The sequence below is a fragment of the Mytilus edulis genome, chromosome 11 (genome assembly GCF_963676685.1).
Source record: "Mytilus edulis chromosome 11, xbMytEdul2.2, whole genome shotgun sequence".
Lineage (NCBI taxonomy): Eukaryota > Metazoa > Mollusca > Bivalvia > Mytilida > Mytilidae > Mytilus > Mytilus edulis.
The window spans coordinates 12965084-13253441 of NC_092354.1; the positions used below are offsets into that span (position 1 = coordinate 12965084).

The following is a 288358-nucleotide window of genomic DNA, read 5'->3' on the forward strand; positions in this document are numbered from 1 at the left end:
ACAATAACATATACCACAACGCTTCCCTGAAGAAAACGACATACTCTTTAAAACTAAAACTTGGCCAATGGGAAAGCAAACTCGCAAATAAACAAAATTAGACAGGTACTTTTAGACGAAGAACAACTTTTAACAAAGCATTGTCCTTTATTCTTGTTACTGTTCGTGTTATCAAGTGAAAAAAGGGATCTTGTGTCATGAATATATACACCCTACCACTATGCCAACAAGTGTTTATACAGCATGTCAAACTCTAATTCGTACCAAGTCAAGAAAGCGATAGGTTAGACTTGATAATAGGTATAAAAAAGTAATACAAATAATGTCAATTTCTAGAAATAATAAAAACAGGCAAATAATATTTAAAAGACAACTGTTTTACCTTTTGTGTAAATATAACAAAAAAGAAAATATATTCAACTTTATTCAGTTAACTTTTTTTCACAGTTGAATATAGGAAACCAGAAAAAAGTCATTCAAAAAAATATATTTTACAACCTGTCAAAATGTTATAAGTTTATAATTGTAATCAACATTATAATTAGTAAATAACTTCAATTCAGTAATCAGAAATACAATGCTTTCACTAAATATGACATGTAATAAAAGTAATACATTCAAGTTGTTAAACATGTTAAACATAAATAAATATAAATAGGCGATAAACAATAGTAAAGGAACTGCATGATTTGAAAAGATCAAGAACGGAGCGAAGACTCGATAAACGTCATATTATGTATTTCATGTACCAATTGCCATGGGAATCCCAATTCAGTCAACATGTCTCAATAGGCACTTCTCTGGTATCTTATGATCCAAGTCCCTGTCAAAAGTGAGTTGCAGACAGAACCATCACATCGGTCAACCAATGCACAATGGTGACTTTACACATAATATGTAGTCTTTGTCAGGCATTCGTCAACGAAACTCGTAATTCTGTTTACATATTGTTTCAATTTGTTTGAATGACACGAGATTCTAGATAGGAGACCACGAAATGTAAAGTTCGTGATCAAACAAAACAGTCTAAATCTTCTACGGTTGAATGTGTTTGGGGAAATTCCATCGTTACTTTATGTACAGTTTCTTCAACCAAATCATTTAACTCAGCCCGATTTGTTTGATTAGGACATATTTGACATTTGCGTTTCCTTATGGTATATAAAAAGTAAAATACCAAAAATACCAAACTCCGTGGAAAATTCAAAACGTAAATTCCATAATCAAATGGCAAAATCAAAAAGTCAAATATTTTATATAGTTCACCTCTATTAAGCAAACAAATTGTCCTGTCAGGTCACCCCTACTTTATATGCTGTAAAAGCTATACATTTTGAACCGCAATCAAAACGTCACCGCTCTTATAAGTTAATTTTTTCTTGAGTCCAGAGTGCCTTTATATACAATTTTGACTTGTATACTTTTTAAGGAAAGAAAACTACAGTGTTATGTCAACGATTAAAATCTTTGTTCATATTCAGAGAGACAGACAACTTAAAAAAAGATCAAACTAAAAAAATGTATCAATTATACTAAAAAATATATTTTAATGGCTAAACTGATTGGTCCTAAAGTAAACATGAAAGTTCTATATTCAAAACAAAATATCTGGGTCAATATTAACATGTCGTGTATTAGATACAAATGACGATATGTTATATACTCAATATTTAGTTTTCGTTTTTCCTAAAAAGGAAGTACCAGGAATTAATGTTCTGTTAAATATCTTTTTTTTTTGTTTTGTTAACGATGTTCAATTCTGACTAACTTATTACTGTTCAAAGTAATAAGGAATCGAAGAAAGAACACTTCAATGACATTACAATAATATTTTTTTCATATTCTGAAATCAAGATGTTACAAAAACATGTATCAATTGTATTACAATTCATTTTATATAGCTACACTATGTCATAACTAGATGTATGTTACATGACCACCGAAAATTACTCCAAAATGTATACGTTATTAAAAATGTTGTATAACATGAATATTGCGAATATTGAATAAATGATAAAGACTCAATATTGCAATTTCAATTTTCCTAAAAACGAACACACTAAATCACGTTGCTGTTTTATACAAGGCCCAATCATGTAAAGTTGATTGAGTAATAGAACACTATAAACTTGGTGTATCGTTTAAATTAATAATGCGTGCAATTATATTGTGTAGAATTAGACTTAAAGTGGACAAATCCTGTGTCCTACGTTAAGGATGTTCGCTCCTCTTGTTGCCAGATATTCAGAATCCTCGGGTTTTACCGATGTAGGGTTATTAAAACATTTTCCCCACTAACCCTTACCTTTCTTTTCATAATTACATAACAAATAGTTTTAAAAAGCTATATTTCAAAATGCTTTAAAATCCTTGTTATTATTTCATAACTTTTGAAAGAAAAAGGGTGCAAATCTAAACGTATGAAAAGTCTAGAGAGAATTATTTCCCGCCAAATTCCAATGGCTTTTATATCACGAAACCAAGAACACGGACCATTTATTTTTTTCTGCATATTTAGTTCCTTTATTTATACAATTTATAACAGTTTTTAAAAAGCTTGTTATTTTGAAACAGAGTAGGAACATCCTTAAAACACTTTACAGTGTAATTGATCATTCAAAATTCTTTAATGCTGGCAGTACAGTTATAATGACGTCTTGAAGTGTACTAGTCCTGTGTCCTCCTTTGCCACGAAGCCCTCTTTCGGTTTTCTCTCCCATTGAGATGAGATCTCCTCTATTGTTTTGTTTTTCGTTTCTGGTAAATATTTAAATAAAAATATCCAGGAAAGTGCAAGACATCCAGTGAATGGTATAAAGGAATAATGTCCAATAGCTTTCTAAAATAAGACAATAGAAATATACATACACATGTTGTAAAAAATGTTAGATCAGAATTTTTCAAAAAGCGAACAGCATAATGAAAACCAAATTACTTTCACGCTTAATCATTTCTAGTCAACTGCTAGGCAACACTACTTTCGCTACTTGGTGCATTATAAAACGTGAAAACACCAAAATGCAAATTTGACATATTCATTTAGATTTCATATCATCTTATTAACAGTATAACAGCTGCATTAGTTTGATAAATGTATTTGTTTTTGGTTACAACAGCTGCTTTATGAATATTTGGTTATACAACATGAGGGAATACTAGTTGGCATAATCAGACAAGCCCAAGACAATCGACCTCAGAAGATTTTGGCTTTTCTTTTAAGGTCCCATTTCGTGACAGAGCTTACGTTTCTACAAATTTATACATCCTTTGCTTTCAAATGATTGAGTGTGAGCGTTCCTGGTAAAGATTAAACCAAAATAGCTAATCGGACAAACACAATTTTAAATAGTTTGTTAATATTACGTGTACATAATAGAGCATTAAAGAGAGGCGAAAGATACAAAAGGGACTGTTTAACTTATAAGTCGTAAAATCTCTACCTCGGCGTAAAGTAATCACCAATCAATCAAGTCGTAAACGTTCTCAGAAAGAAATTGTAAAAGAACAAAATGAAGAAGGAAAAGTACAAAAGACAAACAATAGTCTACAAAACATAACATATAAAATAAAGGCTGAACAAAACAAACCACACAAAAACCAAAGGTGCTTCGATGTGGTGGGCAGATCCTGCATCACGTGTGTTATTATTTACCTGAAGAAAAGGATAAAGGTATCCCACAACAAAGTTAAATATCCAGTTGATCAACACACTAATACTCATGGCTGCTGGTCTAGGACCTTGTGAGAATAACTCTGCTACAATCATCCAGGGTATTGAACCTGTCAAATGTGTATGTAGTTGATTAATGTTTGGATTTATAAATTGATAATTGTTTTACTAATTGAGAAATATTTTTTCACTTGTTGACAAAACATTTACCACAAATACTTTACTCATTGATAAATATAATACTAATTGAATATTTGATTAGTTGACAAGTATTTTACTTACTGATGTAAATTTTACCAACGAATAAATGTCCTACTACTAGTACTTGATTAATATTTTACTAGTTGACTAATACTTCACTTATTGATAAATATTTTGTTAATTGACTAAAATCTTACTATCTGGCAAATATGTTACTAATTGAAGTGTGTCTATTTGTTTCCATTCACCTTTTTCGGTTTCTTATGTAACAGTTGTACATAGAATGAAATTCAAAACAGTGTGGCTGTGGCCATTGATTGACACATTAAATTCATCCATTGACTGGGACAATTTACGTGAACGTTTGTCTGTAACGACCACTGTTCACGACGTACCTACGATAGACATTTGAACTGTGGGGTCACCAAAGGTTTCTTAACGCCTTTAATTATACAATAATTCGAAAAATTAATCAGGAATAACCTTTATGTTTTGATTTATATAATTGATATAAATCAAAACATCGTGTTATTTCTGATTAATTTTTCGAATAACTTTATTAAGGTGTTGAGAACCTTCAGTGACCCCATAGTTTTAGTGTCTTTAAAAAGTACATAGTGAGCAGTGGTCGTTACATACAAACGTTCACCTAAATTGTCCCAGTCAATGGATGAATTTAATGTGTCAATCAATGGCCACAGCCACACTGTTTTGAATTTCATTCTATTTGGCGTTCAAGAATGCAGCTTTGAAGTTTCCGGATGAATGTAAATCCAGAAAAACGCTTTGGACGCATTAAGGATGTTCGCTACTCTGTTAAAAAATAACAAGCTTTTTAAAAGACTATTATGAATTGATGATATTTAAATAAAGAAACTAAAAAAGCAGAAAAAAATGGAGGGTCCGTGTGCTTGTTTTCGAGATATAAGCCGTTGAAAATTTGGCGGGAAATAATTCTCTCTAGATTTTTCTTTCACTTAACATTGGCACCTTTTTTGTTTAAAAAACTATGAAAAAATAACAAGGATATCATAAGATTTTGAAATATTGCTTTTTAAATAATATGTAATAAAAATATGAAAAAAAAGTAGGGGTTAGTGGTCAAAATATTTTAATGTTAATACATGGATAAAACCAGAGGATTCCGAAAATCTGGTTAAAATTCAAAAAGTAGAGGAGCAAACATCCTTAAATTTGAATTCATTTCTAACCTTTTTGCGACACACTTGGCTATTTTGAAGAGACCGTACTTTTCTATAGATGCTCTGTGGTGTTTGTGTTGTTGGATTACTGTATCAATTACGTCAATATCGGATACCAATCATTTCTTTTATTTTCAAATATTCAATTTTTCGTTTATATACCAAATCTATGTATCAATCAATGTAAGTAGGTATGTGGTTGCATTTCAATAAGTTCCATTTGGTGTTAACGTCTCACATTTGATTTTGTCTGTTTTCATAGATGCTATCCTTTTTTAATTTACCTTGAAGTTCGGCATTTTTTGTTGCACTATTTTCCCTTACCTGGCCCAATAGCAAAGAAGACCACAAAACACAGGGAAACAACAATAGTCGCTATTTTAACCCACTTGGCTTGGTCCTGAAATTATTTTAATACAAGAATTCAAATGCCGTTATGCTAGTAGTTTGTATTTATACTGTATATCTTCTAAATAACTTAAAGCTCGTTGATTATATGTATTTCCTATATAAATAAGAGGCAGTAGTAGTAAACAGATGTTCAAGACTTGTTAATCAATAAGCCCAACAACAACAAAAAATCCAAATATGTCTATTACATGTACTCCAAAAGTTTTGTTTATACGAATTGATAATTCAAATACAGCTATACTCATATTGGATAAAAATGTTTCTTGGAATCCATGAAATATTCAATAGATGTTTCTCGTTTTAAATATACTTTGATCGTTTAATTGTTTTAAGTTGTTAATGTATACTCTACTTTCACAATGTTAGTTGCTTGTATATAGATATTAATTACCTGAAACACCAGTGATAGTGTTATAAGTATGCTGAAAACGAACATTCCTGCCAGTCCAGTCAAGTGCAAAGTTCTTCTTCCGATTATGTCCATTAGTGGTATTGTTATAAGCGTCATAACGACCATGATAGCTCCAATGCCACTGGTCGCATGTGCAGCTGTAGTTTCTGAAACACCTGCACTTTTGAAAAGCGTTGCTGAATAATAAAATATCTGAAAATAAAAAAGAGTAAAAAAAAATTAATTATCCAACAAATTCATAATAATTTGGAAGAGAATATAAGACAATATGATACTATTTCCAACAAATGATTGAATGCAAAGAAAAAGAAGTAAGGACTAAATACAATCATTAACCAAAGACAACCCATTTAAATAGTTTGAGTTCAAATTCCTGATGAAAAATCGTGTAAACATTTGGATCAAACATAGGATTTTTTTTCAACGTGAATAAAAATTGTTCCATTTGATATCGATGTCTGACCCAAATGATTGTTTTTGGTCTATAAACAAATGAGTATTTGTTTAAAGATTTTCCTGTTATTTGCTTTATTTGTCTATAACTTTCGTATTGTTTCATCAAAGCACACTTGGTATGAACACTGATACCGTAAAACTTACTGCATTGATACCCGACAACTGTTGTGATAAATGCATAATGATACTGATGACAAGAGGCATCCACAGAGATTTCTTCTTAAACAAATGCAACATGCCAATCTACAAAAGATATTTCAATATGAAACAATTAAATGGCAAGGTTTGTAAGCAAGAGAAATACATAATTAGTTTAATTGGCTTTATTGTGGCAGTGAGAAAACACCTCTTTAGTTAAATCTGGGTGGGTTTTTTTGCCATAAGAAATATAATGTCAATGGCACATCTTTGAAAACTTATTTATCATTTATTTACAACATGTCTAGACGTTTTTTTAGATACAGAAACGTGCCTGTAGTTGAAGATCGTTAACGTGTGTATATTCCTAGATGTTGCTTTTGTTTTGTTATTTTAAAAGATTGAATTATCAATATATGTCATCTCAGTTACGATTGTTACATCATTGTATCATAGTATCATTTGAAAAGTATGAATACAGACTTCAATACACAAAATATTTGAAACCATGATTCTAAAATACCATTGAAATTTTAAGAAATTAATAAGTATATAAGCAACTGTTAATATACATATGGCTGTCAAATTAAGCATATTCCCAGGTAAACAGGTAGAATTCTGATCAAAACATTCAAATAGTAATAAGTAAAAACTTCCAGGAAGCCGTGTCAAAATAATGGTAATGGGTTTGTCACCAAGGCAAGCAAACAAAACAATACCAGATATACTCACAACTTTGCATTCAATTTTATAAGAAATTGCGAAACGGCCCATTGTTCTTCTGTTTTTTACCAAAGTGTTTGTTTTTATGTATTCCTTGTAAGCATAATGTGATAAAATAATATTTATGAAATCGAATACATCTAGGGTCATAAAAACTTATCTTATATAAGTGAGATAATCAACCTTGGCTGATAACTGTATGACAGAACTAGTATTTGTTAAAATTATTATGATTTACTGCACGATTTAAAACTGTATTGAAGTGATTCATTAGATTTCATTATCTTTACTGTTATTTGACCAATATGGACCAAGACTAAGAGCAACACTCAAACATAATACAAATTAAAACAATCACACTAATATATGGTAATGTATCTCAAAATCTAATCTTTAAAAATACTAGCAAGCAAAGTGCTTATACGCGCTATAGGGGAAATATTGAATTCATTTTACAGTGGTTACTAATGATTAAACATTCCATAGTATTCAATGGAAAGCAATATATTGAATTTGCAATATGCTCCTTTATCCATAATAGTAACTGGTTAACTGCATTCGTATATACAACATTTCACTATAATCTGATAACAGATAGATGCATGCATGCACAATCATAATCTTAAGTCATTGTTTTTTATTAGTCATGATAGCTTTGAGTTTCGGTGTCTATGTTCAATTGATAAACTGTTTGAAAGTCACATGGATAGGTTGTATAGAATGTTCACCTCGAAGAACAGTTGCATATGGGTTTTGATTGTACGAAGGTTATCTTTTGCACAAAAGGTAACACTTATTTGCTGCCACCAATCACTTATTTCTGAAATACCCTTCATCGGAAATGCCGACCGTATAAACGTTTGGAACAGGGCATAAATTAATAAAGACAAATAAAAACTTCCACTTATAATCTACGGTCATCTTTGTCTGCTGCACCTTAATACTATTGAATAGTTTATGAACGGGAAAATTTTATACAAATGTTTAGTTAAATAATGACAAGGCTAGGGGCCGACTATTGTTTTCTAAAATAAAGTTCGAGCTTTATAAGTATTGTTGTAAAATTTAAAAGAAACTGACAGTGGAATATCTCTAAAAAAGAAAGGACATACATTAAAATGGAGTCAACGGTCATAGCTTTAACTTTATTTTAATGATGTAGGCTTATGTGTAATTGAGAGAGTTGCCTTATTTTACATAAGACTAATACTTGAATGAGTAATTACCTTGGCCTCTGCTCGACTGTTCGATTGTTCACGTTTCATTTCGGATATATCTGCATCCACCATGGATGTTCCTCTCAATGTACGTAATGCTGTAATATAAAGGGAAATATGATTTTGGTTTAGAGTGTGGACTTCATTTTTTAATAGTTATGTCCTTTTTCTCTATTCTTTACTGATTTGTCCACTGTTCAATCCCATACAGACTTATGCTAACTAAACAGGAATGTTAAATATCCCAAAAATTACACTAGTAAATAATTCTAAGTCTTAACGTTCATTTTCATTTTAAAATAATTCTCTGAAAAGGAACAATAATGTCTTATGGCATGTTTAGACTTATTTATTGCGGTAAGTGTGCTTGAAGTCAAACAATTAAGTACTTTTGCTTTTCAGACAATTCAATATGATGTTAACGTGGACAGGTAGATAACAACTCCTGATCAGCCTGAACATAGACTTAACAAATCTTTATTGAATGCAAGCGCATTTTCAATACAGTACTGAATTTACAGTGTATAAGTTGAAATAAACTCTTCATAAGTACCAGGATTACAATTGTGTACGCCAGACGCTCATTTCGTCTACACAAGACTCATCAGTGACGCTTGAATCATAAAATTAACAAGAATGTGTCCATAGTACACGGATGCCCCACTCCCATTATCATTTTCTATGTTCAGTCGACCGTGAAATTGGGATAAAAAATATAATTTGGCATTTAAATTAGAAAGATCATAACCTAAGAAACATGTGTACAAAGGTTTCAAGTTGATTGGACTTCAGTTAAATCAAAAACTACCTTGTCCAAAAACTTTAACCTGAAACTTGCACTATCATTTTCTATGTTCAGTGGACCGTGACATTGGGAAGGACAGACGGACGGAACGACAGACAGCCGGAAGGATGGACGGACGCACAGACCAGAAAACATTATGCCCCTCTACTATCGTAGGTGGGGCATAAAAAAGGTTAAATAAAGTTGAAGAGCATTAACTACTTGTAAAAGACTGACAATGTCTACACATTTGTTATTCAGTTTTTCAAAAGCTGTTCATATCAGCGGTTTGAAATATTAAATCCCTGAAAAAACTATACAGTCAAAGTCCTATTTCCATGGGGCAGTTGGAGATCGCAGTCAACGTGAAATTCTATCTTATGGATCGTGAACAGTAGCAACGAACATTCGGAGAATTGACAGTCAACCAGGAGCTGCGCCGACTCCACGGTTAGAATATAGACTTAGGAAACCTGCTTCATGTGGTATACAATGTGATTCTATAATAATCTAGAACACCATTTGGAAACCATAAGATGTCACAAGGAGGTATCCTATACCTTTTAAATCGTAAATAAAACAAAAAACGGTTTTCGATGGGGTTTCTGTTGCTTAATCTGCAGTTCACAATGAAGTAATATATGGACGACAAATGTTTTTTTTCCATTGGTCATGGTGTATATTGCTTCCCTTTTTAACTGGAAATTGTTCTATGAAAAATGATTTTAATTGGTTTTAAAACCAAATGTTGTAAAAGATGGGGAATAATTGTCAATTTGACAATTCTCCACCAGACAATAAATTACAAACGACAGCCACTAATTAACAATCTTTTGACATGGGACAGTCACATATATAATGTTTCGGGGTTATACATGGTTGCTGGCTACAAACCCTCCCTAACCTAAGAGTGGTGCAACAAAAGTTAAGATAAGTTTACTTACAGCTAAGAGCTTTGTCTTCCTGTTCCTTTGTTATCAGAAGATATCTTGGACTTTCGGGACAAAACGGCATAACTAATAACTGAAGAGCGCATGGTACTATGCACATACCTAAATGTCGTAATATTAAAATAAGCTCAAAATGATTTTTTTTTTCAAATGAATTCGTTTAAAACATGACTTTAACAAATGTCTAGAGAATAATAATGCTAAATTAATGTGATTTCTTAAAAATTAAACGCTTGACATTGAAAATGTGAATAATACAATCTTTAAAACAAGCTTACAGCGTCAAATAGATCTCTGCTTTCTCAATGAGGACATTGAAAAAAAACAAAGCTTGAATCAGAATTGGAAAGTCAATACAATTTTGTGTAGAAACTATGCGAATTGTCAAGAAACTACCTTTTTCTTAATGCTTCTTCGATCGATAAGTTCAAATTTTGTAATTTATTATCAGAGTTATTTTGAACACATAACATGCATTTGCTTTAAATCTTTCAATGCAGTAAAGTGATTTGTCCTTACGAAGTTTTGTGAACATTCAACACCATAAGAACTAAAAAGCGGAAATGTATTTCTTGTTTAATAAATGTATGTTAAATGCATACTCATTAAAAGGCAATGTTGATCTAGTATTAATTTATTCACAAGTCCATAATACTCGACAATCCAATAGAAACACACAGAAACGTTTTATTTTCATTTACCTAATAACACGTGCCAGTATTGGCCATTACCGAGCACCTCTGGAAATCCCAGAACTTGTGACAGTAGTATACCGATGACTACACCAAACTGATGCAAGGTACCAAGTGCACCTCTGATGTTAGGCGTGGAGATTTCTGACAAATATAACGGTGTTAGTCCAGTGTATAATCCTACAAAGACAAATAAAATAGATTAAAGAATTGGATGCTTCTTTTTGTCAATTTATTGGGCTGTAGTAGAAGCATTGACCGAAGTACATTTTGTATGAAGCGGGGAAGCTCGTGTCATCATGAATGTTACATTTCATTTTGGAAATGAATGCTGATTTCAAAATGACGGGAAGTTACTTTTATGAATTGAATATAATTTAGCCAATTATAATAACTTATTATAATGAATATACATTTTACTCCTGTTTGAACAGTTTTACACTAGTCTGGTCGTTTGTGGGGCCCTTTATATCTTGGTGTTCTAGTTTGTCTTTGACATCACGCAGGTAATACTACATCCATATCCATAAATAACATTAACCTTGCTTTGGGCTAGATTTACACACTAATTAGACGTTTACGTGTGCTAGATATCAAAACAAAAGTTGGCAGAAAAACCACAAAGCTAGAGTACCGGATATATGGGTTTGCTACTATATCTTCTACCCAGCCAGTGTGTTCTAACTCCGTCCAGTGTTATAAGTTTTAAATTTTGAAAAAAAGTTGATGTCTATAATTGTGTCCACATTGAAAAAAAAACATCTGTCTGTTGTATATGGAAGCGCAATGTAACTAAGCAGGTTGTTAAAAGAATATATAGACAAAATGCAAGTAAATGACTTAGAAGATTGTATGCAAGTGCATTTTATGAGTGCAGCATGTCGCTCAATACCTTTACATATTATTTTATTTTCTGAGATGTTATTGCAAACATTGTACATATACTGTATGATATAATAGTACTTTAAGTTACTTTGATGACATTTAATATTGATTCCGAATGAAATGTGTTTACAATATGATTACAATAAACAAGTACATATTGATTCTACAAGTTGATGCACTTTAGTAATGTGTATTGTTATCTTTTAAAACCTTAGTGTTATGTGCACTATTGAGTTGTAATGATTATAATCTGCTTCATTTGAATTCCAAGTTGAAACGTAAGCAGTTTCATTTTTGCAACTGGAATCAAGCAATCAATAAATTAATCGATTATGTACACATCTTATAAAGATAATCAAAGAGTATTGAAACAATTTAGAATTTCTACATCCGTCTACGTAAATTACATTGCATAATCTCGACGGTCCAACAACTGAAGTATTGACCAATCAGAATGTTGAACACGGAAACGTTCAAATATACCACACCATTTCTAAATGGTATATTCAACTATAGATTCAACTAATTGCACTCACCACAATTGAATCCCACCAGAAATCTTCCAGCAATAACCATTTCATATGACGTGGCATGGCGACTGAAGAACATCAGACAAGCAGCAGCAATACCAGGTAGAGTATTTAATATCAGACCAAATTTTCTAAAATAATAAGAGAGTTATTCGTCAAAGAGACTTCAACTCTAGACATGCTAGACCAGCAAAATCTAAAACCATTTGTAGGTCAACATATTGCCTTTACAAATGTCAACCTTCTTACCGTCTATAACAGTTGAAAAGCTTGTCAAAGATCAGTCATAATCAAAGTCTTATTATAATCGTGATTCATATGCTGAAAAACTTTCTTCAATCTATTTTCTTCTGGAGTAAGGGGGCAGTGGAAATCAAGAATCCCTCTGTCCACCCCTACAAAAGATGAATAATCGTCCTCATGCAGTCTATGTCGTATGCACCCTGCCTGTGTAACTATTTCTAGCGTGCAGTTCAAGGTTATAACAAGGGTTCACTGAGCTTGATTGTTTTAATGGAAAGACTGCACATTCTTTTAAATCGTCTTTATTGGCGAATATACATAATCTTTCAAGATAAAATTCTGTATATTAGGTCTAGACAAAATAAGAATGTTGTTAAGACTATATATACTCGATTATATAGAACATTTCGATCTTAAATTTGACACATGTATTTACTTTATGTAAATTAAATTGAACATGTGACATGACGTCACTCGACAATGACATTGCATTTAAAATGTCTGTATTTGTTTAAAGATCAATACACCAAAGATACAACTTTGTCACTCACGACAGAAAGGGTTCAATGAGCTATTACCATCAATAATTAGCTTGTTTACACAATAATACAGCCGCGTAAATTTGGGTATCAGTCATTCTTGTCAATTTGATCAAGTAACATTTTCAATAAATTGGTAGGAACAATGTATTTTCAATTGTATTTCTAAACGTGGTGTACCTTCCAAAGAAATCTGCCCACCATCCCGCCATTAAACCTCCAATCATTCCCCCAACAGCAAAGATGGCCACCAACAATGAGTAAAGGTTGATCAGTGCATCCTCTGAGAATTCTTCTCCTGTTCGTTTAATGTGAGTTCCATTCATAAAGTCTTTAATTTTCTACAAATATATGACATTGATAAAAGTAATGTAGGAAATACAGCAAAACACAAGTTCTTGATTTTGGGGTTGTAATTTGTCCCTTTGGTATCCTTTCGTTCCTCTTTTAATTGCTGCTAGATTTTTTGGGGTTTTTTTTGTTGGTTTTTATTATCGTTATTATCTGCTCTCGTCAGAATGTTAAGCAAATAGCAATCAATCAATAAATCGTCTGCGCTCACTTAAGGCAGACTTAAGACTAAATACGATTAAACTTATATCATGCTCTAATAAAGAAATGCGGATAGGAAACACAATTTGAAACTTTTCATTTTCAGAATTTAACGTTTCAAAATGCTGCATGTTTATAAAAATAAAGAGGAAAAAATACACTTTTGGTGATAACTATCCACCATTATAAACCCCCTACTACAAGGTGATTAACCGTAGTTAAAATAAACAATATTTTAAAATAATATTTGTTTGGTCCAGTTTAAACACATTAGGATGAGCATTTATGAGTTTTGATTTTGACCTCTTCAGACTTAATATCGCTTAATTTCTGAACTAAAGAATAGTCGAAATGATTGCCTGGGGAATGCATCGAAGGGACAATTGTGTTGGGGACTAAAGGGACTTTGCATATGAAGTAACCCTTTATACACACGCAGTATATGTCACAGCGTTCAGAAACAGGACAAATGTTACAACTTACTCCTTCCGGTGCATTGATAACTCCGGTGTTGAATCCGAACTGTAGAGATCCTAGAACAGCTCCAAAGACAGCTAGCATTAACCGCCCTGTTATTTTCTGAAATTTGAAGAACAGCTTGCCATATTTATAAGACTTTGGTGTTCGGTATTTACAAATATGATATATGTCGAATGTGGTTTGATCGTTGTGTTGATTTTTCATTGACATATACTTTAACATATTACGTTTGTTTTTTATGAGGATTGGATTCAAGACTTGGTGCTGTATGGTGTCTACAAGGTTGTTGGTGAATGTTGAGGTATGACATCTGACTTTCGAAATTATTAAAGACTTCGGTACTCAATTTAAAACTGAATCAAATGAAAGAGTTAAATGAAAGGCGTTGTTGACTTGCTGTCTTGTAGACGTATACTCCATTTTCGTACCGTAAATAAATGTCTAAACGCCTTTTGTTTTATGTCTGTTTATTTGTGTTTTTTCTTTATGCTGTTAAGTAACTGTCTGAAAGATTTATACTCCACGTGAATACCGCAGACAGATGTTCTTTTGTTCTTTTGTTTTTTTTTTTGTTTTTTTTTTCTATTTGTATATGCCCGATTTTGCCGTTCAGTTACTGTCTGAAAGACGTGTACTACACATCTGAACCGTCATTTGTTTTATGTCTTTTGTTTGCTTTTGATGCTCGTTTTTATTTACTGTGTGAAAGGCATTTAGTACTCCACGTATGTAACGTAGATAGACGTATTGACGACTTTTGTTTCCTATCTTTTGTTGTCGTTAATTTTTTGTGGTGTTCTGTTGTTGTAAAGTCCATGCGTGTTCCGTAAAGAGACCTCAAAACATCTTTTGTTTTATGTCTTTTTGTTTGTTTTTGCTGTGTGTTTCATCAATTACTGTCTGAAAGACGTATACTTAAATTGTCCTTTCTTTGGTAAATACATACCCCGTCTGTTTTTTCATTAATGGTCAGTTCTTTTTGTGACGAGACGCTAATGCTGATATCATCAGTAGACATGTTGATAGGTTTGATATTTTAAGTCTATTTTAATCTAAATCTCTTCATCTGTAAAAAGACAAGAATAACATTCAGGGTCATGTTTATTTAGTTTTTTTGAGTGATGTTAACGTATTTACTGTCTACTTTGTTTGATATTAAGCTTAAGTTCCTCAACTGAGGTCATCTGTGTAAAGAAAAGTCATATTTAAGGACGGACAACATACCATTTAAACTTCATAAATTACAAGATCAAAACGTTGAATGTTGAATTAAGTAAGATTGGTATGGGTTTTGGTGTTGGTTTTTGGCATTCTTTTGATTATAATGTATTGCCGTTACCAGAGGTCAAAATTCGTTTTACTTTGACTTAATGCAAATTTTTAACTAAAGGGAATTTAATGCACATAATACTCCTACAACAAGAGGTTAATTCGGGTTATAAGTTCGTTTGCATACTATATAGTCAAAAGATGAGAAACATAAGTTGTCGTTTAAACATATTAACATTACCCTAGTGTAATGCTTTTAAATAATGTTGTACATAATATAGCCTTAAGCTCTTTATAACTGCACTTGAAATACATTGATGTTTATACTAAAAAAAACGTAAAATGAACCTTCATTTGCATAACTTTGTGTTTGATCACCTTGAGACGTTGTTTGGCAAATATATGCATATTGAAATACTGTCAAAAACATATTAATAACATGATATATGATCCGTTATAATATTTTAATGTGTTATTGAAAACTAATCCAATGTAACATTTACTTAATAACACGTGAAACAGCTAATATCATATATTCATATATTCATATTACTAAACGCTTCTTTCTTGTAAAATAAAAAGAAACAGCACAATGATCAGGATGGATAGCTGTTAAATGAAAAATTACCCTTCATTGTACCAAAGTACACAATGAGCTGAAAACTTAACAGAGTATTAAAATAAGCATGTTCACAAGGCAACAGTCAGTAAGACATGTTACCCTACCGGACACATTATGTGTTTTAAGAAATGTTGACATCAAAACATATGTAAAGCATTTTACACGACCAGTCTATTCAAAAATGGTTAAGTCCTGCTGAAAAACTCATCAAGACGCGGGTAGTATTTACAATTTAAGCAAGATGTTTGCTTAGATTAAAAATATTTATTTAGATTGAAAAGAGAAAATATAATATATTTGACCAAACATCGAAATTCCCGTAGGAACTGGTCGATGGCATAGCATTCCAAAAAAGAGGAAAGATTATGTACTTAGTGAAAATATAATTAGTTCATTACTTATTTGTATGTTGCAATGATGAGGTTACAAAAGTAAGACGTGCATATATCCCAAATTACTATATTGTAAACCCTTCAGAATGTAAAATGAAAGCTTTGTTGTCTTTATGTAATATGAAAGCTTTGTTGTCTTTATGTAATATGAAAGCTTTGTTGTCTTTATGTAATATGAAAGCTTTGTTGTCTTTATGTAATATGAAAGCTTTGTTGTCTTTATGTAATATAAAAGTCCTATATATATAATTTATAAATTTTCACAAAATAAAACTTGTGAAATATCTATGATTATGTTTCATATATTATCATCACTTACACATGTTACATGTATTCGACTGGCGATCTTAAGTCCAATTATCATAGCTCTGAATGATTTCAACGTGTTATTTTAAAATGTGTATACTAGTGAACAGATTACGTATTTAGATAAGATGAACTTATGTATATTTCTAGTTTCATTTGTCTGCCTCTTCTTTATACAGTATAAACTGTCTAGAGTGTTTATAAAACTTAAAGTTGGTTACACAGCTACTTTTGCATATAGGTACTATTTCTGTACCCAAAATCTGTATTACTGGAAATCTTCTTAATATTCAGTACTATTTTGTTACTTTAAAATTATTGTAATATTTAGGTACCTGTATTTTACAGTACTTGATTTGTACTTAAAATTTCAGTACTACAAATGTTACACCGTTACATTTTGAAAATTTGTCAATTTCAAATCTCTTTCAGTTATGGAATATTGTGATCACTATTGGTATTATTTCTGTACCAAAAATATGTTGTACAAATCAAGTACTGTAAATTACAGGTCCTTGAATATTACAATATATATAAAGTAATGAATAGCACTAAACATTAACAGTAATTTTTTTTCAGTACAGACATAGTACCTATGCAAAAGTAGCAGTGTAGTAATCCGTTGATGATATATCTATACGTATATATACGTTTTCATGTCTTATCATTTATTCTCAGAGCATTTATCAGTACTTATGTAAGCTAGCAGTGGTCATCATCTTTCATCAAGTACAGTAGACTTTGTCCTAAACAGTTGAATAATTGCACAGATAATTGACAAATGCATGGTACAAATATGCAACGATGAAATATATGCAAATATACTCTGTGAGAGTGTGAAGAATTTTATTGTAACTCAGTTGTTTAAAAAAAGAAATAAGAAATAGGGGAGAGGTAATTTGGAAAAATATGCTTTACGGCGGACGACAGAATCTGTCAGTGGCCCCCGAGTGGTCCCGTTGTATGTAACAGGAAAACAAAAACAAATAACAAATAACATAATAAAACAAGAATGTGTCCATAGTACACGGATGCCCCACTCCCATTATCATTTTCTATCTTCAGTGGACCGTGAAATTGGGATGAAAAATATAATTTTGCAATTAAATTAGAAAGATCATATCATAGGGAACGTGTGTACTAAGTTTGAAGTTGATTGGACTTCAACTACATCAAAAACTACCATGACCAAAAACTTTAACCTGAAACTCCCACTTTGATTTTCTATGTTCAGTGGACCATGAAATTTGGGTCAAAAGTGTAATTGGGCTTTAAAATTAGAAAGATCATATCATAAGCAACAAGTGTACTAAGTTTCAATTTGATTGGACTTCAGCTTCATCAAAAACTACCTTGACCAAAAACTTTAACCTGAAACTCCCATTTTCATTTTCTATGTTCAGTGGACCGTGAAATTGGTGTCAAAAGTGTTATTGGGCTTTAAAATTAGAAAGATCATATCATAAGCAACTAGTGTACTAAGTTTCAAGTTGATTGGACTTCAGCTTCATCAAAAACTACCTTGACCAAAAACTTTAACCTGAAGTCGGATGAACGAACGAACGAACGAACGAACGAACGAACGAACGGACGGACGGACAAACGAACGAACGGAGCCACAGACCAGAAAACATAATGCCCCTCTACTATCGTAGGTGGAGCATAATAACAATCATAAACTAAAAACCTGACGTCCCATATGGTAAAATGTTTCAATGTTTTATAATATTTATTGTTCATGATGTGTCCACCTGTCAACTGGTCCCGGGTCAAAGAAATTACTTACGATGCTAAGATAATACATGTATGAACATACCTTAAAATGTCGTTTTAAATTTACATCTCTACCACAATAAAAAGATTAGAAATAAAATCTCAGCTACACTGTATTGATTAAAAGTTGTCACTTGTATATATTATGATGAAGCATGACTAGTGTATATATTTACATGTATATATAACTGTGTGTATTAAAACACATTCACGTGTATTGTGTATAAAATATATACTACATTGTACATGTTGTACATGTTGTACTAGTAGGTAAAGATTGTGTTTTAACTGAAATAATGACACGTACTTCTTTATCAGGGTTATATCAGGGTTATTTATTGATCCCGGTATGAATAAGATGAAATGCACTTTTGAAATATATCCTATATAAGTATTTTATATGTATACTCAGCAACAGAAATGCGACACTACCATTCATTTCTTTGGATCAACAATCTCTATTGCTAATGATTTTTTAAAGAATCGAAATAAGTAAAAACTTTGACAAATAAGTTCTTGAGCCATAAACATCAGATTCTGAGAACTCTTGGTACATGTATTTTCTGATTTTTTATTTCTTACTTCTCTAAAATCCACATTTATGTTCAACCGAAAAAAGAACATGTTGCAAAATTAGTGGGAACTGAGTTCGCGTGTATTTTTATATGGAAACATTTTGTTTTTATTCTATAACGATCAATTGAAATTGACTAATCTCAGACTTTTGATATTTTTTAATTTTTTTCTGAAATCCAAAAAGTCGCCATTATCAAAACGAAAAAACCCGTAGATTAATTTTTAAAGTTATGCTATACAGACATGTTGAAAAGTATCTATCAAAAAATAAAAACCTAAAAGACGTACTTAGTAAGTCAGTGCATTTCAAGTTTTTTTGGATTGACCTTCATCAGACATTTGAAAATCATCGCTAAATATATGCATAACTATGTAGAACATTAAGTTAAGATTTATATGACTTAAAAATGCCCCAAAAATGGGAAGCTTAAATTCAGCTGAGGTCAATTTTGCTCAAGGACATCGAAAACGAACAAGCCTTTCATATTATGAAAGGCAATCAAGTTCCGATGTTGTTTTTGATTAAAAAATATGTAAGGGTTCCGCGGAACCCAGTGTCTCGCCTACTTTTGCTGTAAATTGCAGGATCAACAAAAATGAGGGAAAAATCAATAAAAAATATTCCGCTTGATACCATGTTTGGATTGTAGGAAGCTTCTGTCCAAGTTTGGTAAAAAAAAATCCTGGATAGTTTATGAATCTTATAAATGTTTTAAAAACTTTAACTGCAGACCGGATGTAATGTTAACTGGAAGAAAAAACTAAGTCCATTTATAAGTAAAATACAGATACACAGGTACAAAATATTAACAAAATGTCCTTCTAGATACTATCTTATGATCATAAACAAGCTTCTGTCCAAGTTTGGTAGAAGTCCAGTATGGTTTAAGAAAGTTATTAAAATTTCAAAAACTTTAACCACAGAGTGAATATTTGTGGACGCCGCCGCCGACGACGACGACGGAATGTAGGATCGCTTAGTCTCGCTTTTTCGACTAAAGTCGAAGGCTCGACAAAAAGCTTTCTCGTTTTTAGTTTGATGACAACTACATGATTGTGTACTACTAGTAATTGCTAAAAACTTTCAAAATTTCAATTTTAGCAATATTCAAGCATTTATTAGTTTTGGTATCATGTCCAGAAATACTCCATGTTTCTTATTTTCAGTTCATTTATAAATATGTTTTAAGTGAAGTGTGGTGTCCATTTTCACTGAACTAGTACACATTTTTGTTAAGGGGCCAGTTAATTGAAGCCCGCCTCCGGGTGTCGGATTTTCTCGCTGTGTGGTAGGCCCATTGGTGGCCTCCGTCTGTTTTCTGTTCTTTGTTCGACTCTTTGACACATTCCCAATTTTCATTCTCAATTTTATCCAGTACATATGATTGTATAATGTGTAATGTCAATATGCTTACTTTGATCTACAGTTGCTAATTTACTCTTCAATTTGGTCTCTACTGCATAGTTGGCTCATTGGCAATCATGCAGCACCTCTTACGAGACTGTAATTTGACTTAATATAGTTATTCTTACTTTACCCAATTTGGTCTCTGGTGGATATTGTTGTCTTAATGGCAATCATACAAAATGTCCTCATTCTTATACTATTACACCTTGTTTTTGTTTGTTTGTTGTTAAGCAACATTTCTAGACTTTTCTTTGATGGCATACTTGTCATTAAGCAACTTCTATAGACTATTCTTAAATGGCCTACTCGTTTTTCAACTCGATTTGTTCCTTGATAAGCAACATTTCTAGACTACTGGTATTCTTAAATGGCCTACTCGTCATTAAGCAACTTCTATAGAATATTCTTATACGATCCACATGCCAATAGACCTTTAAAGATTATATATTAGGTTTTTTAATAAGCATACTTGTATTATATAACTTGATAACTTAATTAATAGCTGAAAATTAGAGGTTTCGTTCACTGAGCTGCAGTCAACACGAAATACAAGTTTTTCATTACATTCCTATATGACACTTGCTGTCTGCTCTTCTTATAAAAACGTGTTAATGGCCCTCCGTATATTTCACTGGCTAGGGCTGTGTCTTGTGGTTATCGTGGACACTGGTTAAAGTCACATTTTGCATCTCCTAAATAAGCGTAGTTTGGTATCTATCCATCCGACTTTCATTTTTTAGCTTTGAGCGTTCATAGTGAAGGTAAATACAGAAAGTCACTTCGAACGCATAAAATGTATTAAGTGTTATTTTAATTTTCTTATCATAGGGGAGGGGGCGCATATGTATACACCCTACGTCCTAAGGCTATTATGAATCCGCCACTGATATAAACTAATATCGAAGGTTAAAAACTCACCTAGCTAGAGACTCAATATCCTCATTTAAAAATTATCCGACTTCAGTTTCATAACATTTTCGGCCTTGTGCAACATGAGCGTGTCCAAATTTACCTGACACGTGGGAAACATCCATCAAGAGAAACATTCGTGTGTTTAAAGTTAGATTTTGAGAAGCACTTTGATTAAAACGATCTGAAGACTTTGCCAAACATGAGGGTTTATCTGTAGTTTATGTAATAGATAGTTATTGACAAAACAAAGGCTAGAAAAATAAAGAATATAAAACCAAATGAGCCAGAGAATAGAGAATAGTGGGGGGCTAAAATGATTATGGTCAAAATCAATAAACAAATAGTATTTAAAAAGTTTTAAAACAAGATAATGAAGGGCCCTATCCACACCCTCAATCTTTCATTGATAAGCGGTGTCTTAAAGATAGTACAATTTATAAAATTTAAACCTTTCCGATTTTCATTCACTTAAATACTATCCAGTTCACAAGGACTTACGATGACTCTGGTCTATTATGGTATCGTGGCAAGTGGTCGTTTCAGAAAACTACAAAACCCCCTCGGAGCTATCATTGTTTCATTGTTTTGCTAGTGGAATAATATAAATTTTGACATTTCATAAAGGCATCTTTTTTCAATCACAGAAACATTCAAAACAGAACTGCTCTCCAAATTGCCAAAATAAAAACAACATAAGGCCATTAAATAAAACAACCACTGAATCTCAACCTCAATCTCAACAACATATAGATCCTCATGTTTGACTCAACAATCGATCGAAATATTTGTCATTAAATGGAACAACTGTTTATGGTAACTTAACCTGTTTTACGCGTGTTCATTATTTATCATTTCATTTAGGTCACGTACGATATAAATAAATCTTCGAATTATATGGTCCTTTTTAAATAATAGGCTCTTCATACTAACAAGAGTGCACACACTGAAATGTCTCGCCTTCTTAACTAATCATTGATATTATGTTGATAGTCCTAAGTATAAAGCTTTATTACAACTGTCACATAAACTTAACATTAACCAAGATAGCTAAACAAAGACCAATGAACCATGAAAATGAGGTCAAAATCAGATGAACCATGCCGGGCAGACATGTACAGCTAACAAAGCTTCCATACAACAAATATAGTTGACCTATTACTGATAGTTTAAGAAAAATAGACCAAAACACAAAAACTTAACACTGTGCAATGAACCGTGCAATTGAGGTCATGGTCAAATAAAACCTGCGGGACTGACATATAGATTATAATATATTTCCATACACCAAATATAGTTGAACTTTGGCATATAATATTAGATAAAAAGATCAAAACTTAAAAACTTAACTTTTACCACTGAACCATGAAAATGAGGTCAAGGTCAGATGACATCTGCCCGCTAGACATGTACACCTTACAATCATTCCATACAACAAATATAGTAGACCTATTGCATAAAGTATGAGAAAAACAGACCAAAACACAAAAACTTAACTATAACCACTGAACCATGCAAATGAGGTCAAGGTCAGATGACACCTGCCAGTTGGACATGTACACCTTCCAGTCGTTCCATACACCAAATGTACTAGCCCTATTGCTTATAGTATCTGAAATATGCACTTGACCACCAAAACTTAACCTTGTTCACTGATCCATGAAATGAGGTCGAGGTCAAGTGAAAACTGTCTGACGGGCATGAGGACCTTGCAAGGTACGCACATACCAAATATAGTCATCCTATTACTTATAATAAGAGAGAATTCAACATTACAAAAATTCTGAACTTTTTTTTTCAAGTGGTCACTGAACCATGAAAATGAGGTCAAGGACATTGGACATGTGACTGACGGAAACTTCGTCACATGAGGCATCTATATACAAAGTATGTAGCATCCAGGTCTTTCACCTTCTAAAATATAAACCTTTTAAGAAGTTAGCTAACGCCGCCGCCGCCGGATCACTATCCCTATGTCGAGCTTTCTGCAACAAAAGTTGCAGGCTCGTCAAAAAAGAATGTTTTGTGGAAATAAAATGTAAATTGGCAAATAAAAATTACGGAATCGTAAAAAGTTCCATGTAATGTAATTATAATCAAACTGCTTAATTTTTCATATATATATTTTTTTCATAGTTTTACACACATTTGTATTCGCTTCGCAACCTAGCACAGGCACCATTGATGTACATGCCAACTTCAAAAGAAAATGTTTGAAGTGTATGAGTTGTAATTTGAACTTCATGTCGTGTTGTCCTTTGTCAATTTCGTACCACTAAAAGAACGATCACATGATTTTAAAATTTGACATGTGGTTTTTTTAAACGTTGATTCGTCCGTGTTTTGATTTTTAAAATGACAAATATGTATGAAATCGTACTTGCCATCCCATCGGAGCGGGTTTTTTTCTTAATTTTGAACCAGGTGCTCCGCAGGGCGCAGCTTTATACGACCGCAGAGGTCGAACCCTGAACAGTTGGGGCAAGTATGGAAAAACATTCAAGCGTGATACAGCTCTGAATTTGGATTGTGATCAAATTTTTGACATTACATGGTTTTTTTTACACAAAACAAATGTCAAGATTTTACAAATCAATTAAAGATTTCTTCTTCAAACTTTTTAAATCTAAAATTAAATAGTTGACACAGCATATAGGTTTCTGACACAGAATGAATGTGGTCTAATGAACTTAAAAGTTGTTTTTTTGCCTTTGAGCAATTCACTTTGCTGTTGAATATTAATCCTCTCAAAAAAATGTTTGAAGAAATTTTCTTTTTATTTATGAAATCTGAAATGAGAAAAATTTAAACCCCCCCCCCTTTTTTTTCACATCCCCGCTTCCCTTTTTCCAAAACTGATATTAATTCAAATTTCTAATGGAGTTTGCAACAATAACTACTCTTTTAAATACATCATAAAATATTAAAATGTAAAATAAAGTGTTTGTTATCACTGAATGGTAAAGATTGGTTGGTAGTAAAAGTGAATATACATTGTTTATTGTATAAAACAATAAAAAAAACTTCATCAGCAACATTTTATATTGGCAAATTTCCAATGAAGTTATTTACATAAAGTTATTGGCAAATAAAAATAGAAAATGACATCATAGTCATCTCTGGCAAATGTCCAACATACATTATCTAAAAACATTTTAGATAAGATAAGGAAAAAAAGCTTCATCAGCAACATTTTATATTGGCAAATTTCCAATGAAGTTATTTACATAAATTTATTGGCAAATAAAAAAAAAAAATGACATCATAGTCATGTCTGGCAAATTTCCAACATATATTATCAACTACTATTCTATACAAAGAAAGATAACTCCAATTGAAAATTAATTGCTATTGCACAATATTGTGCAATTAGATATTTCTTGCTGTTGTGCAATACTGTGCAATTGAAAATTTCTTGCTATTGCACAATACTTGATATGGAATCCTCATTTGGACCAACTTGAAAACTGGGCCCATAATCAAAAATCAAAGTACATATTTAGAAAAAGCATATCAAATAAGCCCAAGAATTTAATTTTTGTTAAAATCAAACTTAGTTTAATTTTGGACCCTTTGGACCTTAATGTAGACCAATTTGAAAACTGGACCAAAAATTAAGAATCTACATACACAGTTAGATTTGGCATATCAAAGAACCCCAATTATTCAATTTTTGATGAAAACAAACAAAGTTTAATTTTGGACCCCAATTTGGACTAACTTGAAAACTAGGCCAATAATTAAAAATCTAAGTACATTTTTAGATTCAGCATATCAAAGAACCCCAAGAATTTAATTTTTGTTAAAATCACACAAAGTTCAATTTTGGACCCTTTGGGCCCCTTATTCCTAAACTGTTAAGACCAAAACTCCCAAAATCAAACCCAACCTTCCTTTTATGGTCATAAACCTTGTGTTTAAATTTCATAGATTTCTATTTACTTATACTAAAGTTATGGTGGAAAAACCAAGAATAATGCTTATTTGGGCCCTTTTTTGGCCCTTAATTCCTAATTATAACTGTTAAAACCAAAACTCCCAAAATCAATTCCAACCTACCTTTTGTGGTCATAAACCTTGTGTCAAAATTTCATAGATTTCTATTCACTTTTACTAAAGTTATAGTGCGAAAACCAAGAAAATGCTTATTTGGGCCCTTTTTGGCCCCTAATTCCTAAAATGTTGGGACCAAAACTCCCAAAATCAATCCCAACCTTCCTTTTGTGGTCATAAACCTTGTTTTAAAATTTCATTGATTTCTATTCACTTTTACAAAAGTTAGAGTGCGAAAACTAAAAGTATTCGGACGACGACGACGACGACGACGACGACGCAGACGACGACGCCAACGTGATAGCAATATACGACCAAAAAATTAAAATTTTTGCGGTCGTATAAAAAGTACTTGACATCCCATTGGAGCAGGCTTTTTCATTTTGAAAATGGTACTTGACATCATTTTTGGAGCAGGGTTTTTTCCAACTTTGAAATGGTACGTGACATCCCATTGGAGCAGTTATTTTTTCAATTTTGAAATGGTACTTGTCATCCAATTGGAGCAGGGTTTTTTTCAATTTTGAAATGATACTTGACATCCAATTGGAGCAGGTTTTTTTTCAATTTTGAAATGATACTTGACATCCGATTGGAGCAGGTTTTTTTCAATTTTGAAATGGTACTTGTCATCTCATTGGAGAAGGTTTTTTCAATTTTTAAATGGTACTTGACATCCCATTTGAGCAGGGTTTTTTCAATTTTGCAATGGTACTTGGCATCCCATTGGAGCAGGATTTTTTCAATTTTAAAATGGTACTTGACATCCCATTGGAGCAGGTTTTTTTTAATTTTAAAATGGTACTTGACATCCGATTGGAGCAGGGTTTTTTCAATTTTAAAATGGTACTTGACATCCGATTGGAGCAGTTTTTTTTCTCAATGTACTTGTCATCCCATTGGAGCAGGTTTTTTTTCAATTTTGAAATGGTACTTGACATCCCATTGGGGCAGGGTTTTTTTCAATTTTGAAATGGTACTTGTCATCCCATTGGAGCAGGTTTTTTTTCAATTTTGAAATGGTACTTGACATCCCATTGGAGCAGGGTTTTTTTCAATTTTGAAATTGTACTTGACATCCCATTGTAGCAGGGTTTTTTTTAAATTTTGTAATGGTACTTGACATCCCATTTGAGCAGGGTTTTTTCAAATTTTAACTCGTACTTGATATCCCATTAGAGCAGGTTTTTTTTCAATTTTCAACTCGTATTCTTGATATCCCATTAGAGCAGGTTTTTTTCCAACTTTGAAATGGTACTTGACATCCAATCGGAGCAGTTTTTCAATTTGATTTTCTCATCATAAAATGAAATATTTGCCACAATACATTAAGCATCAAACAATCAATCAATCAATTTGGTTTTGTTTATCATATATTTTGAATGATACTTTTATTAACGGATCCTCGCCCTAGTATTTCTAGGATTTAGAAGATTTCTAAGGTATCTGTTTATTACTTGTATTTTTGGACTGTTCCATACGCCGTTTCTTGATTTATGTTTCTATTTATCAAAACTTGAAACTAAACTGAAACACAAAATGAAGGTAATTAGATATAAAAAGATGTGGTATGAGAGCCTATGAGACAACTCTCCTTCCAAGTTACAATATGAAAAAGTAAACCATTATAGCTTAAAGTACGATAATCAACACGAAGCCTTGGCTCACACTGAACAGTTAGCTATTAAAGGGCCCCCAAAATGACTTGTGTAAAACCACTGAAACAGGAATTCCAACAGTCTAATCTATATAAAAAAAAACGAGAAACGAAAAACACTTATGAAACACATCAACAAACGACAACCACTGAAAATCAGGTTTCTGACTTAGGTGCAGACAAATGCGTTGGGTTTAAACGTTTTAAAAGGTACCAACCTTCACTCTAACCTGAAACAATAGTGCATCATCACAACATAGAAAGACTGTTTTAAGAATTATTTGCAATATCATGGCCAGGTGGAAATAATTCGGTCAAATGACGTATAAGTTGATCAACCTTAAGATAAGTATATATCTCGGTTAAATGTGTCTTATACTAATTAGGGTAATATATGTACTGGTTTTTGTCATTCTCGAACACTTGAGACTGGGAAAAGTATTATCACGTGACGTGTATATCAGAAGATTAACTACTTTAGCTACTTTAATTAGGTATACACTTATGTATGTGGTCCATCATAGCACCGAGGTTTTTGATAGCTAAATATAACATACCTCTACAACCCCGTAGCCAGAATTTCGTTGAGGGGTTTATTGGATGATTGCCATGACGTTCTGGTTTATTTAGTCAAACTTATGTACGAATATCGATTTAAGGTCAAGGAACAGTACATGGGCTATGTCACAGACTTTTAAAAAAAACTATCATAGGTTGTTGATACATACATTTTATCTTATTAAAAGGAAAATTTATATAGCAACAACATATAGGTTTTTTTTAAGAAAAAACTATGTATTAGAAATAAGAGATTTGGTGATTTTCAGACAAATTAAAGAAGAATGTCGGCGATTCTATGTGCTTTCTTTATACACATGTTCATCTATTTTGAAATTATTCAATCAGTAATATTTCCGATAATGAAAGATATAAATCGTTTTTTAGTTAAAAGTTCAAGCAAAGGTTGAACATGTATGCAAAATTTGCAAAATCTGTAACATACTAGTATAGCCCATTTGCTGTTGACCATAAATGATAGTATTTTCAGAGGGGGGTTCGTCCAAACCTCTTACTGCAAGCTTTGTTCCAGTATGTGACATTTGAATTGAGTGTAGATTTGCATGGAGAATGATGCATGCTTGCAAAACAGTAGACGATTTAACACTAGATTCCAGACAATTTAGAGCTTGACATATTGTAAAGACACCTTTTTATTGATAAAGACCATATATTTTTCAATATTTTTGTCGTTCCGTTGCTGTCTCATAGACGTTTCATCACCCCACTGGTTTCCTTGAGTAAATTCTGTTTCATCTTTCCAAAGTATCAATCGGCAGTCCTCGGGTGAACCCGCTACTTTCCGTTATTGAGGAACAAAGTCGAACTAGTTTAGACGAGTGTCTGAAGTATATCACAGCTCTCCCACAACTTCGCACTATTGAAAGTTAAATTACCTATGTGTTATCATGTCAAAATCGACTGGTTTGACCCGCTAACAAATATAAATCATGGTTACCCGATTATGGCTGGAATTTAGAACAGCATTTGTCTGAATCATGGTCTCTTAAATAATGTTATGTAAAATTGAAGAAACGTGTAGTTGTCAAAATCCCATTAAGATAAAAATGTATAATTTTTTTTTAACTGCGAATAGAGAGACGTGAACAGACCCCTCCCCATTCTCAGAGGTGGATTTTAGCAGGGCATGGGGCCCGGCGCCCCCTTTTTTTGGGAAATATTTGGTTGATTATATAGGGAATCACTGAAGCTTGACCGGAGGCATTCAGTGGGCCCCCACTTATGATGAAGTGCAAGTGCCTGATCGAAGCCCATTTTTGTCGTGGTTTGTATTTTCGGAAGAGGTGGTGGTGGTTGTTTGGTTGCGTATTAAATATGATATTTACCTTAACAGTTAGATATTTTGTCAATGCGAAAACAATAACCGTGCCAATTTTACTGCACCAAATGAGCATTTTGACAATCAAAGTCTCTTCAGCGATGCTATAGGTCTTTGTAAAACTTAGTTCAAACAATGAAGATCTGTAAAAGAGGACCATATTTGGGCAAGGAATCACAGCTATACACGAAGGAGATTTATTCCTTAATTTTTAAGGATTTCCAGAAATTTTAAATGAAACAGTATCCATATTTGCATGTCTTTTGTGACTAAATAAAAATAGAGCTGCAGTGCGCGCATGATACGTCCATCTCTTTTTCAACTAAAATTAGCTTATTTTTATCATTATATAAACCCGTCACTAAAGTTTCACAAACTGCTGAAAGCGTTTTGTTGTTTTTGTCTGAACACTAGAAAATCTCCCTTTTTGTGTGAATTAAATCCAAGAACTCGAAAACGTAAAATCTAAAATTTATAAAAGTCCAACGGGAGCTTACGTAAAGATGAAAAAATCAACACAGTTTCAAGAAAAGGAGTAAGGGCCGATTTTGGCCTCAAATTTCAGGTTCATCTGACGAAATATTTTGAACACTTAATTAAGTGTCTATTTTAGTTGATTCAATTAGTTTCTGCGAAAGATTTTAACTGATTTGTCATTAAAAACGCTCCGATTCATGCTTAAATATGAAAAATCTTTCAAATATGTCAAAAATGTCACTTTTCAGATGTTTTTTGTCAAAAATGAAAGTGGCCGCATCCGTGTTCATCCTCAACCTTTATATATGTTATGTATTATTATATACATTGTCAAAAAAGCCCATATTTATGTAGCAGAAGCATTCTACTTTCCAATAAATAACTAAAAGTTTATATTTGAACAATTTTGTAAAACTGCTATATTTTTGAGCCAAAAAGGGGTCTTACTGGACCTACTCCTTTGTTTAAGAGCTTTTAAGTTATTGTCCGACATTTTGACGACTGATATAATATACTTTGTAAAGATTTGTCATATTACATGCATACAGATTCGTAACTGTGCTCCATAGTAGAGTATTTTAAAAGAATCAAAGTTAAGGCTGTAATGCCTTCCAAATAGAGCTATGCAAAGTTTTACGGTAAGGAATCTGCTTAGCCTTTGACTGTAAGAGTTCTGAACAACAATAGTTCTAATGAAAACAACAATTGAATTGGGTATCAAATTAATAATTTCGTCATGTTCTAGACATCTAACAAACGAGGATTAAGAAGTTTTGCATAATATTCGTATTGTGCTAAATGCAACAAAAGACTTTTGATCCTAAAGGACCAAGCTCGATGTATTTTCCCCTCTGTCTGTATATATCTCACAAGAACATGTGAGTATGTCCGACTCATATTAATGAAGCTAGAGCAGATAAGTTTAGAACAAATCTGATAGAAAAATATAACTATCTGAGATAAAGACCAACTATTTTGTAATCAAGGCAAATTCAAAGACAAATTAAAAAGAAATTAACAGGACTGTTTTTAAAAACATATAAGACGGTAACAGGAATAGATTGAGAGGTTATTTGTATACGAACCCATACAACTCTGATGTAGAAAAAATCTTTTTGTAAAGCAATTTATAAAAAAAATTACGCTGGTCAAAGTGTTTTGATATTTTACTTTGTGATAAAACGAAAAATGGAGATATGATAATCCGGTTGTATCGGTGGGAAACGAAGGTTTCATATTTTCTAACCTGTTTTAATGAAAGGTACCTTTTATAGATTGGTACATGTTAAGTTTTTTTTTGTTAATTTTGATTATTCCTGAGGCGTTCTTACGTCGCTACTCTAATTACAATCCTGTGTCAATGTAAGAGAAGTGTTGTGGGTTTCTTGGGTCATATTCACAATATGTGTTTGCTTGTGCAGTGCAATCGATTAAATTTTTTTACCGGTGATCGATTATTTGTAAAGCAGAAAGAAAACACAACCAATTCGTTTTGGAAAAGGAAAAATAAAACACAAAAAAAATGTACAGATAAGAGATTGATGTTTCATGAATAAGCAATAAGCAAATCTAAACAATGGTATCAATCTGTCATAACCAATTGGGGTTTTTTGTGTTGTTTTTAATGTCCAGTGACAAACGTGTCATGTATTTTTAATAATAGTTCATTTTGACTATCGAAGTTTCAACCTCTATTAAGTCACAGTATACTAGAACCAATTATCATTGATTGGACAGTTTTACTATTAATGAGTCCGACAAACTTTTTTATCTCACTAATTTTCGATTATATTTATCAATTAACAACTCAACACCTTTCGGTTTTGAAAGTTTAAAATATATATTTCGTGTACAGTGTAGATGTACAGATATCATCATGTTTGAAAAAAATATTCCCATTGCAAGGAACAACGATAGGTTTTTTGGAAATGACAGTTTCCAAGACTAAATAACGTGAACGCTGAGAGATTGTATACTGAGGACTATTCTTTTACATTTTCTGTTTACTGGATTGTATTTAGCATAGAACACTCAGTGTATTAGTTAACCAATTAAAAACTTCGAAGGTTCTCGATTGCTTTATATCCATATTGTTGTTAAATACCAGATGAGTGGTATGGTATTCTGGTTATTGTTAGAAGATGGGGATATAATCGCCAATGAGACAACTCTCCATGTTTAATCCTATTTGTTTAGACTATTGGGGCGACACAGGTGTTACACTATCATTAAAGGTAATATTGGGGCGACACAGGTGTTACACTATCATTAAAGGTAATATTGGGGCGACACAGGTGTTACACTATCATTAAAGGTAATATTGGGGCGACACAGGTGTTACACTATCATTAAAGGTTGGGGCGACACAGGTGTTACACTATCATTAAAGGTTGGGGCGACACAGGTGTTACACTATCATTAGTTACACTATCATTAAAGATTGGGGCGACACAGGTGTTACACTATCATTAAAGGTTGGGGCGACACAGGTGTTACACTATCATTAAAGATTGGGGCGACACAGGTGTTACACTATCATGAAAGGTTGGGGCGACACAGGTGTTACACTATCATGAAAGGTTGGGGCGACACAGGTGTTACACTATCATGAAAGGTTGGGGCGACACAGGTGTTACACTATCATGAAAGATTGGGGCGACACAGGTGTTACACTATCATGAAAGGTTGGGGCGACACAGGTGTTACACTATCATGAAAGGTTGGGGCGACACAGGTGTTACACTATCATGAAAGGTTGGGGCGACACAGGTGTTACACTATCATGAAAGGTTGGGGCGACACAGGTGTTACACTATCATGAAAGGTTGGGGCGACACAGGTGTTACACTATCATGAAAGGTTGGGGCGACACAGGTGTTACACTATCATTAAAGATTGGGGCGACACAGGTGTTACACTATCATTAAAGGTTGGGGCGACACAGGTGTTACACTATCATTAAAGGTTGGGGCGACACAGGTGTTACACTATCATTAAAGGTTGGGGCGACACAGGTGTTACACTATCATTAAAGGTTGGGGCGACACAGGTGTTACACTATCATTAAAGGTTGGGGCGACACAGGTGTTACACTATCATTAAAGGTTGGGGCGACACAGGTGTTACACTATCATTAAAGGTTGGGGCGACACAGGTGTTACACTATCATTAAAGGTTGGGGCGACACAGGTGTTACACTATCATTAAAGGTTGGGGCGACACAGGTGTTACACTATCATTAAAGGTTGGGGCGACACAGGTGTTACACTATCATTAAAGGTTGGGGCGACACAGGTGTTACACTATCATTAAAGGTTGGGGCGACACAGGTGTTACACTATCATTAAAGGTTGGGGCGACACAGGTGTTACACTATCATTAAAGGTTGGGGCGACACAGGTGTTACACTATCATTAAAGGTTGGGGCGACACAGGTGTTACACTATCATTAAAGGTTGGGGCGACACAGGTGTTACACTATCATTAAAGGTTGGGGCGACACAGGTGTTACACTATCATTAAAGGTTGGGGCGACACAGGTGTTACACTATCATTAAAGGTTGGGGCGACACAGGTGTTACACTATCATTAAAGGTTGGGGCGACACAGGTGTTACACTATCATTAAAGGTTGGGGCGACACAGGTGTTACACTATCATTAAAGGTTGGGGCGACACAGGTGTTACACTATCATTAAAGGTTGGGGCGACACAGGTGTTACACTATCATTAAAGGTATACTTCTGACAGACCAATATTGTAGTTTTTTATTATATATTTTTTATATTATTTTTCTTCAAAATGATAAATGCATAGACGTTGGCTTGACATCTTTTGCAATATCCTTAATCAGCACCTGAACTTCCCATGCACCTTATACATGTTATAAGTTAAGAATGTGTAATGTCTATAAATAATATATTTCAAGCACTATTATATCAATAACTGTTAATTGTATAATTCATGGACAGGGCTGGGCTTTCACCAATGTTCAGTAAATGTTGCAATTTGTATTTTTTTTTATTTCATCTGGTTTCATGATTCTAAGTCTTGTAGAATATCTATCAAATTGTATACAGAAATTAAAAGATGATCAGATCCCATTATAAGAAATAAACATTAAAGGCTTTTCCTGATGAAAACATGACTTAGGGGACAGGGCCTCAAATTAGTCATCAATCTGATATGTATTGATGGTAATGCAACTTGATATTATTACAAATAATCTATCAAAAATAGTTTCTATCAAACTAACTTAAGGACGTACTTAGGTGAGGTTTTGGAATTAATGTTCGATATTCGGACTTCTCTGTGTTTTTCCATACAATATAAGGTAAAATATTTTGCCCCATAACACTTTATCTTTTAACATTACAAGGCTTAATAGCTCATTAAAAGTCATTTAACAAAATTTAAGCAGATTCTTGATTTCCTTTCTTTTGGTTTGAGACCCAAATAATACCAATGCAAATATAAGGTTAAAGTCCCAGTCAGCCTTTTCCCGCCATATTTTATAAATCAAATATCTCGAAAAGAAGCTCCATGACCTATCAATATTTTTAGCTTATTTTGGTCCTTAACTTATACTCTCCCATGTTATCATGGTTATAGTATCAACTTAAAATTCTTGATTTATTTTATTTCTCCTAAGATCACCCAAGTACATCCTGAAGCAGAAAACTTAAAAATTGATCATGGCCAGCACCGAAAAAGCAATCCCTTTGTCTCACTTTTCCAGAATTCCGTCACAGGTGAGACAAAAACTGATCCACTGCAATTCATGTTACCAATTAAAAATTATGAATTTACTTTCAAATTTATTGTAAAAACAATACATAATTTTTATGTGTTGTAATAAATACATGTTTTGTATGTTTCTATTTCATACAGTTTATTATTTTCTTAATTCAATACATCTCCTTTATATTAAGTTTCTTCCATCTAGTAATCGTCATCCATCAAAAAAACACTTTTTTGAATTTTATTTCTTTTATCAAAATCTCAGAAAATTTTACCTATAGTTTCAGTAACATAAATATACACTTTAAAAGATCAAGTAGATGTTGTCATTTTCAACTATCTGAGTAGAGATTGGACCTAACTTCTAAATGGTCCTTTCTGCCAACCCTTTGGAGTTGACATTTCTGTTCTTTTCTAAGATAAGCTGACTGCTGTCTATCATGAGACAACAGCTTGGAAATTTATTTTTACGAAAAATAATGTTAATTGAAATGGCAAATGGAAATGACATTATCCAAATGAGTATATCATTCTTTATTTAGTTCTCAGAACTCAAGGGTTAAAGGAGTTCCATCATTAAAGTACCTGTGGTGATCCCTTATTAGTAAAAATAATCTAACATTTAATGAAATTACAAATGAAACTTTGATATCACAAGCATTACAGAGTTGTCTCCCATCCTTATCTAACTTTCACACAAGAATTATCTCCCTTCTAATGTTTATTTTCCTTTCCTGCCTTTCTTTTTCTGTCCTCCCTTTGATGCCTGTTGTGTTTGAGCTGGTTGTTGTGATGACTGGTTCCCTGCTATTCTGGTTTTAAGTTTGGGTATTGTTTCAGCAATGAATGTCAGTACAGAATCACCTGGAAAAAACAACATTTTTAAAAATCCATATTTCAACATTATTCAAAATGTTTTATGCAAATTCATGTAAAACTGAAGTTTGCATTCATATTTCTTTGTTTGATTATAAATAGGTATTGATTTGATTCTTTAATTTCTATGTCATTTTTCTGTCTTTACTTTGTCCCTTATTCTCCAATCTTTATTTTTTTTTCCTTTATTCTCTCTTCTGTAAATTGTTTAAATAAACTCACCATAGATATCAAGTTAAAATCTTTGTGCTTCAGTATGAGGTTAAGTCTGTCTTTTGTTATATTCAAATGTTGTTGTTTTTTCTTCATTTTTATGAAATAATGCCTAGATTGCAGATTTTTATAGTCTGGATGAATTTTTTTATACACCTTTTGAGTGTGCATTTTGTTTGATCTATAAATGCTGTTTGTTTGTAATTTTTATGGAGTAAGGCATAGATTGCAGAAATCTTTTTAGAAAATTTATTTACAAATTTTGGAGAAATCAAGCATATTTGATTAAAAAAATCACAAAAATGTGCATTAAACTCAACTATTTTATATACAATAATATATATTAATCTTGAATTTTCACCTACATGCATTTAGGCCAGATATTATAACAATTTGATATTCTTTTAAATAAACAGACTTAATTAACCTTCACAAACAGAGATATTTATATTGGTGATTTGTATTATATTTTGTTTGTGATAGTTGTACTGCTGTCCCTAGTTGAGATTGGGAACACTAAGGACATGTTTGACATTTTTACATTCTTTATGTGCCTGCCCTAAGTCTGGAGCATGTGGTTTGGTGTTTGTCATTTGTTCATGCATATGTCTGTCATATTTGTTTTTTTCATAAATTGTTTTGTTATAAATTACATTGCAAATTTTCTCTTATGAGTTGTTTAATTTTACATATTTATGTTGGGACCTTTTATAGCCAACCCAACTTTATTTGAACTGTAGTGGGTAGTTGGTTTCATTTGAAATCATACCACATCTTTTTTTAAATAACTTAAGATTCATCAACTAGCATCAATGGTTTAGGCTTTTTATAACTTACGATCAGGAAACTTTTCACTGAATGGCTCTCCATCTTCTGTTTTTAGCATTACCCTCACTCTTCCTCGACATTTAGGATCTCTATGGTCCAGTTCCCTTGGATAGACCTTATTCTGAAATTGTATGAATTATATTATATATCGTTGCATTGAAGACCCATTGGTGGCCTTCGGCTGTTGATTTCTCTTTGGTTGGGTTGTTGTCTCTTTGACATATTCACCCTTTTATTTACTACAATACACTTAACATTCATTCTCCATGACCAATGTAGCAAAAAATATAATGATATATTGATATACATGTAAGAGTGCAAACATAGATATGTCTTGCCTGCTTTACTTATCATGATTGAATTTATGTTTAAAGTAAGAAATTATATATGAAGGTTATACTAGAAGTATCACATAAACTTAACATTCATTATCAATGATCCATTTAAATGAGGTCAAGGTCAATTGAATCTTTCAGATAGACTTGAACATCTTACATTCATACAATTTATAATATATACTAGTTAGCCAATTGCTTTAACATAGTATCTGAGAAACAGATCTAGACCTAATAAGAATAACTGAACATTGTCCAATTGACCAAGAAAATGGGGTAAAGTTGACCTATCAACTGCTAATCATAAAGTCTGATAAATTGACAAAACTATAAAACTAAACCAGTGTTCTAGCCAGAATTTGAAAAGGACAGGGTGCTAGTCAGAAAAAGGGTAATTTAACGTGAGGTATAGGGGGAGGGTTGAGATCTCAAAAAACATGTTAAGCCTTATTTTTGGGTCTGTCCCAAGTCAGGATCCTCTAGACTTTGTTAGTTCTTTGTTATTTTTAATTTTAGTTCATTTTTATATTTCAGAGTTTTTAGTTCATTTTTATATTTCAGAGTTTAATATGATGTCCATTATCACTGAGGTTGAACTAGTACACATTTATGTTTAGGGGCCAGCTGAAGCACTCCTCTTGGTGCAGGATTTTCTCCCTGTGTTGATGACCAATTAGTGGCCCTCAGCTGGTTTCTGCTCTTTGGTTGAGTTGTTGTCTCTTTGACATATTCCCCATTTCTATTCTCAATTTTATTGACCAATAAATAATTTTCCAATAGAAATTAATGATACTTACTTCTATACCTATATGTAATCCAGACTGTATCAACACATCTTTAATTTCTTGACATGTTGGGTTCTCTACACACTGTTAAATGTAAATAAACAAATACATAATTTTGTACAGTTTTGTGTAAGAAGTTTTCTCTTTTCAATAACAACAAAGCTACAATACACTGGAACGATTACTAAAAACTCACAAAACATTATGTCATACTGAATATATGGAACTCAGTAATGTCTTTCAATAAATCAATAGTTTAGGTTATTCTTGCCACAATCCACAAATTTACATTTTTATGTGTATATAAATAAGAAGATGTGGTATGAGTGACAATGAGAAAACCATCCAATGTATAAAGACTAAACAATAATAGTGAAGTACAGCCTTCAACACAGAGCCTGAGATCACCGCAGAACTATAAAGCTATTAATAATAAGGGGCCCAAGATGACTAGTGCCAAAATTAAACCATTCAAACTGGAAAAACAAAAGTCTAATGATAAATCTATATATGAACAAATGTTAACGGTGAGATATGTCTCGCCTTTTTGTAAATTTGATAATGCAAATGTTGAAATTAAAAAGGCCATTCTTTAACATGTAAACTATGAAAATATTCAAAGTCAATAAACCATGACTCAAAGTACATGGCTAAACAATCTCCATGGAAACAATACTTGCAAATGCCAATAAATTTGCATACAAAATATCATTGACTAAACATTAGCGGTTCATCTTAAACTTGTCTAATCACAAACTATACATTTAAACTAAGCCAATGTATTAAAGGCAATAGACAATGTTTTATTTCAATAAGTTCCCTGACTGGGGAGGGGCCAAATATTCTTCATGGAAATGAGAGGTGCTAATCCTTATACAACTGCATACAAATTATCATTTGCCTTTCACTTCCCCTTGAATAGACCTAATCACAAACTAATACATGTAAACTAAGAAAAGGTTTCAAAGTCAAAATACCATGACTGAGAAGGACAGGGCCAAATAATCTCATACCTGCCAACTTTTGGAAATCCCCATGTTGGCTTTAGTGTGTGACAACAATCTTCGTAGAAATAAGATGTGCCAATGCTAATTCAGTTACATACCAAATATCATACATGTAGACTTACTGCAAGCTGTTCACCATAGACTAGACCTAATAACAAACTGATTAAAATGTTGATGTCACCAAGTTAACACCGGGATTATTATTGTTACACCAACAGCATACCTATGTCCTGCTATTTTACTCTCAGTCTGTGAAGATGAGATAAAAACGAGAAGCAAAAACTAAGAACCACATCAACAAACAACAACCACTAAACAACAGTCCCCAAATCTCCTCAATAACTGTCCACATACAACATGGACAATGTAGCAAAATAATTAATAAAAATGTTGATGCATATTTGATGGGCTGATTAGATGTGACTTCTCCTTGTCTGGCTGCACATACACTTCTCCCCGACATTAGAAGTGTGGTATTGTTTTTATTCTATGAAATGATCCAGTTTGAAAAGTGATTTTTCTTAGAAAGTATATATGTTTTGATAAGTGGTAAATAAGGTTAATAACTAGCATGACAAATAACTAGGCTGTCCAGAGTAGAGTACTCACTATTTGTTTTTGTAAGCGTCTTCCTTCTTTAAGTGATTTTTTACTGTTAATGTAAGCAGGATAAACACAGATCCATCTGAAAACACAGGTTATAATATTCAAGGAAAACTTAAAAATTAAATTTACATGTACATTTACATGTACATTGAATGCTTACACATAATTACATGTACATGATTACCATAAAAATTTCGTAAAATTACATGTCATGCATGAATATGACTTTTGTACAGTAACCTGAGAGAATGATTTTAATGACAAATGCACTATGTTTCCGCTGAGACTCGAACCTGGGACCACTGTTTTACAAGACAGCACTCTAACCAATAGACATGATGGATGATGTATGAAGGGAAGCTAACACGAATTTTTGTGGTTATTCAACACAGGCATACATGTAACATGTGTAAGCCAAAAAAAAAAATAGAGAACCATAATACAAGAAGTTGTCTGTGTTTTGCTTTGGAAAAAAATTACCTGCTACCTCTAATTGTTCCACAAATAAATTAAAACGAAACAAAAGATAATGTTATTGTTTAAACAGTCAGGGGTACTATTTAAACAAGTGATTTCAGAATCACTTCTTTGAGTGATTTTGGCTGTGAAATATTAAATTTTTCACACAGACTTTTCAAAATCACTAATACAAGTAATTTGAGAAGTTAGAATGTAATCACGATCACTTTAATAAGTCTTTATAACAATTTTTTGGATATTTTTCCCACAAGCTTGATTTTTTTATTGGTGAAAAGACAAGAATTCCATTGAAAAAACAACTATGTACATGCAGAAATTGTCTTTTGCTTGTTAAGCCTGTCAGTTTTTACAGTTTATTTGAATATGCAAAAACTGGAATAATTTGTAGATCAGGACATAATTATAACCTAAAAATAAATCATTCTAACTCGAAAGAAACGCAATCAGGTCACCTAATATTGTTGACCTTTGTCTGATAGTAAGAGTAGCTAATGAATATTTGATTACAGAACAATTGCCAAGGGTACTTTTAAAAGCTTTAGCGCACTAACTTACTGCCCAAGCACACTGGTGAAATTGATATCCAAAGATAAAGGGATAATTGATTTATGTAGGAAAATTATAGAAAAGTTTGTGAAAATATGGAAAATCAATGAAATTAGCGTTTGAAGATCAAAGGAAACACCAAAGTCACTTAAATACAATGAAATAGGTAATAACTGAATTAAAAAAAACACTGAAATAGGTGATAATGAAATCACATGTTTAATAAGTATTACCCATGAGCGGCATGACTGTTAAATAAAATCGGTATCGGGACTGTTCACCCTAGGTCTGTTCGCTCTGAGTTCGTTCGCCCATAGAGTCCGTTCACCCTACTATAAAAATATTAATATTCAGGGCATTGAAGTTGAATAAACTTATTCAGATATTTCTATGGTATATATATATCATGTATATTCTTGAAATTTATGGAAACATTGAAATATTTAAAAGTTTATGGCTTGTTTAGGATCATTAATTGTTCAATGACAAAATAATTTGGATCACTGATTATTGTGATACTAGTCTTTCGATGGATTAATAATAAAAAAAAAACGTTTTGTTTAGATAAAATATTCAGCTTGAAATCAATAAAAACAATTATGTACAAACTGTAAATTATGAAACAGACTTACAAGTTCATTTATTTATACCATGATCGATTGGTACTATGTGTTAGAGAAAAATGACATAAATTTGGTGGAATCAATCACTAGAAGCTTGTGTTACTCGCTCCATGAAAAGCGTAGTGCGCTCCTTGAAAGTAAATAAACATTTAAAAGTTGTAAGGTTTACCAAACTCATAGGCTGTAAATAGATAAAAATTGCTTAAAGACTAGTCATACTGCATACATTCATGATCGACTGAATACAATTATTTTGTTAACAAATATCAATAAAGATAAATACATTGTATTCCAGTATTCTGCTCTGCAAATCAAAGGGAAAAAGATAAATTGATTGCTGCAATATAAATATTCTGTCAATTTTTCAACAAACTTTAACATATTTTGTCCAAATACTTAAAAAAATGCAACTAGACAACAATTAGCAAAAAAAAATAAATATCAGTGCGAATGGACCCTGGGCGAACAGGTATCAGGGCAAACAGGTACTAGTGCGAACATGAATCAGGGCGAACGGACCCGGATAATTTCAATAAAATCAATCATTGTTAATTAACCTTTGTTCCTATGCATAGGCCTTCATGTTCCATACAACCTTGACATAATATATATTATAGCTTCATATGCCCAACATTAACCAACATCAAAATATCATATGGCATATGGTACATGTACACGTAGTTTGTACAGTAACTGTAGAAATATTTGTCGGTACGTTTTGCTTATTTTCTGACTCATTATATGATTCAAAAAGAGTCAAATCGAATGGAACAGTGACTGATAATTGTGCTTTATCTACATACCTTTCTCTGTCTGTGTGCTTAAAACCTGCACTTGGATTCCAAGGTCTAGCTTGAGCAGGTTGTGTCTGTGCCATGTTGACAAAATTTATGTTCAATGTCAATTTTGTGCTTGGAATTGCAATATATTTTTTCACTTTTTTAAGCGCTTACACGACTTTGTGTCTAATAAAAAATATATGACGGAGAGTGTTCCGTCTATACAAAAGTATATTAATTGATATGAATCGCAAAAACTTTTCTCTTAATTTAATATATATTTTTAAATATTTGCAATTGCGAATATAAGAGCTTTAAAAATGTCATTTTTACCTGTAATTTGTAAGATAGTATAAACAGCTGGTATATTTGTATTTGTATGCAGCTGCAGCCGTATTTTGCATATGGGTGTTTATATAGATCTATATAGTTGGTGTATACATACAGGTATATATGTGTGTATATATTTTATGTATTTCTCTCACTTTTCTTTAGGAGACAAGCTTCTTAAAGTGAAGGGCATTTTTTTTTTTTAATTAAACGGGCTTTTGAATAAAAACTTAATTAAGATTAAGATAAACCTCACCTTATAGTTATATTTTCGGATTTTTAAAAAAAAATATCTATTTTAATTATTCTATCTATCTTCATATTTCCGCACTCAGTCACAACTTTGACTATTACGTGCCTACTCAATAGCAGAAGCAGCAACAATACTTCATTTCAATAGGGTTTTTCATGTGATTTTTGTCGAGCCTGTGACTTTTGTCGCAGAAAACTTGACATAGGGATAGAAATCCAGCTGCGGCGTTAGCTAACTTCTTAAAAGCTTTATATTTTAGAAAGTGGAAGACCTGCATGCTTCATACTTTGATGTGGATGCCTCATGTTACAAAGTTTCTGTCAGTCGCATGTCCACTGTCCTTGACCTAATTTTCATTTTTTGTCTTTTTTCTAATACTATATGCAATATGTCAACTATATTTTGTGTATGGACATATTTTATGATGTATATGTCAGTAGCTCAGGTTTTATTTGATCTTGACCTCATTTTCACAGTTCATTGCTCAGTGTTAAGTTTTTGTGTTTTGGTCTTGTTTTTTTCTTAAACTATAAGCAAGAGGTCAATATATTTGTTGTATAGAAGAATTGTTAGCTGCACATGCCTGCTTGGCATGGTTCATCTGACCTTGACATCATTTTCATGGTTCGTTGGTCAATATCTAGTTTTCTTGGTTAATGTTAAGTTTATGTGACAGTTGTAATAAAGCTTTATATTTAGGACTATCAAAATAATATCAATGATTATTAAGGAAGGCGAGACATTTCAGCGTGTTCACTCTTGATTTAGTTAGTTCTTATGGTGAACCATTCAGTACAACTTACACCACTGTCCCAGGTTAAAGTTGGGATCCCGCTAACATGTTTTACACCGCATTACATTCTGTATGTATGTTCATGTCCCAAGTCAGGAGCCTGTCATGAATTCAGTGGTTATCGTTTGTTGATGTGTTACATGTCCGTTCATTTTTTTTGTACATAAATTGGGCCGTTAGTTTTCTCGCCGGTTTAAATTGTTTTACATTTGTTATTTTGGGGTCTTTTATACTTGAACTGACTATGCCGCCGAGTATTGGCTTATATCATTGTTAAAGGCCGTACGGTGACCTATAGTTGTTAATTTCTGTGTCTTGGTCTCTTGTGGAGAGTTGTCTCATTTGCAATCATACCACATCTTCTTTTTTATATTTACAAAGTTTATTTATGCAGCACTTCATTTACTTTTGTTCGCGAATTACGACATGTGATCACATGTAAAATCAGTATTTTAATATTAGATATACTATTATTTTTACATTTTTATGATAAAAACGTAAAAACAATAGTATCTGTATATATTTCCAGAACTAAGTGCTTGTGTATCATAAAATGGATTTATTCTGCTCGAAATTATAGTCAAATAAATAAATAAGTATAAACTACATGTGTTTACCTGAGTTTACCTGTAAAAGAATGCGCGCAAATGTAATCAAAAGCTGTGCGCAAATGTTAACCCGACCCCCCTTTTCTGGATGTGTCACTGGACCATATATGGTTATATAGTTATTGAGACTGGGTCCCTTGAATTGAAGTTATACTAAAATTATTCAACCATTTCGACAATTACTTTTATTTTACTGATAAATAAACAGGTTGATATCTATAGACGCTTGAGGGCAATAAGTTCACTTGTGATGTCACTTTGATGTCGTAAACATGTCGAACATGACATATTTGACATATGAAATGGCCAGTTTGCGCAAATAGATGATAAACAAGAATCTATGAACTAGAATTTCGATTTGAATAAAGCAATATTTTGCAACACATACATTTTACGGTACATTTATGACTGATATATTTGTCGCTGGACATGAAGCAGCTTCACCAATTAAAAGTTCTTTTTTAAATACCTTGTGAGAAATCTATTTACTGGAATTTCAAATTGACTAAAGCAATGTTTTGCAACACATAAAAGTAACAATCTTTTGGTATTATGATTAATATATTTGTCGCTGCACATGAAGCAGCTACATCAGATGACAATTCTTCATGAATATCGAGTGGAATAGATACCTTTGAGAAAAATAATGATTGAATTATTAGCAATACATTAAAAAAAAACCAAGTACATGACAAAGAAGCATATAAACAAGACTTAAATGCCGGATTTGAAGAGTAAAGCAGAGACATGCGCTTTTTAAAAGGTCTTGCAGTCCATCACAATTATAGTGCGATCACCTTTAATCTATTAACTTATCATTAAGTTAACTTTTTAAAAGTATAATAAGATCGTTGTCTAACTTGAGGTCGACACCTGCATATATTTTCTAAATAAGAAAGGGTGTCCGTTCAGATCCAGTTGCAAAAAGGACAAAAAAGACTGCTAAACTGAAGACTGCATATTTCAGCTCTAGAGTTCCCAGTGAAGACAATTTTGTGTGCACGGAGCTGTCAAATTATTATATTTTTTCATATCATAACATGTATAATATAAAAAAGAAGATGTGGTATGATTGCCAATGAGACAACTGTCCACAAGAGACCAAAATGACACAGACATTAACAACTATAGGTCACCGTACGGCCTTCAACAATGAGCAAAGCCCATACCGCATAGTCAGCTACGAAAGGCCCTGATATGACAATGTAAAACAATTCAAACGAGAAAACTAATGGCCTTTTTTATATAAAAAAAAAATGAACGAAAAACAAATATGTAACGCATAAACAAACGACAACCACTGAATTACAGGCTTCTGACTTGGGACAGGCACATACATAAAAAAGGTTCATAATCTTGGCGAAAATGGCTATTACGTGAAATAAAACGTTGATGGAATTGTCCCTACTGACCACTGCCTGCGTTATACTCATACTAGCTTTTTGCAACAGTAGCTCAGCGATATGTGAAATGTATGGTTTTCTATGGCACTTACTTACATAGTATTCGAGTTTAAGTAAACATGATTTTAGTATTTTGAGTATGCTCACACTAACTGAGAGCATTTAAAAAAAACTAACGAAATAACATAAAAAAAAAAACTGATCTAAGAGTACTCGCAGTTAATGATTGAAAATAAATCATGTTTTATCAAACTGAAGTATCAATCAGTAATAATCCAACGTATTTAGCGTAAATACATCCTGTTAATCATGGTTTCTTATAGTACATATTATTCACATACCACAGTTAAACTATAATATAAAATATTTGTCTCAAGACCAATGTGCGACTGAAATCTCTTTGTTTTTAATTAATTATAATGAGAAGACTCGTGGGTTTTTTGATTGTGTGATTACTTATAAAAAAAGAAGATGTGGTATGATTGCCAATGAGACAACTATCCACAAAAGACCAAAATGACACAGACATTAACAACTATAGGGTCACCGTACGGCCTTCAACAATGAGCAAAGCCCATACCCCATAGTCAGCTACAAAAGGCCCCGATAAGACAATGTAAAACAATTCAAACGAGAAAACGAACGGCATTATTTATGTAAAAATAAATGAACGAAAAACAAATATGTAACACATAAAGCCGTTTTGATAGTGATTATTAGATTATATGACCAAATATTTCATGATTGTTTTATGATTTTATGATTTATTTATAATCTAGGACCGTATTTTTTATTATCTTGTGTTAAAAAATGATTAATGATTATGTGACTATATTGGCAAAAAAACTGTGAGTATGTGATAACTTGGACACCCCTATGAGGGGCCTCTAAAAATGATAATCTAGGATGACTAGACTGTGAATTACAAAAAAAAATCATTAATTATTTGTCATAAGCTGTGTGTGACAAACGACCTCGAGGTCGCAGAAACTTTACAATGGCCTTAACTATGGCTGTATATATGTCAAGCAAATGAACGTCCATCATTGTAAACTTAACTATTGTATGTATTTATTATTAACCTAGTGCTATTATATTAATGTGGGAAAAACTATAAAAAGGAAGCGAATATCATATGTCCTTGTTTCTTCCTTAAAATATCATCTTAATAATCGGAAAATCGATTAACGTCTTATTTAATATTCATACGCCATGTTGATGATTTTATCGTCGTCCAAGAAAGTATTTCAAAGCAGACTATATTTGTTACGTAAAATAGTTATGATCATGCTTTGCTTTCGGACAAATTTATAAGAAATTAATTGTCAGTGTTCGCATACGGTTAAAATTAAAACGCGAATGTCCTGCTCCGTGACCTTTCAAAACAAAAAGTCATGTCATTATCCGAAATAGACTCTTAAATGTCAGGTCAAATGGTTTTTTGTTAAGAATTCATTTCGCCTGTAAATAAGATAGATGTATGGAAAAGAACAAAAAAAGTAATATTATTTTCGTTATCAATCATTTTTATAAGAATTAGACAGCATTTTTCATTATCAATTTGCGCAAACTATATATGACGTACTCTAGAAACTTATGTAGCTATATACCGAAGATGATTAATTAGACGGACAAATATCCACAGAAAAGGGGGAGGGTTATAACAGATGACAATCAGGCATACTTTCAGATCTGGTACTTACACTATACATACACTTATATATGTTCTCCATAGCGTTCGTTTTTTTTTTTATATACGATCATACAACGTTGTCTTATACACTGTGCGTGATACAAACAGATGTGAGAAGAAAAGACCAAAACTGACCAGTTTTAATTGTTAACTGTTTTGACGTCATGAAATTTCACTTTTTAAATATCTCGTTTAATAGTCCTTTCAGTGTGTTTCCTCCAAAATAGTATTACGTACATGGGGGGACATATACTTGCCTCCCCATGCCGCTAAAGTTATATTTGCTTAAGAGCAACAAAAACACGTCTATTTCCATAGCACGTTTATTTCAAAGAGATAACATCACATGACAAATATGCATCATTATCATACAAAGGGACACAACTCTCACGACTAAACTGCAAAACACATACGACCATACAATACATATACATAACATCCCGCCCCCAAAAAGAAAATTTCCCAAATTTTATCAAAATGGTGTATGTGTTTTTTCCATATACAATTTACAGAAAAAGAGAAAAGATAATATAAATTCAAACTTCATAATCACTTCCGTATAAGACTAAAATCAGTTTCCAAATATTCATGTAAATACATTTATAATAACTGAAATATTCGTGGCTGACCAGTTCTCACATCTAGCATCCATACACACCAGTATAAACAATGCAGAAAAATCCGAACGTCTGGCATCTCGATCTCCCCCTTAGGACCTTATGCACGCATTACGTTCATTCAACATAAAAAAAAATATGCATTTGATACATTTACTCAATCTACTAAATGGAAAATACTAGAATATTGTCATAAATGTAGCTGTATACATCAAATTGATAGATAATCATCAGAGACCTTTAACTCTTAAAATGGTAAATATAACACCAATGAAACACTTCATAAGTTACATATGCAGTCAAAAGAAAATACGACTAATTCTCCCTCTCTAACGTGTTCAATCTCTCATACATCACACTCACAAAATAAAATAAAGATGAAACAAATGAATAGCTCCAGAAATGTCAATATCAACCTAGGTTTTATTTATGACTATTATCTCACCGCTACTGACAATCCGCTATCAAATCAGTCCACTGTTAACAGAAATATATGTATTAATAAAAAAAAAAATCCTTCAGACAAAAATTTAAATGAATTCATAATTAAAGTCGGTGTTTTCCTTGTAACTGGGTAGCGTACGACGAGATAAATCTCACACGTACCGTCTGTAGTATAATTTAAATAGTTCAAAACTGCAACACATTTTCCCTGCTAAATCCTAAATACACATATAGGTCAAGTTGATTAGTTACTTTAGCAATTATTTTCGAAGTACTGAAGATGATAGGCCGGGACGTCACATGACACATGCTACAGTTTTCTGCACACATAAACATACACAGCTGTATTTCTTGATGTCAGACTGACCAACGCCAAATTGCGGTTAAAATTTAATTGTTTGTGTAGAAATTTCAATCGCGTCCAACAGTCCAAATGAAAATCAAAGTTCAAAGGATAATAAACAATTGCGAAATACTTTCGATATTAATATGCATGTATACAATGTTGTTTAAAAACAGTTCCTTGAATTTTACCGTTTTCCTTTGTTGACGAAAACTCCCATAAATTTGTGACTTCTGAATATTGGCTAAATCCAAATAAAAAACATCCAAATTTCACACAAAATCCAAAAATTGTTTCCAGTGTCAGCTGCATGATACTGCTATACTCCACTGAACGAAAATGCCAAGATTCCAACGTGGTCAAATTTAATAATGGCGTCGCCAGCCTCGTGTTCTAGACTTTCAGAAAGTTGATGCTTCATCTTTGGGGACAGCTCACATAAAATACACTTAAAAAGGGGTCGTTTTGAAGTCCTCCACCATATTACGTACATGGGGGGACATATACTTGCCTCCCCATGCCGCTAAAGTTATATTTGCTTAAGAGCAACAAAAACACGTCTATTTCCATAGCACGTTTATTTCAAAGAGATAACATCACATGACAAATATGCATCATTATCATACAAAGGGACACAACTCTCACGACTAAACTGCAAAACACATACGACCATACAATACATATACATAACATGTTATCTCTTTGAAATAAACGTGCTATGGAAATAGACGTGTTTTTGTTGCTCTTAAGCAAATATAACTTTAGCGGCATGGGGAGGCAAGTATATGTCCCCCCATGTACGTAATAATAGGTCTTGAATATGTTAAATTCATAAATATGATCTGCAAAAGAAGAAAAAGGTCGATATTAACACAGAGAAACATATAGACTTTTTAACATGTCTTTTGATTGAGTTAAGCCATTTCAATTGATATTTTATAGCGTGTCTTTCTGTGTTATGATGTTACACTATTGTTTCAGATAAGGGTGAATGTGTGTTACCATTAAATCGTTTAAACCCGCTGCAAATATTTGCACCTGCCCTAAGTCAGGAATCTGATGTTCAGTAGTTGTTGTTTGTTGATGTGGTTCATAAGCGTTTCTCGTCTCTTGTTTTTTTTTTTAATAAAGTTTAGAGCGTTGGTTTTCTCGTTTAAATTGTTTTACATTTGTCATTTCAGGGCCTTTTATAGCTGACTATGTGGTATAGGCTTTGCTCATTGATGAATGCCGTACAGTGACGTATAGTTGTTAATTTCTGTGTCAATTGGTCGCTTGTGGAGAGCTGTATCATTGGCAATCATACCACATCTTCTTTTTTATAAATAGACTTTTACTCTCATATAGTTTATTCCATATCCGCCAAATGATTATAATACACCAAGAACCGTTTCAACATAATAAAATTATTTAGAATCCAAGCACCGACAGAAAAAAGATTCAAAAACATATACTAAGTACTTAAAACAATAGAAATAATATATTGAATTTATCTTGAACTGCCTGTTTTTTCACAGGAGCCGCAAAGGAAAGAGCGACCAAAATTCTATCTCGTGTCAGCCTGTATCAGCTCGAGACAACTCTGCTCTTTTTTTGTCTTTGGTTAAGTGTTGTTACGTTATATGATAGTACAAAATAATATCACTTAGACTATAGACAATATAAAAATTTATTAGCACAAATACATTTATATTTAAAGGTTGTAGCATGATAAAATACAAACTACAAACACAAACATATACACTTGATTATAAAAAGTTACTTAAACCGGTATTTTTTCGTTTGGACTGATACCGAACGATTGCCATTGGTTGTAATTATGAGGGGGTGTAGAATTGCTTTTTTAGAGATGTCTGAATTGACCCTTTATTGTTTGCGGAAATTTGTAGTTCTACTAATTGGGACTCCGTAATTATGGACTTATTTTACTTGTACGAAGAGACCCCTTACAATCCCCTTCTATTATATAAAAAGATTATTTGTATTTACCACTTTGTATATAGTAAATGTTCATATAGACCAAAAAGTGATTTGTTGATTATATTTATTGTTATACATGTAATGAAAAAAAATATGTCAAAATTGAAACCAAAGATATATGATAAATCAAGTTTTCCTTATGAACACAACGGCACCGGTATCAATCCTGACATTTCTGAGATCTAATTGCGCCACTTGTGTATGGGTGGTTTTCCATGTTGTGTTGAATTGAATATAAAGAGGAAAAATATCAAAATTCGAATTCTTCTTCTTCAAATGGCATTGTTGGTCGGGTCGGTATAGGTGTCACATAATTTAGTTCTACACCATCGGCAACTGGTCTAAGTATTAATTTTCCAGATTTATTTGGAATGGAAAATCTTACTCCATTCGGTGACTGAAATTCGAATCCACCGTTTTTTCTTAATGAAATGATGCCATTGTATATTTGCTTTGATTGTGTATTTTTTGTTTGCACTGCGGTGTTTGTTCTCACTGAAGAACTTTGACCAGACAAATGACTTAATTTCGACATAAGGTGAATGGGCGTACCAGTAAATTGGTTATTGTTTGAATTTCTTAATGCTGTTTGAGGTGGTGGCTTTGTTGACTGGATTGTGTTTCTACTTTGCGTTGGTGGTCGGGTGGTCTTGAATGTTTGCGTGGGTGTTTGGGTATTCCTGAATGTTTGCGTGGGTTGTCGGGTATTCCAGAATGTCTGTGTGGGTGGTCGAGCGGTCCTGGTTCTGTGTGCAGGTGGTTGAGTATTCCAAGATGTCTGAAGATGCGAATGTTTATTTCTATTTGTCTGTACATTTTCTTGAATAAAATTGTCTGGTAAACTGACAGTGACTGGATTTGTAACCATCGACTGCTGTCTTGTTATCCCAAGCCTCCTTTTCAGAAGTTCTAAGATGATGGCTTCGTATGTTAAACTGTTCCTTAATACTGTATCCGCCAAATTTTGCCTTCTTGCGTTATTTTGCCTCTGAAATTACAAATTTGATCTTACTAATACGTCGATCTCAAAGATTATATAAAAATGAACAAAAGGAGATTTTGAGTATATGTCAACCGTCCACTGTTGTCAGTTTATTTTCGATTTATGAGTTTGCTGCCATTTTCTTTAAAATTTTAATGTTTTAGCTACTATTGTTATTTTAATGCACCTCAAGTATGCTTTTGACCAATTTGGATTTAGCAACTCATCTATTACCTTATTTTCGTATATATATCATGTCGATGTGTGATGAAACCATGCATAAACCAGATTTAAACACACGTAATTAAATTTAATTCATTTTTCATTAAAGAGATAAATACCAGTAGTCTTACCGTTCTCATCCGGTCAAAATGTCTGCAATATATTCCCCCAATTACAGAAATAATTATCACATAGAACGAAGCACATTTCAAATTTTTACTCTCCATCTTTTTTTCATTTAAAAGTTTATATTTATCGTTTTAACAGACAATTCCATATTTGCGTTGGGGTCAAACAAGGGTGTTGTGCCTACCCTGTTATCTTTCTCGCTACAATGAAGATACGACCAAAAACCAACACATGAAATGATCAATCATAAATCTATGAACGAAGGTACGATAAAAACACCTGACAGGTCGGATTAAAAGATGACATTGATTGTTTTATTAATTATGATAAATTGATATATTTTACTATTAATCTAATACACATTTTGTATCTCGGTATACACCTGGGGACCATTAGGTGACAATTATAGGTGCAACGTTTATCACCGGTCTTTGTGAGGGAAAAGCTGATTAATTATCATTGTATATAAATAAAAGATGGAAATGTAATATAGGTTAGATTGGAGGCAAAGTTTGTTTGTCCTTAAAAGAGTTGAAAGTTAATGTAATGCAGGAAATACTGTTGGCTTGCGTATATACCCTTGTGGATGATTATACCTCAAATAAAGGTTAAATTTCAGTAGTGCCTTTTGCATGCTTTTGATCCAATAATATGTACATTGGTCTACATTGATCTTTTTATGTTCTATTCGAATTTAAGAGAGCAACTCCCTAAAATTTATACTTACATTTCAACTGTGTAGTAACCACCTTCAACACGTTAGTGGACGTGTAAACAGTGCATGATGAGATGATTTAAGCTGTTTTTAAAAAAATGTTCTCCTTGATAATATTTATGAACGTTTCGGCAACAAAGTTTTTCGACAGGTTGTAGGTTTTCATATAGGCACTAATTGCGTTTCTTTAATCATAGGTAACAGACTTATTATTGTACTCTTACGAAAGAACGTACTTTAAACAAATCAAATATAAAGGGTAATATAAAATTCCCTTTCCTATATTTAGATTTTTCACCTTTACACAGGAAAATCTACACTTGAGGGACACTTTTTCGTTCCCTATTGTTTATTTATCTGATCAAGACCGTTATTGGTGTCTCGTTTACACTGTTTTACATTTGTCGTGTCGTTGCCTGTTATAGCTGGGGTTTTCTCATTGTTGTTAATTTTGTGTCATTTGGTCTCTTGTGAAGAGTTGTCTCCTTGGCAATCATACCACATCTTCTTTTTTTGAAATTTGACATTTTAGAATTATTAACAAATTTAATCCAAATTTTTTAACTTTGAAATTTTTGTTTGTTTTGATATTAAGATATATTTACTATAAACTTGATATATTGTTTATTGTAAATAGTTTTCACATAAATATGCTATTATTAAGTTTCCGGTGTTGCAAACATTAAAATGTAGAGAGGGACAATGGAAAACTGTCAATCGCTGTCGGAACCGTCATTTGTTATTACTGGACCTGATATAAATCATATACTTGTTTATCTCCATATACTTATACTACGTGCTGTACTTTATATACAAGTTCAAGTTCGATATTTGTAAACAAATTATATGTAGGACGTACCAATACACCACCCACAACCCTTTCCTGATAAAAAAAAACCCCAGCAACTGAACGGAAAACCATAAACACCACCACCACCACCACCACGTGACCACCATAAAAAGGTGATGATTGATGCGTTTAACGACAACGAATCATGCACCATCTCAGTGAAAGTGATGGTCATAAAAGTATAAGAATTTCCATTCAAATGAACAAATTTAATTGATCTTATGGTATAATCACATATAACCTTTTTTTTAAAGAAGAATATGTTTGCTTGATTTTTTTTTATCTTTGTGTTTTCAGGGGAGGTAACTCGGAAAATGTATATTTTAAAAAGGAAACATGATGTTTGTAATATGTCTCATTTACTGTTTGACAATGATGATATTGAAGTGTATTTTAAATTGTATCTGTTGTTCTACGCGGATGACACAGTGATTTTTACAGAATCTGCAGTTGAGTTATTATGTATTATGTATTTATATTGTGAAACATGGAATCTCAAAGTTGATACTGAAAAAAACAATGTTGTTATATTTTCTAAAAGTAGACAGGCTGATAATGTTCATTTTATATATAATAATGACCGTTTATCTGTTATTGATGAATTTCATATTTTAGGTATTGTATTTTCTAGAAAAGGTACTTTTCATGTTAATAAATCTAGACTGGTCCAACAAGCCAGAAAACCAATGTTTTATGTATTACGTAAGGCAAGAAAATTGTATTTACCTATAGATGTATTGTTACAACTTTTTGATGCTATGGTTGGCCCTATATTAATGTACGATGCAGAAGTTTGGGGGTATGAGAAAAATTATGTTATTGAATCATTGCACTTAGAATTCTGTAAATATATAATGAAAGTTAAAAAATGTACACCTAATTGCATTGTATATGGCAAACTAGGTAGTGTACCAATGTCTGTTACATTGTAATATTAAAGCAAGAATGGTTGGTTTTTGGAAACGTATTGTTACTGGCATAAAAGAGAAAATTTCTCGTTCATTGTATGAAATGCTATATAAACTTGATTCTGGTAATGTTTACCACTCTAAGTGGTTGAATTGTGTAAAAGATATTATATCTGAATGTGGTTTTATTAATGCCTGGAATAATCAATATATAGATACAAATTGTCAGTTGTCTAAAAATGTGAAACAGTATTACCACAATTTCTTTGTAAATGAATGGAAGGGTCAGATATTTAATACGTCAAAATGTTTAAATTATAGAATATAAAAGTCTGAGTTTGGTTTTGAAGATTATTCAACTACATTGCCTTTTGATCTAAGAATTAATTTGTGTAAATATAGGTGCAGTAGTCATAGGTTACCTTTTGAATGTGGTAGATTTTATAGCATTGGTAGATCAGAAAGAATATGTGATTTATGTAACAGCAATGTGCTAGGAGATGAATTTCATTATATATATGATTGTACTTTCTTTAATGCTGAAAGGCTGAAATGTTTGCCTGCAGATATTTGTAAAGTTAAAGATACTATGAGTTTCTCTAATTCAATGAACAGCAAAGATAAATTTCTTCTTGTTGGCTTAGCTAAGTTCTGTAAAATTGTAATGTCAATTTACAAATGATATTTACCTTCCCATTTATTCATGCATTTGTAAATATGTTTGCTCATGCATTATATCTTATTTGTTATATTTTTGTACTATCATGCCTCATGTGAGGCCTTTAGTGAAATATAATGTTTCAATGTTTCAAGAAACTTTCTGCTTCATGTTATAACATGACAAGAGTGCACACACTGAAATGACTCGCCTCCTTTACTAATCGTTGATATTATGTTGATAGTCCTAAATATAAAGCTTTATTACGACTGTCATATTAACTCAACATTAACCAACAAAACTAAACATTGATCAAAGAACCATGCAAATGAGGCCACGTTCAGATGAACCATTCCAGGCAGACATGTACAGCTAACAATTCTTCCATACAATAAATGTAGTTGACCTATTGCTTATAAATTAAGAAAAACAGACCAAAAAACAAATACTGAACTCTTAGCAATGAAACGTGAAAATGAGGTCAAGGTCAAATAAAAAACCTGAACGACTGACATATAGATTTTAAAATATTTCCATACACCAAATATAGTTGACCTATTGCATATAGTATTAAAAAAAAGACAAAAACTCAAAAACCTAACTTTGACCACTAAACCAATAAAAATGAGGTCAACTTGTCATATGACACCTGTCAGCTAGACAAGTACACCTTACAATCATTCCATACACCAAATATAGTAGACCTATTGCATAAAGTATTAAAAAAACCCAGACAAAAACACGAAAATTTAACTAAAACCCCTGAACCATGAATTACACCTACCAATTGGACATGTAAACCTTACAGTCCTTCCGTTCACCGAATATACTAGACCTATTGCTTATAGTATCTGAGATATGGACTTGACCACCAAAACATAACCTTGTTCACTGATCCATGAAACGAGGTCGAGGTCAAGTGAAAACTTTCTGATGGACATAAGGACCTTGCAAGGTACTCACATACCAAATATAGTTATTCTATTACTTATAATAAGAGAGAATTTAACATTACAAAAAATCTTAACTTTTTTTTCTAGAAGTCACTGAACCATGAAAATGTGGTAAAGGACATTGGACATGTGACTGACAGAAAGTTCGTAACATGAGGCATCTATATACAAAGTATGAAGCATCCAGGTGTTCGACCTTCTAAAATATAAAGCTTTTAAGAAGTTAGCTAACGCCGCCGACGCCGGATTACTACCCCTATGTCGAGCTTTCTGCAACAAAAGTTGCAGGCTCGACAAAAAAACGAACGGCATCTCCTTTTTCTTTTGATATTCTGAAAGAATTTTATATCAGGCAACATCTCATTTCTAATTTAAAAATTCTATTATATAGTTTTACCTCATATTTTCATCAAGATGGTTTTTCTCACTGTTTCAAAACTAGCCCGTTTGCTCAAGATCATGTTATTCTCTCCATCAGGCAAAGTTGACCTAAGATGGAATAGGCTATTTTTTGTTTAGGTCTTTCCTGGTCATATAACTCTTTTCATTCGGATATTTCTTGGCTTTAAAATATTCGGCTTTGGTAGTTCTTAGAGAAAGTAAACCCAGGATAGCGTTTCTTTATTTGGTAATCATTTGTGTTCATAGTTATGTTTCTTAGAACTAGAGTGTGTTATGATTTTCTTAGAACTAGAGTGTATTATGATCTTCGATAAACTTTTTGTTTTAATGCACCCCATTCCAAAAGTTAAAGAATTATACTTTTCCATTCACTTTAATTATCACATGCTAGTTGTCATAATGGTCTATCAAAAGCTCTTAAAAGAATGGATCCTTAATCAAGGCAATTGAAATATATACATTTTCAATGTAATATTTCTATGTTAAATCACAGTTATCAAGTACATGAACTAAAATGTCGTTCGGTGCCTGTCTTAATACCGGAACCCTCTGTGGTTGAGTTTGTGTCATTTCATAATGATTTTATTATTTGGATAATTTGATGTCTAAGTCAGATCGTTGCTTGTTCTTGTTTAATTAATTCGAAAATCTTTAATAGACTCCGGGCGATATAAAGCCCAAAATATTGTAAGACATCTTTCAGTTGTTTCAATTGTTTATTTACTTTAAACAATACAATTTATCGGTATACATAATATGTATAAAAAGTTAAAAAGACAGCTATATATCTTTCGCGTGTAGTTTCATTGTCTGGTACTCTTTATTTTCCTTTCTTTATATATCAGGAACAAACCTTTATATGCAACATGTTAGATTGAAAACTTATCCAAACGTACCCATTGGAGCCTCCTAGTAAAGTGAAGTAATTACACTTATTAAAATTAATTAATGCCGAAAAAGACATGTAAATTTTGCATATTGTTTAACATTGTCTTCTGCATATAAATTAAACAAGAATGACAAAATCACACGGGAAATTATGAAAAATACACTTGTTTACCTGCTACTGGTGTGCACTGTACATTTTGCATACACAAGTAAGTCTCAGAAGTTTTAATTTTAATTTGATTTCAATATTTGTATTCCAGATGAAGATATTGACAATATGTTCAGAGTTTCCGATTTTTTATTTTACAATAATTTCATTTCAATTTAATATTAATATATAAAAATATGCGTCGTGTAGATCAAGTTTTCGTCATTTTGATTTGCAGAAGACTATCACGTGATGCTTTACAGTGATGTTTTATTTTCCAATAAAACGCAACATCGATATCTGCATGCATGACTGCGCTCAATGAACGACAATGTTGCAATAATTCGCAAAGACTTTTAAACAAACGGAAATGAAAAATTTGATTTATCTCGAAACCTTCTATTGAGTTACTTAGTTATTTTCTGCATTTGTTTTTGTTATAATTATGTCACAAACTGTAAAGTTTATATGGCAAGAACATATTGAATTGAATTGAATTATGATTTAATCTTAAGAATTGCACTCTACGGTTTCATAATTTTATCTATATACTATAACAGATTTTACTCGTTCGGTATATGTTAAACATGTGTGAAATAATTCGTCTAAACATGAGCCCAACAATGTTAGATCTGTAAATTTGCTTTCGTTACAGATCTAACATTATATATATTATTATATAAAATGACTGAATTATAGCCAACGTTAAATCTTACGGGGCGATGGACCATATACTTATACAGTACACAACAAAATATGATATATATAACCAGTCTAAAAGGGTACAACATCACCAAAAATAACAATAAAATGAACAAATGTTAGATATTTCGGATAACAGATATATCAGTATAATCACGATGTAAAATCAATTATGTCAATCTATTATAATTATAAAACTATCACAATCTTGAAATTTATACAAAACTCTAGTTTATATGCATATGAAGAATTTCTTTCTTAAAATTCTTGTTAGAAGTTTTTCCATCCGAGTGGTTCAATGACACGTGTACCTCTTTTTCAGAATGTCCTGCGCCATACCCAGGAGAACACGGACCTTGTGGACAAACGTGTGGATTGAGTAGTCATTGCAGTTCGGGTTTGTGGACACCTTGAAATAAGATAAACCCTTAAAATTATTAGCTTGGTTTATCTTCATGCAAAAAACCAGCTACTAGAATATTTTTCAATTAAGGAAATAGCCAGATAACTCTCCATGAAGAAAACTAGCAAAATTTTTCAAAGAAGGAATATAGTTAGATTTCTCCATGGATAAAAAAAAATAGCTTGATCTCTCCCCACGAACAAAGATAGCTTGATCTCTCCCCACGAAGAAAAATAGCTTGATCTCTTCCCACGAACAAAGATAGTTTGATCTCTCCCCACGAAGACAAATAGCTTGATCTCTCCCCACGAAGAAAGATAGCTTGATCTCTCCCCACGAAGAAAGATAGCTTGATCTCTCCCCACGAAGAAAAATAGCTTGATCTCTCCCCACGAAGAAAAATAGCTTGACCTCTCCCCACGAACAAAGATAGCTTGATCTCTCCCCACGAAGAAAAATAGCTTGATCTCTCCCCACGAAGAAAAATAGCTTGATCTCTCCCCTCGAAGAAAAATAGCTTGATCTCTCCCCACGAAGAAAAATAGCTTGATCTCTCCCCACGAACAAAGATAGCTTGATCTCTCCCCACGAAGAAAAATAGCTTGATCTCTCCCCACGAAGAAAAATAGCTTGATCTCTCCCCACGAAGAAAAATAGCTTGATCTCTACCCACGAAGAAAAATAGCTTGATCTCTCCCCACGAACAAAGATATATTTAAAAAAAAAAAGGAATATATTTAGATTCCTCTCCATATGGAATATAATAGCTAGATATCTCCATTTTAGGAAAATAGCTAATTTTAAAATGTCATTATGAACTTCCGAGTTAAAAACAATGAAAATAGTAAATATGGATGAGAGGGTCGTTAATTGGACTGTTACAGTAGCTAGATTAATGGACAATCTCGTGAATTTATTTTAGGAAATTTTGTATATTACAATCCTAGTAAGGACATGCTGACAGTCATGTTTATCTTTAAAAGATAATTACTAAGTATAACACATGTAATTATATTTTTAACATTACCAACAATACATGTAATTATATTTTTAACATTAACAAGTGCCTGTGATGTTGAACTGCAAATAAATATTTAACAAAAATGTTATAGTTTGGAAGAAAAAAACGACAAAAAGTTATATGGCACCAAGTCGATAATAAAAGACAATATCAGAGAAAACCCTACAATACCGTGACTATAAAAGAAAAGAAAACGACAAGAAGACTAACAATAAAACAGAAAACACTTAACAGTACTTAAGCAACAGGAATCCATCCAGGATACCTGAGGAGAAAGTAGGTGCTCCGGCCGAAAGGGAAGGCAAATCCTGCTCGCACAGGCTAACACCACCTATCGTGTTGCTAATCTGTATCTGTATCTGTTTGGGTACGTCGTAGTTACCAATTCTGTCATTTTTACAACGGGGGTTGATTTACTGACGTTTCGTGAGAGCAGATTTAAACTCTCCACAATTGTTGCGCGCACATTACTAGCGTCTTCTGGGCGATTCCAGTTAATAATAGTGGACACGAAGAATGAATTTGAATGTTGCTGGTGGGAATGTCAAAGCACCGTCCTGTATTGTTTCTCACTCATTGCAATATAAACTTCAGCGAAAATTTGTTATAACTTCTAATAATTCTACGCAGTTCTGTGTGCCTTATATGCATGCACAAATTCTTTCCTGTTTTCTTACATACCCTTTATACATAAAGCATTTAGCGCGATTTTATACTACCAAACATTAAGGCGGTTGATAATTCAAATTGATTCACAAAGTACATACTTTTATATACTTTAGTAGTCTTAGCAATACTCCAATACGCAAGTCGTATAACTTATATTCTCGAAGGCATTGTTTCTTATTTTTCATTTGATTTGATTTTGACATTTTCTTTTTACTTATGTTGCTATCCCTTTTTTTTTACAATGTGCACCAATTTTAGTACTTGTATCTTGTTTTTCATGTTTTTGTAGGATATATTATTAACTGACTCATTATGGTCTTGAGGAAACGACGATAGTCCGTCGGAAGGGGACGATAAAAGGCTGATCCATGTTAAGAGAGAGCCACATCTCTTTTGCAAGTTTAAGACAATCTTGTAGATTTCGAACAAAAAAAGCAGGCTAATACCGCTACAAGGCAACACTCGCGCCCGCAAAGTAAAAAGGGATTAATATACGTTGCAATAACTTGTTTCCCAATCCACTATAAATAAATATGTTTAAACTAAACTCACTCATATTTTGCAGGGTTATGGTGCTGTACTACCCCCTGTGGTGGGACGGTGTGTAAAATACCAGATATACCAAGGCAGCCGAAATTACATCACCACGCACCACCAGCTATACCAAAGCCGACACCAGTCCACCATTATCAGCCGCAAGTTCACCACCAACAACCACCAGCTCACACACCAGCTATACCAAAGCCGACAACAACCCACCACCACCAGCATCCAGTTCATGTACCAGATATACAAACGCAGACGACACTTCAACACCATCAGCCACCAGCTCACACACCCAATATACCAACGCAGACGACACTACATCACCAACAACCTCTAGCTCACAATACAATTCCTCATATCCCACCTATACCAACACGTCAAGAAGCTCAACAACAACTATCCTTATATCAAGAATTATTTCCAGAACTACAACCTGGTTTTCAACAGCAAGTGCCATTATTTATAGATCCAAACCAACAAAACGTCCAAGCAGATTTCAGCCACCAAACTAATATATATCAAGATCAAGTAGTAAATATAAAATCAGACGTGTTTCCAGACCACGCCCATGAACAGAATTTTCTGCAGAATACAGAGCCACCATTATTCCTAGAACCACAACAAGGTAACGTATGTTCAGTGTCCTACCAAGATGTCATTGTTACATGACAGTCAAACTCTTTTTGTAGCTTGGGAAAATTTAGAGCTTAACATGCACTGCATAACATTTAAAGCTTAACGTACACTGAAGAACATTATAGAGCTTAACATGCACTGCAAAACTTTAGAGATTAAAATGCGCTGCATAAGCTGAACATTTAGAGCTTAACATGCACTGGCTGAACATTTAGATCATAACATACACTAGCTGAACATTTAGAGCTTATCATGCACTGCAGAACATTTAGAATTTAATCTGCACTGCAGAACATTTAGAGCTTAACATGCACTGCAGAACATTTAGAGCTTAACATACACTGCAGAATATTTAGAGCTTAACATACATTGCAGAGCATTTAGAGCTTAACATACATTGTAGGGAATTTAGAGCTTAACGTACACTGCAGAACATTTAGAGCTTAACATACATTGCTGAGCATTTAGAGCTTAACATACACTGCAGAACATTTAGAATTTAACCTGCACTGCAGAACATTTAGAGCTTAACATGCATTGTAGGAAATTTAGAGCTTAACGTAAACTGGCTGAACATTTAGATCATAACATACACTAGCTGAACATTTAGAGCTTATCATGCACTGCAGAACATTTAGAGCTTAACATACACTGCAGAATATTTAGAGCTTAACATACATTGCAGAGCATTTAGAGCTTAACATACATTGTAGGAAATTTAGAGCTTAACGTACACTGCAGAACATTTAGAGCTTAACATACATTGCTGAGCATTTAGAGGTTAACGTACACTGCAGAACATTTAGAATTTAACCTGCACTGCCGAACATTTAGAGCTTAACATGCATTGTAGGAAATTTAGAGCTTAACGTACACTGGCTGAACATTTAGATCATAACATACACTAGCTGAACATTTAGAGCTTATCATGCATTGCAGAGCATTTAGAGCTTAACATGCACTGCAGAACATTTAGAGCTTAACATGCACTGCAGAACATTTAGAGCTTAACGTACACTGCAGAGCATTTAGAGCTTAACATACATTGTAGGAAATTTAGAGCTTAACGTACACTGCAGAATATTTAGAGCTTAACATACATTGCAGAGCATTTAGAGCTTAACGTACACTGCAAAGCATTTAGAGCTTAACGTACACTGCAGAACATTTAGAGCTTCACGTACACTGCAGAGCATTTAGAGCTTAACATACATTGTAGGAAATTTAGAGCTTAACGTACACTGGCTGAACATTTAGATCATAACATACACTAGCTGAACATTTAGAGCTTATCATGCACTGCAGAACATTTAGAATTTAACCTGCACTGCAGAACATTTAGAGCTTAACATGCACTGCAGAACATTTAGAGCTTAACATACACTGCAGAACATTTAGAGCTTAACATACACTGCGGAATATTTAGAGCTTAACATACATTGCAGAGCATTTAGAGCTTAACGTACACTGCAGAACATTTAGAGCTTAACGTACACTGCAGAGCATTTAGAGCTTAACATGCACTGCAGAATATTAAGAGCTTTACATACACTGCAGAATATTTAGAGCTTAACATACATTGTAGGAAATTTAGAGCTTAACGTACACTGCAGAACATTTAGAGCTTAACATACATTGCTGAGCATTTTGTGCTTAACGTACACTGCAGAACATTTAGAGCTTAACGTACACTGCAGAGCATTTAGAGCTTAACATGCACTGCAGAACATTTAGAGCTTTACATGCACTGCAGAACATTTAGAGCTTAACATACATTGCAGAGCAGTTAGAGCTTAATGTACACTGCAGAAAATTAGAGCTTAACATGCACTGCAGAACATTAAGAGCTTAACATGCACTGCAGAACATTAAGAGCTTAACATGCACTGCAGAACATTTAGAGCTTAATGTGCACTGCAGAATATTAAGGGAATATCATGCACTAGCTGAATACTTGTAGCTTATCATGCTCTGCAGAACATTTAGAGCTTATCCTGCACTGCAGAATATTTAGAGCCTAATATACATTGCAGAGCATTTAGAGCTTACCATACACTGCAGAACATTTAAAGCTTATCATGCATTGCAGACCATTTAGAGCTTAATATGCACTGCAGAACATTTAAAGTATAGCAACACTACAGAATATTTGGAGCTTAATATACACTGCAGAATATTCAAAGCGTAACATGCACTGCAGAACATTTAGAGCTTAACATGCACTGCAGAATATTTAGAGCTTAACATACACTGCAGAATATTTAGAGCTTAACGTACTCTGCAGAACATTTAGAGCGTAACATATACTGCAGAACATTTAGAGTTTAACATGCACTGGCTGAACATTTAGAGCTTAACATGCACTGCAGAACATATAGAGCTTAATATACTATGCAGAACATTTAGAGCTTAACATGCAGTGCAGAATATATTCAGAAATACCATTCAACATATAAGATATGATAAAGCTAGTAAAATTTGTTTATGAGGGTCTTCATTTGGGTTACATCAGAACAATGGGGGAACAGTGCAGAATAAAGGACAAAAAAGGCCCCTTAATAATGGAGAACATAGGCCCAAAAAAGTAGAGAATTGTGGGGTGCAAAAATATAAAGAATAGAGAAATTATGGGGAGATTAAAGAATAAAGAAATGAAGGACCATACTACCCCCCCCCCCCCCCCCCCCCCCCGACCTTCATTTATCAGCTGATTAAACATCAACAGAATGAAATTGTTCATGAACATTAAAGAACAAAGGTTTTATAAGTGTTCTATAAAACCATGAAAATCATGATAGAACACATCTTTTATAAAAAAAAAATCACCATTTCAATTTTAAAGGGAAAAACTTGAAGGTTTTAACAATTTCAATGGTATTTTTAGACCAGAGGTATGTTTAAGACAAGAGGTATTTTTCTTCCTCTTTCAGGTATTCCACAATACAACAATTTCCAAACCCCTCCTCCAAGTAACCATGGTAACGCTAGAGTAGAGGAAACATGTCCACCAGATCAACCAAGAGTTCAATGCTGGCATGATCCATGCAACGGTAGAACGTGCACAAACTTTCCTGTAGCAGTTTGTGAGTAAGTGGACAAAAACGATTTTGTTTAAGGGAGTTTGACGTATTTTTAAACCTATACAATATCTTTATTGATGTGATATTTTGAGAATCTAATGGATTTCGGTTAATTTTTCAGTTTATATCACGAAAAAACCCAACATGCATTGGTTGAAGATTTTATCTTGACATTTTGCAGACAGCTATATTAAAAGCCTTGAATCATAACCTCAGGTGACTGTATATTTGAAGCCATAGACTTAATGTATCTATAAATCAGACCTCAACTATTACCAAAGGAAGTAATTTAATGTTTTAATTTTACTGTTTCAAAAAGTGGAATGTAAGAAAAATTCATTGATTGTATGGAGCTATTTTTCAGTTTTATTGTGGGATATTTTAGAATCGTTTCAATGGATACAAAATATGGTATATTCAGTAATTGTTGTGTTTATTTTTTATTGAAATTACTGAATAAAAGGCACAGATGAGAGAATTATTCTTGCCATTTCAGGAAATTCTCCATACATAAAATGCTATCAAAATTTTATACATGTGAATTTTCATTTAAGTGAAATTGTCTTTAAGTTGTTTCACTCTTGTATCTTTTATACATACAATGCAAAAAGTAAAATCACAAAAATACTGACCTCCGTGGAAAATTCAAAATGGAAAGTCCCTAATCCAATGGCAAAATCAAAAGATCAAACACATCAAACCGAATGGATAACAAATGTCATATTCCTGACTTGGTACAGGCATTTTCTTATGTAGAAAATGGTGGATTGAACCTGGTTTTGTAACTAGCTAAACCTCTCACTTGTATGACAGTCGAATGCAAATTACTATTGGTGTCAGAAATAGAATTGTAAGTTATAATCAATATTAAAGTGTTTTGTTCATTTCAGGGTCAATCATTGTGGAGATTGCAGTGCAAAGTTTACTATGGCTACCGTAGATGTTACCAGAGGCTGTGAAGTTCGCTTATAAAAAAAAAAAAAAAAATATTTCATAACTCATGAACCAATGTCTTCCTATGGAATATTATATTTAAAATCTATTTTCTTAAGTTTCTGAAAATAAAAAAAAATAAAAAATTTGAGCAAATGGGAGACAACTCCAGATAATTTGTACCAAAAAAATTAATTCTAGGGATATACAGATATTGCCTGATTTAATCAATGGGCCCAAGTTTTCATGTCAGTTGGCTAGTGTAAAACATGGAGATGTACTTGATATACATCATTGAAACAACTACTCAAACATACAGCATATTTTCTTTAGATTGTAAGTAGACTTCAATTTTGAAATGACATGAATCAAACATCATATTTGTTATTTCATATAGTCATAATCAATGTATAAGAAACAGATATTTTTTTTTATAAATTCTCCTTTATTTGGCTAAAATAACATACACACTAAAAATCCATGTATAAATTGTATAATAAGCACCAACTATAATTATGCTGAAGAAAGACTAGAGATTCTGATTTTGCATAAAGACAAAGGGCAGATAAAAATATGTCCATTTAATTATCTCCCCTTTTGTAAATTAAAAATATGTGTGAAATTCATTTCCTATTCAAAAATATAAACCATACAAGGTTATTACTAAAAACATTTCTTCTACATAACTTTATATAAAACTGAGATCACAATTCAACAATTGCTTTTTGTGACATTACTATGAGAAACATTTTACACCAATTTTTATAACTATATAATATATAAAGGAACATCAGTTGGTTTATTTTTATATATATGAAAAATTACAATAGATGAAAGTACGAAAGTTTTCATTTTTAGTTTTGGAATGAATGTAATTCAGGTTAAAAACTAAAAACTAAAAATTAAACTTTAGTGTATCTGTGAATATTGGCTACAAACCGAAATAAATCAACTGTAGCCAATTTTAAGACTGATTTATAAGTTAAACTTTATGATGTATAAGTTAAACTACAACTGCCAGATTACTGCTGTTTATTAGATATACTATCAAATAAAAACGAGGCAACAATTACTTTTGAGTTGATCATGTTATTCAAAAACATAATGCAGACAGACTCAAATTGGATAGAATAATTGGGTGATATCTTTTTGTGCCAAAAATGAATTTATTTGTGCCAATACTACTTCTGCGCCACTTCATTTTAAAAACTATAGGTATCATTTGCGCCAATTATAAAATCAATTTTATAAGCTCATTTACATTTACTTATGTATATCAACTAAATGGTTGAATTCCCTCCTCCTTTTGCCAGACTTGAGTCCAACAGTTTACGGACTACAAAAAATATGCTGAATTAAAATGCTCACTAATATATAACACATTTGTTTAAAAACCAGTTGTTGGCATGACACAGGTTATGTTCTTATAATATTTGTTATGATGGTATGATACTAAACCCCTAACAGGAAGGATTGTGCCTGATATTCATATGATGAAGACATAATTTTTCAATCAGTTTAATTGAAGTCTGGAAGTCAGTTAACTGCTAGTAGTCTTGTTATTTGTGTATTATTGTCATTTTGTTTATTTTCTTTGGTTATATCTCCTGACATCAGACTCAGACTTCTCTTGAACTGAATTTTAATGTCTGTATTGTTATGCATTTACTTTTCTACATTGGCTAGAGGTATAGAGGGGGGTAAGATCTCATAAACATGTTTATCCCCGCCACATTTTTGCGTCTGTCCCAAGTCAGGAGCCTCTGGCCTTTGTTAGTCTTGTATTATTTTTAATTTTAGTTTCTTGTGTACAATTTGGAGTTTAGTATGGCATTCATTATCACTGAACTAGTATATATATTGTTAGGGGCCAGCTGAATGACGCCTCCGGGTGCATGAATTTCTCGCTGCATTGAAGACCTGTTGGTGACCTTCTGCTGTTGTCTGTTCTATGGTCGGTTGTTGTCTCTTTGACACATTCCCCATTTCCATTCTCAATTTTATATATATATACAGAAAAAAATATGTAATGTTCAGATAAACTGTCTGATTGGTCAAAAGTATTATACCCCTGTAACAAAGTAGTGAGAGCTATAATTAGGTTGCACACAGAAAATACATTGTGCAGATAATATCACAAGATATTTAACGATATAAAAAATATTATAACAATCACAACCTTATTAACAAATATACAAAAATATATACATCAAAATAGTTACTTATTATGGTATAATTTCAAAAAGTGTATCCAAATTTGTGTAAAAATAAAAATGTCAATTACAATGAAACCTTAATTGAATATTAACATAAATACCTCCATCAGTTACCAATTAAAGAAAAGTCTTGGAGGCCTATTTAAATCACAACCAAAGCACACAAAGTGCAACAAAATACACACAAATGGAAAAAAAAAATTTCTTCAAATTTGTTATTGAAAATGAAAAAAATTAATGAGTTACTGTGGATTCATTTATTTTCGTGGATATCAATTTTCGTGGATTGAAGAAAATTTACATTTTCGTGGATACCTGAATTCGTGGTTTGCCGATTTCTATGTACAAAGCCTATAGAAAATTTGTAATTCGTTGAACATATGAATTCGTGGTTCAAATGTACCCACGACACCCACGAAAATTGGTATCCAACGTATAATAATGAATCCTCAGTACATATTATTTGTCTTAACCTACATGAAAAGCATACATCTCCCCTCATTATATACTTGTATTTGTTATCCTCCCCTTAGAATCCTCCCTCTTAACAGAATTCCTGTGTCAACACCTGTCATTATAAACATAGAAATTGGGCTTCATATTATAAGATGATTATCTGAAACAAGGTTTTTTATGATTCAATCTTATCTTTTGCATGCACAATACAATTATAGAAGATACATTTCGTATACATAACCCAAGCTGTACAGATTATTTTTATGAGAGACATCATATGCAATTTTAATTACCCTAAACTACACAAGTAAACAGTATAAAATATGGAGATCACTAGAATATATATTCCAATCAAATATTTTGGATTCATTTATTTTTGTTGGAATCAATTTTCATGTATTGAGAAAAACTTTCATGTTTGTGGATATTTGATTTTGTAGTTTTCCAAATGTCTGCATAATTATATTCATAAAGCAAATTTGTAATTCAATTCTTAGCTTCCCTGTACTCACGAAATCCATGAAAAATAGTTATCCAAAAAGTAATAATGAATCCATAGTAATAAGTTTAAAAATACACAAAAAAATTGAACTAATAACTAAATCTATCTTATTATTTTGCATATATTTCTTAATATAAAACTTACATCAACTATATGAAGTTTTAAAAAATCTATACAAATAAGAGGGTCTGGATGGCGTTTACAGAATACAATATAATAGACAAAAGGTGCAGAAAAAAAGTACCAAAAAATAAATAGATATCTAGAATAATTGGGTGTTAAAATTCAAAGAATAAAAAATAATGGGCTGAAAAGAGATCAAGCAAGATGAAATGGTCTGACAAATTAAAGACTAAACAAATTGATAGATCCCCCATCCAGGACATACCCCAATAACCTATTGATTGGAATACATAATAGAAAACAAGATTGATAGATCCCCCATCCAGGACATACCCCAATAACCTATTGATTGGAATACATAATAGAAAACAAGATTGATAGATCCCCAATCCAGGACATACCCCAATAACCTATTGATTGGAATACATAATAGAAAACAAGATCGATAGATCCCCCATCCAGGACATACCCCAATAACCTATTGATTGGAATACATAATAGAAAACAAGATTGATAGATCCCCCATCCAGGACATACCCCAATAACCTATTGATTGGAATACATAATAGAAAACAAGATCGATAGATCCCCCATCCAGGACATACCCCAATAACCTATTGATTGGAATACATAATAGAAAACAAGATTGATAGATCCCCCATCCAGGACATACCCCAATAACCTATTGATTGGAATACATAATAGAAAACAAGATTGATAGATCCCCCATCCAGGACATACCCCAATAACCTATTGATTGGAATACATAATAGAAAACAAGATTGATAGATCCCCCATCCAGGACATACCCCAATAACCTATTGATTGGAATACATAATAGAAAACAAGATTGATAGATCCCCCATCCAGGACATACCCCAATAACCTATTGATTGGAATACATAATAGAAAACAAGATTGATAGATCCCCCATCCAGGACATACCCCAATAACCTATTGATTGGAATACATAATAGAAAACAAGATTGATAGATCCCCCATCCAGGACATACCCCAATAACCTATTGATTGGAATACATAATAGAAAACAAGATTGATAGATCCCCCATCCAGGACATACCCCAATAACCTATTGATTGGAATACATAATAGAAAACAAGATTGATAGATCCCCCATCCAGGACATACCCCAATAACCTATTGGTTGGTATACATAATAGAAAACAAGATTGATAGATCCCCCATCCAGGACATACCCCAATAACCTATTGATTGGAATACATAATAGAAAACAAGATTGATAGATCCCCCATCCAGGACATACCCCAATAACCTATTGATTGGAATACATAATAGAAAACAAGATTGATAGATCCCCCATCCAGGACATACCCCAATAACCTATTGGTTGGTATACATAATAGAAAACAAGATCGATAGATCCCCCATCCAGGACATACCCCAATAACCTATTGATTGGAATACATAATAGAAAACAAGATCGATAGATCCCCCATCCAGGACATACCCCAATAACCTATTGATTGGAATACATAATAGAAAACAAGATTGATAGATCCCCCATCCAGGACATACCCCAATAACCTATTGATTGGAATACATAATAGAAAACAAGATCGATAGATCCCCCATCCAGGACATACCCCAATAACCTATTGATTGGAATACATAATAGAAAACAAGATTGATAGATCCCCCATCCAGGACATACCCCAATAACCTATTGATTGGAATACATAATAGAAAACAAGATTGATAGATCCCCCATCCAGGACATACCCCAATAACCTATTGATTGGAATACATAATAGAAAACAAGATTGATAGATCCCCCATCCAGGACATACCCCAATAACCTATTGATTGGAATACATAATAGAAAACAAGATTGATAGATCCCCCATCCAGGACATACCCCAATAACCTATTGATTGGAATACATAATAGAAAACAAGATTGATAGATCCCCCATCCAGGACATACCCCAATAACCTATTGATTGGAATACATAATAGAAAACAAGATCGATAGATCCCCCATCCAGGACATACCCCAATAACCTATTGGTTGGTATACATAATAGAAAACAAGATTGATAGATCCCCCATCCAGGACATACCCCAATAACCTATTGATTGGAATACATAATAGAAAACAAGATTGATAGATCCCCCATCCAGGACATACCCCAATAACCTATTGATTGGAATACATAATAGAAAACAAGATTGATAGATCCCCCATCCAGGACATACCCCAATAACCTATTGGTTGGTATACATAATAGAAAACAAGATTGATAGATCCCCCATCCAGGACATACCCCAATAACCTATTGATTGGAATACATAATAGAAAACAAGATCGATAGATCCCCCATCCAGGACATACCCCAATAACCTATTGATTGGAATACATAATAGAAAACAAGATTGATAGATCCCCCATCCAGGACATACCCCAATAACCTATTGATTGGAATACATAATAGAAAACAAGATTGATAGATCCCCCATCCAGGACATACCCCAATAACCTATTGGTTGGTATACATAATAGAAAACAAGATTGATAGATCCCCCATCCAGGACATACCCCAATAACCTATTGATTGGAATACATAATAGAAAACAAGATTGATAGATCCCCCATCCAGGACATACCCCAATAACCTATTGATTGGAATACATAATAGAAAACAAGATTGATAGATCCCCCATCCAGGACATACCCCAATAACCTATTGGTTGGTATACATAATAGAAAACAAGATCGATAGATCCCCCATCCAGGACATACCCCAATAACCTATTGATTGGAATACATAATAGAAAACAAGATTGATAGATCCCCCATCCAGGACATACCCCAATAACCTATTGATTGGAATACATAATAGAAAACAAGATTGATAGATCCCCCATCCAGGACATACCCCAATAACCTATTGATTGGAATACATAATAGAAAACAAGATTGATAGATCCCCCATCCAGGACATACCCCAATAACCTATTGATTGGAATACATAATAGAAAACAAGATTGATAGATCCCCCATCCAGGACATACCCCAATAACCTATTGATTGGAATACATAATAGAAAACAAGATCGATAGATCCCCCATCCAGGACATACCCCAATAACCTATTGATTGGAATACATAATAGAAAACAAGATTGATAGATCCCCCATCCAGGACATACCCCAATAACCTATTGATTGGAATACATAATAGAAAACAAGATTGATAGATCCCCCATCCAGGACATACCCCAATAACCTATTGATTGGAATACATCCAGGACATACCCCAATAACCTATTGATTGGAATACATAATAGAAAACAAGATTGATAGATCCCCCATCCAGGACATACCCCAATAACCTATTGATTGGAATACATAATAGAAAACAAGATTGATAGATCCCCCATCCAGGACATACCCCAATAACCTATTGATTGGAATACATAATAGAAAACAAGATTGATAGATCCCCCATCCAGGACATACCCCAATAACCTATTGATTGGAATACATAATAGAAAACAAGATCGATAGATCCCCCATCCAGGACATACCCCAATAACCTATTGATTGGAATACATAATAGAAAACAAGATCGATAGATCCCCCATCCAGGACATACCCCAATAACCTATTGGTTGGTATACATAATAGAAAACAAGATCGATAGATCCCCCATCCAGGACATACCCCAATAACCTATTGATTGGAATACATAATAGAAAACAAGATCGATAGATCCCCCATCCAGGACATACCCCAATAACCTATTGGTTGGTATACATAATAGAAAACAAGATCGATAGATCCCCCATCCAGGACATACCCCAATAACCTATTGATTGGAATACATAATAGAAAACAAGATCGATAGATCCCCCATCCAGGACATACCCCAATAACCTATTGATTGGAATACATAATAGAAAACAAGATTGATAGATCCCCCATCCAGGACATACCCCAATAACCTATTGATTGGAATACATAATAGAAAACAAGATTGATAGATCCCCCATCCAGGACATACCCCAATAACCTATTGATTGGAATACATAATAGAAAACAAGATTGATAGATCAACAAATAAGAACCTAACAAGAGAATACTTAACATCAATGCAAGTTATGTTTCTTTGAGAAATATCACAACAGTTATAAATAGAAACAAATATGTAAATTGCAAATGGTTATTATATTCTGATTGGTTGATAAATTTAACTATTTTGACCCAATAAAACAAACTATTATTGGGCATGATAACATCCACCTGGCCTTGTGGTCATAAACATTTGAGAACAATTATTGCAATCAGACTCAAAAATCAACGACTCAAAAAACTCAATTTGGCATTTCGAACACAAATTTAATTTATTTTCAATCTTTTTTTACAAAATATTTGATTAAATTAATTAGATACACATTTTTGTACATAGATCAACATGTAAGCAACACATCAATAAAAGTTTTTAAAAAAATACGCACAACATTCAATTCTTTATAAAGATTATATTTGCATATTAAAATGTTGCATAAGGCCACACATTTAAATACAGGAATGTATGAGTGTCATGTTAAAATGATAAATAAAAAAGTGGTTTAATGAGTGATAACAAATTATTCAAGACGATACAGTAGCAAATAACCTCAATAGGTGTATTATTTAAACTTAAATAAGTTTGAGTAAATCTAATGTAAAAATAACCCCTAACGTGAGAAAAAAATCCTCGCAAAAAATAAGTTTTGTTTAAAAAATGCCAAATTGAGAAGTAAAAAAAAAATATGTATGCAAATATCATTAATAATTTAAATTGACCTTATGCAAGTGCATGTATACATGTACATGTATTAGATTAGATGTATGCACGACGTATGCATGTACATGTATTAGATTAGATGTATGCACGTACATGTATTAGATTAGATGTATGCATGACGTATGCACGTACATGTATTAGATTAGATGTATGCACGTACATGTATTAGATTAGATGTATGCACGTACATGTATTAGATTAGATGTATGCACGTACATGTATTAGATTAGATGTATGCACGTACATGTATTAGATCAGATGTATACATGTACATGTATTAGATTAGATGTATACATGTACATGTATTAGATAATTAGTGCTTTTGGAACATTCAAAAACAAAATAAAATCATTTTGGTCTGTTTTGTAAGTTTCTTATAACAACTCATTTTTTGTTTAAATTACAGACTTTTCAAAGAAATTATTTCTACCTGAAATAGGTTAACAGATGTATAATTATACATTTCCATAAGGTCAATTTCTACCCGAAATAGGTTAACAGATGTATTATTATACATTTCCATAAGGTCAATTTCTACCCGAAATAGGTTAACAGATGTATTATTATACATTTCCATAAGGTCAATTTCTATCCGACAGGGATCAATAAATGCTGTTTTTCATAATTGTAAAAACAAAGTAAAAATTCTGATATAGAATTTAAAAAAAACTTCAGTTTTCCTGACTTCAAATTCTTCCAAACTTTACAATCTCATTGTAATTCATATGGAACAGAGGTGTCTCTTCTCTTCTGGACTAAGTACAGGCCTGCTAGTCCACATAAACTACCTGTTACAAACATACCAATACCTAGGCCAGCCATGGAACCTAAATAAATACATATAAAAATAACAAGAAAAGACACAAAATCATTATATATGCACAGCAAAAAACACAAACAGCATAGGAACAGCACTTTTATTGATCCTTCACTATCAAAGAATATAAGACATGACACTCATGCTTAAAACTGGGATGGAAACAAAAACCCTGAAAAATATATTGTTCTGGACAAAGAGACAAGTTTATACCTTAACAAGTCTACAACAAAAGTGTGTGATCATATAAAAAGCATGGATCATTATTTTTGTTGGAACTATGCTTAAACAAAGATGTTTATTTAATAATTATAAATCCTTGGCTAATCATAAAAATACAGATTTTGGATTATCTACCTTGGAAATACAATAGTATCTGATTTGTGTACACAAATGTAAAATTACTGGACATTACAAAGAACTTAAAGTTGACCAAAATCTTTCAAATTTGGGTAAAATGTTGGAATGTTAACCGAGACATATTCTTCAAAAAGGGAAACAAAAGCAGCAAAAAATGTTTTAAATAAAGACCAATTTAGAATCTGAATTAAAACACTATGTCAGGTAAATTAGCAACTTAAATAATAAAAATCAAAAAACATTATTGTTTGAACTATGATTTACAACAATAAAGGGGCCTAGGCCCAAGAGGCTACTCTGGCTCCCATAAAGTTGGAGCCAGAAAAATCGCCAGCTTCTATATTCTGTCGCCAGTTTAGAAAACTTGGAGCAAACTTTAGAACCAGCTAGAGTCTTTATTTCTTCTTCAAAAATTCAAACTATGTTTAATTTAATTTGTTATTCACTCAGCCTGCACTTTACATTATTTAACATGTATATACATACAACAAAACAACATGTGTACTTTATTTTCTTTTGTCAGTATTTCATATGTAGAAGAATATAAATTAGTTTATGGTCTGTATATGCTACAGAATAGAGAAAATGTCTTTGAATTAAAATATAAAGAATAGGAAAAAATGGGTAATTGAATGAAGAAAACAAAATAACAGGTGTTTAACTTTACAGAATAGTGAAAATTGTATAAAAAATAAAGAATACAGAAAAAGATGTCAAAAGGCATCCTACCCATGCTGCTCAGTGTCTTCCCTAGAAAAATGTTGATACATGGTGGGTCTAAGGTGAATTATCAATGTGGAGCGCAGCGTTGTTTTGTAGAATTATTACTATATATTTAAAATACCTAGGCTTATACATAGCTTGTTTCTGATTATGATGGAAATGATAAAGGAATTAATAAACCAAATTGAGTGTTTCAGAATTAAAATCCATTTAACCATGTCTTTTCAGACTGGTTAACTTATATTTGTAGTATTATGGAAAAAAAGCCCCCCCCCCCCTTTTTTTTCTATTTTACACACCCCTAGATGTAGAGTATTACAGTATTAATGTTTGATCAGTTTCACCCCAAGAAATTATGATTTTTTTCATGAATAATTCTTAGCTGTCTAACAAAATGAAATTCTTACTGGTCTATAAATAACAATGAAATGTAACTGTTTCCCGTTAAGGGGGTTTCCCCGAATTTCTCGCCAAAAAGCACATGGCTTTCAACAATTGTAAACAAAGCATTCAATTTGTGATCATCGATTACAGCTTTAATTAATTTGATTTGGATATAGATCTTCAATTTAAGGTACAGTCAAGCAATGTTTTTACTTTCTTCTGGATTAAAACTAGGTTTAAAGATCAATTTAAAAAATAAAAATAATCTTTGTCATCAAAACAGACAATCTGAAATATATTGTGACCCATTAATTTTTTGAACTCTGCTACAGAGGTCAAAGTTACAACATTTTTCAAACCAATGATGTGTATTCTCTGTTACAACTAATCAACTGCGTTCGATATAAATATTTCAATAAATTAACGATGTCAAACATAGGATTTCAAAAGGTAAAATTTATACTGCAAAAGGTTTACTTTTTATTTTCCACAGAAGGATATTTGGAAGCTGTGTCAGGCTATAATATTTATCATTAAAACGATTTAAACAAATGAAATAGACAAAATGCCGACTGACCATTTCCATTTGAATTAATGTGGATGATCATTAATGACCCATCTGATAAATGGATTACCTGTAACAACAGATTATGACACCTGTTGTAACTGTTGAGTGTTGATTAGCTTGGGGTCGTAAACAAAGTTATAAACTTGTCGCCAGGTCAAATTTTGTACAATTTTTTTTTTAACTTTTACCAATTAAAAAGAAGATTGATATTGTCAAGAAATGAAAATTTTTACATAAGAAAATGTTGGTGCCAGAAATATCGCCAGCAGCCATATTCTGTTGCCAGATGAAATAAAAAATCGGAAATTGCGACATTGGCGATGCACAGCACAGTCCCTGAGGCCCCCTGCCTTCTAAATATGACAATGCCAATAGAATTTTGTTTAAGACCTGATATTACATGTCATTTTCCTGATATTTTATTTTACAATGATACTATGATGTGCAGAACCAGGATTTTTAAGATGGGCCATGATGCTCACTATATGACTAGCTTGTCTATGATTTTGTAAAGGAAAGGAAGTTCTCAGCTCAAATCTCATTGAAGGGCCATAATCCCAGAGATAAGATCAGCCAAAATAATGTATTTATCGCTATCTTCCTAGCTAGGGCGCATCAATCACCTTGGTTTAGGATAATTTGACTGAGCAAAAACATTATCAGTCGAGTCAACATATTCCTGAAAAATAACTTTCCATACTATGATAATAATATAATACCTGCACTGTATCCTTGTTCTGATTTGGGGTCGGACTGTACTAATTTCTGTGTAGAAAGTGATGACACTGGAAAATCCTGTCAAACAAAGTTTTATAATGTTATTATTATCAACAGGTTGATACCTCAATTGGTGGACTATAGGATACATATCAAAATGTATATCAAATTTCGTCAGTCTATAATTTATCTAAGAATATGGATTCCTTTAAATTAAAAAAATACCAATTTTCATTGATTAAGCAAATCTTGGATATTTCATTTCGTAATTTTGCTTTAGTCTGCATACAATCCTATAAAAAAAAGTAACTCATTAAAGAATTTAACTTGTGGTTCCCCTGTACTGACTGGAACCCATGAATACTTGTGAATCCAAGTATATAATCATATGGATAATAATATCATTGTGTCTTAATCATATTGAATCACTTGTAATCATTTGTATGTAATTGATGTTGATTGTTCTGCTCCTTGTGGGCGCTTTGATTAGCAATAAAATATATTTGAATTTGAATTAATAACATGAGTAACATGACAGGTGCCACATGTGGAGCAGGATCTGATTCAGACCCTTCCAGAGCACCTGAGATCACCCCCAGTTTTTGGTGGGGTTTATGTTGCTTTGTCTTTAGTTTTCTCCTCTTTGAGGTTTATGGTGTGCTTGCCCCTTTAGGTAACAGACTGCAGACACATTACTCTTAGATGAAAAGTATCTGCTATTTATCTAAACTTCTGCATGTTTTGTAGAGAAGCAACATGTACAGATATTCAAACACTTTGTGTGACCTGGTCAGAAGTGTTTCAAAAAAAGCTGATAAAAGTCATTAGCAATATTTTATTGGTAATGATAATTTATAATGGAGCATTTAAGACAATAAAACTAGTTACCATGGTACAACTCTAAAATTATTGTTCCAGGGGAGATAACTCTATCATTATTTTATAAACAAAAATGAAGTCTCATTCTAATTGAAAATATAACAGATTTTCTATTGTATTTTGTGTTTCATTAGATCACTTTTATTTTTATCTAAATCCCTTACATGTTAATTGAACCAGACAAAAATACACTTTATTTTTTCAGGTCAAGCCATAATGGCAATCTGAAACATCAAGTGAAACAAACAAAGAGAAATGTAGTACTTCATCTGGATAACCAGAGATCATGTTTATAAGTAATATTAATTACTACTACCTTATCAACATTATTAAATCTTACTGCAAAAATTAACAAAAACACACACAGATTTCTACATGATGGTGGATTTTCAATGGTATATTTAATCATGGTGTTACAGTATGAACAAACCTTGTTTTCAACAGTAAACAATGTTCCCTGTGTGACTGCTGTCTGAAGGTTGTTATATGCCTCCCCTAAGCTGGGTGTTCTGTCTACGTTACTCCATCTTCCTGCTGTAAAACATTTATCTGATCATGTATGAGGGGCTGGAATGAGGATCCTTTAATTTTTAGACAAATTTTCTCTACTCTGTATTTTTTCCACTTTATTCTGCACTGTTTGCAGATTATAATTATATTCTATAAATCCCATCTAGAACCCTATGTGTATGATGTATTGGATCAATTTTTTGTTATGAATATCATATTTCAGGGTTTCTTTTTTTTCAGTAAAAAAGTTTTAAGGTGGCTGGAGTGTCTTTATCAAAATCCATAATTTTTTTTAATAATTTTTCATAATGAGGTTTTTATCATGTTTTTTTTTGAAAAATATAATAAAGAACATGGTTCAATGAACCTTTTTTAGGCTACAAAAATGTACTCCAAGTATCATCTAACCATTGTATGCTAAATTATTATGTTTCCTTCTCTGTAACATTTTTTCAATTGATTTTTAGAGAATTAAGTATTTTTTAAATAAATGTTTAAAGTTGGAGGCACCTTTGCAGGATTTCAATTTTTCAACAGAAAGAAACATAAAAAGATGATGACTCTATAAATACAAACAATTGCTATGTTAATGGTAAACATTTAAACATTAAATATACAAAATTAAAAAAATAATATTGAATTCATAGAACAATTTTAGAGACAAATTAGCATCAAATTGGTTAGAATTTTACTGTGATTCATCAAAATATTCTTATCATATTCATCAAAGGTCTCAAATAACAATAGTTATTGTTATGGAATCTCCAAACATTGAATATTTCTCATTCATATTTAAACAATATTTACCTGGCATGGGTGATTTATTCAGAAGAATAAAATATGCACTGATAGTTTGGTCTATTAAGCCCTTGGTAAGCTACAATTAAAATTACTTACAATTATAAATCAGCACTCTAAAAAGTTCAAACACTGAAAGACTACACAATTTTTTTTCAAGTATCACAAGCTTTTTTTTTAACTTTTAGTTCATTTGTATGTTTCTGAGTTTTGTGTGGCATCCATACTTGTATACATTATTGTTAAGAGGCCAGATGAAGGCACCTATTGGCGCTGGATTTTCTCGCTGTGTTGAAGACCCATGGGTGGCCTAGCACATGGGCTGTTTTCTGGTTGATTTTTATGTTTTTGAAACATTCCTCGTTTCAATTCTCATGAAAATTAGTACCCAAGAAATTCAATGAATCCAGAGTATCTCCTTTTATTGATATTTATACCTACATACAGATCAGAGATTCTAGTTGGTGATACTTTAGCTGTTTTACTCAGGAACTGGTGTATATAATTAAGGTACAGTGATTTCTGGGACAAAATGGCTGCTGGATCGTCTACAAATAGTATGACATTGTCATGATTGCATGAAATATTTTTATATGTTGATTAAAAAGATTCCATGGTGACCTATAGTTGTAAACTTCTATGTCATTTGGTCTCTGGTGAAGAGATATCTCACTGGCAATCATACCACATCTTATTTTCATTTAATTAAGGCAGGTTTGGTAAGAAAAATGGATAGAATTCAAACCTAAAATGAAAATCAGGTTCAACATTTGTTGGATTTTAAGATATTTTCCAGAATGCATTAGATTCTAAAACAGAGATATAGAAACATATACTGTGGATTCATTATTATTCGTTGGATACCAATTTTCGTGGATTTCATGGGCACAGTCAAACCACGAAATTAAATATTCAACGAATGATAATTTTTCTATAGGTTTGTATTCAGACTTCAGCAAAACCACGAAATTAAATATCCACGAATATGCAAGTTTTTCTTAATCCACGAAAATTGGTACCCACGAAAATAAATGAATCCACAGTATGCAGTCTTCATCAGTAAATCAACTACTTTGTATGTAAAGAGTTTTCATCGTCAATTGGGAATTTGATGGTAACAAATGCAATTTTACTGGTTACCCAGAGTACTCATTTTCCTTTTCTTGTGCGCTTGGAAATCATTTTTTCTCTTACACAAATTGGAAAGGATGTCCTACATTTTCTTTCTATCATGTGTTTAACCATACCTGTTTTAATTGCTACATGCAACTGTTTTAATGATGAATCACTATTGTAACACTGTCTGATGTCAAATCTGGATGGATCTATTCTGTTTGGTTGGTAGTTATAGATGTTGGTAAAACTTTCTACTTTTAACTGAAAAAGAATAGAACAAAATTAAACAACCATTTTCTCAATACATGAAAATGTCCAACGTAAGTTTTCAATTTTAACTGTTACAGCAACATTCAAATAGACTAAAAAGTGTTTGCTGGACAGGACAATAGAAAATTTGAAAGCTAAAAATAATACAACATTGGAGATCTTAAAAACCAAAAGGACAAAAATAGAACAGTCGTCTAGGGTCAGCTTTTCCTTAGAAAATCGAAGCTTAAATACAATAAAATCTAATTCATTTTATTAACGGGAAATTAACAGACAAAATTTACCATTTAAATTGCCTTCATTTACTTATATACCTATACAATAAAGATGCTACTGGCTACACCAAATTAACCCTTCCTCAAAAATTACCTAACACACTTACATTAGCCCTAGCACTCTAAGTTAATCAAACATAAAACCTTACCTACTGGTAAACCAAAAAGAATAACAACCTCTATTTGAATCATGCCACTACCAAAACATTTGCTACATACATTAACGCTAATTTTTTTTCCCTTCATCTTTTTTTGATGATACTTTTTCATATCATTCTTCTCACTTGAGATTTTTTCATAAGAAACTATGAGTGCATGTGCCTTTCTCAATGTAAACATTACTGACATCCTAGGCAAAATATCAAGAAACATATAATCAATGGTCTTTCAAACTCGAGGAAGTTTCTAGACCAAATCTCATCTTGAGGCTGTCGCGCTTCCATTAGATTGCAGCTGTGTCCTCTTGTTTGAAAAACTGTCTATATCATATTTGTTCTTTAAACAACATATGAAAGAAATGCTCCGACATAAAAATTTTTTTATCTGGATTAAAAGCAAAACTCTTGTGGAAATAAAATAATATCTAATGTTAACCTTTAAGCCATCTCGCCCTCTGTGGATATCATTTAAAGAGACATATACTCCTACAGGAACAGGTTGCAATATGTTAGAAGTTCTTGATCTTGGTCCTTTCTTCTTATCCTTAAATAAAATCAAGCACACTCAGCCATACTGTGTACACAGGTTTAAAGTGATCAAAATATAGCTCAATGTGATTTCAACTTGCAGTGAGGTGTAAGTTTTTGCTCATTGTTGAAGACTATACTGTGACACAGATAAAGAACAGCAATACAAACACTAATCCATTTGCTTTCGGTTTTGTGGAGAGCTTGTAATTTTTGTGTAATGTCATTATTTCTTCTTTTTGAATGAAAAAAACAATTCTTTATTGGCAATTAACGAGAGGAAAAAGACATGTAGCAAGAGAGCATTTTTTATATTCTTACTTCAGAATAATAAAATCAGTTTCTGCAATGATTTCTATATTTTCAGTATTTAAAAATAAAATGGAAACAAAACATTAAATAACAATACAAACCAGAAGGAAATAAATCTCATGTTTGAAGTTTGTCACATTGTCTACTTTGCCCCAGGACTCCACATTTAAATCTCGGTATAATTTCTGAAAAACATAAATTATCTCAAGTCGAAACAAGAATGTGTCCTCAGTACACGAATGCTCCACTCGCACTATCATTTTCCATGTTCAGTGGACCGTGAAATTGGGGTAAAAACTCTAATTTGGCATTAAAATTAGAAAGATCATATCGTAGAGAACATGTGTACTAAGTTTGAAGTCGATTGGACTTCAACTTCATCAAAAACTACCTTGACCAAAAACTTTAACCTGGAGCGGGACAGACGGACGAACAGACAGACAGACAGACGGACGAACGGACGGACGAACGGACGCACAGACCAGAAAACATAATGCCCCTCTACTATCGTAGGTTGGGCATAAAAATCAGCAATCTGTATTTTCTCCTGTCTTTTTGCTGTAACAGTTAATATCTAACTTTGGTCATACATAAAGATACAATCTTAACAATCAACTTTTTGCAATGGGAAAATCCCAAAGTCATTACCCTGAGAAAACATTGTCAAATGAGGCGAGGAGTAACATTTTTCTCTATCACCTTCTCTGATAAGCAGTCATAACAGAACTTTCATTATGATCCAAAATTTTAGATTTAAAGTAATAAACTATGACATCTTTTACATACCAACCAATCATGTTAAAAAGAAAACACACACTTGATCAAGTGCCACCATGAAGGTTTATAATGTAGTATTTGTAATGGGATAGATGAGTAAATTATCTCCAAAATACTAACCAATCAAAATCTGGCATTTTGACATGAAGTATAATAATTTTAATATTGGTTCTAAGCAGCAATCAGTATATATTTTTCTTTGAAAAATGTGAAAGAGTTCAAAATTCATTAGCATGTAAAACTTTTGCCTTTATCCATATAGGGAAAAATACACTGCAAAAGTTACCTTTCCCTGATAAAGCATGGTGGAATAATTCACATCTAATAGAGCTATGGGATGTCTCATTTCAGGTGGTAACAGATAGCTTGGTCTTTGGATGAGATCATTAAAGCTTGCTGTTAGTTCTGTTACACTACAATTACCATATAAACTGTCTATTACATACTGTACTCCTGTAAATATAAAAAACCCATGTATAATAGGGTGTGAATAAGTTTAAACTGGCAGTCAAATTAGTACAACTTTGGCAACCACAGATGCAGATCTATTTCTTTTAAAAAAGGGGTCTGGGACCATATTTAGGTTATGTTAGGTGGAATATGTAAAAAGTCTCTGCATGAACAATATTTGTAGCTCCTTAAGGCTATCCAAAAACTGGCTCCCACCAATTCCGAACTTCTACAAATCAGAGAATACATTTGTGGTGTGAAGTATTTTAAACTAGCAACCAATTACTTCTGTAACCGTACTGAACTCAGAGTATCAAGAATTGGCTTTAAAATTTAAAAGGGGGACAACTCTGTAACACTTCAGTAAAGTTGACCTCCTGCAAAGATTTATTTTTCACACACAAAATTATATAGGGCAGGGGTTGCATTTAAATAAGAATTAAATGTTTCTTATTATAATTTTTTGTGTGAACAGATAGTTAAGGGTAACACTTAATTTCCCCATTACCTATGGCAGGGGCATATATATAAAGGTTTAAATTCAGTCTCACCTAAATTAAAATCTTGTATCAAACTAATGCTGTCATTACCATATACTTTTCTAAGACCATTGGAGGGAACCTTTGATAAATCAAGTCTGGCTAACTGGGATGTAAAATCGTAATCTACCTAAAACAATATTCAAGCATGTAAAAAGTAAGTAGTTGTCCTTAATTGTGATTTATATTCAACATAAAAACACACACAACTATCAAAAGTTTCGAGATTTTCTCCTTTTAATGGCCTGTGGGGGAAAGGGACAAACTTAAAAACATTTGTATTTGCCTTGACTTCCATTCTATATACATGGAATATATTTTTTGTTTGTCCTTCAAGTAAATTAATGTTGCTTGCAGTTCTTGGATAATCTGTGTAAATTGACTCCCAACCTTCAAGACTCTCATGAATTTATAAATTGTAAAGGAATATGTGTCTTTTTGAAAACTGTATATTTTGTGACTTCTGAGGTGTAAGATTGTTTTCTTGATGATAACCATATAAAGTCTTAATTTTCAAACAAGAGAGTAAAGACAGGAATTTCTATCTCAATTTATCTAAATTGCTTTGTAAGATTTGAAAATTTAGAGTTGAAAAACTATTCAACAATGTAAACACTATTACAAACCTGAATATACACAGGATCCTCCAGTTTAGTATTAGTTCTACTCATTTTCTCCATACCAAAACTAACTTGATCAGCCATTTTAGGAACTGCTTTCATTTCCTGAGAACCAGTACAAATAATGCTGGGTGGGATCTGTAAAAACAAACACATTAAAATATCGTTTCATAATAGAATTTGAATACACATTATTTCAATAACAGGACAGAGGAGAAAACTGGAATGAAATACTGCACAAAAATGTACTGTGTTGAGCTGTAGTGCGTTTCTTCATAATTAAAAATAAAACACATACAATTGTGTAACAAGAATGGCTAGAAAAAAGGTTGACACACTCCTGCAATATTGAATTAAAGAAACAAAACAAAACAAAAACAAGTCAAATTATAGGTCATACAAAATATGTAAGCCAAGGTGCACATGTTCATATACATGTTAACAAGAATGTGTCCACAGTACACAGATGCCACAACCACACTATCATTTTCTATGTTCAGTGGACCGTGAAATTGGGGTAAAAACTCATGGCATGAAAATTAGAAAGATCATATCATAGGGAACATGTGTACTAAGTTTCAAGTTGATTGGACTTCAACTAAATCAATAAAGGGCTGCGCTTTAGCGCATGATATGCCTGTGGCTTTTTTAACTTGTCTTTTATGCTTTAAATGAATTTATATGATCAACTAGAAATATATATACAAATCAAAAGGGATGTGACATTAATATATTCACCAAAGTTTCATAAAATCCCCCTTTTTTTTAAGAATAAAAATTCAATACTTAAGAAAACGTAAAATCTAAAATTTATAAAAATGGAAAGGGAGCTTATGTCAATAGATATAAACAATTTATCAAAGTTGCATAAAATTTTGTGAAAGTGTTAGTTATTGTCCCAAAATTGGAAAATCCCCCCCCCCCCCCCCTTTTTTTTTAACACGGAAATGTAAAATCTTGAATTCATAAAAATTGAAAGGGAGCTTACATCAATAGATATAAACAATTCACCAAAGTTTCATGGACAGTGGTGAAAGCCTTTTTGAGTTATTGTCCGAAGTGTTGAAAATCCCCCCTTTTTTTATAAATAAAGCCCCATAAATCCAAAACTTAAAATCTGAAATTTATAAAAATTGAAAGGGAGCTTACATCAATAGATATAAACAATTCACCAAAGTTTCATGGACATTGGTGAAAGCCTTTTTGAGTTATTGTACGAAGTGTTGAAAATCCCCCTTTTTTTATGAATAGAGCCCCAAAAATCCAAAACTTAAAATCTGAAATTTATAAAAATTGAAAGGGAGCTTACATCAATAGATATAAACAATTCACCAAAATTTCATGGACATTGGTGAAAGCCTTTTTGAGTTATTGTCCGAAGTGTTGAAAATCCCCCCTTTTTTATGAATAAAGCCCCATAAATCCAAAACTTAAAATCTGAAATTAAAAAAAAATGAAAGGGAGCTTACGTCAATAGATATAAACAATTCACTTAAGTTTCATGGAAATTGGTGAAAGTGTTTTTGAGTTATTGTCCGAAGTGTGGACGACGGACGGACAGACAGACGGACGGACAACGGTATACCATAATACGTCCCGTCTAAAAGACGACGGGCGTATAAAAACTACCTTGACTAAAATCTTTAACCTGAAGTGGGACAGACTGACGGATGAACTAACAAACGGACCCACAGACAAAAAAACATAATGCAGAGAAATGGGGCATAAAATTTAACATGCTGAAAATATTCAACATATGTGGGGTTAACATCAATTAGACCTTATAGCTATTTGGGAATTTGAGACACTTGAACTATTGACTTCATACAACAATCACTTTTTGTTTAATGTGTCAGACATTTTCTATTGTGATGACAAAATATGAAAGTAACCTTTTAAATGTCCAGTAGTAGCCGTCAAATAGTGCAAAAGTGTATAAAAATATTATCAAAACAGATATCCATTGATTACAGTTTTCTAAAATTATGGACAAGCATCCACATCATATTAAATGTTCACATGTCAGGGACAAAAGTAAAATACATGGATCTAACCTGAAAAACTGATAGGTCCTTTATTGGTCCAGGTTCAAACTTTACAAACTCATAAACATGGTTGAAATTGTGTGTACCATTTAATATCACATTATTCTGGTCTACATTGGAGGCTACAAAAATATACAAATATTAGCAATCAATTAACTATACAAATAAATCTGTACAGAAAAAACTTTAAATAACAAGAAAGTGTCCCAAGTACACGGATGCCCCACTCGGCACTATAATTTTCTATGTTCAGTGGACCGTGAAATTGGGGTCAAAACTTTAATTTGGAATTAAAATTAGAAAGATCATATCATAGGAAACATGTGTACTAAGTTTCAAGTTGACTAGACTTCAACTTCTTCAAAAACTACCTTGACCAAAAACTTTAACCTGAAGTGAACGGACGCACAGACGGAAGGACGAACAGACGGACGGACGAACAGAGGCACAGACCAGAAAACATAATGCCCCTCTACTATCGTAGGTGGGGCATAAAAATATTTTCCTGTCTACAATGGTCGCTACAAAGATATAAACATCTCCACTGAAATTTATTCATATGCCATTCATATTATTATTTGATAGGTTATGAAAAATATACACCTTTTTGCTTTGAAAGTGTGTGGCAGCAAACCTTTCCTACCCAGTCCTTATTATATATAAATACTCAGCCCTTCGTTATCTTTGAATGTGAAAATTTGTTTCAGCAAATAGAAATTAAGCTACCAAACATTTAAAATTTAAAAGTCTATCATTTTTTTATACAGTCTAAAATGATACAATAATTATTTTATGATTTGCATATTAGGAAATGCCATTGATATGATTGGTTGAGAGGGCTTCTGGTAATGGCTCTTGATGTTAATTATTTTTCTATAGCCTATGTTGACAGAACTGCTTTTGGTAAACAAAATAAACAAGATGGAGGTGACATTAAAAATATTCATTTTCACTTTGGATTTATTGATAAATCAAATCATAAACACTAAACATTTATATGAATGATAAAAAGATATTTTTGCAGTTTATTTCTTATCAGATAGCAGTTTCATGGAGTACATTTTTTGGGGTTAATCAAAAAAATATATTCATGTGCCAGGCCAATTCAATGACATAAATCTTGTAAACATAATAAGTTATGTGTGATAGAGGTTACAAGAAGGGAAATAAAAATTCATAACTTCCAATTCTATAGGTTTATAGAGTTATAAGGATTTTACGCCTTTTTAAAGGATTTTTTTTTGTGTTGAACTGGACCAAGTCACCCTTTGGACTTTTATTTGTTTGTGCGAGTGAATTTGTTGAGTTTATATAATACACTATAGTGCCTAACAAGATTTTGTGAGGTAGACAAAATTGACCTTAAAACGATCATTTTGACTTTTGATGTCCAAAAATAGGCAGATCTGCCATATTTTGGCTTTATTTAATGACTACTTTAGTTTGGGATAAATTGTAATTAATATATTCAAATAAGACTGAAAAATGTTTTTTTTTTGTTCAGATAAACAATAATTTTACCTAGTAAAGCCGTGCGTAAAATGTATTTCTGCATTTCTTTTCGAAAAATGACTTGTTTAATGGAATAAAACGTCTTATTTGTAAACTTTCTCTTTTTTCTCCAGAAAAGGCTTTTAAAAAATAATTTATTAACTGTGTATTTCAGAAAATTTTGTGGAAATAGAAGTGGCAAATCTTACCTTTCATACCTTTACTTCCATTGATAAAACATAAAATTTACTCGTCCAGTGTCCAGTTTGAAGGTCATATTAGTTACTGTACACATTCATGAACGTTCTGATTTAATCAATAGCCATGTATGAAAATCATTAACAGTTTGAAGGTAAACTAATAATAACTTAAACCAATCAAATTGCATAAGATTCAATAACAATAACTGGTCCACACCATAACAAGCGATATAGGGGTAAATTGGGTAGGGAGAAAATGTCAGATATTTTAAGTTCATTATTTTGCAATAGTGATTAGAATTTTTCAACCAAAAGTTTTGCGATAATATCGTAAACATTTCGTTCTCTATTGACATTGTTTTTGGAACTTTCATTTGAGTATTTAAGGCAATAGAAAGTTTGGGCTTCAAAAGTCTACATTATTATTGAATTTATACAGAAAATTCGCCCTTTTAAAACATTAAATGATTCACAATTAATACATGTCTTCAAAGTAAAATCATTTCTTAAAACACTGCAAAAAAATATCATTCTGATTGATATAGTGGTATTGTCATTAAGGTGCTTGAATGGACAGTGGTATAGCAAAAATCGAAATTCCCTCACAAAATGTTATCACACACTATAATAAATTTCTTTAAAAAGGCATTTTATCCTATGATAAAACTAAAACAAAACATGATTTCAAACAGGTGGTCTCTTAATCAGGTTTGTCTCTCACATACATGTAACTTACCTATACCATTTATAGAAGCTCTCAGGGGTATTTCTTTTTGTGATCCTTCTAAATCATAAGTCTTTACAGAGAAATAGTAGTCCATGTTAAATGTGGCCCTCAAACTCTCTACATGTAAACATGTTGTCCAATGATGTGCAGGGATCCCTCTGATCTGAAGTAAAATAATCTTCACATTTTACCAGTATATGAAATGTAGCTTTGAAACTTTTAAGAGTATGTGAAATGTGGCTTTGAAATGGCAGGGTTTCCGCTGGCGGTCGCCATTTTCGCTATTTGTGAAAAAATATTAATAGTGGCGATTAAAATTCCTTATTGGCGAAAGAATTTGGCGAAAGAAATTTAATATATATAACGATTTATTTATTTTTGTTTACTTTTTTACGGTTTCTCGAACTTTACCTGATCGGACAATAGTGAGAATTCACCTTGAACTTGTTAAGAGTTTGACAGAAAATCAATAATCAGCTGATTGCATTTTATAGCTATCAACAACAAAGGACTAATTAATAAAGGTGTTGATTGTATTGTTTCACAAAATGATATGGTTAAATGGCGTTCGTCACATGTGGGTCAACATTTACAATTCATTCTCCATAGGCGGTAATGGTAACATTTTCCTCCGTTGCTCAGTCCATATCGTTTACTTGAACATGTAAGATGGCTCATATCGAAGCTGATACATTTATACATGTCTGGTTAAATTTTCGGTGTGGCAAGTGTGATTACTTTTTTCGCAAATTGCTGGACCCCGGAAGATGGTAAAAAATGTCACTCTCCTCATGAAATAATCCCAAAATTCTGATCATAAAATCCAATAAAAAAATTGTTCTTTCTAATAATTTATTTCAGGTCAAATCTACATATTTCTTTTCTCATCACATCAGCTATATAAAACAGTTCTTATTGTTCATTTATGTCCATTTTTAAAATCACAGCATCCACAATTGTATGGCGGACTAATATTTTTTTTAATTACGTCATCTGAGTTCCTCATCTCAAGGTCTATTAGGGATCCTGACCCATGTCACATAAAGGATTTATTAACCACTTTGCGACGCACATGTATTGAAGCAAAATTTAGACGTCTCGATCCTCTCCTTCTTTTAATCATTGTTAATGATTGATAGTCCAGAAAAGAAAACTGTTATTATGACGAAAAAATGTTCAAAAGCAAGAAAAATCTCTGATTTAAAACTTTATCTTTTGACTTTAATATAGATAATTGATTTCAGTGGGTACTTTAAAGTCGTTTCAGTGACACACGTGTTTCAAGCATAGTTTTACTTCTCAACTTTTTCATTTACAATGGTCTAGAAAAGAAACTGTTGTTATAAAGAAATGTATTCAAAAGTTTGGGAAGATCTGGGAACAACCCCTTGAATGTAATGACTACACCTTAAATGACGGATCAATTTCTAGTGACAAAACTTTTGTTTTGTTGTAAAACCCACTTCTTAGTACAAAAGGGCACATATTTTAATTTTTAAGAAACTTTCCAAAAGAACTGTAACTGAGAATAGTTTTTATTGTGTTTATTCATTGCATTTTCTGTCATTTCCTTGTGTGGTATAAATATTACAAGCTGTGTTTTGAGTCCATGGTATTGCAGAAATTCACCGTACTGTTTTGTGGTATATTTTCCCTCTTTTTTATAAAGTACCTGAGTTGTTCCTATGTATGTTTCATTGAACTTTGAACTGAATTTAAATATATCAGCTAGTCCCTTCACATGGCCTCCAGTAGCTGTAGATGTGAAGTTAAACAAAGTTGATTTCATCTGCCGGAGATCCTGGACTACACATTTCCCTGTGTCTAAAAAAATAGAAATTTTTTGACATATTTCAAAATATTTTAATACCGGTTGTATGTATTTCAGCATTTCTTACACTTTTTCCACTAACTAATTTCTAATGGAACAGGTCTTTTCTAACTCACAATTATACTTTTCTTTTGTTTTATAAAGTATAAATGGCTTTTATCATCAAGTGTGGAAATGAACCCTTTTCACTACCATAGGTGTGAGACATTGTGGAATTAGACTAAAACTTTTATAGTACTTCATCATATAATATGCACATTTTTTTTAATTTCACACAAGTCTTGTGAATGAGAAACATGCATCTGTCTTACAAAATTATAATTCTCGTATATTTGATGAGCTTTTGTAGTACCACATACCCATATCAATGCTTAATGTTTACTCTTTGTAGTCTCACATACCCATATCAATGCTTAATGTTTACTCTTTGTAGTACCACATACCTATATCAATGCTTAATGTTTACTCTTTGTAGTCTCACATACCTATATCAATGCTTAATGTTTACTCTTTGTAGTCTCACATACCTATATCAATGCTTAATGTTTACTCTTTGTAGTCTCACATACCTATATCAATGCTTAATGTTTACTCTTTGTAGTCTCACTTACCTATATCAATGCTTAATGTTTACTCTTTGTAGTCTCACATACCTATATCAATGCTTTATGTTTACTCTTTGTAGTCTCACATACCTATATCAATGCTTAATGTTTACTCTTTGTAGTCTCACATACCTATATCAATGCTTAATGTTTACTCTATGTAGTCTCACATACCTATATCAATGCTTAATGTTTACTCTTTGTAGTCTCACATACCCATATCAATGCTTAATGTTTACTCTTTGTAGTCTCACATACCCATATCAATGCTTAATGTTTACTCTTTGTAGTCTCACATACCTATATCAATGCTTAATGTTTACTCTTTGTAGTCTCACTGTTGTGAACTTACTATTTATAGAATAAACGTCCGAGCGGGTAAAATCATACATGGGCTTCACAACAAGTATTTGTCTCATTAAACAATTACCACAACTTTATACGGCAGTTACGTTTGTATGCAAACAACATGTAAAAATACAATACTTTATTATAATACACAATAAATATACAACACAGTTTATTCACACAGGAATACGCGAATGAATAATAACAAATGAACAACCAACGTTAACGTGTTTGAATTGCCGATCGCGCTATATTTAACAGGGGAAACTACAATCTATAAATAGGGCAAAGTATATATTTAGAACCTGATGCGGAGATCAGTAAAATAATACAGTGTGTAAAATGTGTAAAATGTATGCTGTTTACCTTTTATAAAATATATATCAAGTCAAATATCAATCTTCTTATTCTTCGTTCGAGGTGTATATCAACTTCGCTCTTCAAAACCATATAAACAATTGCTCGGCGGAAGTTGACGTCAACAATGGGAAAGTGAAAGTACGGGAATAAATATGACGTTACGTCGTGTAAATTGTACTTTCACAACACTGCCCCCCCTTTTCAAAAAAATCATTTCGCCCTCGAAATTAAAACATTACCTATATGTACCTTATTTACAGTTAAAAAAAAAAAAACATCAACAATAACGACATGAAAAATAAACAATATGCATAATTTCTAAATTTCAAAAATCACCTCTTCTGTAAATGCATATTCATAACAATTAAAACATAGCAATATCAACACATTTAAATCATAAAGCAATAAATCATCAACATATAAATATATATTGTTCAAACATTGTCAAATTTATTTATACAGTTTATCAACAGGTGACTTGTACGGAAAGAACACCACACTTTTTATCTTCCTATTTTCTTTTCCCAGTCTTCTCTTCTTCTGTGGCGATGGTTTGGTTATGTCCTCTTCTGGTTGTCTCTTCATGGCAAGGACCTTGGCCTTCCAAAATGTTGCTTCCTCTCTAAGTTTCAATACTTCTTTTCTTTGATCCTTTAGTTGTTTCTCAAAATCTTCCATGTTACATTTTGTATCAGTTTGAGTCTCTGCATCTGTGGTTTTAATTGGTGTTTCTGTGTTTGTAATAATTTCAACCACTTCTTCTTGCACATCAATGACGATCCCGGGATAGTTGATGGCAAGATCTTCTGTACCCTGATTACCCCATGTAACATTATAAGGAGCAGTGTTCTTCTTAAGAAATGTATTGTCTTGACTATCTTGAACATCAGCTGCTAATTTTGCATGTAGTTTATATTTTGTAACATGGTTCTCCAAACGGTTTAAACTGTTACATTTGAAATGACATATGGTACAAAAATAAGGACAGTGGTTATATGTTGTGTGATTAAATTGAACATGCCAGATGGCTTCTTTTAATGATTTCATCTCATCTCCACATTTCCTACAGTTAAAGGTGGCTTGGTCATTCTCATCTTCCATCTGCAATAAACAGAAAACAAAACACATGGTAAGTATCGGTTACTATGGAAAATGTTGAACAAGTAAATCAGCTACATGGACAAAAACTGTTTCTTTACTTTTTTAACCCAGGATGGAAAAACAGAAGATTCATATGCTCTAAGGTTATCAAAATGGATATTAAAACTTTTTCTGGAATCTCTGATTTGATAAACTACAGGACTAAGTTGTTTAATAACTACAAATGGACCACTCCATGGACTTTCAAGCTTTTTAAAAAATGGTTTCTTCCTAAATACAAGAGATCCAACTAAAAATGGTTTATCAATTATTCTCGTATCATGGTCTCTTTTTTGCTTTTCCCCTGACTGTTTAAGATTTTCTCGAGCTACATGGTATATATCTTCCATATGAACTCTCAAATCATGAACGTATTCATTTACAGGTTTCTGGGCATTATGACGGGGTAATGGATATAGTAACTCATGGGGTAGGTTCACTTCTCGTCCTAACATTAATTTATTTGGACTAAAACCAGTAGAGGGATGAACCGTACTTCTGTATGCACTCATTAATATTGGAATATAGAAATCCCATTTTCTTTTGTTTTCATCTACATAAGATTTAATCATTTTTCCTAAAGTTTGGTTGAATTTTTCAATTAGGCCATTAGATGATGGGTGAAAAGGGGTTGATTTCGTTTTATGGATATCAAGGAGCCTACACAATTCTTGGAATAAATTGCTTTGAAAATTAGTCCCTTGATCAGTATGGATTTCAAGCGGAATTCCGAATCTAGAAACGAACTCATTAACAAGTTTCTCGGCAACGATATGGGAATATTGGTTGGGCAATGGATAGGCTTCCATCCATCTGGTAAAGTGATCACCGATCACTAATATAAACCGATTGCCATTTTTGGATTTGGGAAATGGTCCCATAACATCCAACGCTACTCTGTCCATTGGATATCCAACATGATAATTCTGCAAAGCTGCATGGTTATTATTGATTGTTTTCCGCAGTTTACAGCATGATGGACACTGTCTGATATGTTGCTTTATATCTTCCCTCATTCTGTACCAATGAAAATGTTCCTTTATTTTCATTCTTGTTTTCTTGATGCCAAAATGAGCAGAAAATATAGAATCATGGCACAGCGTCAATATTTCAGACCTTAAAATCTCAGGAACCAACAACTGCATTTTTGGTACATCAGTAGGGTTGTTTGGAACTAATCTTTGGTACAATACATTATCCATACTTATGATATATTCCAGTTAAGCCAATATTTCCTTGTGGCAGGACTAAATCTAGCAACCTGTTCTCTTGTTGTTGGTTCGTTTGACTCCTTCCATGTAAATAAAGGACCAACATCATTATCTTTTCTCTGTAGTTCTTTCATTTCAGAAGCAGTATACTTCTGTAACCAGTTGGCAGGTTTTCTTGCTTGTTTAGTACTACTTCGTGTTACTGCACGAATTGATTCATTAGTTCTTCCAATGTCTTTGATGTTGTCTACTTTATCATGGAACTCAGTCCAGTCATCTGATTTATCTTCGTGTACCGGGAAAGAATCAAAGTCTTTTCTTGACAGTGCATCGGCATTGGTGTGTTTTATTCCAGCTCTATGTTGAATGTCAAAATTGTATTGTGACAAAACTTCGTGCCATCTGGCTAACTGGCCTTGGGGATCTTTAAAATTGAACAGCCATCTTAGTGAACTGTGGTCAGTTCGTAGTAAAAACTTGTTCCCTAGAAGAAAATGTCTAAACTGATGGACAAATGTAATTACTGCCAGAAGTTCTCTCCTCGTGACATTATAACGTTGCTGTGCTTTATTTAATTTCTTTGAACCAAAGGCAATGGCTTTTTCTTGTCCATCTTGCACTTGTGACAAAACTGCTCCTATGCCTACATTAGATGCATCTGTATCCAAAATGAATGGTAACTGTGGATTTGGATATGCTAAGACTGGTGTTGACATTAAAGCATTCTTCAGTTGGGTGAAAGCTGCTTCACAATCTTTTGTCCATTCAAACTTGACATTTTTTCCTGTGAGCTGAGTCAGCGGTGATGCAATTTCACTAAAATGTAAAATGAAGCGCCTATAGTAGTTGCAAAGACCAAGAAATTGTTGAACTTCTTTGACATTTTCTGGAATCTTCCAACTTGAAATAGATTCTGAAATTTTTGGATTCGGTTTTATTCCATCTTGACCAACAATATGACCCAGATACAGGACTTCCGGTTTCAAAAGGTCACATTTAGAAGGTTTCAATTTCAGTCCAACCTCTCTAAGTCTATTCAAAACTTCGTCTAATTGTTTGAAGTGGTCTTCTAAATTGGAGCTGAATATAATGATGTCATCTAAATATATTAAAAGTGTTTTCCATTGAAGTCCAGTAAATACTAATTCCATGCATCTTTGAAAAGTACTCGGAGCATTACATAAACCAAAAGGCATCTTGGTGTATTCAAACAGTCCATATTTTGTTGTAAATGCTGTTTTCTCGCGGTCTTTTTCATTCAGCTCTATCTGCCAATATCCACTTTGAAGGTCAAAGCAGGAAAATATCTTTGCAGATGACAGACAGTCAAGGCACATATCGATTCTTGGCAATGGATACGCGTCCTTTATGGTCAAATCATTTACTTTTCTATAGTCAACACACCACCTGACAGAACCATCCTTCTTACGGACTAAAACCACAGGTGATGACCAGGCAGATGAAGATGGTCTAACGACTCCAGTTTCTATTTGGTCTCTTAAATATTTTTCTTCCTCCTTTTCGAAAGCTTGTGGTGTTCTTCGTAAAGGTTGGCGGACTGGTGCTGCATGTGCTGTGTCTATTCTGTGTTTAAGCACTGAACAAGATCCAAGTTCTGTTTTCGATTTAGCGAAGGCATCTTTGTGTTTTATGAGAACGTCTGCTAGTGTTTTCTTTGCAGTGTTGCTTTTGATGTTTTTACAACTGTTCTGAAATAATTCTTTTAAATATTCTGGAACTTCTGAACAAAATTCATCTACTTTATTTTCTCTTGATGATGTAAAAACGTTTTCAGATGTGTCATGTGTTTTTACGGGATCATGAAATCTACAAATTTTGGGTATTTTCGTCATTTGAACATCTGTGACATCAACAAAGTCTGTCACTTCATCCACAGTTTCCAGAGTTCCTATTAAAGTACCTTCTTTAATTTTCAATGGACTATTTTCCAAATTTATGAATCGCACTGGTATAAACGGTATTTGTGTAGAAACCAATCCTTTCCCAGCAAGAATTTTGCGATTGTCGTAAATTACTGGTTCAAACAAGGCAAAATTACTTTTAAATATCTCTGTATCTGGTACTAGTATTTGTATAATCATCTCCGATTGAGATTTTATGGAAATGCTCTTATTAAGAACAATTCTTAATACTTTATTTTCTCTTCTCTTTACTTCACATGGATACCAAATGTCTTTTATTTGAATTCCACGTTTTGTATTTACCGTGATGTCCATTTCATCAATAATATCACAACCAAGAAGCAAATCGTCATTTAAGGGAGCTACGTATACTGGCCAAGTAAAACGCAGTGGTCCCAAACTCATTTCTATCTCTGTAATACCAGTTGCTGACATCTTTTTCCCCTCTTCAGCTACTAACAATCCACGTGTTGCTGTTTTCAACTCAAGATGATATTCTTTTGCAAGGTTCCTATAAACCTTTTCACTGAGCACAGTGACCTCAGCACCTGTGTCAATTACCGCTTTTAACTCATAGTCATTTATTCTCACAGACGTTTGAATAACTGCTGATTCAACTCTGTCAATACATACATTATTTCCTCCATCAACACTATCATCAGAAGATTCGTTGTCTTCAAAGTGTTTCTCTGGTAAAATTCCGGAAGTTAAAGCACTAGTTTTCTTAATAATATCATCTCTATACTGATTCACAGCATCAACTCTGGACAAAACTGGTTTTTCAATATGTTCATTCTTGCTACATTGGTCTGATTTCTTACTGATAATTTTAACATCACTGCTTGAAGGGCCTAAACCTTCAGTAGTTTGATGTTTCTCAGAAGAGTTTTTCTCTGAGGTTACAAATTTTCCTTTTAAACATTCAATTTCCTTCTTTGGAATAGATTGTTGTCTTTTCTCCATAATTTCTTCATTACTCTTTGGGGCTATGGCTTGGCCTACAGGCACAGCCCTTTCTAGTTTAAAGGATCGAAAGGTGTTTTGACTGGTGCATATGCATCTCTTTGTTGGTTGTTTCCATAATGGCCATTTCTCTTTGAATCCCATTTATCTTGTTTTGATGGACAATTACGGCTATAATGACCAATACCATTGCAATTATAACACCTATTGTTATTACTCTCCGTTTTCTTTGCGTAATTGGACTGCTGGTAATTATTACTGTTAGTACTTGGCAAACTAGGCATTTTTTTATTTAAATTAGCCATTCCCTCAATAATAGAATCTTTGAGTTCTCTGCCAAACTGGTTTAGTCTTTCTTCAGTTACGTATTGTTTTTGGTGTAACCTTCTGATATCGTTTTCTTCACACTGGCTATCAAACTGTACTTCTCGTATTGAAGATTTGCGGTTCTTACCACTCCTAGATCTACAGCTCTCATGCCACATGACCATATTCAAAGCTTCATCAATAGATTTTGGCTGCTTGCTTATAACATCATACGTCATATTTTCATCATTAAGACCATAAAGGAAATGTTCAACAGTCAATTCTTCGAATAGCTGAGTCCCTTTAATTTCTGGGTAAGCTTTACTTATCAGGTTAACAACTCTATAAGCAAATTCTTGTACGCTTTCTTTGTTCTGCTTATTAAGATCTTGAAGTGCTGCTCTGTGTGTTGATGGTAATATATTGTCACCGAACCTCTTCCTCAGCTCAACAAACAAACTAAAAATATCTGTCTGTACTGCATTTGGGAGCCTTGAAGCAAAGTTTAAAGCTTCATTTTGCAAACATAATAGCAGCTGTGTTGCTTGCTTCTGATTGTCCCAAACGTAGCTTCTTGAAATGATCTGGAATTGACACCAAAATGATTCCCATTCAGTTTTGCCATTATAAAAAGGAAGTCTATGTTGTGGTTCATTTGATGACATACGACTCATATTTGATACCTTGGAATATGCATTTTCTGGACAACGAGGTCTCTCATATCTCGAGTACATATTATCAGCAGTTGCTCTTGGATATTCTGTTCCTCTAACTGGTTGTATAGTTTCTGACGGAACATATGTCTGAGGTTCAGCATAATTACTGTTGGTATGTGTATAATCAGGCATATTTCTAAGTAATTCTGAATGTCTTGTGGAAGTCTCTGGGTACCCCATAAATCTTTCATGATGCGTACTATCAGAATTTTGAGATGACGACTGTCTATGATCAGGATAAGTATCAACATACTGATATCTGCCCACTTCAGAATAGTCCATTTTCTGCTGTTCATGTCTATTCATTTCACATCTCTCCCTTTCAACAGTGCTGTGAGTGCTTTGATGTTCTCTATTACTTTGACCAGATGTTCTGTTTAATTCCCGTCGTTCAGAGTGATCAGTACTCCAAGTACTTGGATTTCCCCTCATGTCCGAGTGATCAGTATTCCATGCACTTTGATATGCATCTATGTTATCTAAGTGACCAGTACTCCAAGTTCTTTGATATGTTTCTCTATTTTCAGATGGAACAGTATTCTCTGTACTTTGATTATTTGGTCGCCTATTGTCAGTATGTAAGGTACTTTGATGAGCCTCTCTGTTCATTTCCCATCTAGGAATTGTATCCCCTTGTCTCATTGCGGTTATTTCTTCTTCATTATAACTATCATTATGTTTCGGCATGGTACTTTCATCAGTGAAAATTGGTGTATTACCTCCAGAAACACGGGTCATTGTTTCAACTTCATTTGTTGCTGAATTTTTTGGTACGTTTTCTCAATTTCTTATTCAATATGTGTGAATCCGATACTGAACCTAAACAACTTCTTGGTTCATATAAATTTTTAGTTCTTTGAACCGTAGGTAACTGACGACTTCTGAGCATCATTCTTATTCAAATGTAAACTATTGCACGAACGTCGAAATTATATATTTAAACACGATACTTAAATCACGGTTTACTAAATATAATTCGCGACTGAAAAATTTCAAACCTAAAAGCTAATACAACCTTGAACGGATTTGAAATATTTATTGAAATACCGAAAACGATCATATACAAAAAAAAACACACCTTCAAAACCAATAGCTAAATCAGCTATAAAAAGTCTAGAAGTAATGCTAGCCCTACAGTTAAATTTCAAAACCAAAAGCTAAATACGCTTTGAAAAGTTTTGAAACCCTTATAAATCAGCGGAACACGATATTTCAAAACCAAAAGCAAAATACGCTTTGAAAAGTTTTGAAACCCTTACAAATCAGCGGAACACGACATTTCAAAACCAAAAGCAAACACTGCTTTGAAAAGTTTTGAAATTTAAATAACACGCATACGATATTTCAAAACCAAAAGAAAAATACGCTTTGAAAAGTTTTGAAATCAAAATAACGCGAAGTAAAGGGGAAAGGGTCAAAACCAAAAGCCAATGAATGCTTTGAAAAGTTTTGATACGCGGGAAACGCGGGACAAAAGGACAAATTTCATAGACCAAAGCAAAATATGCCCTACAAAGTCTAGAAACACAGCTTTAAAAAGTTTTAAATTCGGTAAAATATCACGATAAGTTTCCGAACGAAGAAAACAAAACCAAAAGCTAAAAACTGCTTTGAAAAGTTTTGCAATCTTTAAATAACACGAATTTTAAATTAATCCCACCGCTGCCACCAGTTGTTGTGAACTTACTATTTATAGAATAAACGTCCGAGCGGGTAAAATCATACATGGGCTTCACAACAAGTATTTGTCTCATTAAACAATTACCACAACTTTATACGGCAGTTACGTTTATATGCAAACAACATGTAAAAATACAATACTTTATTATAATACACAATAAATATACAACACAGTTTATTCACACAGGAATACGCGCTATGTTATCTAAGTGACCAGTACTCCAAGTTCTTTGATATGTTTCTCTATTTTCAGATGGAACAGTATTCTCTGTACTTTGATTATTTGGTCGCCTATTGTCAGTATGTAAGGTACTTTGATGAGCCTCTCTGTTCATTTCCCATCTAGGAATTGTATCCCCTTGTCTCATTGCGGTTATTTCTTCTTCATTATAACTATCATTATGTTTCGGCATGGTACTTTCATCAGTGAAAATTGGTGTATTACCTCCAGAAACACGGGTCATTGTTTCAACTTCATTTGTTGCTGAATTTTTTGGTACGTTTTCTCAATTTCTTATTCAATATGTGTGAATCCGATACTGAACCTAAACAACTTCTTGGTTCATATAAATTTTTAGTTCTTTGAACCGTAGGTAACTGACGACTTCTGAGCATCATTCTTATTCAAATGTAAACTATTGCACGAACGTCGAAATTATATATTTAAACACGATACTTAAATCACGGTTTACTAAATATAATTCGCGACTGAAAAATTTCAAACCTAAAAGCTAATACAACCTTGAACGGATTTGAAATATTTATTGAAATACCGAAAACGATCATATACAAAAAAAAACACACCTTCAAAACCAATAGCTAAATCAGCTATAAAAAGTCTAGAAGTAATGCTAGCCCTACAGTTAAATTTCAAAACCAAAAGCTAAATACGCTTTGAAAAGTTTTGAAACCCTTATAAATCAGCGGAACACGATATTTCAAAACCAAAAGCAAAATACGCTTTGAAAAGTTTTGAAACCCTTACAAATCAGCGGAACACGACATTTCAAAACCAAAAGCAAACACTGCTTTGAAAAGTTTTGAAATTTAAATAACACGCATACGATATTTCAAAACCAAAAGAAAAATACGCTTTGAAAAGTTTTGAAATCAAAATAACGCGAAGTAAAGGGGAAAGGGTCAAAACCAAAAGCCAATGAATGCTTTGAAAAGTTTTGATACGCGGGAAACGCGGGACAAAAGGACAAATTTCATAGACCAAAGCAAAATATGCCCTACAAAGTCTAGAAACACAGCTTTAAAAAGTTTTAAATTCGGTAAAATATCACGATAAGTTTCCGAACGAAGAAAACAAAACCAAAAGCTAAAAACTGCTTTGAAAAGTTTTGCAATCTTTAAATAACACGAATTTTAAATTAATCCCACCGCTGCCACCAGTTGTTGTGAACTTACTATTTATAGAATAAACGTCCGAGCGGGTAAAATCATACATGGGCTTCACAACAAGTATTTGTCTCATTAAACAATTACCACAACTTTATACGGCAGTTACGTTTATATGCAAACAACATGTAAAAATACAATACTTTATTATAATACACAATAAATATACAACACAGTTTATTCACACAGGAATACGCGAATGAATAATAACAAATGAACAACCAACGTTAACGTGTTTGAATTGCCGATCGCGCTATATTTAACAGGGGAAACTACAATCTATAAATAGGGCAAAGTATATATTTAGAACCTGATGCGGAGATCAGTAAAATAATACAGTGTGTAAAATGTGTAAAATGTATGCTGTTTACCTTTTATAAAATATATATCAAGTCAAATATCAATCTTCTTATTCTTCGTTCGAGGTGTATATCAACTTCGCTCTTCAAAACCATATAAACAATTGCTCGGCGGAAGTTGACGTCAACAATGGGAAAGTGAAAGTACGGGAATAAATATGACGTTACGTCGTGTAAATTGTACTTTCACAACACTCACATACCTATATCAATGCTTAATGTTTACTCTTTGTAGTCTCACATACCTATATCAATGCTTAATGTTTACTCTTTGTAGTCTCACATACCTATATCAATGCTTAATGTTTACTCTTTGTAGTCTCACATACCTATATCAATGCTTAATGTTTACTCTTTGTAGTCTCACATACCTATATCAATGCTTAATGTTTACTCTTTGTAGTCTCACATACCCATATCAATGCTTAATGTTTACTCTTTGTAGTCTCACATACCTATATCAATGCTTAATGTTTACTCTTTGTAGTCTCACATACCTATATCAATCTGATGAACACTGTATGTTGTGAAATCTGTTATACTCTTTCTGGATCGTCCGTTCCTAGTTGTTATAATCACTCCTCTGTTTCCATGGTAATCATAGTATTCTTCTTGATAAACTGTGTAGGATTTCTATAAAACAATCTAGATCATTATCATCGTTATTGAAAGCAGATGTATTTTTTCAAATGGTCTCTGGTGGAGAGTGGTCTCATTGGCAATTATATAACATCTTCTTATTTTATATTCCACCAGACACAACTGACTTTGTAAATAAAACATCGCTGATAATTTGATATTTCAGTCAAGATAAACTTTTGCTGTCACAGGCTGGACCTTTTTTTTTTTTTTATTCTATCGGCCTATGGACATGCTAGAACAAATTCATAGATAATTCACAAATCTGAGCTGGCAGACTGTCCTGAAGACTGCACAATATGTTGGTATATGTTTTGTCCATCACTTCGAGCTCAAAGGTCCAGTTTCATTACCATGATTATCATCCAAATATTCTTATTTTACATTTTCAAATGACATGAATAAACAATCACTGAAGCTGAATTCGTGTACGGCTTTGAGTACGCCTTCAGGTGTGGGATTTTCTCATTGTGTTGAAGACCCATTGGTGGCCTTCTGTTGTTTTTTAATCTTTAGTCGGGTTGTTGTCTCTTTGACACATTCCCCATTTCCATTCTCAATTTTAATCAAAATTTATATGATTGATGTCAAATGAAGATCCAATATAATAATTATAATAATATAATGATAAAATTGATAGATAGTTTAATTAAAATCCCACACATGAAGGCGTACTCAAAGCCGTACACGATATATAGTAGATCTATTGTGTAAAGTATGAGAAAAAGAGACCAAAACACAAAAACTTAACTATAACCACTGAACCATGAAAATAAGGTCACGGTCAGATGACACCTGCCAGTTGGACATGGACACCTTACAGTCCTTCCATACACCAAATATACTTACCCTATTGCTTATAGTATCTGAGATATGGACTTGACCACCAAAACTTAACCTTGTTCACTGATCCATGAAATGAGGTCGAGGTTAAGTGAAAACTGTCTGACGGGCATGAGGACCAAATATAATTATCCTATTACTTAAAATAAGAAAGAATTCAACATTACAAAAAATCTGAACTTTTTCTTCAAGTGGTCACTGAACCATGAAAATGAGGTCAAGGACATTTGACATGTGACTGACAGAAACTTCGTAACATGAGGCATCCATATACAAAGTATGAAGCATCCAGTTCTTCCATCTTCTAAAATATAAAGTTTTTTAAAAGTTAGCTAACACCGCCACTGCAGTAGCCGCCGGATCACTATCCCTATGTCGAGCTTTCTGCAACAAAAGTTGCAGGCTCGACAAAAATACATGTACCTGTAAAATATTAGCTTCAAACAGAGCATGGAACTGGTGAGGTAGTGCAGGCAGAGGTATCCCTACCACAGCTGATGTAGGTTTCTGTTTACATAGACTGTTATCAGGATCTAGACTGGTAACCAGTGTTGTTAACCAACCAATCATAAATAGCAATATCATTTCTGCAACATCTTCATTCCTAAAAATAGACAAATTGAGGTAAGTAAATTTTCTATATAGACATGATAGATGTAAGAAGATGTGGTATGCTTGCCAATGAGACAACTCTCCACAAGACAGTCCATGATTTTTGCTCTTGTTAGATTTTTGATTTTTTTCTCTTGTATACATGTACAACCAATTGATTTATAATTTCTGTTTAACTGTTTGGACTTACCTATTTATAAACGTATGCCGTGTAAAGGTGTATAGTCTTACCCTAAAAAAATTGAAAGCAGTAAAGTTTCTTTTATCAAAATTTATTCTGTGCATTAAAAACAAGCAGGGCTGTCAGAGCTCGTCCCATATCCAGAAGTGTACATGTATATATTTGCCTGTCCAAAATGGATTTGCTGCTTAATTGCTTTAGCAGACTGACAGCCTTGAATTCAAATAAACCAGGCATCAATTTCTTCATTTCCCACAGCCCAGCTTGTCTGGCAAAACAGCCCTTTGACATCGTAATCTCTGAGTAGAAATAGGCAATGGTTTTGGAATTTCTTGGCAGTATTCGTTTATACATTGTATGTCCTACATTCTGGATAAATTCTGTGTGATTCCTCACTCAGGAGAGTTAACTCAAGAATTAACCAATTATTAGGATAAGCCATAATCTGATGGATGTGTTAACAAATGTGAAATGATGAGAAAGGCTTAATTTACCTCAAATGATGTCATTAATTCAATTACAAAGATGTACGTCATTAATATTGATGTGTTATGCACTTTTTGCATACATGTACTTTTTATGTTTTTTTCTCAACTGTTCTTTAATTTGTAAAGCTATTTTGTTCTTCTTTGAATTATTTCTATCTTTTATATTTTATGTACATTGTATGTACAATTTTACTTGTATTATATTCATACAACTATAACAAAGTAAACCCATTGGTAACTTTAGTCAGATTTAGAAAATTTTAAAGCTTAAAACACATATTAAAACTGTGATAGTGCCAAAAAAAGAAAGTGAATTTGAGACTCTATAGTTCTAAATAATTATATTATATCTATTGGACTATAATATTTATAAAGGCATCCTTCATCATGCTCTTCAATAATTTTCATAAAAAAGCTCCACTTAAAGGCACTTTCATATTTTTTAATCTTGGTAAAAATCTTGCGAAAGTTTCAAGATAGAGGAATTAAATTTAGCAAAATAAGCAACAACATGGATGGTACATAACACCATTTGAATCGGATGATGAATCGACCCTTTGGCACTGAAAAAGAGTTTGACTTTGGGCTGATAATCTGCCCTGTGGCACAGAACTTGTTAAACCAAAATTTTGGTGGACCATTCCCCACATTTTTTTTAAATCATGCAATATGTTGTCTGGTTGTCATAAAATATATACATGATTATGATGATGATATGATATTGTAAGCTAGTGTTGGACTAGTTCAAATAATTATGACGTCTGGCAAGGCTATTTTAATTTTTTTCTGGGAGGAAGGCGTCCCAGAAAAAAATTGAAATAGCCTTGCCAGACGTCATAAGTATTTGGACTCGTGTTGGACTAATTGTAAGCTATTAAATAAATTTTATCAAGCATCTTCTTCTTCTGGTATAGAGTTAAAGCTTCATTTGATATTGAAGGTTACGAAATAAATCAGCCTTCCCAGGACCAGAACTCAAGGATTTGTGTATAGTAAGACACAAATCCTTGTAGAACTTAAGGCTCATCATAACAAACGGACAAATATGGCTGTATTTACATGCCAAAAATTACTCTGAGTACAGACTTACCTGTGAAGTTGGAAAAGTTTTAATGCCTGGCATCCACTAGATATAATAAAGTTACATGTATTTTGTGTTTCAGAAAGATAAAATCTCTTTTGGATTTTGATGGGCATTTTTTTTCCTTCATGCAAAAGGTGTGAAAATTAACTAAGTTGTGGTACAACTATGAGATGCTCCCTCAGCATGCTCAGGTAAAACAACCGGTTTGTATTGTTTTGATTGTCCTTAATTGACATGGACAAGAGTTATCTTCACAACTATAGGTGAGTTTATCTGAGTCAGTCAGTGGACAGTATAAAAGTAATTCAGGTGTTTGTTTATTTTTACACCTTCTGCAGAAAGGAAAAAAAATGCCCATCAAAAACTAAGAAAGATCTTTCTTAAACACAAAATGCATTTAACTTTTATATATATATCTAGTGGATGCTAGGCATTAAAACTTTCCAAACAGCACAGGTAAGTCTGTACAAAGAGCGGTCTCACTAATTAGCGACAACAAGAATTTTAGCGACAACAAGCGTCAACAAGCGACAACAAGAATTATTTTAGCGACAACAAGCAACAAGAAACTATTTAGCGACAAGAAAACATTTTTTTTTAATTAAAATTAATTATTGCAATAAATATTAAAAGAATATGCAAAAGAAAATAATTTTAGCGACAAGAAAGTTAAAATTGATAAAAAAAAATGAAACATTATTTACATAATATTTTATCATCTATTATGGATCATAATGAATAACAGCTAGTATTACGTTTAATTATTGTATTATGAGATTACTTTTCCTTGTGTTTTAGAACATATTATTTATCTTATAATTTGTTTTTTAAAACTCTTTTCGTGCAATATATATTAAGCTCGCAAAATGAATTATTTGTGCATCATTGTCCTGAAAATATTGACACAAATTGTGAAATACAAAGAACTGAAATCAAACAGGAGGAAAAGAAATGTGAATGTTTTCATCTTTTTATTTGTTTATTGCCTCATTAAACGATATTTATCATGTTTATGCATATCGATTGAAGATGAAAGGAAATTAATGACAATATTCAGTTTTCAACAGGTGTTCATCATTTACAATGATTGTATATTCTGGCGCGTGTAATTGTATAGTCTGACGCGTGTACAAAGTTGAAGGTGTTAATTGGATGTTATTGTAGCAATAAAACAGGGGACACGCGACTCGTTAATCTCATTTGATGTCCACATGTTTGCTTATCAAAATGGGACCACCATGTACAAAATGTATAAATATTATGTTAGATAGGAATGTACATATTACTATATAATGACTAAAAATAATTTAAAAAAAAAAAAGAAAAAAAAATATATGGACCCCAAGGTAGAACCAGGTCCTCGTCGTGGGGTCTGGAAACACGCTTAAATAATAAAGATGGCAAAGCGTGGCTGAGAGTTCTAGAAATAAAGCATCGAATTGACATAACAAGAGTACTCTTAGAGCATAGTATTAAGCAAATGAATCAAAATATTATATTCCATTATGCAAGCTCAATATATCTCCATTCGTTTATTCATACTTTGACTTTGATGAAAACAGATACATACATTATCTTATACATATTCTTCATATTTAAAAATAAAAAAAAGAAGCTCAATGGTCCGTGTATATCTGCGTCCATTCGTTTTTCGTTTTGAAATATCAAAAACAAAAAACAAAAAACGAAAGTGTTTTCATTTTTCATTTTTGATTTCATAAAAACCAAAACGAAAAACGAAAGTCTTCTTCACAAATGTTAAATTTCTTCATCCACCAATATACTAATATAAACTTCACAATCTCTTTCTTCCTCACAAATGTTTCATTTTTTTGTCTATCGATATAATAAAACATTTTAATTAGACATATCTGCTCGTCTATTTTAAAAAAAAACATTTAATACAAATTTCTTTATATCTAATAAAAAAAAATGTTTTCTTGTCGCTAAATAGTCTTCTTGTCGCTTGTTGTCGCTAAAATAATTCTTGTTGTCGCTTGTTGACGCTTGTTGTCGCTAATTAGTGAGACCCACAAAGAGTAGTTTTTGGGGTGAAAATACGGCCATATTTGTCCATTTGTTATGATGAACCTTTAGTCACAAATTATGCAAGGAAAGATTATTAAGATTATACACTATATAGAGCCTAAACTTTTACATACACTCTATATTCCTGCAGATACCGATGATTTTAAATCTAGCTACTCAAAATATCTTTTCTCTGATTGTTTTTTTTTTAAGAAGATCGTGTATGAATGTTTACTTTTCTGATTTTCGAACCTGGCACCAAATGCCACAACAAAGTCATTTATTGCTTCAAAATGGTAGCTAAAACTGGTAGGTTTTAAACATCAAATTGATTTCGATGAGGTAAAAAGTAATGTGCACATACAAAGCTGGACAAGGACCTACAATTTCGGATCTGATAATATTTGGGTTTTTGTTGTTTTATATGAATACGTCTTTTTTTGGAAGGATATTCTTTTGTTTAGTAAGAATTTGATTATATCTTGAACTGAGTGGTGCTGATATAATTTGAATTCATATTTAATAGACATCTTTGATTTTATATACACCTTATCGCTATTTGTCCGCCATTGCTGGAAATCACACAGGTTCCCCATTCGTCTCAACTCGGCCGATTCCGTACCCTCTAGCGGATTCTACCGAGGATTGCCGAATGACAGGTTCCCGTAAAATTTTGACGTCATAAAACAAAATGTCTGACGCCACAATGGAAAAGTGATTGTTGTTGACGTCAAAAGTTCAAGCGGACGGGTCAGCCGGGAATAGCGATAAGGTGTATTAAGGTCAGTTTTCTAATATGAGCAGGGAATATCTATACTTCTATTATAGAAGGGGGGGGGGGGGGCAAGGGGGGTCCCCATAACAGCAAAACAGTGATTTGATTTGGTGAAAAACAGATAACAAGGAATTGAAAAGGGATAATAACAGATAACAGTAAATGAAATATGAAAATAAATCTGCCCAGGACCAATCCAGTAGATGACTCGTAGATCTTAGTATATAAATTGTGGTATGGACAAAGAAAATTGTAATTTGTGTAAACGACGTTTCGGCCGTTGAGGCAGTTCTGCCTTGGTTGATTTTTTTGCCGTAACTTGTACAATAAGTTATAGTATGATTGTTGAATTTTTCTGAACGAAATGACTAGTTTCTGTTTTTGATATAGGAATATTTTTAATCTAGGGAATTTGAGGGATCAATTGTTAAAGATTTAGGTTTTTTTATTTAATTTTTGAAAATAGTGCAGCCAGTGACACTTTATTATCAATTTGATTTTTAGATTTTTTTCTTCTGAAAAGCAATACTTTACAAGTAATAAAAAAGAAAAATTGATGCACAATATATTTTTTTTATTTAATGACCTCCTGATAAAACTTACTTATAAAATACAAAAATACCCAGATCAGTTGAGACAGGACATGTAACTGAAACACGCATGCCAGTTATGGTTCTTCTGATAATAGAAATTGCCTCAAGTGACAATTCTGATAGTATAATAGAATGTGGACCTAGTGAAAATTTGGATGACACCAAGTGAAACACCAATCATGCATCTTGTGTGAAATTATAGAATATGGAAAATTTGGGTACAGCATGGGAGAAGCTGTAGGATTTTTAAAAATGGTAAATTTATCGAAAAATTAAACTGAAGGCACATCTTTATTTGCATCAATGGTTTCAGAGCTTCAATTTTCGCCATGTGAAGCAGTTAAAAAAACTTTTAAAAATATGTTGGTCAGGGTTCTCTTTCATGTAAATGAAAAGAGAGGGAGTAGCACTTATAATATAAATGTCAAATGAAAAAGATGTTGTATAATTTCAAAAGCCATAATTCAAACCCATACCACTTAGTAATGTAAAATAATTCAAAGGAGAAAACTAACTGCCTTATTTATCCACAAAATAGTGAACGAGAAACTTAGTAACACAGTAACAAACTACAACCACTGAATCCAGGCTCCTGACTTGGAAGTAGGCACATACAGAATGTGATTGCGTCAACGTTACCATGCTATAGGTGGTGTCCAATCCTCCCCTAATCAGGGACAGTGGTGTAACAGTACATCATAAGGATTATTATGTGGTCATTGAATAAAAATAATCTATAGGGTGTACCAATGCTTTTTTTATAACAAAATCCATACTATAAGTTATTGTACAAGTAATAAGTGAATTATAATAATTTGTACGAAATGCTACATGTTCATAGACAATGGAATTTAATACAAAGTATAATAATAATATATACTGGAATGGTCCTGGGTCCAATTGATCTTAATATGTTTATGTGATGTATGTTACTGAAATTCTTCTGCAAATACAGGGCCACCCGATATTATCAGTACTAGAAAGACCCCAATAGATATACATTGTAAGAAGATGTGGTAAGCGCGCCAATGACACTATCATCCATTCAAATCACAATTTTCAATTATCTTCAAATTCTATGGAAGATTGGCTGTCAAAATGCTAGCATTCCAATTTTCAATAACAGTTAACAGCAAATACATTCTCACAATAACAGATAACAAAATAGATAATAGTCCTATAACAGCTAACAAAGAATAAGTCAATAACAGCTAACAGTAAATATATTTTCAGAATAACAGATAACAAAGAATTAAAATGCCCCATAACAGCATAACAGTTAAACCCCTTGCCCCCCTCATTATAGTATAGAAAGTCTCTGATATGAGGGAGGTTTTACTTTTATAAATGTCAGCTTACCAAGACTATGTCCTACATATAGTTTGAAATAAAATAATTAAGTCAGATGAAATATGTTTAGGAAACAACAATTGACATTGAACATTAAAAGGCGTGAGACGGGCATGTTTTCCCCTTAAAAAATATTCTGATTCACAAATTGATGGGAAAAAATCTTTTCATGTAGAGGACAAAAACAAATATATTCTGAATCCAGCTTTTCCCCATATTTTTTATTTTTTGTATTGATAGTGTTGAAGCCCTTTGCGTAAAAAAAATCTGACTCAAAAAAATAAATAAATAACTAGGTCTACAATGGTCTATGTGCATCCTAAACAATTGGAACTCTCCAACATAATGATTATAGACTTGAAAAGTGCATGACTAAATCTATCTAGTTTCTATCCAAAACACAAGAGAGGATACAAATCCTCTAAAAGATCATTACGTTTGTGCGCATTTATTTGACAGGTAATTATACATATTTACTTATTAATTTATTCAATTATTCACAAGTACAAGAACCGCTTCCTTCAGTTTAAGTTATCAACAACAAGGAGTTGGAAGTGGGATTTCGAGCAGGATATATAAGTCCGTTTTATTTCTATTCAGTGAAACACTATTTCCTCTGAAATATTCGTAATGAGGTTACATGTAACTAGAGTAACAGCTAGACCATAGGAGCACTCTGCTAGATCCGATTATAATAAGTGACTCTATGTCATGTTCCTTTTCAAATGTTCCAGAAGGTAACACCATATCTGTAATTAGTGATCATAATTGCACCTATTGCATTTCTCGAATGTACAATGTCTGAGTTTAAATCTTTCAAAAGAGAGACTGTGCCGGTTATATGATCGGGCTGATAAATCAAAATTTGCTGAGAAATAAGACGAAATTGACTGAAAGCATAGTATATGCTTCCGGACAGTAAAAACACTAATGAGCTGTGTGAAATTTTTACAATAGAATTTTTGAAAATAGCAAAAATAATGCATTCGGTTTGTTTTGTTCACGCATCATTGTCAATATTATTAAATTTGATGCGACTGTCGTATAATTGAGAGGTTTAGCGCTATAAAACCAGGTGCAATCCACCATTTTCTACTGACACTTGGAAATGCCTGTACCAAGTCAGGAATATGACAGTTGTTGTCCATTCGTTTGATGTGTTTTATCATTTCAATTTGATTTTGCCATTTGATTATGGACTATATAAATAATAATGAACTGAATGATACTGTATACTGTCGATATTTGTAGTCTTTTTTCTCTTCGCTGTGAATACCCTCATGAATACCACTGTCACTGTTATATAATTATAATCAATTTAACTATTGTCAGTTTATTGTCTTAAATTTGTATGCCATAACCATTTAATGTAAATGTGTTTGTGTTATATTTCTTATTTTGCAAATTAGGAAAGGAAGCAGTTCTCCAATAAATCCTTAAGATAAGGGCATATACCCAACTATAGCTGGAAGATCTAATAACTATTTTCAAAAAAGTTATGGAACGAGTTGTGTCAAAGCACTGGTACAATCATTTTTAAAAACTTACCATCAGTTTTTTGTATACCAAAAATAAAACGCCTGTGTTTGAAAATATCAATTTGTTAAGGTTGGCAATTGTTTTTGTATAGACCTATGGACGTGGGTCCTTAATATTAACGGCATTGAAGCCAAACGGATCCTTGAAATATCTGAAAGTTGATATTCAGCTACTTATAATCATGATGATATATATATAGGGGTCATTTATATTCAGTATTTTAACAACACTCATTTATGAAAAAAATTATCCTTAGCTGTTAACTTATTACTTTTTTTTAATTTCTCAAACGTATTGTACAGTTTTCTACTGTGTATTCATAAATTTCTCATGTCAAAGGTTGTTTTTTTTACGTAGCTCCATCCCGGAAATTCTTTCATCACCTAAGCCGTCTAACGTTTATTTTTTAGACTCCGACCTATTTGTAAACAAACAATACTGACACCGGCATGGCATTTAACGTGGATTTTCTAAAGTTTCATACTAAAAATGCATCAGAAACGTTCTTATTTTATGTTTTTATCTTAGGAGGATTATTTTTAATGTGGTATGAAGCTTTTCACATTCTTCCATACTATGTCAACAAAGGTACAACGAATAACCCAAACGTTCATTTGTTTTTCGCTGTGTGGTTTGCTGTGAATATTTATGGAAACATGTATAAAATGGTATCAATAGATATTACAGGAAGACATATCATTTCTCCGACTGGAGATGCACCGAAAGGCTGGAAATACTGTCCTGAATGTGTGAAGAACCGGCCAGAAAGATCGCATCACTGCCCACTTTGTGATGTTTGTGTTCTGAAAAGAGACCATCACTGTTTCTTCGCAGGTTACTGTGTTGGTTACCATAATCACCGTTATTACGTTGCCATGGTTTTCTATATATCTGTTGCAGCTATTTATGGAAACATTTTCAATTTTGAATTTGTACGTGACGTGAAAGGAGAACTTGGGATTTGGGGGGTACTTTCTTTCCTCCTCCCGCACGTTGGTTTTCTCCTCGGGGGAGACGATTTCTACGTTACTGGAATAACAATGCTGACATTCATTGGATTTTTATTGCTCATCTTGTTTCTATGGTTACTTGGTATTCAAATAAATCAAATATTTAAAGGACAAACGAAATTTGAAGCAAAGAAAGGAATCACTACATATAGTGTTGGACTGAAGAGAGTTTTGAGGGAAATCGGCGGTAAAAACTGGTTCCTTATTTTGCTGAATCCATGGATACCTTCTGATTTACCAGGAGATGGAACTTCATTTGAAAAAAATGAGACAAAAACATTATAATCATCATGATTGAGACTATACTGACAGCGTCATCACTGGTCATGAGATGTTAATCTGGTGCCTTTTGAGCTTATAAATAAAAAAGAAATCCGTGGTATTTTGTGTTTGTGCAGCGATGATACCATGATATTTGTATGTTTTAATAGCAATCAATTTACATGGCAGTGCTTATTTGTGAAAGGTTAAAATTTATTTTTGTATACATTTTGTATTTCGTTTGTGCATGCATATGTGTTTAGTTTTTCATTGAAATACATATATAGAAAGATAATTATTTTAGTGTATGATCATTTATGCCCTATAAATTCAACAGTATTAATACCCAGTAATTTAGCTACTGACTGATTCAGATAGAAAGTTTCCTTTAGGTTATGTCATTATAATACAGACGATGTGACTGTGTCAACAGATTGAAGGTACTAAAATACATGACCATGATGACTGTTAACATTGTAATAATTGATATAAATATAAAGAATACCGAAAAATTACATGATAAAAAGAAGAGTACAGAAATAAAGGACCATATAGACCCTCAGATATGACTCTTTCATGTCTTTAATCTACCCTATAGTCCAGTATTTTTTCCTCTCTCAACACTGAATGGTAATATTATTTTACACATCATATAGGTGTATTTGCCATGGACCCCTTAATGAAAATCGTAACTCGGTAACTCACAAGGGGGAGAAAAGAGGACGGGATTGCAGTAACGACAATTGCAACATCCGTCGTCATCTGTGAATCAAATATTCCATAACGGACCGACATTTGGTACAAACCATTAAAACACGGGGTACTAGATCTGTAGTGATGAATTAAACAAATTGAAAACATTAATTCCCAAACAACTTTTTCTAAAGTCCAGCTGAATTATAACTTGATGTGCACGATTTATGAACCAGAATGAATTCAATTTGTGCATGTTGACCTTATCATGGCGTCAACTAAATTAAGGTCAGTTGAAAACTGTTTATATACATGTGTTGTACTTCCTAGTTCATATATATGCAACGTAATGAATATTGTGATTTTGTCGGTGTCTCTATTGACAGAACTAAGGTCAATAAGAGGTGGAAGATACTCCAACTTATAAGTCGGAAACGAACTGACCAAGGATAAAAACATACAAAAAAAACGATCAAAAGAATACCAACAGCTTACTCCCAAACATAGCATAGAAATGTAAAGACTAAGAAACTACACCCCGACAAAAACCGAGGGTGATTCAGGAGCTTCGGAAGGGTAGACAGATACTGCTCCACTGATGCACATGTGACATGTGTCGTGTTGCTCATGCTAGTACAAACCTGGTCTAAAATCTAATTTGTTCTTCATTTATCCATCTTTAAATATATAAAACCACATATAAATTTGAGTCATTGAGGTATGCTGCATTAGAAGTCTAAATCAGAATTGTCAAGAAGGTGTTCGCGAATTCTTTTTAATTACAATATTTTTTTTACTTGTTTGTCTGCCCGTCACTGCTACCTTGTAAACAAACACGTTCAAAATCGACTCAACGTCAGTTTACAGTGGCGAATCCAGAACTTTTTGTAAAAGGGGGGGGGGGGGGTGGCGCTGACTGACCTAAGGGGGCCCGCTCCAGTCACGCTTCAGTTATTACCTATATAAACAACCAAATTTTTCCTACGAAAGGGGGACGCCCCCCCCCCCTTTTGGATCCGCCTATGGTTTAGTCTAGTACAAACCATGATTCATATTCATAGATTCTCGTCCGGATATGTATGTAATAATTGCCACTGTACGTTAAACACTTTTCCATTGGGATCATTAGGTTGACTTAGGTTAATGCCTGTGCTATAGTTTAAGAAGTTCTAAGGGCGTAAACCACTCGAAATACTCAACACCAATTGACATGATGTACTCTTAATGTACTATAGTAAGTAACAATTGGATATAGTTGTGACTTCCTGCTGTTACATACGGATATAAAGGAGATGAGTAGTATACATATACCTCAATGAGACAACAGTTTTGTATTATAAACAACGTATAAAAACCATTTAAACGCTACGCGTTCCACTTAGTAGAGACAATATTGAAGTGGTTTATTTTCATACTTATGAATTTGTATATAATCTTTGTCATAAATTATTAGTAATTTATTATTGTTGATGTAACTGGCAACATGAAGACATGTGTAATAGTTCAGATTTTGCTCTTCGTTTGTTTGGTCTGTGTGTCTGGTAAAAGAGGGAGACGTATGTATTCATTATATCATTTAGACATATGTACATTTTTACATCTAAATTGCAAAATGTGTATGACAATTTATAATTCTGCAGGGGTGGGTCCAGTGTTTGTGAACCCGGACCAATTCAAACCCGGTCAAATCATCTCTAAAATTGATAGTTGCTATTTCTCTTAGCACGCGGCATTAAGGAGTAAAGACTGGTCATTAAAATAAATCCGATTTAGCGCGGCATGCCTCGAACTCCTTGCTCAATCCACGGCTATGTACCAAATGGTCCGCAATATTAACCATCCGTGCTTATAATTTGCTCTAACTTTCAACTAAGGCAATGTCTTGGCATGGGTATATTATACTAAGCAGGGTTAATATTCTTACAATATTAACATTTTCTCGTCTTGAGTATATATACTATAGTTTATGCATTTAATTAGCGAAGTCATCCATGATGGCACCGTTATCCAAATAAATGATTGATCGAGAAAACAAATGTATGGGGTGCTTTCCTGTCAATTTGTATATACAACCTCTGATCTATTATTTGCCTAACTTGGGTTTTTTTTCTAAGAAACTTTTGGCACTCCATAGCCAATTAAAACAGTGTTTACTGTAACAGTTAAACTAAGTAACAAAAATAAAGATTAATTTTGATAAATAGAAACTTTTTTTTTCTTATCACTGCATACAATATATGAAACAGATTCGATTGAATCGATTCGTTTGTCGATGCTTAATTAACAGTCGATCAAGCCAGATTTCAAATGGTTCGACCGTTCGATATACTACTGTTTCGATTATGTTCATATTTGCTTTTTCTCTTTACATAGCGAGGCGCCGATGCTTTCTACCTAAAGAAATTGGAGTGTGTCGTGCACGCAAAACACGATATTATTTTAACCAGGAGACAGGAAGTTGTGAAGAATTTATCTATGGTGGTTGCCGTGGAAACAGGAATAATTTTTATTCATTAGAACGTTGCAGAAGAGCATGTGAGTAGAACCCTTATGAGTTTGAATTATTCTCTTTGTAACTCATTGGGTAAGAGGTTCGTAGCGGTAGAGGAATAAATGTTGCAGTACTGTCCTTCCTCGGTAAGTCCTTTTCATACATTAAACATTTTTTTTCTATATTCAGTCAACATATTTTTCATCTATACGTACAGGGTAAAAGTCAGAAATAACATTTTCATGAAACAATACAGGATGCTACAGGGTAACAGTCAGGTATAACTTTATCATGAATCTGTACAGTATGATACAAGGTAACAGTTAGGAATAACAAGAACATAAAACAGCACAGGAAGTTAACAAATCATGATGGAGGCAGTGTACTGTAAAAAATGAAGTAAAATATTTCAGGAAAAAATATGTGTAAAGTACTAGCATATATGATTTAAAAATGTTTGGCATTTATAGATTTCTAAAATCGATATTTTTTTAAGAAGTGGTCAATGAAATACAGTACTTTAATATGTTCTAAGAACATGTAATATATATATAAGAAGCCGGTGAATACATGCACTGTTAGTTTGTAAATTGTATGATTCAGGTGAACAAGGATCCAACCAAGAAATCCATAACAGGGGAAATGGTTTGGATGGTCAAGACGGAGAAGACGGAGAAGACGGGTTGTCCTTCAGGGGTTCAGGAGGAAGAGGTGGTAGACGAGGCCATGGAGGTAGAGGTGGTAGACGAGGCCATGGAGGTAGAGGTGGTAGACGAGGTCAGGGAGGAAGAGGAGGTTCTACGGGAAGACCAGGGAATAATCAACTTAGTTCAGAAATTCCACTACTGAATGGTGGCGATGGAGGTAATGGGGGTAATGGTGGTAATGGAGGTACTTGGAATTATGGTGGTAATGGTGGTAATGGTGGTGGTAATGGTAGCTCGTGTGGTAATAGTAGCAATGATGGTGATGGTGACGTTCCGGATGGCGACAATGACGGTGTTCGGAATGGGGGTAATGGTGGCGGAGGCGGTGGGCGTAATTGTGGCGGAGGAGGTAGGCGTAATGGTGGTACATGGAATGGAGGTAATGGTGGTCATGGTGGTAATGGAGGTAATGGCGGCAGTAGAGGTACTGGCGGTCTAGGAGGTAATGGTGGCCATGGAGGTACTTGGACTGGGGGAAATGGTGGCGGAGGAGGTAGGCGTAATGGTGGTACTTGGAATGGAGGTAATGGTGGTCAAGGTGGTAATGGAGGTAATGGCGGCAGTAGAGGTACTGGCGGTCTAGGAGGTAATGGTGGCGATGGGGGTAATGGAGGTACTTGGACTGGGGGTAATGGTGGCGGAGGAGGTAGGCGTAATGGTGGTACTTGGAATAGAGGTAATGGAGGTCATGGTGGTAATGGAGGACGTGGTGGAAATGGTGGTGGTGGTGGTGGTAGTGGAGGACGTGGTGGTAATGGAGGACATGGTGGTAATGGTGGTAATTGGAATGATATGCGCGATAGTGGTCGTTTTATCCGTATTTGATGGCAGCTGATAAGGCGGATAGGGTGGACTTATTGTAACTGACAAATAAACTCTGAAGTATTGAAAAACTTTAATCATTGTTCATTTTATGGAATAGTATAGCGTTTATAGCTTCATGTTGGTTTTATTTAAACAAAAACTTGTTTTGAGTTTTGTCATTGCCAATCATACCACATCTGCGTATGTATATATCAAAACGATTTACGCCGGACAAACGTTTAGCCTTCAAAAGACTCGCCAGTGACGCTCGAATAAAAAAGGGTAAAAAAGTGTTTACAACGTGTCTCTTTGTTTTTCGGGTTTTTTTTCCATGTTGGTGTCTATTTTTCCTTGATTGATTTAAAAAGAATAGAAATAATGTACAATGGACACAAAGTACAGAACGAAAGGCACAAAAATATAAAATACAGAAAAAGGCAACAAAATTTAAAGAAGAGAGCATAACTATCTGGGATATGACACTATAACGATTAGATAATATCGGGGTTGTTGCAATATAAAGAATGATAGAGGTGTCACGGAATAGATGTTTCTCAGAGTCATAATATAATTTCCAAATGGAAAAAATGTTCTGGAAAATTATTTCTACTGGAATAAATATTACAGCAAATGTTCCTAAAGGAATAAATGGTATAGACTATTTGTTCCAACAGGAATAGATATTATGACAATGCTTATAACAAAGTTGTCATTGGAACTTCTGTTAGGCAGAACAAATATACATGTACGTTGTCAGGGTGTTGAAATATTAAGAATAAATAAAACTGAGAAAAATAGAATGAAAAAAGTTGTATTACGAAGACGGAGAGTCTCATACATTGTTACAGCTATAACAAACAGGTGGTCAAAACTCAAAAAGATGATTTCAATCTGACCAGTAGAGTGACCTGGTAGATATCAATGCTTCGAACCTTCCAAACATTCAATCTAACGACCATCGTCATTTCTGTGTATCTGTGCATATATATCGAGGTCACGCATTCTACATTGTTTTACTTGTGGACATTGCACCTGCGTCAAGTCTTTAGTCGCTGTATTGCAGAGAACGATTGCTCACAACTGAAATTCCTACAGGCATAACTAACAGAAGAAATGTTATTTGCATGTCTTATTTTAGAGTTACGACTGTGACCACTAAAACAATATACTATAGCAACGGAGTATTAATTCGTTATCAAATCAGACCAGTGTATGTAAAAAAAAGTGTGATTTTAACGCAAACACCATTACTGAATTACAAACGCAAACCGATCCCTTAAAGTTGACAATAAACTGATAACGTCAAGTTTTTTTTATATTTTTTTTTTATTCCACATCATAGGTGGATTGAAAAATTTGTGTTTAATCAGTGCCAATTTCAGCACCATTGTAGTGCTACTTTGTAGCATTCAGCTTGTATAGCCCGTGAGCCAGAGGTAGCTGCGGATAAGCCAGAGGAAGCCGGAGTGCCTGGTAGACGGCAAGTAGGGTTTTAACGACTTTGGCTACCAATGAGGTCTTGCACGGTTAGTGCCCGACAGAGACTGTGACAATCTACCTTCAGTAGGAAAGCTAACAATCAATTCAGAGTCAAGCCCGCGGCCACCTGACACTGTAGCGTGCAGGTTTCGAACTCACAACCTCAGTACTGTTGACAGACTAGCAGTGGCGGATCCTGGGGGCGTGGGGGGGGGGGGGGGGTCCGGGAGTTGGAACCCCGGCCTTTTTTGGGAGATCAATGCATTTGAATGGGGACATGCAGTTGCAACCCCTCCCCCTTTTTAGTCCCGGGTTAGGAACCCCCCTTTTTAAAATGGCTGGATCCGCCCCATGGCTAGTGATACAATACAGTGGCGGATCCAGAAATGTTCATAAGTGGGGCCCATTCCCTTTACAACCAATCAAATTTTCCCCAAAAAAGGGGGGGGGGGGCGTTCATCCAACATTTTGTTATTTCATATTAATCACTAGCACATTCAATGTGTTTAAATTTTATTATTTTCCGTAACCATATCAATACAAGGAGTAACTATTAAAATCCTAGAGTCGACTAAATTAAGATTGTGTAGGTGATGACAGTTCGGAAAACGTAATACTGATTTTCTTACATTGATTTTAACTGGTTTACGGTTTGGATTCAATCTCACATTTCCGTTCCGTATGATTTTAAAGATTCAGTAGATACTGACAAACAATTTTCGTCCAGTTGACCAGGCTCAGTTGACCAGTTGACTTTGTTTCAGTTAAAGAAACCAAACTACGTTCTCGGCAGAAGGACAAAAGTCATGGGTGTGAAAGTACACATTGAATATTGGTAAGCATTTGTTAGTTTGATTTAAGGCATGTGTTACCTGTGAGAATGTAATGCAGAAATTCTCCAAATAGATTTTCTCAAAAATTTAGTCCAAATAATTATGACGTCTTGAAAGGCTATTATAATTTTTTTCTTTGACGCCTTACATCGATGTAAGGCGTCAAAGAAAAAAATTATAATAGCCAGGCGTCAAAGAAAAAAATTATAATAGCCTTTCAAGACGTCATAATTATTTGGACTATCAAAAATTATGCCTTATTGACATAGGCAGTGGTTGATCAAAAAGGTGTGTGTGGTGTTCCGGTGGATCAAGCCATTTTCAAAAGGGGGTTCCCAATCCAGGATAAAGGGAGGGTTCCAACCACATGTCCTGATCCTGGGTTCAAACATACCCATTCTTATGCATTGATCGTCTAAAAAAAAGGGGGAGGGGTGGGGTTTGGTCGGAAGCAGGACAAATCGCCCCACTGGCAAAACGCCCCGCATCAAATTGCCCCACTTTTAAGAAAATTGCCCCAAACTGGTTTACCAACTCGCCCCACTTTTTGAAAAATCGCCTCACTTGGGAAAAGGGTTTAATCCCGTTAATTTCCCCCCTGTCAACTCGCCCCACTTACATGTATTGAAAAAAGGTAAAATCTACTTCAATGTATTCTCAGATCGGGGCATCCTGGCCTTCAAATTTCAAGGGGTGATCCTCTAGATTTTTAATCTATTTGAAGGTGATTACTGATCATGCTGATTATTTATATTGCCATTTTTTTTAACCAGAGGATACAGTATGATAAAAACCAAATTTTAAAGTCTATGAACTAGCCCCACTTAATAAAAACTAATCTACACAGAATAAGAAAAACCCAAAATTTATTAAATCATTATTTTTTTTAAATTAAATGATGTTTTACATATTTAAAATATCATTGCAAATACATTTTCGTATCATTATTTGAGAATAACTTTATACTTGTAAGCTTATAAGTTATTTGTATAACACTTGAAAGGAAATCTGTTCATACAATTGAAAAATTCCAATTACCCAGTAACAGATTAACAGCAGATTTGATTTTATCTATTTGCAATGGGATTTTAATCTTTTTCATAAGTGGGGCGAGTTGGTAAACATGAGTGGGGCGATTTGTTAGAAAGTGGGGCGAGTTTGTGAAAAAGTGGGGCGATTTGCCAGTGGGGCGATTTGTCATGGATTCGGTTTGGTCACCATCGAACACCCCAAATTTTATTATTTCGTCTTTTATCGTTATAAATGTGACTTAGATATAATATTCAAGACTTTCAAGTTATTAAGGTTCATCATAACAACCGGACAAATATGGCTGTATTACATGCCAAAAATTACTCTGAGTACAGACTTACCTGTGAAGTTGGAAAAGTTTTAATGCCTGGCATCCACTAGATATAATAAAGTTAAATGCATTTTGTGTTTCAGAATGATAAAATCTCTTTTGGATTTTGATGGGCATTTTTTTTCCTTCATGCAAAAGGTCTGAAAATTAACTAAGTTGTACATGTGGTACAACTATGAGATTCTCCCTCAGGTAAAAAACCGGTTTGTATTGTTTTGATTGTCCTTAATTGACATGGACAAAAGGTATCTTCACAACTACAGGTGAGTTAAAGAGTTCACTGAGTCAGTGAGTGGACAGTATCAAAGTAATTCAGGTGTTTGTTTATTTTTACACCTTCTGCAGAAAGGAAAGATTTTATCTTTCTTTAACACAAAATGCATTTAACTTTTATATATCTAGTGGATGCTAGGCATTAAAACTTTCCAAACAGCACAGGTAAGTCTGAATACAGAGTTGTTTTTGAGGTGAAAATACGGCCATATTTGTCCATTTGTTATGATGAACCGTAATTCAACAAATCAGAAGATTAAGAGTCCAAATATCTACAGAAAACAGAAGATCATGAAGATTAAAGAGTCCAAATATCTACAGAAAACAGAAAGGAAGAGTCTATAACACCCCACTTTTTGAACCCCACAGACCCCTATGGACATGATGGACACCTCAAATATATCTATTTTTCCATTTTTTTTCTTCTTCTATCTGGTCTATAAAATAATTTTACCACTAATTAGAAAAGAGACAAATATCAAAATCTATGAATAGAGGTTCAGGATACTTGAACTGATTACTAATTATGAATATATCATTTTAATAACACACACAATGTAATCCGGAAAGTGATGAATCCGGAGACATTTTTCCTTATATTGATTATCGTTTTAACCTAAATATGTTGCCCATAAAAATCTAAAAATTGATTAAAATATACGTAATTTAATTTATTTTATCGTTTTATTGTATAATATCACAGTTTTTCTTAGTGGCTTGTGGTTTTTGGGGTGTTCAGTGGTGAAAAGACCCACCCGGTAGGGATGATTCCACTATATAGTTTAGGGCCGCTTAACAGCCCTTAAATCGGCCAGCTGCCCCCAAAAAATGTTTATAAATATAAATTCCCAATTCAGGAAAATAAAACAAAAATTGGTATTTCCGAAAAAAAGTTTCCGTCACTGATTACTGCAACTATGATTTTTCATAGTTTGTCGTCAAAACGTAGTAAAATCTGGATAAGAATGCTGACTATGATTGCATTTTATTAACGATTTAATTATGTCAACATGAGGTAAACAATTGTAACGGCCGGATTCAATTGAAGTTAAAATGTTATGGGAGTATTTGGTCTCGTAAAAGTAGATCGCTCAGCAGGTTGATCAAAAATATGCTTTTTGTCAAAATGGGTGTCAAAATAGACCTCGACAAAGAGCAAATTCAACATTATATGACATTGATGAATGAATTTTAATGGTAAAATCAGATCGCCCAGCAGAGCCGGTTATGTAATTTGATTAAGACTTGTTTTGTAAAAGAAATTATTTTATATTTTGCTCTTTTTTCGAGCGTTTTTGAAAATAATGTTGCTGATAGACTATTCATGAAATGAAACCCCCCCTGAAATACGATGTCATCATTATGGAACTGTTTCAAAAGATATGAAAATGATCCAAATAATTTTAAAGTTCACTGGTTCAATTGTTTTGAATATCTTATCAATTAAGTATATATATATACTTTTGTAATTACTTTTCTGAATTCGACAATTGGCCAGTTCTATTTGAAATACATTTAAATCAAGGTAAGTTTATAAAGATGATCTGTTGAAAAAATACCCAATGGATGATTTTTTTCACTGGTTAATATGGCAAGCCGTTTTTATACGACCGCAAATTTTGAAAAAATTTTCGTCGTATATTGCTATCACGTTGGCGTCGGCGTCGTCGTCGTCGTCGTCGTCGTCGTCGTCGGCGTCGGCGTCGTCGTCGTCGTCGTCGTCGTCGTCGTCCGTTGTCCGAATACTTTTAGTTTTCGCACTCTAACTTTAGTAAAAGTGAATGGAAATCTATGAAATTTTAACACAAGGTTTATGACCACAAAAGGAAGGTTGGTATTGATTTTGGGAGTTTTGGTCCCAACATTTTAGGAATTAGGGGCCAAAAAGGGCCCAAATAAGCATTTTCTTGGTTTTCGCACTATAACTTTAGTTTAAGTTAATAGAAATCTATGAAATTTTGACACAAGGTTTATGACCACAAAAGAACGGTTGGGATTGATTTTGGGAGTTTTGGTCTCAACAGTTTAGGAATTAGGGGCCAAAAAAAGGCCCAAATAAGCATTATTCTTGGTTTTCGCACAATAACATTAGTTTAAGTAAATAGAAATCAATGAAATTTAAACACAATGTTAATGACTACAAAAGGAAGGTTGGTATTGATTTTGGGAGTTTAGGTCCCAACAGTTTAGGAATTAGGGGCCAAAAAGGGACCCAAATAAGCATTTTTCTTGGTTTTCGCACCATAACGTTAGTATAAGTAAATAGAAATCTATGAAATTTAAACACAAGGTTTATGACCATAAAAGAAAGGTTGGGTTTGATTTTGGGAGTTTTGGTCCCAACATAATAAGGGGCCCAAAGGGTCCAAAATTAAACTTTTGTTTGATTTCATCAAAATTGAATAATTGGGGTTCTTTGATATGCTGAATCTAACTGTCATGACTGTGTATGTAGATTCTTAACTTTTGGTCCCGTTTTCAAATTGGTCTACATTAAGGTCCAAAGGGTCCAAAATTAAACTTAGTTTGATTTTGACAAAAAACGAATCAGTTAGGTTCTTTGATATGCTGAATCTAAAAATGTACTTAGATTCTTGATTATTGGCCCAGTTTTCAAGTTGGTCCAAATCGGGGTCCAAAATTAAACTTTGTTTGATTTCATCAAAAATTGAATAAATGGGGTTCTTTGATATACCAAATCTAACTGTGTATGTAGATTCTTCATTTTTGGTCCTGTTTTCAAATTGGTCTACACTAAAGTCCAAAGGGTCCAAAATTAAACTTAGTCTGATTTTAACAAAAATTGAAATCTTGAAGTTCTTTGATATGCTGAATCCAAAAATGTACTAAGATTTTTTATTATGGGCCCAGTTTTCAAGTTGGTCCAAATCAGGATCTAAAATTATTATATTAAGTATTGTGCAATAGCAAGTCTTTTCAATTGCACAGTATTGCGCAATGGCAAGAAATATCTAATTGCACAATATTGTGAAATATCAAATTTTTTTTTAATTAGAGTTATCTTTCTTTGTCCAGAATAGTAAGCAAGAAATATCTAATTGCAAAATATTGTGCAATAGCAAGATTTTTTTTTAATTGGAGTTATCTTTCTTTGTCCAGAATCAACTTAAATCTTTGTTATATACAATATACAATGTATATTCACTTTTTACTACCAACTGATAAATTAAAATAATCTTTACCATTCAGTGATAACAAGCAGTTTTTTTACATCTTAATATTTTATGATGTATTTAAATGAGTAGTTATTGTTGCAAACTCCATTAGAAATTTTAATTGAGATTAGTTTTGGAATAAGGGAAAGGGGGATGTGATTAAAAAAATTGGGTTCAATTTTTCTCATTTGAAATTTCATAAATAAAAAAGAAAATTTCTTCAAACATTTTTTTGAGAGGATTAATATTCAACAGCATAGTGAATTGCTCTAAGAGAAACAAAAATTTTAAGTTCATTAGAACACATTCATTCTGTGTCAGAAACCTATGCTGTGTCAACTATTTAATCACAATCCAAATTTAGAGCTGAATCCAGCTTGAATGTTGTGTCCATACTTGCCCTAACCGTTCAGGGTTCAACCTCTGCGGTCGTATAAAGCTACGCCCTGCGGAGCATCTGGTTCTATTTAATCTAACTTCAAGATATCTCATAAACTTTATAAGATATCTTATATAATAGTTCATTAGATATTTGATATAGTTTGAAAGATATCTTATAAATGTTTATTAGATATCTTTCAAAATCTTATATAGTTCACGAGATATCTGATGGTTGTTACCTTATATAAAGTATATTTGTAAGATATCTTATATAAAGTATATTTGTAAGATATCTTGTATAAAGTATATTTGTAAGATATCTTATATAAAGTATATGTAAGATATATATTTTGAAATCTATATTAGATATCTTCTATATTATATAAGATATCTATTTTATATAAGATATCTTATAAAAAATATTATTTATGATATCTTGTATATTATAAGAAATATTATTAGAGATATCGTATATAAACATGATAAATTATAAGATATTTCATATAATTTTCTTAACATGATATCCAATAAATCATATAAGATATCTTATACAAAACATATTTATAAGATATTTCATATCTTTAAGATATCTTAAATAAATTTTATATATTATATGAGATATCTTATATATTACATAAGATATCTTATATATTATGAGATAATTTGAAATTATGAGATAATTTGAAATTCGAATAAATAGCTAAATGGCTTGCCATAGGTTTATGTTAGCTGGTACTTGTGGTATATATGTTTTTGTAATATGCCTCGTTTACCAAAGTTAAGATGATAGTGCATCATATGCAATGATATTCATGTAATACAACTTCCCTGGTCTGAATCCAATAATTTCTTCAATCAGTGTACAGGTGAAATTAACTTATTATTCATTTTCCGTTTTTACAGGAAAATGATATTATTTCGTCTTAGATTGTATTCATAAAAATTCCCAATTTGATATTCAAGGGACCCATTTGAAAACACCTGGAATCATCCCTGCCCGGGTTGGCATGGTTGGGTGGGGTGTTTTTAACCCACAGAACTCTTCCTCTGGATCCCCTGCTGTGATGAATGTTTGAACTTAGATCTTTGAACTAACTTTTTGTAATTCACTTTCAGCTCGGGATGAGGTTACTTATCTAAGTATTTAGACCTCCGTAAGATTATACTGCAAGAGGTTCAGTATGCGGGTGTGTCTGGTACCAAGGGTAGACTGTGTAAGTTACTGGATACCAGTCTGTCGTTAATACTGTCTTAGCTTACACCTACATCATGGTATACCCTACATTAAATGTATGTACATGTACAATACATACATGGTGAACAAGTCACCCTTGATGTTGATTGAATCACTGTAATTGCTGAGCATTGAAAGGGAAACTGTCCTGATGTACACAAAATGTATGACAATGTGAATCATTAACAAACACCTGCATTCAATAGTTAGTCAGAGCTCAATCATAAATAAGTCTTAATCTGCTTTTGACTTATAAACATGATAAAGGTCTAAATTTGTCTCCCTTTAATTTAAGACAATTCATAACTTCATTAAGTCTATTAGTGTTCATGGTGTTAAGCAAGATATATTTGAGCTGAATTTAAAAGTTTGAAAATATTGACTCCTACAAGTCAATAAGCTAATAAAATTGGTCAACTTCAAAGACCAATGCATATTTATATAAAGGTGTATCTACTCTATATGAAATTATGACAATATTGAAAGACAATGCTTTGTCTTCTAAAGGTGTAATATCACCATTGATTTTCCCCTATTAGTCTTTGGTAAATTTTCACTTTTCAAAAAAATGTGCAGAATTTATCTTGGTGTCAAATAAAGAAATTCTTGGCATGAGTAAAGTTTTATCATGTTTATCCTGTCCTAGAAAAAATTTCACATAACGTTTCAGTGCATATATATAAGAAAATAACCATCATTGGAAGTTAACCAATCAAATTTCTCCCCTTATTTTATCTGTGTACAAGGTTTAGTCACCATGTAACCTCAAGATTGCAAAATATTCTATAGAAATCCCAAATAAAAAACAATGGTGTTTTGAAATACCCAAGACATATGTTTATGACACAGAAATATTTTACTGCAATAAAATGCAGGACCTACTTTCGTATACAACTGGATGTAAGGTACCGAGATTTGGTGGTATTACACCTAAAGAAAAATATGCATGAGAGCCTAAAAAAGCAGAAATAATTTTTATTTACTTTACAATGCAACCAACTATGGCCACACTGAACATGCTAAATGAGGAAAATAATCTTATGTAAGGTAAAAGTGTTCAATTAGATAATTAAATAAAGCTCATGTCCTTGTGAACTTTCAGACTGGTTTATCATGTTTATGGTGTCATTCATGTAGGTGGTGCACTTTGGCCGGCAAATAAAATGAAGTCTTTTCATAAACATAAATAGACTAAAACAAGTCTGTCATTTTCTGATTTAAAAGTCTGAAAAAGGAAAACACATTTTTCATGTTTTTTTGATAAATACATTTTTTGACTTCTGTAAATAAGTTACATGTAAGTCTAAAACAAAAAACAACTTATTTATGTCTGAGCTCTAGACTGGTTACGGCTGTTTTGCTAGTGTTCTTAACCTACCTACATGACTAAGTGACAATATAGATTTCAAATTCTAGTTTCTAATAATATGTTACTTTTGCAAATAAATGTTAGTGTTCTGAAAGATTTGGGATAAATTGAAAGTTAAATATGTTCTGTTTTTGAAAAATAATCCTCTTCAGGGCATGGGGACATTCTGTTTTGTTTTCCACCAGAAACTACCTTGTTTAACTGTGATTCACTCAAAAAGGGTGATATTTAGCTGTCTCACCTTGTATTTAGTGTACCTATACCAATGAAAACTGCTGTTTTTTTTACGTGTATAGATCTGTTGTGAACCTAGTGTATAAATCTGTTGTAATGTAGTGTCTGTTTGATATGTTTACAGTGGTGGGTGAGGTTATGGACCTCGGTACCAGGAGCTTCGCGGGGCTGTCCTTGCTGAGGTTCCTACTGCTGAGGTCACAGGACAAGTTGGAAGATCATGTAAGTATAAACGCAGTCTACCCCAAATACTTATTGACTATTTTTTAATTTGCTTTAATAATTTTTTTCCTTAGCCCCAACTAACATGACTAATTTTTACTCCTAAAAGTATATTCATATATATACATATCAGGCCCGTAACCAGGAATTTCCAACGGAGGGGAGGGGGGGGGGGGGGGGGTTGATTGGTTATTTGGACTCATGAACTTGTCTTTAACAGTCACAATTTGACCAGAACGTTGACTTTAACAGTGCTTATTTGTTACCCCCCTGGCTATGGGTACATGTATGTATATATATATAAAAATCGATTGCTAATTTAAAAAAAGAGTCCTTTAATAGCATTAATGGTAACAATTTAACTGCACTAGGTGCACATTGGTGAATGTCTCTTCTGTTTCTCAGTGAAACTGGAGGCTAAACATTGAAAAACAAAAACTTCCAAAACATTGAAGAGTTAATCAAACCAAATAGGACCTAAAGTATACTCAAACCTGAACAAGGATTCACTGCCATGACTGTGCTTGAGGGAGATATATTTTTTATATATTATTATTTTGTAAAAATTTGATCTGATCCACCACTAGACATTTATCATATAAGAAATTGAAATTAGAATGTTTGTAATGTTTCTAGAATTAATTTGTTCATTTAGATTTACATATAATGTTGTAGGTAGAGTTTTCTCTCTTAATCATTTAGATTTTTAAACTTAAGCTATACTTTCTTCTGTCCTTGAATTTCTCTGGCTTATATATGGAGTGTTTAGTCATTTTTCTTTATATACCATAGCTGTCTTTTAAATATTCATAAGATGCATGCAGACTTATAAACTCATTGTTATTTAGATCCTTTCCAGTCAATGTCATGCAATTTATTGATAATATGTTATTCTCAGATATTTAAGTTACATTTATATGATGTACATTTGAATAATCATACATGTACTTGTCAAGGAAACATTTATAATTAAAATTGCATTAGTAATGCATGGTTTATGAATCTGCTATAGAAATAGGTTCAATTACAAGTGTATAATAATGAACAAAGGAAGATAACTCAAGTTTTTAATTTGCCTTGCAAAACAAAAACAATCTTTACCCTCCAGTGCTCACAAGCACTATTATATTTTAAGGTTGTCAGGCATCAGCAAAATAAACAGTAGTCCATGTCCATGGGTTATAAAAAAGTCTTTCATCAGGAATGTTCAATGTTTGGCACTAAATGAATTCATAAAGTATCAATTAGAGCCAAAACTATTTTAAAAGATTTAATGATTTTCTTACACAAGTTACACTCCTATCTTATAATTCATATAAGAGGGTGTGTATGGGACAAAAGGAATACAGAATAATTGCCTCTAAATATAAAGGTATACCTGAGAAATATGAAATGTAGACCTGAGGCTGTTAATTTAGAAAATGTTGGGGTGCTTTAATTTAGTATCTAAGAAATAGAGAATAACATGAATAATTGACAAACAGTTAAGAATTGAAGAAATTGGTATTAAACAAGATTGAAGAAATGAAGATCCTGATCCTCGACCAAAAATTATCAAAATGCACATGAAAGTTAAATATGTGTGTTAAAGGATTATATAGTCCAGCTGTAGTCTGTTAAGTATTTTTTCAATAATGATTAGGGCCTTACTCTGTTTTCCATTATGACAGTACCAGCACTTTGAATCAATTAGTTTGTTTAATTTATTCAATATACAAAAGAAGGTGTGGTATGATTGCCAATAAGATAACTCTCCACAAGAGACTAAATGACAAAGATTTAACAACTATAGGTCACCCAATGGCCTTCAATAATGAGCAAAGCTCATACCTTATAGTCAGCTATAAAAAGCTCAGAAATGACAATGTAAAACAATTCAAACAAGGAAACTAACGGCCTGATTTATGTACAAAAAAAATGAAAGAAAAACCAATATGTAACACATACATGTAAACAAACGACAACCACTGAATTACTGGCTCCTGACTTGGGACAGACACAATTTGACATACATACAGAATGTGGGAGGGTTAAACATATTAAGCTTTTGTTAATACATGAACATGCATTCATTTATATTGCATTCCCTGTTTTCTCTGATTTCAGCATCATTTGAAGTAACAGTGAATGATAAGTTGATCTTCTCTAAACTGAAACTGGGTGGATTCCCTGCAGCTGAAGATGTAGGTTTATATTTTATACTTTATGTTACTGTTGTGATTGAAGTACATGAATAAGAAGATGGGGTATAATTTCCAATAAGACTAAATGGCATAGAAGTTAGAAAGCATAACCAATTCATTAAAATAAGATATAAAACACAACATTGATGTAAAGCATGTCAAATGAGAAAATCAATGGGTTGATTTATGTACAAAACAATAAACAAATAAGAATTGATGATTTACAACAACAAATGACAACAATTGAATTATAGGCTACTGATTTGGGACAAGCACATACAGACCAGGATGGTTTAAACATGATTGAGCACCCAAACCTCCCCTTAAACTTAGATTGTGGTGTAACAGTACTGCAATGTATAGAATTAGTTGAAATGGGCTTGTCTCATCAGATTGATACAATCCTAAAAACAACTAACAAAGTTTTAATTATATAGTTTTTACCTTCCATTATACTGTAAATTCAGAAATTATTGCGGTGTTTTTAATATTGCAAAAAATGCAAGAGTTATAATCCCAAAAATTTAAGCTCACATTTTGATTTTTTTTTTTTAAATTCACATTTTAGTCTGAAATGACCAAATTGCAATAATTAAATGAATGCATGCAATAATTTCTCCATTTACACTAAATTGAAATATTATATTTTTTAAGTGGTTGCCAAGCCCATATTTTCAGTGTCCTTGTGTTATATGTGTTACATGCTCAAGCTCTGCTAAAATTTTAGAGGCCATTGACTACTGGATTGTTAATTTTTATCTACTCACTATTGAGTGAAGAAAGCTTGGATAGACATTCAAAATCACTGAGACAATGACCATGATGTCTAAAAATCTTACTGGCCATTAAATTTTCATTTTCCAGTATTCCAAGTAGTGATCATCATTTTTGAGGGGAAAGTAATTTGTGTGTTATAATATTCCCTCATTTTAAAGTGGTAGTCCAGTGCTCCTCCAAAGTACCACCTGACATCTTCCTGAACATTCATGACATATAAACCACTGGACATTATCAACAATTATTCAATATAACATAAACATCACTTTCTTTTCAAGGTAATTGCAAGTATACGGGAAGCAGAGAAGGGTCTAGAAGCAAAAGAAATAACAACAGCTCAAAGCCCAGGATGTAACATATTGTAAAACAGGAAGTGCAAAGATTTATGGGAAAAACACAGGAAGATCAAATTTACAGTGAATGATTTAACATTTTTTTGTCATATAAGATTGGGACAATATAACTTGTTTGTAATATACTCATTTAAATCCATCCTCTTTGTATGAAAATAAAAACTTAAATTTTGTGTTTTTATTGGATGGTAAATAGAGGTTTATTTAATATGAGTATATTTTAAACAAAAATGATTGTTACAGATTATACAATGTGTCTTGATATCACACATACTAGTATGATAATTAGTTTATTTATTGGTATATTTTATAATTATTTATTTTCTTTTTGTAACAGATTGTTGTGAATTTGTTAATTGACACATTAACTTTATTTCATTAATTTGGTATTTACATGGGGACATAACTTTTTGTATTAATTCATAACTAGCTCATAACACATTTCATTTTTTTTTTTGACATTATCTACAAAAAATCCCTCAGGAAAGTTTACTATGTGGAGCAATTTTAAGAAGACCTTGTTTTTTTTTGGACATTTGGTTCTTTTGATTTACATGTTTTAGGCTTATATATTATATGTTAAAGTTGAGGGTTGTCTTATAAGAATTTCCATGAAGGAATTCAAAAATCTTTTTTTTAGTAAAAGTGCATTATTTGGCTCAACATCTTGGAATTTTCAGTTTAAATGCAAAATTTGATAAATGAAATCTTAACTGTTATTTATTAATAAAATTTCTATAAATGTAAAATTTGATAAATGAAATCTAACTGTTATTTATTAATAAAATTTCTATAAATGTAAAATTTGATAAATGAAATCTAACTGTTATTTATTAATAAAATTTCTATAAATGTAAAATTTGATAAATGAAATCTAACTGTTATTTATTAATAAAATTTCTATAAATGTGATATGTTTCTTATATAGACTGCATCAATTTTTAGTTGCAAAGACATGTGTGTAATTTTGCAGAAATCATCATCAACACCTGATTGTGGTAAGTTATCTGGTTAGGCCAAGAAAAAAATGTGTTTGTTTACTAAATGTCATTTGCAGTAGACTACATTTAACGTCACTCTAGAATAGACAACATGTGTCTAGCAATCAAAAAGTAAAATCACAAAAATACTGAACTCTGAGGAAAATTCAAAATGGAAAGTCACTAATCAAATGGAAAAATCAAAAGCTCAAACACATCAAACAAATGGATAACAACTGTCATATTCCTGACTTGGTACAGGTGTTTTCATAAATGTAAATAAAATGATGTATTAAACCTGGTTTTAAAGCTAGCTAAACCTCTCACTTGTATAACAGAAGTGTTTTTTTAAATATGATCAGCACCAAGGTTACAGTTTGCTGATAAGGTTTATACCTAATGTGTTCTGTTTGCTTGTGAATTATTTGTTTCCATAGACTGCAATGAGTGTCAATCGAGTTGAGACAGAACTATTTATGTTATAACCAGAGATGGTTTTTATACGACCGCAAAAATTTAAATTTTTCGTCGTATATTGCTATCATGTTGGCGTCGTCGTCGTCGTCTTGCGTCGTCGTTGTCCGAATACTTTTAGTTTTCGCACTCTTACTTTAGTAAAAGTGAATAGAAATCTGTGAAATTTTAACACAAGGTTTATAACCACAAAAGGAAGGTTGGGATTGATTTTGGGAGTTTTGGTCCCAAAATTTTAGGAATTAGGGGCCAAAAAGGGCCCAAATAAGCATTTTCTTGGTTTTCGCACTCTAACTTTAGTAAAAGTGAATAGAAATCTATGAAATTTTAACACAAGGTTTATGACCACAAAAGGAAGGTTGGGATTGATTTTGGGAGTTGAGGTCTGAACCGTTTAGGAATTGGGGGCCAAAAAGGGGCCCAAGTAAGCATTATTCTTGGTTTTCGCACCATAACTTTAGTATAAGTAAATAGAAATCTTTGAAATTTAAACACAAGGTTTATGACCATAAAAGGAAGGTTGGGTTTGATTTTGGGAGTTTTGGTCCCAACAGTTTAGGCCCAAAGGGTCCAAAATTGAACTTTGTTTGATTTCATCAAAAAATGAATAATTGGGGTTCTTTGATATGCCGGATCTAACTGTGTATGTAGATTCTTAATTTTTGGTCCCGTTTTCCAATTGGTCTACATTAAGGTCCAAGGGTCCAAAATTAAACTTAGTTTGATTTTAACAAAAATTGAATCCTTGGGGTTCTTTGCTATGCTGAATCTGAAAATGTACTTAGATTTTTGATTATTGGGCCAGTTTTCAAGTTGGTCCAAATCGGGGTCCAAAATTAAACTTTGTTTGATTTCATCAAAAATTGAATAATTGGGGTTCTTTGATATGCCAAATCTAACTGTGTATGCAGATTCTTAATTTTTAGTCCTGTTTTCAAATTGGTCTACATTAAATACCAAAGGGTCCAAAATTAAACTAAGTTTGATTTCATAAAAAATTGAATAATAGGGGTTCTTTGATATGCCGGATCTAACTGTGTATGTAGATTCTTAATTTTTGATCCCGTTTTCCAATAGACAACTTTCGAGTTCGATGCATTTCCGTCAAAAACTCTGGTTTTAGTGAACGTCATTTGTGCGTTTAGGGGCGTCGTCACTTCCATTCCAATGTTGAGCAAGTGGTTGGAAAACTATAATTCTATCTTGTACGAATTATACGACAAATTGAATTATCAAAATTGACAATCAGCATTGATGTCATTAGGGAATTGTCATTAAGTACCTACAGAACAACCATTATTTCTAGTTTATCCTTTACAATGACGATCACCAAGACGCTTGATGAACGTAAATAGTGCAGGGATACAGGCGACCCCCTCTATCTGGTAAATGACGTCATAAAGGCGCGTATAATTGACGAGTTTTTTCCAGTGACGAATGAACTCGAAAGTGGTCTATTGGTCTACATTAAGGTCCAAAGGGTCCAAAATTAAACATAGTTTGATTTTAACAAAAATTGAATTCTTGGGGTTCTTTGCTATGCTGAATCTAAAAATGTACTTAGATTTTTGATTATTGGCCCGGTTTTCAAGTTGGTCCAAATCGGGGTCCAAAATTAAACTTTGTTTGATTTCATCAAAAATTGAATAATTGGGGTTCTTTGATATGCCAAATCTAACTGTGTTTTCAAATTGGTCTACATTAAATACCAAAGGGTCCAAAATTAAACGAAGTTTGATTTTAACAAAAATTGAATTCTTTGGTTTTTTTGATATGCTGAATTTAATCATGTACTTAGATTTTTGATTATGGGCCCAGTTTTCAAGTTGGTTCAAATCAGGATCCAAAATTATTATATTAAGTATTGTGCAATAGCAAGAAATTTTCAATTACACAGTATTCAGCAATAGCAAGAAATCTTCAATTGCACAGTATTGTGCAATAGCAAGAAATTTTCAATTGCACAGTTCTGCACAATAGCAAGAAATATTTAATTGCACAATATTGTGCAATAGCAAGAAATTTTTAATTGATTGGAGTTATCTTTCTTTGTCCAGAATAGTAGTTAAATCAACTTAAATCATTGTTTTATACAATACACAATGTATATTCACTTTTACTACCAACTGATAAATAAAAACAATCTTTACCATTCAGTGATAACAAGCACTTTTTGTTACATTTTAATATTTTATGATGTATTTAAATGAGTAGTTATTGTTGCAAACTCCATAAGAAATTTGAATTGAGATCAGTTTTGAAAAAAAGGAAAGAGGGATGTGAAAAAAAATGGTGGGAGGGGGGGGGGGGGGGTTAAATTTCTCATTTCAGATTTCATAAATAAAAAGAAAATTTCTTCAAACATTTTTTTGAGAGGATGAATATTCAACAGCATAGTGATTGCTCAAAGGCAAAAAAAATATTTTAAGTTCATTAGACCACATTCATTCTGTGTCCAAAACCTATGCTGTGTCAACTATTTAATCACAATCCAAATTTAGAGCTGAATCCAGCTTGAATGTTGTGTCCATACTTGCCTCAACCTTTCAGGGTTCAACCTCTGTGGTCGTATAAAGCTGCGCCATGCGGAGCATCTGGTTTTCAACTGTCGTTCCAAATTAAGTATTCTTGTTAGCTAATAAGGCATGACAAAATGGTTATCGATGATACAATGATGCATCTTCGTTTAGTTTTTTTATAAGGATAAGACAATTTGTGTCAATTGATCTTTTATAGTGTCATTCTATGTTAAGGCTGTGATTTAACACTATTGTTTCAGGTAAGGGTGAAGGTTGGTACCAATTAAAACGATTTAACCCGCTGCATTTGTTTGCACCTGTCCTTAGTAAGGAACCTGATGTTCATTTGTTGTTTGTTGATGTGGTTCATAAGTGTTTCTCGTTTCTTTTTTTTTTCATTTAGATTAAAACGGTAGTTTTTTCCTGTTTGAATGGTTTTACACTAGTAATTTTGTGGGGCCTTTTATAGCTTGCCGTGAGGTGTGAGCCAAGGCTCCTTGTTTAACTTGGATGGAGAGATGTCCCATTGGCACTCATACCACATCTTCTAATATCTATTTAATTCTAGTTACAAAGAGATCAATTGACAGATAGTTCTCTTAACAGAATCCTTAAGTTATAAGCCTGGTACCTTTGATAACTACCATTATGATAGTGAGCAAATGCTATATATTTTGTTTCTGTCTTTTATATTTGTTTTCTTGTCTTGTTTTAATGGTTTTACATCTTGTCATGTTTGGTCGTTTGATCTCTTATCAAAGAGTATATTGTTTATGTTCATGGTGAAGACCATACATTGACACATGCTTGCTTACATCCACGCCTTTTGAATTCTACTGGATAGTTGTCCAAATGACACTCTCCTTATTTTGCTATGAAGTGATGCAATTATACAAAATTAAAACACCAAAAATGAAATAAATGGTACTTTGAAGCTGCTTCATTGTACACATAACAAAGTACAGATTGATGTTATTCCTTAGATCGTATCCACACCCCATGTAGGTTGTTTTCAAAGTTACATGGTATCCGGACTACAAACTGATGTATGTAGGTATGGAAAATTTGACTTGTGAAGACAACGGAAGTTGCAGACAGTTATGTATGCATGGCGAATGACTGCATTCTTGACGTACAATTTCATCGACGATGGGAAACAAATCGGTCTCTGCTAAAACGGTACAGTGTTCCAATTCAAGTTGACGATTCTAATTGAAAATAATAGTTCTTTGTCGACTGCTGTTCCCCTATTTTGACATTTTTACACTGTCTGTTTCTTTTGTTCACACATTGTTGACAACATTATTTGATTTTTATGCGACTGTTATACAAGGGAGAGGTTTAGCTAGCTATAAAATGTCTGTACCAAGTCCGGAATATGACATCTGTTATCCATTTTTTTGATGTGTTTGAGTTTATGAATTTGCCATTTGGTTATGGACTTTCCGTTTCCTCGGAGATAGGTGTTTTGTTATTTTACTTTTTTTCTCCTCTCAGTGGACACACACACACACTTGTATTAGCTTTTGTAACCAACTTTTGTTTTGAGGAATGTTCGTGCGAGTTAATATTTGTATATACGACTGGGCACCAATTTTATCGTTTCATAGCCAGACAATCGACCAGAGTAACTGTGCCTAATTATGCCCTTTAGGTAACCGTTGCGTCAAGTTTTATTGTTAATGATCAATCTTTTATGTAGTGATATTAAGATGATAACACAATATTGACTGTTGTACCCCTATTTTTGACATTTTTACTCTTTGAGTATGTTTGTTTTGTTCATGCATCGTTGACAATGTAATGGAATTTGATGCGACTGTCATACAAGTGAGAGGTTTAGCTAGCTATAAAACCAGGTTCAATCCACCATTTTCTACATTAGAAAATGCCTGTACCAAGTCAGGAATATGACAGTTGTTATCCATTCGTTTGATGTGTTTGGACTTTTGATTTTGCCTTTTGATTTTTGATTTTCCTTTTTGAATTTTCCTCGGAGTTCAGTATTTTTGTGTTTTTACTTTTTTTTTTTGATAGTTGTGAAGACGCATCGAAGCCCTTTTAACTATCTACGAGGACTGTCATATTCCCCATATGTACAGATAAAACCTGTCTTATACCTTAGGTAGAAGATACCAACTCATTATTCAATAAAAATTGACAAATCCATAACAAGAAACTAAAACTGACAAAGAAAAGAAAACAACAGTATAAACACATTGATAACTATGCCAAATACGTCAATTTCAGATGTCGTGTTAAATGTAGATATAATTGCTTTATCTTTGATATAAGCATCTGACTTGTTCAGGAGCATGACTACAGAAAAGGATATACCAACTTTTATTAGTTTATTCTATATCACGACTGCAGAGGAGATATCAAATAGTGGTGACAAGGGTTCCACATGTAAAGCAGGATCTGCTTACCCTTCTGGAGCACCCGAGATCACCCCCGTTTTTGGCGGGGTTCATGTTGGTTTGTCTTTAGTTTTCTGTGTTGTTTCTTGTGTACTATTATTCGTATGTTTGTCTTTTTCTTTTTTTACACGCCTATTTACGCCTATTTACAATGAGAAAGTGTGACTAAATGTATTGTTTGCACCCTAAAATGAGAATAACAATACGTCATTGATTGAAGTTTTATTGTTTTCTATGTTTTAAACCATTCACCATTGGTGTACGCTTTTGAAAATTTTACACAAAAGACATTAGATTTTGAAACGGCTGATGTCTTGGTCCATTTTGAGACCTGTCAGATTTTGATTAATGCAATCAAAAACATAACAACTAATAGAAACCAAGACAAATTTATGTAAAATATATATTTTAGACGCCCGAAGATGATGAGTACAGATGGCAATATTTAATATCTACATTATATGTAAACAAAGCCCCGAACTGTTAAACTGCATGTTTGGCTACAATCTCAATTAACTGATGCCTGCAAAGAAAAAGAAAAAAACACGTAAATAAACGTAATTACTTATATGAAGGAAACTTCCAAATTGTTCAACGCGGATACAGACAACAAATAGTATGTAAACAGCGGCTGGTTATTTGAGTTTACAACCGGGTTTTTTGATTGGATTACTGATGTTCCGTCTTATTTTTTCCATGTTGTGTTTTGTTTACCGGTGCTATTTTTGTCTCTTTTCTTGTTTTGTCATGGCGTTGCCAGTTTATATTCGACTTATGATCTTGAATGCCCCTTTGGTATCATCCGCACATCATATACAAATTTTCATTTTATTTGAAAATACAACTTAGTTCATTACTTCGTTAAAATCAAATAAATGGCGTAAACTGCATTTAGAATTACAAATACAGAATCAAAATGGATAAACAACGGAAACAGTAGCAACAGTACAGACATTATAGCTATTTTAAAGGACAAAGAAATGTAAAAATATAATTACCATGTAAATTCTGCTAAACTTGCCACCGAAATTGGCTGTAATAAATAAAATGACTATGATTAACAAACAAATAATTCACAAATCAAATAATTCACACAACTTTATGTTAATACCATGAAAGTAATAAGAACAGGCTAAAATAATCTTTAAAGTACTCATCAGTTAATCGAATTGTCAAACATGAACAAAATGAGTGTTTTTTTAAAGTACATATTTAAAGTTTATCATGTTGTAATGCAGACAGCTTTTACACATATATGAAACGATAGATTAGAACTACGAAAAAAGAAATGCAATAATGCCATCCGAAACATAAGAAACAGTCAGAAATTGTTTCTTACCAAGTTGTTAACGTCTAAACTTAATATTGTGGCTCTGGACCATAACCTGAAAAAGTAAAAACATACAGAAATAAAAAGGTATGTTAAACAAAGTTAACACTAGATTACTTCCACATAAGTAATCATTTACTAAAACAAAAATAGAGATTTTGACATTTTTAGTCAAATGGACATTATAACAATGAATTGGACAAGTCAAACATTTACATTATCGCATAGGTATGTAATTTTGTATTGGACCCCTCAGGACGTATGGGTGAAATTACAAAATGATAAAAATAGGGAATTAAAAAAATTATCCATTTGATAAAATAACAGCCGAAGAATTTGACAATTTCATTTACAAAAGTGTTATTTTCCACAAGAAATGAAATAATCTGAAAGTGAAATAGTGGTTGTACTCTTAAGAATTGGTTATCCAAATTTTTCGCCTAGGTTATAAATTATGATTCAAAAGATAGACAGGTTATGAACTGTTAATTTAGATTCCAAATGTGTTATATTTTATATCTGGATGAATGATAATGGAGTGAAATTACTATCTATGAATTAAGTTAAATGAGGTGATATATATTTTATAAAATATGCTTCTGTTACACAGTTTTTTCTTCTTATGACATTATAGGATATTTCTCATGCAACAAATCAAGACACGAGTCATTCTAAAATAAGAACTAATATATAACTTTTTTTTACTAAAACTAATTATGGATTTTAAGAAGATATATATATGGTGGTACTGTTGATTGTAGATAAATATATGACTGTCACACACCCTAAAAGTTATGTCCAAATAACAAATAATGTAACCACCCCAATAAAAAAAAAAAAAAAAAAACCAACAAATAACAACAAATAAGAAAAAAAAGAAACTTGAACAAGAACTAATAGCGGATCAACTTGTTATTTGTTTCATAAAAATGATTAAAATAAGTTTAAAAGCTAAAATGATACTTCCATTGAAGTTGAAACAAAGCTCTCGATTATCTCTTTCACAAGGAAAGGACTTATATCTTATGAGAAATACATTATATCTGAAATCAACATAGAACTACAATATCATGTACTATAAAACTATCTACAAATACTGTAAAACAGGCCAACTAAATAAAAACAAATATTGAAAGGAAATCAAATACAAAATTACTTTTTAGCAACAATTATTTAATCATTACAGAATGAATAAACTAACCATTTAACACGTTTTGAAATGAAAAAAAAAAAATGATTGACATATTGCTTTTATCCATTACTACAAAATAATTTAACAAAAAAAAAAAGAAAAAAAAGTAATGATTATCAATTGAATAAAGTAGACCCCAACTGTTGAATCCCTCATTATTTTAATTGGCTTTCAAGATGCATAACATTCTCCATCACATTTGTACCTTGTTGCTGATTATATCCGTAGTTTAAACCTTGGTTTAAGTACATTCCTACAAAGTGTTTAAAACTATGAGAATAATATCAATGTGCAAAACGAAAAAGTAGTTTTCACAATACTTTGTGAATTGAACTAAATGATACAGAGTAAAACAATAGCGTGTGAGGGTAAAAGGTGTCAGTTCCATGTGTAGAAATGTGCAGTGTATGAACAGTATGAATAATAAGTGTGCAAGTGTAATAATGATGATTGGAAAAGGACAATGTACCAGGTACAGATGTGCTATGGGACAATGTTCATTTAAAATAGTAAATGCAAAAACCACAGAAAAACGCTATATGGCAATATAACTGATTCCGTAATGCAAGGTTCAGTGGCCTAAGTATAGTTTTAAAGTAATGAATGCCAAGACATCACATTTCAAAGCAATGATTCACGTGCTATATGTTTTAATAAAAGAGAACCACATCAAAGTAATTTTATATTGAGATGTTTTACCACAAGAACATCAACTCTTAAACCAATGAATCACAGTATGAGCAATAATCACTTGTTTATTGTGTCATCTACTTTTTTCAGATGCAATACCACACTAGATTTGATTTAGTACATGGAACAAAACTACAAATATGTTCCTTGTTGAATACCCCACTACCTAGACCGTATCATATCAATAAGAAAATCAATGTAAAAACCCAAATATTATGATTTGATTTGAAGTGAAAGGTGGTAAATCATAATAAAGTATGCACGAATAGTTAAATATACGAGGACAAAGAATGTACAAAAAGCACAAAACATCTGTCAACTAAAACAATACAATGACTGCAATACTTTTCGGAAGAACAACTAATTCACAATCATAGCACACAATGTTGAATAATTTCAGAAAACTATTTGGATTTAAATTTAATATATAAAGGTGTTATGTACCTTGGTTAAACCCAGCATCATATATTTGGCCTCCATTGTATTCTATCCCTATATAAAGAAGCACACAAACATAAACACAATACAATACAGACAGACAGACGAAGAAACAAAAACACATAAAGCAACAAAGTGAGTTATATGAAACGAATTCAAAATATGTTTTCGAATAAAAAAGGAAATTCTTTAAAAATCGCGTTTTTATGGTCATGTTTGATGATTTAAGCATAATAATTTTGAAATAAATAAAAAATTTCTAAGAATATCTTCATTCGTTGTCCAAAAAATGAATAAAACAAATATATGTATTTTTTTGTTTACTTTTAATTGCGTAAAAATGTGAAGATTTATAGATATCAATAAGTTAGTTTTTTTTAATTTCCAAATAAGAATTAATCTTATTTATATATTTTTGTTGTAGATATCATTAATTATGGAGTTGTTATTTGGAAAACAAAATAAAGACATATATTTTCTTTTCAATATTTTATCTTAATGTATAAAATTTGAAGTTATGAGAGAAGCTAAAATCTAACAGCTCATTCGGATTTATAGACCTGTTTGATAAAATGTTTATAGAATCCATTGATTCACAATTCTAATTAAATTCAATATACCTTGATTAGCAAATCCGTAACTTGGTTGAATGAAACCTGTTGCAAATAAGAAAGCACAAATAAGCCACAAGAAAAGCATAGACAGAAGATGACGAAAGGATTAAACAAATATTTAATGGTTACAATTAGAGATCTGTGTTTACTTAGTGATGAAGTTTGATTAAAAGTAAAGCAATGCAAATCTGACGAAAACTGCACGAAACACTTATAACAGAAACAACATATAATGCCAGAACGAGACACAAATTTACAATAAAACAAACTTATGAATTTGTCTTACACAAAGCAAATGATGTTTTGACATGAAAAGATATGGACAAAGTGATATTATTAACAAACTACGAATATAATTGAATGTACTTATCAAAACAATGTTTTGAAAAATAGACTCGAACGAGATTTCACGCAGTATTTCCATTTTTTTTTAACAAAACAGTAAGCATTTAAGGTTTATTCTGTAGGCATCGATTTTTTTTTAAATATCTATTCTTTATCTCACGAAATTTGAATTATCATTCGAAAGGTTTATAGTGATTTGATCAAAAGAAATTTTATTTAAGACAGAAAATTCTTAATACATGTTCTACTAAAAAAATATATCTAAATCGAATTCTACTTTGCAAATATAGTACTTTGCATCAAACTAGATCATGCCAAATTAAGTACCTTGTCCTCCGAAGTTTTGTTGTCCATATCCTAAAATGAAGAAAACGAATTGTTGCACATAAGCAAAGCAAATACACTGCGTTTCAAAACCATTGAATGTTCATCACATGAAAATCATCAACATTCTCCACTGGTTTCCATTGATTAAGAGAAGACAAAAGTACAGGTGTTGATTGTAATCAGATAACAAACTATCAATGGTATTTTTACGCAGTGTACCAGTCGGCAAAGCAAAAGAGAAAGACAAAAAGCTATGAGGGAAAATAAAAAGTGGAAGCAATAAAAGCATAATGATGTACTTAATCTTCTTTTTTTTCTTTAACATCTTAATCATCCGATTGTTTCATTGTAAATATATGAGATACAGAATTTATCAAAAGAAATATGATTTGTATTTGACCGAAATTAATTAATCGTAAAAAAATCAAATTTAAAACGAGATAAAAATATCAAAGATATTTAAAATATGAAATACAGCAAAAAAAGTCAATTCATTATCGAACGACATTTGAATTACAAAATTTTTAGAAGTTGAAAAAAGACCCCAAATGAGTCGCATTTTTATTAGCTTTATTAAATTTAGGAAAATGAATTTTGAAAATGATTTGATGAATAATTTTGACAATTTATTTATCGAAAGAATATTCAATTTACCTTGATTTACCATTCCATAACCTGCTTGACCGTATCCTAGTGAGAAACATAAAGCATATATAAGCATTGAGGAAAGGAAGGATATAAAGCCGACAAGATACAAGCTCAGTAGGCATAACTATGATAGTGCAATGACACTAAACAACACACATATTACTAATAAACATCAATTCGACAGAAAATAGGGAATGATGTAGTGGTGTCTTCCTTGATGCGAGTTGTCAAACTATTCAAAAACCATAAACCTTATACAAACTTTGAACAGTTGATACCAAAATGAACAAATGTCTAGTCAACCCCGGAATGAAATCAAAGCTATGCATGAAGGATATATATTCATGAATTCAAAATGATTAAAATACCACACGAAAAAAAACCAACTTTAAAAAAGATGTAAGTTTGGGATAAAGCAACAATATATAATATGTTAGTTATGAGGGACACACCGACTGGTGTTTGTTAATAACATATTTTGGGATGATTAGGTTGATGGTGGTTACTTTTTCCCCATTTGAGGTTGGAAAGGTAAAAAGGGCAAATGCAATCAGGATTTGTTTTGATGAAGGTTTAGGTTCAACCTAGGTTAAGATAATTTGTGGTAAAGGTTAAGGTTAGGTTCAACCTAGGCTGAGGTAATTTTTGGTAAAGGTAAAGGTTCGTCCGAGGTTAAGGTGACTTTTTGGTAGAGCTTAATGTCATATTTAAAGGGTAAGGTTCACTACCTCCGTCTCCTCCTGCTGCAACTACTTGGACGGCTCCTATAATATACATATGAGCTACTTATTAGTCCAACCCTGTTTTTAATTGAATGTGTCTTTTAATTAGAAATTACAAAAAGTTTTACATGCTTGAATGACCTAGCTTTAAAAGGCATTGAAAATTATCAGCACTATATTCAATGTAAAGTAAATAATTATTAACAAGCTCAAGAGTCTTGGCGACTAATGGCATAGTCAACAACAGCACAGTAATTTTTTGACAATAAAATGTCTCCATGAAAATCTTAACTATATTATGATTAATATCTAATAGTTAATTTAGTATTATGAAAATGTGCTTAAGTACAAGTTATTTGTGCAAAAGGATTAAGTGTTCAAAGTACTAAACTTCTATGTGCAAGGTAGATCATTTAAACCAAGTCCACTTAGATTCATTGCGTTTCCGCATATAGGAAACTAGGAGGGAGTAATAAGTAGAGACACGAACATACAGCTCTACTCCATTAGGTATAAGGTATAAGTGGGAACAAACACACCATAGTATTACTCAATATTATATCTGACCGAACGTGACGTAAGCGGCTACTTAACTAAGGGATATATTATGAAGAAAAACGATACGAGATATTGATTTCTAATCATTCATGTTATATTCACATTCAAATGCATAAACACCTTTTCTGAAATAGAGCACACTTCAATAAAGGAGTTACTGACGTCAGGCGGTCAGATGAAACTCATGTGTAATACATATACACATATGGGAAAAATCTCGTTATGGAAACAGATGATTATTTGGGGATAGAACATTGATTGGTTAACATTGTTGTCGTACCTCCGCCGGCGCCATGACCTCCTCCTCCTGCGCTTATAACTTGAACATTTCCTCCTACTAATCTTAGAATAAACACAGCGGGAATAATACTTAAATGTTACCCTGGTTATTGTTTATAAGCTATGATGATGAAAAACTCATCAAACACATAATGCTTATAATTTGGACCACCAGATAATTCTTGTAGAAAATCCTTGTTTTTGATTTATGATTGCAGAAAAATGGCTCTTTGAGGCAAGCACTTGTGGCAATAAACTAACCGCCAAAGCCTTTATTATACTTGTAAATCCCCCCTTTTCATGATTTCCCCCTTTGTTTTGAATAATTCATGATCATGTGATCTTACCTCCAGCTTGGTTTCCACCATGAGCTAAAATACAAATAAACCAGGTTAGTTTAATATAGTATGGTCAAAGTGTTCCTTATAGTGTTTAATGAAAGGCATTTAAAATGTCACTGTCCTTATTTTTTTTTTAAATATAAGCCATTTGCAATTTGACGTGGAATGATTCTCTCTAGTTTTATCATAAATTTAACATTGGCACATTTTTCTTTCAAAAAACTATTTTACAAGGATTTTTTTAAGATTTTAAAATTCTTTTTTTTTTTTAACAATATGTATTAAAATTTTGAAGAGGTAAGCGGACACAATGTGTAATGACACTACATGAACAAAACTAGAGTATTCCGAACATCTTAGTAAAACAATATCATGCGAAATATATTATTACTTATTAAAGTATATTCTGCTTACCTTTTGGATAGTATGGCACTTTTTTGTGATGAACGATTGGTTCTGAAAAGAAGAAAAAAGTCAGTAATACTGCACAAAATATGCTTTTTTATATACACAATAATGTTTTCTACTATTAATTCTTTGTCAGTTAAATTCAATATAGAATTGGAATGCATATTTCAACAATCTTATTATGAATCTTTGATTGTTTTAAATTTGAACTGATTTGTGGCATCGGCTACATCATGACTACAAATATGATGCAGTTTTATATTTTAACACCGTTCATGTTTAATCACAAAAAAGTTTTTTTATATTAATTAATTGCACTTACTGTCAACGGTCAGAACTTTGTTCTTGGGGTCTGTGGAAATAACAAAAGAGAATAATTAGATTTGGAAATATATGGTGAACATAGGAACGGAACTATATGATGAGAATGAATAAAACTATGATGAGGAATAAAACTATGATGAGAATGAATAAAACTATGATGAGAATAAATAAAACTATGATGAGAATGAATAAAACTTTGATGAGAATGAATAAAACTTTGATGAGAATGAATAATACTTTGATGAGAACGAATAAAACTATGATGAGAGTGAATAAAACTATGATGAGAATGAATAAAACTATGATGAGAATGAATAAAACTATGATGAGGAATAATACTTTGATGAGAATGAATAAAACTATGATGAGAACGAATAAAACTATGATGAGAATGAATAAAACTATGATGAGAATGAATAATACTTTGATGAGAATGAATAAAACTATGATGAGAATGAATAAAACTTTGATGAGAATGAATAAAACTATGATGAGGAATAAAACTTTGATGAGAACGAATAAAACTATGATGAGAATAAATAATACTTTGATATGAATGAATAAAACTATGATGAAAATGAATAATGATGAGAATGGATAATATTTTGATTATAATGAATAATACTATTTTAAGAGCATAGACCAGACGAAATAAATAATTGTAACGTTTTCTGCCTATTTAAGTGCAGTTTCTTCTAAGACATTGAACAACACATAATACATAGCTGATGTGAATCTTTGGATGAACATATATTTTATCTAACTCGTTTGAAAAAAGATAAGAATTAACAAAAGTTAAGTAACAATAAACTACAAAAGAACACAACACAGCTGCTTCACCTTAATATGAAAGTAACCCAAGGTTCAAGTTACCATGATTTTAAGTTTTACTTACGTGCAATTGGTTCTGAAATGATAAAGGGAATATGATTAACAGGAGATAAATGGTCATACAAAAGTCAATTATAACACTCTGTCATATTAAAGTATTCTCTGAAATCATTATTGTAATATATTTGTCTTCATTGCAATCTAGCATTTTTGAAATTTGTATCCATTTATCCGATCAAAAACGATAAAAGTTGGCCAACAAATTTTGTATAAATCACTGCAGTCAGAATTTATGTTATTTTTACATCTATTTTTTTGGTAAATAAAAAATGTAGAATGAAACAAAAAGTCATCCTTCCGATTGAATAACCTTTACAGATTATGTATAAATGAGTGGAATAAGGAAAAATTATATTGAATAATATAATGAGTGAATAAGGCAAAAAAATATAGAATAATATTATATAAGAAGGCTTACTTCTGATAACGTTGGTGATCTCTTCAACAATTGGGATTGGTTTGTCGTATGGGTGTTCAACTGTAAAAGAAAAGAAATATTTATCATCAAATACAAATTATAAAGATTAAACTTATATCATATGCAAACTGCCTTAACTACTGGAGCACTTTCTCATGAATTGTGCAAACCTTATGATAAAAGAGGGGCGAAAGATACCAAAGGGACAGTCAAACTCAAAAATAACAAATAACCACTTTACGGTAGTTTTTTTCCCCACTGTTTTGGAAGATCTGATTTTTCAGACGCCTTTAACGGGGATGTAGATACTGATAAGTTATTAACAAGTATGTAAAACTTTTGTGTCTATCAATAAACGTTTATCAATTTTGAATTCAATTAATCAAATTCTGTCGTTAAGGGACAGGTACAATTCCTACAAATTGTTAATAACTTTGTTCTAGTAAGTTAGCTGTAATAATGATAATGAAATAGACGTGTACTCACCAACCCTTGGTCTCTTTCTGATAACCAAATTTTCTACTGGGAATGGTCTGTCACGGTTGACTGAAATTATTTATTAATATATATAAATAAAAAAAAATCATTATATTCAGCTTCAATTAGAGCATTAAATATTTAACACAGGAAAGATGCAGCTTTCAGCTGGTAATTCTACATTTATATATTAGAACAAAATAATTATTAATGTATTGTATAAGAAATAAGACATCTTATTGTTTTCAATGTGACAAATGAAGTAAAAAAAATAAAAAAAAAATTCTTATAATTATCCATTGTTGACATCTTTCGACCTTACCATTAAATGATATAACTGTACGTCTATAATATAACTACTTACCGATTCTCAATTCTGGTTTTGGGATTGGTTTTGGGATTTTGTCTGCAATGCAAAAATACAAAATAATCAATCAACTGCACATGGCTTATTTAAAAAATATTACAAAATGTATATGTTTTCTGTCATATTTGATACCTTCACATGTTCGTGTCTTGTTTTAAGTCAGGAACATCGGCAGTGAATGTCTTAACGTGTACATTGATGCGTTCTTACATTTAACAATAGTACGTTTCTCCACTTCGATACTTTCTAAAGTCATGTTATATAACTGAAATAAAAGGATGAGGTGTATAAGTTCATAACAAATAATCTTTAAACGCACTTGAAAAACATCAAAAGAAAAGCGCTGACGCTTTAATTGCTGTTCTTCATCATATGACAGAGTAACACTATTGGTAATGGTGTACTTACGGACTCTTTCGAAAACTTGAGTAACTGAAAAAGAAACAGAATCGTAATAGTCTATGTAATATTTGATTTGTCTTTAAAAAAAAACTGTTTTTGCCTAAACTAATTCCTTAACTAATTCAATTTATTAGTGATGTTCAATACGTTTCAATACATTTTATTCCTAATGGTTATTTCAGTTAAATAAATAAATCTACTTAGGTTTTTCTGAAAATTGATTAACCATATATTCAAGGCATGTTCGTATGATTGTCATGTTTGTCATGTTGATAAACATGCTGTAGATAACAACAAGAGCTATATTCCAGGATTACATGAAATGGTATAATTAAACAATTGAACTGTATAAGTAATTACTTACCGGTCTTTACTCTGTGGTATGGTTTGTGTACAATATGTGGTTGGGGTACTGCAATCACTTTAGTTCTGATGATTGGTCCTAAAATGGCAATAAATAAAGTTATGAGTGTTAGTTTCGTACTTTGAGAAATGTTAAAAAATGCACATTTTACGAAACCGATAAATGCTCCGTTATCCCAACATCAAAAGAATTGGCCGATTTTTATTTACTTTTTGTAATGATTAGAAAAAAAAGAAAAGTAATTGAAAAATAAACTACTATCATTTTGACACTGTTTTCTCGCAAATAACATTGAACGAAAACCCAAAGGCATGCTAATTGAAAAAAATGAAAAACAGACTAACAAATCAGAAGCTTGAAATAAATTCAAATATTAAAAAAAAACAATAACAACATAAAAACCACATGTAGTATACTTACGTGGTACATGAACCTTCTTCTTGTGAACAACTGAAAATACAAATAAAACATTATTACTATGTAGCCTTTTCCTGTATTCTACATTTGTATCTCTGATAGTGCAATTTTCTATATCGTCATTTATTTTTTCTTATATAGTTATTTCCCTTACACTGTGTGTCTTTGTGATATAAACTCACTGACACTTTCATTTCATAGCACACAGCATACTGTAATAGCCTATTATTTTGAAGCTTTGTTTTTATGTGAAATGTTTTTGTGCATATAGAATTATAAAAAGACAACAATTATTTTTCAAAACAAAGTATTCTTGTCCAAATGGTCTTTGTAAAGGAATAGGATTTCTTTTCTGACAAAATTGTGAGAAGTTTAACGCACACTTTTATTTTTGTACGAAAATAATGTGTGAATTAAGGTTGGGAAGGAGAAATATCTAAGTTTTTAGCGAGAAATAGAAAAGAATCGATGTGGTGCTTTAACTTTTTATCAGAACAAAAAATTCCTTTATTCTCTTACAAAACCAACAGTTTGGCGATTTAAAGCTACTATAAAAAGAATACTTACTGGTTCTTGTTTTGTGGATTGGCTTGATGACTAAAAAAAAAGGAATACATATGATTAAATAATGTAATAAAAACCTAATGAGAAACGTTTTGCGTCATACATTTGAAAAACATCAATAACTTAGAATAAATTATTGTTTTATGCGTATGTACATGTAAAATTTCACACAAACAGGTTTTTTCTTCTTTAAACTCACCTTTCGTGGAACCCAAGGATTCCCCAATAAGAGATCACAGTGAAATAGACTAAGCGTTAAAAAAGATAGCAAACAAAATGGAATCAATGGTCAATGGAAGTGTAAACCAAGGGAAGAAACTTTAACCGACTCATCACATTAAAATTTTTGTAGGTATGCATATATAGGAATAATGACAAATATACTCCAGGGTGCAATCAGAAACTGAAACTGAAGAAATGATGATTGAAAATAGCTTACCTCGTCTGTGATGAATCACTGGCTTCTCGACAGGGTCTGGAAACAGAAAATACAGGTTATAAAGCGAATATATAACCATTTGATAATGATATAAAAAGATGTGGTATGATTGCAAATGAGACAACCCTCCACATGAGACCAAATGACACAATATTAACAACTTCTTTCCCTAAAAATTCTGCAATATCATTTATGTATTTTAAATTAACATTTAAAATAATTAAAGATTCGAAAAGTAACCAAGTCATGAAGAGAAAAAAAAAACCAAACTAAGTACTAGTTTAATAGTATACATATATATATCCCTAATATCATGGCAGAACTCTTCGTTAATATACCTCGAAAGATGCTTAGATACATATTTACCTTAAAATCTTAATATTTTGCGAAACTAACTGTTTCCCTTTAAAACATCCAAGCTTTATTACTACAATACATATTTTTTAAGATAAAGTGAATTTTTATAATACCGAGAACTATCAATAGACCCTACCACAGTTACCATAGTAACACTTAGTTTTTTACTCACACTTTTGTCTGACAGCAACTGGAAAGAGAAATAAATACAAAATGAAGATATATGTCATTTCAATTTGAATCACAGTTTAAAGAAATACACAATTCTGTTAATGTGAAAATGTAAAATGACATAAGCGCTACTGGACGCTTAGTAAACAGCAATTTGTCAATCATTAATACAAGTTTTATATGTAGGAATTTATAAAGATATGAACTTTGTTTACTAAGACTTGGAAAATATAGGTAGTCATTATAGAGGTTTCTTTCTTATTATTATTATTATACACAGGGAATGAGTCGTTCTATAAAATAAATACTTTATTATTGATTAAAAGATAAAATTCAGAATGGAAATAAGGACTATGTCAAAGAGACAGCAATCCGACCAAAGAGCAGAAAACAGCCAAAGTTTACCAATGAATCTTCAATACAGCGAGAAAATCCCGCATCCGAAGTTGTTCTTCAGTTGGCCCCTGAATAACAATGTGAACAAGTTGAGTGATAATGGTATACTTACTTTCTTTGACGAGAAGTTTTGGCCTTTTAATGATGTTTGCAACCTGGTCCACTACAGTTACGATTTGCTTGTGGAATCTTGGGTGTTGTTTCAAAAGGGGAACTGTAAAGAAAAACAAGATATGAATTATTTATTATACAAGATACTATTAAAAGGCAATATTTAGAATGTCATGTATCGTTACCGTTGCGTTGTTTTGAATCTTTTTGTCCCATTGTCACATACTCCACATTTATAGAGTAAAGTAAGGGTAATTTTAAGAGTATGATAATGTTCTGTAAATAGTATGGAAATGCTACTGTTAATGCGAGTGTTCATAGTCTGTTAATACTGTTATTTTCGTCTCATATTTTACTGTTCAGTGTTAGGTAATGTTGCAGTTTTTGGTCTGTTGTTTTCAGTTCGATGAGGCTGCCATTTACGTGTCGTGTTAATACTGTTGTTTTCGCCTGTTATTACTGCCAAAGTCTGAAAATGCTGATATTTACGTATTGTGATTTTACTGCAGATAATATAAAAAAGAAGATGTGGTATAATTGCAACAAGAGACCAAAATGACATGAGATTAACAACTTTAGGTCACGGTACGGCCCTCAACAATGAACAAAACCCATATTGCAAAGTTATATACTCACCATTCTTTCCGACGAGATGTGGTTCTTCATGAGTAACAGCCTTTGGTACAGCTATAAGTATAAAAGAGTGATCTAAATAAGTGTTTCTGGTAAATATAAAAAAGAGAGTATTTAAGTTGAAAATCTTTTCAACAATGCATGTAAGAGAAGGTTTTTGGGTTATAGTCCGTTTACATTTTTTTGTCAACATAGTATAAACAATTTGCAAAATTGTACAGCACAGTATTCATACATGTATTTAATTATTAAAGGGAACTCAGCTTTGATTCAAAATGAAATAAACAATAAAATATATCATCAAGAAATAGGAAAATCTATTCATGTATATTAACTTAAGCCATTAATTGAAAATTGTGCTACATATATGGATGAAGTTTGACTGAAAATGAAATAAACAATAAAATATATCGTTATGAGAAAGGAGAACTTATTTTATACATGTATTAACTGGAATCATTTATTAAAAAAATGTGCTACTTGTATAATATTTGTGTAAGCTGCAATACTCACGTTGAAAGTGCACTGTAAAAGAAAAAAAAACCATTTGATTAAACTAAGAATAATAATATAAAATATACAGTTTAAAGAATTCATTTTTTTTAATAATTCAGAGAGATTGATAGCAATTTGTTTGGATTATGAAAAATAAAGTCTTTCTATGTGACTCGATATCATATCTTTTCTTTATTCTATATTAAATATTTTTTTCATTATTGAAAAATATCGTAATGACTTATTCAAGCATCACCATAAATAAATTTTTAAGCGGAAACTTGTAAACTGTGCCACATTTGTATTTTGTTTCTTGTTTTAGCGGTATTCTCATTTGAATCGTTGACGCCTGAAACTTAGTGAGTTGAATATCAGATTGTGACAGTGACCAATATCAGAACATTTCGATTGAATCAAAAAAAGGTTCTACTTAAATATGTTTTTCAAGGAAGAATCTGATGTAGAAAATATATCATTATTTTACACACAGGTAAAAAGGAGATTTTGAGAAATGGTTAAAATTTTGTATTCAATGCTTTCAAAATGACCGCAAAGCAAGTGGTTAGCTTGCGGGAAAAGATGAGGATTATGCATATTCACATATATTTATAACAGCCAAAAAATGTCGTTGCGGTCCATGTCATAAAGAGACGAAAATTGTCAAAAAGGTACCTTTATCACTATAGCCCAACAAAATATACCACCGTTCAAGCTTGAAAAAAATCGGTAATTGGGATGGTGTAAAAAAACTACAACACTTGTAAAATAAAAATTTGGTGTGTCACTTAAACGTATGATCTATTAGCCGTGACCAACTAATGATATTCAAACATAAAAGAAAGGGGAAAAAATCTGATTGACAAGTGAAGTAAACAATGATAATAAATATATATGTATACAGCATGATGTATGTATAATATATGGGAAAACCTTGACAGATAAACTTGTTCACACGACAAGGACCTAAAGGCCGAGAGACATATCATATGAAATATGTTACAGACTATATCCATCGGAGAATCATTATGTCAGTGTTACCTTATCTGTTTAACATATATATCATGTAATTTATCATTATTATTCTTTTTATTTTAACTAAGAGATTGATAGTATATTTGTTTTTTTATCTCGTGAAATATGACAATTACTTTCTGTTTCTGTTTCTAGTTTCTCAATTATCATGACTAAGTATAACTCTTCTTTTAATACATAATTTTTTATACCAATTTATATATTATGTTTTACTATATAAGTATCATAACATGATAGTAGTGCTTTCACAATTTTAAGCATTTCTTCTATTTCCAAATAATATCTTGAAAACACATCATTTAGCACGCAAATAAAAAACCGAAAATAATTCAAATAGTTAAAAGGTCAAACAAAGCAAACGACAACTATGTCTAAGGTACCATTAAGGTACTACATATTGAAATTAGGTTCTTACCTTTCTGTTTTGGTGGTTCTGCAAGTAAAAATAAAAAAAGAAATTAACACAGACATAAGGTAACATAGATGTATAGGTTACACAAGGGCTACATTATTACAAGACGACGAAGTTCATCTATTAATAACATGTCTTTATACAATATAGACAAACGCATGTAGTTTTCCAGCAATGTAAGAGAAAGTGTTTCTCATCTACCTAATTTATCGATTTCCCCTAAAAAAAATATGAAGTGTGTTTCTTTATCGATCAATAACTTTTAGTCACTTAATCTAAGTCTAGAAATCAACATGGCTTAAGCGCAGACTGCGGAAAAGATAACAAAATAAGCTGTTAAGGAAACCTTTCTGTTACTACTATTCGTTCGCTCAACATAGAAGCAGTAAACTAGAATAAATAACATGAACACTTAAAAAATAAAGCAAAACATAAAGTTTATGCTTGTTATTTGTATGATAGATGGCTAATTGTAGGAAAATAAAGAGTTCGCCAAAGATTGTAAATTAAAATATAATTATGAATTATCATTACTGTATTTTGCTATAATGAAGGTGGGACTGTATTTGGGTCTAGAGAATGGAGAAATGAAGAACCCCATCTGCACTCTCATGGAACTGTACGTATGAGGAAAAGTCGTTATGGCTATACACAGGAATAGAAAACTGGAACTACAAAGTTATGACGAAGAAGCCATTTACACTACACTGTTCAAATGCGGCAAACATCAATTCTCCATAGGAGAGTTTCTTTTAATGGAAAGAAATGTTAAAACACAGCTTTTTTTTTATTCATTTACTTAACCAATGACGTTCACAGTTTTCTTTTTTTAAATTATGAACTTCCATTTATTACTCAACTGAATTATGAAAGTCAGCAAAACTTGAAAAAATATGATTGAAAGCCTTTTTTCTTGACTCGTTTAAGCATATTGTGCATTTAATCATAATTGACCTTAGCCTATCTTTCGATGCAATGTCAGCAGAAGAAGAACTACAACAAAGTGCCTCCCATCATAAAAATATAGAATATGATGGATGAACCATCAGTTAAACGACTTTTTATGAATGATGTACAAAAAAGATATGCATATGATTATTTCATGCCTACGCGTTCACGATTTATGACCATGCAAATACCAATGTATATAATTAATACGTATAGAAATAAAATGAGAGAGAACCTGATCATGAGACAACAACCCGACCAAAGAGCAGTAACAGCCAAAGACCAACAATGGGTCTTTATATGTCAGTTAAACTTTCAGTATACATGGGTATTGATTAATTAGAGTTTATTATATGATATATGTTATATCATATTCTTAAGCTAGCTTTATGAGTGTCAAGGGTCAAAGCACCATGTAAAGAAAATTAAGAAGTGAGCTGGTACAGTCAGGTATAAGAGAGATTACTTTTTAAAATCAGAATTGCGTTTGCAAACGTCAGTTCTAGCAATGCCTTTCAAGTTTTATTGTAAAAAGAATTAAAATATCACGCTTACTAAGACGCTTTCAACATATTGATGTAAATAGTTAACAGCAATGTTTAAGAGTTATGTTCCTTGAGTCAATGTCTTAAAAGATTTTTTTGGAGTGAAGCATTCCTTCTTGTAGTTGCTTATCATGTCAAAAGTACTTTTAGTTACGCTTTAATAAAAAAAAAATCCAACAAATGCAATTGTTTTTTTATATCAATGTTGGAAAATTGATAGATATATAAAGTAGGAAAGCTACTAAACGTAGGTAATTTATTAATATGATTTATTAAAAAAGCCTATGTTCGCATGCGCATAAACGTTATCAAATTAAAAAAAAATAGATATAGTTTTAAGCGCGTGGTATCGTTAAGTGAATTGTAAATTATGGATACTGTAACTTCAAAACAAAGCATGAAGATCATGTTTTAAAATTTAAAACCTATATGCCATACACATTCAGCATACACCTGATAATGAAGTTAGTGGATGTCAGTTACCATTGTTTCATTCCAATAATTTTATATTGCCCAACGCCACGCGACAAGGTTGCTCAATTTCACTCTACGATACATGCGCATACAACGTTATCGATTCCATCAAAATATAGGTATGAACGAGTGATATAGTACCTGAATTGTAAAGTATGGCTCCTGTAACTTCAAACACGACACAAAGATCATGTATTAAAACCTGTTTGCCATGCGCATTTAGCGTAACATTGATAATGCAGTAAGCAGATTCCTGTTAACATTGGTTCATTCCAGTAAATTTATTTTGCACAACGCCACGCGACAAGGCTGTCCAATATTATTCTTTATATTATATTCAACGGTACTGTTTAAATAAAATCGCTTTATTTTTAAAAAGATGAGAGTGTTTAAAAGAATGTTTACTTCTCCGATAATGATTACTTTGCAATATTAAAATTGTTTGCCTATGTCGGCAGAAATGAATAGTTCATGCATGAACAAACCAATTGCTTTGTTTATCATGCTGTTTTCAGTTGGAATACCATACTGACATTTATTATGTCCCTGGTTTACAATACAACTATTTTTAACAAATTTACACTCAATGTTCAAAGGAGATAACATGACCAACTCTTGTAAAAGCAAAACATGACATATGAAATTTCGATTTTGTTAAATTGCCTGCAGTTAATCTTTTTGTTGTATTTGTGTGCCGTTAACTGCAATTGTTCACGTATGTATTGTAAACTGATAAAATGACTTAAATATGGTAAAGCTAAATATCTATAAAATATCACTAAACTGAACTTACCCGCAACAACGGATGCTGAAATAGAAAATAACTGCAATAAGTAATCGATTTTTTTTTCATTTTTAATTTTCAACTAAAGACACATGTTTGTTTAATATTTTTCTTGTTTTTTTTTAAGAAGATAAAATACACAAACAATGAGACAAATAAATTTGAAAAATTAAAAGAACATTGAAATCCTTAAAACTTATTTCACAAATTAAAATTATTCAAAAATTAAATACAATTAAAATTAAATAAACTTTTCCTGATCATTGATTAACGCAAGACTTTTAATTTTTAATTTTATATTTTTTCAAATTCATCAACTTTATGTTTTTTGTTAAAGTTCGTTTCCTAAAATATACTTTGTAATTTGACTTACCCACAATAGTGGCTAAGATGAGAACTGCTAGCATTTTGCGTCCACTGAGATTGTAGCCGATAATGCTAAGATATTCCCAGAAATGGTAACTGTAATGGCCTTCTAGCAGTATGTAGTAACTATTTTAAGTTTATATACTACGTCATAAAACTGACATAGTCCTATCGCCAAGGAGACGTTTACAGTGGGTTAATTTGATCTGTCTGTCAATTGAAATACCACGCCTACCAAATTGACCCATAGAAATCCGACAACTCCCACGAAAGGCCCGATTGAGGATTAAGAAATTAATTATTCTAGAAGAGATAAAACAAATGTAAAATTGGTTTTAAAACCTTTAAAAATATAGAAAACTATATAAATATGTTTATTTAATAAACATATTTAATTCCGATATATTCTAAGTGCCTGAAGTTGAAAACATAATAATTTTTAAAATAACCTTCACTGTGCCCCATTATTTGTCGGTTTGTCACCTTTTCATCATAAATGTCATTAACTATTGAACAGATTGTTTAACTGACGTGTCAGAAAAATAACATCTTTTGTAGTACATTATAATTTTACATAATATAGATTAATATGGGGCTTAACCTTGAAGAAAAGAAAACATTTTTTTTTATTTACAATTTATAATGAAGACAAATGGTCAGTTTATCTAATAAAGATTTCAAGGAAATGTCAATCTAAAAATTTATTTGGCGATTTAAAGACAATTTATTATATTGTCAACATAACATAACTAATTCTGTTGCAGAAACAATGGTCGACGTACATATCTATTTCTTAAGGCTTTGTATTTTACAATATTATCGTGATTTATGACTTAAACTCTTGAATCGACAGATAATGTGAGTATTGTGCATTTAACAAATGCTATTTTCTGTATAGTTGAGGGATACATTTTCATTTAAAAAATGCATTTTTCGCCGAATTGTTTTAAGTCAAAATGCATAATAATGATACAATTGATATTATTTATATCAATGATAATGGTCATGTACAAAACACGTTTGAATATTACGTTAAAATAACAGAAGAAAAGATTACTATTAAGCCAAGTATTTAATAAGTTTTGGTATTTTTTTGATATTTTTATACATATCTGTAATAACTACTAACTATTAGTAATTGATTTTAATTTTAATACAGTGTTATTTATTTCTGATTCATTAACTTCAAAATTGGACATTAGTATTTATAAACTATTAAAGTTGACCTGTAATTCATTTCTGAGAAAAAATAGTTATATAATAAGTTCAAATATTAAGTGTTTTGAAAATCAATTTCGTGATATAATTTATATTTTTATTTTTCATTTTGAAGATGCGAGACATTCAATTCTAAATTTTAATCTGTGAAGTTATAGTTTTCAATTAGTTGTCATAAGTAATAAGTAATAAGACAATTGCTTTTATGTTTGTCATAAGTAATAAGTAATAAGACAATTGCTTTTATGTTTGTCATAAGTATTAAGTAAGAAGATAATTGCTTTTATGTTAATTTGTTATATCGATTTGATTCCTCCAACTTTGAAGCAATTTCATTAACATTTTCATTTTATACATTTTCTAATTTCATATGCACAATATGTATATCAGCTTCTACAAAATACATTATATATTTACGATTCTTAAACAGGTGGACGCTGAGGCAGGTCATATGATATAACAATTAATATTGGATTAATAACATAGGTAAATATTAAAAAAAAGAAAATCTGCCATTTTCTTCCTTTGGTCTTCAATTTTTCTTTATTTCTTTATTTCTTTATTTCTTTTTCTTTGTATTTTACAAACTATTGATCTTTTCGCCCCTATATTTTCAAAATCATGCAATATGATTCACTTTCTTGATTTCATGATCTCTCATACTTTAAAGATATTTATACAAAAATCATTTCTGTTTATTTTTCGTAAATATAACACTATATACATAAAGTATGTCATAAATGTTTTTTTTCTACATAAACATCAATTAAAAAAATTTGAATTACTAAAAAATATGAGGAACTATGTTTTAAAAAGAAAAGCAAAACACATTTGATCTCAGAATAACCTTCCCAGAGTTGGTATCTTAGTTTCTGATAATATCTGAATTTATCAAGAGAGAATTTAAGAAATGCATGTTATAAATCATTTCAGTACAGATGCTGACTATACTAACATAGAAGGCAGAGCTAATCTACACGAATTAGAAGTAAACATAGTTACAACTCTACTATGACGTTAAGTAAGACATTGAAACTGGCGGTTGTTTGTATCTGTCTAGGAATGTTATCATAGTTTATTTATGTCACATTCTGAGTTTTCATTTTGCATAAAAAGAGAGGCGAAAGGCGACCCCTGAAAAAAGATGTCACAAGAAAGTATCAAACAGTTCCAAATGGTGAAGTTGAAATCATCCCTTTGTAAATTTTACGGAAGCCATCACGAGTTGGTTGACCGTTATGGAATAACCGTTTCACAGATGATATCGGATATGTTCCTTATGTCGTAACTACAATACCCTTTCCCTTTCACGAATGTGACCTACAGACTTAGACTATTTACCGGATTTGTAATACCATAAGCAACACGACAGGTGCCACACGTGGAGCAGGATCTGCTTACCCTCCGGGGCACCTGAGATCACCCCAAGTTTTGGTGGGGTTCGTGTTGCTTAGTCTTTAGTTTTCTGTGTTGTGTCTTCTGTACTATTATTTGTCTGTTTGTTTTTTTACTTTTTAGCCATGGCATTGTAAGTTTATTTTCTATATATGAGTTTTACTCTCCCTCTGGTATCTGTTGTCCCTCTTTTAGAAGCAACAGTATTTTACTGATTTCCAAATTTAGGGAATTTTCATTTTTAAATTTCCTCGGAGTTCGTTTTTTTTCTCTCTCATAAATTCATTAAGAAGACATACAAATCTAGGTAAAAAAAGAATAAAGCCGAAATTTGATGGAATAACAATAGTTTCAAAAGAAGCGATACAAAGTTGTGTCGACATTTAAATGATTTCCTGCTACGCATACATAACCCGCCATTAATTTCGTAGCTATTAACAACATTGATACTGGGTAAAATATCAATGTGTTACTGTAGTCAACTTTATTTATAAATCGAATTCAACACTTTAAAATCATACTGTTTCAATGTGTTCTGTTTTATCTGTGTTTTTAATGCTATTATATAAACAAAAGTTATACTGTAAAGGTTAGTTGCGAGCTGTGGAAAGGTTAAGGATTAAGGAATAGTTTGGACCCTTAAAGTAAAAGAGGGATAGAAATATGATAATAAACCTATGTTAGTTCATTTGCCGCACTTTGTTTTTTTTACCTGAAAATACATATAAACTACTGAGATAAAACAATTCTTCAAACAATCAAACTTTAACATATTTGAACGCCGTTGGATGCATATTGCAAAAAAGGCTTGGCACAAAATACGTGGGGATGATGTAAAAGGCAAGTTTATGATGTAAGAGGCGAGTTTATCAATCTTACTAAAAGTACTTGATTCGTTAAATTTTGCGGTCTAGAATATTTGACAGTGAACGATTTGCGTGTATGTGCTTTCAAACACGAGAATCATCCATTCATAATATATTTTTATGATAAATTGAAGTCGTATAAACTTCATTAATATCATAATTCCATATTTAGAATTGACTGATACAAATTATGTTTAATCAAGACGTCTGTGAAATAATACAGTGTCTATCATTCTCAAATTATTTCATATTTAATTTAACGAATTTGTGAGGCGACTTTAATAAACGCAACACAGATGATCTTAAAGGTATACATTTATTAAATGGCACCACATTTACATTTATATATCTCCCAATTGATACGATATTTCCGTGCTTGCATTTCCTATCATGGTTTTCTTGATAGAGGATTGTTGCTCACAAGGAAGCTATTAAATCAAGAGTTCCAATTGGTGAAGTTGAAATCATCTCTTCGTAAATTTTACGGATGCCATCACGAGTTGGTTGACCGTTATGGAATAACCGTTTCACAAATGATATCGGATATGTTCCTTATGTTGTAACTACAATCCTCTTCCCTTTCATGAATGTGACCTACCGAATTAGACTATTTACCGGATTTGTTATAACATAAGCAACACGACGGGTGCCACATGTGGAACAGATTCTGCTTACCCTTCCGGAGCCCCTGAGATAACCCCTAGTTTTTGGTGGGGTTCGTGTTGTTTATTCTTCAGTTTTCTATGTTGTGTCATGTGTACTATTGTTTGTCTGTTTGTCCTTTTCATTTTTAGCCATGGCGTTGTCGGTTTGTTTTCGATTTATGAGTTTGAATGTCCCTCTGGTATCTTTCGTCTCTCTTTTACAATTGCAGAATGCATTCTAATGCGAATTAGATGCGACTGTCAATAGTTAAGAAATTGATGCATAGTATTAGTGACGACAGTATAAACGCAATACAGATGACTTTAAAGGTATACATTTATCAAATTGCACCACATCTACAATTGCAGAATTCATTTTGATGCGAATTTGACATGTTCGATGCGACTGTCATACATGTGAGAAGTTTAGACAGCTATAAAACCAGGTTTAATCCCACATTTTCTACATTTGAGAATGCCTTTACCAAGTCCGGAATATGACAGTTGTTGTCTAGTCGTTTGATGTGTTTTATCTTTTGATTTTGCCATTTGATTAGAGACTTTCCGTTTTGAATTTTCCTTGGAACTCAGTATTTTTGTGATTTTACTTTTTCCAAACAAAACGCAAATTTCTCAATACCAAAAGATATAGTAAGGGTTCGTTACTCATTTATTTTCATTCATTACATAATTAGTTTGAGTAATGCGTATTTGATTTTTAAACGAAAAAAATATAGGTTACACACAAAAAACAACACCATAATTAAATTGTAATCAGTTAAAAGTTCTTATAGGCCCGATTCATTATGATAAAACCAAAGAGGCACAGACCATTAACCATAATCAAAGTCAGTGTTCAACTTAAATGACGAATATTCTTCGATTTAATAAGCGAGGCAAATTCTGGGTAGTATTTTCATTCATTCACAATTCTAATAAAATTGTCAATCAGTTAATACATGCTGTTACCTGTTTTTCGTTGGCAAACAGTTATAACTTCGTATCAAACTATATCTTTGCTTATTAGAAAAAAAAACCATTTAAGTTTAAAGTTTCCTAGTTGGTGCCTGAAAATAGTATGAATTACTCTACTTATGTTTTCATTGATGTGGAAATAAAAATGTTATAGACGAAATACCAAAGAAAGAAAGGACTGGTATCATGATATATTGTGAGGTATCGGTATGATTTTGCAATTAAAAGTACGATCATTTCGAGGAATCTCATTTTTATACTTGAACTTAAATGAAAGGATTTTTGTCGTTATTTCATATGTATTTATTTTCTAAAAAGTGGAAGAGTCGTCGATTATAGAGGAATGTGTAAAAAGTAAAATAAAAAAATACCGAAAATTTAAAACGGAAAGTCCCTAAGCAAATGGCAAAACCAAAAGCTCAAACACATCAAACAAATGGATAACAACTGTCATTTTCCAGACATTTTGTTTAAGGGTTTAACGCCATCCGGTATATTTGTTTCTGAAAAGCAGTAAACATTTCAATGATGAAAGAATTCCTTACTATTGATATCAATCTAGAACTTTTACTATATAAGAAATATAAATGTTCCTTGTATTGAAGTTTGCAAATATGACAAAATATGGCCTAAGTATAAGATTGACTTGTATGGTCTTTCTTTTCATATAATAGTTATCAAAAGTACCAGGATTATAATTTTATACGCCAGACGCGCGTTTCGTCAGATCAAAATAGTTAAAAAGCCAAATAAATACAAAGTTGAAGAGCATTGAGGATTCTAAATTCCAAAAAGTTGTGCCAAATACGGCTAAGGTAATCTACTCCTTGGGTAAGAAAATCCTTAGTAATTCGAAAAATTCAAAGTTTTGTAAACAGAAAATTTATAAAAATGACCATATAATTGATATTCATGTCAACACCGAAGTGCTGACTACTGGGCTGGTGGTATCCTCGGGGTCGAAACGTCCACCAGCAGTGGCATCGACCCAGTGGTGTAAATAGTTATCAAAAGTACCAGGATTATAATTTTATACGCCAGACGCGCGTTTCGTCTACATATAACCTTTTATAAAAGGTAAGAATCAGGAATTAAAAGGAAAATCGGGAAAACAGAACAATAATATTTATTCTCTAACAAGATAACTTTTTTTCTAAATTGTTTTAATGGTGTATTGCTGAGGACGCATCTTCACTTCTCAGACCTGTACCGAAATAATTACAGGATCTAGTTGTTTGTACACTTTCACGTCTTAGTTTTACAACTAAAAAGGTTAAAATGAAGATCAGTGTAACATAAGTACTTTCCATACATTTCGCTTGCAGTAAATCCAGTATTGTTCCATTGCATTTTTGATAATTCAGCAAGTCCTTGATTTATTTGGGTAAATACAACCTGTTGAATAATATATATTTGACTGAGTAGGTCTTAAATGACTGCAAGGGAAGTTGAAATACCGTTTAATTCAGCCTGAAAGTTGACTGAAAAACTGATCATAGCATAAAAAGTTGGTCTTTGTAGACCTGTTTAGTCAAAATCGATTTACAAATGTGAAGTCCATCTATTTAGTTTATTAATCTTAACAGCAACATACACCAATAAATTTCGTGTTCTTATACACCATTTTACGAGATCTGTAATTCTTGCAAATACCTCGTTGCACTTTAAACAGGTCTATCAAAGTTCATTGACCCGCTAAATAGGAATCGATCATCTATGATGTATAGTGCATGTGGTATTTACACGTTGTTTGTCTTATCTAAAGATTTATATATGTACTTTATATCGTAAAATGATACAGGTGTTTGATTCACGGGGATTATTCTGAACATCTACATCTGTAAACATTATATATATATATATATATATATCTGCAACAATAACATCTCCATGCCTTATATATCATGTACTGTAGTACGACGCTAGATTAACAACTGACGAGGAAAGGTAACACATGACCATCGAAAGCTTTATTATTGTGAAGCCCAGGTGGTCTTATGGTCTAGCGGGACGGCTACAGTGCAGGCGATTTGGTGTCACGATATCTCAGTAGCATGGGTTTGAATCCCGGCGAGGGAAGAACAAAAACTTTGCGAAAGCAAATTTACATCTAACATTGTTGGGTTGATGTTTAGACGAGTTGTATATACATAATGTACACAGCCATGTATCACCATCATTGCTGGTGATATGATGGATAAATATGTTGTAGAGTTGTCACTGACTCAGACGTACTTATAAATATAATTATTTTCTGTGACTGTATCTTGCATTAATTTGTAGGATCCTTTACTATAGATAATTGAGCTGATCTGTAACAATAACATCTCCATGCCTTATATATCATGTACTGTAGTACGACGCTAGATTAAAAACTGACGAGGAAAGGTAACACACGACCATAGAAAGCTTTATTATTGTGAAGCCCAGGTGGTCGTGTGGTCTAGCGGGACGGCTACAGTGTCACGATATCTCAGTAACATGGGTTCGAATCCCGGCTAGGGAAGAACAAAAAACTTGCGAATGCAAATTTACAGATCTAACATTGTTGGGTTGACGTTTAGACGAGTTGTATATATATATATGTATTATATATAAACGAGTCTAAATTGAAAACTACGTTCAAACCTATGAGTGCGTTGGATAAAAACCGCAATTTTTATACGTGTGCATGTAAAACAAATTTCGTTGTAGAAGGGTCTAAAAGCAGCACAAACAACATTTTCTAAAAGACCAAAAAAGTGAAAAAGTATATTTAAACAAAACGCATTTGACTAACAGGTCGAAAAACTGATGTTCTTTAACCCTGCTGACTGTCAATGGCGATTGCCAAATAAAATTGATCACAAGATGTAACAAAATGGATCTTAATATAAATTTAATACTAAACAGAAAAGAAATTTAACTTGTGGCCACGATGTTATGCCACAAACATACGGTGTCAATATTTTTTAGTACACCAGATCCGGATTTCGACAATAAATGTCTCTTCAGTGATGTTAGGGATCGAAACGGTATTTGGAGGGCCATATAAAAAGTACCCTCATTTTAGATAAGACTCAATATAGGATGAACGGATCATATAAACTGGAGGGAAAATATGATACAAGCCCAAACGAAAAAATATAAACGAGTCTAAATTGAAAACTACGTTCAAACCTATGATTGCGTTGGATAAAAACCGCAATTGTTATACGTGTATATATATAGATAAAGGATCTTGGCTTTTTTAATTATTTAAAATCCATTTGACATGCAAGCCTTTTTTTTTAAAGAAAATTATATCTTGATTCCTGATTTTATATATAATGATCTATATGAAACGCTGACTATTTCTTATTACTTAATTCCGGAAAACGATTTAAGTGTTGTGCTAAGATATAAAATTACATGACTGGTAATGCATTTTTATTTGTTGTAATACATTTATTAATCTTCCTGTACTAGTTTTTTATAATCTTTAATCATTTAATACCGGTAGTGTTTATATTTTCATTATAAAAAGTATTTTAATTGAAAAATTGTAATATAGCAATCACAAATCTCATAGGAAGATTTTTTTAATTAGAATACAAAAACAAGATAACATAAGAACAGTTATACTGAAATAGAAATAAAGATAAATATAGATTCTACCACTGCATCGAGTTTGATACGAATATTTATCAATTCGAGACAGTTAAACTTTCAAATTTAAAATGTAACTGTCGAGAGTGGATAAATATCATATTTATCGAGATTTGGTGGTGGAATATGTTTTTCTAATGATTTTCAAACAATACACTGGCAAACTTATTCCTTCTTTTCGATTGATCTGCTAACAGATGTGTTCTTTCTATGTGACGTCATCAGACATGGTCACCTTTTTTCGTGCCTTCACAATAGGAAATTCAGAGGAAAGCAAGAAAATTCGACGTCATAATCGGATTTTAACCAATGAAGAACTGAGATCAAACGAACCACACTTTGATTAATTTTTTTTATACAATGTGTGCAGAAAGAGATAAATTGTCGAAGAATTAGATATATATAAATAAATAATAATGATATTAAAAATTGAATAATGAAAAAAACCCACCTAGCCATTCCTCGAAAGGAGTGAGTTAATAAAAGACAACAAAATCAAATAAATTATATGATTTATCTCCTTATACTTATTGTCTCTGTCTTTGTATTCAACCGTACAATTTTGATCAGTTTTTATATTTCTTGCATTTCATACAAAAATATAATTTAAATAAAAGATATGTTCGGCTCATGCATAAATTAAGGGTATTTCAAAATTTCACTATAATGGAGTTCCACAAACACGTAATACTTTCAGTCTCCAAATCGAAAGAAATCAGTTCAAGTAACAAATATTTAGCGGAAACACAAAATGTATTAACCTATCAGTACCAAGCAATTATCAAGGTCTTTACGGTAATTTTAAAACAAATCAACCTTCAACATTAATCTTAATAAATGTGAATTAATGTGATTGATCCACGATGTAGGGTCTTAAATAATCCAATTTCCCCTAGTTTTTACAAGTAGAAAGTAAAAATGTAGTTTTTATATTAAAACTGATTATCATAATTCTTCTTTTCTGCCAAACTAAAGATGTTTAAAAAAAATGATTATCATAAGCTCTTCATTCATAAAAAGTATATCCACTATTTTTTTTTCTATTTAGAGTTCACCTATTAAATATGTAAATAATAAATTTAAATATATTTGTTATTTTATATACTTTATTCGTTATTTTTATTTTTCGTTTAATCTAACTGTGTTAAAAAACTGTTAATCGCACGACACGCAGTTATTGAGAAACTGCAGCTCTCCTAATTATTCCTGATGAAAATTCACCTTTAATCTGTATAAATGTTGATTAAAAATATAGTTTTTATATTTATTTTTTCTTATTTATCTTTTCAGGTAAATGAGTAAGACCACCCTGTTTATCCCAAACACTTTATTCATAAAAAAAAACCTTCATCCCCCTTTAAAAAAAGAGGGATGAAAGATACCAAAGTGACAGTCAAACTCATAAATCAAAAATATGCTGACAACGGAAAAGACAAAGACAAACAGTAGTACACAAGACACAACATAAAAAACCAAAGACAAAGCAACACTGTAAAAGATTGTATATAACAATTCTGAATATAGTGTTTATTAAACCTAGTCTTCTTCTTTTTCTTTTCAGTTCCATCTTAATATGCAAAAGTGCAAGAACAAAAACTTCATTCATCAAAAAAAAACATTTTCTCAACTTATTGTTGCTAGTTCTTTAATAATGTATAAAAAATATATGTTTTTGATATATTTTGTATATTTGTTATTCTTATTTTGTCAAATACCTTAAAAATAATATTTTATCACAAGCAATTCGTCTATAATGTATTTAAATTTGTATTTTGATTACAGTTATATATCTATGTTTCTTTTTCTTTTTAGCTTAACATGTAAAAGAGACACTTTTTATCTTAAGCAATTCATTTGGTTAAGACTTTATCATGAAATGAAGAATTAGAACACCATACAAGATGCATTGACAATGTATCTTTTTTATGTTTGTATGAATTACCAAACTCCATCAACCGCATTACTTTCATATCCTAGAGGTGTAATTTATCCTTCTTCTGTTGAAATTTGCAATAATTCTGATATTTTGTTTAGAATTATTACATCAATTATACATTAAGATTTTTTTGTTTGCCATGAAAATTTAAAGCAAATGAAGTTAGTCTGCAAGTTCTTAAATATATAATATACATACGTATCACAAAATGAAATAAAAACCACAAATACCGAACTCCGAGGAAAATTCTAAACGGAAATTACAAATTACAAAATCAAAAGCTTGAACACATCAAACGAATGAATAACAACCGTCATTTTCCTGACTTGGTACAGGCATTTTCTTATGTAGAAAATAGTAAAATAAACCTTTTTTCAGCTACCCAAACCTCTTATGTGTATGCCAGTAGCATAAAAGAGGGGGAGGACAGGGGTAATGGAGACAGGGAGAAAGGGGGTAGGAGAAAGGAGAAAGGGGGTGGGAGAAAGGAGAAAGGGGGTAGGAGAAAGGAGAGGAAGGCTGGGAGAAAGGAGAAAAAGTTGGAGAAAGGAGAAAAAATAAAATATCTCTCCTTTTAAAAAATTTTCTAATATTTCAAGAAAAAATATCTCAAAAGGAGATGTTTTATTCTAATGGGAGAAAGGAGAACGGGGATAGGAGAAAGGAGAAGAGGGGTGGGAGAAGGGAGAAGGGTACCCCCCTGTCCTCCCCCTCATAAAATTCCAGCATATTGACAACGATGTGTGAACAAATCAAACATACATAATAGGTAAACATGTCAAAAAAGGGATGCTGCAGTCAACTTTGTATTATAGTCTTACATTGTCATAATCCCTTATACAAATCATTGCTAGGCGAAGTTTGCTTTTAATTCGGCAATATTAGTTGTTTCATCAATTCTAGGCGATTAAACAAATAGTTGATCTGCTGATTCACATTTATCTCTGATCGCAAAAGTCATGAAATGTGATGTAGCTTCTCATTTAATATATACAAAGTTACACATGCAATTGTTTCAGGAAAACGTTTTTTTCTCTAAAAGCAGTTTGATAGTTTAAAATACTATCAACCTTTCCAATTAAATGGTATTAAATGATCGAGATTAAATAGTATGAATTTAATCCAGTTAAACAGAGTATTAAATGATCGAGAATACACGGGATCAACTCAATCGGGTTAAAATGGAATCAACATGATTAAGAAAACAAACTAACAATTTGATCAAGATATTATGGTAAAACTCGATGGAAATAATATTTTAACAACTTGATGGACATATTATGGTAACGACTAGATAAAATGGGTAAAAATGGATCGAAATAAATTGATATAAACAGGACTAATGATCAAAACAGGGACAACACCACAATTATTGCGAATTCAATAATAAACGTTACATGCATATTTGATTTTTTTTTAATTACACAAATGTTTATCCACAGCCTAATATATTTATATGATACATGTTTATAGTCACTACGGATGAATGTTTCGGTTCACAAAATATTTATCGAGATTTGGCACAAATGTTTTCTTCGCCTTTTATTTCCAAGAATCTTCAACTTCTTGGTTTTGTAATTGACTTGTCAGGTAAAATATTTTCGGAAGAGTACCAATGATTAGATTATGAACGCAAAATGCACGTATAGCGTACTAGATTAAGAATTTGGTTTATTCACTTTACCTATGACATTTTATATGCAAAAGGGTTACTAAACAAAAAAGCGATAAGACACCGAACCCTTTACAAATTACTCATATTTTTCATACGAATCGGTCAGTTGAACGCATACCTTTGATTAAACATGATTATATTATATGTTTAATACTTCTAATTAAAAACATGCAAATATAACAACTTGGCAATCAAATTCCACAAGTCAAAACAATTTTAAAAAGAAAAAAAAGTTGAAAACACAATAATAACAGTCCTTAAAACACTAAACAGAAAACGCAAGATTAATCAATTTGAGAACTCAGTAGACAAAATCCGAGGGATCACATGTGTTCTGGAAATGGTAGTCGTATTAAGTACTTTTACTAAGCATCACGATGTGGGGTTTGTGTTCATGTTGTGCAGTTTATAATTTTCTATGTTGTGTTTTTTTTTTTATACATGTACTGTTTTCATTTTTTGCATAGACGTTGTCAGTTTATTTTCGACTATAAGTTTGAATGTGCTTTTGGTGTCATTTGCCTCTCTTCGTTTGTACCAAATATGGAATATAACAGTTGTTTTCTATTCGCTTGATGTGTTTGACCTTTTGATTTTGCCATTTGATAAGTGACTTTCCGATTTGATTTTTTCTTGAAGTTCGGTATGTTTGTGATATTACAATTTGCTTCGACATATCTGCATTTATAGTTACTAATAGTAAGTCTGAGTACCAAGAAAGAACCTCTAATATTCGGCACAAAAACTGGTGATTTGTTCATAGCCGCTCTTAGAAAGTGAGTTAATACTCTAAAATATCTTCACAGAACGACTCAAATCGTTTTGAATTGTAAAATAACTTGCAATTGCTTGATTTTGTCGGGTTTGCAGTTTCGAAAATTAAGGAAAGATAAACAAAAAAGAATGTGCATTAAACTAAATCTTTAATGCCTTGCTGATCCTGTTGATGACTATCTGTTTGCAAAAGTATTAAATATTCCAAATAGTAAGGATTTTCTTATCCCAGGCATAGATTACCTTAACTTTATTTGGCACAACTTTTTGGAATTTTGGGTCCACAAGGCTCTTCAACTTTGTACTTTTTTGCTTAACAACTATTTTGATCTGAGCGTCACGGACGAGTCGTGTGTAGACGAAACGCGCATTAGAGTATAAAACTATAAGCCTGGTACCTGTGGTAATTTTTTCACACATTAAATCAGAATTTACAGCTGTACAACAGCAATAAACTATGTACACTTTTTATAAGTTACGTGATCTATCAATGTTGTGACGTAATCAAAGTAACACTCCTTAGAACTTGTGGACTAAAAATGAAAATAAAATATGCGTCCGACGCACCTTTTTGCACTTGACTTCGCTAGGGACGCGCAAAGACAAATAGTTAATAGCCAAGACTATATATAGACTATACTGAAAATCATGAAGAGCTATATAATCAAATGCACATACAAATAATAAAAAGCCTTTCAAGGTCAACTTTGTTCAAGGAAATCTTGATGAACAGCTGTTTCCATATCTTAATTTTATATTTTGCACTAGTGTACAAAACCAAAATGTTTCGAAGAATTTCATCCGACAATACACGAATCAATTAAAATGCAACCGGAATAAGTAAAAACAAATTATAATACCCGCAGAAGAAATTTCATAAACAACGTTTGGTTATGTTTACTAAAATGTATAAATATTTTTTGACTGGAAATTGTGATTTGTTTGATATCGATTTTGATACGTGCTTTATTCATGAAATACGGCTTAAAGTATCCCACACTCAACCAAACAAGAAATAAAGTATCCCGAACTCAACCAAACAAGAATTTAAGTATCCCGAACTCAACCAAACAAGAATTTAAGTATCCCGAACTCAACCAAACGAGAACTAAAGTATCACGAACTCAACCAAACAAGAATTTAAGTATCCTGAACTCAACCAAACGAGAAATAAAGTATCACGAACTCAACCAAACAAGAATTTAAGTATCCCGAACTCAACCAAACGAGAAATATTTTACAGTTGAAACACACGACTGGCGTTCAAAATTGTAAGCCTGGCAAGTTTGTCTAGTGTATCCCCATTATTTCTTATTGTGTACTCTATAACCTTTTCGGTTTTCTGGAGAAAGATTAGTTTGATATTGAAATATGAATTTAGTTATAAGTGTGTCAGTCAATTATCCATCACAATATCACATTTCATTCATTGAGGTTTGCTTTGCATATATTTGCTTATAAATTGCATGATTATTTTATTTTCATTGATAAAAAAACGAAAAAGATAATATTCAAGGGCATAAAGGTTATAAACAGTCTATCAACTACATTTAGCCTTGAAATAGATTAAAACAAAATAAAGTAACACCGCAAGGGCAATCGAAATTGTATCTGATTGGGGTTTTCAAAATTAAAAATAACAGACCAAGAGATAAAGAATAAATGACAAAAATGATAAAAAAAATATACAAAACAATTTACAAAATAAAGAAAAGCAGGATAACAACATAGTAATAGAGATTAATAGATAGAACAATAACACAAGTGTAAAACTGAAAAAAAGTTTAATAAAATTGAGAATGGAAATGGGGAATGTGCCAAAGAGACAACCCGACCATAGAAAAAAAACAACAGCAGATTGAAGTTCACCAACAGGTCTTCAATGTAGCGAGAAATTCCCGCACCCGGAGGCGTCCTTCAACTAACCCATAAACAAATATATACTAGTTAAGTGATAATGAACGCCATACTAATTTCCAAATTGTACACAAGAAACTAAAATTAAAATAACACAAGACTAACAAAGGCCAGAGGCTCCTGACTTGGGACAGGCGCAGAAATGCGGCGGGGTTAAACATGTTTGTGAGATCTCAACCCCCCCTATACCTCTAGCCAATGTAGAAAAGTAAACTCATAACAATACGCACATTAAAATTCAGTTCAAGAGAAGTCCGAGTCTGATGTCAGAAGATGTAACCAAAGAAAATAAACAAAATGACAATAATACATAAATAACAACAGACTACTAGCAGTTAACTGACATGCCAGCTCCAGACTTCAATTAAACTGACGGAAAGATTATGATTTCATCATATGAACATCATGCACAATCCTTCCCGTTAGGTTGTTTAGTATCATACCATCATAACATATATGAGAAGAACATAACCCGTGTCATGCCAACAACTGGTTTTTGAATAAATGTGTTTAGTTCCGATGCAAAGACCCTATAAGTGAATCAATATTAACGCCAAAATATGCAATCTTTAATGACCTGACAACAGTCTTCTTAATAAGTCTATTCAAAGGTTTTGTTAGTTTTTGAGGGGAATCTTGACACCTTTGTGCTTTATAAAGAATATTTCCATAAAAAATTGGATGTGAAATACCTGAACGTATAAGAAGTCTGCATATTGAGCTATATTTACGAATGATGTCCTTATACCGATGATAAAATTTAGTAAATGTTTTGACTAGTTTGTGATATCGAAAACCCTGGTGTAATAATTTTTCAGTAATACATAAATTTCTCTCGTTAAAAGCTAAAACATTGTTACATACACGAGCGAATCGTAAAAGTTGAGATATATAAACACCGTAAGATGGTGACAAGGGAACGTCACCATCTAAAAATGGATAATTAACGATAGGAAATGAAATATCATCTCTTTTATCATAAATTTTAGTATTCAGCTTTCCGTTAGTGATATAGATATCAAGATCGAGGAAAGGGCAGTGGTCATTGTTAGTATTAGCTTTATTTAAAGTAAGTTCAACAGGATAAATTTCTTTAATATACATACTGAAGTCGTCATTATTGAGAGCCAAAATATCATCAAAATATCTAAAGGTATTATTAAATTTGTTTATCAGATGTTGTTTCGATGGGTCTTTGCTTATTTTTGTCATAAATTGTAACTCATAGCAATACAAAATAGAACTGATATGACCCTCATTGAATACCAAAGATAGACAGACATGAAAAACATAAATTGAAGAACAAAATCCAATAGAAAGGTTCGTTTTCATGCAACATACAGGTATCTGCCTAATTGCTTAGATGAGTGGTAACGTAAGTTTAAGTTCAAGAGCATTAGACAACAATCCTCTAAGAGCAAAGGGGGAAAAGATGAAAACAACGTCGGCCTTACAAAATGATCTAAACCCATATTGAGTTATAGTTTGCCATGTTTTAGAAAACTTGAACCGAGATTTTCCATTTATCTATATCTGTTGTCTTGTATTTGTTGACAAAAGACAAAAAAAAACCTGAAAGGAATATACTAACACATATGCATGTTATTAAATGACAAAATGAAAAGATCAAACTCATCAAACGAATAGAAAACAACTGTCATAATCCTGACTTGATATAGGCATTTCCTTATGTAGAAAACTATTGTTTTAACCTGGTTTTATACCTAGCTAAACTTCTCACTTGTATGATAGTCGCATAAAATTCCATTATACCCTTGACAACAATATATGAACAATAAAGCTGACAAAATAGGTAAAAATGTCAAAATAGTGGTACATTTTTTGTATCCATATTTTTCAAGTGATCCAGGTATAGGAAGTTACTCTGATTTACTGAACTGACCAACTTCCTGTTATCATTATGATGATTAGTAAAAATAGAGAACTAGTACAAAGAGGTCTTAATCATCCAAATTCCTCTGAAGTCGACTTTGCCTGAGGAAGTTTTAATAGTAGTTATGACATATAATTCTAGCATTGATCAAAGCAGATGTATCGACATAATGATAGTAAATCAAAATCAATGCACTGAAAATCCTGTCTTTTACGCATTTGTAATACGAGTGATCTGAATTGGAAAGCCTTAAAATCTTGCAAAATATGTTTTTTTTATTCGAAAAGTCGGGAGGTACCACGTTGTTCACAACCGCATCGTTATCAAAGCAAATGTGTAATTTGATCTATATCAACCGTTTAGACTCAGTCAAATAAGAATTAAAATAATCGAGGAGTACATTGTTCTCTCTCCGATATTATGTTTAAAAACCTTTCTCATTCAGAATAAAATGTAATTATTTATATATTGATTTTTTTCAAAAAGTGGTTTCCGTTATTCTTTTGAATTCAATCTTAAACGTATTCAATCTCCACTTGATTGAGAGAGGTATATCAAGTAGGGGAGTTAGATAAATATATCAGTTAAAACAAAAAGGCAAAAGGATACGTTTATGCTCATATAATTTAATTTTGGATGTAACGCGTCTTCTGATTGGCTGACGTTATTTTGTTGTCAGCCCATAGACATGTAACCGTGACGTGATCAACGTTTTTTCATGGTTTTCTACGGTTTAGAATGGAATTTAGAATTAAATTATAAGAAATGACTGAAATATTTTTTCTGTCTATTCGAAATTCGCGCGTTATTCAGTGTGCACCACATTTTTTTTATGTTATTTCTTAATAGACAGAATTTTTTTTTACAGTCATTCCTTAAATGCAATCGCTACTTTTTAAAAGTTCTGGCGATCCCTCAGTTTTTATTTTTTTTTAATATTGATTCATATCTTCTGGTTAAATGAGCATGGCTTAACTACTGTTGCCTCTAAAAGGTGAAAACAGCACTGTATAAAGTTTATGCTTCTAAAACCGCTTTTCTGGATTTATTAGCAATTAGAAAGCCAAAGACGCATTAGATCCAAAAAAGTACATAAGCGGTATGAGACCCCAAACTCATAATCTACATGCAACTAGTGAGCCTATCAGTTCCATGTGATTATTGTGCGATGTTGTGGGTAATTTTTGGTTGTCGTAGGATTGATTTAGGTGTCGGTGGCTGGTCTGATTTTTTTGGAAATTACCAATATTTATGGGAAAGCCTTTTTTATGATGCATTAGTAAAAACAAATTGATTAGTACATATGTATGTACTAAACAAGCAATGGGGTCTTAATCATCCAAATTCATCTGAATTCGACTTTGCTTGAGATACTTTTAAAAGTACTCATGACATCTAACCCTAGCATTGATCATAGTAGATTGATCGATACAGAACAAAGTAAATCAAAATCAATGCTCTAATTGTGCTGTCATTTACGCATTTAAGAATGACCGAAATTAGGAATCCTGAAAATTGTGCCATTTGACCTTGAAAATTGTGTCACGTTTCTCTTTAGATCAGGAAAGTATGACGTTATCTTGTCGCACAAGACTGTATCATTCTTAATCAAATGTATCATTCAATGAACATCAACCGTTAAAACCATGTCAAAAACAAAGGAGGACAAACAAGTCATCAGGAAATTGTAGCCTACCTTTGGGCTATCTTAACTTAAGGGATATTATGCAATAATTTTGATTTCATTTTAAATATTGTGTTCAGATAATAAAATATTTCAATGTTTCATCACAGACGAATAAAGGGAAATTATCTATACTTCGATTTAAAAAAATAGTTGAAAAAATATTCTTGATGACTTTTAATGTCCTAAACCATCCAAATAGGCATTGTGGTTGCAATACAGTGAAAATAGTCACATACATTTAGTTTACATAATTCAAACAATAAATAAAGAGAAATATGGTGATTTATTGTCAAAGAGACTTATGATTTGATCATAAATCTTAAAAGATAAGGATCTAATTTTTCCCTACCACTGAAACGTTGGCATTTAAAAAAAATGATGAGAAATAACATATATGAAAATAAGAATTTTTAATTCTACCATACGAGTTCGTGAATTAGGGTAAACTGAAGACATGCATTTATTATTCCATTTAAAAGTAAAACAATGTAAAAGAACGGAAACCCGTTGTTTGATAACACGTTACTTAGAGTCAATAATTGTTGTTCGAATATAGACAATATTTGCATGATAAAACGTTACATCATTACTGGCCATGGTCTTTACCTCACCATAGACGACAGTTTTTATTGTAACGCTAGTGAGTTCCATCTATTAGGACTTTATATCCTTTTTATTGACTATGGTAATTGTTAAACCATTTATGGCATAACTTTTTTTTACCTTATATTAACGTAAAGAAGTGAACGTCCTGTTTTACGACAATGAAAAAATAATTAATAACCGATTATTGCTATACGTTTTATACATTATTAGAGCAAGTCTTGTATACATAAACACATTCCGCATTTAATAACAACGTGCTTTTGATTTTTTTATACAGTTGATTGAGATTGTGTTGCTCGGTCTCATGTTTTTTGTAAACTGTTGTTTGTTTCTCTGTTTCTTTTTTGTAATGGTAGACTGTTTTTCGTCAATTTTTCCGTTTGGTATCTTCTCTACCATTTTGATCGAGATCGTTGAATAATTAATAAAATTTCAACAAACCGTTCGGTAATTCAATGGGTACTCATTGTGGTTTTGTTTTCAATAAAATCCATTCTCAAAGACCAAAAAAAAAAAAATCTCCATGATAAATAATTTATTTTCACGCTCATACATATTGTTGATACCCTGTCATTCAAAAATTCTAACTTCAATAAATAATAAACATTTTCTGATTCGAAGGTCACTGTTGCGGATATTTGTGGACGAAACGCGCGTCTGGCGTAGATATAAAATTTCAGTCCCGGTATCTATAATGAGTTTTTTTTATTGTTTCGGTCATCTTAAAGTACATTCATGCATATTATGATGTATTATGTATATGATTTTGTTATAAGTAAATAAATAACAACTAAATATTATTGTTATATACATATGCACATTCATGGATCTACAGTCTGTCGATACCCGTATCTTGCCATTGTACAAGGTCATGTTTTTCACTGACTGTTTATGACGTCTTTACATTATTTCCATTGCATGTTGAATGTGTACTACTTGATCATTTGTTCTTCGGTGCATGATGATTTTATTAGTTGTTATTGGCTTTTAACTAGCTGTCGATAATTGGTCGTACTCTCAGATCTGTACTTTTTGTTGTTGTGATGCACAGGTACTCGGCAACGTCCACTGTGTTTTGTTAGATGTATCCATCTAATTCGTTCTTATGTTGTACTGTTACACCACTGTCACAGGTTTGGGGATGGTAAGGATCTCGCTTGCATGTTTAACCCCGCCTAATTTTGTAGTCAGGAGTATTTAAATCAGCGGTTGTCGTTTGTTGCTGTGTTACATATTTATTTTTCGCTCATTTTTTTGTACATAAATTATGCCGTTATTTTTCTCGTTTGAATTGTTTTACATTTGTCATTTCAGGGTTTATTTTTTGCTTGTTGTTGAAGGCCGTACAGTGGCCTATATTTGTTAATTTCTATATCCTTTGGTCTCTCGTGAAGAGTTGATCAACACGTTTTTCAGTGTGATTAAAAAATCGTAAATCAGCGACCAAATAGGCCAAATAAACCAATGACTCGTTAACAAAATTAAAAAAGAGGGAAAAATGGATAACAGAACAAATTTTATTAATGTAATTGATAGATTTTTTAAAGAAAGAACATCAAAAGTAATACATAACCATAAGGTTAGCAAGCGTGTTAATAATGATGGGCCCTTTGTAAGTCTTATCAATTACACTAACTTTGCAATAATAATCAAGAAATACGATAAAACAAACAATGTACATGGTGTTTATTAAGACAAAACTTTACAATCATTCATTTGGAATACAGATACTCATGATGTATCATATAATACAGGGAATGTTTACTGCTGATAACTAAGACATACTGAAAAAAGCACTAAACTCATATTCTGTATATAATATATATATTTATGTACAAGTTTTGCTGATTTGATTCTTTTATTACACACTTTTAACACAAGTCGCTTCCTTCGAGAATTGTAAAACGCAGCGTTCTAAACTGGACAAAATGGGCTCCTGATCAGAAATCATGATTACATGCAAGTTATTTACAGTCGTTCTTACAGATGTTAATGGAAAAATATATTATTGATGTCAAAAGTTCAAAACGTAATTAAAAGATTAAGTTAGAAGATTTGAAAAACTTGAAGATTACACACGTCGTACAAAGGCATAGTTGTTCTTTACGCTACCTCAACATTGTAAATGAAAGCGTATATCTCTCCTAAGAGAAGCAACTAAATCCAGATGTATCTTAAACCAAAAATCACAAAATTACCTAATAAATACTTATGTGCGAGAGCTTTTCACACTATCAATTATAAATTAAAGTGGAATTTAGTCAAATGATTATGAACAATAAAACTTATTTTAATCTTACAGTTGACTAAATATATAATGTAGTTTTGCTGTGGTTGAATAAAAAATTGACCCTTTTAATTGCATCAATCTAAAAGATTTCTTCCTGAATTTACTTGAAACATTTGTTGCTGGATGTATTTAACTAACCACCAATTAATAAAATTTCTCGAATTTCAAAAGACATACGAAATACCGAAATTTTAAATGGGTCACTCTAATCCTTAATTTAGTACTATGAATCACCGCAGTAAAATAGTCAATTGAATTATACATCAATGAATAAGTATCTTAGTAGTTTTCATAAAAAGCAATAAAACACGAGACAAGTAAACAACAAATAGACACATTAGTAATGCCATTCGTAACCCCTCTATGTTTTCTATATCCATAATTGATGTAAGTATTGAGAAAATTGCTTCTTTTGATCTAGATACATTTTAATAATACTTCAAAATATCATAAACAAATTTGTTTATGATTGTGATATTGATGAACATACATTAAGAGCCATATTCATGCGCTTAGTCGCTAAAAACGTACTCTGAGGATCACAGATTTTACTATTTTTCTAACCTTCAATGGAAAAATATTTAGTAGTTAATATGATCTAATATGCTAGAGGTATGAGGGTTTAAATGGGGTTTACAGATAAGAGACAAATGGACGAAAAGGGCAGAATACTGGACATTAAAAGTAAAGAATAGGGTCAAATGGACCAAAATGAAAAGAATATTAAGTGTTTCTGCGCCAAAATATGACGAAAAGAAAATAATGGGCCTTATTTATATGTAATTGAGAAAATAGGCTAAAAATTTAAAGAATACAGACAAGAATGTCCCCTTATTTAGCTCCTTCCAGTATTGTCCGAGACACAAACTCGTGCCAGGTCATAAATCATTACTTACAGACATACATATTGTCAGTTTTGTGGTTATATGTCACGTTTGTCGTTACAGTACACTTTAATCTAGTGTTAAAATAACCAATTATTGGACACATTTGTGTATTTAACATTGTTGGAATTTTATCTAAAACACATTAACGTTAAAACTGTTGACAACGACAAAAAAGTTTGATGTACTTTTATAGAAAAACTTCAGTTATGTTTCAAGATTTAAAAAAAATCTTTTCGCCATTTTTTTCTACCTGTCAGAGATACTTATATAGATAAAGATAGCAAACTATAATTACTACAAATATATAACATTTACTCTATGTACATATTTTTTCTCATGTCTACTCGTAAAATTTAATGTTTTAAATATATGTTTAAAAGTATTTTTAATCATTTACTGTATATGAATATTCATTTTTAATGTAAATTGTGAAATGTGTTTTTATATTTTCCAATGTCAGTTTCAAAAATTTAAACTGTGAATTGTGTGTTTTGAAAAATACAGAAGTCTGCTTACAGAAATATCTTATAACATGAATTCGCAAAATTTAACTTTGAATTGTAGGATTTAGTCTTAAATTTACTTCCAAAGAACATCGTTTATTATATTCTTTAAAATTTTAACTCGAAGAGACATGTATTGTCGAAATGCTCATCCGGTACAGTAACATTTGTACAGAAATTGTTGATATTATTATTTTTTAATGCAAAATAATTGAATCGTTTTAACGAAATAACAAATTTACTTATTACAAGGTATCAAAAATCAGACATAATCATCATTAGAATCATAATGATATTACCTGAAATATTTGCCGCTGGACATTAAGCAAACATTTATCAATCAAACAATTATAAATATAACAATTAGTTTTGTAAAGATTATTCTTGCAATATACAAACCTCCAATTTGAAAGTCACTATGATGTTTTGGTTCCTTGCACAAGATTCTGAACTCACAGACATTCTGCATGAAGTTTTGGTTCCACACAGAAGAATTCTAGATATCTAGAAGCAGTACAACACATTGCAAAAAGTAGGATATATTTTATTTTACCTTTTATTATCCCAATTCATTGATGGACAGAAACTCAGATTTGAAGCAACTTTTTTTTAATTTTTATTTATGTAATGAATGCTTTATCTTCGAAATCAATTTGTCTTCGGAACTGTGTATTAATTCAAGTGTCAGTTGCTAGTCTAATGAAGACTGTAAAACACAAATCTTGCGTACTAAAAATAAATATGCAAAAAAACAACCATAAAAAAACCACACAAGAAGCAAAGACACATTTTACAACAACAATAACTTAAACCACCAAATATAGATAGACTGCAGATCATGACAAAATTTCGACTAGAAGAATTATCCTACAGAATAATTCTATACAAGAACTATGTTCCGATACACTCATCAGGGTGTTACTTTTACACTGTATGTACATGTATCTGCCGTGTCAAGCCTTTGCCCTTTACTGTAATACAAGAATTTGTGAAAGAAAAACATCATTGCAGATGCATAAATTATATGTATATGAAGAAAACTATACCGTAGGCACATTACCTCAATTATATAAATTAATAGTGGTGATACTTCCTGAAATATGAAATATCAATGTCCAATCGATTTGTTTTATACAATTTTAAACACCGTTAATATTTATAATTACGGGATTTTTATTATGTAATTTTCACCTTCATTTCCGTTGCACCTAAAGCACATTTACGGATACACTGTTAAAACATGCATGATAACGAAATAATCAACACATCTTACAAGATCTTTTCACAATAAAAAAAACATTAATTCGGTGTTTTCAAAACCACATCAGTTAACAAGAATATGAATACATTCGCACTTTTTCCGTGTTTTCAAAATGACCTTGCGCTTTGTGGCATCAGACAGTTTCGTTTAATCACATTACGCAGCAATGAATAAAATAACATCACATTTGGTGTGTAATTCTACTTAAAGTTATGTAAATAGCTGTGGAAGATGCTATATTTATCTGCAGTATTAGTTGTACAAATCACCAGTACCAGACAGTACTATGTAATATATACATAGTGACCTAAATTGTTCAAGGCCAGGGTTGTGATAAAAAGGTGACATGTAGGTAATTAAATGTGTCCATCAAAATCTTATTTTCATGTTTAATAATATTTGTTTTGAAATTGTTCAAACTTCAGAGTTACACCCAGTAAGAACGAAATCTGTCGTTTTCAATGTGGTAATTATGTACAGATTAACTTTTTGTAGTTTTTTATTCTTGCCATGTCATAGTTTGTTTTCAACTAATGAGTTTGATTATTCCTTTGGTATTGTTTTCCTCTCTTATATATGCAGCTGCAGGCTCATTAAGGCCAAACAAAGAAAGTGACGATGTTTATCATATTTTTTGCGCTCAAATCATTCTCTTATTTGCAAATTTGATAGTTACACCAAAAGAACAGAAACATTATAAATTGTGTTACGAATTTAGGGTCTTGCTTCATTAAAATTCATTGGATAACAGTTGATTATGTGAAAACTTCAAATTATTGTATAAATAAAGAACATTTCTTTGAAAATGAAATTTCACTTTTATTCAAAACCTACTTTAAAAAGGGAAGTAAGCAAGTTTTAAAGTCTTGGGACTTCTTCATATTAAAAGAATAATTACATACAAGTGCGAAATAGAATTAAAAAAAACAGAAGTTCTCATTGCTTTCCTCATTAGATTCTGCAATTCACAAAATGCGAAACCATTTGCGCTGACATGCTTACAACACTGGACACTTTTAATTTGCAAAACACTCATTTGCAAATCCGCCGCCGCCTCAAACAAGAGCTACAATATCATGTATATAACCAAAATGTGCGGAATTACATGGGATTCAATAATTTCATTGGTTTTATACTGTTACTTTCATATTTATTTTGCAATTTGAATTATAAAAACATGGGATTTTCAATATCCCATGGGACAGGGCAAAATCCCATGGGATTTACCATTATCCCATGGGATTTTGGTTAAATCCCATGGGAATTTTTTTGGTCCCATGGGATTATTGTAGTCCCATGGGATATTTGTTGTCCCATGGGACAAAAAAAATCCCATGGGACTATAATTATCCCATGGGATTTTTAATATCCCATGGGACAAAATAAAATCCTATGGGATTAAAATTATAAATATATATATATAAATATAAAGTTATGTGTATGTTACAATGAATGCTGTTTGGTAGTAAAATGTTTTAAATGTATACAAGTTTTTTTTATATTTTTTATATATACATATATATAATTTTTTTTTAATTTTGTCACAAACATGTTTTTTATTTGTTTATATGACAATAAATATTATTTTTATTTTGGAATGTATAATAATAATATTTTACAGTCAAAGAATAAAGTCCTTTCACTGAAACAAAATGATGAAATTTCTAAATAAATGAAAAAATATTGTTTTGAAATCTTTGTCTTGTTTATTCTATTATGAAAAATAGAACTGAAAAAATATTTCATATTCTGACTGAATAGTTCACTCTTTTCATGAGGTAAGATTTTCTTTGTTATAGGTTCATTGCAATACTTGTATAGGCAAACAATTTGAATTATATATAACTTTGTGGTGTACATAATAGTATGCTTATAATTGCAAATTTATAATATAAACACTTTTTGTTAAAGTTTTTGCTTTCTTTATTCACAGCTTGCTATGTACAATTATTCAGTCCACTATATAAGAGTGAAGTCAATAAATAATTTCCTTCACTAGAATATTCCTGCAATTCTTAGACAAAACATTTTTTCAATCTGTTCTTCAAAGATCTTCCTCTGTACATCTTTATTGAATGGAGAGATTCAAATGAGAAGACAAAGCAAGTTTATTTGGACAACAACATTCTAATATCTTGTTCATTCGTTCCATCTTTCAATTGATAATTACATTGTTGTATTTATATGATCAAGTTCTTGTGCATCAATGATCGTGATGATATGACTCCTTTTTGTTTATAGTCATCATGTTGAAATTTCCTCTTTCAAATAAATGTAGGAAAAAACATGTTCCATTTCAAATTAATAAAAAAGTCGCACTATGGAGAAAAATATCAGCTTTAAGTTTTCCGTTCAGTATTGATCTGTGAATGATGACCATGAAAATCCAGATTTCTGACCTACAAATACACAAACTCAAAATTATCAGTGAAGAGATCAATAAAATGGCTATTTTATCATGTTTATGATTAATATGATAAACTTTCATTTAAATATTCAAGTACTAAATTACAGAAATCGCTTAAATTTTATAATAGTTTAGAGTTAAAGTACAGCTTATTTAAAATTATAATAAAAAATATAGGCCACCGATGAGTTAAATAAGATATTACATTTTTAATGCCAAAAAATGGCTTTTTTGCACCAAAGGGAGATAATTTGGAGCTTTTTCAATGATATATGCATTTTAAAAGTCATCTGGGGCCAAACCGAATTGATTGTTTTGAATGATTTGGTGTACCATATGATAAAGATATAAATAAATTGAGTTATGAAAAAAAAATATTAAAACATTTTTCTGAAATTGTTATACCCTAGAGCCTCCTTAAATGTCATTTGATCTCTATTGGAGAAATGTCTCATTGGAAATCAGACTGCTAAGTGTTTCTTATTTTTATATCAACCCAGCCATATTATACCTGTCTAATATCAGGAGCTTGTACATAGTTCAGTGGTTGATGTTAGTTCATACCCGTCATTTTTATTTTTCATAATTTTTTGTTTTTATAAATTAGTCTGGTATATTTGACGTTTGAATTGATGCTCTGTTTCAAATTTGGTTAGTGTTGACTTTTATAGATTACTATAACATGTATAGGGTATGGGTTTTCTCATTACTTACAGGTCATCAATGGCCTCTAATAAGTAATTACAATGCTTACATCCACTAAATTGAACTCTGATGGATAGTTTTCTCTTTCATCATACCACATCTTATTTTAATAAATATTTAATTATTATTCAAGGACAAACAATTTTATAACAGTGGACTTACCATTTAGGCTTTGTTGACCTCTGTAAATCTTATTTTGTTGATAATTTCTTCTGTTTATAGTTTCCCCTTTATCTTTCATGTTCTTGCCCTACACATAAAAGGGTAAACATCATTTAATGACAAAAATAACTACTACATGTATTACATTATTAGTAGGCAACTGAAAATTTTGTCTTATTTGTATATAACATCAACTTACTCATCATTCTTGCTGTTCAATATCATGAATATTATCATTATTCTATGAATATGAGGTCACAGTAAAATTAACCTTGGCAGGCAGACATCTTTTTTTATATGATACCTTGTAGTCATTCCATACAACAAGTAGACCTATGCTTAAAAAATCTAAGGCCAAAATTAAAAATATGTTTGTTTCCCCTCCCCCCACACGGGTCAAAAATAAGCGCCTGGGTCAAAAAATTATTTTCCACAAAAAAATCGAAATTATTTTTTTCCTGAAAATAATTTGTTTCCATTTTTGGAAAGTGCTTGAAAGCAGAAGGATTGATAATCTAAATAAATACACTCAAATTGAGCACAAACAACTGATAAGTGGCCTGGACTGGACAAGTCAAACCATTCATGTGACCATGCTATGACAATCACATCCAGTTAAAAAAAACTACAGGCTCTCAAGAGCCTGTGTCGCTTACCTGTTAATGTGTTTACTGATGTCGGCCATCTTCGTTGGTAGGCGGGGTCATTAGACACTTTTTTTTTAAATAGATACCCTAGTATTATGATTGTGGCCAAGTTTGGTTAAATTTGGCCAAGTAGTTTTAGAAATGATTTTTATACAAGTTACAAAAATGACGAAAAGTTGTTCAATATTGACTATAAAGGGCAATAACTCCTTAAGGGGTCCTCTAACAATTTTGATCATGCTGACTTATTTGTAGATCTTACTTTGCTGAACATTATTGCTGTCTACAGTTTATCTCGATCTATAATAGTATTCAAGATAATAACCAAAAACTGCAAAATTACCTTAAAATCACCAATTTTAGGGCAGCAACCCAACAACAGGTTGTCCAATTCAACTGAAAATTTGTGAGGGGATATATCTTATTCTGATGGACATTTAAATCTTGAAAGATTTGCCCTAAATGTCTTAGTTTCAAAGATATAAAGCAAAACCTGCATTTTACCACTATGTTCTAATTTTAGCCATGTCGGCCATTTTGTTTGGTAGGCTGAGTCATCGGACACATTTTTTAAACTACAAACCACAATGATAATTGTGGCCAAGTTTGGTTAAATTTGGCAAAGTAGTTTCAGAGAAGAAGATTTTTAAAAAAGTTACAAAAAATTATGAAAAGTTGTTAAAAATTGACTATAAAGGGCAATAACTCCTTAAGGGGTCGACTGACAATTTTGATCATGTTGACTTATTTGTAGGTCTTACTTTGCTGAACATTATTGTTTTTACAGTTTATCTCTATCTATAATAGTATTCAAGATAATAACCAAAAACTGCAAAATTTCCTTAAAATAACCATTTCACAGGCAGCAACCCATCAACAGGTTGTCCGATTCGTCTGAAAATTTCAGGGCAGATAGATCTTGACCTGATCAACAATTTTACCCCATGTCAGATTTGCTCTAAATGCTTTGGTTTTTGAGTTATAAGCCAAAAACTGCATTTTACCCCTATGTTCTATTTTTAGCCATGGTGGCCATCTTGGTTGGTTTGACAGGTCACGCCACACATTTTTTAAACTAGATACCCCAAAAATGATTGTGGCCAAGTAGTTTCAGAGGAGAAGATTTTTGTAAAAGTTTACAGACGACGGACGCAGGAAGACAGACGACGAACGCCAAGTGATGAGAAAAGCTCACTTGACCTTTCAGGTCAGGTGAGCTAAAAGAAACCTGCATTCCTGGTCTGTTTACAAAGGGTAGACCCGGGGAGGGGAAACAGACATTCTTTTTAATGTGGCCTGATAAAATGACAAAACCAAGAAAACTTATCATTGACCAAAGAACAATAAAATGCGGTCATGGTTTATATATGAATCTGCCATTCAGACATGCACACCTTACAATTGTTTCATATCTACCAAATATAATCTACCTGTAACTTTAAACATATGATAAACTGACAAAACAATGCAGTGTTTCATTGACCAATGAACCATGCATGAAAATGAGGTCAAGTTCATATAAAATATGACAGACAGCTAAGTGCATCTTACAATTATTTCATTCACTAAATAAAGGGGCCTTATTGCTTACAGTATCCGGAAAATTGACCAAACCACAAAAACTAAATATTTTCAAAGTTCCTTATACCCTGCCAATTTGTTATGGTTGTGCCTGTTCCAAGTCAGGATCCGATAATTCAGTGATTGTCGTTTGTTTATGTGTAACATATCTGTTTTTCAATTTTTTTGTACATAAATTAGGTTGTTAGTTTTCAACTTTCAACTTGGCTATCATGTGTAAAATCATACAAGTGTTGGGAAAACAGGAAGTTGTCGAGTGATGAATCTGAAAATGCATCACACGGTATAGCTGACTTATTTAACCCTGAAACCAAATTTCAGAAATCCTTCTATTGTAGTTCCTAAGGAAAATGGGACGAAAAATATTCATCGGACGGACTGACTGACGCAAGGATGGATGGACAGACAGGGGTAAAACAGCATACCCCCCCTTTTTTAAAGTGGGGGCATAATTTTAATACGGGGCTATAAAAACCCATGCAAGATGTCAAAACAAAAAGAAGTAACCTAATTCTTACTTGTTAGGGGCTATTTATTTATTGTCGGTTATACATATAACAATACAACATATTAAAGGTCTGTAGAGCTTTTATCCGACATACATATACAGATATATATGACAAGCACAATACATTTGTACATGAAACATAAAGCTCATCACTGAGATAGTAGTCTCATATAGAGGGAGGCGGGGTCAACCAAACTCCCCTATTCAATCTGAATGCAGGACAGAAAGTCACAGTCAAAAAGTCACACACTGTCACGGGACAAAAAGTCACAATTTAGTTTTGAGATTATTTTTCTTTGAACAAGAAAACACTCTTTTTGTATTTTTCTTGAAGTTTTATACATGAACATGATGTAGCAACTTTAAATTAAAATTTATTAAAAACAAATAAATCAGTGCATTAGGTTTGCGCACATTACCATTACATTTGCGCACAAAAATCATTACGTTTGTGTGCAGCTTTTGATTACATTTGCACGCATTTTTTAACATGTAAATATAAAAAAAAAGATATAGTATGATTGCCTTTTACAGCTGACTATGCGGTATGGGCTTTACCTCGGGCTTTGCTCATTGTTGAAGGCTGTTTGGTGACCTATGGTTGTTAATGTCTGTCATTTTGGTCTCTTGTGGACAGTTGTCTCATTGGCAATCATACCATACCTTCTTTATATTGGCTTATGGTTGAAGGCCGTAAAGACCTCTAGTTGTTAATGTCTGTGTCATTTTGGTCTCTTGTGGACAGTTGTCTCATTGGCAATCATACCACATCTTCTTTTTTATATTATGAACAATTTCCTAAAATTAAAAATGAATATATGTAATAAAAAGAAGATATTTCAAAATCTTTTTTCATTTATATTCAATCAATTGTCAACAAATTGTTTGTGACTTTTTGTCCTATTAACTTTGTTACTTTATGCCTGAGTTTGACATGTGTTTGACTTTTTGTCCTGTGACTTTTTGTCGGAATGTCCTGTGACTTTCTGTTTTTGCAGAAGTCCAGGGAGTGTTAAAAAACCACATGTGCAAGTTGAGAGTCAACACTTACACAGGGACTACACAATACTTTTTCAGAATGTCAGCAAAAAAGAATCACTGGTGACAGGGGAGTGTAACCGATGAATTGATCCTGAATCAGATAAGATTTTCCCGGTACGTCTAAACACCGCTCAGGAGGACCTCCTGGGTGCACACATGCAGGGCATACAAAGTGCACTCATGGCAGACCCTATATAGTCGCCGTCGTATCTGCACACATGATGGATGTATATATTCGTTATAGATCGTCATACACTTCTCATTTTAGAGTTAAATTTGCAAGCAACCTCTTAAGATTCTAAAATAATAATGCTACTAAAAATATATTATTTCCCCCAATTTTCGCAAATTTTTTCGCCATATAAAATATTTAGGCGACTATGCTTTTAGTGAATATAAACGATGACGAGGCCTCACGAATAAATATAAATATGAAATATACTGGAACATCGATTAGCATAGATCGAGCAGCAGAGTAAACTTCCACATAAATCTCGAAGTTATTTACGCCGGATAATATAGACTGTGCTCCTGAATAAAGTTGTCAAATACATTAATTTGTGTTTTTTACTTCTACAAGAAATTTGATTCAAATGCTAATTACGCACCATTTGCTGAGCAGAGAATCATTCTAAGCCAGGAACCGTCTATACTAACTGATAACAGTAAGAATAGAAAGTCTCTGTAAAAAGGCAGTCAATACTAACAGAACTGTATTAACTAAATGATACATGTACATCAAGTTCCAGCACCTCACCAAGCACCCTTGCCTTGCATACTGAGATGGCAAACTGCTGTGTGTCAGTATTTTTATATAAAACTGCGTAGGTTCATATCGTTTGATTCAACGTTTGTTTGGTTATTTTTTAAGGATCGTTGTAAAATTATATCTAAATCTTTGTTAAAATACGATTTTAAATTGTTCAATTCTTTCTATTTCATAATTTTGTCAAAGTCTACTTTTTAAAGTTTTAAATTTTACAGAAAAAATGAATATTCCAATTTAATTTGAAGAAAATCTTTTTGAACTGTCATGACATGGTGTTGCAAAGCTGATTACAGGTAACTATAACATACAGTAATTTTCCATTACGACAGTGCGTGTATTCTCGGGTGTGTATAACGTATAGTTTTCTAGAGAACATCCTGTCTACGTGTAATACAGATTGATGACATTATACAACATTTCTTTGGTTAAATGTGATAAGGTATCTGTGTCCATTCCCTATTTCAACACCACTAATTTTTCGAAGAAAAAAAAAAAAAAAAAAAAATTATATGAAATTAAGAAGAAAAGTAGCAAATATAAACTTCAGTAATTGCGCATTGAGTAAACATAATTCCAATATTGCATGAACAAATCCGTGAGAAAACGTATATATACATGTATGAATAAAGATGTGTTTTAAAAGACCTATTGGCATTATTTCACACTAGGACCTAAGATAACTAGAACTAAGCAATGGTTGATCCAGAAATTTTCATAAGTGGGGACTCATTGACTGCCTTAGAGGGGTCACGTCCAGTCATGCTTCCGTGATTCCCTATATAATCTACCATTTGTTTCCCAAGATTTAGGAGGAGGGCTGGTACACACATATATATATAAATATACCTCTGCGGCGGAGCCAGCCATTTGAAAAGAAGGGGGTCTCAACCCAGGACAAAAGGGGGAGGGGGTGGTTCCAACCATATGTCCCCATTCAAATACATTGATCGTTCAAAAAAAGGGGTGGTTCCAACCCCCGAAACCCTCCCCCTGGATCCGCCACTGATACCTAGTATGCATATAATTAAGCTTTGAATATATGCATATAAAATAATGGTACGTTTAAAAACCGTTCAGGATCTCCTGGTTGCACACAGGACATTAAGTAACTTAGGACATGTATATATAATAGTAAGAGTTCAGGGTATACATTCGATAACTAACATATTTTATAATTTTGTAATTTTTGTTTTGATAAAATCAGAGACATATAATACATGTATTGAGACATATATACATGTGTCTCTGAAAAAATCAAACCATCTTTAAAGAAGTTATTTCAGTTTGAATCGACTGTCTTTTGCATTAGAATTCCAAAACGTTAATGTTATTTACAAATGCCAAAACCTGCAAGAAAGAAACATTTATATTCGGTGATTTTTACACTAAACGTTTTCGTAATTTGTTTTAAAAATATTAAAAAGTACATGTACATCGTTTTTTCAAGATTTGTATAGTAACTGGTTTAATTAAAGGGGCACTATATAGCTAGCTACGATATATATAAAAAAATAAAGTATGATTTTTTTTAGATCAATCATTAATCAAATTGGAATAATGAAATAATAATTTGCTTTTAGCAATCAATTTCCTTTAATTTTGTTGAAATAAGCGATTAAACATAATTTTTGACTGATTCACTTGCAAGTGAAAACGTCATCATCATTCTAACCGGTATTCATGTGAACTTCAAGTTAACCCCTAGCTAGAGATTGACAACGCATGCATTGTACGTGTACTGGTTATTTAAAGAAAAAGAATGTCAACAATGAAATTGAAACTACGGTAAATCATTTGATTACTAATTCGATGCACATAAAATCATTCTTATATGATTAAAAACAATGAGAAACATCTATTTTTAATCTATAAAATAAAATCAAACAGACCTATAAAAATGCAATTGCACGTGTTGGTTTAATCTTTTCGTATCTTTATTTTTGTTTACATCGCTTATATGGTCATCTGAGGTCAAATCGATAGTTAATTAGATGGCGTCTGGACTAAAATACACACGAAACGAACTTATATATTATCTACCCCATGCTCTGTTAACTGTTTATTTTAGACTTTTGATAGTTTGGATAAATGTTTTACATTGTTATAAACCAAATATGAGAATTTGAGTCAAATCGGTTACAATGAATTTCACAGCTAGTGCCCCTTTAAGTCCCCTTGATGAAATTTAAATTGCGAGACGCTAATTAATAAACTATGATCTATCTATCGGCATGCGTCGTTATTTGGGATACGTCACGGATGACCGATGGTCATATTCAATACGATATACCAATCATCATTTGAATTTGGGCAATTGATCTTTAATAATTAGGACTAATTGGTGATGGCAGAGAATAAGTCGCTGGTGATGGTTAAAAACATATAGAAGTAAACTTTGCAAAAAAAAGGTTTCCTCGGAAAAAATTATGAAAATATATGAATATGCTAAATAATTTTTTTTCCGAAATAATAATTAAAGACGTTTAGAAATAACAAATTTTCACAGTTGGGAAATTTTCAATTCAAGTTATTTCATTTTGAAAACGTTGAAAAATATAGATCTTATTATATGTTAAATGTGGGCCGCTTGGAGATCAACTTGTGAAACCCTGCATAATTAGGGTTTGTCTACTTTCGTCTTTTTATATTACCAAACATTCTATAATCAAGGATTTGTCCAAGGCCTTGTTATAATGAATATTATCGCCAATATCACCATAATTAAATAAAGAACAGATACAATATTCGCCTAAAGAGTTTGCCATCTAACAATTCAAAATGAAATGTTGAGTCGAAACTGAGGTACCAAATCTATAAAAAGAATCACTATTTTAGTCGAAATTAAACTGTATATAATATTCTTTTTTTCAAAACTCCTGAAATAATTTAACATTAACTATAGAGAGCTTACATATGCAAATCTGTTTAAAAGTATGTGAGCGTAAATAAAATTTGTTTATTACCCCCCCCCCCCTTTTTTCCTTCTATAAAATTTAATTGTAAACGATTTTCGTTCTTAATTTGTGTTTGCTCATTAACTGGGGTTCATGCTGTCAAAAAAAAAATGTCTCCTTGTGTAAAAGTTATTGATAAGAAAAAATTGAAGCTTCCAGAAGAATAACGGTACGTCTAAACACCGCTTGAAGGACCTCCTGATTGCACTCATGACATACGAAGTGCACTCAGGACCCTTTATAGTCATCGCACACAGGATGGATGCATATATTCTTTATACGCTTCTTATTTTAGACAAGGACGTATAACTAATATACGTCCTTGTTTTAGAGTTAAATTTGGTAGAATTTGTAATTCTTAGAAAATAATAAGGGCACGTGTCACTGATTACACAACTACTGAGCCATGAATTATCCAATCAACAAAATTAATTGGATTATCTTTATTGTTGTTTTATACATTGTGTTGTTAGTACAGTGTGACCATGCGGGAAGTAATATTGTGACGTCTAGAATGAATATCACGATGTTTTAAGATTTTCCTCTTTTATTAAAATTTCGTTCCATAATTTTTTAAGTTTTATTCTTAATTTTATTATCATGTCCTGGACCAGTAATTAATTCTTTGCACGAGTTTGAAAAGGGAAATAATTATAAATGTTCATACTTTAAAAGAATTTATATTAATTAAAGTTTTGTATATGGAATCCGTTCTAAACGGTAAAAGCCGTACTTTTCAAACAATCAAATTCATATACATGTAGTTAGATGTTATTTCTCATTTTTATCGAACTTGTCCAGGAATTTTATTTTTGAGTTATACGAATATTTTAAGAAATCCGTTTTTATTAAGTTTTTTTTCTCTAATTAAAGTCGTTTTGTCCAGTTTCACAAGCCTGAAACGAATTTCAATGCGAAAATAAATTCTGAAAATGAACTTGTCTCCGTTTTCGTCTCCGTTTTTTGAAAATTATGATATTTTGGGTATAATTATTTCTAAAAAATATGTAAGTTAGATTGTAGTAGCGAGAAATTTTAAAAAAGAAGATGTGGTATGATTGCTAATGAGACAACTATCCACAAAAGACCAAAATGACACAAACATTAACAAAGAAAGACTATTTCGAAGACAGTTTATTGACACGAAATCCGTTCAAACCACGACTAAGTCTTCGTGCACAGATTTCCGTTAAGGTTAAACTGAATATTGTACATAATTGTCTTCTCTTGTATAATGGTTTGTTGAGAATAAAGATATACAAATGTAATAAAATTTGATATTCAGTCAACATTGTGTTTGTTTAAAAACTTGATTTAGAGAGAGAGATAGAGAAAAGAATCACACTGAAAAACAAAAATCGAACTTGTTACAGAAAAAAAAACGCAACTATAAAATAATTTTCTTTATTCGTGAACTGCAAAACACAACAAATTAATTTACCCGTCATCATGAAAAATAAACTGAAAAAGCACATCGAATGAGATATATGTTTTATTTTTTCTATATGCAAATTCATTTTAAAGGTAAAACTGAACTAAACAATACAATTCCTAAAAAACAATAAAGATAATCCAATCAATTTTGTTGATTGGATAATTCATGGCTCAGTAGTTATGTAATCAGTGACACGTGCCCTCATTATTTTATAAGAATTAACATATCTATCTAAGTTCGATTCAGGCGCGGATCCAGAGGGGGAGGGGGGTTCCGGGGGGGTTGGAACCCCCCTTTTTTTGGCCGATCAATGCATTTGAATGGGGACATGTAGTTGAACCCCCCTTTTTTTGCCCTGGGTTAGGACCCCCCCCCCTTTTTTAAAATGGCTGGATCCGCCCCTGCGATTTCAACTTCTACCAAAATTTAACTCTAAAATAAGAAGCGTATAACGAATATAAACATCCATCATGTGTGCAGATATGATTACGGTAATGGGTCCTGAGTGCACTTTGTATGTCCTGAGTGCACTCAGGAGGTCCCGAGCGGTTGTTTAGACGTACCCGAAGAATAAATCATTTCCTGAACCTGAAATACATTTATCTGTAATTAAAGAAAATTCGCCTAAAACATTCTCTCATATATTTAAACAATTAATTGTAAAATAATTAATTCAACGTCGGACTTTCTGTCTGTTTACTAATACTTTTCTTGTTCAGTTTAGTTTATACCCATAATAGATGAACGGAAATAAGTACTTTTTTTAGGAAAATTTACAATTAGATGAACGGAATTAAGTACTTTTTAGGAAAATTTACAACTCAAATTTTCAAAAACAAAATTCTACACTTTTTACCTGGATGTTTTTCTCTGTCTCGAAGCCGCAACCTTTGACCCCGTATCAAACGTAGCGACCAACACCTCACATGACGTATTCTCGATGTTGAGGTATTGACAATATACAATCACAGTTATCAATCACATTTATCAATATACAGCAAGTAAGTAATTTGGTGTTGAATGCCAGTAGATCAGAATTTGTTAATTGAACTTTACCTGTTTAAGGGGCACTAGCTGCCAAATTCATGTTCTTCATCGATTTTAATAAAATTCACATAACGTGTATATAGTGTTGAATTGTTTATTAAAATGTTGCGCACAATCTTGGCTGATATGCATAAAACCATTATATTTCATGACACTGCATGAAAAAGAAATTGACTTATCGCATAATACCAGAACCAGAGACATATATATTGTATCTAATATCTCTGCCAGAACTAAAAAATAAACTACAGTAAGTCCACATACACATAAGAGGGTATGGATGTGAATTAACAGAATAGAGAACAAAGGACAAAGAAAAACAAGGAATAAAGAATAGTGAAAGAAAGAGAATAATGGAAAAAAGTGTAAGTTATTAAAAATATAACTAAAACAAGAATGTGTCCCCAGTACACGGATGCCCCACTCGCACTATCATTTTCTATGTTCAGTGGACCGTGAAATTGGGGGTAAGAACTCTAATTTGACATTAAAATTAGAAAGATCATACCATAAGGAACATATATACTAAGTTTCAGGTTGATTGGACTTCAACTTCATCAAAAACTACCTCGACCAAAAACTTTAACCTGAAACAGGACGAACGAACGGACGAACGAACGGAGGCACAGACCAAAAAACATAATGCCCCTCTACTATCGTAGGTGGGGCATAAAAAGAAGACAGAAAAAAAGACACCCCTCCGAGACGAGCCTTACATGCACTGTTATTACCCATGGTTAATTTTACGGCGGCTCATTTTATCTTGGCTTAGAAATAAACATAATTGACAAGTTTCCTTCCCCTGCATTCTCGATCCCACATGTAAATAGCACGGTGATTTCAAAAAGACATTGATACATCATTACAACACTTGCCGTCAGTATTTGAATATATTGATTAAGAAGGTATAGAAGATTAATGCACGCACACTATTATCCACCACTGGCCTAAATAGTTAGTCCGCAAACAACGAAGGTCATAAAAACCCAGCACTTTGAACACAGCCACCGGCATGGTGTGAATCTGAAAGCTTCCCACTATCCATTTCTACCCATAGAAAACTTTTGCCTTTCATTTATCAAAAATGAATATGTTGATATTAATGGTATATAAGAATTATTGGGGAATTCAAACCATTCCTATTGTAAGTGATAAAACTAAATTTATATCAGGGTGATTGAAATGAGGAAAAAAAAGGGGGAATCAGGAGTTCAGGGCCCCCTGTTTGGGAAAAGAGTTGGTTGATTATATATGGAATCACTGAGTCATGGCAGGAGCAGGCCCCTCTTAGGCAGTCGGTGGGCCCCACTTATGAAAAATTCTGGATCCACCACTGTGGTCATGGTGGTCTTCAGTTGTATTATCTTTTAAAAAAAAAATTACACCTGTATAGTGTATATTCTTTAGTGTAAATCAAGGGAAAATACTGTGAACTATCTGTGCATTGGGGCTTATTAAAAGGTATTTCGGGGGGAAGAAAGAAGGGAGGGTGAGTCCATGGGAGGTAATCCCCACCCCTTTCAATTTGAGAATATGCTATTATCTTGTAAACGGTCCAGATCCCCATCCCTAAACCATGTAAACCATATATATTCTTGAATGGGACGATAAAACAAATCAAATGAAATTAAAAGGAGGTCTTTGGGGGTTACCCCACTCTGTTCAATTTGAGAATGTGCTATTATCTTGTGAACGATCCAGATCCCCACCCCTAAACCATATATATTCTTGTCGGGGACAATAAAATTAATAATGAAATAAAATAAAAGTGAAGTCCCATCCCCTCTAGTTTGAAAACTTGTAAACGGTCAAGATCCCCACCCCTAAACCATATTTATATATTCTTGTATAGAACAATAAAACAAATCAAAGGAAATATAGGGAGAGTCCATGGGGTTCACCCCCACCCTCACATGTTTGAGAAACGTTTAAATGGTTGAGATCCCCTGTCATCCAGTGGTTAGGTGAAAAAATTTCAGGATCCCTGATCCCCACCGTCAAACCGTATATATTCTTGTATGAGACAATAAAACAAATCAAATGAATATAGGATCATCCCCTTTGTCTTGGGTTGGGAACCCCCCTTTTTAAAATGGCTGGATCCGCCCCGGCATACCATCTAGCTAGCTATAAAGGCTTTAAAAATATGAAATCAAACAAGGAAATTAACAGTGTAGGCAACTGTTTTGAATTTAAAAAAAAGTCTTTTACATATATATAACAATGTTAAATTTTTTGTGCATTTATTTTTGCTTATCGTATTTTCAATAATAGACAAAATTGCATGATTGAATATTGTAATTTAAGAAAAATCAGCATACATGATATAAAATGGGAAGTGGAAACTGGGAATTTGACAAAGAGACAACAACCCAATCAAAGAGCAGACAACGGCCGAAGGTCACCTATGGGTCTTCAATGCAGTGAGAAAAATTCGGCACTGGTCTTCAGCTCATAAATATGTATCAGAAATGAAAACGAGATACAGCTTTCAGTTGTATTAATAAAAACCTCACAATAAGTTCTGAATATCAGAATATACAGTATTGCAAGATTCTCTCAAAATGTACACATAGAGCTGAAAAACTGTCAGTGACTGTAAAATTAATCATGCTTACATTAAAGTCCATGGAGTTCATCTTAATATGCATACTCTCGTCCAAAGGAATATAAGTATGCAATAGACATCAAGTTTTCAAAAATAAGAGTATCTATGCCATTAATTTACGACAAGATCTTAATCAAGTAATAATTTTGGTTTGTTTAACGATTTCGGAGGTTAGTATGACCTCCTCTTTGGTGATGATGTTTTCGTTTTAAAGTTGGGAAAATTGTTTGTACATCATGTACATGTACCAACAAAAATAAAAACACAAATTCAATCTAGAATTATGTTTTTATCATTTTTTTATGTTTAGGTTGTCAGCAAGATGAAAAGGACAAGTATGCAGTTCAAAATTCAAAATGTGGATAAGTTGAGGTTCTAGGTCTTACCTTTGCAGATTTTCATATTTTGCATGAATGAATTCAAAGGTTATATGATGGACAGCAGAGAAAGAAAAAAACAACTTTTCAATTATCCTGCTCCTGGATAAATGTAAAACATCTTGTTTTTTCGGTAAGTTTTATGCTCTGTTTTGATAGTGTTAGTGCATTCATCTTTCCTCTAAATTGTAAGTTTTTGGTGAGTGTTCACCATGAATTTCAGTAAGTAACTTGTGGATTTACATGTATATACTCAAAATTTAGTACTAATATTAATGGGATTTTAGCATGACATCCTGCCAAATGCTTGTTAATCATGTTTATGTTCCAGAACAAACAAGTATTTGGACTGTACGCATACAGTCTGCCCAATTTTAAGAAGTTGGTCAAGTTTATTACAAACAAATGTACAGTACAGATCAACATAACTGAAATCTTTAATAGATTAATACAAAAAGTTTAATTGCAGTTAAAATAAAAACACAGGTTTGGTTGAGCTGGTACCAGACAGTACAAGTATACTTAAATGGTCTGACTGTACACATATGGTGGGACTGTAAGTTCTGGACCATAAAAGTAAGATCCGAATACTAATAGGGTCTGGAACATTTATACATGTCTTAAAATTAATATCAAACACATTGGTGTTTTTGAACTTGGTAATAAGTTATGTGATAGAACTATAATGTTTTGGGATATCAAAATCAAAAATATCCCATTTTTACTTTTAATAAAGAAGAAGATTATTGATGTATGTTTAAATGTATATTAAAATGAGACAGCAAGCCAACAACACAAAAAAAAGGATAAAACATACATATTTTGTTTGTATCAATGTTATAATTTCCAATATGTTCAAGGTATTTTTTCATTGAAATAAAACACAAATTGAAATCTGTCTGAACTTCAAAAGCTTAAAGAAATATTGTTTCTGTTGTCTGCATTTTGTATAATATATTGCAAATTCTTGTGAATAATGGAATGTTATTATAGTTGTCTAAAGTTTTAACTTTTAACATTGATCTTTATACTGTAAAATTCATAAATTATTGCGTGCATTTATTATTGCGATTCTGTCATTTTAGACTTAAATGCGATTTTAAATTTTACGATTTTGAAAAATCCTGTTTAATCCATATAAAATATTTCATAATACGAGTTTAAATTATTGCGTTTACAACTCCGTTGCATTTTTCGCAATAAAAAAAAACTTGCATTAATTCCAAATTTACAGTATATATATATATTATGTATATAACTTGGGAAAATACCCAAATTTTATAAAGAAGAATAAATTAATTGATTGTTATATGGTATTAGAATAGGAAGATGTGGTATATTGCTAATTTGACAACCCTCCATCAGAGACCAAAGGATGTAGGCAGTTAGCAACTGATGACACTGGACAACCTTTAACAATCAGTAAAATCCATACCGCATAGCTATTTTTATTGAAAATCATATTATTGCTACATGTATGAAAACAATTTTGTATAATCCATTACTTTAGATTTTATTGGTTCTTTTTCAGAAGGATTGAAATTCACCACCTAAAATAAATGGAGAAAACATAGAAACAAGACCAGAATAAATTCAAAGAAAAAAGTTGGATCAGTTATTATTTTCATCACTCAGTCAATGATTTGAAGTTCTTTTAAATTAAAAAAAAAATTGAAACCACAATTATGTCAAAGTTCTGTGCTGAATGTCCAAAAAGTGGACTTTACCATCAAACAATGCTGGATGATAAGAAACTATTAATGTTTTGTGTTGAGGGATATTGTGAAAAAAATAGATTTACTTAAATAGCTACTAGTATGTTAAGCCTAACAATAGAGTTTTTATTGATTTCAAATGGCAAATAATTGTGTTTCAAGAAAGTATTCTATAATTCATGAATAAACATATATTGATACTTACATTATCTGCTTTGTTGTTTAAAAGTTTAGTTTTGAACAGTTATAGAACAATATGCTAAATTAACATTTCCCAAGAAAAAAAGATATTCAATTAAAAAGATTCATCTTATAATAATTTACTACCAAATAGAAAACATTGTAACATACACATTACTGTTTATTTATATCTATATATTTACAATTAGAATCCCATAGGATTTTAATTTGTCCCATGGGATATTAAAAATCCCATGGGATAATAAAAATCCCATGGGATTTTTTTTGTCCCATGGGACAACAAATATCCCATGGGACTACAATAATCCCATGGGACAAAAAAAAATTCCCATGGGATTTAACCAAAATCCCATGGGATAATGGTAAATCCCATGGGATTTTGCCCTGTCCCATGGGATATTGAAAATCCCATGTTTTTATAATTCAAATTGCAAAATAAATATGAAAGTAACTGTAGAAAACCAATGAAATTATTGAATCCCATGTAATTCTGCACATTTTGGTTATATACATGATATTGTAGCTCTTGTTTGAGGCGGCGGCGGATTTGCAAATGAGTGTTTTGCAAATTAAAAGTGTCCAGTGTTTTACGTTTAAAGATAGTGACAGTCATTTAATAGCAGAACAGTACCTTAGCCAGGTGGCTTCTGATTTAAAAAAATACATTTACATGTATATAGCAGCGCACTCGTTCTATGGGAGTGGATAAACAGATAATTTTAATCTGTCAAATGGACTAAATGTTCTCTTTACAATTTTGCCATCAAATGGACATCAAAATGATCCAACAATGATCCCTGATCGTTAAGTTTTCATTTAATAGCAAAATTACCAAATACATGTTTTCCACAAAGTTAACAGCTTTGCACTATATATGTTGTTGAAATGTGTACTGATTTCATGTATGTTTTTCTAAGCCGGACCTAAATTGAAAGGGAGGAGATCCGTTTAAGCCAAAAATGCGTCCTTTTGCGCCACAACTTTTTTTCTCCAATGCTACGTTTGCGCCACCTGTTTTAAAATTATATGGTGTCATTTGCGCCAAAAATAAAACATACGATTGCACCAATTAGAAGAAAAATGACATCCCTCCACCTTTATTTGGACTTGGAACCGGCAGTTTACACGACAAATGTTTCCTTTTCTGAAACATTCTTCTTACTGCTGCTGCATGTGTACTTCCCCATTTAATGTATGTAGTAGCTTGTAACTTCACTTTATTGTCCAAAAAGACAAACATTGAAGAATGAACTGCATAAAACAGTTCATAATAGTTCCCGTTGAATGCTTCTTCTCCATTACAGGTACTTCTTGTGGTAGATATAGTTTCAGCACTGTGTCATCAATAAATGTGGCTAAAACATAATGAGCAAAAGCTTCTATACTCTTCTCTTTTGGCATATCTTGTATTAAATATTCAGCAAAGCAATAAGTTTTCTTCTCTCTCTGTACATGGACTAGATTAATGCATCTTAAGTCATTTCTCTCCAGATGCTCATCTTCGTGATGAAATATCTCCAAACATAATTATAATACTTTTTAAGCCAAAAATAAGAAAGAATATTTATCATTTTTGATCATAGATATGTGTACAGGTAAATTGGCGCAAATGAGTTCCGAATATTGGCGCAATTGATACATTTGGAAAACAAAATTTGGCGCAAATGATAACCATGAAAAACAGTAATTGGCGCAAAAGGACTGGTGCTATCGAAAGTTCTAAGTCAAATACACAGGGTTATTGCTTTAATTAAGATTGACCTTATTTTATAACGAATCCTTCTCAATAACCGTAGCCTCATCACTCGTACATAACATAGTTTCGTTTTGTCTTAAACGATTGTATTTTGATTAAAGTAGTTTCGTTTTATTTTAAACGATCGATTGTATTTTGATTAACATTAATCATTCTTTGTGAACTTTGTTTATATGTTTTGTAATAGAGGTCATTGTTTCTTAAAATTAAAATTAATGAAGTTTAAAATTAAACTGCCATACTTCCATTCTTTAGAAGTTGGTGCTACGTGTGTAGAGAAGTCGTGCCGATTTCGCGCAATTTTCGTAACATGAATAAAAAAAAACTATGTTCATGAAACTCGGTAATATTTCAATATTAAACATCATGTTTTGAATAATATACTTTTCAACAAGTGTTTATACATTCTTAAAATAAAAATTATTTTTAATGCTATATTTACAATTTGTTGTTTGGGCGAAATACAGCAATTTTGTTAGGTTTTGTACAATTTTGTGGTTAAAGATTTATTTCTGTCAATTTTGAACAGAAAAATACCAAGCTAGGATCCTTTTTAAAACAGTCTATTGAACTGAGGATTGGGGGGTTTTGAAATATTTACTTCTATTATGTATATTAATCTTGTTATTTTTTATTTTCATTTTGTTATGTTCGATCACATACTATAAACATATTATTTTATGGCAATAAAGATTTGAATTGATTTGAATTGAAAATAAAGGTAGCTGTTATCCGAACAATGTGCAATTGGGGAAAATAGAGACTGTTTGTTGGTTGCTTAACGTCCAGTGGCTAATATTACATGCATGTTCAGGCCGGGAAAATAATTCACGAGAAGATAAGGGGTTATCAAGAGTCATAAATCAAAGATAGAGTGGAGAGTTCAACTTGTCATATCACTTCTTCAACGATATTGTGAATGATATTGGTTGAGCAACTAGAACGACACAAACGATAACGAGCATATCAACAAAAATAACAAATGAAAAAAAATAATTAACACTAGTAATATAGGGGCATACATATATGCATGATTTAAAAGCATTTGTATGGTCAGCTATAATAAAAAGCGATGCCATGACAAAATATATAAAAGAAACAATCTAAGCGAGAAAACAAACGGACTCGATTAAGTAGAAGAAAGATGAGCAAAATACGAATATGATAGAAAGTAACCAACGACAACAATGGAATGACGGGCTCCTGCCTAAGATACACATTTCAAACAATAAAATATTTCGTATATTCACAATAAGATACAAAGAAGAATGCATGATTTGAGAACGGAAAACAACGAAAACAACTCCTGAATTACAGGCTCCTGACTAGAATTCCCATTTGAACAATACAATTTTTAAATATTTCGCATATTGACAAGAGGAAACAAAGGAGAATATATGGTTTAAGCTTATATTAATGATCCTTGACAAGGCATTAATGGCCATAGTATACTAACTACATGTAGTTGTCCTGTCACAAAGCCCAGGGTTACGTGTAATTGTCGCCTTACATATAATAGTATGTTTAATATTACAATCTATATGACATCGTCGATGTTAATTACAAAGTATACATGAAATTGATACTGTGTAATGTTCATATCTACATGTAGAACAAAATTATGATTATAATATATTTATGTAACACATCGATGCGAGAGTTATTAATTATAGTGATTTAGCGCTGAATATTTACTGACAGTAGTTCAATTAAATTTTTATGATTTTTTTTTTATTATTTCGAATTGCCTCAAAATTCACATTTTTAACACTGTTATAGATGAGGGTTCCTCGTGATATTTGTACAAAAATATGTCTATTTCATATATATTTTTTTTTTCATTGTATTTTGAAATGTCGAAATACACAGGCGTTGAAAAAGGCCTCATAAACCTTGACCAACATTATAAGGTCAAAAAAAGTAGACCAAGTAATAAAAAAGAAAAGAAAAAAAAAGAAATTGACGGATGAATTTACTATTTACTATTTAACGAAAATTGATGTCCTTGATGAGAGTCCTTCATTTCTAAATTACTAAATGTTTTAAGTAATATTTCTGTAGGTTAGTTGACCTCATAACAGTTTCTCAGAAATAAAAATCCAATCTAATTAAAATATAGATCTCTGATTTCGTTATACTACTACATATGAGGTGTTTCGCGGAAAGTACAGGTTATCACGAGAAATGCAATTTATCGCGAGTAGTGCACGAGAGGAGTAAAACACACAGCTACGGAATAATAAACAGAGAAAATAGGACTGACAACATTGTGATTTATACTAAATTGAAGATGAAGACCACTTCTTTTTCGACCCTCTGAAAAAAGCTCTACGTCTAGAATTTGAAAATAATATTTTGAATTAATTTATATGCACTTCGGGGGCTCAATACCCAAGTGGTCTAAAATTTCCGTCTACAGTATCACTAGCTGGTCATCGTCTCATCGAGGTCGTGAGTTCGAACCTCGAAGCCACATGGAAGGTGCGTTCGACTCTGGATTGTCTGTTTTCCTGTCGAACGTTGGTTGTTCTTTCCGGGTATACCACATTCCTCCTTCCCCCTTAAAAGCTTGAGGGGATTTCTAAATACGGTCAGATTCCGTGTGTTGGAAATCGAGACTGCAACGTTGTTTTCAGACATGTATTTGGAATATTTCGTGTGGTAACCATAACATTATTCTGACATATTAAGTCAATGACATGGTTAAAATCAGTGACCTGGGCAGGAGAAAAAGGCAATAAAGCAGATGATATAATAAAGTAGTTAATAAGATATAACCAATATAAAATAAACAGAAATATAAGCACAGACTATGTGAATAATAAGATTGTTTTTGCCATGAATAATTCATTAGTAATAAAGTTCCGTCTACAAAAACTGCAACATTGTTCCGTTTTATTGAAGTTGATGAAATACCACATGATTAATAACTAAGAAAAACATTGACACATAAACTGGAAGGTTAAGTGACAAAGGTCATGACTACGCCTAGTCATCTACTTTATCAAAGTATGCGTTAAATGGGGCGCCAATTTTTAAAAAATCCAATCTTTCATTTGCGCCACAAGGTTATATTTCATTTGCGCAAAAAAATAAAAACTTCATTTTACAGGTGATGCAGGTAATATATAACGGAAAAGTTAGATATCCATATTATATAGAAACAAACAAATTTGAGATTTTTTATTGATAGACAATGTTCAAAGTTTAATTATCATTTTTTACAGTATAGCTAATCTTGAATGCCTTTCTTATAATACACAAGATGTATTTGTGGATATGATGGAAACTATGCGCCACGATTATATGAATTGCTTCAAGGAAAAAGGAAAATTTGCTACACAAACAGGTGAAACTTTATTTTAAAGCTTTGTGACAAGAGAGCGTCACACTCTATTCATATATACTTTGAATAAGCTATGAATAATGTGATTTTGCGAATGTTGCCGGGATCGAAGATCGATTTTTGTAGACTTCGTCTTGGGACAAAATTGGCAGATGCATAAAGTATGCTGACTATGTTTTGGAAACATATAAGCCCTGAAGATAAGATATCAACCAAATTTTTAACGTTGATTTAAAATTATAACAGAATTGTCAAGTTTTTACATTACTTGTCTTTTTTAATGATGACTGGTTTCTGAGGAAGATGTTTCATAATGCAAACAAAAACTGTATAATTATCAAAAGTCTTATACATTTTACCTGTATTTACCTGCAAATTGGCGCAAATGAAAGGTTTTATGTTTGGCGCAAATAAAATATTGTTTGTGGCGCAAATGAAAGATTTTTTTGGCGCAAAAGCAAAGCACCGGTTAAATTTTTCTTGTAATGTATCGAAAAACTTACATTAGGTAACAGGAAAGTCAATATTAAAAGATTGATTCCATTTTTATTACAAAAGACACTTGTTAGATATTACTTTCGCTCGACATAAAAAAATGTAGCAAGGTTACAACATATAAAGTAAGTATTAAAAGATTGATACCAATTTATAACAAAAAACACGTGCTTCAGATATAATCTTCGCCAGTTACGCTCGACACAAACATTTACAAAAGATTAGGTAACAGGAAAGTCAGTTTTAAAAGACTGAAACCATTTTCATAATAATAAAAGCAACACGTTATAGTTATCGTCAGGTACGCTCAACACAAAATACTTATCAAAGATTTAGTAACAGGAAAGTCAGTATTAAAGGATTGATACCATTGTGTTAACAAAAGGCACGTGTTACAGATAGTCTTCGACAGGTACGCTCGACCCCAAACAAACTTGAAGCCAACATTGAAATATTGATATCGTTTTTATAAAAAAAGACACGCACTAAAGTCTTCGTCAGGTACGCAAAAAATTTAGGATGATGCAATATAGCAAATAAGTATTTATAGATTGATAATAAAAGACAAGTGTTACAAGTTAAATATTCGCCCTGTACGCTCGACAATTTTTTTTTAGGATGATGCAATATACCAAGCAAAAATGGCTGTATTGGCTTTTTATCGAAAGCTTATTGTGTATTTGACAATCATACAATGCCGAAAAACACAAACACTCCAGTTTCATCCGTTTATTCATTCTTTCTTCTTCTCGTTTTGTTCAGATTACTTGCAAGCTAACTAATAAAATTAATGTTATGTTTTATAGTGGTGTATATGGATTTATGTAACAATTTATCAGAGACACTAATTGACTCCAGAGGTTGACCCCGTCAATCATTAGGTTAATTACACTAATGTGCAGACAGACAATCAAAACATAAATGATAGGACATTTAGGAAGTTAATTCATCTAGACTTAAGTAATCTTGTAAATAAAATTAGCACTTTGGTTCGTCGGAGGCGTTGTAAATGTGGTTCGTCTGAGGCGCTTTTCTGGATTTATCTACACTAGGAATTCTGCAACCCAAACAATTTGAAAGTCATAGAAGTATTCATACTTGAGGATCTTTGTGACGAAAAGGACCAAAAAGAATAACATAATCAACACTGGTTGACTTTGTTTTAGGGAGTTGGTATTCGGGGTCACATTTTCTTTCTGTAGTTATGTAATTGCTATAACGTGTACATCAGCCGTGCAGTTAATACATAAGGCAGTGTCAATGGTCTGATATGTGACCTTCTTGCATACAAACATATATAGCCTTTATGAGCATAAGAATATATTACACAATGAAATATCAAACAAACAAACAAACAAACAGGCAAACAAAATAAATAAAAATGAATAAATATTAAATGTTATAAGAATTGAGGATCTTAAATGCAATCAAACAATTTGTTAGTGGCTTTGAACTCGCTGTCGGAAAACTGCGAGTACTCTCACATTTGTACCTAGTGTCTTTTTCTTGTTGGGATGTACAAGTACCCATCCACGTCCACTTATAGTTTTGTTCATCTGATGAGTTAAGCCTTTTTCAACTGATTTGTATAGTTCGTTCTTATGTTGTACTGTTATACCACTGTCCCAGGTTATGGGGAGGGTTATAATCCCGCTAACATGTTAAACCCCGCAACATTATGTATGTATGTGTCTGTCCCAAGTCAGGAGCCTGTAATTCTGTGCTTGTCGTTTGTTTATGTGTTATATATTTGTTTTTCGCTCATTTTTTGTACATAAATAAGGCCGCTAGTTTTCTCGTTTGAATTGTTTTACATTGTCATTTCGGGGCCTTTTATAGCTGACTGCGGTATGGGCTTTGCTCATTGTTGAAGGCCGTACTGTGACCTATAGGTGTTAATTTCTGTGTCATTTCGGTCTTTTGTGGAGAGTTGTCTCATTGGCAATCATACCACATCATTTTTTTTTTTTTTTTTTATATAAACAAGACAGCAAGTGAGAAAACCTACAACCACGAAAATCTAAAAAGGACATCTTACCAATGTAGTGCATGTCAAATCGGACAAGTGTCTTTAAATTTCTAAGCTCTCTACAAGTTTTGAATAGATTTGACAGAGGCTATCAATGATTTACCATTAATATCAATTTCCTTATAGTATAGCGACATTAAGATAAAAGTAAGACGAAGTATCTGACTAGAAAAAAATAAACCATCATGTACCCGGATTACATTGAGATTTATACTTAAAAACACCTTTTTTGTAATCACATGAAATATGAAACATTTCAGAGAGATTTGTTCGTTGGTACTTAACGGGTCACTTTCAGCCTCCTGATGTATATTATTGAGGCATGTTTTTATTCGAATAGGAAGCCGAAGTAGAGTGCTAGTAGAGAAACACCTACTTTCGTCAGGGTAAACTGGCAATCCTAGTCAATAGAGATCGAAATCAAATACACCTATTAGTGGGGTTTGAACTCCGAACAAAAGAGTTTACAGACCCACCCGGAATTATTATTATCACTCCAATCCGACCCGTCTTTCCTTATTATATAAAATAACGTATGTACGGCGGTATGCCAGCAAGTACCACTTTTCAACACAAATGCAAAATTTCAATGCTGGTATCTATGATGAGATTATTATTTGACCCGGCTAATAAATGTTTGTGAATCGATTTTTTAGAATGAAAGTGAAGTTAGCTTAACATTTAAATCTCTCAGCAATTTGTATAAAACCACAATTACCGCATACTTTTTCATCCCCCTAACCTAGTGGCAGACCCTTAAACAATAACCTGGTATGATTTATCTTTGAATTTGCATAGTTTTCAAATATCTCAAATTTTGAATCTTTTACAAGGATTTTAGGTCTATTTATACTACTATATCACAAAGTCATTTTTCATAATTTATATTTTTTTAAGTTTTAATGTTTATTGTATAATAAGACGAATGAAATGAAATGAATCAAATTTTGCGGTTAGAATCAAAATGACTTATTATCCTTGTACTTTTAAATACAAAAAAAAAACCCCAGCACAATTCGTCTAAATATGCAGCACTGTATTTTGTAGATTTTACAAAAAAATGAGTTTTTGTTACGTGCACACCTACAGCAAATACGATATTGTACCTATTTTATTGTTGTTTGTTTTAATTGTTTTGTCGTAAATCAGGCCTTTACTCGTCTAAAATATGGCTCGGTCTGGTTATTTTTTTTTTATAATTATAGCTGACTACAAAACAAGTAAACATACACTGAACGTACAGTTTAATTAAGCACTGTATGCCATTTTTCTTTAGAGCAAAATGAAATCAAGTATATAATAACATATACAAAAAATGTTATAATCATTAAATTGATGGGGAAAAATGAAAGAAAATTATCAAATTAAGGATGAACAGTCTTAAAAAAAACCCGCCGATAGTTTACCTTACATAAAATTGAGGATAAAATTTGTATAAACTTATTAAAATTTTCGTCAGTATCAGCGAACATGTTACAACAATAAACTATACAAACACCCGACCTTTCACGGAGCTTACATTTCACGATTTCACGGGAAAATCCTGTTTGCGAGATTTCTATTTCGAAAATTGACATTATCCATTTTTGTTATCTCTTTTAAAGATAATATTTAAGCATACAGACTTTTTTTTGCAATTTTGTCTAATTTTTTTTACGATTCCCTCTATACAGTTAAAACACCGCAATGAGAGAAACAGTCGCTTACAACATGGACAAGAAGACCTTACTTTGATTGAACCTAATAAATAATAAATAATACACAATAAATTATGTAATTGAATGTAATTTTAATAAACTATGATAATTGAATGTAATTTTAATAAACTATGATATATAATATCATTTAAGTCCAACAGATTTGATTTAATGATTAAATGATGCATTGCTTTTTTTGAGTAAATTATGTGGTTGTTCTTTGTTATCAGAATCCGAATCAGAATAATTTATTAAACTGTCAACATTGTAACTCTCATAGATTAAGTTAATTTTCGGTCGTTTGGATTAGATCAAGATGGCTTTGTTTAAATGAGTGTAGTAATTTTGCATCAAATGCAACACATTCTTTCGTTTCCATTAGGCAGTGTTAGTTTTTTTAGATTGTTATGATTCATGTCAAATTTGTTTTTTTAAACAGGATAAAACCACCACACACATCACAATAAAAACAAACAAAACAACAACAAAAATCTCCTTTTTATGTTAAATATGCACGTTATTTTATTTTTATTTTTCACACATTAGTTTTGCAAAATTATCATTCCTCTCTATATATGCGCCATTTCTAATGCGGGATGTTTCAATCTGCATCCACATCCGAACTGATCGGAATATGACCAATCGTCTAATCTGATGTCTTGTAGAGTGAACGACTGAAGAATCCTTGAATCAATTAATAAAATTTAATTGTCAATTTGTTCTCGTCCAAAATATGTATTTTTGTACTTGCCGCTGGACGTTTAGTAAACAACATCCAATCAAACTATCCAATATTCAGTTTCTAGCGCAACTGACGAGAATCATTATAAATATAGAAATGTTACTATGGTGCTTTTGTATGTACAAAAGAAGATGTGGCAAAATTGCCAATTAGACAACTTTTCACAAGAGACCAAATGCCACATAAATTAAGACCAATAGGTCAACATCTTGTTGTTATTGTCCTGTAAGATGTTAATATAATAAAAAGTGACGAACCCTTACAAGAACAATATCACGTGGGATATTAAACTCAGTTATAAAAGACCGGCTTATTTAGATCAATATGGTATCACCAACATTGAAACAACAGAATATAACATGGAATCTTTAGAAGATACATCATGGTTATACGCACAGGGCTACACAGATCTACAAATGCCATAAGCATGTCCGAACATACGAGTTTCGCAAAAACATCTGTTACGTGCACATGAAAAAAATGCAGTTTGTTACTAGAATGGTGTTTTTATTAATTTGAATGACAACTGGTGATTATTAGTGTAAACCAAAGTTCTTTTTGTTGTATTGTATGTAATATAAGTTTCATAAATATAACCGCTGGTGCTTATGAAAAAAAATGTATTGACGTTGATGAAACGTTTGACAATGGTATCAACATTTTACAATATCATAATTCACAAGGTGCTTAGACCACAGTGGTGCGGTCATACTAGTGTCAAATTTTAACATAACGCAGGAAAAAAAAAAGATAAAGAGAATCTTTATATTTTTAGATAAAAAAAAACAACAATAAAGTTATAAATTTATGACTGTTTGTCCAAGATTTGAAAGCTGAAACAGATTATTCGTTTAAATGGTAAAAACGTCTTCCTGATTTACTGAGGAAACATTCACTAAATAAAGGGAAACACCCTGTTAAATGGAAGATAGCAAGTCAAATAAAATCCAGCACTGTCATGATATCAAATAATGAGAAGGGTGTTTAAATTTGAACAAGGCCTGATAAGGAAATGCAAAAATGTACAAAGTTTATTATCCGAATTTACACGTAATGCGAATTCGATTCGCATTAACTAATTCGAATTAATTTAATTCGCATTCGAAACGTTTTACGTCCTAACGTCAATTCTAATTCGAATTGCAATGCGCGTCAAGTTCGTTTTACTGTCCAAACGACGTTAACTTTTCATTTGTATTAACAAAAGCGTATTTCTAATGCGAATTGGCTAATTCGAATTAGCGAATCAATTCGAATTAAAATAGAAGATTGTGTGAACGCGATTAGCGAATTCGATTCGCATTCGATTCGTATTCAATTCGAATTAAATTTACGTGTGAACGAGGCATAAATATAATGACAAAAACAATGTTCAAATTCAACGCCAATTACATCTTGTATGACGAAAGTTCTGCCAAGCTGTCTTTCCGACGGACATTTCAAAGGACAACTTTTTTTTATCAAAGCTTCACAATTTGGTCTTCAGTGTAAATTGAAGGATTTTATTCAGTTTCATGCAAAATTCAATATTTTATAACTACTAATATTTCATTTATTGGGTGTTTTTTTTTTTATTAATGTCCATTGTCAGCTTTTTAATGCATATACAGAACAAGAACTAATTTAACAAATAAGACCTATGATTTTTTCGTTTGATTTGTTTTTTTATTATATAATGGCCTTTTAAGATATAGCTGACTATACAGTATGTTTTTTCTCATTGTTGAAGCACATTAGTTACCTATAATTGCTGAAGTCCGTGTTATTTGGACTTTTGTCGGACAGTTGTCTCATTGACAATAATACCATGACTCCTTTCTTATATTGAAGCCTTATCATATTAATGGCCATACCTTTCAGTTTAACTCTTAAATATAAAAAAGAAGATTTGGTATGATTGACCAAATGACACAATTAACAACCATAGGTTACCGCACGGTCTTCAACAATGAGCGACGCTCATACCGCATATTCTTAAAGTACATTGTATATGCTGCTGTGTTACAATTGCTGAAATGACAATAAATAATTTTGATGACAGACCACATCATATTTCATATTTCCGTCTATACCACAAAACATATATTGATGTGAAATTATAACAATTAACAGGACAAACTATGTAGAGTGAACACATACTTATTATTCATGTTTGTAATATTTATGTAACTTTTTTTTACATTGGTAAATTCATAGATAAAATAACCTGTTTGTCTTACCAATCTACAAACGGGGTATTTTTTTTTCAATCACGCATCAAAGGTCAAGGAAGGCTGTGGGTAGATTTGAAAATGGCCACCAGTTCCGTCTTATAGCTTAAACATGTATTTTTTTTTCTGACCTCAAAATAACAATTTCTATCATCTTGATGCTTCAATTTCTTTTTATAATTGCTAGGTACAAATGTAACAAAGTGGTTGCTCGACTTCCAATATGCACGCCTTTTTTTTTTTTTTTTTTTTTTTTTTTTTAAATTACTTGATATTTGAAAGGGTAGGTATCAAGCGAATATGCATTTAGTTTTTTCTTTTTGAATTACCACCAGAATCAAAATTTGAACATACAAAATAGGATAAACAAATCAGACCGATATATTTTGGACAAACTCCATATGCCATATACATGTACCATGTTTCACTAGCTCTTTAGAAGGATAGCGACACACGAGTATCTCAGAGTAACGGATAGATGGACATGTTTACATATGGTGTGCATTGTTTTTAAAATGATGTCACTTGAAGATTTGTAGTCCTAGTCCTGAACTGTTCCAAGTTTTTCATATAAAAAAGAAGATGTGGTATGATTGCCAATGAGGCCTCCACAAGACCAAATGACATAGAAATTAACAACTAGTATTGGTCACCGTCGACAAAGAGCAAAGCCCATACCGCATAATCAGCGGTGAAAGGCCTCGAAATGACAAATGTAAAACAATTCAAAAGTGACATACATGTTGATTTCTTCAAGTAAGCTTCTTTCTATCCTATTTTTGTTTTACTCTGGAAGTTTGTTCACCATCTTTAACATACGAAAGAACGTTAACTAGGGTCTACGGCGCCAATTAACCCAGTTATAACGTTAACTAGGGTCTACGGCGCCAATTAACCCAGTTATAACGTTAACTAGGGTCTACGGCGCCAATTAACCCAGTTATAACGTTAACTAGGGTCTACGGCGCCAATTAACCCAGTTATAACGTTAACTAGGGTCTACAGCGCCAATTAACCCAGTTATAACGTTAACTAGGGTCTACAGCGCCAATTAACCCAGTTATATTTGTATAGTCGAAACTTTCACCCACTTCTGTTAAACACAAAGGTTAAATTATATATAACAACACACAATAAGGAATACAACTCAACGAATGGCATTAAGACACGTACAATATATAAATCAATTGTGTGTATAAATAATAAGAACATACATGCCTTAAAAAATGAAAAAAAATATACATTATTTTAAATATTCAAACATAGATTTATCCCAAAGTTTTTCAAAGTTAGACCTGCATGTTAAAGCAAAGGTTTCAACTCTCGCAGGCCTTAAAATGAATTGATTTATCTGTGCATAGTTTGCAGTGTATTTTGTTGAAATTTGATTAAAAAATTGAAAGGTCGAGTTGGCACATTATAAAACTCCGTAACAAAACTTTTTTACATTCAATTTCAACAAAAAGCACTGCTGTCTATGTAGAGATAAGACATTTCTTGAAGACTGTTTTGCCTCAAAATTCATACGCTTTGACAGCTTAAAAGTGTGTCCCATGTGGAGCTGGATCTACTTACCCTTTCTTAGCAAATGAGATCCCATCCAGTTTTAGTGCTTACCCTTTCTTAGCAAATGAGATCCCATCCAGTTTTAGTGCTTACCCTTTCTTAGCAAATGAGATCCCATCCAGTTTTAGTGCTTACCCTTTCTTAGCAAATGAGATCCCATCCAGTTTTAGTGCTTACCCTTTCTTAGCAAATGAGATCCCATCCAGTTTTAGTGGGGTTCGTGCTAAGTATTCAGTTTTAGTGGGGTTCGTGCTAAGTATTCAGTTTTAGTGGGGTTCGTGCTAAGTATTCAGTTTTAGTGGGGTTCGTGCTAAGTATTCAGTTTTAGTGGGGTTCGTGCTAAGTATTTAGTTTTTGTGGGGTTCGTGCTAAGTATTCAGTTTTAGTGGGGTTCGTGCTAAGTATTCAGTTTTAGTGGGGTTCGTGCTAAGTATTCAGTTTTAGTGGGGTTCGTGCTAAGTATTCAGTTTTAGTGGGGTTCGTGCTAAGTATTTAGTGGGGTTCGTGCTAAGTATTCAGTTTTAGTGGGGTTCGTGCTAAGTATTTAGTTTCCTATGTTATGTTTTGTATACTGTTGTTTGTCCAGAGGTTAAAAAATTTTGTTGCAGCTAACTAGCCCAGGACTTATTAGCAGCCGGATTTTACTAGCCCTGTTAGGAGAACTACTAGTCCATCAAAACTGACCTGCTAGCCCGTGTATGCCTTAAAAATTAGAGTTAGCTGCATAATACAAAGTGGGTGTAGATCCCTTGTTTTGAAGGCAGCATTAAACACTGTATTTAATATTTTTTGTTGATCAGCTATTTATTCTGTTGGTGCTTAACCATGTTAACCTTACTTAGAACTTTGTTCCCACATACAAAGTAGACTTTTTATTGGCGTGCTTTGGGAAATAAGGCCAATATTCACATAGCATCGTTCCATCAGCAACAGTCGACTTTGCCTAGGGGAATCATTCTGTCCTGGACAAAATATTTTTTTCCCCTGCTTTTCCCGGTCGTATTTGTCATTTTTGGAGGATGAATTTTCAGCCTCGTTACCCCCTTCATCTACCGTTTTTTGTTTTGAAACTGACGAAGTTTCAGGGGTGCCCGAATTAAAATATTTAGAAATATTTTGTTGCATGGGTTCCGGTGCTCAACAGCTGTCCGCGACAAGACAGGTCACTGATACCGATCAATTCTTCATACCCCCAGTACCGTTAATTGAAAATCTCGACATAAGCAATGTACCAATACCCCAGGCCAAATCAATATTTAGAATTGCGATCAATATATGATACCGGGCCACCGAGAGTTATTTGCATTCGGCAATCCTCGGTAGAATCCGCTACTTTCCTTCTATTCCGTTAGATGAGGGTACGGAATCGGCCGAGTTGAGACGATTGAGTTATTTGTTCTATTTTAAAAATATGTACAACAAGACCTGTACAAACCAGTTCAAATTTTTGGAATCCCGAATGACGTAATTGAATCTGATTGGCTAAGATAAAAAAAGTGATGAAGGGATTTTCCACTTTCTATTTTGGAAACGTCCAGAATTTTTTGTTACTAGTCCGTCGGGCATATTGGGTTACACATTTTGATTGCCCCTTGCGTACATCCTCTAGTCCCGGGCGTCGGGCTAGTGGATTTTTTAACCCCTGTTGTCTGTGGGTCGTTCTACGTTTTTTTTGTTATGACATTGTCAGTTTGTTTTTTACTTAAGTCTGGTATATTTTCTTCCTTCTTTCAATGTAAACATGTAGGCGAAGAACGTTGAACCAATGATATTTACTACTTTATACACATGGACTACCACGTCGATTTATATTGTTTACTACTTAGTCCCTAGTTTGTAAATAAACAAACAAACAACAAAATCAATCTTTTGGTTATAGAGTATGAAATGGTTTGTCAGGAATGAAGAATTAGTGACCAGGGTTATTCGGAACCTATCGCTTATTTACGTACAAAAGTATAATTAATGAGTGTTATTGCAAATAAATGTATTTTTATAAAATCCTTATTGTTTTAAGTACACCGAATTCTGCTGATAAAAACTGATAAACATGCCCACATTGTAAAAAAAGTTGTCTATATGTAGTTTTCGAACAACGGCAGGTGTCATACGTAATATCAAAAACAATAATGTTCTGTCACTAAAATTGTTAAATCATCGCCATTGTTGATAAGATAGTTAATAATCTTCTTACAGAAGAACAAATCGTACAACATAATAATTGTCATATTACATGTTTATCGATCATTATTTATGTCTGAATTCCAAGCAAGGTTTTTTTTTTTTTTTTTTATATAATTCAACATTGATTTAAGGTTACATCATAGGTCATAGCATGAGAATAGATGGCAATAGTCCGTCAGCATTTACAAATACACGTCATATACGTAGGAGTTTAAGACTTTGTTCTGTCACTTTTAAAAACGACAAGGTGCACTCGATCTGCTATGTAATCTTCAAAAACATGTGTTTTGCTATAATTCCATTTTCAAATCTAGCAAAATGCATGATACTATTTCTCTGGAGCACATAACGGTCGACGATTTACTCTGATATTTATTGTATCTCCATCGACAAAAGAAGCCGTGGTATCTAAAGAAACAAAATCCAGTAGATTGTAAATGATTGTAAATATATATCAAAGGCATATCCACACTCATTAATCGGATACTATGGAAACAAACATACGAAAAAAGTCCAAAAGACATACAACAGAACACAAATAACTAATAGAAAACTGCACTGAGAAACATACACCTCACAAAAAAATCAGGGTTTATCTCAGGTTCTCCGTAAGGTTGATCAGATCCTTCTCTACATGTGTCACCCGTCGTGTTGTTTGTTTCTTATGGCCGTATTGCTTTTTTGGTTTGACCTTCATTATGATTGAACTGATGCACGTTAAATGGGTGGTAAAAAGATATGAGAAGATGTGGTATAAAACACCTTTCAACATAATAAAATGAAAATGAAACATTTGAAACTTGAACTGAATCGTCTTTCTGTACCCACATAGATCAGAAACACTATAACCTAAAACTTTGACAGTGTAATCTATTTATAAAGTAGAAGCTTTTTATGTTTACTCTTTATTGCTATTCGTGACCTCATCAAAAGTACAGAAATTCCTTTAGAGGTTGCATTCATCAATCACCTAAAAAATTAAAATTAAAGATAATGTACTATTTTTATTTTATTAGGAAGTTTAATATGACAGCAATTATGAAATTGACATATAAACAAATATAAAATTCATAAATTAAAGAAGTATCTATATGTTAAAGTTTTATTCGTTTTTCCTGACGAAGAAAATTGAAAATACACCGGAATATCCCTCATTTATGTTTTTTCCTTTCTTTGAAACCACTATAAGTTAAATGAACATAGCTAATATTATAACAAACAATTTAAAATGATTTAATTCCAGTACCAAAGTGCAGACTATTTAACTGTTGACACTCTCATGGACTATCAGTCAACAGCAACAGAGGCATTGGTTGACCCAGTGGTAGTAATAATTTAAATGGTACCAATTTGTCTGCACCAGAATTACATCTGGAGCCTGAAGAACAGTGGTTGTCGCTTGTAGTTGTTTACAATGACTGTTATTAGTGTACAGTTAAAAGCTTAAGCTTAAAAGTTTTTTTTATGGAACTGTTTTACTTTTTTTATCCAGGAGTATAGGTTACTGTACGGTATCAGCTTTACCGATTGTTAAAAGCCGTATGGTGACATTGTTTTCCAAATCCTTGTCATTTGGTCCTTTGTCGATAGTTGTTATTGGACGTCACACCGCATCTTCTTACTTTTTATGTTTATCATTCTGGAATAAAGGCAAATATATGTACTGATTACAAAGAAGCAAGAAGCCAGTGCTGAATGTAATAGTATGACTTCAGGTTGTTTACAACAAATGAGGCAACTTTTTGCGAAAATAAATAAAATGATACAAGTAGATATTTATGATAATGGTATCAAACTGTAAATTTTAATGTCATCAAAAACATAGGTTGACGTAAATGTTTGATACTGCGAAGCACTCCATACCTTTTGGAAAGGTTCAACTTGTTAACTTTCTCTTTTAAGAGATATTTTGGGACCTTCGCCGGGTTTATGTAGAAACGATACACACATTCGGAAATTTTGGAGTCAGATATTCCGTTGGTTGGTGTCATAATTCAGAAATAGTAACAATTTGACAACATATTCCATCGCCAGCTTACCTTTATAGCTAATATTAATTCCATCTGATTATGTTTACATAACTCACATGCCACTTAATCAAACATTAAACTCTTTGGAATCAATATAAACAAATTCAATTTAAATTTTGCTGCTGTTACGCGATGGTAATTTTTGTTTTGGAATATCAATATTCACACAAGGCAGGGATTTAAAAGTTTACAAAGATGAATAGCAAAACAAATTTATACACAAGTTTACTTAAGTACTCGTATTTCCATTATCTCTAACGCTTAACGTATGTCGTCGGATCTTGTCTCATTTCTAATCCATTGACATTTCAGTTGTTTACCTCCTAAAAATGAACAAAAGAATATATCAATAAGACAGTAACATAACGATAAAAATAACGAAGACATCGAGCTGTTCACAAGGGTGTGTGGGTGGCCTGTTGCATGTGAAATTTCTGTTCCTATCCAATATACCATCATTTTCCAATGGCTGTCAAAATCTTCACCAACATTCATACCGCACTGATTCTATGATAGGATTATTAATATGTTCTTGTCCTGATATATTTGCCACTGGACATTAAGTAAACACCAATAAATTAATCTATCTAGAAGCTCACATACGTTCTTCAACAAAAGACAGTTACTGTTCGGCGTCACTGATGAGTCCTTTGTAGACGAAACGCGCGTCTGGCGCAAATTAAAAAATCAATCATGATACTAGTGTCTATGAGGAGTTCATTTACGTGTATCTAGACAATATACAAATACCTAGATAGCCGTAGTCTTAAAAATTGATTAATAATTCCAGCTGATACTATAAGCTTTGCGATCAACACTGAATTGACTATTACATTAAAATAGAGCTAGGGAAACCACAGATGCAGGTTCTGACCTAGGGTATGTACATTAATATGTGCTGATATTTATTAGAAGGATAACAATCATAATTTAGGCTTTCGTTTGCATAAAACTTTGATTAAGAATGTACTCTATCATTTATAGAAGTCTTTGAAAAGCAGGAAAGATCTAAGATGTTTAAACTACATTTCAATCAACTTCCAATAAAATGGTAAATTTGGACTCTTGCGGTTCTTTCTTACCTATTTCATTAAACAAAATTACATAAAACGGTAGCCATTAAACTTTAACAAGGACATAAATTAAAAGAATAAAGTTAAAAAATTAAAAAAAATTAAAAAAAAGTACAAAAAAAAAGGTATAAATTTAACAGAACAAAGTTTTATAGCCCATAAGAAAACCGGTAAAAACAGATGTGTGAGGTTTTGTGTGATCCTTCAACAGGAATACAATGTTATTTGATGAGCTAACTATTCAGTCACATTAACGTGCTCATTCGTTTCCTTATAGAGCGATTTGTTGCTGATTCGTATTTTAAGGGGAGGATAAATCATCACCTTGTATTCAGAACCATAAGATTGTGAAAATTTGAAGATTTGCTTTGACTACTAAAGTAAAAGATATCGACCAAGGAGCAAATGTTAAAACAAATACAGGCCTTCAGTAATGAGCAACATCCGTATCTTACAGTAATAAATAAAAGGACCCGAGATAAAAAAAAAATATGTGCAAACGATTCACGAAAGACTACAAAATGCCTTGTTTATGCCGAAAAGCCATTATGGTCAGCAATAAAAAAGAACCGAAAAGAACCGAAAAACAACCACTTCGATTGGCACTAATTCAGGATAATGACCACCACCGAACTACAAATTAGGATCTTGGCTTGCTATTAATTCTGACTATCGGAGCCATTAGCTGTTCCTTTTAGTTTTTCTTTATATGAACGTGTTTTACGTTGGGTGTTGTGGTTGATTGCGCAGCCTTACAATATTTTAATTAATGTTTTTAATGACCGTTGTTATCCATTCGATCGATGTGTTTGAGCTTTTGGTTTTTCAATTTTGCTTAGGGACTTTCCGTTTTGAATTTTACTCGGAGTTCAGTATTCTTAAAAAAGAAGATGTGGTATGATTGCCAATGAGACAACTATCCACAAGAGACCAAATGACACAGAAATTAACAACTATATGCAGCTTTAAAAGGCCCCGAAATGACAAATGTAAAACAATTCAAACGAGAAGACTAACGGCCTAATTTATGTACAAAAAGTAAACGAAACACAAATATGTAACACATCAACACTCGACAACCATTGAATTACAGGCTTCTGACTTGTGACAGGAACATACATACAGAATATGTCGGGGTTAAACTTGTTAGAAGGATTACAAGCCTCCCCTAACCTTGGACAGTGGTGTCACAGTACAACATAAGAACGAACTATAAAAATAAGTGGAAAAAGGTATCAGATGGATACAAAAACACAAAGTGGAAGTGTATATCCCAACAATAGAAAGACACTTATCACTGATCTGAGAGTACTCGAAGTTACTGCCAGCTAGTTCATAGCCACTAACAACTTATAATAAAATCATACATATCAGACTTAATTATCAATCAGAACACATCCAATATCCAATGGATTTAGTGTAAACACGTCATAAACAGTCAGAGAAAGACATGACCTTTTGGTTATTTTACTTTTTAGACATGTTTAAACGTTAAACATTTCAATTGAAAACAAGAATCATATTAAACTTATGGAGTGTTTCACACAGCCTACATTTTTACACATTTTATTAACACTGTATGAAATCGTTGTAAGTAAATTTTAAATGTGCTTTGAAGTGCTGGTCTAACAAAACCAGTCCAGTCTGACGACAGCAATATTTCATATTTCCCGATCTTTAGTTTTTGGTCTGTTTTTTTAATTGATATCTTTAATAGTGTATATAAATTCTTTAAGAGGTTCCAACGGTTGCTTCTGTCAGTTTAAAAGTGTAATGTTGGCTTCAAAAGGGAGTCCATTTATCAGTAAAATTCAGATTAAGAAACAAACAAAAAAGTTCTCTTTGAATGCTATGTTTTGGTCTTGAAAGTAGCTTCTGTCTAAGTTTCATAACAATCCACGAAGGTTAATAAACTTATAACAGATTTAATCACAGACAATTTAAAAAAAGATGAGTCAATTTATCAGAAAAGTACTAAAAATGAAAATACATTTTCGAACGTTGGATTCAAACGTTATCTCTTAGTCATAAACTAGTTTGAAGATTTGACAAAGTATTTCATGCGTAACAAACTCCGACCCCAGACTATATCTACTTGTTTGAATGTAATAAAGCAATTCCATTTATCAGTAAAATACGTAAAATTGAAAATGATTATTATCAAAGTTTTCCTCTGGATAGTTTATTTTGGTCATAAAACAAACTTCTGTCCAAAGTTTATTGAATTTCATGGAGGTTTGACAAAAACTACTGACTGAACCTAAGTGTTGACTCCGTCGACACCGCCGCAGACGACTTAATCTAGGGGCTGTTCTCATTTCGCCTTAGCTGTCAATTCCAGGTAAAAATGGTAAAAAATATACTAAGGCCAGATGGAAATTGAATTTAGATAAAAATATTAAATAAACAAATTAAACCTTTGTGTTTTTATAACAATTTGAACATGTAATTAGGAAATTGTTTCTCTTGAATTATTATCTTTAATAAAACAGACAATTTTTATGATTTCAAAAGTTGTGAAATCAGGAAAAATCTACAATAAAAAAAATGTAGTTGGAAAGTTGCTTCTCCTGAAATATTGTTTGTTTCATATTTAATAAAAGTTGCAACTTTTTTTAATTCATGCAGTTAGAAAAATCAAAATAATGTAATTATCCTTTACATTTTGCAACACAAAAAGTTTAATAGAAATAAAACCCACATATTTACCCACAGACTTTTGTAATTGCATAACAGAAACTCTAATAAAATAAATATTAAAAAATCTTCAAAACTGTGCTAAACTGGGCTTGACAAGAAAAAAAAAGATGCGGTATACTTGCCAATGAGACAATTCTCCACAAGAGACCAAATGACACAGAAATAAACTACTGTAGGTCACCTACGGACCTCCAACACGAAACAAATTGTGTTGTTGTATTTTACATTTTATACATGTATGTATACTTCTTGTGCTTTACTGACGTATATTGACCTCTCTTGAACAACATCTATTATAAAAACCTTATCCATTACATGTAAAGTAATTACGTAAAGACAGAAGAGGGATTGAGTATGGTAGGTCGTCCCGGGTTATACGCGAGGGATTGAGTGTGGTCGATCGTCCCGGGTTATACACGAGGGTCTAGGAGAGGTAAAGACAGAAGAGGGATTGAGTGTGGAAGGTCGTCCCGGGTTATACGCGAGGGATTGAGTGTGGTCGATCGTCCCGGGTTATACAAGAGGGTCTGGGAGAGGTAAAGACAGAAGAGGGATTGAGTGTGGTCGGTCGTCCCGGGTTATACGCGATGGATCGAGTGTGGTCGATCGTCCCGGGTTATACACGAGGGTCTGGGAGAGGTGTCTGCTTTTCTTTATAAAGCTCAGGCTTCAGTTATCTATTTTCTCTTTTGCGTACAGTTAACTTTGTTTATTTTTGTTTGTCTTTGTGGCTTTTTCTTTTTTATTGCCATGACGTTGTAATCTTGTTTTCAACTCGAGAGTTTGAATATCTTTATTCTGTAATCCATTTTTTGTTTGTTTTTGTATACGTTTTTTGCAACTTATACTTCTATATCATATTTTCCATATCCATTATTCTTTTTCAAATTTCACACTATTTTCTATTGTGTTAAGCTCATCCATACCCTCTTACATGGTAAGTAATTTTGTCAATACCAGAAGAGGGATTGAGTGTTGTCGGTCTCCTCGGGTCTTTACGTTATAATCAGATAGTCTTGAAGTCCAACACCTTTTCTTAATAAAATTGAGAAAGGAAATGGTGAATATGTCAAAGCGACAACCACCCGACCACAGAGCAAATTAATGCATGTTTCATTCAATAGTTTTTGATCAAACAATGTTGTTGTTGCAAATTTTCGACAATAATAAAATCAGTATTATTTGCTTCATTTTTATTATATTTTTCTTGTCAGTTTGGTGATTTTCATTGTTTATATACATCAGTAAGCATTATCTACATATATCCTGCATACTGTAAAAGAAGCAGAACAAAAGGAAAATTTGAAAAATGTATGCCGAAGAAAACAAACCATGCTATGCTCAAAAGAAATTTTGACAAAACGATTGATTTTTGGATACTTTAAGTCAAGTGGCAAATATTTCATGAACGTTCGGGCAGCACGAACAACGAACAGTAAACGACATTTCCCAATAAATTAGGTCAGTTTGTTATTTGTGTGTTTTGGTTATAAACGGTCTCGTACATCTTTACCCAACAATTCATAATAATTTTTTTCCTATTAAGATTGAATAACTCGAACCGTTCCAAAAATGTAAGTGTACTTGGAATTGAACAAGTCGAACCAAACCAAAAATGAATGTGTACATATTATTACCCAGTGAAAGAAATGCAGTTACATAAAAATGTATTAGCCTAGTCGATCAAACTCTAACTATACTAACATGTTTTTATCACCGGTGATTTAAGATATACATTCAAAGATCACAAAGAGAAAACAAGTACTTTGTTTCGAGTGCAAAGTACTAAACTATCTTGTCTCTGACATTTTACCTCACATTACGTGGTAAGATCGTTCCTTTAAAAGTCACGTGGCAATAAGTACTAAGAAGTTGTCTAGTATCGTCAATTGCAATTATAAAAATTACAAAATAAGCGATCATAGTAGAATAATATAAATGTATGATTTCTTTTTTCTCAATAGGTGAGAGACAAAACTAGAGGCTCTTAAGAGCCTGTGTCGCTCACCTTGGTCTATGTGCATATTAAACAAAGGACACAGATGGATTCATGACAAAATTGTGTTTTGGTGATGGTGATGTGTTTGTAGATCTTACTTTACTGAACACTCCTGCTTCTTACAATTATCTCAATTTATAATGAACTTGGCCCATTAGTTACAGAGGAAAATATTTTGTTAAAATTTACAAAAATTTACAAAATTTACAAAGTTATTAAAAATTGACTATTTGTGGATCTTATTTTGCTGAACATTATTGCTGTTTACAGTTTATCTCTATCTATAATAATATTCAAGATAATAACCAAAAAACGGTATAATTTCGTTAAAATTGCCAATTCAGGGGCAGCCCCCCAACAACTGGTTGTCTGATTCGTCTGAAAATTTCAGGGCAGATAGCTTTTGACCTGATAAACAATTTTACTCTCGTCAGATTTGCTCTAAATGCTTTGGTTTCAGAGTTATAAGCCAAAATCTACATTTTACCCCTATGTTCTATTTTTAGCCATGATGGCCATCTTGGTTGGTTGGCCGGGTCACGCCACACATTTTTAAACTAGATATCCCAATGATGATTGTGGCCAAGTTTGGTTTAATTTGGCCCAGTAGTTTCAGAGGAGAAGATTTTTGTAAAAGTTAACGACGACGGACGCCGACGGACGACGACGCCGGACGCAAAGTGATGAGAAAAGCTCACTTGGCCCTTTGGGCCAGGTGAGTTAAAAAAGGGACACAAACTAAATTATACACTACCAGATGTAACAAGAATGCATGCCAAGTGGGCAAGGATAGATCCAGTATTTCTGTGTTAATGATGTACAATGTACGAACTAACTACATTCTGTATTTGAATACACTTTCTTTTTTTGAGGAATTGCATATTTAGAAATAGGGTTCAATGCAAATATTGACAATTAATCCTTCTAGGACCGTTTCTTACAAAGTTTAAAGAAACCTATACCATTAGAGATCGACTTATGCTTATTCTTTTATGCTGCAACTCGCTTATCAATCTAGAAGATATACCTTTATCAAATAGTTAATTTCAACATGTCAACATGGAGTGGAAGACACAACAAATAAAATTATCATGAAACATCAAACAAAAAACCCTTCCAAACCGACATAAACACATCTCAGAGGTCATTTCTATATATGTATTTACCAATGTTATTTCAACTGATCGGGCGGAGCTTACGTTTTAATTTGCATAAGGACAGTCTATTTTAATATGTGTGTGATAAGGATAATTACCGTTATAATTATAACTGATTTCTAATCACCTATCAGTGTCATCAAAGGAATTTACAAAAGAATGACTGGAAACTTCAATGATGAGTTTATCCTAAAACACCTATCTATAGATGGACTGGTTTATTATGAGCAAACCGGTTAAACACCGCCCAGTCAAGTGAAATAAATTGAGTAATACTACTGAAGGGTTTTTGAAACTGTCTTCGGTATAAAATCAAATAAATTGACAGCCATTAAGACGTCCCACGCACATTACACTTTTTCAAGTAGTTGAGGTCTAATTTAAAGCTTCGCGCACTCTTCAAATTAAAAAGTTCTTTTTTTTTTGTCTTTTGTGAATTATTTGATAAATAAAAATGGCATATACACAATTCAAAATATATGTCGGATCTTAACAGATATGCTACATCAAGAGGTTATTAAAGCAGAATGTAAGCTAATAAAATCCTTCGACACAAACATCTAACATTAGAATAATATTCTTTATGTATTGTAAACAATGTATGAACAGTGCACTTTTACATGCTAACCGTTCATTAATCAAATATGTGTCTAGAGACCACAACACTGTTCTGATTGCTTGATTATGTATTAAAATAGGAAAACTTGTCAAAAACTTGTTAAAATATGTACAAAACTGTTTATTGATAAAAAAAAATATGACGAGAAAGCACCGACCGCAAATGAAACAAGGTTTTGTACTGGTATTCTGCTTACGATTTAAAAAAAAGGGGGAAAAATATTTTTCGAAAGTACTAAATCACTGATTTTTTTTTCATCTGCAAGTTTCCCTATGAGTTCTAGCATTTCCTGATATAATTATGTAGTTAGTTGCTAAACCACAACTGCGGTCATGTTTAGCATGTACAAATAATGTTTGATTGACTTTTTTTACACTAAATTAGTCATAAATATTGGACCACAGCCACAATAAATTAGTAATTACAGTTTTATTGAATAACATAATAATGAACAATAATTATGTGAGGGTTAAACCCTACAGGATGACAAGAATACGATGTACTTTATCTACGATCACATGTAAACTCACACCTAAAACGAAGCAGTTCAATCGGCAAACCTCGAAAAAAAACTCTGTAGAGTACCGGAATCTACCGAGGTTTGCCGATCGATAAGCAACTAAACGACTCCTTAATAAATATATCACAAAAAATTAATTAACTCTTTTGTCTTCATGTAGGACCCAAGTTGAGTTTACACGTCATCAATGAAGTTTAATTAAGAGCGTTAATCACGTTTACTTTGTGATGAAAAATAAAGAGATGTGCCGGTATGATTGAGACCAACGGCGATGAATCTAAACTTATTGTTAGATGACAAAAGTTCGTATCGTAGTTTTTTTGTCAAAATGTAGGTGGTTTTAAACAATGAAAAAGCATCCTATCGTAATACAAAGTCCGATTAGTCCCCAATTTAAACATGTTGTGTCTTCATCAGAAAAAAAGAGCCAATTTTCTCTGACGTATTTAATAGATCAACATATATATGTTTAGTCCTTAATCTTGACCGAGTTCAAAAAAGTATTATCTTTTTCAGTGAATGTAAAATAAATTAATTACCAATACACATCTCAAACTATGGATAACAAGGAGGTGCGAGTGTACTAAAAAGCGACTCAATGACACTGATAACATACAGACAACTAAAGGGTAACACACATGTAGAAGTCTTCAGCAACACTCTTAATCGCCCGAGTCTAAAAAAAACATTGTGGAAACTTGACATAGACTATCAAATAAACACTACCAAAACAGACTTCAATTACCCCAAAAAAACTATATAAAACAATGAATAGAGGTAGATGTGGAAACACTTCAATGATACAACAAGCAATGACACTAATAACCGAAAGACAGTTAGAAGACAACACACAGTCTTCTACAATAGACAGCGTCTATATGACATGTCAGTGTGTTAATAGTCGGCAGAATATGTTGTTGTTTGGCTTAATATCTGTTTTTATACCATGGTTTTGTTTGCTGAATTTTTTAAATTACGAGTTGCAATTCCTCATTTGTATCTTCTGACGTGTTTTTATGATCATTCATCAATCTCATCTGCACCAGCGCAATATAACCTTCAATATCTAGAATAGGGAAAGAGGGCATTAACATTTACACTTTCATGTGGCATTAGGTTTGACAGATGTGTATTCGTACTTTACAGGCTGTGTAAGATTTATTGGGTTGTTACGGAAAGGTAAAGTTAGGGGGTGTCTTCACTTTTATGTTCTTTGATTTTTAATACATTCTCTTTCGATTTGGTTTATCCCTCCACCGTTGTTCTCTATACGATTTGGTATATCCCTCCCCCGTTGTTCTCTATACGTCTAGTTTAAGCGTACGTTAAACTATAGCTTCACCCTACAACATAAACATACTTTGTCTGAGTCAAGTCAGACTATCTTGACCATATGCTGTTCTTTTTTGTTCTGTCAAGTAATAAACATGAGAAAGATGAAGTTTGAAATGAGAAAGTCAGAATAGTTGTTTAACAGTTTAAACACCTTTAAAAGAAGTTTGAGTCATCTTTATATTACGTATAAAGGAGTCAGCCCCGTACAACGAAATTCAATGCAATACGGGTATTTATTTTCGCAAAATCAATATATGAATGGGAGAAGTGTTCTTTTAAACCCAAGTCGATACCAAGAGATACCCTTCCACACACAAAACATTAGCAAACAAAGTCTTAAGAAAACTTAAATTAAGAGATGCACAGAAGTATTCATTTATTTGGCAAATATTCAAAGAAAGTTTCAATAAACTATATTAAGAAGATTTAAGTATATAAAATTGGTAACGAAAAACAACTAACCAATCAACTGGAACACTATGTTGAAAAAATGAAATACAATAAAAAAAAAAAAAAAAAAAAAAAATCTACGTAGAAAACTAAAAGATTTGGTAAAAATAAAATCAGATAAGAAAACTGGGTATGAACTCCTCCACATCATCCGGAAATATAATTTACCTCCCGTTTTAACAAACTATTGTTTTTGAATACAGAATATAACACTTTATTTTGTGATTAAATAAATAATGCTACATAAGTGCTACAGCATTTCTCAAAAGACACGAGGAAAACTTAAACTAAATCGTAAAGAAGACCTGCTAATTAAACTTTTATTAAATTTTGATTACGTTTTACAAAACACATTGGAATATAATTTATACTAACAATATTAAAATCTTGTAAATTTTGTAATTGTCAAAATATGTAATGTCCCAGAGTATGATAAGCAATGTAAATTTTTCAATATAATTTCCTCATGGTTTCTATCACAATATTTGGTACAATTACAAACTTTAATAAAATTTGTGCCTTTGAAGCGCTTTTAGTATGTTTTTATGCTGTATAATGGAAAATTTTGATAAGGGAATTTTTAAAGGGTATTTCTTAGAAAAACGTTCAATTTTTGAATTATGTTCATTTTATTGAAACTGCACAAGTTCAAACTTTTCCATTTGCCTGAAGGTAAATAATACATAGACAATAACTCCTGATTTTTTGACACTTATAACTTCATCAAACACAAAATGATAGAAAGAACAATTACTTCATCTGTCACGAGGTGTCGCTGGTCTTCAATCTTTTTTTCAGAACGAGGCAACATTGGGTATTTTCAATAAATTTTGCATTTTGCTTCTGTAACATTTTGAAATCGAATTTCAACACATGTCAAAAGATAAAATATACCTTTGTAAATATGTTGAACACTTTTTTGTGCAGAAATAATAAAATATATTGATAAAAATGTAAGCAACATACATAACCCTGATCAGCTCCCCTTGGACGATTTAGGCTGTAAGAGGGACGTTTTGGTGGGCAGGGCTTATTTGTAATTGATGTGTGTAAAAAGTTGTCAATGTTAACGCGTGTGTGATAGGACAGCAAAGGAATTAATGACCCGGTATAAATAGAAATAAGAGTAATTATAACTGCCGATAGAAGCCCGTTGAATTATCCTAGGAAAAACTGTGCGCATACCGCAAGGAACTCAAAATGCTGCCAGTTGTCTTATTTATTTCGCTTTTTGGTAAGTTCAATTTGAGGATTTATAAGTACGGGTACAACTTTAAAATAAAAAAAAATATAAGAATTGGAAGATGTATTTAAAAAAAAAGAAATGTTATGATTTTTAAACGAAATAGATATAGAAAAATATTTGGTTGAAATTTTTAATTTGAAAACTTGGTTATTATTGCAATTTCAATATTAAAAATTAAATTTTAATTTTAACCGTACTTCACTAACTAGTCTTACTATTGTGAAGAAAAAAGACGCGCATCTATTTCATTTTTTTTATTAATTTAAAGAACATTGCAAATAGTCAAAAACTAAGTGTGATTTTATAATATATTTGATATATTGTGGAAGTTTAAGTATTTAACAAATACAAAAAAGTATTTTAACAAACATCTTTCGTTTCACGTTAAAATCTTTAAAATTCATAATTGTGCATGTGTGACATGTAATTATGAAATAATATCTGTAAATATTGTAAACTGCATGCCTAAAGCTTTTCTCTCTATTTCTTTATATGTTTTAACAATAATTGGAGATGTGTAACATCAAATTTCAAATTGATGATTACAAACCACATAACAATTCAATCTTAAAGAATGACTAGTTAAGAATTTCATATTTTTAAGGCATAGTTTAAGACTTACTCATTATACTTTATATATTGTATTTCTAAGGAAAAGCTCACTATTTCTTTGTTTATTGAATACTAAATATGTTTATTTTTCATTGTAGCCATCGGAACTTTGGGTAAGTCGATTATTATAGATTTAGTTATATACGAACGTGTACAAGCCTCGTGCATACATAACAGGTTGAGATCTGTTACAGATCAAAATCGAAATGCATAAAGAAAATCGAATGGGTTTCAGTCTTAACACATTACAGTACTCCCTTAAAAAAACATGGACACATGTCAGCTACATAATATAACCGCATACTAAAACAAAATGAAGAACGAATGTATTATTTTGTTTTGATTTTCGAGTAAATATTTATCATAAGGCCATGTATATTCTATAGATATTCTACCATTTATAAATCATACGACGAACATGTCATTTATTTCAAAACAGACCAATTGCAACTAAAAGCAACAATCTTTCTATCGTGTCGATCAGACTAACGTGTAAACATTACACAATTATAGCCTGCCAATTAAGCGTACATAGTGCAAATAAATATGAAGAAAACAAGTACTCAACAATCTTACATTAACAGGTTAGCTCTTCACAAAAGACAGTTAAAACATAGTCTACTTTTTTAATGGATATTAAGGTGCATGTGTCTTTTTGCTTTTGGATGAAACTGCATGTTTGTTCTGTTTTATATTTTTCAAAAAGTTAATCACGAAGCATCATTCGCAAATAAAAATATAATAGTTGTAATTGTCGGTCTATCGGTTTGTTACATAAATAAATTTCGAAGTCCTAGAAGAGTTACGCAAATTAATAAAAGTGTTAAGCTGATGCAAAGGGGAATAACTCCAACTAAGCTTGATAAAAAAGGAAAATAAATAACACTGAAGTCAAACTTTCTCACAACGTAATTGTTTCACGTTTTGTCAAGTCGGCATTTTTGGGGGATAACTGTGCGGTATAAGGGTTTTCTCAGAGTTTGGGGCCAATAAGTGACCTTTTATATACCTTTATTACCAAAGTCTATATAAACGATAGGTATACATTTGAATTACATCAATAAAATATTACATAGACACAAACTACAGTGGCGGATCCAGAAATTTTCATAAGTGGGGGCCCACTGACTGACCTAAGAGGGGGCCCACTCCAGTCACGCTTCAGTGATTCCCTATATAAGCAACCAAATTTTTTCCCAAAAAAAGGGGGGGGGTGGGCCCCCTGGGCCCCCCCTCTAAATCCGCCTCTGAACTATGTGACAGAATAGCAGAAGGTGTTGTAGTAATAAACAAACATTATTTTAACATTTCAGATCCAAGCTTAAAAGATCTAAATATAAGTTTACCTAAATTGCACAACTCCTTTACATTGTTACTCAGTTGAATCTTATTTTGAACTCTGTTGAATAGTTGGCCCTTTTGACAATCATTCTGCATCTCCTTATAAAATAATGAATACTTGTAAATTAAAACATCAACAGTCAAATATTTTTAAAATGTTTTAACTAAAGAATTACCTTTATCTATATAAACTTCTATCTATTTTGGGAGGGAAATGGGCAAGTTTATTTATTTTTCTCGGGACAAATAAGCTTTCCAAATTTAGTATCAAAATCTATTATAATTAAATAAAACCTGTCTTCAGATTTTGTCTGAAATACAAAGTTAAAAAAAAAAAATCTAGATACAAAAATAGAAAAAAAAAAAAAAAAATAGAAAAAAGAAAGGTATGCATGGTCAGTGCCTTATCAGTCTTTTGCATCATTTATCTTATCTTGATAGATGTATAAAATTTAAATTAAAGAGGTTTTCTTTTAACCACAACATTAATAAATCATAATTGATCATTACAAACATTTAAAATGAAAGACATTACAATACATCAAGTTATTAATTAACAGTATGTTTAACAGTTCAAGAAACATGTTAAAATCTGTCATAAAACAAAATATTAAATACCTGTCTGTGAGGTCTAAAAGTATAACTTCGTTTTCTAAAATTAGAAGAAATAGATTTGTTGTTTTGCATTAGCCTTATAAAGTCTTTCACAAAAAGAGTGCGTATCATATTTGGTAATATTTCACCCGGAAAGGAGTTCCTGTTGATGCGTATTAAAATGTTTTAATAGCATTTGAATAAACGATTTACGATTTGAAAATTGTGTTTTTGAATATTTCAAATAAAATAGAAAGAAATTACAAAATGTACATACAGGTTCGAACGCAGCTTTTCCCAGCTTTGTCTAATTTGTTTTAAAAGTAGGAAATAGAATAAACAAGTTTGCATCACATTACTCCCTTAAACACAAAACTTAGCAAATGATTTCTTTTCAAATGAATTGAATCTAAAAATGAGTTGCATTTTAAAGGGAACAAGACATGTTGTTTTATTATGAGATATAAAAATAAGCAATAATACTGGTAATAATAAAACTATAACCTCTCCTACGATGGTTAAAGTATCGTTTTAAAGAAATAAAACAAGAACACTGAAGCACAATAGGCAAGGCATGTTTGCTCGTAAACATATACATATCATTTTAATGAAATAAAACAAGTGCATCGAAGCACAAGAGACAAGGCATGTTTTCACGTTAACAGTTTCCTGGAAATGACATGTTTCAGATTTAATTGATATTTTTGACAGAATTTATTCTTTGACAGCAAACATCAAACATTAAACATTAAACAAATCGGCGAAAGTTATATGCCATAATTAATTCAATATGATGCCCACGTGAACATCAGTCTTTTTGTTGTCAGATTGATGGGAAGTATTTACTTTGACACGAAGCGTAAGCTTAACACACTACAAAAATGCATTTAAGCGTTTATTTGCACTTAATAAATTAAAAAAAAAAATGAACTATGAAATTTTATTGACACATGACCTTCATTTTTGTTTTTTGTTTTGAACGCGGAAATTTATTACCAAATGTTTTTATCTAAAATAAAACATAAGGTTGTTTCATTTTAATCTGTCAAATATGAGAAATTGAGGACATGCATTTTTTACTGGAAAGTTTTAAACCCGAACAAACACTCTTTTTTGTAGTTTTAAGTGATTTATGACAGAATACCTTAAAAAAGAATGAAGGAACTGTATTATAAAATCTGTCGAAATAACTGTTGTATATCCCTTTTATTTTGTTCTTCAAAATTTGCTGGTTTGACAGCATACTGACTTTAATCAGACACAAGAAAAAAAAACTGATTAAAAATGTAGTTATACAATTTTCTGAAGAGTTGACCATGATCCCCCCTTAAAAAATTATTAATTAAATGAATCCAATACTCAACAAAAACACAGCCATCAGTATAGATTTGCGCGGAATTTGAGCGTTATACTTTTTGTTGTTGTTGATTACATTAGATATTTCTAATGTAAAATACGTACACATACGATATCAAATACGGGGTAAAATTATGAATGTTCTTTGCGGGGTAACATTAACAATGTTTTATGCGGGTAACATTAACAATGTGTTTTATGCGGGTAACATTAACAATGTTTTATGCGGGGTAACATTAATAATATTTTTCTTATTATTTCAGGATACCCACAACCACTCCCAAAGAAAAGTAAGTACTTTTTATGCTTTGATTAATATACAGATATATTTGAGTCATCAAATGAAACAGTGATACAAATCCATACAGAAAACATGTTTTAAAAGTCTGTTGATGATGAGAATTATTTGTTCATTATTTAAGTCTCATATGTTTAGTTGACTAATGTAAATTGCTTACATTCCCGTCATTTAGACTCTGATAGTTACATGTAGTTGTCTCATATTCCTTGTTTGCAGATTTTTGTAGTGATCTTTTCATCAATTAAAGCATTGCATTGAGTGGCTATATATTATAGAAAGAGGAGAGCAATACTAATAGAACATATCTTGAAACAACATGAAATATATCTTTGCTAAAACTTTATCAGCTAGCAAATATTCCTTTTAATATTATGACAAGAGAAAACAAATGGAATTGAATAATTTCTTTCATATATCGTATGTAAATATTTTTGTGGTTTTTGTTTAGTAAACACCAAGAAGGGTTTTGGAAATTGATAACAATTTACACATTGACGAGACATATACATTACTTCATTATTTAGACAGAAACATGTAGTTTTTGCATAAGCCTAACTATAATTGACAAGTTGTATTATTTTGTGTGCCAAAAAAATCATATAAATCACAAAATTGCATTGCTTCTTAATTACTTTGATGTTTGACAACGGTGACATTGTAGTAATTGATTAAAACGCCTTAAGGATGTTGTATTCCTTGACCTTTGTAGACCGATTACCTGATCAATAATCATATACATATAGTCCAGTTAAAAAAGAAATAATTTTAAGTATTTTTGCGACTTTTTGGACTGAAAATGTTAAATTCACCCTCCTCAAACAAAAAAATCAATTCATACCCTAATATAGGTCTAAGAGTCAAAACAATGATAATTGAAAACACGACAAAGGTCAACAGAAATCGTTTTGATACATAAAAGAAATTAAATTTTGGGTTTGCTACTTCACCGGAAGTTCATGAACCCATAACTGCACAATTAGGCAAAAATACATGACATTGTTAACCTCTTGTCATTTTTATTGAAATCATAAATTTTCGTATGACAGAGAATAAACGATTTTGAGCAATTAATGCTTGTCTTATTAGACAACGTATGGGTATGTTCACCTATATATGCTTCATAGTCGTTTTATTGGCATTTTATTACAGCTACACTATAAATGTCGTACAACACTGCAATTAAACCCTTTCATCTCTAAGTATGAACTTTTTTTTATGTTATGTGTCCGTATTTTATGGCACTTTTACAGAATTAAAAATCTCGATTAGACATATTGAAATATCACGTAATAATAATAACATGTTATTTTTTTGGCAGACTTTGCAATTATATAGTTTCGTATATAAATAGGATGTCAGTGTTTTGTAAAAATGTACTTTCGCTATTTGGACATTCGATGCAAATTACGTAATTTGAAAAAAAAAGAAAAAAATAAAGAAAATGCAAATTATTGTACTGTCTTTTAGTTACCACAAAAATGGAGTTTAAATTTAGATAGTTTGAGTTTGAGTTACTTCCCTTTGCCGCAATGTTGGATGACAATGTCCGTCAGAAACCAACGAAATTCTGATAAATCTACTGCTAAACACAAAACATTTCGTATACAATTTGTATTTGCTAATTCATGACTACAATGTTCCCTGTACATGTTATAATCTGGTTTATCAACTAATTTGACCTCCAACTTGGCGGATAAGGGAAATAACTGAAAGTCAAATAAAGTCAATTTGAAACATTCTATATCATTATCCATTATCACTGAATCAGAACACATTGTTAAGGAGTCAGCTCAATCACGTCTCCGGGTGCGGGACATTGGTGGCCTTCGGCTGTTTCCTGCTCTTTGGTCGGGTTCTTGTTTTTTCGACACATTCCCCTATTTTCATTCTCAATTTTACAAAAGTTAGTTTTTATCATTGACGACACCCCCTCATTATACAAAATCAAGAATGAATTTAAAGAGACACTTTTCGAAAACTGTTCAAATGATTCCAGAACTATTGTTATGTTAGTAGATAATTATTTCAAGACAAAACTGTTTACCTGTTCGAATTCGAAATAAATTAAAACTATCAAAATTATAATCATTATTATCGAAACACCGAGAACTATCTTGGTACAGTTGACCGGTTAAAAATAAACTAAAGCTTGTATTTGAAAATTATTTTGTCATCCTCCTCCGATTCATTACATTAACAAACATCGTCTAGACAATGTTGTTTGTAGTATTCTTGCTTATGTAAACATGAATGAGACACTTGATGTTGATCAAAACATTTGTAAACAAGTGACATACATTCTTACCATTTGTTATTGTGTAACCTGTGATTGCTTCTTTTTCCTGATTAGTTCAAAACTGATTCATCGAATGTCAACGGAAATGTTTGTTCTGTACATTGACATTAAGTGCACAAAGGCATATAACTATTTATAACACTTCTTAATCGTTAAGTATCACTCCATATAACAAACATGCATTTTTCAAAAAAGTTGTTTAGGGCCCGTTCGCATAAAACCACTTTAGTTAAGAAATCCAAATATCAATTGATAAATACATAAAGATGTGTCAGTATTTGTATTATAATATATCTATTTGTTTTGTTCATTTCAGTTGTACACATTCGTGAGTATATTTTACTTGTAATTATAAAAAAAAACTAGAAACGAGACAACGAATTGATTTTACAAGTGGATTTAAATTTCAAAAGCACATGTTTCGTAAGATTGGTATCAGATGATATAAACCATAAACCATAAACATATATGTTGTTTCTAATACATTCAACGATCACTGGTTTTTTATACATCAACTATGTATCTCATTACATATAAATTCAAATAGTCCTTTGTACTAGTAGATATTAAGTAATTTTAGAAGGCAATCTGTCAAATTCGATTTATTTCGTATGTTTCACAATCATAACGATAACACCAATTGAGTTTAAAGTATGAAATTTATATTCTACAAAAGGCTTTCAAGTAACTTTAAAAAAAAGAGCTATTTTCATTGTTTGACGTAAGATTTTAGATGTCAGAGTTGTCTTTCTTGTAATAAAAATATTTTAATGAGTTAGGTGACTCTATTAAACACTGATGTTAAAAAATCTAAACTCAACTTATTATTTAATTGTAATTTTATTCTCTTCCATTGTAGCAATCCCAAAAGCAGGTTAGTATTTTATATAAATAGTTTGTTTACGTAATGAAACAGGAATACAATATCAATTATTCATTAAAACAACCGAAACATCACAATTCAAAACCCTCATTTATAAAATATCAAACACACAAACAAAGAATACAATGCAAAACAATAAATAAGAATTGATTGCAATATATACATAGATATAGGTGTGAATGGAGGTGGTTTTGATTGTTTGTTAAATTGACAGTAAGACAATGACAAAATGGTATCAATTGAAATAAAAACAGAGCAAAATAATAAAAAGAAATAAAAAAGGAAAACACACACACAATACCAATTATACAAAATACAACACATTTGAGTTGTGGCAAAGATGAAGATAAAGACAGTTGAAAGTGACACTTGGCATGTGAATTACAAATTTATTATTTACTTTTACAGTTGTAAGACACAAACCACTGAGACAAGATACAGCACATGATGTTCACCAACATGTTAATCTTAAGAGGACTGAAGTTCGACGTGTTAACCAAGTGGTCGATTTGATCCACGAGGGTACGTTTCATCATAATGCAGGGTGTAGATGGTGGTCCCTACATTTTTAAGAATGTTTATCAAGCCAATAAATAGTACTACAAATTTTGATTTTTTTCTGTAAATAAAAAATCAATTTATTGATTATGATAAAGCAGAACCTTGCCTCCTTGATTAATATTGATATCTGAAACATTGGAAAATTAAACTGACTTGTTTTTATTTTACCTATACCTGATGTACTTTTTACCTTTTATGTATTATTAAACTTTAATTTTTATATTTTTTACAGTTCCAATGGTTGTCGTTAAACACAGTAAGTACTGCCTACAATAACTAGATGTGTTAAAGTATTTTGAATACAAAATATAAAAAAAAAGAAATACAATTTTATTATGTGATCAAGTGTTTTGAAGCATCTCTTCGTATCTGCTTCATTTTTTTCACAAATAGTTGTTAATAGTATATAATAGTTATTTGACAAATTGTGACAATATCCTTCAAATCAATAATTTACGTCCGTTTAGTTAGCCTAAAAATTTTAGAAATAGTAAAGTTTTAAGCCTGTGTATTATCAATGCATTTTGCAATTACCTATTGTTGTTCAAACTTTAATGACTTTTAAATGTACTAAATGCAAATTTGTTTTCCTTTTCAGAGACATTTTTGTCACCTGGTAAGTAAGCTATTATACAAAGATAATTTTCGATTGACTGGCGAATGGATTTAATATTGATTCAAACATTTTTATTTTGTTCATGTAAAAAACAAATTTGACATTAACATTATCAAACACTAACGAAAGAATCCTTTATATATCTGCACCAAAAATGAAGAAAAGAAATAATACATTCCAATTGATTTATTGCTTAAGTAACAATTTTATATTTGTGAAAGCTGAATGCAAAATGATTTGATTTTCCCCAGTATACCAATATATTATCACGACGTACTAATGATCTGAACAAATAACGAAATTAAACAATAGACTAAACGAAGTAAATATAACTTCTTATCACATAAACATGCTGGAGCATATACAACACTATATTTTACAAAAAGATAAATTATATATACAACCTTTTTATTCAATCTATATTTCATATTATATTATAATTCATTTCAGAAATTATCCCAAAACCAGTTGTTGTAAACGAAGTCCTTGCACTTCCAGTTATTCACGACAATCATGGTAAGTGTATTACACGTTAACAGTCGACACGTATACTGATATTTTATATACAGTTGACACGTCGACTAGATGTTTCATTTGTTTCAACATTTCGTAAGATCATATATAATTTTAACTAGTTTTATCATCTTAACACCCTTTCATTAGGCGTTGCAAAATATAAAATAATAAATTAAATTTTATGTTGCTTATTGTTTTACTCAGTACATTTCATAACCAGAAATACCATTACAGAATTTTGCAGACTTGAATATTTTAATATGAAATGATTATTTTCAAAAATGCTTTCCTCTACTTGTTTATATCATATAATGTCTATATAATTTTCTTTATTTTTAAATTTCAGTTGTTCAGGTTGAGCATAGTAAGTATATTCAGTTGATAAGATATGATCAATAAACACACATGCATGAAGGTTCTTTATTGTCAGTTATCAACCTGTAAAGTCTAAAAGAAAGTACTATGAGGGCGATTAACAATTTTTGAGAACTGATTGTTTACATAATTATTAAATATAATCTAAATATTTATGAATCGTTACAAAGAAATGTTGTTACTTGATGGAAAAAACCACACAAACATGTACATGAAGTGAACACCAAGATGATATAAAACAAACAACACAAGTTTTATTTCCAAGAGGAAATTATTGCATGAGAAAAAATCATACTAAAAAAAATCAAAACATTCAATATATACTGTTTTTAACAATTCAAGTTACGCAAGTTTTATTAAACTAATACTTAAAAGTATACGTACCATTTTCTATGTTGGATAAGAAGAACAAGTTGTATAATTGTTTATTTGAAATCGCTTAACGTATATATTTTTTTTTCTATTTTTAGTTGATGCTCCATGTAAGTAAAAAAATACAGCCATCTTCTGCATGTGATGTTAAATAGTTATTTTTTTCTAAAAAAAAATATACCAGTATTGACAGATTATATTTATTATTTTAAAGACTGTTGACTATTTGTCACTGTTATACATTACGCCAAAATATATAAGAAGAGTAGTTCAGTTGTTCTCCATATTTTAACGCTTTTATATAGACGGCAGCACATATACTCAAATTAAAGGGAGAAGTCCTGACTACTTGCAATCGAATATCAATAGAATGTTGGTTAAATGAGATGTAGATAAATATTTTAGTTATTGTATAACTTTATGAATATGCCGCTCAATACATTTAAAATGAATTTCAATTCAAAATGTCAATTATTGTAACAACATAAATTGTTATTATCATAGTGGTAAATGATTTTTATATTAACCATACTTTTTTATAATTTTCAGTTGAAGTTGAAAGGAAGAAATTTGGTAAGTGTTTTATTTCTTTTACTATCTTTGAAATTAAACATTATTTAATTTGAATTAAGAATGTTAGATATAAAAGTTGTTTACAAATATTGTCTCAGATCCGGTTATTATTTGTTTGCTTTCTTTGTGTATTTGTCTTAAAATCTCACATATTTTTCAAAGCAACTATTGCGAAAAAAACAATGTATTACATAAAACTACGCCAATGAATGAGTTCTTGTCAGTATATCTAATGAGTATATATATTTTACAGTTCCAAAACCATTCACAGTAATCAAACCAGTTGCTGTCGACTTCCTCAAGAAAAGTAAGTATACCATAGACTTTTGTATATTTCCTCTGAATGACCTTACATCTAGTTCCAATTGTCATTCTGACATCAAGCAAAAATCACATTTTGATTTAAAGATGTGCCACTGTGACACAACAAAACGGGGACAGTAAAAAATGTCTCAGATAAAGCGTAATTTTTACAAGAGCTTTTGTTTTATAGTTGGTCATAATTTATTTAAACAGTGTATCTCATTTTAAATGTACACTACTATTCAATTTGTTTTAGTATAATAAGAATTGTTGGACTTAATAAACAATATGAATATTCTTCTGTATTTCTTTTTTAGTCACCAAGGTTTACGACAGAAAAGTTGAGGTACCACACTTCCAACCAGTTCCATTGATCGCCACAATTGACAAACCAAGGCCAGTACCATTCACAAGAGAAGGTGAGTATCTTTATACAAAAAAGGGGAAACTTATTTGTTTTTAATTAATATGCAGATTTCAATCAAGACATATTACGAATATTCATTCATTTACATGATTCCTTGCTTCGTAATTTAATAATAGGGATATGATATTTGTTAAAAAGACAATAAATGTTTTAATAAGCTTCATGCAGGTATATTGTACTTTCACACATATTCATGTATATTATATTAACCAACAATCGTGATTTGAGTTGTTTGTATTATTGAATTAGTAAGACACAATGGCGGTCACTAAGTTGAATAAATCAAGTGATTTTTTATGTTTTATGCAAAAGAGAGGATGACGATGTTAAAGACCCAATCAAAGTCGCGGACAAACATAAAACTAATACGACCAATGGGTTTCTATTAATACCTTTTTCTTATATCTTTTTCAGTTGTTCAACATTACGACGTCCACGGTAAGCTTCATTAACAACATTATTTTCATAGTGACATCACCTTACTTATTTTAGTTATATTGTTTAAATATTGCTTATTACAAAAAGAATAAGAAAGCAATCATCTTAATTGATTGCATTGCATTGTATTGTATTTAATTTCATTACATTGCGTTGTTATTTCTATTGTTTAAATACGTGTTCTAGTTCTCTTTGCGAAGTAGAATTCACATTGTATATTTTCAATAGATTAAGATGATCATAAATGTATTTTGTATTGTTTTTTTAGTTTCACAATTAAGTCCAATTTCCTGAGTCAATAAATATTTAAGAGTGAATATAATCAACATGTTTCATAGCAATTTTGTAAGTTCATCCATACATGACAAATGTACGTAAACTATTTAATTTACTTACAAATGTCTGTTATCTTTTTCAGTTAATGTACCAAGACCAAGACCAGTCAAATTGACCAGACACAGAACTCATGTTGAAAATGGTATGCTGATACTCTAAGCTACTTCCTCTATATAATGTCAGGTTTTCTGATGTATTTTATGAGCCTTATGTAGACGAAACGCGCGTCTGGCGTATTGAATTATAAGTGTGGTACCTTTGATAACTATGATCCAAACCTCTAATTTTGTGAAGTTATTTTTTCATTTGTTCTTCCTGTAAATCTTGTCAGAATAGGTTTTCATTGAGAATATTCCAATGTACGTGAAATAATTATAATGATTACAAGCTCTAGCATATACGTAAAAATCTATACAAATGTAACTAACCAAGTTACAATCAAACAAAAACATTCTCACACTTGTTATGATTTTTACTATACATAATCTTGTTTTATCTTTCTCTATGTGTTACAAAATTGACTTTACGCATATTATTTACCATTTTTATATCAACACATAATATGGTGTGCCAAATGAGTGTATATTTATGAATAATAAGCATCTTTTAATATATTTTTTTTGTTTTTCGTTTTCAGTTCCATTTGAAAGTAAGTAAACTGTAACCATATGGAGAGCTTTGGATTCTGGGTAAAATACGTGACAGGCACTTGTTTAATATTGATTATTTTTTACTTGTATATTGATGACAAACACGGACACATTTGAATACTCAAATTATATGAATATCAAAGGACTTTTAAAAATAGAAGTTTGACCAAATATTTGAATTTCAATTTTGATGATTTATTATAAGGAAATTACTATTCTGGATAAAGATGTAATTGTCATTGTTAAATAGCATCTAACATTTGTAATATTTCTCATTGTCATAAAGATTTGTTTTGGTACAGTTGTTTCCTCAGAAGTACATACGATAAGTTGTGAAACAAACATTTATGTATTTTTTTCGTCACATTGGTGTTATATTATATTTGCAAAATGCACGCGTTCCCTTTAACTATATGATGAATTGTTTATTACTTTAGCACCAAACGTAATTGTCCAGAACAGACCACGTCACCACGAAGTCAGAGAATTTATTCCAAGAGTACCACAAGGTATTAATCTTTATGAGTGATTCAGACGATTGTCATTAAATGTGGCATGTCATATTTTAATGACCAATTTATTGAAAGATAAAAGATTTGGAAATATTGATCTCACTTTTTGAAGCCCGTATTTCTTTATATTTAAGTAAAACATTGGTTAAAGAGTCTTTGTTAAAATTGAAACAAAAAATAATCTTGAAATTATTTTTTAACTTGATGTCATGAATGATGTTTATTTCTTATCCTTGTTCATTTTTTAACTACTAGTATATACATTAGATTAATAATCTGTATGACGTTCATTTTCAAATACATAATTGGTTTTAACAATATGTAATAAGATTATATTTGATTTTCAATTGAATGAACTTATTACGCGAATTAATGTGTATTTTTTATATTGCTTGTCTCAAAAGCTTGAGTCTTCATTTAACTGTATACGCATTTTGTTGGAAATGCTTTCTGAGCGTTTCAGTATTAAAAATGATATATAAAAACACCATTGGTCAATATAGCCATTTGTGTTGCTATATATTTTGATACATGTTTATTCATCTTCATAACTATTATGTATATTAATTTTCATAGTTCATGTCGAGAAATTCAGAATACCAAGCCCCAAAAAAGGTAACAAAACAACGGAAGACGTAGAACACAATCTTTAACACGGTCCTGGTGCTGCAGTTATAGTCTTACAACTTTTCTAAATAGTTTAAATCTTATTGCATGTTAGTTTTAATATCTTTTTCTCTAGTCTGTAAAAGCGTTCTCAAAATCTTGTAATACATCGGGAAAAATCTTGCATTGGTTATCTAACCAAGTTTTTAAATAGTTTAAAAACGCATTGCATGTTATTTTTAACATCTTCTTCTCTTTAACTTTCGTAGGAAGTAGTCTCATTTGTTTGTAATACATTGACAAAAATATTCTATATGCAATTTAGTAATATAATTTTGTATTGGTTTCATCAATTGTCGGGTACTTTAACAAACGATTTTAAATATTCAAATCTAGAAATATCAAGCTGTTACTGAAATTAAAATTTCTAAATTTAACGATTTTCATAGTTGCAAAATTTTGATATATATTTCATTCGGGCAAATATTTTTTAACATGCCGTCAATAGAGGATATCATAAATTGAATGTAAATAGTTATTGTTCTGAAATTTTAAAGAACTCATCTACGTTCAAAAGTAAAATGAGATAACTCATGCTTTAAACATATCTCTCTCTTTTTCTAAACTTTTGCATGTTGGATTACTGTTATTCGTAGATAGGTAGTTAATTTAGATTCATAGCTGTAGCTATATAGTTATTTCTAGACTTTTCATAGGACTACTAGGTTTACACTATGTTCCTAGATGTTGACAACAATAAACGGTTATAGATCTTGTCAATGACAAACCAACAGTATTCAATGAAAGAACAAGCAGTATTGCACGCGTGTTTATTTATACCCAACGACTAATCATTTTCGCATATTTAGTGGCGCACCGAATCAGAATTTACACCACGATGAACGGAGATCATTTTCAGTATTTTAACGCGTATCGGAGAGTTAAGGCATGTGAGAATGAATGAATTTCATTGAAGAGAATGCTAATTTAATTACTACGGTGACGATGATATTGCTAAATTCTTTCTGTCGCTATAGTTTGAATAAAAAAAACAAGTGTTTTACAAACGCTACGATATTCTGAATTTCTGTACTGTTGCTACGATATTTGAATAATGTTACACGATTGTGTTGATTATTTCACACGGTCGTGTTCATTATTTTAACAGTCGTATAGTTACATCACACCGTCGAGTTGTTTTGGTCTAGAAGATGAAGAACAGCACTATTGAAAAGGTGAATATGTTTTAATGTTATTAAGATAATATGTAGCACAATAGTATTTTTATTTTGCTTCTTTAAGGATTCAATGGCCGAGTTTTTGCCGGCACAAATGAAGATAGAGCAGTATCTTTCGAAGCAGATCGATGTAAGAGGAGAAAATCCCACCCTACAATATCTATCCTTAGTCATTATATATCATATATCAATCAGTTGCATGGCACCAGTTTTTGTCATAAAAATTTTATCATTCCTAATTTGTTCAAAGCTATGTTAAACATATGTTGCAGTTCACTTGTTTGAAACAACTGTGTAGGAAAAAAAATTGGATATTTTTATAGGAGAAATGCATCAAACTAAGAATCTGTAAGGCAATATTCTGCTCATTATTTTACCTTTTAAAATTTCTTGCTATATTATCAAAAGGTCTCCATACAATTAGAACTATTAAAAAAATGAAAAATCGCTTGATTTCATTTCAATTTGATTAGTAATGCTAGTGCTCCTTTATTAGGTTTGCATTGATGAAATTGTTTAAAAACATACTTGTCATGTTAATAGAAAAGTTTCTGTATATTAAATTAAGAAAGTTAGTAAAGCTATGAATACTAGATAAAAGTGGTGCCTAAGTGACATGCTTAAAGCACTATGCTTTGCTTCAATATATATTCAATTATTGTATATCAATATCAGTATATACAATGAGCACCTCCTGTTTGATGTAATGTACGTTGTGAACTATTGTCTTGCTATAATGAAGGCAATAGTTTGTATGAGTTATTTATACGTTTTGTTTATCCTCTGATATACGCATGCTCCATAACCTACTTTCCCTATGTATTTTGTAACTATGTTACCAGGCGTAAAATCTCCAGTAGTTTTCTATGTTGTGTCTTCTGTACTGTTATTTGTCTGTTTGTCTTTTATTTTTAGCCATGGCGTTGTCAAGCTATTTTCTATCTATGAGTTTGACTCTCCCTCTGGTATATTTCGTCCCTCTTTTAAATGATGGTGAAAATTGCCAAATTTCAAATGACATTTTAGTTAAATGTGTGGGATATTATACAGTGCGTTCTTATCATTTAGTCAAATTTTAAACAAAACCACCGATAAACTAGTTAAAAATTAAAAATAAGGTATTGTCTTGATGTGGTAATTACCATTGGTCAATTGAGGAACCATTTCATTTAGATGTGAAAGATATTGCGCTGCGTTTTTTAAGCACGTCGGATAATATGAAGAAAAAGAAACGAAAAAAAGTATATTGATGTAACAGTTTTCCTCTTAACCAATGACTTGAATAAGTAATGAAACTGGCGGAATGAAAAATAAATTCGTCTTCCCCTTTGAAACATGCATTTCCCGTAGCTTATACTCCTCTTGTGTTTTGTAACTATGTGCAATAATTCCTGTTTGTGCTTTGGTCTTTGTGATATACGGAACGAAATTTAAGAAAATTGTTTTCTTTAAAAAATACATCACTTATACATTTGTGTTAAGTGGTCAATAGATATATATTTCACATCTCAAAATGATATTTTAGATATTTGTACAAATGTTTTTTATGAATAAGGACTAAATGTAAAATTTATTGAACCGAAAGAAATAGGTACTTTGAAAATAAATAGTCAATAAAACTTTGAAAAATGTACTTAAACAGAATTATAAGGTGGGCTACATGATTTCTAAAATCATGTTTTTGATCATAATACACAGTTCGTAAATTTTAATGCCTAATAAACTTTATCACGTGAAACCCTAATTCTATATCTAAATGGATACTTTTTTATTACTTAGTCGGACCAAACACAGCTGGAAGAACAATTGACGTAAGACGTACAGGTAAGAAACGTTTCTAGATAGTTACCATTTTCTTTAATTTTTTTGGTTTTGTTTGTTTGATGTACTCTTCACCATTTGAATGAAATTTCTGATTTTCAAATATGATAGACTCGAGAACAGCCGAGGAAGGGAATTCAATTGTCAGTCATGATTCATAATTCAAAATCAAATATTCAAAGTAATAAAAAAAGGTTTAAAACAAAGCAAGTTTTATTGTATTTGCACTGGAAACATGGCATAATTAATCAAAACTCTCATTCTGTGCGTTTTATATCTGTAGTGGAATTTGGTGTTAAGTTATGAATGTTTGTTGACCTCTAGATATCTTCCGAATGTTTGTTTCGTTAGGATTCTGTTATTTTTAAGTACAATACTCTTCCCTATCCAAATATTGAACGTGCTGATATTTTTTAGTACAAGCTGCACAAGGACCAGCAGTAGCACCACAAGCTCAAGAAGTAGCAGTTGAATTCCATGATGGACGTTCAGGTCAACCAATCAGAGACGATGCAAGAAGAGGTAGCTAAATCTTTTTCTTATTTGTGACTGAATTTGTTATTATATCTATATGTTCGCACCTTTTCAATACGAGCACCACCATGATATATTATGAAAGGGATGATTTATACGACGTAGAGGATATACTTCGAACTGACACAAAGACTCGAAATAGTATGACAAGACAATAAGAAGCGGGAGAATACCAAAACATTCGTTGGCACACTGCATGATCTTATCTACCGAGCACACATACAATCTACACTTCTTTTCTTTCCACTGGGTTAATACTGCACGCACCTGCTTATTCACAATTTTTGTGTAAACACAATACATTGCACAATGGTTTGTATAAACACCATACATTGCACAATTGTTTGTATAAAAACTATACATTGCACAATTGTTTGTATAAACACTATACATTGCACAATTGTTTGTATACACACTATTTTCATTGCACCAAATTATTTATCAATTTTCACACTTCTCCAAAAAATCTATCACACAATTAACACAATTATTTGTATGATTATACTAATAATATTCCTCCAAATTCCTAAAGGTCTCTGAAATGTTTTACCGTCTTTGTGTTTACAATTACATTTTTTTTATATTAGAATAAAACGTTATATCCATAGTCCAAAATATAAGACATTTCAGAGACTAATTTCGCAATGTTAAAAGGGCTATTCAAAGAAATTGTTTGTATATTTTTTTTCTGAAGATATGATTGTATATAATAAATTTGAAGTTCCAAAAAAGTATTTTGAAATAGCCCTTTCAATTTTCCATCCTTCCTCCCTATAATCATCCAATTCACATAGGTCAAGGAGTTAGACGTACAGTTGAAAGAGTCGCAGGAGGTTCCCGACAAGGTCAGGCTTTCGCAATCGGAGACGAAATTGTATCTGGTGGAGAATTCTTGAGAGGTGGAGGAGTCGCATTAGGTGCCGGAGGTGGTGGCCTAGTAGGAGGAGCTATCGGAGGAGGCGGAGTCGGATTAGGAGGAGGAGCAGGAGGCGGATTCGGATTTGGAGGAGGAGCACAAGTTCTTGGAGTTATCGGAGGAGGAGGTATCGGTGGCGGTGGAGGTAATTCTTTCTACGATAAGGCACGGACAGAAACGGAAGTATATACAACGATACATGCAACGGTCGACAGTATTGAATAGTAAAAAACTGAAATTGTGTAAAACTTATGCGACGTTGTTATGCTAAGATATCAACGAGTTCCTGGTTTGATACGCTATAAATGTCCCGCTCTGCGTTGCGCCCTAATTGACAAAATCAGAGCGGGACATTTATAACGTTTCAAACCAGGAACTCGTTGATATCTTAGCATAACAACGTGGACAAAAGTTTTACACAATTTCAGTTTTTTATTCTCATTGTTCTAAACAAAAGATGTGTAAAAATATGAATAGAACACTCATATTAATCCGGCCAACCACAGCGCTTAATACCAAAAAATTGGAAGTCATGGATGTATCTGATCCGACAACGTGAGGAGCTAGACGACCAAAAATTAAAAAGTCAAATTTAATTAAGTCTACTTTGTATGAAGAACCTAGTTTTTAAAATTCGGTTTTTATAACTTTCAAAAGTTTTACCAACCTAAACCTGTTTGTATTACGAGCTTTTGCTCCAGATTAATAAACGGGTTGGTGAGTTTCTTGTGTTATTGAGTATATATAACTATATAACATATTTCTATAGGTGGATTAGGCGGACGTGGAATTGGTGGCGGTAGCGGAGGTGGACGTGGAATTGGTGGCGGTATCGGAGGTGGACGTGGAATCGGAGGAGGATACGGCGGATATGGACCAGTCGGATATGGAGTTGGTTCCAAAGGCGACTATTAGGGAAATTAAATAATTACAAGTATGCTCATCTGTTTGAAAATAAATCAAATATTCGTTATCATATGTCTCATATTTCTAGATTTAAATAGTGACTAATTTTAACAGTTTGCTATTTACTTTATAAAGAATCATCTGTTCATTTCAAAGTAAGCACTTTTATTTGTTCAATCCTAGCAATTGCTTTCATATTAATAACTTGAAGTTTTCATTATAATTTGTTTTGAAAAATATAACGTTTTTCAATAAATGAAAACAACGATATGTGTGCTTTCATCACTCACAAGATGCTTTCATTGAGTTAACTTTAGACATTTGTATGGATTTTCCTTTTAACTGCAATGTCTGAACTACGTAGATATATTGTTTCCTATATATTTCAACACTGATTTATTATTATTTCTAGATTACTTGAAGGTTTAGGGGTAAGACATATTATTAACGTATCAGTTCCTACCCCGTATACAATCCACAACAAAGTTTAATTACAGAATGGCCAACATGATTGCTGTTATATGAAGTCCATTGTTATTTTGCTTCTTGCTTTGTATATTGTTTGTTTTTGTTGAATAAAAAATAAATGTTGTTGTTGTATGACTTATTCACTGTTCATGTACAATACATCTCATATACTGTTATCCTGTTCATGTTCAATACCTCCCTTATATTTATTACACTGCCGGCTTTGTTTTACAGATTAAAAGTGGAAACTATTGTTAAACGTGTTTCACATTATGTTAAAAGGAAGTTACAGTTCTAACAGCTAGATTTATAATGTATTATTAGAACAATCTTTAAATGAAATACCCAAACAACTTTAAAATAATGTCCATTTATTCAAAAATGTAGTTTAATGATGAACAATTGTTTTAGGTTTTACATGTTTCATTCACTTAATAATTAGAAAAGTCAATTTATAAACCGTGTACTTTTCAACTATAAAGTATGCAGTATAAAGTTTCTTCGAATTTAAAAGTAGCATAGTTTAATGAGATTGAATGCTTTGGTGGAAGTTCTTTTAATTATCCTTACTAACATTTTTTTGTGTGTAGAAATTTGTTTATACAAGACTTATTTCAAGGCATCTCATGTTCTTCCTCATACGTGTTATATTTGATGCAATGTTTTTTTTTATGAAATCCGTTATACGTACATTTTGTATGTAATATCTACTCAGAAGTGTCTTCAATTTTTTTTAAGATGTAATCATTCAATGACTGTTTTCTATTTTCTTGTTTTCTATTTTCACCGCTGATATTGGCAAATCCACTGTTTCATCGATTTTCTATGAACTATCATTCAAAACATTACCTTTATGACAGTCAGCGTTTCTATAAATTAAAAAAGAGGAAAAATGTAATGTAAAAGATGAATTGTTTACTTGACATAATTGATAACAAAAATAGAAACCATTGTTTAATTATTATCATTTGTTCATTTCAGCCAAATACTGAGTAACAGTTTTTCCTAGGTAAGCAGTACAAGTATTAAATGATTAATGTAAACGGCAATGATACAGAATTCTTACTTATATTGGTATTAAAAAACACGATGCATAAAGTGTTCATTTTAAATCTGCATTGACTAGAGCCAATAAAAAAACACTTTAAACAGTACACGGAGTACAAAACAAGGCAAAGTACTAGAATTTAACCCTGACATTATTTTACTTTTTAATATTGAAAAATATTAAACATTTATACATGCACTACGAAAAGATATATTAAACAAACAGTGACAAACATATAGATTGACACAGATGCTAGAACTTACAAATAAAACAGTGTTCTCTTTTGGAATTAACAATCTGGAAGACATTTGTACTTAGGTCTATAGTTCACACTTAGGACAAACTTTATTGTATAAAGTATTCTCAACTCGCACTCCTTATTTGGCCTTTTAACTTTATTATTACTGTGTGTTGAAACGATCGTCTAGCTGGTAATATTAAAACCATTGTAAGTTTAATTTGTAGATAATAATGATTTTTCTTTTTTCATTGCAGGAGGATTTCTAAAATCTGGTGGCATTTCAGACATTAATACTTGTTGTTACCACGTTTAATTCTCGTTGTTACCACGTGTTTTACGTGATTTGAGCATTTGTAGATAATATATTACATCGGTTTGATCAATGTAATCATCATCTTCGGGCGTCTAAAATAAATTATATATTTTCCAATATTTGTTACTTGTACTGAACCCTATTCATCGACTGTCTGATGAAATACATCATTGATTTTATTAAATCTTTACTAGATTGTACTATTTACTAGTTTCTTTTTTGAATCACACAAATACAAAATCTCATAGAAAATGATATATAAAAAAGACAAAACATTTCCAACAACCATGCTAGGTACTTGTACTGTACAATATACTTAGACTATTGGATGAAATACATCATTGATTTGATTAAATCTTTACTAGATTGTACTATTTACTAGTTTCTTTTTTCAATCACACAAATAAAAAATCTCAAAGAAACAAATATACAAAAAGGTAAAACAAATCGCCACATAAAAACAAATCGCCACATTCTTGCTAGGTACGTGTACAGAACCTACTATGTACTAGTTTCTTTTTTCAATCACACAAATACAAAAACTCAAAGAAACAAATATACAAAAAGGTAAAACAAATCGCACCAACCATGATAGGTATTTGTACTGAACCATTTTCATCGAAACTGTCAAATGTAATACATCATTGATTTTATTAAATCTTTACTAGATTGTACTATTTACTACTGTCTTTTTTTGAATCACACAGCTACAAAATCTCAAAGAAAAGGACATACCAAAAATCCCGTACAGACATGCTTGTTACTTGTGGTGTGCCCCTTTCATAGATACTTTTTAATTAAATGCTTCATTGACTCATCAGATTGTATTACTTTCTAGTAGATTGATTGAAGCACAACTAAAAAAACTCAAATAATGGAATACACATAAAAGTAAAACAAATCTCCACAACCACATGAAAAATGCTAGTTACTTGTACTGCACCCTATTCAGAGATAGTATAATTCGAAACTACACGACAGATTTACCCTAATGTATTACTGATTACTTTTGTTACATTATGTGCATGCAATACAATCTTACAGAAGTGGACAGAAAAATCAAGTTAAACAAATATTACATTGGAGCATACTAACTTTTTATGGTTGGTTATTTTGTGAATTTATGGATGTATCCTCTGGAATTTTATGGTTTCTCTGAGTTTGTTATGAAAGTTATATTTACAAAAATGATGACAATTCTATATCTATAGATCAATTTGAAGTAAAACCAAAGATACCACATACGAACGTATTTTGCACACAGCATAACATTTAACAAAAACCCGTAGGACAACGTGAAATAACATCAAACAATGTTACGTAACTAGTATCGAGTTTTCAACAGTGTTATTTAACAGTGTTATTCAACAGTGATATTGAAGGCAGATCAAATTGATTTTTTTGGAAAAAAAGGAGTTGTGATTCGATTGAAGTAGTTGTTCATTAGAGTAATGTTTATGTATCTTAAATATAGTAAAGGATCATACCCGTTATGAAGTCAACTGTTCCTAATTATCATAAAAAAAGGCTTATTAAGCAATTTCAACAATAACGTGTTTTGTCATAAACACTTGCAAAATCAATTACAAGTAGTGACAAACAGCAACTGACATCCAACATAGTCAATAAATATTCATGAGTTGAGGAAAGACCGACACAGTCATAAAAAAAATAAAATAAATCATTCACAAAATACTGCACGGAATTTCATGGTTATATACATTAACCAATTATGTCTGTCTGGGTTGCTGACCTGATTTTGATCATTTGATCACATATATACGGAACCACACACAACATTTATACAAGTGGAAATTTAACTTAGTTTTAAGCCAGGCGTCACCTAACATTTACCTGTATCAAATTAAGTAAATGATAGTTGTTTACCATGTTCTCTGTTGACTGATATACTTTGATTTTGTCAGTTTTTCTTGACTTTTCGTTGTGATGTACCAATACCCGGTCAAGTCCATCAAAATGTATTTTAATTGATATCAATCTGATGAGTGAATCCTTTTTCAGCTGATCTTTATAGTTCGTTCTTATGTTGTACTGTTACACCACTGTCCTAGATTAGGGGAGGGGTTAGAACCCGTTAACAGGTATAACCACATAACATTCTGTATGTATGTGCCTGTCCCAAAGCAGGAGCGTGTAATTCAGTGGTATTAGCTTTTCGTTCATTATTCTTTTGTCTTTTATAGCTGGTTATGCGGTGATAGCTTTGTTGAAAGCCGTGCGGTGACCTACTGTTGTTTATTTCTGTGTCATATGTTTTGTGACGAGTTGGTCATTGGAAACTACATCTCATCGTTTTTATTTTCACCTTATAGAAACCACTTTGCAGTTCGGTATTCATTTTTAACACATCTACTTTTAAAAAGTGTCAACATTATGTTAGGTATAAAAAAATCTATGATCAGAATATTTATAATGCATTCTATAATTTGAATTTTAAAAACTTTATAGTATGACTGGTAATTTCTGCAAACTTCCGTTTCTTGTTAATTTATTGTTGATACAAGCATTGAAATCCACCAAAACAGTATAAGTACTACTGCCTGTACTTTTAAGTTCTTATGATTAAGATATATCGGTATTTACAATGATTGAAAAGGGAAATGCTTCTATTGCCGGAATGAGATTTTTCTGTATTTTTTGTACATTTTTAAATTGTCGCAATTGTGAACGTATTTGAAATACTTATTGGTATGGAAATATCAACGGTTCCATTCATGTAAGCTACTGGAAACTTATCATTTTTACTTTAAATGAAGGACCATATGTCGAAAGTGTAGGTCATTGGTGTTCATTACATTAAATTAAAATCACTTCCACCAGTGTGCACAAAAACAGTTTACTGCCTAATTTTTGTTTTGAAATTGAACTGTAGTTTGAAATATAAGTTTCGAAATTGCCTACTCAATGCGTATAAATGTATTCTTGTATACATCTTTTATTGTCTTAAATATAGACCAATTGAAGTAAAATTGAAGCTATGTATTGCTTCTTATTCGTGTTACTCTTCTGAATTTCCACTCGTTTCATTTCGTATTTTTATTCCGGCATTTCACTTTTAGTTTTATTATTTCTTCGTTAATTCCAAGCATATTCATTAATATCTCTGAAGAAAGCAGCATTAAGAATACGATTGTTACCTTGGGCTAGATCAATGCAGTACAAGGGATATCAGAATATCAACGTTTCGTCTTTCATGTTGTTTTAGTGTAGATGAATGTAGAAGTATAACTGCAACTGCAAACTGTTTGTTGGAAGAGTGCATTGAGAAACAACCTTTTTGATTGTTGAATGATTTCCAACCGTCGAAAAAGTATGCAGTATTTATATCTAGCATAGACATAATATTGTCGTTTTGTCATCTCACTTAAGTATACATAATAAGTATTTCTTTTTAATATCATAGCTAAATGCCACTGGTTTTTGGAAATAATTTCAAATTAAGGAATATATCTCCTTCGTGCAAAGTTCGGATTCCTTGCCCGACTTTGGCTATACATTGAATTATTTGTACTTTTTTGTTTTGATGACTTCTTCCCACTTTTCGATTTTCAAATACTAGTATTTGTCCTCTTGTATCACCGAGACAATTATTGTCGAAATCCGTATCTGCTGCATTACAATTAAACAGTTAATGTTATTATTTTATATTGTACTCTAGCTACACTGTATGTACATCTATCCTACATTAACTTTACACAGTATGACTTCAGTATAACAGATGTTATATTTCAAATAGTTATCTGATGACTGAAGCATGTATTTATTTTAGTTACAACATAGTTCTTAGCCCTTCACTGTCCACATCATATAAAGCATATTTCAACCGAAACGGTAAAACGAAGTGTTTCTTTTACCGAAACGATATTAAAGTCATATGATAGTTAAAAAGAAATATGATGTTTATGTTTTTTAAATGGCTAGTTTTCAGTGTAAAACTTATATACATACATTTTTCTCGGAAGAACATTCTTAAAGTTGTCCAAATTTAGAAGAAATTTACTATTTCTAAATTGTTTGCTTCCAGCCAACAACTCGCCGACACGTTTTCCGTATGCAGTTACCTCAGCGTGACTTTTTCGTCAAAAAACCAACTTGGCAGAGAGAGTCACAAAACGTCATATCTCCGTCATCGAAAAATACATATCTTATTGTACATGTTATACACCTGCTTATCTGAATACCCATGCTTCTCTGTTGATTGTTTACAAAGGTGACAATCGGTAAACTTCGGCTTCAAAACACGACCATTAATTTTATTAGATGCCATATTTTCTCAAAACACTGACCGAGTGAAATATTTGTTTACGATACGAAATGATTGCGTAAAAAATGACAAAATCGTGCACAGAAGACTAAGTTTATGATATATGCATGCAATGGTTGAAGAACTTGATTATCTTTATTTTTGGTCACTCGTTTCATATGGCTTAAAAAGGTAGTCGAATCTCTCTAAGGTTAGATTTTAATATAAGTAGACGAAATTCACGTCTTGGGTATCTTATTATAGGCCTGGTAACTTTTAATGATTCCGTCTTAAAGTTCAAAAATAATTCCGACTAGATTTGTTAAACGTTTTGTTTTTGAAATATTGCAGTCACTATAAGAGGAGAGGTAACTCCGATAAGAAATCGTCAGATCGATAAAAATGACGAAGATCAATTATGAAGTTATTTGATTTTCAGGAATAGATCTTCCTCATGCAGATCCATTATTCCTTATCCGGCTTTGTTTATACTTGGTTACTATTCGGTTTCATCAGCTCTTCAATTTCTAAATAAGGACTGGATTTTCAAATGTTTTGACTTCGAGCATCACGAGGGATGCATGTATTGTCTAAATGTGCAATGGGTCAGGATAATGGGTATCGTTAACGTTACACTACCACCGGTAGTGGACTGATAGTCCACGCGGGTGTCACCATTCTAGTAAAAAGTACTTCGGTACTGGCATGACAATACGGATTTTGTGTTATTAAAAATTGCTATTAAACAATTTTTGTTTGAAGTTATTTACAATTAAGGATTGTATATCCCTAATACAAGCATTATATATTATGGTTTTCATTCTACCATTTATAAAGTTTTAATCTCCAAACTTATAGTATCGGATCATAATCCAGTTGAATGAAAATAAATATACTGTGCGCATGAACATTTTATAGATTCTTTACTGTAGCTGCCTATGAGTTATTAGTCTTTTGGGACATTATTCGGCATGATGCAAATGCTTTATTATTGATACAATTTATATACATTAATCGTTCATTGTAGGAAAATAATAAAAAATAAATAATGTCTGCTAACGAACTGTTAAAGCAAAGAGAAAAGCGTGGCTTGCTGTGTCAATTACGAACGTTAGTTATCAAGATTTTTTGATATGCATTTAAGGTCATAGAGCTCTTCTAGTGTTGCGGTTCTCATGCCAACTTGAATTTCAAATATTGGACGTTTCTGATGAAGGTAAATCCAGAAAAGTGTTTCGGACGCATCCGATTTATAAAGAGGTTTTTTTCATTTTTTTTCAATATGCGTAAACTTATAGATATAGGAAGATGTGGTGTGAGTGCCAATGAGACAACTCTCCATCCAAATATCAATTTATAAAAGTAAACCATTAAAGGGTCAATGTACGGCCTTCAACATTTTTGTACTCTGGTTAAAAGTTATAACATTTTCAATAATACCAGTTAACTGTATTTATAGTACCAAGAAACGTGGTTTACTTTCAAAATTTGCATCTGTGGTACTAGATGAATTAGATGTTTTCATCGAAAAATTTAAAACCATGCAAATGATATTTAATGTTCTTGTACATTTATGAGTATTTACTTTAACATGTCCTACTAAGATATTGTTAAGTATTTACGAATGTTGAGATAAAAAAAGGCATAAAATCCTTTATTTGCTTAAATAAAATGAGCAGTTGGTGATACACATTCAATTGTTTTGTTAATAATATTGTGATCAAGAGTATTTTTTATCACAATTTGACCAAAAAATAGAAAATCGACAAATAAATTTTACATGCTTATAAATACTTTTATCGAAACTGCTTATTTTTATTCATGAAACACCTTTTTATTTCAAATTTAATCTTCCGGCTGTAAACATGTGTTTGATAATAAAGTGCTCTATAAGCTGAATGTGTCTAGACAAGAGACATCTTTATTTAGTTCATATAATGACATATCACAAAATTTGAATTCACAACTAACGTCAGCGACACAAACACGAAGGATGTTCACAGTTATTTTTTAAAAGCTAGAAGATAATCTCTGATGAGGCTCTTTTTTACGGCAAACAATGTTATCAATCTTTTTGAGAGTATAAAAAAGAAGATGTGGTATGATTGCCAATGAGACAACTATCCATAAAAGACCAAAATGACACAGACATTAACAACTGTAGGTCACCATACGGCCTTCAACAATGAGCAAAACCCATACCGCCGGCGCGGGACATTTGCGCTTTTTCATAGGACATTTGCGCTTTTTATTTTGGACACTTGCGCTTCAAATCATAGGACATATGCGCTTTTTAAAAATAGACATTTGCGCTTTTTACATATGACATTTGCGCTTTTGCAATATTTGGTTTTTATGACTATCCTCCTCTTTTATCTGGGCTTTGAACCGGCAGGTTTGACCTTGAAGAGTTAAAGACATATTGTTCTTTATGATTAAAAGTTTCAAATAGTTTCATAGCACATGTCATAGCACATTGATATATGCTTTAGAGTTTATATACAGCTAAAAGTAAACATTATAAAGACATAAAACACGTAAAGTCACCACATGTCAGTTTATTTTGATAACTGAAACCCAAGGAGTGAACAAATGTAGTTCTTCTTATCTGTTCTGACTGGTATTTCTCCCATATTTCAAATGAATAATCAAGTTTTTCATTCTCAATCATTGACTGGGGTGCCTGTTCATCAAAGTAACGAATCTCAATGTAATTCACCGACTGTTGTTCTATGATACTCATCAAAAAGATAAAAATAGCAGGATGAGTCGAGTAGAACTGTTCATTATAGTGTTCAGTGGAAGGATTCTGGACCATTTGTTGTTTATATAAGTTAAATTTATTTACGTAATGATTATATCTTATTAAAATTACAAGTAGACGACTATAGGTGAAAAGCGCAAATGTCCGGTCCAATTAATACAGGTGAATCAAAATGTAAAGCGCAAATGTCCATAGTATTTGAAGCGCAAATGTCCTATCATTTTACAGGTAAAAAAGCGCAAACATCCTGTGCCCCATACCGCATAGTCAGCTATAACAGTCCCCGATTAGACAATGTAAAACAATTCAAACGAGAAAACTAACTGCCTTATTTATGTAAAAAAATGAACGAAAAACAAATATGTAACACATAAACAAACGACAACCACTAAATTACAGGCTCCTGACTTAGGACAGGCACATACATAAATAATGTGGCGGGGTTGAAAGTGCATGCCTTTCCTTTACGTTTATTTATGTCGCCGCGATATAGTCTTTTTGTGCTAATGCGGTGAAGAGCAACCAATAACCAATCAATTTACGTTTATATATGATTTGTTGATTGATTGTTAGAGTTAACAATCACTCTCATTCACACTTTGCTATACCACTGCGGCGAGTTTTGTGTTATAGATGAAGGAAGTTAAATAGCTGGAGAAATCCGTCAAAACGAAAAAGTGGCAATCATAGTAAACTGAAAACCTCAGTGTTGCTAACAGAAATACATTTAAGTAAAATTTGTTTTCACAATATTTGGACGCCCGGCAGAAAAAGCATTCATTTCAATTTGGTTTAATTTACGATTATAGTTACTAAAATGATAATCGCGTCTATGGAGGGACTACTTCAACTTTACCATCTTAAAAACCTATATCAACTGCTTCCTTTTATACTGTTGCCATCTGTTAAGAGAATAATGGTCAGATATGGAAAAACTTTATATCGTATCAGGAAAGCAGGATTTAGTGACACATTTATCGTATTTTAAGTGAAAATGTTCTAAAGAAAAAGCACAAGCATGACCATAAATGATCCGAATTCCTTTAGGAAACTGTATAAAGTTATTAATAACCCGCTTTATCCTATCGTAGAAATTAGAATTGAAGAAAACAGAACAATAACACATTGAACATTTTATTATTTAAATATGACAAGACAAATACACTAAGTCTAGTATCGCGTATCAAATAATTTATGGACTGAGAAACAATGACAATATATATTATTTTAACATTGTATAGCAAGTCATTGTTGTTTGTAGCTTCTTGTTGTGGTTTCCTCCTATATAAAAAAAATAATAAAAAAGTTAAAAATAACAAAAGACCATTTTTTAAATTATTATCTTGAAGTATTTTAAGAGAAGAGCAATGCAACAGTATATGAGAATAACACATTAAAATGGTAACTGTAGTTTGTTCTTTGAAGGCGGACTTCTTGTAGTATCAATTACGTTAAGTTACGCCCGGCTCTCACAAAATGTGGTGATCAGGTATATAAAAAATACCCAACCCTAAGGTACAAGTTTAGAATTGGAGAGTCAATAAAAACTGACAAAATCAAAAGTTATTTATAAAAAAGGTCGATGAATGAGATTTTCTAAGTACATGGAATATACAGACGGGAAAAACAATACAGACACAGTGTTCAAAGTTACAAAGGAAGGACGGCTTTGTCATTAGGATAAAGCAAAATGCTCTTAAGAAAAATTTAAATGTCAGTAAAATATGAAAAAAATACGCAATATTTACCTGAACTGTTCTTATGGTTACCCTGTATAGTATCCATCTGAAAAAAGATTATTAACTTTGAATTTTTCGAAAAACTAAGGATTTTCTTATCCCAGGAATAGATTACCTTAGCCGTATTTGGTACAACATTTTTTTAAATTTTGGGTCCTCAATGCTCTTTAACGTTGCACTTGTTTTGCTTTATAACTATTTAAATCTGAACGTCACTGATGAGTCTTATGTAGACGAAACGGGCGTCTGGCGTATTAAATATATGTTCCTGGTACCTTTGATAACTATTATATAGTCAGTCATACTGTATCTGTGTTATATGCCATAACTTCTTTTTAATAAGTAAAGAAGTTAAATACCTTGATACATTTTTGTAATAACTAACTATCATGAGCAACACGACGGGTGCAACATGTGGAACATAATCTGCTTACCCTTCTAGAGCACATGAGAACAGCCTCAGTTTTAGTAGGATTCATGTTGCTCAGTTTTGAGTTTTCTTTGATGTGTTTTGTGTACTGTCTGTTTTTTTAACCATGGCGTTGTCAATTATTTAATGAATCCCTGTGGTATCTTTCGTCTTTTTTTAACATGTCAACGCAGACCATTTATAACAATTATAAATTTCATAAAATTAACAACATTAGAAATTAATTTTCATCAGAAATAGCATAATCACAAATCTAATTTTCCTACATTGTAACATGTATTGTCTTTATTCCTTAATCCAATTTACTAGTAGAATAAAACATTTCATTGTTTTTTCTGTGGTTTTGGTATTTGTCTGGATTTTGTTTCATGACGAATACCAATTATCTCCCTTTCGTCAAGTGTTCAAGTGTAATTAAAAGACGAATAAGTTTTGGATATCACTACAATGTCATAACATATAGTTGTCCTAGAAGAAGTAATATAATCATGCAAACCTACAAGTATACAATTTGCGGTAGATGCTGCTAAAATGCTTTTAATAAACTTACACATTGGTCGAATGGCTCTGTAGCCACCTCCTACTGAAAAGATTAATAATACAAATAAATATAATGAATTATCGCACCGCGGGTAAATTATCACTATGTGATTGGTTTAACGCTGTCACGTGGAGACCGTCTATGAATCCGTACGGGGTTATTAAAATTTCATAGTGGGGTTCATGACGTCACGTCTACTGTTAAAGTTGACGTCGTCCATGCATATTGTTGTGTTTCATTGTTTATTTCTCTTCAAAACGCAGCAGAAAAAGTTCTGTTTGCAATAAATTCGTTATTCAGGTCAATATATTACGGTTCAATAAGTTACTGTATAATGAACTGGTGTACTAATACGTTAGTTACGGCATAAATCCCTTAAAAAGAGAGGAGCATAAATTATGTTTATAATAAATTTGTTTGGTTGGTTTTAGACATAATGCACCGTTACAAGCTTCCGCCAGATAGTAACCTTATCTTTCTTTTCGTCATTCCTGTTAAAAAACTCGTTAGCTTATTATAGCATCTTAGGGTTTCTGTCGGATTTATTTCGTTTTTCAACACAGTTTAATATTATTTTTTTTGTATTATATTTTGTGGATTGTACTTTGCGTGTTCGCCGCTTTCATTTTGACGATTTTGTTGTCTATTGTGCAAGGTGTTCTGTAATTCGGATTAACAAAAACGTATTTCTAATGCGAATTAGTTAATTCGAATTAGCCAATTCGAATCAATTCGAATTAAAAAAAGAAGAGTGTGTGAACGCGATTAGCGAATTCGATTCGCATTCGATTCGAATTCAATTCGAATTAAAGATACGTGTGAACGAGGCATAAATATACTACACGTTTTGGTTTAGCTATGACTGTCATATATAACATAAAGAGTGCGTGAACGCGATTAGCGAATTCGATTCGCATTCGATTCGAATTCAATTCGAATTAAAGATACGTGTGAACGAGGCATAAATATACTACACGTTTTGGTTTAGCTATGACTGTCATATATAACATAAACTATGTCAGTAGATAGATTTATAATATACTTACAGTATCCTGGATGCATGTATTCTACTACAAATAAAGGAAAAAATATATCAAGCTCAACTTTATATGGAGGAGATTTAAAAAAAATAGAATGGTTATGCGCATACAAAATTTAAAGCATGAGAAATATGTGATTTTGTTTTATCCCCGAGCTAGTTACTAATATAAATATAATATTAAAAACATAAATTTTAGTATATGCCCTTTTTACCTTGAGTCTTAAAGTATAAAATATAATTTCAATTGATTACTATATTAACAATTTTCTGACAAATTGACACATTTAGTACTTATCCATCTTCGGATTTCAAATGTTTGGCTTTGAGCGTTCCTGATGAAGGTAAATCAATAAAAAGCGCTCCGGACGCACGAAATTATTAAACGTGCTGTTTTCAATTGTTAAGAATCAGTTTATCAAAAGGATAACAATTAATTGAAGATGAAACAACAACTAATTAAAGATTAGAAGATATATACTCACTACCATCAATATCAGCTGTAAAAGATAAATACATTAAGTTGTTTTAAGATTAATAAAAACAGAATTGTATTCGCAAGAATAATACGTTGATCGAACATAATTATAGTCATAATAATATGCACAAAGATAGCAAAGTCAAGCTAATTTGTATGTTTTTTGTAATACTATTTCTGACTTTACAGAACAGTCTTTTACCAAGTGTTACTGTTTTGAAACTTCATGATATATTTGTATAGGATTGTCTTTACCTTTTCTTCAAAACAGTATTTTTTATTTCAAATGTTCTTGGTGTGTTAGCATTCGAAAATTTATAAAAAGCGATGCTGTATAAATTCGGAAACAACTTAGTGTTACATAATAGACATTAACTAATCTATAACATGTATATTGTGTTTTCTGGTGACAACACATTGTTTTTAACACATTTTTACAGGAGAAACATGATCGGTGTCACTAGTGGAGTAAGACCTTTTATCTCTTCTAGTTGTTTTTATCAAGGCTTGATGTGGTTCAATCTTAACTTCACGATGGTGCTGTTCATTGGACTGTTCATGTTCTGATCGTCATATATTCAGCTGTTGTCCCTTTGTTATCTTTCGACTTGTTATGTTTTCTTTGAATGAAATGATTTGTGAAACCTAATATTGGCGTTATTTTTTTTATGATAACAGGTGTCTGGTTTTCTCCATAATGTAGGTATAACTGTGAATTATTCATGCCCAGAAGCTTTTGTCTACATAACGACAATAAGAATACAATCACGTCTCCGTTTTGTATATTGGTCTCTTTTGCATTTATTTAAATTATTTATTGTTTTCTTCAAGAACCAGTTAAGTTATTGTATTAAGGTCTCAATATAAAATAGTTTCAATATTTCACAAATAAAGTAAAAGAGTACTTACATAGATGCTCATATGGATTATCTGAAAGAAACAAGAAAAATATAAAAGTATTACTTATTAAGACGGTAAACAAAACAACCACAAATAAAAGAAACAAACATGATTTCTATCCAAAAGACTCGCAAATAAATACACGTCTTTATATATAGTGATAACTACATAAATGTTTATGAAGTTTTAGTATACAGGACAATAATAATGATATGATATGTTTATATTTGTAAAAGTGTACATAAGTAATTAGAACAATACGTTTTAACCTTTTTTATTCGTTATGCTAAAATGTAAATTTTCTCATTGTTTTGATATTGGTTTACAGTTATGGAGCAGGTATCACTCTGTTGGTCATTGATCTTGATGTTCCTGATGCATGTGATGGTCAGTAGAGTAACCCATCTATTATTAATATCCTAGCGTAGTAGTGATACGCTTATCTGCTTCAATTTGGTAAATTTTTACCACCACTTCAATCAACCAACGACGCGAACGTTGATTTCAAGAAACCATTTTGTCAGAATAATAATACAGAATACTTACAAACATCAGGCATATCTGGTGCATCTCCAGCAAATATTATTGGTTGTGAACTACCTGTCAAGAGAAAAGATAAGTGATGGATTATTACGTGCAAAGGATATGACATATTTCGTTAATTATAGTAATATTTAACCACAAAAAGAGCTGTTTTTATAAATCAACAAAAAACATAACAAAACAAAACAAAACAAAACAAAACACTTATTTGGAATTGTATGGTTATTTCCAATAATAGATCGGTGTTACACTTTGTACATCTTTTATGGGTAATTTTTGGTTAAGTTAATTTAGCTGTCATTGAAGATATTAGTCTGTTAAATGTTTTTGAAATTATTGCTGGACTGACCTTGATATAATGTATAGGCTCTTAGTTATTAAATGTTGGGGATACAACTTTGGATCTTATACATCCTTTTCTTTCAATAGTTTAACTTCACGTGTTTCTGGTAAAGGATTAACCACTAAAAACCCATTGGCGGCATTAAATAAATAAATAAAGGCAACAGTAGTATACCGCTGTTTAAACGTATATTTCATCCATAATCAATTGTTGAAAAGCGTATGTTAAACTTTAGTCGCCTTGATGTTTGTTTCGCTGAGATGCAGTCTCATTTACGTATACTCCACACCTCTTTTTTTATATAACTATTTATATTCGTTGAAAAGTTTTACACAATTTAACTATTGGAAACAATATGTATACTTTTGTATTCTATAGTCTTAGATATAAAAGAATTCGACGAAAAGGCAAGTAATGTATTTTTTTCCAGAATACACATTGTCTAGTTTTCTGATTGATAATATTTATTGGTGCATTTTATGTATAAAATGTTTAGTAAACTTATAACACATGCTGAATACATGCAGTATTTGAATAGGAAAATACTAGCTAGCTATAGCGCGGTGAAAAAGAAAGAAATGGGACATAGATACGCATGCAAGCACTTCTACCATTAAGTAGAGATAACTCATTGAAAAATGAGTAATTTACAGATTTATAAATAAGATTAGGAAATAGTTATCCGAATAATTCAGTGGTTATATCCTCAGCGTCGATCACAGGTACAGACTGAATTATTCGGGTTAAGATAAAAACTACTCTATACAATTTTTAAATAGTTAAAACTGATGCTATACTAAGCAGCTTACCAACTGGTTGAGAGAAAAAGTCTAAATCTACCATAAATTAACAAAAATATTATCAAAAATGCATACTGATTGTGAATTGCCTTTAAAATCAATTTAAGATTCAAATATTGAAGAAACTAGTTGATGGTCTTATAAGAAAGAAATTATATTTTACACAAAAAACAATGCAAAATCTTTCGTTTTTTTAAAAAATAAAATTGAATTTCTTCTCAAACTTATGATCTGTAATAAGTATAAATTTTACAGTTTTTTGCCAAAACTCGTAAAAATAATGTAAAAATAATCTATTAAAGACTAACTAAATATATACTAGTATTAAGCTATAATAAATATACAAGCTTACCAAATTGTGGAAAAGGTGAGTAACCTCCCACTGTATAAAATAAATTCTAATTCAATTGTAATTCAATTATTTTGTCTGTAAGTAATGCATATCTATATTTATGAATCGATGAGAGAGAATAAAAATAGTTTTCTATAATGTAACTGTCGAAAATATAAAAATGAACACAGAAAAATAATGCGCAATAACTACGAAAGCTAGTTTTAGGGTTGAATTGTACAAGAGAAGAATTACGAAATACCATACAAATATACACACAAACATGACTGAGGAATATTATAAAAACAAATTGCACGACACCAAATAGAATAAAATGTTAAGTTTTAAGGTCGGTGTTTTTTTCCGTGAACTCCGCTTCCTACACAAATAAAAATTGGCCGCCACGAAATAGCATAAATGCGGTGCTTAAAAGTGGCGTTAAAATCCCAAAAAAATAAAAAAAATCAAATCGTAATCAGTATATCTTATGTAGAACCAGATTATTTAGTTAAGAACGATTAACATTATTGTCTCCCCTTATATCATATGCACTAACAGAAGATATCTATATGCAATTGAAACGAAACATACGGTACTGTACAATGAGTGATACACAATTTTACGAGAGTTCTGACAGCATGTCTGGTTATTACGTGAAATGAAACAAAATCGAAAACTTTGCTTTGAATTCATACCATTACAATTATAGTTATCAAAGGTACCAGAATTTAGTACGCCAGACGCGCGTTTCGTCTACATAAGACTTATCAGTGACGCTCATATCAATTATGTATAAAGTCAAACAAGTACGAAGTTGAAGAGCATTGAGGATCCAAAATTCCAAAAAGTTGTGCCAAATACGGTTAAGGTAATCTATTCCTGGGATAAGAAAATCCTTAGTTTTTCGAAAAGTTCAAAGTTTTGTCAACAGGAAATTTATAAAAATGACCACATAATTGATATTCATGTCAACACTGAAGTGCTGACTACTGGGCTGGTGATACCCCAGGGGACGAAACGTCCACCAGCAGTGGCATCGAACCAGTGGTGAAAATAGTTATCAAAGGTACCAGGATTATAATTTAGTACGCCAGACGCGCGTTTCGTCTACATAAGACTCATCAGTGACGCTCATATCAAAATATTTATAAAGCCAAACAAGAACGAAGTGGAAGAGCATGAGGATCCAAAATTCCAAAAAAGTTGTGCCAAATACGGCTAAGGTAATCTATTTCATCATATGTTTGATTTACAGAAACACCCTTTGAATATCTACTGGTTAACTATTATAGGTTGTATTTCTGTAAATATCGACCTTGCAATTTCCCATAGCACTCATTTTACGGCTAAAACTGTACCACTTTTACAATGAAGTTTTGAAAAAAATCATATTCTTGAATAGAAAGTTCATATGCACTACAAATTTTTTTTTCAAAGGTCAAAATATAGGGCTGTGCGGCATATTTTCAACGTTTATATGCCCCGGACTTCTAAGAGTTTAAACTTTAAATTTCTTAACTATCCCTACCTTGACTGTAGGATTACTACAGATTTCAATATAAAAAATATGCATTTATATATATTTACTGATGACATTCCCAAGTTATGTCTCTATGAGATTAACATATAGATCATATCTGGGAACCAGTATGTAAACATAATTAACTATCTATGAATATTCTATATCTCTCCAAAAGAGGAGTGGTTTGAGAATCAGCTGTACTTACAAAGTGCAACCTATAATAATAAGGACTCACGTTTATGTCAAGCAATATGGTTAGAGAGCAAATGATTTCTGCTATTTTTTCACAATCTTCACATCTGGTTTAAGTATATTTTTTAAACATACAAACACATATGACTATTGTCGTAACAAAAACATTACCATTGTACTTTTAATGTGATTTAAAAAAAAAAAGAAAAAATTTAAATGAACTTACGTAACGGTGATGATGATCTTCTGCTTTGGATATATCTATCTATAAATAGAATAAAATGTCATGTTTAAAGCCAATTGAAAAACATGTAAACAAAAATCATTTTGTCTATTTTATATATTTATTATATTATATTATATTTGTTCGATTTATGATTTTTAGACAAATGAATTAAATGAATAAATGTATACACATGTAGAATGTTTATATGAAACAATATTACAAATCGGAGAATAATATTTAAAAAAATGATTGAAAATCGGTAACCGTTTAATCAATGACCGATGTGATTCGTTCTACGTTTATTTTTTAATATGAATTGGCAATATAAAACCGTTGTGATTCACATCGATAACGTCAAATGTTTGAAAACTGAAAAACTGAGTAATGAAATTACAATTACCAGCACATGTTAAACAGTAAAGTCAATATATTCTGAATATAATCATTGAAAACATACTTGCTGTTCTTCTGGGTATTGCTCTGAATCTTCTAAAAGCTGTAAAATAAAATAAAATAAAAATATATTATAATAATATTTTAGTTTTTTTTCATTGATTCTTTCTGTCAATGAACATTGATCTATTTACCTTGTAAAAACCGTAATGTATATGTTGTGTACAAGATGTAAGTTTGTACAAATTATAATTTGTACAGGATTTTTGTACAAGTTATAAGTTTTTTGACACCTTCCTTCTTGCAACAGGTGATACAGGTGTATCTTATAAAATGTACCAGTGGAATGTTTTAAATTCAAAATATTATACTTCAACCTAACATTTAGTGCTTTTCTCCTTGTCTTCAAACTGGAAATGAGGATACCTGAATGGTTTAAATTCTAATTTTATTTTTTTCCTTATACCATATTCATCTCCATACAAAATCTTTGTGTGGTCTTATAATGTTTTTGTGTCAATGCTCAGTATCAGACTGTATCATGAAGTTATGAAAATATGACAGAAATATGCGAAGCAAAAGACTGTGTGCTTGCATCATCAATTTGTGTTCAGCAGGTCATAAAACACTGATAACTTGTATAAAAAATCTGCTATATATTAATGCCATTTGGCCGATATATATGTTGTGTACAAGTTGTAGTGTTGTACAAATTATAATTTGTACAACATTACAACTTGTACACAACATATATATCGGCCAAATGGCATTAATAACTCAACATTATATAGCAATAAAACATATTGAATAAATTTCGTTGCAAGTTGTAAGGTCAACATGACACATGTATCCTAGTACACATTGCAACAAATGAAATGTTAATTATATTTCCGATCAAATTATTAGTGTTGTCTTACGAATAACACTAAAAAATCACATTTAGACATCACACTTGTTAATTTTATACTACACTCTCATCACTCATTATTCAATTAAAAGGGGACAATCTACTTGTAATGCTATTGGTCGAAAATACAATCTTAAAGTAATAATAGTATAGCGATATAAAAATCACACATTCTTTAAAACGACAGTTTTTCTTTATATATTTCTTTCTTTCCGAGCGCTTTTCTTCATTGACCCTAGGTCTCTTAAGGAGCTACTAAACCAAAGTATTTCAAAACGAGGAATGTATAAATAAGCAGAAAAGTTTGGACAAAATGGGGAAAAAAACACAGTTCATAGAATCAGTGCATGAGTAAAAAATGTTAATATCAACCAACATATATATAAATCACTATTCCTTCCTATAGACTGTCCAGTGATTGTTTGATGGACATTAATTGTATGTAAGAACTGGTTAAATCTAGAAAAAAATGAAACCGTCTGCCAAAGTGAATAATTACAAATTTGCAGAAATAGTTGTTTTTTAATACAAGACAAGAAATGAACAATAATTGTGAATGAAAAAATTAACAAAACACATCCCAACTCAGCTTTGTCTGAATGACTTATATTCGACGAATTAATTCCTTCCAATTCTAATTAATATTTCACTACATTATTAAATAGTTAGTCTGATAAAACAAAATGCTTATTTACTTTCAAATACAATAAAATAAAGTATAAAGAAAAGTATATAACTCCCAGACAAATTTAGATAGGAACATTTCTTTAAAACTGACAAAAGCAAACGTTATATTTTATCAATCAACGAAACGAATCGAAAACACATTTTTGAATTGGAAATAAAATCATCCATCAGAGAAGAAGTCCATCACAACTAACAAAGTCAAACCTAAGAAAAAAAAATGAAAAACGACTTACATATTCCTGACTTGTTACAGTCAATTTTCGTAAAACATAGTGAATAATACATAATGCTCTTCAACTTCGTACTTCATTTGGTCTTTTTGGGATTCGAGCGTCACCGATGAGTCTTTTGTAGACTAAACACGCGTCTGGCGTCAATACAAAATTTAATCCTGGTATCTATGATGAGTTTATTTGAATAGAAAGCTTAACCTCAAACTTGAATGACAGTTGTTTATAGTTCCACTCTATTGACATAATTAGGTAAGACGTAGTCTCATAGACACTCATACCACATCTTCCTATATCTATAATATGTTAATGTAACAAAAACTCATCATAGATACCAGGATTGAAATTTTGTATGTGCCCAGACGCGCGGTTCGTCTACAAAAGACTCAGTGACATTCAAATAAAAAAAAGTCAAAGAGGCCAAATAAAGAACGAATTTGAAGAGCATTGAGAACCAAAATTCCTACAGTTTTGCCAAATACTGCTAAGGTAATCTGTTCCTGAGGTAGAAAAGCCTGAGTATTAAAAAATTCTAAGTTTTGTTAACAGTTAATTTATAAATATGACCATATCAATGACAATTCATGTCATCACAGAAGTGCTGACTACTGGTCTGTTGATACCGTCGAGAAATGAAAACTCCACTAGCATCTAGTCGTTATAAATTAACTCATCATAGATATCAGGATGTATATGCGACTGACGCGCATTTCGTCTACAAAAGACTCATCAGGGACGCTCAAATCAAAAATAGTTATAAAGGCCAAAAAATAAAGTATGAAGTTGATAGCATTCAGGACCACAATCGTAAAAGTTATGCCAAATACAACTAAAGTAATCTATTCATGAGGTAAGTGGGATCTAGTAACTAAAAACATCAAACGGACAACGCAGACATTCAACACAACTGACTAAAATATTCAAGAAAACATAAAGTTTAATCGAACAAAGACGCCAACAAAAACGGTGTAGTTGATAGTAATAAACTTTTTATAGAGCTATATAACCAAGTTATCCAAAAAATAAGCAAAATAATCTAAGATCGGCTAACCAGATATTTCCAAATTGACAGAAACAATATTGATATAACTTGTAAATTATATGTTTCTTTAACTACTTCCTCATGACATTAATGGTCATTATTGTAATGTTAAACAATGGACATACTATATTGACTGAAATACTGTAGTTTCATGAAATGGTAAACCAGATGTAACCAGTATAGGCTTACAGTGGTTGTCATTAATGTGGTTTCTTTATGCGAAAAGGAGATATTTATCTATTGAGTTATGGCAACCATCCTGCCATTTAATAAATAATAAACCTTAAAATAGAAGCAGATAATTCCGGCAAAAATGACCTTAGACGGCTTTCGTTTGTGTGTAGGTTTGTAATGCTCTCAAGCTTTTTATATGTTGTTGTTATAGACTTTTGGTTTCAAGTGTAACTGGTTAACGAATAAAATTACCATAGATAATATGACAACCTTAGTGTATGCTAGACGCAGATTTCGATTACAAACAAGACGCTTGAGAAAAACAATGAAATTAAAAGGCAAAGAAATTATAAAAAATGTGGTTTGGAAAACACAGAAAATTAATTACACCGCCAAATGGGAGTGACCCAAAAAACTAGTTATAGTTATTAGGTTATAGGCCAAACATAGACAGCAAATCTTTTGACTATGTTAATACAGTGTTGAGGAATTTACACATGATAGGAATTTGATATGAATTTGATTTATTGTACGTAAATTAAAATAATTCTTTATAAAGACCGTATGTTCTATGGGATTTTCAAGTTTTGTCTTCATCTGGAACGCCCAAACATCAAACACATGAAAGCCAGGGGGGTATACAGACATAGAAACGTTAAAAAAGTAATTTATTTCGAAGAAACCTCAGACTAAATCATTCCAAAGCCCGGGACATATAAATACGTAGAAACGTTAAGAACATAAACATACTTACTTTGTGATGAGGCTAGTGCTGCAAGAAATAAATGTTTGAATTAGCTACATGTGATATATGTCCTGAATGACAAAAATCTGCATTCACATTTACATTTCAAGTTTCGTCTTCAATGTTAGCAAAATTATGAAACAATAAACAGAACTACAAATTCTTGTCAAGCTTTGTGATGTTTGGTAAGAGCTAAATATATTTGAAAATACTTTGAAAAAAGAGCAAAAGATTGACAAGGTAAAGAAATTATTTTTTTCAAAATTTAAAAATGATTCATTCTTAATTATTGTAAGCATTGTGGAAATAGCGCTAATGTTATTTTTGCACCTCAATTAAAACAAATACGTGTTTTGTTTGCCCCAAAAAAATAATTCGTTGGGCCAATACTTCAAAAACAATATAATGACTTCAATATTTATGTTTAACCGATCTCCAGTAGTTTACATTGTTGTAGTTAAGAATTTAGCTTCGGTACTACCAAAATGATTTATTCCGATTCTTACTTTCATTTTCATAATTACGATTATAATAAGTTTAATATAAAATAAATAAATTATCAAAATGTTGACTTACCTATTATTGTGAAAAACAGAAGAATTTGAAGGTAAAAATTCATTGTAACGGATTTGTATTTATCCTTAAGTCCAAGTTATAGATGTTAATGTTTATTATCCTCGTTGTATTGAATAAGATTCCTCCTTTTATATATGCGTTGGCAAACGTCACAATAGCAGGACGACCGACAAATAAAAGTCATAGAGGCAGCCTTTAAATGGATATCCTTGTAGCAGCCCGATTTGCAATAAAATTTTCGCCAACATAATTTTGATATAACATTTCAATAATCTTATTTAGTACTATTTTTAATTTATTTACGATAATTATATTAATGGATGATATATGTGCGGGTCTCCCTTAGTATTGGCCCCATGGTGTAAACAAGATATATTTATCACTATTGAATTATATATATGTGTTTTGTCATTGGTAATTATTGGATCTCACGATTATATATCATATAGTGGTTACTGGCGATAAATGGACACAAACATGTACTTACAATTGTCATTGGTGATAACTGTTTCTACGCACACGCTATTTACTACAACAAGAAAATAAACAAGAATACTATAGTGTTACCAGTTCTGTCACTAATTAACGGAACAAATATAGCATATACGTTGCTTTGTTTACCAATGTGCATGAAAACATTGCGAAAAATAGGCTTCGTGCCCAAGAACATGCCACACAATAGTGTTCAAACCACGTGAAGAACTTGAACTTTAGAAAGTTGAAAATACCTGTTTGGTTGAACAAAATGTCTTTACATAGAGCAACTACTTTAATTCTGCAAATTCAAAACAAAAGTCCCATTAAGGATGTCCGCTACTCTGTTTCAGAATAACAATCTTCTCAAAAGACTGTTATAAATAAAATAATAGCATATTAATATAGGAACTGAAAAAGCAGAAAAAATTAAGGGACTGTGTGCTTGTTATCGAGATATAAGACATTGAAAATTTGGCGGAAATGATTTTCTCTCGATTTTCATCTTTATTTCAGTGTCCACTTTTGTCTTTTAAAAGGTTTCAAAAGTTGCTTTTAGGACTATATATAATAAAATTATATAAAGAAAAGTTTTGGTTCGTTGAAAAAAATGGCAAAACATGGATAAAACCAGAGGATTTTTAGTGTCTGACTAAAATTCAAAAACTAGCGGAGCGAACATCCTAAATGCTGCTGCGTTCAAATTATAATATTTTTTTATATCATAAATTGAAAATAATAACGATGGATGGTGGTTTATGAATATTCAGGACGATAGCTATATGAGTATTCACCATGGTTTGATCCAGACCAACATGCTGAGTCGATCGTAAAACATGCTAGTTCATAATGTTACAATCTGCAGTAACATGTGTTACCTTACCCTGAATTTTATGATCAGACCTTTAACATACCACACTCCTTACTAATAATTGACCACCATAGCAAATAATGATGTTTTGCAGAAAGAAACTACGTCGAATTTTGAGATTCCGTTTCTTTTTCACTACTGAAGAGGATTGTTTAATTAAACTATTTTTTCGGAAAGAATTGAAAATAGAATACTGCCTTCCCAAGGTATACATTTAACTCTATCTTGTGAAAGAACGGTCTATAATTTGACCTTATAAGATGTTTATTACTGTTATACATGTGTACATTTATTTTCACAAAGTGATCAACGTACCATGTATGTTTACGTGAATTTGGCGCGTACGTATATCGTTATTGTTGTTTTATTCTTACAAACCAATAAACCGACTGGGTTTAAGAAATATGAACATCTTTACATCAGCAATCAGATGTAAAAATTATATAAATACGCAGTGACGTACAGTTAAGGAACACGATTGTCCTCAATTCTGTAACAATAAAGCACTACTGCAGAAGACTAAGCAACATACTAAGAATTTTAGAAAATAGTTTAAGAATTATATGAATATCTCAAAACGCATTCGACGTATAAATATGAAGCATGCCTATTTAATGATACCTGCCAAATCAACACGTCTGGCGTCACTGCGTTTGCGGGAACACATGATTTTGTCGTCTAGCTTCAACATTAAAATATGGAAATGCGGTTTGATTGCAAATAAAAAAAAAAATCACAGTAGACTTAATGACAAAGATGTATTTTACTAGTATGCCACACATGGTATATAACGAGTACACAATTTTATTAAGAGGCAAGCTGAGGCCAACCTCCCGGTGCTGGATTTTCTCGCTGCGTTGAAGACCCAATGGTGGATTACGGCTGTTATCTGCTCTTTGGTCGGGTTGGTGTGTCTTTCATATATTCCCCATTTTCATTCACAATCTTTGTCGGTATATTTACATGTACGACATTTTAATAACAAATAAAATTGAGAATGGAAATGGTGAAAATAACAGCCGATCACCACTAAGGTGTCTTCAATGTAGCGAGAAAATACCGCACCCGGAGGCGTGCTTTAACTGACCCCTAAACAAAAATGTATACTAGTTCAGTGATAATTTACACGTCATACTAAACTCCGAAATATATAAAAGAAACTAAAATTAAAAATGATAGACGTATGATTAGTGGGAAATATTGAAATGTGGTGAAAAATGAATTAAAAAATGAACTGTTCGGTAATTAGTTTGATCATGCAATGTTTGGTTGAAAGGGCATGTCATTGGAAGAGTTAATTGGGTAGTCCGATATTCTAGTGAATCTTTTCCGAACTATTAGATATTATGACCGATTTGCTAAGAACTATCCGCCTGTCCGCCTTTCTTCGTAATTGAATGATATAAATTATATTAATAGGGTCAGTAAACAAATTTAAAGTAAGATAGCTCTGACATAAACTAAATATTCTGTGAGGAAGGAAGTGTACATAAATAATGATTTCGATTTTTTTAAGGAATATCCATATTCCCGCCCTTAGCTTTATATATTTTGATAAAGCCTTTGTCAATTTGATCAGGAAACACACGGAAATACTGACAGGACTTATTTTGGGTTTGTGTAGGATAAATTGATCTTATGCACTTTGTAAACATGTATTTTCATTTCCGGCATTTTATACAGAAAACGACATATCAATTCATTTTATTAGACGGTATGTTTTATTGTTGAATGTCGTAAGCCAGTAATGGACAATTACCGAGGACAATGTCATTTATTATTAGTTGACCGTGTAAAAACAATCCGGACAGTTACTGTCAAGGAACGTAATTCTGTCATGTTACTGTATTTTTATTGGATTATATATATGCGCCTGTACAATACTATTCATTAATGGAGAAACGTTTGTTTCGTAAATAGTCATTTGAAATACTTTACATAGGACAACCGTTTGATATGGAGGGGCCAGGAGAATAAATCCGCACTAAGTATTCTTTTTCATTTGCTGCTACATGTACGCATGTACGCATTAAATAATGTTTGTTTTTTGTTTTGTTTAGAAATTATTCATATTTTGGGTTAATAAGCTCTTACCAGGTTAGAAAATATATTTCTTAAATCATCCCTTCCCGCCCTTCACAAAATTCAAATGTTCGCCCTTGACTGGAGACTTATACCATCCAAAACCTTACTTAAAATGAAAATGAATCCTTTTGAATTTTTCTGCGTCTGACGCTTTTTATTGACTATCGCTCCAACCAAAGATTGGAAAACAAAATATGTTTAAATACGCAAACGCGTCAAAAGCTTTATGACCAAAAAGTGACACAGAATATGAAAAATACCCAAACACCAATCGTCTAAATGGCAATTAATAGATATAGGAAGATGTGGTGTGAGTGCCAATGAGACAACTCTCTATACAAGTAACAATTTATAAAAGTAAACCATTATAGGTCAAGGTAAGGCCTTCAATACGGAGCCTTGGCTACACCGAACTATAAAGGGTCCCACAAATTACAAATGTAAAACCATTAATAAAACGGGAAAACCAACGGTCTAATCTAATTAAAAATGAGAAACGAGCATCACTTATGAACCACAAAAACAGACGACAAACACTGAACATCAGATTCATGAATTAGGACAGGTGCAAACATATTGCAGCGGGATTAAACGTTTTAATGGTACCAATTTTCAGTTCCTTAATTTTAGAAACACACTGTAAATTGAAAACCATGCAGCTTATTCGGTTGAACCTACTCAATTCAGCCATTCTTAAAAACGTAAAAAAGGTGCATATGAACAGAACACATGTCAAAATTCACAATACCCTAAATTCGTCACATATGCAAGGAAGAACATATAAAAACACATGTCGGAATCAAAACAGTTGGAATTATGTAAATCAAAAGAAACAATGTCCACAATAGGGTTAGATTATCAAACTTTACAGTTTGAACAGAAAAATGAACGCGTTGTCGTGCTTAGCTTACCCCTACGCGTGATTAAAAGTATTGGTAAAACAGGAAGTAAACCATGTTACGAAAGCCTGTAAAGATATGCAACCAATCGGGGTATATGAAAGAAAGTCGATATCTAATTTTAAAAAACGAAAACATCATCCACTTTGCCCCTTAAAAAATCTCTGACCATATGCAAAAAATCCATATGGACGTTAAACATAAAATATTTGTATCACTACATAAATGTTCAATATGGCACAATCTTTGTGTTGTTCGGAATTTTTGTTCCACATAATCCATCAATTTCAAGGACGAAAAGGGGAAACCAATATGTTCACTACATGTAGCAAGTCAACAAGAAATACAGACGAAAATGCTAAAATCACAATTGAACTTGACCCCTCTTTGATGTTTTGTCTCTTCGCCGTACAGATTTGACAATTTTATTATATGTTTAGGGCTAATCAAAGCAAATTGTATATAATTTTGGCAGCTGACATGTTAATTGGGGAAAAACCGACTTCACCTACACAACGCAAAATAAGAATTGAATTAATATCTTGCTCTTGTGGGAGGACTTCTGTCTGAAGATCTAACAGGTTTATATTCGATGATTTTATTTTACGGGTCTGTGTCAGTGGGAACTATGCACAAGACCCATACATGTTATGTTCAATACCATATATGATTAAATAGATATAATAGAAATTACTCGTATATCTATTACAAATGAATCATATTCCTTCTGGAACCACCTCAATCGAGATCCTCGAAAAAGAATTGTACATATATCGGCCTACGATCTTCGGTTGGCGTATTTATTTTCTAGAAAAAAGGTCTATGTATCATTGTTTCTATCACTAGGTAAAATACAACAACAACAAAAAAGTTGCCCCTCCCCAGAATAAAAAACAAAAAACACACACACACACAAAAAAAAAAAAAAAACACAACAAAAAACACTAAATAAAAAATGTAAATGTTTTGTCTATAAGTTTCTACCTATTTACCTAATGCGTTATGACTAATAAAGGTTTCCACGACCTTGTTTGTTTTCGACATGGTCACGGTATATTTCTTCAGATCTATTCTATAACAAATGTTCTAGTGAAGTTCAACCTTTACGAGAATTAATTGATGTAAAATATTTGAGTGGATTGCTTGATTGACTACATTGAGTTGTTGGTTGATCTGTCAAACAGTTATATAATCGGTTGATACAAAATGTCATATTTTCATACGTTCAAGTAGAGAGAGAGAGAGACACGGAAAAACTTAATAAACCGATGTTTATATACATTATGAAAATATATAGATTGTTCCGATTCTTAAATTGATTGATAGTAGGTTGCTTGACATCTAGCAGCAAATAATTCATGTTCAGGGCGACCTGTTGAAAAAATGTACTAATTGTTTCTTTTTTTTTTCTGGGAAACTATAATAATCATTTTTTTATATAGATTAAACCGTTGGGTTTTCCCGTTTGAATGGTTTTAAACTAGAAATTTGGGGGTTCTCGTCCTTCGTCCTTAGTAGATGGTCTCGTCCTTTGTCCTTGGTGGACTGTCTCGCCCTTTGGTCATTATTGGATGATTCATATTTCTTTTTGAACGAGTATATAAATATCTGAACTAATCGAAATTGTTTAAAAAACAAAAAAATACAGAAAGGAAACACTTGTTTATACAACGCTCAAACGAAACGGACCTATCAATAGAAAAGTTATCAATATTACATACTAGAAAAACTCACTAAAAGCCGCAGGACGAGAACCATTCAAAGAGGAACACAGGACGAGAACCATACAATAATGACGGAAGGTCGAGAACCATGTAATACGGACAAAAGGACGAGAACCATGCAATACGGACCAAATGACGAGAACCATGCAATACGGACCAAAGGACGAGAACCATGCAATACGGACCAAAAGGCGAGAACCAAGCAATACAAAACAAAGGACGACAACCAAGTAATACGGACCAAAGGACGAGAACCATGTAATACGGACCAAAGGACGAAAACCATACATTACGGACCAAAGGACGAGAACCATGTAATACGGACCAAAGGACGAGAACCATGTTATACGGACCAAAGGACGAGAACCATACAATACGGACCAAAGGACGAGAACCATCCAATACGGACCAAAGGACGAGAACCATGTAATACAGACCAAAGGACGAGAACCATGTAATACGGACCAAAGGACGAGAACCATGCAATACGGACCAAAGGACGAGAACCATGCAATACGGACCAAAGGACGAGAACCATGTAATACGGACCAAAGGACGAGAACCATGTAATATGGACCAAAGGAAGAGAACCATGCAATACGGACCAAAGGACGAGAACCATGCAATAAGGACCAAAGGACGAGAACCATGCAATACGGACCAAAGGACGAGAACCATGCAATACGGACCAAAGGACGAGAACCATGTAATACGGACCAAAGGACGAGAACCATGTAATACGGACCAAAGGACGAGAACCATGCAATACGGACCAAAGGACGAGAACCATGCAATACGGACCAAAGGACGAGAACCATGTAATACGGACCAAAGGACGAGAACCATGTAATATGGACCAAAGGAAGAGAACCATGCAATACGGACCAAAGGACGAGAACCATGCAATACGGACCAAAGGACGAGAACCATGTAATACGGACCAAAGGACGAGAACCATGTTATACGGACCAAAAGATGAGAACCATGTAATACGGACCGCAGGAAGAGAACCATGCAATACGGACCAAAGGACGAGAACCATGCAATACGGACCAAAACACGAGAACCATGTAATACGGACCAAAGGACGAGAACCATATAATACGGACCAAAGGACGAGAACCATGTTATACGGACCAAAGGACGAGAACCATGCAATACGGACCAAAGGACGAGAACCATGTTATACGGACCAAAAGACGAGAACCATGTAATACGGACCAAAGGACGAGAACCATGCAATACGGACCAAAAGGCGAGAACCAAGCAATACAAAACAAAGGACGACAACCAAGTAATACGGACCAAAGGACGAGAACCATGTAATACGGACCAAAGGACGAAAACCATACATTACGGACCAAAGGACGAGAACCATGTAATACGGACCAAAGGACGAGAACCATGTTATACGGACCAAAGGACGAGAACCATGCAATACGGACCAAAGGACGAGAACCATGCAATACGGACCAAAGGACGAGAACCATGTTATACGGACCAAAGGACGAGAACCATGTAATACGGACCAAAGGACGAGAACCATGCAATACGGACCAAAGGACGAGAACCATGCAATACGGACCAAAGGACGAGAACCATGTAATACGGACCAAAGGACGAGAACCATGTAATATGGACCATAGGAAGAGAACCATGCAATACGGACCAAAGGACGAGAACCATGCAATACGGACCAAAGGACGAGAACCATGCAATACGGACCAAAGGACGAGAACCATGCAATACGGACCAAAGGACGAGAACCATGTAATACGGACCAAAGGACGAGAACCATGTAATACGGACCAAAGGACGAGAACCATGCAATACGGACCAAAGGACGAGAACCATGCAATACGGACCAAAGGACGAGAACCATGTAATACGGACCAAAGGACGAGAACCATGTAATATGGACCAAAGGAAGAGAACCATGCAATACGGACCAAAGGACGAGAACCATGCAATACGGACCAAAGGACGAGAACCATGTAATACGGACCAAAGGACGAGAACCATGTTATACGGACCAAAGGACGAGAACCATGTAATACGGACCGAAGGAAGAGAACCATGCAATACGGACCAAAGGACGAGAACCATGCAATACGGACCAAAACACGAGAACCATGTAATACGGACCAAAGGACGAGAACCATATAATACGGACCAAAGGACGAGAACCATGTTATACGGACCAAAGGACGAGAACCATGCAATACGGACCAAAGGACGAGAACCATGTTATACGGACCAAAAGACGAGAACCATGTAATACGGACCAAAGGACGAGAACCATGCAATACGAACCAAAGGACGAGAACCATGCAATACGGACCAAAGGACGAGAACCATGTAATACGGACTAAAGGACGAGAACCATGTAATACGGACCAAAAGACGAGAACCATGTAATACGGACCAAAGGACGAGAACCATGCAATACGGACCAAAGGACGAGAACCATGTAATACGGACCAAAGGACGAGAACCATGTAATACGGACCAAAAGACGAGAACCGTGTAATACGGACCAAAGGACGAGAACCATGTAATACGGACCAAAAGACGAGAACCATGTAATACGGACCAAAGGACGAGAACCATGCAATACGGACCAAAGGACGAGAACCATGCAATACGGACCAAAGGACGAGAACCATGCAATACGGACCAAGGACGAGAACCATGCAATTCGGACCAAAAGGCGAAAACCAAGCAATACAAACCAAAGGACGAGAACCATGCAATACGGACCAAAGGACCAGAACCATGCAATTTCGGACCAAGAGGCGAGGACCATGCAATACGGACCAAAGGGCGAGGACCAGGCAATACGGACCAAAGGGCGAGGACCATGCAATACGGACCAAAGGGCGAGAATCTTGCAATTTCGGACCAATGAACGAAAAACATCCAATAAAAACCCAAAGTGCTAGATCCTGGCACTTTACTGTCTACTCAAAATCTCAGGGAGAGCACATTCAATTAAGGACCTAATGATGAGAACTTTTTATTTAGGAGCCAAGGGCCAAAACAATCAACTAAAGATCAAAGAACGGGAACTATCCACTAAGGACCAAAGGCCGAGAACACTTCACTAAGAACAAAAGGACGAGAACCATCCACTAAGGACCGAATGAGGAAAACCATTCACTAAAGACCAAAATACGAAAACCATTTCCTAATGAACCGTATGGACGTGAACCATCTACTAAGTATCAAAGAACGAGCACCTGACACCAAGGAACAAAGGACGATAATCCAACAAGGACCAAATGACGAGAACTATCCACCAAGGATCAAAGGTCGAGATCCATCCACTAGGGACCAAAGGACGAGAACACATACGGAGGACAAAAAGGACGCGAACCATCCTCTAATAACTAAAGGGTTATAACCTTCGACTAAGGACAAATAGAGACTAACTACCCATAAAGGACTAATGGAGGAAAACCCTCCATTAAGGACAAAAGGCCGAGAACATCTACTTACATTTGTGGGACCAAATGATTGCAGAACCTTTGACTTGTTTTCAACGTTTCCAATGTTGGCAATGAGGATTAAAAAGACGCAACAATTTATGATGGTCTATAAAGTATTTAACTATAGTTAGATTGAACTCTGCTATCCGACAGTAAAACTCTTCCCACTTGGCAATGCATGCTGGTTTGATTTCCACCTAAGTCGAATCAATCTTGTGACGTTAACTCTGATGCCCAGTGTAGGGAAAGTAGCACAGTATGTGTACGTTAAACAATTCGTATAGCGTTCTGTATGTGACGTATTTCAGAACAAAATATATGCCCCTATTCAACTGCTTTTTTCTGCTCTTTGGTTGGGTTGTTGTCTTTTTGACACATTCCACATTTCCATTCCCAGTTTCATATGATATAAAAAGGAACAACTCGTCACAAGAGACCAAATGACAAACTAATTAACAGTTATAGGTCACCGTTCGGCCTTCAACAATGAGCTAAGTCCATATCGCAATGTCAGCTATAAAAGGCCCCAAAATCAAAAAATGTAAATGATCCTTTTATCCAATGTCAGAAGAATTACTCCGTCCTTGTTCCGTTTTACCCACGCTATGGAGTTTGTTTTCGTCTTCAATATATGAGAAGTATTTGTGACTGGACGTAAGCCAAATAGATTAGTAAAACAACCCGTATCAGGAGCGACGTCTGGGATTTCAATAAGCGTAATGTATGTAAATGATTAAGTCAGGGACTCGTTACAACAAATTACCTACAATTTTTACTAAATTCTTCCGGCATGTCTGAATAGAATTGCAAGTTTTTTCTGTAAGTGTAGAGCAATTATTTCAAACGGAATAGCACATCCTTATTAAACGGTGATATTATATACAGAGTCTGAAAACTATGATACCATCTAGGATGTTGAAGTGTACTGATTAATGTTTAAGTCCAAGTTCGATTTTTTATTGGATAATTTTGGCTTTAAAATAGCTGTCAGTAACTGCAAACTCTCACAGATATGTTTTAAGGGAACGTCACCATTTAAAAATGGATAATTAACGATAGGAAATGAAAAATCATCTCTTTTATCATAAATTTTAGTATTAAGCTTTCCTTTAATGATATAGATATCGAGATCGAGGAAAGGGCAGTGGCCATTGTTAGTATTAGCTTTATTTAAAGTTCAACAGGATAAATTTCTTTAGTATACATACTGAAGTCGTCATTATTGAGAGCCAAAATATCATCCAAATATCTAAAAGTATTATTAAATTTGTGTATCAGATGCTGTTTAAATGGTTGTTTGCTGATTTTAGTCATAAATTGTAACTCATAGCAATACAAATAAGTGGTGCACTGTTCGTCCCCATTGAAATTCCGATAACCTGGCGATATACAATGTACGGAATCTCCAAAGCGAACAAAAATGTTATCTAGTAAAATTCAAGGGCAAATATAGTATCAAAGCATGTCCAATTGACATAGTTTTTTTGTTATTGCTACTAAAAAATGACCTAAAAGAGTTTGAACATATATATTCACATTCTGACTTTTTAAATGCCCATTTAATTAGGTGTGTGATTTTTCTTAATGAGAATGTAAGGCAATGTGGTATATAGGGTAGAAAAATCAAACTTTGAACAGAATCAAAATCACCAATATAAGCATGCAATTTATCAAGTACTTCCAACGAGTTATTGACACTCCAAAAGTAATTAATTCCACTATATTCGAAGGACTTATTTGAACAGTTTATCACCAGGTTTTTGATTGTACCAAGTAAGAAGAATAGAAGCCTATAGAACATTTGTCATTTGTTGCACATTTAATTTCGTGGTTTATCTGTACCCACGAATCCACGAAAATTGGTATCACACCCGTACCTTCTGTACATGTTTCTCATTAAATATAATATGTCAGGACAGACGTTTCCTCTCAAACTTTTCTACCTACTCTGTAGCTGCATACATGTAGGCTTAAAAAACCAAAGTTTTTTAATTTGCAGGGTTTGAAATTTGAACAGATGTCACACAGATTAAATTGACCGATAACGAACATTTGTCGTAGAGGACCGCAAATGTGATCCATTTTACAATCCAAAGTGAAAGTGAGTCAAACCAGAAACATTAACATAATCATTTGCTTGACAAAATAAGCAGTATTATTAGGGAGGAAGATCAGACGGGTCGATGAAGTCATTAAAGGGTGGCGAGGGGGAACTTAATCATGTGTAAAACGTTAAATAAAATCGCTCAAATAGCGGATCTTTGTCATCTTCATTGTTATCTGTATGTATTTTCTTTATTCATTTTGCCCATCAGTTTTCATATGTTTCTTTTGACAGATTCAACAGCAGCATTCTATAGAGCAATTGAAACAACACCAGCTAATATCAAGTGGATGAGTAGTAACTTCCAGATTATAAAGGATTGTTTACAAACTCTACCTTAGTTGGATAAACAGCGCACTTGTCTTTTCAAAATGATTCCACTGTCAATTTGTGTGAATAAAGAATAACAAAATATATAAAATTTTACATATTATTGCTGAATGAAAAACAAAAGTGTTCAAACCTAACATGATAATTAGGATGTTTTAAATATCAATTTATTAGGTAGATGGGATGTTACTGTTGAGAAAGGGGAGGTTGACAATTGGAAATTAAAGTATAAACGGTTTGAATAATTAAACAATTAACGTTTGTCACTTCAAATTGATCCTTATGTGACTACCTTTGGAGCAGAATCTGATTAAAGGTCTGATACACTAACGATCATTCACGTGTTGTTGTTTTGGCGATCGTGCTGCTTAGTCCTCAGTTTTCTGTGTAGGGTTTTATCCGACTTTTGATTGTATTTTGTCGATATTCTTCCAAGTTACTGTATGTTTTAGTGTTTTTTTCTTGTAAATATTTCCTTTTTGACTAGTCCCTTTGGTATCTGCAACCCTAACTTTGGACAATATGCTCAGAATGAATCAACCCCAAATTTTTTTATTTATATAGAACATGTGAAGTAAACCTTCATTAACGAGTCAGAGCTTAACCCACCAAGATGGTTATCTACTAACCAACGTGATTTAAATTATTTTTGGAACAACTGTCACATTCCGTAGAAAATAATGGATTTAAGCTTGTTATATAACTAGCTACATGTAAACTCATTTGTGCGCCAAAACGTTTGCTAAGCAGCTATTCATAAACAGTTGTTTTGCCTATTTGCATATTCCTATACAGCTGTTTTGTGGAACAGGATCTGCTAACCATTCAGGAGCATCCGAGATCACCCCAAGTTTTTTGTGGGTTTCGTGTTCCTTATTCTTTAGTTTTCTATTTTGTGTCATGTGTACTATTATTTGTCTGTTTTTCTTTTTCATTTTTAGCCATGGCTTGTTCACTTTCGATCTATGAGTTTGACTGTCCCTCTGATATCTTTCGTTTCTCTTTTTTTGCCTACGCGCAGATTTCCCAAAGATGTTTGCCTACGCAATATTTGCTACGAGAATAGGGGGTTATTCTACTTGAAGGAATGCAAAATTTACAATAATATATTTTATTAAATAAAAATGAGAAGGAAAATGGGAAATGCGTCAAAGAGAAAACAACCCGACCAGTGAGTAGACAATAGCCGCAGTCCACCAAGTTGTCTTCAATGCAGCGAGAAACTCCCGCACCCGGAGGCGTGCTACAGCTGCCCCTTTAACAAAAAACTAGTTCAGGGATAATGGACGTCATACTTATCTCCAAAATAGACACAGAAAACTAAAATTGAAAATCAGACAAGACTAACAAAGGCCAGAGGCTCCTGATTTGGGACAGGCGCAAAAATGCGGCAGGGTTAAACTTTTTTTTATTAGTTTATTAGCGGTATAAATGTAACTGGTAATTACATATTTGAGTTATCTTTCTTTCTTCTGTTAGGTGTAATGATGAAGTAAAATTGCCTTATTTATATAAACAATACCAATTTAACTACACAAGATGCGCGTTCAACAACTTTTATATCTCTGAACAGTGTAGCGAAGATCGAACATATTTGTAAAATCAAAATCCAATGCAATCGTTGAAGAGCTGATCGACTTAAAGTATAATTTAAACCACAAAAGGAATAAATCTGCATGCATCATTCACAAATTAGTATTTTAAGTTATAGATCTCATCGTGTATACATTTTGTACTCTTTATTAGTGATCAAGATAAAATTACTGTTACTAACTATTTTGCTGTTAGGTTGATTTGTTAGTGCTTTGAACATTATTTTATCGTGACTGGTAGTTTTAATAAATGGAAGAAGACGGCATTCAAAACATTACATTTGACAGCAAATCTGGCTATCACTATCAGTTAAGATCAGAAAATTATATTGAACTTGATGACAAAATTAGTGTTTTTGGGATATTTAAAGATTTTAAGGCCCTCGACTTCCCTTTTTACTGAAATTTCAGTATATTTCTAAAACAACAATCAACTTCTTGACGCTAAACAAATTCAATCGTTTATTGTCACCTTTTTGCAGAACAATTATGTTTCCTTTTATCACCCTATGGGGTAAGTGTGATTTTGTTAATTTAAATGTTTTATTACAAGAAAAAAGAAGGTCCAAGACTTCAGTTTTTACATTGAAAATTTGAAGTCCATTGAACCGGATTCTCAATGACGTGGAAAAATTATCTTCTGTCGACCGTTGAGAGTCAGGTCTACCTTAACCCTGGAATAAAGCAGCACATTACATTTATTTTCAAAATATAAGAACATTCATAGTACAATGAAAATGATTAATAAAATAATATCAGTTTAATATATAAGAAGATAATACAACTTTAATTTAACTAGATATAATAATATTTTTTTAAATTTTTGACCAATAAGTTTGAACGTTCTTTTGGTATACGATGCCTCTTTTTCGGGAATTGATTTTATAATTAAATCCTTTTAAACATATGTTAGTTTAAAAAGAAGAAAAACACGCTGTTCTAATCTGTGCAATTTAGTAAATATAAGTTAGTGTTGTGGTGAATTCAAGGTCATTAGGATATAGAAATAGTCCATATAGGCTAGTTCTGCTGGTGGACGTTTCGTCGCCGAGGGTATCACCAGCCCAGTAGTCAGCACTTCGGTGTTGACATGAATATCAATTATATGGTCATTTTTATAAATTTTCTGTTTACCAAACTTTGAATTTTTCGAAAAACTAAGGATTTTCTTACCCCAGGAGTAGATTACCTTAGCCGTATTTGGCACAACTTTTTGGAATTTTGGGTCCTCAATGCTCTTCAACTTTGTATTTATTTGGCTTTTTTAACTATTTTGATCTGAGCGTCACTGATGAGTCGTATGTAGACGAAACGCGCGTCTGGCGTATAGAATTATAATCCTGGTACTTTTGATAACTATTTGAACAAATTGATCGAATTATGATTAAAATATGATACCTACACACATGTACGATTATCAATTCTAGGTATTTTGGTCCATATAAGTCATTGTTGTGGTCATATTAAGGTCGTAAACATGAAGAAGTTGTCAGAATTTCATTTTTTTGAGCGAACCTATATACGATGTTGTTTAAGTTAAGATTAATATACATCAATATTTTTGTAAAAGACGTATTTAACCAAAATATGTACTCGGATACAGTTGTTGCTACTCTGAAAAACGTGATTAAGAAAATGAGGCTTTTCCGGTACATTTATTGTGGGTTTGTACAGTAACAAGTTGGAAGCACACATGCTAATATTCTAGGCAACATTGAAGAAATAAATTTAATTATGCCTGCCATACTTATGTTTGATGAACTCAAATAGCTTATCTAAGAAACCAGATTTTATTCATGTTATAATTGTGTACGCAAGCATCACTTTTTGTCTGCATATAACTCATCAGTAACACCTAACTCAAAACAGACAGAAGTCTAAATCAAAATGAAGAGTTAAACAGCATTTAAAACAGAATTTACACAAAAGGTTGTGCCATAAGGGGCAAAGATAATATTTAACTATGGTTAAAAAATCTTATTGTTTCAATTATTCAATTAATTCAACTACATGAACAGTGCATTACAGAACAAATCTACATATCAATGATATTGACTAACCAGAAAATTCGCAAACTTTGTGCCAACTAAAAGATGTTTAATATTATTTGTTTAGCTAAAAGATGTTCGCTTGTTTGGAATTTTTGTCAGATTTTCGGAATCCGCTGGTTCTATCTATTTGAATGCCTTAAAAAAATTTGCCCATTGGCCCCCATTTTTCTTTTTATACATCTTTTACATGTATAATTATAAGCAATCTGTAAAAGTCTTATAAAATCCTTGTTAATTTTTAATAGTTTTTGAGCACTCAAACTTGTCAATGATAAAGCTATGAAAGATCAAGAGAAAAGATTTTTCCGCCAAAATTTCAAAGGCTAGTACATCGAAAACAAGCACTTTGACCTATTTATTTTTTTGTTTCTTTTGGTTCCTTTCATAATTCCCTATCAATATATAGTAGTGTTATGAAAAGCTTCCTATACATTTGTGGTTCTTTTTCTATCGAATTTGGAATTTATGTATTAAATATCAATCTCTACCATAAAATGAAAACAATTTACATGTCGCAGCACCCCTTCTAGCTCTTAGTGCAATAAGCAGTCATTAGCATGCAGTGTTTAGACATACCATATTTCATTTTTACTTAGGAGGAAAGCCCACTTGTCAAAAAAAGTAAAAGTTATAAAAATAAAAATCAAGATGATTTTAGTTTTTTCCTGAATAAACAGGGGTTAAAATTTTAAAAGATGTAACTCAAAATCAAAATTGGAAGGAACTCGTTAAAGATTGGGAATAAGTTTCTCATTAATCTCGGGCCAAAGCCCCATGCATAATAGGGCGATATCTTTTTGCGCCAAAAATGAACTCATTTGCGCAAAAACTTATTTGCCCTAATGCTACTTTTGCGGCAATTCAATTTAAAAATCATAGGTATCATTTGCGCCAATAAAAAAAATCATCTAATTGCGCCAATTTAGAATTTATTCACTAGTATTTTTTTATTATATATATATATCAACTAAATAATTGACTACCCTCCTCCTTTATCCGTGCTTAGGACCAGCAATATACCGATATGCATAGTTAGTCATTTTAAAACAGGAATTTACCACCAAGAAATTTGTAAAACTCGGATTGATTTTTTGTTTGAGCTGGATGGAGTTTCCTTCTTTCTCTGTACATGGATTGACGAACATATATCAAATCTTTTTTCTTTTTTTTCCAAATGTTCTTCATCAATTTTGGAGAGCTCTCAAATAATTATTGTAGAATGTGGCTCAGATAACATAACAGTTGCTTTTTCGTTTGCATGCTGTTCTAAAAAAATCTGTCTTTCTAGTTTCTGAGTATTGGTTTCATGTAAATAATTTAAAGTGGATAGGTTATTTATAGTACATGTACATGTTACATGTTTGATATAGGTAAAACTATACAGGTAAATGTGACGCAATACTCTAGTTTCGGACCGATCTGCGCATGTCTAACCTAATTAGTCAAGTTATGAAATCCCACGATAGTTCAAGAGAATTCATCAACTGGGGGCATACCCGATAGAGGTTGATAATAACTGCGGCGAAAATATAATCACTAAATCACATATTAGCGTTTACATTTACACGAGAAGCGTTTGACTGGAAATAATTATTATCGAAACAATGTTGATTAAAACAGACCACTTTGACTTTTATGTTGTTAATTGATCTTAATTACAAAATAAACGGTGTGATATGTCACTTGACTTTGCGTATCACCTTCACGCAAAAAAAATGACAGCTTCACGCTGTGAGGTTTACTTAGCAGATATATGGAATAAGCTACAAATATATGCGGGTGTCATTTCATAACCATATCTTAGGTCATAAAATTAAAAGTCAATCAACACCTAGGCCATATAGAATCATAAAGTTTTACCTTAAACTAGTAATCTCACCAGCCGACAGTTGAACACAATATACCCTTTATGCATTACATAATTGTATTCTGACAATTACCGTTACAGCCCTGTTTGCATACGTGTATTAAATTAACATTAAAGTATTGTGTTTAATTCAAACGCAAAAGATATTAACAATTTGGAAAGGAAAAAGGGGGAGGGTCCTTCGTCGATTTATCTTGTCTTTTCGTGAAGCATATATACTATAGTATGCAGATCAACTAGTTATTTTAAATGAGATATTTTTGTTAGAACTTAAACAAAATAAAAAAACTTTGTATTTTTTTCTATTTCTTCAGAAAGTAGATTTTCATGCACCCACATATATATAGTTAAGCATTTAATTACATACTTCTAAGAACAATTCTGTTATGTATTTTTGTATGGTGTCAGGACATTAACGGAAGTAAAATGATAATTGAAGTGAAAATAATATAGTAATATTACAACTCAAAAATATCCCCCCCCCCCAAAAAAAAAAAAATAAATAAATAAAAAAAAATAAAACAAATAATAATAATAAATAATTGTCTTCGTGTTGAAAGCAAGGATATCTTTATGATTTATGAGTGAAATAGCTGTCTATTTGGATCTTTTGACAATATTTTTGTCCAGCTTAACGAGACACAGCGATCCTAGATTTCGTCGTCAATGTCGGCGACGTCACCTTTATGGTTCGGTCTATGGTTAAAGTTTTGTTTTACATCAATTACTTTGTCAAACTTAAATACATGGAATTTTATGAATTTGGGACAGAAGATTCTTTATGACCAAAATACAGTATCCAGGGCTAAACTTTGCTAATATTCATTTTCATTTTCCGTATATGACTAGTAAATGGACTCTTATCATGGGTAAAACCTAGGCATGGTTATATTTTATTGAATACTTTGCATGATGTCATTCATGATATTAACCTTGTGTTATGACCAGCGATCTTC

The 288358-nt window shown here is 32.1% G+C and overlaps 10 protein-coding genes and 5 long non-coding RNA genes across 36 annotated transcripts; 7 read left to right on the forward strand and 8 right to left on the reverse strand.

Moving 5' to 3' along the window:
- Positions 1 to 410: 410 nt before the first annotated feature.
- LOC139495156 (glucose transporter type 1-like) lies at positions 411 to 21478 on the reverse strand. Of its 4 annotated transcripts, none has more exons than XM_071283338.1 (14): positions 21350 to 21478; positions 15032 to 15151; positions 14089 to 14184; positions 13234 to 13394; positions 12278 to 12402; positions 10866 to 11036; positions 10159 to 10266; positions 8440 to 8528; positions 7223 to 7306; positions 6497 to 6595; positions 5876 to 6088; positions 5398 to 5473; positions 3653 to 3780; positions 411 to 2839 (listed from the first exon to the last, which is right to left on the reverse strand). In XM_071283338.1, the coding sequence occupies exons 2-14, from the start codon at positions 15101 to 15103 to the stop codon at positions 2645 to 2647; spliced, it is 1617 nt and encodes a 538-aa protein (XP_071139439.1). In that variant the 5' UTR covers positions 15104 to 15151; positions 21350 to 21478; the 3' UTR covers positions 411 to 2644. The 4 variants fall into 4 exon arrangements, with proteins under 4 accessions (XP_071139439.1, XP_071139438.1, XP_071139440.1 ...); XM_071283337.1 differs by lacking the exon at positions 21350 to 21478 and adding an exon at positions 18491 to 18613; XM_071283339.1 differs by lacking the exon at positions 21350 to 21478 and adding an exon at positions 18362 to 18380.
- A 12749-nt stretch (positions 21479 to 34227) lies between these two features.
- Positions 34228 to 41412, reverse strand: LOC139495157 (signal recognition particle 19 kDa protein-like). Its single transcript, XM_071283341.1, has 5 exons — positions 41266 to 41412; positions 38817 to 38892; positions 37213 to 37284; positions 36090 to 36201; positions 34228 to 35027 (listed from the first exon to the last, which is right to left on the reverse strand). The coding sequence occupies exons 1-5, from the start codon at positions 41337 to 41339 to the stop codon at positions 34885 to 34887; spliced, it is 477 nt and encodes a 158-aa protein (XP_071139442.1). The 5' UTR covers positions 41340 to 41412; the 3' UTR covers positions 34228 to 34884.
- Positions 41413 to 50622: 9210 nt separating this feature from the next.
- On the reverse strand, positions 50623 to 106950 carry LOC139495160 (uncharacterized). 4 transcript variants are annotated; one of them, XM_071283347.1, is made up of 17 exons: positions 106795 to 106902; positions 102691 to 102871; positions 101283 to 101418; positions 89613 to 89764; positions 87950 to 88103; positions 85532 to 85644; positions 83484 to 83615; positions 82870 to 82987; positions 82155 to 82321; positions 81193 to 81276; positions 80688 to 80795; positions 79680 to 79809; positions 78874 to 78980; positions 78442 to 78511; positions 77555 to 77658; positions 76248 to 76323; positions 50623 to 50693 (listed from the first exon to the last, which is right to left on the reverse strand). In XM_071283347.1, exons 2-17 carry the CDS (start codon positions 102850 to 102852, stop codon positions 50683 to 50685), a joined length of 1824 nt encoding a protein of 607 aa, XP_071139448.1. In that variant the 5' UTR covers positions 102853 to 102871; positions 106795 to 106902; the 3' UTR covers positions 50623 to 50682. The 4 variants fall into 4 exon arrangements, with proteins under 4 accessions (XP_071139448.1, XP_071139446.1, XP_071139445.1 ...); XM_071283345.1 differs by lacking the exon at positions 50623 to 50693 and adding an exon at positions 72217 to 73503 and having other exon boundaries at positions 106896 to 106950; XM_071283344.1 differs by lacking the exon at positions 50623 to 50693 and adding an exon at positions 73256 to 73503.
- On the forward strand, positions 56486 to 66929 carry LOC139495158 (protein transport protein SEC31-like). The gene is made up of 5 exons (XM_071283342.1): positions 56486 to 56621; positions 57585 to 57659; positions 59921 to 60526; positions 63468 to 63624; positions 64508 to 66929. The coding sequence occupies exons 1-5, from the start codon at positions 56564 to 56566 to the stop codon at positions 64587 to 64589; spliced, it is 978 nt and encodes a 325-aa protein (XP_071139443.1). The 5' UTR covers positions 56486 to 56563; the 3' UTR covers positions 64590 to 66929.
- On the reverse strand, positions 90852 to 100979 carry LOC139495159 (uncharacterized). The gene is made up of 2 exons (XM_071283343.1): positions 100798 to 100979; positions 90852 to 92185 (listed from the first exon to the last, which is right to left on the reverse strand). Exon 2 carries the CDS (start codon positions 92183 to 92185, stop codon positions 91535 to 91537), a length of 651 nt encoding a protein of 216 aa, XP_071139444.1. The 5' UTR covers positions 100798 to 100979; the 3' UTR covers positions 90852 to 91534.
- A 7335-nt stretch (positions 106951 to 114285) lies between the features above and the next one.
- LOC139495162 (PE-PGRS family protein PE_PGRS26-like) lies at positions 114286 to 117018 on the forward strand. 2 transcript variants are annotated; one of them, XM_071283349.1, is made up of 4 exons: positions 114288 to 114437; positions 115255 to 115416; positions 115976 to 116404; positions 116573 to 117018. In XM_071283349.1, the coding sequence occupies exons 1-4, from the start codon at positions 114365 to 114367 to the stop codon at positions 116902 to 116904; spliced, it is 996 nt and encodes a 331-aa protein (XP_071139450.1). In that variant the 5' UTR covers positions 114288 to 114364; the 3' UTR covers positions 116905 to 117018. The 2 variants fall into 2 exon arrangements, with proteins under 2 accessions (XP_071139449.1, XP_071139450.1); XM_071283348.1 differs by having other exon boundaries at positions 114286 to 114437; positions 115976 to 117018.
- A 2021-nt stretch (positions 117019 to 119039) lies between these two features.
- Positions 119040 to 131564, forward strand: LOC139495163 (uncharacterized). Its single transcript, XR_011657272.1, has 4 exons — positions 119040 to 119197; positions 127350 to 127447; positions 129554 to 129630; positions 130686 to 131564. It is a non-coding gene; the product is annotated as an uncharacterized lncRNA (long non-coding RNA).
- A 5962-nt stretch (positions 131565 to 137526) lies between these two features.
- LOC139495164 (mantle protein-like) lies at positions 137527 to 156598 on the reverse strand. Of its 12 annotated transcripts, XM_071283351.1 has the most exons (28): positions 156440 to 156598; positions 156076 to 156090; positions 153319 to 153336; positions 151890 to 151901; positions 151380 to 151430; positions 150745 to 150846; positions 150238 to 150255; positions 149709 to 149744; positions 149273 to 149302; positions 148709 to 148738; positions 148289 to 148366; positions 147931 to 147954; positions 147520 to 147561; positions 147165 to 147224; positions 146679 to 146738; positions 146265 to 146276; positions 145368 to 145397; positions 145052 to 145093; positions 144644 to 144667; positions 143466 to 143501; positions 142744 to 142779; positions 142090 to 142119; positions 141424 to 141459; positions 140810 to 140857; positions 139881 to 139928; positions 138493 to 138538; positions 138152 to 138186; positions 137527 to 137676 (listed from the first exon to the last, which is right to left on the reverse strand). In XM_071283351.1, exons 1-26 carry the CDS (start codon positions 156471 to 156473, stop codon positions 138513 to 138515), a joined length of 978 nt encoding a protein of 325 aa, XP_071139452.1. In that variant the 5' UTR covers positions 156474 to 156598; the 3' UTR covers positions 137527 to 137676; positions 138152 to 138186; positions 138493 to 138512. The 12 variants fall into 12 exon arrangements, with proteins under 12 accessions (XP_071139452.1, XP_071139453.1, XP_071139454.1 ...); XM_071283352.1 differs by lacking the exon at positions 143466 to 143501; XM_071283353.1 differs by lacking the exon at positions 140810 to 140857.
- A 556-nt stretch (positions 156599 to 157154) lies between these two features.
- Positions 157155 to 158893, forward strand: LOC139495166 (uncharacterized). The gene is made up of 3 exons (XR_011657273.1): positions 157155 to 157290; positions 158081 to 158136; positions 158584 to 158893. It is a non-coding gene; the product is annotated as an uncharacterized lncRNA (long non-coding RNA).
- A 23377-nt stretch (positions 158894 to 182270) lies between these two features.
- LOC139495168 (uncharacterized) lies at positions 182271 to 187967 on the reverse strand. Its single transcript, XR_011657274.1, has 3 exons — positions 187649 to 187967; positions 183862 to 183949; positions 182271 to 182986 (listed from the first exon to the last, which is right to left on the reverse strand). It is a non-coding gene; the product is annotated as an uncharacterized lncRNA (long non-coding RNA).
- A 6652-nt stretch (positions 187968 to 194619) lies between these two features.
- Positions 194620 to 198973, forward strand: LOC139495169 (uncharacterized). Its single transcript, XR_011657275.1, has 3 exons — positions 194620 to 194748; positions 196762 to 196961; positions 198360 to 198973. It is a non-coding gene; the product is annotated as an uncharacterized lncRNA (long non-coding RNA).
- Positions 198974 to 215358: 16385 nt separating this feature from the next.
- LOC139495171 (uncharacterized) lies at positions 215359 to 217680 on the reverse strand. Its single transcript, XR_011657276.1, has 3 exons — positions 217550 to 217680; positions 217029 to 217122; positions 215359 to 216408 (listed from the first exon to the last, which is right to left on the reverse strand). It is a non-coding gene; the product is annotated as an uncharacterized lncRNA (long non-coding RNA).
- Positions 217681 to 235143: 17463 nt separating this feature from the next.
- On the forward strand, positions 235144 to 239972 carry LOC139495170 (valine-rich protein-like). The gene is made up of 12 exons (XM_071283364.1): positions 235144 to 235272; positions 235690 to 235803; positions 236075 to 236098; positions 236441 to 236458; positions 236909 to 236974; positions 237321 to 237338; positions 237820 to 237831; positions 238271 to 238294; positions 238548 to 238601; positions 238915 to 239016; positions 239439 to 239462; positions 239881 to 239972. Exons 1-12 carry the CDS (start codon positions 235197 to 235199, stop codon positions 239955 to 239957), a joined length of 609 nt encoding a protein of 202 aa, XP_071139465.1. The 5' UTR covers positions 235144 to 235196; the 3' UTR covers positions 239958 to 239972.
- Positions 239973 to 239974: 2 nt separating this feature from the next.
- On the forward strand, positions 239975 to 249254 carry LOC139493991 (uncharacterized). Its single transcript, XM_071282160.1, has 11 exons — positions 239975 to 239981; positions 240436 to 240447; positions 240886 to 240957; positions 242869 to 242934; positions 244584 to 244628; positions 245043 to 245147; positions 245954 to 246220; positions 246845 to 247009; positions 247394 to 247412; positions 248431 to 248458; positions 248993 to 249254. The coding sequence occupies exons 1-8, from the start codon at positions 239975 to 239977 to the stop codon at positions 246988 to 246990; spliced, it is 720 nt and encodes a 239-aa protein (XP_071138261.1). The 3' UTR covers positions 246991 to 247009; positions 247394 to 247412; positions 248431 to 248458; positions 248993 to 249254.
- An 8568-nt stretch (positions 249255 to 257822) lies between these two features.
- On the reverse strand, positions 257823 to 270047 carry LOC139495172 (uncharacterized). 4 transcript variants are annotated; one of them, XM_071283365.1, is made up of 12 exons: positions 269918 to 270047; positions 269351 to 269368; positions 265621 to 265659; positions 265164 to 265202; positions 263245 to 263274; positions 262902 to 262928; positions 261753 to 261806; positions 261216 to 261236; positions 260314 to 260328; positions 259836 to 259859; positions 258799 to 258831; positions 257823 to 257864 (listed from the first exon to the last, which is right to left on the reverse strand). In XM_071283365.1, the coding sequence occupies exons 1-12, from the start codon at positions 269958 to 269960 to the stop codon at positions 257845 to 257847; spliced, it is 363 nt and encodes a 120-aa protein (XP_071139466.1). In that variant the 5' UTR covers positions 269961 to 270047; the 3' UTR covers positions 257823 to 257844. The 4 variants fall into 4 exon arrangements, with proteins under 4 accessions (XP_071139466.1, XP_071139468.1, XP_071139467.1 ...); XM_071283367.1 differs by lacking the exon at positions 263245 to 263274; XM_071283366.1 differs by lacking the exon at positions 262902 to 262928.
- Positions 270048 to 288358: the final 18311 nt, after the last annotated feature.

What these genes read in the sequence shown, in the direction of transcription:
- LOC139495160 (XM_071283345.1), bottom strand. Translation starts at nt 102,852, where the DNA reads ATGATATTGCTATTTATGATTGGTTGGTTAACAACACTGGTTACCAGT. An exon ending in GAGGGCGAGATGGCTTAAAG is followed by an intron (nt 79,810 to 80,687) that starts GTTAACATTAGA and finishes ATTCTTTTTCAG; the next exon opens with TTAAAAGTAGAAAGTTTTAC. An exon ending in CTAGAATCTCTGATCTGTAT is followed by an intron (nt 78,512 to 78,873) that starts GTAGGTATAAAT and finishes TTTTAATTGTAG; the next exon opens with CTTACCAAGGGCTTAATAGA.
- LOC139495157 (XM_071283341.1), bottom strand. Translation starts at nt 41,339, where the DNA reads ATGGCACAGACACAACCTGCTCAAGCTAGACCTTGGAATCCAAGTGCA. An exon ending in AAGCACACAGACAGAGAAAG is followed by an intron (nt 38,893 to 41,265) that starts GTATGTAGATAA and finishes CTGTGTTTTCAG; the next exon opens with ATGGATCTGTGTTTATCCTG. An exon ending in CAGTGAAAAGTTTCCTGATC is followed by an intron (nt 35,028 to 36,089) that starts GTAAGTTATAAA and finishes TGTTTTTTCCAG; the next exon opens with GTGATTCTGTACTGACATTC.
- LOC139495159 (XM_071283343.1), bottom strand. Translation starts at nt 92,185, where the DNA reads ATGGAAGATGAGAATGACCAAGCCACCTTTAACTGTAGGAAATGTGGA.
- LOC139495156 (XM_071283338.1), bottom strand. Translation starts at nt 15,103, where the DNA reads ATGTCTACTGATGATATCAGCATTAGCGTCTCGTCACAAAAAGAACTG. An exon ending in TGGGCAGATTTCTTTGGAAG is followed by an intron (nt 12,403 to 13,233) that starts GTACACCACGTT and finishes TTATTATTTTAG; the next exon opens with AAAATTTGGTCTGATATTAA. An exon ending in TCTGGTGGGATTCAATTGTG is followed by an intron (nt 11,037 to 12,277) that starts GTGAGTGCAATT and finishes TTGTCTTTGTAG; the next exon opens with GATTATACACTGGACTAACA.
- LOC139493991 (XM_071282160.1), top strand. An exon ending in ATCTTTCGAAGCAGATCGAT is followed by an intron (nt 242,935 to 244,583) that starts GTAAGAGGAGAA and finishes TTTATTACTTAG; the next exon opens with TCGGACCAAACACAGCTGGA. An exon ending in AGGTATCGGTGGCGGTGGAG is followed by an intron (nt 246,221 to 246,844) that starts GTAATTCTTTCT and finishes ATATTTCTATAG; the next exon opens with GTGGATTAGGCGGACGTGGA.
- LOC139495170 (XM_071283364.1), top strand. Translation starts at nt 235,197, where the DNA reads ATGTTAAAAAATCTAAACTCAACTTATTATTTAATTGTAATTTTATTC. An exon ending in GGTCGATTTGATCCACGAGG is followed by an intron (nt 235,804 to 236,074) that starts GTACGTTTCATC and finishes TATTTTTTACAG; the next exon opens with TTCCAATGGTTGTCGTTAAA. An exon ending in AGTACCATTCACAAGAGAAG is followed by an intron (nt 239,017 to 239,438) that starts GTGAGTATCTTT and finishes TATCTTTTTCAG; the next exon opens with TTGTTCAACATTACGACGTC.
- LOC139495172 (XM_071283365.1), bottom strand. Translation starts at nt 269,960, where the DNA reads ATGAATTTTTACCTTCAAATTCTTCTGTTTTTCACAATAATAG. An exon ending in CTTTTTCTCTCAACCAGTTG is followed by an intron (nt 261,807 to 262,901) that starts GTAAGCTGCTTA and finishes TTCTCTTGACAG; the next exon opens with GTAGTTCACAACCAATAATA. An exon ending in ATACATGCATCCAGGATACT is followed by an intron (nt 258,832 to 259,835) that starts GTAAGTATATTA and finishes TAATCTTTTCAG; the next exon opens with TAGGAGGTGGCTACAGAGCC.
- LOC139495164 (XM_071283351.1), bottom strand. Translation starts at nt 156,473, where the DNA reads ATGCTAGCAGTTCTCATCTTAGCCACTATTGTGG. An exon ending in GAAGAAGGTTCATGTACCAC is followed by an intron (nt 148,367 to 148,708) that starts GTAAGTATACTA and finishes TTGCCATTTTAG; the next exon opens with GACCAATCATCAGAACTAAA. An exon ending in TGATGCTGGGTTTAACCAAG is followed by an intron (nt 139,929 to 140,809) that starts GTACATAACACC and finishes AACACTTTGTAG; the next exon opens with GAATGTACTTAAACCAAGGT.
- LOC139495158 (XM_071283342.1), top strand. Translation starts at nt 56,564, where the DNA reads ATGAAAAATACACTTGTTTACCTGCTACTGGTGTGCACTGTACATTTT. An exon ending in TGTACATTTTGCATACACAA is followed by an intron (nt 56,622 to 57,584) that starts GTAAGTCTCAGA and finishes CCTCTTTTTCAG; the next exon opens with AATGTCCTGCGCCATACCCA. An exon ending in GAGTAGTCATTGCAGTTCGG is followed by an intron (nt 57,660 to 59,920) that starts GTTTGTGGACAC and finishes CATATTTTGCAG; the next exon opens with GGTTATGGTGCTGTACTACC.
- LOC139495162 (XM_071283348.1), top strand. Translation starts at nt 114,365, where the DNA reads ATGAAGACATGTGTAATAGTTCAGATTTTGCTCTTCGTTTGTTTGGTC. An exon ending in GTCTGGTAAAAGAGGGAGAC is followed by an intron (nt 114,438 to 115,254) that starts GTATGTATTCAT and finishes CTCTTTACATAG; the next exon opens with CGAGGCGCCGATGCTTTCTA. An exon ending in AGAACGTTGCAGAAGAGCAT is followed by an intron (nt 115,417 to 115,975) that starts GTGAGTAGAACC and finishes TGTATGATTCAG; the next exon opens with GTGAACAAGGATCCAACCAA.